Source organism: Miniopterus schreibersii, assembly GCF_964146895.1.
Source record: "Miniopterus schreibersii genome assembly, chromosome: 1".
Lineage (NCBI taxonomy): Eukaryota > Metazoa > Chordata > Mammalia > Chiroptera > Miniopteridae > Miniopterus > Miniopterus schreibersii.
The window spans coordinates 115,371,340-115,659,697 of record NC_138101.1 but is presented as its reverse complement, the minus strand read 5'-3'; the positions used below and the strand labels follow the sequence as shown (position 1 = coordinate 115,659,697).

The following is a 288,358-nucleotide window of genomic DNA, read 5'->3' as shown; positions in this document are numbered from 1 at the left end:
TAAACAAATGGGACTACATCAAACTAAAAAGCTTCTGGGCAGCAAAAGAAACCATCAACAAAGTGAAAAGACAGTGCATTGTATGGGAGAACATATTTGCCAATGATACATCTGATAAGGGGTCAATTTCCAAAATATATAAAGTACTTATACAACTCAACACCAGGAAGACAGACAATGTGATTTAAAAATGGGTAAAGGATCTGAATAGACACTTCTCCAAAGTTTATTTTTAAATGAATTGTTGAGCTTATAAATATTTGAGGATTCTCTAATAGTTATTTTTGTTTGTTTTATTTTTAGTTTAATTCCACTGTGTAAGAGAACACGATTTCAATTTTTTGAAATTTGTTGATGCTTCTTTTATGGCCTAACAAATGACCAATTTTGGTAACATTTAGCAAATATGACCTGAGGCAGGAAAAAACTTCTATTATTGTTAATTGCACTGTTAACTAGATTAATTTTGTTAAACATGTTGTTCATACTTCTGAATCCTCCCTTTAGTTGTTTATAAGTAATTTTAAAGTACATCTATGTACAGATTAATTTACATTATATTTTTCAGTTTTTGAATTTTCATTTGTTCTATTTTTTAGATTTAGTACTCTGGTTAAATCCTCCATTGTGATTTCAATGTTTTTCTAACACAATAATCTCCATTACTATATACATATAGTATATACTAATTTCAAATTTCTTTTAGAAAGCATATATATATGTACATATATATATAAATTTTATCCTCACCAGAGGATATTTTTTCCATTGGTTTTCAGAGAAAGTGGAAGGGAGATAGAAATAAATATCGATGTCAGAGACACACATCGATTGGCTGCCTCCCACAAGCACCCCAACTGGGGCCAGGGTGGAGCCTGCAACCCAGGTACATGCCCTTTACTGGAATCAAACTAGAGACCCTTCAGTCCACAGGCCGACGCTCTAACCACTGAACAAAACCAGCCAAGGCATCCATTACTGTATTTTTAAGTACACGTCTAACAATTTTAATATCTGAGTTATGTATGGGTTCTGTGTTTTGGTATGCCTTATATTTTATTTAGTGATAGACGTTGTGACTAAAAGATTCTAGGGCTTTGGATGGTATTGTTTTTCTCCAGAGACCTTCCCTTGTGCTCTGTGAGGCATCTAGATAATGGGATCAGATGAGTTCAATTCAATCAGCAACTAAATTGCTCAAAGTGAAGTTATAATCTTTACAAGGCTTGGTTTGCCTACAGGTTTGGAGTAGCCTCCAAGCATTCCCAAGTGAAAGCCTGGGTGTTTATTAGAGCCTTCTCCCCTTTTGGAAGATTATGAAATCCAACTATTGTTTCCCAGGCTCCATGAGACTGAAAAATTCCACTGTTTCAGTTGTTGCCACTTAGTTTCCTAGACTTTGCCTTGCACAGTTTAAGATTCATTGAATGTTTCACAGAAAACAAACTCATGCCAAATGTTGAGCTTTACTCAATATCGCTTTCCTCTGGGATATTGGTCCTTCGAGTTCTGGCCACTTCAGTGGGAGCATTAATCAGCTCTATGGTTTGCAAAGAAAATCCAAAACTTATAGAATGATTTTCCATTCATGAATGCTTTTCCTGTTCCATCACTACAAAGTTCTCCAAACTCAAGGTCCTTTTAATTTAATATCACAAGTTCTAGAACGTAGTTGGTTTAGTTTTCTTTTAGAAAGCTTATTTAGTAGACACTTATATTTTAACCATTATAAATCTCATTGGATTACCTATTGTCAGGGAAACTTTAACTTGGATTTAAAATCATTTTTCTAAATTGTTTTCTTTCTTATTATTTATGGCAAATTTTCTCCCTATTAATCCCCTCTCAGTTACAGGGTTTTACAGGTGCTTGGTCATAAAATTGGAAATGAAAGACTTGGAGTAGCTTTAGATTTTCCTAAAGTCAATTATTTCATGAGTGTCATGCGATTTAAACTTATCTTGGAACAAATGTCTTTTTAAATCAAGCTTTAATAACCCTGGGGGGGGGGGGATGCTGGGGGAATGTTACCATTTTGGCAATCCCTTTGTGTGGATTAAAAACTCAAATCAAACTTTAGAAGTCAATCAGAGGCTGTGACTTTCCACTGGGATAACTGATTACATTTGTTTAAAATTTTAATATATAGAAGATTCAGAATTTTTAAAAAATCTAAAAATTCTGAAATGTAGCCCAGCAGGGAAGAAACACAAGAATCTGAGCTAAGATTTTTTAAACCTTCAAGATAAATATTTTAAAGTTTATTTTAAAGCTCCTTTTTTAAAATGTAAAAATTCCATCGACACTTTCTTTTAATTACTTTCAGTGTATTATTTATCAACTGATAAGTGATGAGCTGTTTTGTTCTGTGTCTTATCATATAAAGTTGTTTTAGAGAGAAATTTAATAAAATCAAATGTGTCTGAGAAACAGATGAATCCATTATATCGAAGGTGAATTCATGTCTTTATTTTCAAATAGATAATTTAAACCAATCATGACACCATGAAAATTAATATTTGTTTTCCCTCAATATTGGCACACAAAGTAGTATTCTCAGGTACAATTTCCAGTTACAATAACATGAATATATATTGATGTAGCCTATTATCTCAGCAATAATGCATATTAAAAGGAGATTATTTATTACCAGTAAAGTGTTTCTCCAGGGCTTAATTTAGAACTCCTGAAATAACAAAATCTCAGTGTTTAAAGTGATCCTCTGTATAGTTATTATTTAGGGAAAAGATTATTGCTCTCCAGCAGTTTGAGATACTAATTGAACAGTTCTTAGATATGAAGGAATATGGTATAATACATAGACCTTGAAGGCTGATATGAATGAACACATGCAGTACTAGAAGCCAGGCTTCTTGGAATGATTGGGAGGTTTTAGCTCAGAAGTTGCAGAGGTCATTTCTCTCATGCTCAGTCATATGCCCAGGACTTTTGGGTATCCTGCTACTTTAGAAACTTACACCCATGCCACAGGCTTCCACATGCAGATAGAAATGTTGGGTAGGGATGGGTTAATCCATCTAACTGTACTCGTTCATGATCAGGGAGCAAACATCAGGTCTGGGTGGATGGAACTATGATGGGGTTATGTTGCAAAACTTGGCTGAACCAATGGGTTAAAGCAGGCTGATTTAGAAGATTTCAGCACTGTGCAGGTTAAATCTACTTTAGACTTCACAAGCAACAGAAGAGTTTGATTCCTGCAAGTTCTTGTGACAGCAAGACAAGCTTCTGGTCCTGAAAATGCAGAGGCACAGAGGAGCTCAGGTATGCAGGAGTAAGATAAGGATGCAGGTCTCAAACTTCTGAGTCACAGATTCAGCCTGATCAAAAAGCAGACAGTGATAACCCACTTACCAGATTCAGGAGTGCAATATCACAATGGGCATTAGAGCAAGGCTGACTTGATGCTAAACCCCCAAATGTATCCCTAAAGGCTTCCTACACTCTCCCTGACCAGAAATGGAATTGATCATAGAGCCTGGGGGGGGGGGCTGAATCTCTAGTAATCACTCAGGTGTCCCAGCTGTGGGACAGTAGGACTCTAAGAGAAAGAAATTGCTTGGTCACTGCATCCATCTTTACTCTAAGGACTTTTTTCTGTAGATTTCTTTCTTTCTTTCCAGGATTCTTAATTTTTGAGATTTCTCAAGGTCTGGAGGGAGTTTTTGCCTTGATTATCAGGTATCATTCTTGTGACACCTAATAGATGCTCAACAGAGTTAGAGCAGGGGTCATGTATCCCCCTTCCTGGAATGGCTGCAGTTGTGCCTAGGTCTTACAGGTGGCCCAGAACCCTGGGTTTTTCCCTCTGAGCTTCCTTTGAATCTGCTGACTGAGGACTGAATAATGACTGGAAGTGTCCATGACTGAACTACAATCTTCATGCTTCCAAACACTAAAATAAATTTCCTTAATGGAACTGCTGGCTAGGGAAAAACACATCTATAGAATTCTTACTTATACTTCTACCCAAATATTTTTTTCTCTGATTCCAAACTCTAGGCTTTCAGTAGATTGCTTAATTATTTGGAAAGGTGCTGAGCCAGCAGGTGGCCTTGCTCAGCCCAGATCTAGACACATAGCAGCTGAGTGATACCTGGGTCCTATGCAAGTCTATGTCTTAGTAAATCAGCCCCTCAGGACTACTCACACAGCTACATATTTTTATTCAGCCCTCTTAGTCCAGAGTATCAAGATGGTGACTTGGAAAGAAAAGGTACAGATACGCTAGGAGAGCCTGGGACCTGGCAAGTAGGCACACACAACACAGAGAAACACGTTCTTGTGGACATGTGAGGATGAGCTGAAAAGGTTCAGCTGCAAGTGAAGAGAAATCCAGCAAAAATCAGGTTTGATGTTCAGATTATAGACCCAAATAGTAGGCAGTTAGGAGGAGCACAGTGTAGGGAGAAAAGAATGGTCTTCAGGTTTTTGCAAACCCTAAATGAATTCTAAAGCTTCCATTGACCATCCACTAATTCATCTATTCAACATTTTCTACAACCTTCTATGTGCTCCAGTGCTGTACTAGACATGTGCCATGCCTAAATACTGTCAGCAAAGTATGGTTTTCTATGCAGGAGTCAGAATATGATGAAATAAGGAAATTATTATCTGTTATGTATTTACAATGTGCCAGGCACTTTCATATTGAGGAATTAACCTTCAAAACAATCCTGTAGATGTTATTATGCCCAATTCTGAAGAATGGCAAAGAAAGCACATTTCATGAAAGTAGGATAAAGAGGGATAAAGCCAGAGTGAAGATGATCATCCATGGGACCTATATGAGGTACAACCTGAGTCTCTGCTTACTTACCTGTAAAACAGATGATCCCTATCTTGGAGGACAGTTGTAAGGAGGAAATTGCATTAAATGGCAAATATGAAAGTCCATAACCCAGGGTTTAACACCTGGCAAGTATTCTGAAGTGTGTCTTCTACATTGCCATCAGAAATCTTACAAGAGGCATATGGCTGAGAGGCTGACAGGACAAGGATGGGGCCTGGACAGGATAATATACAATCCCTGTACTGAGAAAAACTGATGTGGATCATTCTGGCCACAGCTAACATGCCTCAGAAATCCCAGGCTCAGCCACCAATCCTGAGAGGCCTGGAAAACAAAGTCAGGAGTGAGTAGAAAGCAGGAGATTAGTCATTAGCACAAAGCAAAAGCCCAGTCACTGGAACTGAGGCACCAGGCTAGGGAAGGACTGGTCAGATGACAAGGGCATTGCTGCACTTGAGCAGGGCCTGTAGCATCAGCCCTGCCAAGAGGAAAGTCATTGTGAAAATTCATACCCCTGTATTCCCATCTCCAGGAGTTATGACTCTCAGTTCTTCCTTCGACCACTCAGCAACTGCTCAGCTGTCTGCCTGTCTCCAGCCTTGTTTCCCAGATCCCATGGACTGACCCTCTGTCTCTGGCACTCCCTTCTCCCAGCTGATGCTAGCTAGGTTCATGGTAAGCTCACTCAAAGCTGAGTCATCCAAAGTTGAGGACCCCTTGAACTGCTCAATGAGTCACCAGACCTATGGAAGGCTGAGCCTGCCAGTGGAAGAAGTGGCTCCAGATGGGGAAGGAAGTGACTGCAGACATAGATAGCAGCAGGCACTTCCTTCAGGGATACTCTACCCTTTAGAGGACATGGTTGGTATCCATCTCCATCTCCATCTCTCTGTCTCTCTCACACATACATGCACACACACTATCTTCTCAAGTCATGGATATGATATTATGGTATCTAGCCATACTGCTCCATAGGAAGATCTCTTCTTGCCCTTGGCTTCTGCATACTATGTTTTCTTCATATGAATGAATGAAGGTGACTCCAGCCTAGAGTTTAAAAATAAAAGTTTCTCACCAGGCCAGGCATAGCTCAATGCTTGAGCATCAACCTAGGATCCAGGAGATCACAGTTTGATTCCCAATCAGGGCACATGCCCTGGTTGCGGGCTCGCAGCCAATCAATGATGACTCTCTCATCATTGATGTTTCAACTCTCTCTCCCCCTCTTCCTTCCTCTCTCTGAAATCAATAAAGATATATTTAAAAAATAAATAAATAAAACTTTCTCTGACTCCTATTCACTAATTGTACCATAAGTCAAGAGTAGGGAAGAGAGTTTGCTTTGTGTCTACCTAATTCATGCAATAGGGTCTGGATTCCATTACAGAATCATCACATTTCTCTCGGTTTGAACTCCTACCCAGAATCTACTCTAGGAAATTTGCTTCCTTGAACACCCACCAAGTTCCCACTAATTTTCTACTTGAACCTATGTCCACAAAGTATCATTAGAAAATGTTTTTAGATATGGAATCAGAAAGGATATGAGAGCAGAGAAGGGTGTGTGTCAATATTTGAGTGGTAGACCCAGAACAGAAATTATGAAAAAGTTATGAAGAATTCCCATCTTTCTTTAGAACACCATTTGCCATACCTCTGAATTCAAATTCTTCCACTTGATCAGGGCTTAGATTAAAACCCTTCCCTGATCATTATTAATAATTTCTTCCTTTTCAGAAGTCCCTTAGTCTTTATATTTTTGTCTTATCAAGCTTATTACTTTGTACAGGGGTGGATCCAGGTTCAATAAGGCCTGAATTTTAAACACTTAAGGGGGACCTCTTTAGGAAAAATAAGGGGAAGTGATTAGTACAAAATTACATATGAACATGAATGTTTATTTAGAATAAGGAAATCACAACAAAATATAATTTTTAACAATTTAATGAATACAACAAGCATTACAAAATCTAGAAAAATAACATTTTCATTAAGTAACTACTTGTTGGAATTACTTAATTGTAATATTTTCTATAGAGAAAATGGAAAGATAATTCAGTCTTTACTCTGTAATATTTGGTCACAATTGTTTTATTGTTGATAACTGAAATAAATAAAACATACATCTTTACATATACAAATACTCTTTGTCATACCGCCACCAGATTGTCCCTAGATACCTACACATTCTGTGTTTTTATGCAATTACCAATGATAAGAAAAAAATGTATGGTGTATGTATAATTGTATAACTATTTATGCTGTGTTATTGAGAATATTCCTGACTTCAGACAGTTCTGTTTTGACCAGGCACTGCCAAGAATCAAACCCTCTGTTTACAGTTTTTCATGTCTGATTAGAAGAATTTTCCTCAGACTAGCTTTTGGCTCCACGCACTTCAAACTTTGTGTTCCCTCCAGTAGCCACCTGCTTCCTGTGCTGAGTGCCACAGGGCATGTTTCTGCCATGATAAAGCCTCTGTTCTATACCCTTATGCCATGAACATCCAATGAGTTAGCATAGGGGGTCATGAGACATTTCTAGAAATCACTCCTATACTTGTGCAGCTGGTAATAAGTTTATTCTAAAATGAAGTATTTGTGAGTCCCATAAATATATTTAATAAACTCATCTGTGTTCTCAATATAACTTGTTTTGCTACATCTCAAAAATATCCTTAGCCATGCCAACAGGTAGGAAGTAAGAGAGGAAAGAGACAGTTTAACTAACTGCAGGTTTTTATAAAATCTCACTTTTGCAAATTTTACAAAAATGTATGACCACATAAGTAAGTATGTTCATAGAGTCTCTCCCAACCTAGAAGTGGTCCCCGGAAGTGAGGGGCACTAACACTTGAGCTTCAATCACTTCATGCTAAATCTGCTTCTGCTTTCACTTTGTATTATAATAATTTATGCCCTTATCTAATAGTGCCTTCTATATTTGAGAGCACTTTCACATTTCCAGTTCCTGATACAGTTCTTTTCACACAGAAGAAACTCACTGAATTTTGTTGCATTAACTAAGTAATTCATATACACTAATGGGCAAGTTAGTATAACCTGATCTCTCTCACACAGTTGAGTGTGCAGAGGAATTCCAGGATGCCCAACTAGAGGTTGGGCCTTCTCCTTAGAGAGGGCACCAGTCAGTAGCTTTAGTCTTGAGTTTCTCTGGAACTTAGGTCTTCTTTTCTTCCCCTGGTCTCAACGAGGTCAGACTTTTCTGGGTGAGGATTTCTGTAAGGATCATAATTTATTAATTTAAATAATAAACACGTCACTATAATTTAAAATAATGTTTACACTAAGATATTGCTTAATTAAATATGACACATCTATAAAATGGAATAGCATGTTAATATGCATGAGATAGAGCTATGACTTTGAAATGGAAAAACATCCAGGGTATATCATTAAATGGGGAAAAAATGCTCCACTCCAAAATCATTACCAGTTTAAGCCTTTCCAATAGCATTTTGTCCTCCCACCTTGCCTGCTCAGATAACCCCACTACCACTCCCTTTCTGCAATCTCAATTGAACTTTCGGCCCACTGACTTCTCCACTTTCTCCCAATCTTTTGCAACTTCCCTCATATCCATCTTGAAATCCATGACCCATTATTTCAACTATTCTCTTGCCAATATTCTAAGCTCCCTGACGCTTGTACCTTTGTCCCCATTTTTTCAATTGTTGCAAAAAATAAATAAAACTCACCATCTTATCTATTTTTAAATGTACAATTCAATAGCATTAAGTACATTCGTGACATTGTGCAGCCATTACCACCATCCATCTCCAAAACTCTTTTCATCTTGCAAAACTGAAACTCTGAACCCATTAAACACTAACTTTCCATTTCACCCTCCTGCTTGTGCCTGGCAATCACTAGTTTACTTTCCATGTTTATGATGGTGAGTACTCTAGGTATTTTGTGTAAGTATAATCATATACTATTTGTCTTTTTGTGACTGGCTTATTACATTTAGCACAGTTTTCCCCCCCAGTTATCTTGGAGTTTAAACTATGCAAAAAAGGTTATAATGTTTTCATGCCGTACATATTTGGTTTTTTAAAATACAATTGTGACAAATAATCGAAAGAATTAAGAAATGCTGCACTTGTGATCCATACAAAGCACCAACATTTTGGGTTGTATGTAAGTTAAAGAAATGCCTCAAACACTTTAAAAAATACTGTAGTAGCTAATACAAAGAGGCATGCCTTAGGTGGGAATAGGGACGCAGTTTAGAAAATTAAAAAATCACCCTGAAACTACTCAATTTCTTCAAAAATCACTGAGCAACAAAAGTAATATTGAACTTCCATACTGACAGTAAAGTTCTTCCACGATGTAGCATGTGTCGGAATTGCCTTCTTTTTTAAGACTCAATAACAATCTATGATGTGTATATATCACGCTTTGCTTATCTGGACACTTGTGTTGCTTCCATGTGTCATCTAGAATTTCTATTTTCTTTTTTTCCAATATCTATCTATCATCTATCTATCATCTATCTATCTATCTATCTATCTATCTATCTATCTATCTATCTATCTATCTATCTATCTATCTATCATCTATCTATCTATCTATCTATCTATCTATCATCTATCTATCTATCATCATCATCTATCATCTATCTATCATCATCTATCTATCTATCTATCTATCTATCTATCTATCTATCTATCTATCTATCTATCTATCTATCATCTATCATCTATCTATCATCTATCTATCTATCTATCTATCTATCTATCTATCTATCTATCTATCTACCTATCTATCATCTATCTATCTATCATCTATCTATCATCTATCTATCATCATCTATCATCTATCATCATCATCTATCATCTCCATTTAGTTCATACATTGTTTTCTTGACCTTCTCCTTTAGTTCTTTGAACATCTTTAATACAGTTGTTTTAAATCTTTGTCTAGTAAGTCTACCATCTGGTGTTTCTCTGGGACTATTTTTTTTTTTTTAATTTTTTTCTTTGAATGATGATACTTTCCTGTTTCTTTGTATGCCTTGTGATTTGTTGTTTAAAACTTGACATTTGAATCTAATGATGTGGTAACTCTGGAAATCAGTTTCTCTCCATAGCCGAGGGGGATCTCACATCTTTTTTGAATCTGCACCTTTTTCTGGGTATGTGTGGTAACTTTCTAAGTGTCCCCATATATTCACAGTCACAGTTGATTTTGAATAATGTCAGGCTCCCAAAGGGGGAAAAAGAGAAAAATAAAATGGGAGGAGGCACTGGCTCTCTAAATGCCCTGAAAATCACTTCAGCCAAAGAGGAAGGGGCTTGCTACAATGGCTTCCTGGTCTCTTTGTTTGCACCTCTGTGATCAGAAGCAGCAAGTAGCAACCAGAACACAGATCGCCAATGTTGATCACCCTGACTCCTGAAAGCTTCTCAAGCTGCTCAAGCTGCTCTAGGATCTCGAGCATAGCGGCTTCCCAGGGAGGGCAGGATGTGGGGGGCAGGGAGGTGGAGCATGGGTAGCTGATACCATGCTATGTGCTAAAATTGATTGAATTTAACCACAATTTACTGTCCAAGCCTTCCCCTGGAAGTTGCTAGATTCCAGAGTTCCAAAATACTTATATTGAACAGATTCTGCCAGTGCAGTTGTCTAGGTAGGGGGACATATTCCTGGTGCTTCCTACTCTGCCATCTTCCCAGAATCCTCTCTGTGCCTTTCCTTTTAATTACTTGGCAAAACTTCAATTTTGGACCAATTCAGTTGCTTCTCTTCTACTTGCTTGCAATCTGGCAGTTGAATCTCACTACAGAAAATCATTTTACTGGATAGATCACTAATCAACTGAAACCTACACAATTCCAACCACTCTTTCTCAAAAAAGTTGTATACACTTCATTTTATTCTTACTCCTTTTTCCATTTAAAATTTTTTTATTTATTAATTTTTAGAGAGAGGGAGACAGGGAAAAAGAGAAATATTGATTTGTTGTTCCACTTATTTATGCATTCATAGGCTGATTCTTGTATGTGACCTGACCAGCCATCAAAACCCACAACTTTGGCTTCTCAGGATGATGCTCTAACCAACTGAATACCTGGTTAGGGACTTTTTTTCTTTCCTTTTAAAAAATATAAAATATTTTAAACACTCTCTAGAATATAAGTTCTATGAGGCTAAAGATTTTGTTGTTGTTTTTTGTTCAGTGCTCTATCACTAGTTCTTTCTTCTTTAAAGCAACTTTAAAATTTTTTTTTTTATTGTTAAAAGTATTACAGATGTCACCTTTTATTCCCCCATTGACCCCCTCCACCCCACACTTGCCTTAACCTCACTATTGTCTGTGTCCAAATGTTATGCATATATGCATATAAGTTCTTTGGTTAATCTCTTCCCGCCCCTCCCCCCTTCCCTCTTAGATTCACATTCCTAGTTCTTAACACAGCGTGGCACATGCTAGATATTAATTTTGAATAAATAGGCATAGAGAAGTACATAAATTAAAACAGAAAACACTTATATGCTGTATCAAATTTGGACACATTACCATATTTGCTCTGCATTTTTCTTTTAAGAAATTAAATATTGCAGATAAAGTGGGAGCCCCCTATGTAAGCTTCCTGGATCCTATTCACCTCACTCCATCACTAACATAATTTTGTCGGTAATTTGGTGTTTATCTTTCTCATGGAAGTTTTTGTGCTCTACTACATATTTACCCCATAATAATGTATAGGATTGTTTTGAAGTATTATAAACTTTATATAAATAACACTATATTCTACATAATCATCCTACATTTTTTTCCTCCTACATTGTTTTTCAGATTAATCCATGTTCATACCTGTGGTTCCAGTTTAAGTTGTATAATGTTCATTTTTGCTTGCTTGTATCACGATTTGCTTATCCATTTTCCTATTGATGAAAATTCAAGTGACTTTAAGATTAATAGCACTGCTATAATGAACATTCCTGTACAAATGTGCTATGTGACAGTGCCAAAAGTTCCTCTACGAAGGACCTGCATCTAGGGCTGGAATGCTGGGACGTTAAATTAACAGAGTTTGATCTCCACTAGACATTGTCAAATTATTCTCCAAATATTTTGTACAAATTAACATTTCCAACAAAAATATTTAAAAGTTCTCCTTGCTCCACATCCAAGTCACCATTTGGTATTGTCAGGCTGTAAATATTTTTCTAATCTCATGATATGAAATGGCAACTTATTTTTTATTTTGCATTTCTCTGATTACTAGTAAAAGTTGAACAGTTTTTCATTTTTTGTTGGTCATTAGGCAATCCTTTTCTCTAAATTGCCATCTCATATAACTTTGCCTATTTTTAAAAAATGAAGACTTTATTTTTTAGAGTAGTTTAATGTTCATAGCAAAATTGAAGGGAAGGTACAAAGGTTTCTCATATACCACACATTCATTATTAACACCCTACCCCCAGTAAAACTGGTACATTTGTTACAATTGATGAACCTACACCAATCCTACATTATCATCCAACATCCATAGTTTCCATTATGGTTCACATTTGGTGTTGTATATTCTATGGGTTTGGACAAATGTGTAACAACATGTATCTATCACTAGTCTAAAAATCCTCTGTGCTCCACTTACTCATCTTTCCCTCTCCCCACCAAAGAAAACCCTTTGCCAATTTTTTTTTATTGAACTATTTCTTTCTCTTTCTCTCTTTAATTTTAGACAATCATTATATACTATGAAAACCCCTTGTCAGCTATATGTATTATAAATATTTTCTTTCAGTATGTTTTACCTTAACTTTATTTATAATAACTTTTTATAAAGGGGTTTAATATTTTATTTTATTTTATTTATTATTTTTTAAAATATATCTTTATTGATTTCAGAGAGAGGAAGGGAGAGGGACAGAGAGGGATAGAAACATCAATGATGAGCAAGTCATTGATCGGTTGTGAGCCTGCAACTCGGGCATGTACCCTGACCGGGAATCGAACCTGGATCGCCTGGATCCTAGGTCGACGCTCAACCGCTGAGCCACGCCCGGCCGGGCAAAGGGGTTTAATATTTTAAAGGAGTCAAATTTATCAATTCTTTCCGATTGCTTTTGTATATGTTTAAGAACTCGTCTCCTTCAGGTCTTAAGGACATTCTTTTATGCTATCTTCTAAATTTTTTAAAAGCTGCTCTACAAATTTAGTTTTTAATCCAGTCTGGAAAATGAGGTAAGAATTACATTTTAGCTTTTTTCATACAGATAACTAATTTTTCCACCACCATTTTAATACCCCACTGATCAGTAATGCAACTCCTGACAACTATTAAGTTTCCCTGTATTCATGGAACTGAGCTCTGTATTCTATCCACTGGATACCTTGTCTATATCTGTGCCCAAATCACATTGTATTAACTATTATAATTTTATAAAAAGTACTGTTCTCTTCCCCACCTTGTTCTTCTTTAAAGGTATTTTGGCTATTCTGTCCTTTACCATATGAATGTTAAGGGCTCTTGTCAAGTTCTATATAAAACTCTGATGATATTTTAAATGGAATGAGATTTTAAATTGAATTTATAAATTAACTTGGAGACAATCACCATCTTTATTATAGTGAGTCTTACAATTCCCAAACATGAGTGTTATTCAGGACTTCTCCATTTACTTGAGACTTCTATTACTTCATTATTGAATGCTTTATTTTTTTCTAATTATCTTGCACATCTCTTTTTTTTTTTTTTAGAAAGTTTTTTTGTTTTGTTTTAAATATATCTTTATTGATTTCAGAGAGAGGAAAGGAGAGGGAGAGAGAGAGATAGAAACATCAATGGTGAGAGAGACATTGGTCAAGTCCACAGCCCGGGCATGTGCCCTGACCAGTAATTGAACCCCGATCGCCTGGATCCTAGGTCGACGCTCAACAGCTGAGCCACGCCCAGCTGGGCATATCTTGCACATCTTTGTTGGATTTATCCTTAGATAAACTATAGATTTTGTAGTCACTGCACAAACTATTTTTTATATTGCTTTTCTAATGGATTATTAGAAATGTTATAGATTATGCTGAGCTCATATCCAAAAATCTAGACTCAACTTTCAAATTAGTTTTAGATTTTTATATTGGTTCATTACTGGAAATACTGTAACTTCTTAGGTTATTAAATATGCCTTTTGTCTTTTTTTCCAATTCTTGTACTTTTATGTTTTTATCCATCTATTAAATTGCCTAGAACCTCTAGTACATTGTTGAATAGAAGTGGTGACATGAAATACATTTAATTTTGTCCCTGACTTTAATGAGAATGCCTCTAAGGCAGGGGTGGGGAACATCTGGCCCAAGGGCAGTATATGGCGTGAGAAATCATTTGGTCTGGCCCTGCCAAGGCAACAGCAGGTCAGACTCAAAATTCAATCAACCTAGGAGCTTTTTTCATAGCTAATTTTTAAGTTGACAATTTTATATGGCCGGTAAATGATGTTATAAATATTCAAATGGCCCTTGGCAGAAAAAAGGTTCCTCATCCCTGCTCCAAAGTCTCATCAATAAAAACATTACTTAGATTTTGAGTATTAGGTAAAGAACCTTCTCTTGTATTCCTAGTTGGCTAAGGTGTTTCAAAATCATGACAGATGTTGATATTTTAATCAAATGATTTTTCTGGAATTACTGAAATAATCATAAAAATTTTCTTAATCTCTTAATGTAGTATATTATATCAAAATATTTTGGAATCCCTTCTAAAACCATCCTTCCATTCCTGAGATGAACCCAACCTGAACATAAACACTGCTGAATTTGATTTGCTATTTTATTTAGAATGTTTTGCCTCTGTGCTCGTAAAATGAGTCTATAGTTTTCTTATATTTTCCCTGGTCTCAAGAGTACACTAGGTTTAAAGCTGAGCTTGTGGCTTTTTCCCTTGTCCAATTCCCTGAAATAATGTGTATAAATTGGAGATTATCTGTACCTTAAAGATACACTCAGCTGTAAAATCATCAGTACGTGGTGTCTTCTTCATGGGGAAGAAAGTCCTTTCTGACTACTGCTTTAGTTCATCAATGTATTAGGCTAATTATGCTGTCCAAGTTTTTATTCAGTTAATTTTTGTGATTTTTTAAATATAATTTTTATCTAAATATTTAAATTTTGGACATAAATTTGTTCACAGTAATCATTTATGGTTTAAAAACTGTGTGTGCAGTAAGCCCCTTATTTCAATGCTAATAATATAAATCTGTGCCTTTTTTCTTTCTTGAGTCCTCTCATAATTTTTTAAGTTTTTTTCAAGTTATTAGTTTTCGGTTCTGTTTATCTCCTCTACTGTTCCTTTATTTTTTACTTAATTAATTCCTAGTTTTGAAATTATTTCTTTTATTTTACATTTCTTGAATTCATTTTATATTCTTTTTCTAGCTTCTTAATCCAATCACTAGTTTATTAATATACTTTTTCTTAATAAAGGTGTTTCATGCTACAAATTCACCTCTATGCACCAGAACTGTAGCTGATTATGTATTATGTGTTTAGTGCTAAATGTAATCTCTGCTGTGATCTCTTCTTCAACCTTCCTATATTATTTAAGGTTCCAGCTTTATTTTCCAACAATGACGCAAACCCTTGCCTCCAGGTCTGCCAGCTACCTTTCTTTTGGTTAACATATCCATTGTTGTATCTTTCCCCACCCTTTATTATACACCTTTTATGTTTTTTAGACTCTTTTCTGGTAAGAACTGTATAGCTGGCCTAAAAAAATCCAATCTGAATATTTTTGTCTGTTAGAAGTTCAGACCAGAGTATTGACCAACTACTCTCATAGGCCAAATCTGACCTGAAATTTGTTTTTGTATGGCTTGCATGATAAGAATGGTTTTCAAGTTTTTCAAGGAAAAATGCAGAAACTGTATGTGGCTCACAACACCTAAAATGTTTATCTGATCCTTTAGAGAAAAAAGCTGGCAACTCCTGGTTTAATCCACTTGTGGTTTTTGTGATTATTGATATGTTACAAACATATCAATAATCACAAATTATTGTACTTTTATTGTTAACATTTGTACTTTTATTGTTAACATTTGTACTTTTAAATTATTGTTAACATTTGTACTTTTAATTTCTTATTATTTACAAATTTCTCCTTTTCTGTCTTCTATTGGATTAATAAGGTTTTTGATCCTCTTGTTTTGTCTTTCCACTTGTTTGGAAGCTATAGATTATATTCTTTTGATGATTACCACAGTATATTTTTTAAGCAAAGTCTAAAGTTGTTCAGAGTTTTAACCTCCTCCCACTGAATACTTCCTATAATTTAGAGCTTCAGCATTATTTTTTATAACACCAAAAACTTTTCTAATAGTCAGTAGCTGATATACCATCTTTTAATTTCTATCAACATCTGTGCTCACTGTTATTGTGTATTCCACACTTTTCCTCTGGGTTCATTTTTTAAAAGGTTACCCTAAATCTTTCTAATTATGAAAACGTCTATTTATGCATTTTAATAGTTTTTCTGAGGATAAAATTCTAGACCAAGAATTAATTTCTCTCAGGTCATGAAGACAATACTGTCTTCTCCCATCCACTGTAATAATGACAAGTCTGCTGTCAGTCTTGAGTGCTCCTTTGTATGGAATCTGCCTTCCATCTCTGATAGCCTTTAATATTTTTCTCTTTATTCTTGATATTCTTCAGTTTCTCTATGTTGTACACTTATTTTTATTCATCCTACTTGTGACTAGTGTACGTTTAATCTGAGGACTCATGCTACCCTACAATTCTAGGAAATCTCAGCTCCTCTTTCTTCAAATACTATTCTTCCATTCTCCTTGTTTGTCACTCTTACTAGGCATATATTGGGGAACTTGTGCCACTCCCTATTAAAATCCCTACTACTGGCACAACGTTGTGCTAATATTTCTCCATCATTCAAAATAAAAATTAAGATAAGTATAAATGCTGAAGTGCTTAACTATTATTCTATTAGAGCAAATCCTAGGTCAAAACTATATTGAGGCACATTAATTAAACCAGGAGCATTTAAATGATAAGATTACTGCAAAATCCCACTTATTACACCGTAGGACTAAAAATAAAATCATACATAGATTTTAATAAACTAAAAATCATAAAAATTTTTGAAATCTGAAATATATGTGAAAATAACATTACTATCCAAGACTATGATTTCAAACTAGTTATGAGAATTCCCTACTTTTTGAATCCTGAAGTCATTAAAAAGGGATCAATCCAGCAAAAGGATATATAACCCTGATAAACATATATGCACCCAATACAGAAGCACATAAATTTATAAAAACACTTCTAGAGGACTTTAAGGAAGAAATCGACAGAAAAACAGTCACACTCAGGTACTTTAACACCCCACTGTCTTCACTGGATAGGTCTTCCAGACAGAAAAATCAACAAGGAAACAGTGACCTTAAATGACACACGAGATCAGATGGACTTAATCTACATTTACAGAACATTCAACCCCAAAGCTGAAGAATATATTCTTCTCGAGTGCACATGGGATGTTCCCAAAGATAGACGACATGTTAGGACACAAAATAAGTCTCTATAAGTTCGAGAAGATTGAAATCATATCAAGCATCTTCTCGGATCACAGTGGCTTGAAATTAGAAATCAACTACAATAAAAAAACTAAAGACATTTAAACACCTGGAGACTGAAAAGTGTGTTTTTAAACAATGAATGGGTTACCAAAGAGGTTAAGAAAGAAATAAAAAACTTCCTGGAAACAAATGGAAATGAACACACAACTCCAAATCTATGGAACACGATGAAAGCAGTCCTGAGAAGTTCATAGCACTATAAGCCTACCTCAAAAAAACAGGAAAAACTTCTAATAGACTCTTTAACCCTACAACTTAAAAATTTAGAAAGAGAACAACAAGAAAAGTCCAGAGTAAGTAGAAGAAAAGAAATAATAAAGATCAGAACAGAAATAAATGACATAGAGACTAAAAAAACAATATGAAAGATCAATGAAAACAAGAGCTGGTTCTCTGAAAAGATAAACAAGATTGATGAACCTTTTTTAGCCAGACTCATCAAGAAACAAAGAGAGAGGACCCAAATAAACAAAATTAGAGACTAAAGAGGTGAAATAACAACTGAACCAACAGAAATACAAAGGATTGTAAGGGAATACTATGAATAACTATATGACAGGAAGCTGGACAACCTGGATGAAATGGATAAATTCCTAGAGAAATACAAACTTTCAAAACTCAATCAGGAAAATCCAGAAAGTCCAAATATGCCATTAACTGCTGATTAAGTTGAAGCAGTAATCAAAGGGTTCCCAGCAGACAAAAGCCCTGGCCTGGATGGCTTCACAGGGGAGTTTTACTAAACATTCAAAGAAGAATTAACACCTATCGTCCTAAAACTATTTCAAAAAATCCAAGACGAAAAAATACTTCCAATCTCTTTTTACGAAGCCAGCTTTAAGCCTAATTCCAAAACCAGATAAAGACACTACAAAGAAAGAGAATTACAGGTCAAAATCCCTGATGAACATAGATGCTAAAATCCTCAACAAAATATTAGCAAATTGGACCCAGAAATATATTAAAAAGATCATACACCATGACCAAGTGGGATTTATTCCAGGGATGCAAGGCTGGTACAATATTTGCAAATCAATAAATGTGATACATCACATAAAAAAACTGAAAGATTAAAATCACATGATCATATCAATAGAGGCAGAAAAAAGCATTTGATAAAATCCAACACCCATAAAAGCTCTCAGCAAAGTGGAAATAGAGGGATCATAACTCAATATAATAAAGGCCATATATGACAAACCTACAGCAACATCATACTCCATGGGCAAAAACTAAAACCATTTCCTCTAAGAACAGGAACAAGACAGGGGTATCCACTTTCACCACTCTTATTCAACATAATACTGGAAGTCCTAGCCTCAGTGATCAGACAAGAAAAAAGAATAAAAGGCATTCAAACTGGAAAGGAGGAAACAAAACTGTCATTATTTGCAGATGACATGATATAGGACATAGAGAATACTAAAGACTCCACCAAAAAACTACTAGATTTAATAAATGAATTCAGCAAGGTAGCAGGATACAAAATTAACACCCAGAAATCCATGGCATTTTCATACACAAATAATAAACTCTAGGAAACAGAAACTAAAAAAACAATCCCATTTACCACTGCAACTAAAAAAATTAGATACTTAGGAATAAACTTAACCAAAGATGTAAAAGACCTTCACTCGGAAAACTACAGGACACTGGAAAAAGAAATAGAGGAAGATACAAACAAATGAAAAAATATACCATGTTCATGGGTTGGAGGAATTAACCATTAAAATGTTCATACTACCCAAAGCAATCTATAAATTCAATGCAATCTCTATTAAAATATCAACAGCATATTTCACAGATCTAGAACAAACACTTCAAAAATTTATATAGAACCAAAAAACACCTCGAACAGCCATGGCAATCCTGAGAAAGAAGAACAAAGTTGAAGGGATCACAATACCAGATATCAAGTTTTATTACAAAGCTACTGTAATCAAAACAGCCTGGTACTGGCACAAGAACAGACATATTGGTCAGTGGAACAGAGAAGATAACCCAGAAATTGACCCATTCCATTATGGTCAATTAATATTTGATAAAGGAGGCCAGAATATACAATGGAGTAAAGACAGTCTTTTCTGTAAGTGGTGCTGGAAAAATTGGACAGGTACATGCAAAAAAATGAAGCTAGACCACCAACTCACACCATACACAAAAGTAAATTCAAAATGGATAAAAGACTTAAATGTAAGACATGAAACCATAAAAATCCTAGAGGAAAACATAGGCAGTAAAATCTTAGGCCTCTCTCATAGCAATATGTTTGCTAATACATCTCCTAGGGAAAGAGAAACTAAGGAGAAAATAAACAAATGGGACTGCATCAAAATAAAAAGTTTCTGCACAGCAAAAGAAACCATCAACAAAACGAATACGAAAAGGGAGCCTACTGTATGGGAAAACATATTTGCCAAGGACACATCAGATAAAGGGTTAATATCCAAAATATATAAGGAACTTATACAACTTAACAAAAGGAAGACAAACAATCCAATTAAAAAATGGGCAAAGAACCTAAATAGACAGTCCTGCAAAGAGGACATACAAATGGCTAAGAGACATATGAAAAAATGCTCAATGTTGCTAATCATCAGAGAGATGCAAATTAAAACTACAATGAGGTATCACTTCACACCTGTCAGAATGACTACCATCAACAAGTCAACAAACTACAAGTGCTGGCGAGGGTGTGGAGAAAAGTGTACCCTAGAACACTGCTGGTGAGAATGCAGACTGGTGCAGTCACTATAGAAAACATTATGGAGTTTCTTCAAAAGATTAAAAATTGATCTGCCATTTGACCCAGTGGTCCCACTTCCAGGAATATATCCTAAGGAACCCCAAACACCAATCACAAAGAACTTATGCACTCCTATGTTTATAGAAGCACAATTTACAATAGCTAAGACTTGGAAACAGCCCAAGTGCCCATCAGTAGATGGGTGGATAAAAAAGCTGTGGCACATTTACACCATGGAATACTATATAGCTATAAAGAGGAAGGACCTTTTAGCCTTTGGCACAGCATGGAGGGAACTAGAAAGTATTATGCTAAGTGAGATAAGCCAGTCAGAGAAAGACAAGTACCACATGATCTCACTTATATGTGGAATATAATAAACAAAATAAACTGATGAACAAAGTGGATCCAGAGACACACAAGCATGGAACAAACTGAGGGGTGTCAGAGAGAAGACGGGGAGAGGTGTGTGGATGAGGAGAGATTAATCAGGGAACTTGTAGGTTTATGGGCATAGCCCATGGATATGGACATTGGTGTGGGGAGGGCCTGGGGGTGGGATGGATGTAGGCTGGAGAGGATCAGTGGGGTTAAAAAGGGGACATCTGTAATGGTCTCAACAATAAAGATAAGGAAACATTAAAAAAAAAAAAAAGAATAACTGTGGTAGTTATAATCAACTCAGTTGAACAAATAAAAAAATATTGTATAAAAAAGCAACAAAAAACAAAAAACTTGACACATACTTACAGTACAGCAGCATGGGCATATATCATTCTATTGTGTATATACATGTATATTACAATCCTGCAGTAAAATGTCACCCTCCAGTAGCCCTTATTTGCTTAAGTTTTCAACGATTATCTCATAACAATTTTCTGCACAACAATTATCACTATCTGATATATTGTTTGTCTTTTTCCTCTAAAATATCAACTCCAGCCCGGCCGGGCATGGCTCAGCGGTTGAGTGTTGACCTAGGATCCAGGTGATCAGGGTTTGATTCCTGGTCAGGGCACATGCCCGGGTTGCGGGCTAGGCAGCTGATCAATGACTCTCTCATCACTGATGTTTCTCTCTCTCTCTCCCTCTCCTTTCCTCTCTTTGAAATCAATAAAGGTATATTAAAAAAAAAAAAAAAGTCAATTCCATGAAATTGGAGGTTTAGTCTTTTTTGGTCATTACTGTATCACTGTAACATTGTCTTGCATATAGTACTTAAATATTCACAGTGTGAGCTCACATATTTTCATATGTTCCAGATCTTAATTTGAGTTAAAATAAACAAGACACTTCAATAAAAATATGCCAAATAGGAGCATTGTAGGTCTGATGTGGGTCCAGATGGATAATAGAGATTGAGGAGTGGAGTGTGTTACTAAAGATGGTAACAATGCTACCAGTTAGAGGATGCAAACAGTGCATTTGTTGTGGTCACAGATTTGATTAATTGCAGAAAGATAGAATAAGAAAGCTAGCCAAAAGGTTGAGAGTTATTAACATATTCAGGATTAAGTCTGGATGCTTAGCTAGAAGCATATGAAAAATCTGGTAGATTGCTACTCTAATGGAACCACAGTACATAGGGTACATCCTTCGACAGATCCCAATTACATCCAAACTCCTTAGTATGGGAAAGTCCTTCATGTTCTGGTCTCTACAGTGAGCCTCTCTATAATCCTTGATTGTTCTACTCCCTCCTCCATCCATCGTGAGCTAGTCATACTTTTCTGAACTAGATCTTATTTCTCACAGGCTTTGGCCTGTTCCTTTTCTCCTGCATGGGCTATTGCTTCCCCTTAAGTCTCCTGCCTCTCTTACTTTTCCTTCAGGTCTATTCCTAAACCTGAGCACTCATGGGAAGTGTTTTCTCCTCCCCTAGATCAGGTAGAACACTTTTCTGATGTATCCCCATCCTATCCCTGTCTAGTATTTATCATACAGTTTTAAAATTGCCACTTTAAAAAAAATTATTATTGAAAGTATTACAGATGTTCCCCTTTTTCCCCTATTGATCCCCTCCACCCAGCATCCACCCCAGGCCCCACATCCCCAGGCCACACTATTGTCTGTGTCCATAGGTTATGTATACATGCATATAAGTTCTTTGATTAATCTCTCCCCCACTGCCCACTCCTGCCTTCCCTCTGAAACTTGTTAGGCTGCTATATGGTTCTCTGTCTCTATCTGTTTTGTCCATCTGTTTACTTTGTTCATCAGATTCCAGATATGAGTGAGATCATGTGATATTTTAATTTCTCTGAATGACTTATTTCACTTAGCAAAATGCTCTCTAGGTCCATCCATACTGTCCCAAAGGGTAAGAGATCCTTCTTTCTTAGAGCTGCATAGTATTCCATGATATAAATGTACCACAGCTTTTTTATCCACTCATCTACTGATGGGCACTTCGACTGTTTCCAGATCTTAGCTATTGTAAATTATGCTGCTATGAACATGGGGATGCATAGATTCTTTATAATTGATGTTTCTGGTTTCTTAGGATATATTCCTAGAAGTGGGATCACTGAATCAAATGGAAGATCCATTTATAATTTCTTGAGGAAACTCCATACTGTTTTCCATTAGTGGCTGCACCAGTCAGCAGTGTACCAGGGTTCTCTTTTCTCCACATCCTCACCAGCACTTGTCATTTGATGATTTGTTGATGGTAGCCATTCAGACAGGTGTGAGATGATATCTCATTGTTTTAATTTGCATCTCTCTGATGATTAAGTGACTCTGAACATTTTTTCATATATTTCTTGGCCATCTCTATTTCTACTTTGGAGGAGTGTCTATTTAGGTCCTTTGCCCATTTTTAAATTAGATTGTCTTCTTTTTGTTAAGTTGTATGAGTTCCTTACATATTTTGGATATTAACCTTTTATCAGATGTATCATTGGCAAATATGTTCTCCCACAGAGTGGGCTCCCTTTTCATTTTGTTGATGGTGTCTTTCGCTATGCAGAAGCTTTTTATTTTGATGTAGTCCCACTTGTTTATTTTCTCCTTTGTTTCTCTTGCCCAAAGAGATGTATCGGCAAACATATTGCTATGAAAGATGTCTGAGATATTGCTGCCTACGTTTTCTTCTAGGATTTTTATGGTTTCACATCTTACATTTAAGTCTTTTATCCATTTCGAGTTTATTTTTGTGTATGGTATGAGTTGGTGTTCTAGCTTCATTTTTTTGCATGTAACTGTCGAATTTTTCCAACACCATTTATTGAAGAGACTGTCTTTATTCCATTGTATGCTCTTGCCTCCTTTGTCAAATATTAATTGAGCATAAAGGCTTAGTTTGATTTCTGGGTACTCTGCTCTGTTCCATTGATCCATATGCCTGTTTTTGTGCCAGTACCAGGCTGTTTTGATTTCAGAGAATTTGTAGTATAACTTGATATTTGGTATTGTGATTCCCCCAACTTTGTACTTCTTTCTCAAGATTGCCATGGTTATTTGGGGTCTTTTTTGGTTCCATGTAAATTTTTGGAGTGTTTATTCTAGATCTGTGACATATGCCATTGGTATTTTAATAGGGATTGCATTGAATTTATAGATTGCTTTGGGTAGTATGTATATTTTAATGGTTATTTCTTCCAGTCCATGAACTCAGTATATTCTTTCACTTGTTTATATTGTCCTCTATTTCTTTTTTCAGCGTCCTGTAGTTTTCTGGGTACAGGTCTTTTAACACCTTGGTTAAGTGTATTTCTAAGTATCCTAATTTTTTTGTTGCAATGGTAAATGGGATTTTTTAGTTTCCCTTTCTTTCTGTGAGTTAACTATTGGTGTATAAAAATACCATCAACTTCTGGGTGGTAATTTTGTATTCTGCTACATTGCCAAATTCATTTATTAAATCTAGTAGTTTTTTGGTGGTCTTTAGGGTTTTCTATGTATAATAGCATGCCATCTGCAAAGAAGGATAGTTTTACTCCCTCTTTTCCAAGTTGAATGCTTTCACTGTTTCTTCTTGTCTCACTGCTGTGGATTGGACTTCCAGTACTATGTTGAATAAGAGCGGTGACAATTGGACATCTGTCTTTTTCCTTACCTGTTCTTAGGAGAAATTGTTTTAGCTTTTGTCCATTGAGTATGTTGACTGTAGGTTTGTCATATATGGCCTTTATTATGTTGAGGTATGATCCCTCTATTACCACTTTGCTGAGAGTTTTAATCAAAAGTGGGTGTTGGCCGTAGCAGGTTTGGATCAGTGGTTAGAGTATCAGCCTCCTGACTGAAGGGCCCCAAGTGTGATTCCGGCCAAGGGCATCTACCTCCATTGCAGGCTCGATCCCTGGCCCTGGTTGGGGTATGTGCCCGAGGCAACCAATTGATGTCTCTCTTTCACATCGATGTTTCTCTCTCTCTACCTTCTAGTCTCTTTAAAAAGCAATGGAAAAAATATCATTGGTGAGAATTAAAAAGAAGCGGTGTTGGATTTTGTCAAATACCTTTTCTGAATCTATCGATATTATTATGTGATTTTTGTCTTTCAGTTTGTTTATGTGATGTATAACATTTATCGACTTGTGACTATTATACTAGTCTTGCATCCCTGGAATAAATCCCACTTGGTCATGGTGTATGATCTTTTTAATATATTGCTAGATCCAATTTGCTAATATTTTGTAAAGGATTTTAGCATCTATATTCATCAGGGATATTGGCCTGTGATTCTCCTTCTTTGTAGTGTCTTTACCTGCTTTTGGAATTAGGCTTAATGCTGGCCTCGTAAAAAGAGTTTGAAGTGTTCCTTCTTCTCAGAGTTTTTGGAATAATTTGAGGAGGGAAGATGTTAGTTCTCCTTTGACTGTTTGGTAAAACTCCCCTGTGAAGACATCTGGGCCAGGGCTCCTGTGTGCTGGGAGCCTTTTGATTACTGCTTCAACTTCATCAGCAGGTATTGGCCTATTCAGGTATTCTGACTCTTCCTGATTGAGTTTTGGAAGGTTGTATTTTTGTAGGAATTTGTCCATTTCATCCAGGTTGTCCAGCTTGATGGCATATAGTTGTTCGTAGTATTTTCTTAAAGTCCTTTGTATTTATGTAGTGTCAGTCGTTACTTCATCTCTCATTTCTGACTGTTTATCTGGGCCCTCTGTTTCTTGACAAATCTGGCTAAAGGTTCATCAATCTTGTTTATCTTTTCAAAGAATCCGCTCCTGGTTTCACTGATCTTTTGTAGTGTGTGTTTTTTTAGTCTCTATGTCATTTATTTCCACTCTGATCTTTACTATTTCCTTCCTTCTACTTACTCTGGGCTTTTCATATTCTTTCTAAGTCTTCATGATGAAGAGTTAGATAGTTTATTAGAAGTTTTTGGTTTCTGAGGTAGGCATGTAGTGCTATGAACATCCCTTTCAGGACTGCTTTCATTGTATCCCATAGATTTGGGGTTGTTGTGTGTTCATTTTCTTTTTGTTTCCAAGAATTTTTTATTTCTTCCTTGATCTCTTTGGTAACACATTCATTGTTTAATAACATGATAGTTAGCCTCTATGTGTATGAATGTTTTTCAGTTTTTTATTGTAGTTGATTTCTAATTTCATGTCATTGTGATCCAAGAAGATGCTTGATAAGATTACAATATTCTTGAACTTGCAGAGACTTGTTTTGTGTTCTAACATGTGGTCTACCTTTCAGAATGTCCAATGTGTACTTGTGAAGAATGTATCTTCTGCCACTTTGGGATGTAAATGTCAATTATTTCCATCTGATTTAGTGTGTCATTTAGGATCCTTGTGTCCTTGTTGATTTTTTTGTCTATCTGGTCTATCCAGTGATGTCAGTGGGATGTTAAATTTTCCTACTATAATTGTATTGCTGTCAATCTCTCCCTTAAAGTCCTCCAGAAGTTTTTTTATATATTTGGATGTCCTATATTGGGTGCATATATATTCTCCAGGGTTATATCCCCTTGTTGGATCAACCCCTTAGTATTATGTAGTGACTTTCAATACCTCTTGTTATGGCTTTCATTTTGAAGTCTATTTTGTCAGATATGAGTATTGCTACCCCAGTTTGTTTGTTTCATTTTCATTTGCATGGAAAAATTTTTCAAGCACTTCACTTTCATCCTGTGTGAGTCCTTTGTTCTGAGGATATTCTTCTGTAGACAGCATATATCTGGGTCATGTTTTCTTATCCACTCAGCTACCCTATGTCTTTTGATTGGAGCATTTAAGCCATTTACATTAAAGGTTATTATTGATAGGTACTTATTTATTGCCATTCTTCCTTTACGTCTGTGTTACTCTCGGTCTCTATATTTCTTCTTCATCTTAAACCAGCCCCTTTAGCATGTCTTGCAGTGCTGGTTTGGTAGTAATAAACTCCTTTAGCCTTTTTTTGTCTGCAAAGCTCTTTATTTCACCTTCAGTTTTGAATGATAGCCTTGCTGGATAGAGTAGTCTTGGATTCATTCCCTTTTCATTACTTTGAATACTTCATGCCACTCCCTTCTGGCCTGAAGTGTTTCCACTGAGTAATCAGCTGTCAGTCTAATGGGAGTTCCCTTGTAGGTAACTTTCTCTCTGCTTTTAATATTCTTTCTTTATCTTTAATGTCTGCCATTTTACTTAGAATGTGTCTAGGTGTGGGTCTTTTAGGGTCCATTTTGATTGGGACTCTCTGTGTTTCCTGAATTCAGTGACTTTTTCCTTCACCAGGTTATGGAAGTTTCCTGTCGTTACTTCTTCAAACAAGTTCTCTAATAATGGCTTAGATTCCTCTCCTTTGGCACCCCTATGATGCGGATGTTGTTACATTTCAAGTTGTCCCAAAGATCCCATAAACTGTCCTGCTTTTAAATTATGTTTTTCTAATTGCTGCTCTGATTGGGTGGTGTGTTTTTTTTCTACTTCGTCTTCTACTTTGCTGATTTGGTCAGCTTCTTCTAATCTACTGTTGATTCCCTTCAGTGTATTCATTATTTCAGCTATGTCATTCTTCATTTCCAATTGATTCTTATTCAAGCTTATGAAGTTCTCATTAAGTTGCTTGTAATTCTCACTAAGTTGTTTGAGTATCCTTATAACCATTATTTTGAACTATATACCTGATAAATTGCTTACCTCCATTTCATTTAGTTATTTTTCTGGTAATTTCTCCTTTTCTTTCATTTGGGTGTTGTTTCTTTGCCTTGCCATTTTATTGTTCAGGCTGTCCAGGGGTACCAGGTCAAGGCTGCAGGGCATGAACAGGGCCTTGTTTCCAGTAGTCCTGGGGCACTGGGTCAGGCAACCAGGTCCTGATGGCAGGCCTATGTGTCTGGGAGGTGTTGGGTCATGATGGCAGGACCAGGTGCACTACGTAAAGGCTGTAGGCCAGGTAGGCAAGCAGGCAGGTTGCACTGTGTCAAGGAATCAGGGAGTTAGGAAGGCAGGCAGGCAGGCTGTGAATGCTCAGTCAGGAAGGTAGGCAAGGCCAGCAGGCAGGTCTTGCACCATGTCCAGGAGGTACAGCAGGCAGGCCAGCAGGCCATTTGGTGCCGGTCAAGGAGGCAGGCAGGCAGGCTGGCTGGCTGTGCAACCCCTTCAAGGAGGCAAGCAGGCATGGAGGCAGGCAGATGGGCCTTGTGTCCGCATCAAAGAGGTAGGCAGGCAGGCTGGCCATGTGTGCCAGATCAATGAAGGGTGCTTTTGTCTGGGGGCACTAGTTCAGGCATGCAGAGTCACCACATCAGGCCAGTTAGGGTAGGGTTGGGTCTTCACCTGCAGGGTCCGTGCCCCCATCCATGACCTCAGGGTGCTGGGTCGGGGCTTGAAATTGCCACTTTTCATGGTCATCTCCCCAACCAAGCAGTATGATCCTCAAAAACAGTCTCGGTTATGTTCACAGATGTATCCCAGCACCTAGCACAACAGCTGACACATAGGGGATATTCAGTAAATGGTTATTGAATAAATGAGTAAACAAGTGACAGACGAATGAATGTGAATAGATCCAAGAAGGCAGCTGAGTCATAGGCTGCCTAAAGAGGCATGATTATTCAGTTGGTTAAATTTCCAACCCACAGGGAAGGGTATGTGTTTGATTCAGGAGTTAGGGGAGACCAGAAGGCCTTGGTATCATGGCTTAGTTCTGTTAAGCAATGCTCAGACAAAGGCAGGTTAAGACTATGCCAGGGTAAAACCATCAAGTAGTTGGTCTATGGAAAGTCCAGCTTTCCCTTTCTGATGCTTTCACCAACCCCTGCTGTGGCAGTCCCTTGTTTAATTTGACTCGAGACAACAAATCCTCTCCTACTTTTTCTCCTTTCTACAATACCAGCTCTCTAGACATCTTATATGTGAAATCTTAGGCACTAACTGGTGATGAAGGAGCTATAGATATTTAACTGCAGGGTGTTCTCAGAAACTCTGGCATTATAGCCCACAAGAAGCTACTCACTCTGCAACCAGTTAGATGGTTGTGGGATTCATCAATCATTAAGTGGAGAACCAGAGAGCCTCCTAGGAGGACACACCAGCCTGAGAAAGTCACCGAGGTGTTAAAGAAGTAGTACCTGCTCTAATTTCAATAGGTTGGATCCACTCTTTTAATAAAGCTCAAATCATATGTATACATTTCCCACTAACTGGAATCTATTATTTCTCTTTTGAGCCAGATGGTCTCTGGGCCTTTTTTCCTACAGTGAAAGGGAAACCTTGAAATTATATCTTTTCAATCCTACATCCTCAGAAATCTATATTGATACTTTAATAAAGGGACTCATTTATCCTTGAAGAACCTCTCTGTGAAAAAAGTATGTTTGAGTATACTAATGCACTTGTAATAAATATATACAGCTGTACAACAGAGTAAGAGTCTGGTAGCCTGTTATTTACAGTAATTGTAGACTGTGAGTGGACATTTTAAGGAGAAGCTTACAAGTTAGTTATATTTTCTGGTAGTAATTACCTCCCACAAGCATGACTCATGTCAGCAGTTTAAATGAGAGTTGGGTGTCCCAAAATCAATAGTCTCATAAATAAATCTCTGACAAATGCATAAGTGTTTAAATATTTCTCCCAATCTCAAAGACAGCTTTAAATGTGAGACTTTATGCATTAAAACATCTTTGGGATAAAGTAAAAACAAAAAAGCAAAAACAAAGATCATGGAAATCTCTATACACTGGGGGAAGTCACCGTCTCCTGGGAAGACAGACTCCAGCAACTGGAGTGTTAAATGTGTTCTCTTCAATCAAGGAGGGAAGGCTGCTATTTGCTCTAATGCAGCCCATTTGTTTTGTTTTTGAAATAACACTCATAGGGCAGACTTTTATGGTAACAGAGCAGTATTAATACTCTTGGGTGGGACTGCCTAGGAGTCCTGTAACAGAACATACAACTGAAAAAATGTGACTGTGTCAGCTAGGAATGCTGAAGAAAGAAAAATCCATGCCAGAAGGAGACACTCATTTTTTTTGGAATGCTCACTCAAAGACATTGTGTATCTCAATGAGCTCTGGCCTTTCAATCAGTGGAACATTTTTTTGACATAAAAAGAACCCATTGAAAGTATTAACAAAAATTTAGATGCTGACATCATCCACTCACTAGATTCATTATTTTGTGAGTCCTAAAGTTTTATTTGTGTCTGGTTAAAAATGGAAGCATATCAGAAGTCTCTGTTCTCTTCTCATTATATCCATGTATTATATTATATAAATCACCTACCTGAGTTTAAGGGTAAAATCTATAGTTAGAATTCTAATATCTGTATTTAAAATACATACAGTTCTCTATTCCTGTTCAAAATAGCCATTAGTAGCAATTTATCACTGAATCCTATAGAATGTTCAGTGTCAAAAAAGAAATGCTTCTATTGAAAATTCTTTCTCAGTATTTTTCTGAATTTGATATCTATTTTGCTCCTAGTTATTTCCATATCTTCAGCTGCTGCCATTGCATTCCCATCTTTTGAAAGGATCCAGAGTAATACAGGGTTCCTCTGTGGCTAAGGGGAAAAATGCCTGCCAAGCATGTTGAAGTTCTGGTGAAGGTCACTAACTACTACAAAATGGATGAAGTGCAGTAAATAAGAATGTTGGTGAACACAGAAAAATAGCCAATGGCAATGGCATTTTGTGGAGAAATGTGATATATAATAACACTAGTACATCTAGACATCAAGGAACATAGTGAAATGCCTCCAAAGGGCATCCAGCAATTCTGTGGTTAGACAAGGACCAATTCAAAGCTTAGTGTCCCAAAATAATCATGACAAAAGCTGATACGGGTTGCATATATTAGAACCCCTGTGTACAGCTCAGAGTCACAGGCTAGAAACTTTCCACCTGGCTCTCATTAAAAATCTTTTGAACAAGAGGAGAACCAGGCCCACACAGTCTATTCTCTTGAATGCAAAATGATCACCTATAACCAACTTTCAGAGTCATAACTTGTCAAAAGATGGGGCAAACTCCCTCCACATATCCACTGAAGGTGCCTACAATGCCCGGGATATTATTTCTGGCCCAGGAAAAGTGTACGTTAAAGAAGGTGGAGAAGAGACAGAGGGGTAGTTTGGAGGAGGTCTGGACATGCCATTCACAAACCTTTTTTTTTTTTTTAACAAGAGTAACTTATAGCTAAGGAAGGAGCTCTGAAGAACCTTAATAAGCACCCTGAAGAAGAAAAGGTGCCTGAAGCAGATTAGAAATAACTGGGGCTAGGCTATAGGATGCTAACTGACCCTCCAATCTCCAGGCTTTTATGCCAGGAAATGAGAGAGGTCCCTTTTCCAAAGGTGGTAGCAAATCCTTTTGACTTTAAAAATAGAACCAATTTGCCTGTCTTTCCTCTTTAACTAAGGCAGGCTACTACACAGACATGTTAACCAGCTGGCAGCATTTCTTCATTAAGTTGATAGTTCCCTCCCTCTGTGCTTTATAATCTAGCTTTTTGTTACTTTGATACTAGTGGAAGCAAATTAAAAAGAAAAGAAAAACACGGCTTCAGGAATAAATGGGAGAGCTCTCTTTTACAAATATTGCTATGTTCCAGAATAGAAAACTGGGTAACTTATTCCAAAGTTATATCCTCTCGGGATCTCTTCCAGTTCATTTCACCAACTGTCCTGTGCTGTCTTTGCCTGGCTCTGTCCAGGGCTTGTTATACCCGGGCATGACCACCATGGGACCTGCTGGGTGCCACTGAGTCACATTCAAGCCTGAAGTGTGTGGAATGGACTCCCAGTGGGGTGAAACTTTAACCAATGACATAGGAGGTCCATTGGGCAAAATCTTCCCCTTTCCTCCCCTGGACTGACTGGCTTGAAATGCTGTTTATACATCTCAGAGGACAGTAGTGTGGGATCAAACAAGCAGTTGCACAGAGCAGCAGAGAGCTAGGTAACACCTTGTATTGGCTTTCTCTCCGTCCTTGCTTCACTACCCTTGTCCCTCAGAGTGCTTCCTGGGGTTGCACTCCCTAATAAGCTTAAGTCCTTTGTCTTGGTTTTTACTTTTCCTGAAAAGTTGGGGTAAAACACACTTTTCTAGGAAAAATATTCTGTAGTTCCCTTGGAAGAATAAGCCATCACAAATAGTGTTTAATTCTTTTATGAGCATAAAACATGATAAAGAACTAGCCTAATCAAACATTAACACATTATAAATGGCAATGAATAAATTAGTGTATGTTTCATGCAAAGAAAACTAGGCAGAAAATTCAGTTAAACAAAATAATTCAGAATTAGATGCATACCGTGTGTCTGGCACCATACTATGCCCTGTACACGAATTATCTCAATCCTCACAACAACAGCCCGGTTTAGTAGATAGTATCATTTACGTCATAATTTTCTAAATTAAACAACCTAAAGCCTAGAAACTTCTCCAGACTCACCCAACTAGTATGTTGCAGAAACAGAATTTGAGCTTTTTGATAATAGGAAAAATATAATAATAGAAAAATATTTAGTAATATTTATTTTAAAAATAAGTATATAAATTATATATACAATCTACAGATGATAAAATGTTAAAATGCATAGAAAAAAGATTAGAAGAAAATAAATAGGTGTTTCCAGATTGAAACTGAGGACAACTTTTTTCTATTTCTCTATAACTTTTTGTACTGTGGCAGAAACCATGCTACATGTTCACTAATCATTTCACTCTTGCTCTGGGTACACAAGAAGGCAACATTTTCAAACACCCTTTCATGTACGGTGGGTCATGAGACTCATTCTGGCCATTGGAATATGCGCAATAGTGGGTATGCCACTTCTAGACCTGGCCCTGGCTGACAACAGAGGATCTAGCAGATGACTCCAACATCCCAAAGGGCTCCAAGGCCCCAGACGGCAGTAGAGTCTCTAGATTAGGGATAGGGGACATCTGGGCTGCAGACCGTATACAGCCAGCAAAATTATTTGGTCTGGCCCTGCCAAGGCAACGACAGGGGGGACTCGACATTCAATAAATCTAGGAACTTTTTTCATAGCTAATTTTTAAGTTGATAATTTTGTATGGTCTGTGAGTGATGTTATAAATATCCAAATGGCCCTCCCATGGCAGAAAAAAGGTTCCCCACTTCTGCTCTAGATGAAAGAAAGTAGATCCCTAGTTGCTGCTAGAAGAAGAGCAACCAATAGGTAGGACCATGACATAAGTGAGAAATAAATATTTTGCGTTTATTTTTCAGTGAACCTACTGAGCTTCAGAATTGTTTGTATAACTGTCATTTTAATTATCTTAACAAATACATGTACTTTTCATGTTTTAAAAAAATTAATTCAAACACAATAAAGCTATGTTAGATTTTTGGCTCAACAATTTGAAATTTAGCCAGTGATTTTTTTTCTTAACTCCCTTGAAATTCTATGATCCCCATTCAAGGCATTAATAACAATGGCAGCAATAGCAACAACAATAAAAACTCACTCACTTCAGGTGTAGGTCTTTATGAATTTTGGTATTGTATATAGTCGTGTTACTATGATCAAGATCTAGAACATTTTTATTACCCCAAAAAGTTTCTTTGTGCCATTTTGTGATGATCACCTCCCCAGAACCCTTCCCCAGGCAACCACTAACCTGCTACACTATATTTTGCCTTTCCCAAAGTTTCATAAATATGGAATGACACAATAAGTAATCTTTTGTGATCAACTTCTTTTGCTTAACCTAATGGTTTTGAGATTCATCCATGTTGTTGCACATATCAATATTTTGATCTCTTCAATTGCTGAGTTCCCCATCTTGTCAGTACGGAGTTGTATACCCACTGACCAGTTAGAGGCTACATTCCCCAGGTGTGGCTGCAAAATTAAATTCACTCCAATGAGGTGGGCAGAAATAAAATATGCAAATTCAGAGTTACCTTCTTAACAGCAAGTTATACTGATTTTCTTCTTCGTGATGGCTGGAAAATGTGATGACTACAGCAATCATGGAAGCCACAAGTTTAGGGTGGCAGAACACCCCATTGCCCTGGATATACTCATCTATGGATTGCTACAGGGGAAATTAACACATATCTATCTTATTAGAGCCTCTGAGTTTTGGATCTCTTTGTTATAGCAGCTAAGTAATTAGCCTAACAAATGAACTCCCCAGGAAGCAGGGGTTATTTTTTATTAATTTTTGTAACCTCACCATGACTTAGCTTAGTGGTTTACACTGAATAAACTTTCAGTAGCTATTTACTGGGATGAATACTGAGTAAATGGATGGATGAATTCCATCTGTGTGCAATATTAGCCCTCAAAGAAATATTTTAAAACTTAAAATCCCATGTAATATTAATTTTTTTAATGATATCAAATGAAATATGTTCTGCCAGATTTGGCCTTGATACATCAGAATATGCCTGAAATTAAAGTTGGTAATGTAAAAAACACAGAAAATGGAATTGATACTGTTGTAATAACCTGGTTATTAATTAACATGAAAGGAGTAAAGGGAAGGCCAGATAATATAGGCAGGCCATTTGTGCTAGGAAGCTGCAGTTTAACATTCTCCAGGTCTGTTCCCCACAGATGGCTGGGGAAAGGGACTGGATAATAGATGCATGCCCAGTAAGGTCCGGGTGATGTGGAAAAGTGCTTGTCTATCGGTTACACCTGGAGCAGATCATTGGTCAGAATAGGCATGGCAAATGCAAAGGTGTGAAATCTGAGATACATAAGCTCCTGAACAAAGAGAGTTTCTTCTCTTGGCCCTCTTATCCTCCTGGCTCTCATTGCAGGGGGGATGCTTCCCTGCATTCACCCCCATGGCCCACAGCCATATGGACCCCACATACAATGGACTAATGGATTACAACTAGCCTGATGGACTCAACTCCATCATGGAACAAAAACTGTGGACACTGGCTTTGCTTTTAGCTCTGCTGAATCCCCAGCTGCAGATTTTCTAGGACTAGTTTAAGGGAAATGGGACTTTTGAAACCAAAGGATATAACTCTATGCAAATAAAAATCACTCATTCTCCTGTGTGAGTCTTAGAAAATTCCTTTTCTCAAGATATCATAAGAACCCCACTGTCGCTATCAACAGAGAAATTCCAACCATGCAATTCTCCAATAACAGAATGACTCTTAGAGAAAACACTTATACAATAATGCTTTATTTTTTTCAGTTTTTAAAGTACTGTATTATATACAGATTAATCATTTAAAGTAATTTTACATCCAAATTTATATTTTTTCCTTTCCAAGAAAAGTTACAACTTCCAAATCAGATTAAACACTGCTATAACAATTAACTGGAAATACGTGTTTCATAAAAGGCAACCACGATGAATCAAAGAGCTTGATCCCCCACTGAAACAAACCTGATTCCATGCTAACAAAATCTGGTCAAAACAATTTGTAAATATGTCCTACATTCATGGAAAAATTAGCTGTATGAAAAATATAATTACTTTAAAAATGTAATACCACTCAATAGCAATAGAACAAGTACTCAGATTAAATAATGGGCAGAGAAACGGAATAGATGTTTTTCGAAAGAAGATATACAAATGGCCAACAGATACCTGAAAAGAAGCTCAACATCCCTAATCATCAGGGAAATGCAAATCAAAACCACAGTGAGATACCACCTCACACCTGTCAGGAGGGCTATTATCAAAAGAAAAGTAATGTGTTGACAAGGATGCAGAGGAAAGGGAAGCCTGTGTACTGTTGGTGGTATTGTAAACTGGTGCAGCCACTATGGGGAACAGTACGGAAGTTCCTCAGAAAATTAAAAATAAAACTATAATATAATCCATTTATTCCACTTCTGGGTGTTTATCCAAAGAAAATGAATACATTAATAATAATAGCCAAAATATGAAAACAACCTAAGTGTCCACTGATGGATAAACAACAACAAAAAAGTGATATATGTGTAAAATGGAGTATTACTCACTCATGAAAAAGAATGAAATCTCACCATTTGAGACAGCATGGATGGACCTAGAGAGTATTTTGCTAAGTGAAATAAGTCAGATAGAAACACAAATATTGTATGATCTCACTTACATGTGTAATCCCCCCACCCCCAAACATCAAGCTCCTAGATACAGAGGACAGATTGGTGATTGCAAGAGGTGGAGGAGTGGGGGTTGGGCAAAGTGGGTGAAAGAGTACAGAGTTCCATTTGTAAAATCAATCAACCAATCAAGAAATGTAATGTACAAGCATGGTGACTATAGTTAATAATATTGTACTGCACATTTGAAAGTTCCTAGGAGGCTCAATCTTAAAAGTTTTCATCCCAAGAAAAAAATCTCTATGTAAGGTGATAGATGATAATTAGACTTATTGTGGTGATAATTTAGCAATATATACAAATATCAAATAATTACACCTAAAACTAATATATGTTTATCAATTTTACCTTAATAAAAAATAAATGTGTCAACAAACGTTTTTTAACTCATTGTCTAGTCATTGCAATTAAACACCTAGGTCAGATATTTTTATATGGTAAAAAAAAATCAACAGATATTTTACTAATATAATTTTTAAAAGGTTGTGTTGCTTATTCATAGCTAAACTAACTCTACTTTGATGTCAGTTCTGATGTTAATGCTTTAGTGAAAAGCCTTTTATATGCAAAACCAAAGAAATATAGAGTCTAGATGTCAATATGCAAAAATTGAATTCCAGGGCTTACGCTATTGTGAAGTGTCAATTTCTTGTTTATGCCAGAAGAGCTAAGCATTTGCCAGAGCATGTATCAGGAAATGCTACAAAGGGGTCCCACCACACCTCACCCCACTCAACTCTAAGGGTACAGTTATTTTTTAAGGTCAAACTAATCCTTAGCAACTATAATTGTGTATTCTTACCACCAATTTATTTATTAAAGTTAAGTATTTGTAGAGTAGATTCTAATTCTAAAAAAATATTTTTTATCTTCACAAGTCAATCTCTTTTCTCAATGAGTGTTGTTTTAAATATAAAGATTCACTAGCATCCTTTTAGTTTAATAAACTATAAATGGTATTCCTGAATTGTATTCACATTGATATGTGATGTCCACTTTTCATTCTTTCATTTAGGATAATAAAAAATCACTTAAAGTCGTTTACATAGCTGGCATGTAAATTTAAAGTAGCTATCCATCACTAAAATATTATATAAAATTATTAAAATGGCATTTTATTGTACTTAAAATAGTTGGTCTAATGTGAATTTCAAGTACAAAGTGAGTTAAATACATTCCCCAAATAATTTCTCCCCCAACGCCTTAACAAACTGTTATTTGCAGAAAAATTTCAACAAATAATGATAATTTGCCCTAGAATTAAAACAAGAATGATTATTTGAAATTTAGAATTTAAAATGGAAATTTCTTTTTATCCCTCCTGTTTACCTTTGGGATTGCATTTTTCCTAGTATTATATTTTCCTGTGAGGGACTCAGCAGCCAGTTTTCCTGAATTTGGGTCACAGAGACTTGCAAAACTATTGTGTAATTTAATAAATTATAGTAAAAAGATCTCCCTCTATTTGCCGTTAATTCTACTTACCCCTTTGATGGGAAAGAGGAAGACGAGTAATGGTTGGAAGGGATGGGAATAATGAAGATATGCCAGGAAGGGAGATATAAGGTCAAGATGAAAACATCATCTTCCGTACTCCAGCTGGCTGAGAGGGACAAATTGTCCCGGGGGTACTACACACCACCTGGAACTGACAAAAGGGATTAAGGATGATGATGGGTGGCTGCTGGCTCTCAGACTGTCATCTGTGTATCTTTGTAAAACCAGATGCTTTCTTGGATCTACCAGATTAATTCCAGACCCAAAAAGCAAAAGAATCATAGAACAGAGTCATAGAATGTGAGAAGTGAAAAAAACTACGGATATTACAGCTGTAATATGCTGAGGCCAGATATTTCACATGACTTGCCTGGATCTCACAGAGAGCAAGTGGCTGAGATGGGAATCTGAGTGTTATGACCCGAGTCTATGTCCTTACATCGTGCACAACGTTCACAATATGGTCCCACCTCAGATCCTGTCTTCCTTCTGCATTCAGGCCAAGAGCAGCAGGGCCAGTGGCTCCGGAGGTGACGATGAGACATAATCACTGCATGCTTTGCTCCCTGGCTCAGCCTTCTGAGAAAGGTTGTTTTGGACTTTTAAGCATTTACCTCCCCTTCTCCAAATCTCCTGCCTCCTTGCTTCCTTATTGTCCCTCATTTGGCAAGCAAGGGGATGGGACAGAGAAATCTTGGGGTCTATGAAAAGATGATGTGCAGAAATTACTGTCACCTAGGCATATTATAAAAACTGTGATAACAAAGTAAAAATAATAAATCTAGGGCCTCCCGCGGACTCTTCCGCAAATGGGCTCCGTGGCCTAGCGCTCCTGTTCCCTCCACCCGTGATAGTGCGCTGAGGCCCACGGGGGGTGGCTGCCGAGGTTTCCACCAGTCCGCAAGCAAGAGCATGGCAGCCAGCCCCTTCAGTGGCTTGCTCGTGGCCACCCACGACTACTACCAGAGCCGCCTGGGTTCCACTTCCAGTAACAGCTCCTGTGGAAGTGCTGAGTACCCTGGGCAAGCCATCCCCTACCACCCTGGTCTCCCCCAAGGCCCACCGGGGTCACTGGTGGGCAAGCTTCTTTTTTGGGAAGTCCACTCTCCCATTCATGGCCACAGTGTTGTAGTCCCCAGATCACTCAGAATCTCCCCAGGCCTCCAGCACCATGATCACCTGTGACCTGGCTTGGGAAGCCACAAGGAAGCAGCCTGGCGGCCAGCCCGGCAAAGCCATCGCCAGGTCCCCATCCTGAGCGGCCACCACCAGCCACCAGACTTCTAGAGGCGCTAGGCTCTTTTGAGCCTCTCCCCCTCTATCTCCTTCCCCCCTCCTTATCCCACCCTGTCGACTAGGCAGGCTGCAGCAAGCAGAAGCAATGGGTTCTTTTATATCAAAACAGCAAAACACCAAAAAGGAAGTTGAGAGAGCCCTGCTCTTTACTACCCAAGCCACACTCAAACCTGCCTGACACCATGTAACCTTGTGCCTTGCACCAAGTAGAAAATAAATGACAAGCAGTCAGCAAAAATTTAAAAAAAAAAAAAAATAATAATAATAAATCTAGTGGCATTTCACTCAGATATTTCCTCCAGTTAGGACGGTAAATTCTCAAACCACCGCCATGACAGATATTCATAAACATGGTACTGCAGGAGTCCACTCCCCACCCCCCCAATTGTTACTGCAGTAGTGATGTCTTTGACACCTGCACTGGCCTTACTACCAACAGATCTTTCCACATTTACCAGTTTCAAATCATGAAATGTGTATTTTTATTAATAAACATACATGGTTTATTTTGCTTATGTTTTCCTTGTTCAAGGGGATGTATCCAAAAAGATATTACTCAGACTGATGTCAAATAGTTTATATCTTATGTTTTCTTCTAGGAGTTTTATGATTTCAGGCTTTGTATTTAAGTTTTTAACATATTTTGAGTTTATTTTTGTAAATGGCATAAGAAAGTGGTCCAGTTTAATCTTTTTGCATGTATCTGTCCCTTTTCCCAGCACCACTTGTTGAAGAGAATGTCAATACTCCATTGTATATTTTTACCTCCTTTATCCTAGATTAGCTGACTATAAAAGTGAGGGTTTATTGCTGAGCTCTCTATTCTGTTCCATTGATCTATGTGTCTGTTTTTTTGTTCCAGTACCATGCTGTTTGGATTATTACAGCCCTATAATATAGTTTGAGATCAGGGAACCTGATACCTCCAACTTTGTTCTTCTTTCTCAAGACTGCTTTTGCTATTTGAGGTCTTCTGTGGTTCCATATAAATTTTAGGATTATTTGTTCTAGTTCTGAGAAGAAGAACATTGGTGTTTTGATAAGAATTGCACTGACTCTGAAAATTGCTTTGGGTAGTATGGTCATTTTAACAATATTAATCCATCCAATTCATGAGCACCGTACATCCTTCCATTTTTTTATGTCCCCCTTCAACTTCTTTCTTAAACATCCTATGTTGAGTACAGGTCTCTCACCTTCTTGGTTAAGTTTATTTCGAGGTATTTTATTCTTTCTGATGCAATTGTAAATGGGATGGTTTTCTTCATTTCTTCTTCTCATTGTTCATTATTAGTGTATAGGAAGGTGACACATTTACGTATACTAATTTTGTATCCTGCTGCTTTACTGAATTATTTTACTGTCAGGTGTCAAATAGCATCAAACTTCCCAATAACATGGAAAAGTAGATGGCAATGGAGAAATGTTTTAAAAGTTTGAGGCAAAATTATTTTCAACCTAAAACATTACACCCAGACAGATTACCAATTATTTCTGATATTCAAAGGCTCAAAAATTTTACCTCTTATTTATATTCTTTATCAGGAAACTACTAGAGAATCTGCTCCACGAAAAAGAGGAAGTAAATGAAGAAAAAGGAAGACTTGAGATACAGGAAATAGAGGATTTAGGTAGGAGACTAAGAAAATTCCCAAGAGTTAATGAAAGAATGCTCCAGAATGACAGCTGTGCTTGGATAGCAAGTCCATATTTGAGCAAGAAGATTGAGAGCCATGAGAGAGAAATCTTGAGAGAGAGGAATATGGAGCTGTTTGATTTGCTGTGTTTAGCTTTTGGGAAAGTTATTTTTTAGTTGTTTGATAGATATACTATAGCATTCAAATATATGTATGTATATGATGGATGCACAAATAAAATAATAAACAGGCAATTATTAATTCTAGAAAGAATAAAAAGTTGTACAACAGAGGAAACAAAGCATACCAGCTGAATGAGCGCAAATAGAAATTTCACTCTATTTGGAAGACGGGAGGAGGGTAGATGGGGTGGGGTAAAACAACTTTAGCCTCATCTACCATAATATCAAGTTGACATTGTCTAGAATTCATAAACCAATAAACTGTATTATAAATATATTACTATGTGAAGAAGCAAATAAATTTAATTTGGCTGCTGCTGAGTCATCAGTTTGGGGGTGAAGAGGAATAGGGAGGTGTGACTTTTAGAGTTTTCTATGGACATGTAATTGACATGTAACATTATATTAGTTCCAGGTGTATAGACTTTCAGGTTTTTAATTTCAAAATACTTAAATATGCTCATGTACTACCTTATAAATAAAAAAATAAATATAAATAATGGATTTTTAAAAGGCTCATCTCAGGTAGGCAGTTCATCAGATGCTACTAACTTTAAGAAGCTGCTTCTAGAATCATACTAAGTGATTCCAACCTGATGGTTAAAGATTACAATTTGCTCTTTAAAAAAATCCTCAGTTTAGGAAGTTAATTCTAATGCGTCAAAAAGATAAAAAAGCAGAAAAATTAAGGATAAGAGATATTCAATAAAAGAAGAAAAGTAAAGAGGGAAAAGTGAAAGAAGAGCATATCAGTTAGAAAAAAAAAATGGAAAAAGATTTAAAGCTCAAGAACTGTGAAAAGTTTCAAATATTCAGTAGAAACTGGCAAAGAAGACAAACTCACAGAGACCTATCTTATCATCCACACACACAAACATAAAGCAATTGAAGGACAAGACTTAATGTAGGCAAATAAAGCAGTTTTTAAATAACTAGCAATTGATTTGAAACTAGTTACTAAAATTTTAAAATATTTTTTTGTTTTGTTTTTTGTTTTGTTTAGAAAAGAGACCCATGAAAATATATACCTAAAAGAGGAATTACAACAAACATTTCCAAAGATGCTAAAAGTTCTTTCTAGGTGTCATGGGGATTCCCATGCTCGGGAATAGGCTTCTTTGGGACAGAGGGGGCATAGGGCAAATGAAGATCTGAGAAAAAAGCTACTCAGAAAGATTCTTTTCCCCCCATCATTGGAAACTGGTTTTAACTCTGAATTAATACTCCTTTCCATCTTCTATACTTCAATAACTATTTGCACTACATACATTTCCAAATGTTCTGAGTTTCTGATATTTAAAGCTTCATTTCCATTATGCAATGCATTGTTAGATTTGAAAGCTTGTGCGTCACTAAAGACACGGTAGGACACAGGTAAATCACTGTAAAGTGGAAGTTGCCATTCTGATGCCAACATCATTTATGGTACCGGACTTGAAGACCTTTAATCAGTGAGAAAAAAGAAAATTGCATTATCTTTTTTATAAGTGTAGGCACTCACTGCTTATTCCACAATTCATACAGTAATTTATTTTTTAATAATTTCTAATTATATTCATAAGAATTCTAGGAATATAGGTAGCCCTGGTCTGGAGTGTTCTTTTTTCCCATAAGTTCTGGGTAAGGGTTACAGTTTCTGTCCTCTAAGAGGAAGAACAAGGCTAGAGTCTTTTTTAGAGTTCCCACCAATTCCCACATCCAGCTTTTATGTTTGCTCTTCACCCACTGACCAGTTGGCTCAGAAAAGCTATCTCTGCCAACAGCCTACTGGGGCCTAATTATTTCAAAAGTTACTATATAAATTAATTCATTTTAATTTAATATGATTAAAAGTAAATATGAAAAGTATATAAAAATATATTTCCTTTAGATACACACCCACATACACATACTCTGGAATACATTAGAATATCCCTGATTACAAGATAAGAAGTTTGAATTAAATTTTGTGAATTTAGTTTAGGATGTTATCGATAAGGCTGAATTATGACTAAATCCCAGGCTGTGTTCTTGCTGGGAACTAGTTCTTACTAAAATAGCCAATGATCCTCATGTACATAGAGGATGTTCAGGCAATTCAGTTAATTTTATTTTCTCCCCATGGGAATACCTCCCTAATAAAATGATAGAAAAAGTACAGTTATGTCACAAATATCCATTGAGAACCTTCTTCTGGGTGCTGTGGATTTAGTAGTAGACTAAAGCATACAGAAAGTCCCACTCTCATGAAACCTACATTGGGAGGAAGACACCAAGGGAAGGAAAGACAATGTAAAACTGGATTTCTTTTTATAGACATGTGCTTGTGTGCCAATTTTGTAAGATGTTTTTCATAAAATACGAGAAATTTATACAGATATTTGCTATGTAAAATATTTCTGGATTTGGAAAACTTCAGGTTGGACACTGGTTAATTTATGTGGTTAAAATTTCATCAGTGTATAATGAAATTTAGTTATTCAGCAACTGAACTATACTATAGATTTGGTTATGGAGCAAACTCGTGCAGTGCTTAGATTTTACTTCCTATACCATGAGAGCCTACACATAAAGAAGTGTTATATCCCAATTCCTATATCATAACATAGTTCTCTACTTAGATGTAGCAAAATCTCTATTTCTGTAATTTTTAAAAATTTGATTTCAATGCTAATGTCTGCAATTAATGAACTATAGTAATTGCCCACATAATGACATTACAGTCAATGAACCACATATACGATGGTGTTATACCACATAGCCTAGGTGTGTAACAGTCCATACCATCTTAGGTTTGTGTAAGTGTATTCTGTGATGTTTGCGCATCAGAGAAACTGCCTAATGACGCATTCCTGAAAATGTATCCCCATCATTAAGTGGTGTATCACTGAACTATCAGTCTTAGGAGGAGTCATATGTATTACATAAGAATTCTCTACTTATTCCCAAAGAGCAGCAGCAGCAACAATAACAAAAGAACAATAAACTCAGAGCCTTGGCAATTATTCAGATTTTAAAAAGGGGGATAGAGTGGTGGGAAAGGATGGGCAAAGAATCACTCCATTATTCTAGTTGGCTTATACACAGAATTACTACTCTATTTCCCCTTGCTAGACGCCATAGCCAGCATGGGACAGTGCCCAGCATGGCAACTTCAGGAATTGAGGTTCCTTATAAGTTCCTAATTAACTGAGGATGAAGACAGTTAATGGAATACGGTTAGGCTGTTTTCCTTTTGTTTTTAAACAAGGCAGAGAATACAAGGAATCACGACATTTCACTATAATAAAAAACCAGTGTGAGGGACTTCAAAGATGGCTGCACTCTAACAAGAAGCTGAGTGCCCTTGCTCCCAGGCACAGACAAGATTTACAGCTAAAATACTGCACAGCCAGCTTATAAAAATAAGAGAAATGTCGCTAATTGGACATAGTTTTATTAAGGAGCACTGAAGAAATATCATAGAGAATGCACTTGTACAACAGCTCACATGACGTGGTAGAGGCTGAGCTTCACAGTTAGCCAGCCTGAGGGGACAGTCCTCCCATGAATGGGACAACAACAATATAGACCCAATCACAAAAGGAAAACCCAAAGAACCCACAAAAGGGACACGCTTAGAGCATACAAATCAGAAGTATGAGGAAAACACACCTCTGGGTCCCACAGGACATTCACTACAAAAGCCCACCCCACAAGACTGGGAGACAGCAAATATATCTAGTACATAGACAGAAACACAGAGACAACTAATATGGGGAGACAAAGAAACAATCCCCAAACTAAAGAAAAGGAAAAATTGCCAGAAAAACATCTTGAGTAGATGGAGGTAAGCAAGTTATCAGAAATAGAGTTCAGAGTAATGGTTATAAAGATGCTCAAGGAAATAAGTGAGAACCACAGGACACTTAATGGGAACTTCCAGAAACTTAGTGGGAAATACAAAGAATTTAGTGAAAGCTACATCAGCATGAAAAGATGTAGATATTCTAAGAATCAGGCAGAAATGAAGAATACTTCATCTGACATAAGGAGTACACTGGAAGAAATTAAAAGCAGGCTTAATGAAGCAAAGGACTGAATAAGTGAATGAGACGATAAGGTAGAAAAAACCCACTCAATCAGAACAGCAAATAGAAAAGGTACTTAAAAAGCATGAGGACAATTTAAGGGAACTTTGGGACAGCATGAAATGAAACAACATCCACATCATAGGGGTACATAGTGGAAGGAAAGTGAGCAAAGGATAGAGAACCTGTTGGAATAAATAATGACAGAAAAATTTTCTAACCTAGTGAAGGAGAAATCCACACAAATTCTAGAAGCACAGAGAGTATCAAACAAGAGGAACCCAAAAAGACCCACTCCAAGACACATCATAATTAAAATGGCAAATGTTAAAGACAAAGAGAGACTATTAAGGGCCATAAGAGAGAGAGAACTAGTGACCAACAAGGGGGCCCTCAAGGCTGTCAGCGGATTTATCAACAGAAAAACTTCAGGCCAGAGGTATTAACATGAAGTTTTCAAAGTAATGAAAAGCAAGGACCTGCAACCAACACTGCTCTATCCACCAAGACTATTACTTAAAACTGAAGTTGAAGTAAAGTTTCCCAGAGAAAAGAAAACTAAAGGAGTTCAGTACCAACAAACTAGCATTACAAGAAATGCCAAAAGAACTGCTTTAAGATGAAGAAATATAGGGAGAAAGGTACAAAGGCACAAAGGGAAAAAATGGCGTTAAATAAGTGCTATATTTTGGATCTTAACCCCTTATCAGATGTATCATTGGCAATTATGTTCTCCCATACGGTGGGCTCCCTTTTCGAATTATGGACAGTTTCTTTCCCTGTGCAGAAGCTTTTTATTTTGATCCAATCCCATATGTTTATTTTCTCTTTTGTTTCCCTTGCCCTATGAGATGTATCGGCAAACATATTGCTACAAGAGATGTCTGAGATGTTGCTGCCTATATTTTCTTTTAGGATTTTTATGGTTTCACGTCTTACATTTCAGTCTTTTATCTACTTTGAGTTTATTTTTGTGTATAGTGTAAGTTGGTGGTCTGGTTTCATTTTTTTGCATCTACCTGTCCAATTTTCCCGATAGTATTTATTGAAGAGACTGTTTTCACTCCATTGTATGCTCTTGCCTCCTTTGGCAAATATGGAGTGTAATGGCTTGGGTTGATTTCTGGGTTTTCAGTTCTGTTCCAATGATGTATATGCCTGTTTTTGTGCCAGTACTAGGTTCTTTAGATTACAGTGACTTTGGATCAATCAAACAAATTGATTATTGGTATTATGATTCTTCCAATTTTGTTCTTCTTTCTCAAGTTGGCTGCAGCTATTCAGGATCTGTTTTGGTTCCATATAAATTTTTGGATTATTTACTCTAGATCTGTGAAATATGCCATTTTAATAGGGATTGCATTAAATCTATAGATTGTTATGGGTAATAAAGGTATTTTAATGATGTTAATTCTTCCAACACATGAGCATGGTATATTCTTCCACCTGTTTATATATTCCTCCATCTCTTTTGTCAATGTCCTGTACTTTTCCAAGTACAGGTCTTATAACTCCTTGGTTAAGTTTATTCCTAAGTATCTTAATTTTTTTTGAAATAGTAAATGGAATTGTTTTATTAGTTTCTCTTTTTGGGAGTTCATTATTGGTGTATAAAAATGGCACTTATTTCTGGGTATTAATTTTGTATACTGCTACATTGCCAAATTCATTGCAGTTTTTTGGTGGAATCTTTAAGATTTTCTCTGTACAATATCATGTCATCTGAAAATAATACAAGCTTTAACTCCTCCTTTCCAATTTGGATGCATTTTTTGTTTTCTTGTCTGACCACTGTGTCTTGGACTTTCAGTACTATGTTGTGTAAGAGTGTTGATAGCAGACACCCCTATCTTGTTCCTGTTCTTAGTAGAAGTGCTTTTACTTTTTGCCCATTGAGAATGATGTTGGCTGTAGTTTGGTCTCACGTGGCCTTTATTATGTTGAGGTACGACCCCTCTATTCCCACTTTGCTGACAGTTTTTATCAAAAATGGGTGATGGACTTTGTTGAATGCCTTTTCTGCATCAGTTGATATGATCATGTGACTTTCGTCTTTCAGTTTGTTTATGTGATGTATCACATTTATTGATTTGTGAATGTTGTACCAGTCTTGCATCCCTGGAAAAAATCCCACTTGGTCATGATGTATGATCTTTTTAATATATTGCTGGATCTGATTTGCTAATATTTTGTTGAGGATTTTAGCATCTGTGTTCATTCATGAAAGCTACTAGACTGTAATTCTCTGTCTTTGTAGTGTCTTATCTGGTTTTGGAATTAGGGTAATGGTGGCCTCATAAAAATAGCTTGGAAGTGCTACTTCCTCTTGGATTTCCTGAAATAGTTTGAAGAGGATAGGTGTTAGTTCTTCTTTGAATGCTTGCTAGAATTTCCATGAAGCCATTCGGACCAGGGTTTTTATTTGCTGGGAGTTTTTCTATTACTGAGTCAATTGCATCAGTTGTTATTGGCCCATTAAGGTTCTCTGATTCTTTCCCATTCAAATTTTCAAAATTGTATTTTCTTAGGAATTTTTCCATTTCATCCACTTTGTCCAGCTTGTTGGCATACTGTGGTTCATAGCATTTTCTTACAATCCTTTGTATTTCTATGGTGTCAATAGATACTTTACCTCTTTCAGTTCTGATTTTGTGTCCTCTCATTTTGTTTCTTGATGAGTCTGGCCAAAGGCTCATCAATCTTATTTATCTTTTAAAAGACCAGTCCTTGGTTTCATTAATCTTTTGTTTTCTCAGGCTCTGTGTCATTTATTTCCACTCTGATCTTTACTATTTCCTTCCTTGTACTTACTCTGAACTTTTCTTGGTGTTCTCTTTCTAAGTCTTCACTTAGTTGTAGGGTTAGATAGCTTATTAGAAGTTTCTCTTGTTTTTTCAGTTAGGCCTGTAGTGCTATGAACTTCCCTCTCAGGAGTACTTTCACTGTGACCCATAGATTTTGGCATGATATGTGTTCATTTTCTTTTGTTTCCAAGAAGTTTTTGATTTCTTCCTTGATCTCATTGGTAACCTATTCATTATTTCATAACACGCTATTTAGCCTCCATGTGTTTGTTTTTTAGTGTTTTTACTGTAGTTGATTTCTAATTTCATGCCATTGTGATCTGAGAGGATGCATGAAATGATTTTATTTTTCTTGAATTTGTAGAGACATGTTTTGTATCCAAACATGCGGTCTATCTTTGAGGATGTCCAATGTGCACTTGCAAAGAATGCATATTCTGCTGCTTTGGGATTAAATGGTCTGTAAATATAAATTAAATCTATCTTAGTGTGTCATTTAGGGCCACTGTTTCCTTGCTGAGTTTTTGTCTAGAAGATCTATCCAGTAAGCTCAGTGGGGTGTTAGAATCCTCTACTATGAATGTATTGCTGTTGGTCTCTTCCTTAAAATCATTCAGAAGTTTTTATATATTTAGGTGCCCCTATATTGGGTGCATATATGTTTACTAGAGTTTTATCCTCTTTTGGATTGATTCCTTTAGTATTATGTAGTGACCTTTATTGTCTCTTGTTGTGGCTTTCAGTTTGGAGACTATTTTGTCAGATAGGAGTATTGCTATCCCAGCTTTTTTTTCATTCCCATTTGCATGGAAAATTTTTTTCAATCCCTCCACTCTCTTCCAGTGTGAGTCTTTTGTTTTGAGGTGAGTCTCTTGTAGACAGCATATATTTGTATCATGTTTTCTTATCCATTCAGCCACCCTATGTCTTTTTACTGGGGTATTTAATCCACTTATATTTAAGGTTATTTATGATAGGTAATTATATATTTCCATTTTGTTTCTTTAACCCTATGTTTCTCTCTCTATTTCTACTTCTTATTACCACAGTCCCTTTAACATTTCTTGTAATCCTGATTTGGTATAAACCCATTTAGCCTTTTTTTGTTGTGGAAGTTCTTTATTTCACCATCTATTTTGAGTAATAGCCTTGTTGGATAGAGTGTTCTTGGTTTTAGATCCTTGTTTTGCTTTACCTTGAATACTTCATGTCATTCCCTTATGGCTTGTAGAGTTTCTGTTGAGAAATCAGCTGACATCCTATGGGAGCTCCATTATAGGTAACAGATTGCTTTTCTCTTGCTAACTTTTGGATTCTTTGTCTCAAATTTTTGGCATTTTCATCATGATGTGTCTGGATGTGGGGGTTCTATGGGTTCTTCTTGCTTGGGACTCTGTGCCTCCTGAACTTCTGTGACTTTTCCTACACCAGGTTAGGGAAGTTCTCATCCATTATTTCTTCAAACAAGTTCTCTATCCTTTGGTTACTTTCTTCTCCTTCTGGTACTCCTATGATGTTAATATTGTTACATTTCATATTGTACCACAGTTCCCTTAAACTGTTCTCCTGTTTTTTAATTGTTTTTTTCTTTTTGGATCTCTGATTGAGTGATGTTTTTTCTACTTTGTCTTCTAATTTTCTGATCCAATCCTCACCTTCCACTCATCTGTTTATTCTTTCCAATATATTCTTTATTTTTGCTATGTCATTCTAAATTTCCTTCATAGTTTCCATATCATTTTTCATGCTGTTGAGCATTCTTACAATCTGTATTCTGAACTCTATATCTGATAGATTGCTTATCTCCATTTCTCTTAGCTCTTCTTCTGAGGCAGTATCTTGTTCTTTTATCTGGGGCTTGTTTTTTGTCTCCCCATTTTGGCTGCATATTTAGCCTTGTTTCTATGTATTACATAAGCCTGCTAGGACTCCCAGTCTTTTTGGAGGGGCTCTGGGGAAGGCCAATATCAGATGCTGTTTGAGACTGGCCTTGTGCACCCTGTCAGGAGCTATTATGAATCTACAGTCTGTAGTTCCTTCTGTTGGGGCCAGGTATGTTTGGACAGGACAGATGCAGACCAAAGTCTGCTTTGCCAAGGCCTGGCTCCAGCAGTAGATCAGCCAGACTCAAGGTATCCCATGAACACCCTTTGCCTGCAGGCTGATTAATCTGAGTCTCTTAATGAGCCTCAGGCCGCAGACCACAGCAAAGGCGTAAACTCCTTTGGTGCAGGGAGAGGTTTTGCAATGGGAGGGGCTACTGTTCCCCTCCAACACAGTCTAAGCAAAAGCTGCCTGGATGGCCAAGGTGTGCCTGAGAAAGAAGTCCTCTGCAGTATGGGGGAAAGAATCAGTACAGGAATCCAGATGGTTGCCATCTAAGGTCTACCCTCAGAGCCAGCATCCCTGGATTCTTCTGTCACAGGTCTAGTCTATGCTGCCTTCCCTCTGCTGGGGCCCAAGATAAGTGACTGCAGATGAAATTTTGTAAATTAGCCTGTAAGAGGATGCCTGCATTTCTAGGGGTGTCTATTTGGCAAACAGAATTCTCAGCTAATTTTCACAGCCAGATGTTATGTGGACACATTTCTAAGTGCTGTTGCTCTGGGCTGGGGAGTCCAGCTTGGGGTTTAGACCCCAGAGTTTTCAGTGGGAACCCCCCACAGCTGAGATATCTCCCCAGAAGTTCAGCTGCTGCCTCTAGGAGCCCAGCCAGCCCCCTCATGCCTAGGCACTTCCCACCAGTCTCTATGGGTTCTCCATGTTAGGTATTTGGTTAAGCGATTTCTCTCGTTATTCTTCAGTAGATTACTCAGGATGTTTTTTCTATATTTTATTTCTAATTCCAGTTTGAATAGGGGAGAGTGTCAGTGTAGCTTCAACTTAATCTACCACCATCTTGGAATCAGCAATACTTATTTCTGACAAAATAAACTTCAAAATAAAGACCATAACAAGAGACAAAAATGTCACTACATAATACTAAAGGGATTGATCCAACAGGAGGATATAACTCTTATGAACATACATACAAGCAATATAGGAGCACAAACATATACACAAAAAAGTTATTGGGTTATCTTAAGGGGGAGATCGACAGGAATACAATCATAATGAGGGGACTTTAACACCCCACTATCATCATTGGATAGATCATCCAGACAAAAAATCAAGAAGGAAAAAGAGACCTTAAATTACACACTAGATCTAATGGATTTAACTGACATTTACAAAACATTTCATCCTAAAGCAGCAGAATATACATTCTTCTCAAGTGCACATGGAACATTCTGAAAAACAGACCACATGTTATGGTGCAAAACAAATCTCTACTAGTTCAAGAAGGTGAAATCATATCAAGCATCTTCTCAGATCACAATGGCTGAAACTGGAAATCAACAACTATTTTAAAAAACCCTAAATATTCAAACACATGGAGGCTAAACAGAATGTTATTAAACACTGAATGAGTTAGCAATGAGATCAAGGAAGGAATAAAAAACTTGGAAACAAATGAAAATGAACACACAACAACCCAAAATCTATGGGACACAGCAAAAGCAGTCCTGAGAGTAAAGTTCATAGCATTAAAAGCATAACTCAAGAAACAAGGAAAAGCTCTTATAATCTATCTAACACTACAACTAAAAGAACTGGAAAGAGAACAGCAAGAAAAGCCAAGAGTAAGTAGAAGGAAGGCTATAGTAAAGATCAGAGCAGAAATAAGTGACATAGAGACTAAAAAACAATACAAAAGATCCATGAAACCAAGAGCTGGTTCTTTGAAAAGATAAATAAGATTGATGGACCTTTAGCCAGACACACCAAGAAACACAGAGAGAGTACCAAAATAAGTAAAATCCGAAATGAAAGAGGGGATATAAAAACTGACACCAAAGAAATACAAAGAGTCACGAGAAAATACTACAAGCATCGATGTGCCAAAAAACTGGACAACTGGGTGAAATGGACAAATTCCTAGAAACCTACAATCTTCCAAAACTCAATCAGGAAGAATCAGAAAACCTGATTAGGCCAATAACATCTAATAAAATTGAAGCAGTAATAAAAAAAAACTCCCAGCAAATAAAAGGCCAGGACAAGATGTATTTACAGGGAAGTTTTACCAAACATTCATAGAAGAATCAACAGCTATTCTCCTCAAACTATTCCAGAAAATTCAAGAGGAAGGAAGAATTCCAAGCTCTTTTTATGAGGCCAGCATTACCCTAATTCTGAAACCAAATAAAGACACTAAAAAGATATAAAATTACAGACCAATATCTCTGATGCTATAGTCCTCAATAAAATATTAGCAAATTTGATCCAGCAATACATTACAAAGATCATATACCATGACCAAGTGGAATTTATTCCAGGGATGCAAGGCTGGTATAATATTTGCAAATCAATGAATGTGATACATCACATAAATAAAATGAAGGACAAAAATCATATGAGTATATCAATTGATGCAGAAAAAGATTCAACAAAATCCAAGACACGTTTCTGATAAAAATTCACGGCAGAGTGGGAATAGAGGGCTTACACCTCAATATAATAAAGACCATATATGACAAATCTACAATCAACATCCTACTCTCTGGGCAAAAACTATAACCATTTCCCTTAAAAACAGGAACAAGTCAGGGTTGTCCTCTTTCACCACTATTATTCAACACAGTATTGGAAGTCCTTCTTACAGCTATCAGACAAGAAGAAAAAATAAAAGGTATCCAAATTGGAAAGGAGGAAGTAAAGCTGTCAGTAGTTGCAGATAACATGATATTGTACTTAGGAAACCCTGAAGACTCCACCAAAGTACTACTAGATTTTAAAAATGAATTTGACAAGGTAGTAGGACACAAAATTAATATCCAAAAATTGGGGGCATTTTTATACACCAATAATGAACTCTCAGAAAGAGAAACTTAAAAAACAATACTACTTACCATTGCAACTAAAAAAGTAATATATTTAGGAATAAACTTAACCAAGGATGTAAAAGACCTGTACTCAAAAAACTACGGGACACTGAAAAAAGAAACAGGGGAAGATACAAATAAGTGGAAGAATATGCCATGTTCATGGATTACAGGAATTAGCATCATTAAAATATCGATACTACCCAAAGCCATACACAGTTTCAATGCAATTCGTATTAAAATACCAACAGCATATTTCACAGAACTAGAACAAATATTCTAAAAATTTATATGGAACCAAAAAAGACCCCGAATAGCCACAGCAATCTTGAGAAGGAAGAAGAGAGTTGGGGGGATCATTATACCGTGTATCAAACTATACTACAAAGTCATTGTAATCAAAACAGCCTGTTACTGGTACAACAACAGGCATATAGGTCAATGGAACAGGACAGAGACCCCAGATATTGACCCATACCATTATGGTCAATTGACATTTGACAAAGGAGGCAAGAGCATACAATAGAGTGAAGACAATTCAATAAATGGGTTTGAAAAACTGGACTGGTACATACAAGAAAAATGAAACTAGGCCACCAATTTACTCTGTACAGAAGAATAAATTCAAAATGGATAAAAGGCTTAAATATGTAAGTGGAGAGACCATAAAAATCCTAGAAGAACACACAGGCAGTAAAACTCACAGACCTATCATGTGGTGTAATTTTTTACCAATACATCTCCTAAGGCAAGAGAAACAAAGGAACAAGAAACAAATAGGACTACATCAAACTAAAAAGCTTCTAGACAGCAAAATAAGTCATCCTCAAAATGTAAAGGGACCGCATGTAATGGGAGTACATATTCGTCAAGGATACATCTGATCAGGGGTTAATTTCCAAAATATACAAAGAACTCATACAACTCAAGAAGATACAACTCAGGAAAATAACAATCCAATTGAAAAATGGGCAAAGGACCTGAATAGTTACGTCTCCAAAGAGGGCATACAGATGGCTAACAGACTTATGAGAAAATGCTCAACATCACTAATCATCAGAGAAATGCAAATTAAAATGACAGTGATGTACCATCTCACACCTGTCAGAATGGCTACCATCAACAAATCAGCAAACAAGTGTTGGCAAGGATGTTGAGAAAAGGGAACCCTAGTACACTGCTGGTGGGAATGCAGACTGGTGTAGCAGCCACTATGGAAAACGGTATGGAGTTTCCTCAAAAAATTAAAAATGAAACTTCCATTTGACCCAGTGGTCCACTTCTAGGAATATATCATAAGAATCCAGAAATACCAATGAGAAAGGTTTATGCACCCCCATGTTCATAGCAGTGCAATTTACAATAGCTAAGATCTGGAGACAGCCCAAGTGCCCATCAGTAGAGTGGATAAAAAAGCTGTGGTACATTCTGTGGTACCACAGAATACTACACAGCTGTAAAAAAGAAAGATCTCTAACCATTTGGGACAGGGTGGAGGGACCTGGAGAATATTATGCTAAGTGAAATAAGCCTGTCAGAGGAAGACAGATATCACATGATCACACTTATATGTGGAATCTAAAGAACAAAATTAATTGATAAATTAATTGATAAATTGAAATAAATTAACAAGACAGGACCACAGACATGGAAGTAGCAAACAAACTGACAGATCTCAGAGGAAAGGCGGGAAGGAGGGCAGAAAGAGATTAACTAAAGAACTTATAAGCATATATGAATAGCCCACCGCACTGACAATAGACAGGTGGAGGCGTGGGGTGGGGTGGAAGATGGTTGGTGGAGAGTAAGGGGGGTGAAATGGGGGACATCTGTAATACTCTAACAATAAAATAAAATAAAATAAAATAAAAAAATTAAAATAAAATAAAATAAAATAAATAAAATAAAATATAAAATAAAAAAATAAAATGAAATAAATAAAATATAAAATAAAATAAAATAATAAAATGAAATAAATAAAATAAAATAATAAATAAAATATAAAATAAAATAAAATAAATGAAATAAATAAAATAAAATATTGACAAAGAAGAAGAAAAAAGATTAGTGAGAAAGTCAGTGTGAATCAGAATCTCCAGGAGGGCATGTGAAAGCAGATTGTTGGGCCCTCAGCATTTCAAATGCAGTAGGTCCAGGATGGGGCCTGAGAATTTGCATTTCTTACAAGTTCCAAGTGATACTGTTGCTGATTGTCTAGGGATCATACTTTAACAACCACTTGGGTGAGATATACAAAAAAGCTGCCAAAAATGGAGGTGGTATGGTCTAAATGATCTCCTTTATCTTCGTGTCCCTCTTCTTGAGTACAAATATAACCTGCAAATATGAAGGTATATCACTACCACAATTAACTTAATAAACTGAGTAATGATGAAAGATTATCCCAGTGGGTCTTACTTAATCAGGTGAGCCCTTATAGAAAGGTGAGGAGTCAGAGAAACATGCTCTAGCTGGCCAGGAAGAAAACCCTGTTGTGAATTGCCTATGGGGGCCATGTGTCATTGATATTTAGTTATACAAATATTTATTAACTGACTCGTATTTATAAGACCCTAGTGGGTCCTGATGTGGATTTTTAAAAAATCACAGTTCTGTTCCTCAACGGGCTTTCTAACAAAAGGGACAATACAAAAACACTATTTTTCTTCAAGGAAGATTATAATAAAAGTCCTAGGAGATACCTTTTATATGTTTTCTTCCTGTCTGATGGCTGTGGCAAGGACTTTCAGTACTGTGTTGAATAAGAGTGGTGAAAGCAGACAAACTTGTCTTGCTCCTGTTTTAAGGGAAATGATTTTAGTTTTTGACCATTGAGTATGATGTTGGCTGTAGGTTTGTTGTATATGGCCTTTATTATGTTGAGGTATTTCCCCTTCATTCCCACTTTGCTGCGTTTTCATAAAAAATGGATCTTAGATTTTGTCAAATGCTTTTACTGCATCCATTGACACGGTCATATGATCTTTGTCCTTCATTTTGCTTATGTGATGTATCACATTTATTGATTTGGAAATATTAGATGAGCCTTGCATCCCTGGAATAAATCCTACTTTGTCGTGGTATATGATCTTTTTAATGTATTGCTGGATCTGGTTTGCTAGTATTTTTTGAGGATTTTAGCATCTAGGTTCATTGGGGATATTGGCCTGTAATTTTCTTTCTTTGTAGTGTCTTTATCTGGTTTTGGGATTAGGATGATGCTGGCCTCATAAAAAGAACTCAGGAGTATTCCCTTCTTTTCAATTTTCTGGAATAGTTTGAGTAGAATAAGTGTTAATCCTTCTTTGAATGTTTGGTCAAACTCACCTGTAAATCCATCTGGTCGAGGACTTTTGTTTGCTGGGAGTTTTTTTGTTACTGCTTAAATTTTGTTAGTTGTAATCAGCCTATTCATGTTTTCTGATTCTTCCTGATTCAGCTTTGGAAGTCTGTATGCTTCTAGGAATTTGTTCTTTTCACCCAGGTTGTCCAGTTTGTTGACATATAGCTGCTCATAGTATTTTCTTATGACCCTTTCTATTTCTGTTGGATCAGTTGTTTTATTGCCTCTTTCATTTCTGATTTTGTTTATTTGGGTCCTCTCTCTGTTTCTTGGTGGGTCTGGCAAGGAAGTAAAACTGTCATTATTTGCAGATGACATGATGTTGTACATAGAAAACCGTAAAGACTCCACCAAAGTAATACTAGATTTGATAAATGATTTCGGCAAGGTAGCTGGATACAAAATTAATATCCGGAAATCGACATCATTTTTATACACCAACAATGAAGTCTCAGAAAGAGAAACTAAAAAATAATACCATTTACCATTGCAGCTAAAAAAATAAGATACCTAGGAATAAACTTAACGAAGGATGTAAAAGACCTGTACTCAGAAAGGACACTGAAAAAACAAATAGAGGAAGATATAAACAAGTGGAAAAATATGCCATGTTCATGGATTGGAAGAATTAACATCATTAAAATGTCCACACTACCCAAAGCAACCTATAGATTCAATGCAATTCTTATTAAAATATCAACAGCATATTTCACAGAACTAGAACAAATGTTCCAAAAATTTAAATGGAACCAAAAAAGACCCTCAATAGCTGCAGCCATCTTGAGAAAAAAGAACAGAGTGGGAGGGATCACTTTACCGGATATCAAACTATACTACAAACCCAATGTAATTAAAACAGCCTCGTATTGGTACAACAGCAGACATATAGATCAATGAAACAGAACAGAGACCCCAGAAATCGACCCATGCCATTATGGTCAATTAATATTTGACAAAAGAAGCAAGAGAATACAATGGAGTAAACACAGTCTCTTCACTAGATGGTGCTGGGAAAATTGGACAGGTACATGCAAAAAAATGAAACGAGATCACCAACTTACACCATACACAAGAATAAATTCAAAATGGATAAGACTTCAATGTAAGTTGCAAAGCCATAAAAATCCTGGAAGAAAACATAAGTAGTAAAGTAACAGACATCACAAGTAGTGGAATTTTCACTGATATAGCTCCTAGGGCAAGAGAAACAAAAGAAAAAATAAACATATGGGACTACATCAAACTAAAAAGCTTCTGCACAGCAAAAGAAATCATTCCCCAAATACAAAGGAACCCCATGCTATAAGAGAACATATTTGCCAAGGAAGTACTTGATAACGGGCTAATTTCCCAAGTGTACAAAGAATTCATATAACTCAGCCTGAGGAAGATAAACAATCCAATTAAAAAATGGGCAAAGGACCTGAATAGACACTTCCTCTAAGAGGACATACAGATAGCCAAGAGACATATGAAAAAATGCTCCAGATCACTAATCAGCAGAGAGATGCAAATTAAAACCACAATGAGGTATCACTATATGATCTGATGATTGGACTCAGCAGACAAGGATTTATAAATAATTATGACTAACATGTTCGATGAAATAGAAGTACAACAGTACACTGAAGTACTGAAAAAGGCATGAATTGAAATTAAGAACTCAACATATGGCTTGAACAATAGATTACATACAAAGGATTAATTAAACCCAAAGACAGGTCAGTGTAAAACATCAATACTGAAGAACAGAGTAATACTTGAGTGGGAGATACAAAAATGAATATGAAATACATGTGGGGCATAGTGAAAAGGTCCAACAAACATGTAACTGGATCCTCAGGAGGAGTGAGAAGAGAGAATGAAACTGAAGCAATATTTAAAGAGATAAAGCTGACTAATTCAAAAGAAAAAAAAGACATCAAAATATGTATGAGTGAGCTCTGTAAACCCCAAGAAGGAAAAATACAAAGAAGGATAAATAAATATTCCTGCATACCAAAATAAAAAAGCAAAAAAAAAAAAAAGCATAAAAGCAGCCAGAAAAAATTTTGGTTGGTTGGTAACTTCCGAACAGAAATTATGCAAACCAAAACCCAGTTATGATATTCTGAAAGATTGTAACTGCCTATCTAGAATTGTATCCCCAAAAATTCATTTAAAAATGACAGTGATATAAAGACTTTCCAGGTAAACAAAAATTGACATTGAGATGATTTGTTGCCAGTAGACCAGCAGTTTACATAATACATAAGGGAGGAAAAAATAGAAAACAGGTGAATCAAATAAAAAAAAAAATAGGAAGATGATAGATTCAAACTCAATAGTGTCACCAATTACAATAAATGTTAAGTGTACCAAATATTTCATGTAAAAGTCTAAGGTTGTCAGACTAGGCAAAAAGAAAGCAAAATTACAAAAGATACATTTTAAATATAAAGACACAGGTTGAAAGTAAAAGTATGGAAGAAGATAGCTGCTTTAGTTACACTAATATCAGATGAATAGACTTAAAGATAAGTAGTATTATCGGAGAAAAAGAGGGACTTTTCATGATGAAACAGTCAATTTTCCAGGAAATATAAGAGTTCTTAATCTGTATGAACTCAAAGAAAGATATTTAAAATATATAAAGCAGATATTAATAGCACTTAAAAAGGAATGGTCCAAATCATCATCATGGGGAGAAATTTTAATACACTCATCATCTAAGTAGCTGACAGAACAAGCAAGCTAAATCTAAGAAAGACTACAGATAATCCAAACAACACAATTAACAATTCACATTCTTTTCAAATGTATATGGAATATTTACCAACTCAACCATATTCTGCATCATATAAAATGTCTCAACAAATTTTAAAAATTGAAATCATTTAGTGTGTGTTTTGACCATAATTGAATTCAGCTAGAAGTGAATATTAATGCCAACTCTCTTCAAACTAACAAAAATACACTATGAAGTGATTAATGGGAAAAAGATCATTTAAAAGGAAACAGAAACTATTTTGAATTTAATTATAATAAAGAAATAGCATGTCAAACTCATGGAATGCAGCTAAATCCTTACTTAGTGAGAAACTATGTCCTCAAATGCACTGATGAGAAAAGAAAACATGCTAAAAAGGAGAATTTTAATTTCAGTCTCAAGAAGCTATAAAAAGAAAAGCATATCAAGCTTAAGAAAAGTAAAACAATGGAAATAAAACAAGAGTATAAATCAATTAAATAAAACTGATGAAAACCTATCAAGACAAATCATGGAAAAAAAGAACATACACAAATTACAACATTAGGAATAAAAAATGGACATCACCACAGAGCTTACAGGCATAAAGACTATACTATCAAACTAATCTAAACAACTTTATGCCATGGAATTTGGTAGTTTGGATGCAATAAACAAATTATTTAAAAATATAACTTACTAAAGCTGAAAAAAGAAAAATACAAAATCTGAATAGTTATATTTATGTGTCTATATGTATGTATCTATATATATATATGAATTATATATATTATTGAAGACCTTCCCATGAAGACAACTTGAAACCCAGATGGCTTCATTGGTGAAGTCTTTCAAAGATTGTAAGGAGGAAATATCACTAATAAACAAATTCTCCTAGAGAACAGAAAAATAGGGAGCAAACCACAACTCTTTTATGAGACCACAATAATCTTGATTCCAAAATCTGACAAGAACAGTACTAGGAAATCACAAACCAATCTCTCTTTTAAGCATAGTTTACCTCATTAACAGAAAAATGGTATGGTCATTTCAAAAGATACAGGAAAAACATCTGATAATATTTAGTAGTAAGATTCAGATACCAATCCCAAATGAGCATTCCCACTGGAAGATGGTCAAGATCATCACAGTGCCAACTACTAGAAGTAGGGCCCCACAGACCTCAGTCACAGCAACTTTCATGGGCTTGATTAATTTTATCTACTTTTGAATTTTTCATAAATAAAAAAACAATGGTTAGTTCATTTTTATTGTTTGAATGGACATTTTATAATGTTATTTACATATATGATGCTATAAACATTCTTGTACATGTCTTTTGGGGCATGTACACATAATGTATGCATTTCTACTAAGGAATGGGATTACTGGGTCATAAGGTAAAAATCTGCTCAGTTTTAGTAGATAATATAAAATCATCTTCTAAATTACCAGTACCAATTTACAATCCTACCAGCAATATGGGAGTTTCTATTGTCCCACATCATCCTCACATAATACTGTCAGGCTTTTCTCTTTTAGCTATTCTGGTGGATTTGAAGTGGTATCTCTTTGTGGTTTTAATTTCAGTTCCCCTGGAAAGTAATATTGTCATCTCTTCCTGTCTTTATGAGCCATTTGGATACCCTCTTTTGAGAAGTGCCTTTTCAAATCCTGGCTATTTCTCTTTTTATCTATTTTTTTTCTTATTGATCTGTACAAGTTCTTCACATATTCTGGATATGAGCTCTTTTTTGGTTATAGAGGTTGCAAATATTGTCTTTTACTCTGTGGCTTTCATTTCTACTCTCTTAATGATTTATTTGAGTGGAAGAAGTTCTTAATTTTAATATAAACTAATTTATTGTTTTCTATTTAGATAGTGCTCTTTGTCTTCTGTTTAAAAAAATCTTTGCTTATCTTAGTGCTCTGAAGATAATCCTTTTATTTTCTGTAAGATTTAATGTTTAACATTTTGTATTTATATCTACAACCTGCTTGTAATAAAATTTTATGTATGGTATGAAGGCTTCAGTTTAATCTTTTACCATATTAGTAAATGGATAGCCAACTGACTCATACCATTTATTGGAAAGATGTCACCTGTCAAAAAACAAGAGTCCACATATATATATGAATCAGATTTGAAATATCTTTTCTGGTCCATTGGTCTTTTTCTCAATCTTTTTGCCAATTCATGTTATTAATTACTTTGATTTATAATAAATCATGATATTTGATAGATAAATTTCTTCATACTTTTTCTTTAAGACTCTGCTATTCTTGGCCCTTTACATTTCTATATAAATTTTAGAATCAGCTTATAAGTTTTCATAAAACCTGCTAGAATTTTTACTGGATTTGTTTGAATATATTCACTATATAAACTCATTGAATTTTGAGAGAACTAACATCTTTAAAATACCAAGTTTTTCCAAGATAACATATTTATTAAGGTCTCCTATGATTTTGATAATGTTTATGGTTTTCTGTGTAGAAGTGTACATCTTTTATTAAGCTTATTCCTAGGTTATTTGATGCATTTAAAAACTATCCTATATAGTATCTTAATTTTTTCCTACCTATAGCTGGTATAGAGAAATACTATTGATTTTTGTATATTGATTGTGGGCTCAGTCTTATTGCTAATGCTCCTATTAATTCTAAAAATTTACCTGAAGATTCCTTTTTATTTTCTTTGTCCCAATCATATAATCTGGGAACAATGAACTTTATTTTTTACTTTCCAATCCTTATATGTTTCTTGTCTCTTTTTAAAAAATATGTTTTATTGATTTTACAGAGAGGACAGGAGAGGGAGAGGGAGAGAGGAAAACCTCAATGAGAGAGAAACATCAATCAGCTGCCTCCTGCAGGCTCCACACTGGAGATCAAGCCAGAAGCCAGGCATGTGCCCTGATGGGAATGGAACTGGTGACATCCTGGTTCATGGGATGCTCAACCAACTGAGCCACACTGGCTTGGCCCTTGTCTTTTACTTGCTTATTGCTCTGTCTAGGACCTTCATTACACTATTGATTGAACATGTTCATACTGGGCACCATTATCTCACCCAGATCTTAGTGAGAAGATTTTCATCATTTCACCATTAAATACAATGTTTGATATGTTTTTTATAGGTACTTTTTGTTGGATTAAGTAAATTTCCTTGTATTCTGACTTTCTTAAAGTATTTTTTAAATCATGAATAAACGTATCAAATGTCTTTTCTGCATCTAGTAAGATATCTTATAGTTTTTCTTCTTTAATCTGTTAATATGATAAACTCATTAACTGATATTATAATGTTCAGTAAGACTTGCATTCCCAGATGCACCTTATAGTTCATTTTGCAAAATAACCTGTGTCTTTTCCAGTTTCTCTCTCTCCTTTTCTGTCTCTGTTTCTGTCAGTTTCTCTTATTCACCACTGCACCCCCCTAACATGGGACCTGACACCCATGAGTTCATTGTAGATGCTAGCACTTATGTAAACATGTGTTGACAATATCTAGATGCTTTTGGTTTTATTAGACAGTCTGTATATATCCTATATCACAGAACTCTGTTAGATCTTTTTCATTTTAGTCTCACAATTGTATCAGATTTTAGGAAATATCCCAGCAAAATGAAGTAATATGTTTAGAATCCATCTTAATAAGGACATTAAAAATTAGTATATGACTTAGGACCAATGTTTCTATGACAGTATTCTTATTAGGTTTTCTGGAGAGTCTCTGTTAAATTATTTAGAATTAGGGACAGGCTTTGGAATTTGAGATCTTGGTTCCAACCCCTGCTCTAAGACAGGAACATGCATGGCATGTTCAAGGAACATGCAGGAGGCTGATGTGGCCAGATTAGAGTAAAGGGTGAGGGCTGTAGGAGGTAAGATTGGAGAGGTGGGTGTGGGCAGATCATGTAGAATTTGAAGATCACTGTAAAGATTTTGGATTTAATTTATTGAAAGGAGAATCCATTGGAGGGTTTGAGCAAAGACCATGATCTGACTTGTGTTTAAGTTGAGGTTTAACAAAAAGGGGCATCAAGATTAACTCCAAAGTTTTGGCCTGAGCCTTTAGAAGGGTGGAATTACTATTGTGTGAAATAAGAGATTGCGATTGTAGAAGGAGCAGGTTTGGGGAGAGGGGTTAATAAGAAGCTCAGTTTGGGGCAGTTTAAATTTGTAATGTCTATTAGCCATCCAAATGGAGAGGCCAAATAAGGGTAGAGTTTACAGATTAGGTCCAGGCTAGAGATATTTATTTGAGAGCCACTGGCATGAAAATGAGAATTTAAGCCATTGAAAATGGATAAGAGCACTTAGGGAAGGCATGTAGACAGAGGAGGAAAGACATCCATTGACTGGCCCCTGCCACTCCATATTTAGAGATTGGGGAGAGGAGGATGAACAAGTAAGAGAAAGTGAAAAGGAGTAATAGGGAAATGTAATAGGGAAACCAGGCAAGTAATGGTGTCCTAAAGGCCAAGTGCAGGAAGTATTTCAAGGAGGACAGAGGATCAACTATGGGGATTTGCTATCGCAAGGCAAATGAGGACTGTGAACTAACATTGGACCTAACAATGTACTGTATTACTGAAGAGAATATCAATGCAGAAGAAGGGAGGTAATTTTAGTTCTTGTGTTAATAGTTTTGGGGATTCAGTATACAAGCAGAGAGGCTCAGTTTGCCTTATTGCCAGGTAAGAAGAAAACCAAAATAAAATCTAAAAATGTGAAAGTAGTAAGCCACCTGAGCAATAAGGAAGAATATCCTAATAAGGCTATAAAAATCCAAAAGGAGGTTGTCTCTTTACCTGGGGAGTTACTTCAGTCTTTAGAGATACTCCGTAAGTAATGTAATACTTTTAACCTGGGAGTGGGATAGGGCACTCCTGTTAGATAATGTTAAATTTCATCTCATTATTTGCTATACAATTAAACTTGCTTGCCAATCCCTTAGTAGAATGCACATCTCTCTACATACTCACAAATCCCTCTAAGAATATTTTTGAACTTTAGATTTAAAATATTTTTATTGTCAGTTTCATAAAACAAATTGTGATAGGTCATTCTTTTGCCAGCTTAATGACAAAGTTGGAAAGAGAGATCCAAAGCAAAGCCTACGGCAGTTAATGTTCAAGACACTAATATAAAGTAAAATACTAAAATGTTTAGCAATTCTACTTCAGTAATAATATGAGTTCATTGAGACTGGAACATTTCACATATCTGAATTCTAAAAATTTGTCTTGATCTGCCTCTTACATTTAAGTCTTTTATCCATTGTGAGTTTATTTTGTATATGGTGTAAGTTGGTGGTCTAGTTTCATTTTTTTGCATGTACCTGTCCAATTTTTCCAACACCATTTATTGAAGAGACTACCTTTACTCCATTGTAGGTTCTTGCCTCCTTTGTTGAATATTAATTGAGCGTAATGGTTTGGTTCGATTTCTGGGGTCTCTGTTCTGTTCCATTGGCTTATATGTCTGTTCTTCTGTCACTACCAGGCTGTTTTGATTACAGTGGCTTTGCAGTATAACTTGATATCTGGTATTGTGATCCCTCTAACTTTTTTGGTTCCATATAAACTTTTAAAGTGTTTGTTCTAGATCTGTGAAATATGGCCTTGGTATTTTAATAGAGATTGCATTAAATTTATAGATTGCTTTGGTAGTATGGTAATTTTAATGATGTTAATTCTTCCAATCCATAAACAGTATACTCTTCCACTTGTTTATATCTTCCTCTACCTCTTTTTGGAACATCCTGTAGTCATCTGAGTACAGGTCTTTTACCTCCTTAAGTTTATTCCTAACACCATACACAAAAATAAACTAAAAATGGATAAAAGACTTAAATGTAAGATGGGAAACCATAAAAATCCTAGAAGAAAACGTAGGCAGCAAAATCTCAGACATCTCTAGTAGCAATGTGTTTGCCGATACATGTCCCACGGCAAGAGAAACAAAGGAAAAAACAAACAAACGGGACTACATCAAAATAAAAGGCTCTGCACAGCAAAATAAACCAGGGATCCTACTGTATGAGAGAACATATTTGCCAAGGATACATCTGGGTAAAGGGTTAATATCCAAAATATATAATAAGGAACTCATACACTTAACAAAAGACAAAAAACCCAATTAAAAAATGAGCAAAGGACCTAAATAGATACTTCTCCAAAGCGGACATACAGATGGCCAAGAGACATATGAAAACATGCTCAAAGTCACTAATCATCAGAGAGCGGCAAATTAAAACAACAATGAGATATCACCTGATGCCTGTCAGAAAGGCAACCATCAACAAATCAACAAAGAACAAATGCTGGCAAGGATGTGGAGAAAAGGGCACCTAGTACACTGCTGGTGGGAATGCAGACTGGTGCAGCCACTATGGAAAGTAGTATGGAGTTTCCTCAAAAAATTAAAAATGGAACTGCCATTTGACCCAGTGATCCCACTTCTAGGAATATATCCTAAGAAACCCAAAACGCTAATCAGAACTTATTATATGTTATATTATATGTTTATAGCAGTACGATTTATAATAGCTAAGATCTGGAAATAGCCCAAGTACCCATCAGTAGATGAGTGGATTAAAAAGCTGTGGTACATTTACACCATGGAATATTATGCAGCTGTAAAAAAAAAAAAGGATTTCTTACCTTTTGGGACAGCATGGATCGAACTAGGGAGTATTATACTAAGCAAAATAAGCCAGTCAGAGAAAGACAAGTTATCACATGATCTCACTCATGTGTGGAATATAATGAACAAAATAAACTGATGAACAAAATAGATCCAGAGACACAGAAGCATGGACAGGACTAAGAAATCTCAGTGGGAAGGCGGGGGTTGGGGAGTGGGTGGGAAGAGCTTAATCAAAGAATTTATATGCATAAATGCATAACCCATGGACACAGACAATAGTATGGGGAAGGCCGGGGGTGGGGTGGCTGCAAGGTTGAGGGGATCAATGGTGGAGGGAAAGGGGGAACATCTGTAATACTTTCAAGAATAAAGATACATTTTTTAAAATTTTGGCTTGATTCATAAGTTACATGCAAAGTAGGAAAAAACTGACTTTGAAATAATTTTTACAGAATCCAGTTTGAGATTTTTTTCAATGTTAAAAAAATAATGAATTATTAAGAATTTACTGTACAAGAGATATTGTTTCACTTTTTAAAAATTTGAGTTTGTATTTTAAGTGAGCATAATGTTAAAAATCAGCCAACTCAAATTCCTGTACATACTTGGTTGCTTCCTTTATCGAAAGATTACAACAGTTCTCTTCCTACCTTCCTGAGATGAAAAGTAAGGGTGAAATAAGGTGAGCTGAGCTGCTGGCCGGGGCAGAGAAGCTGGAACAATGAAGTGAGAGGAAATATGCTTAGTCATTACATTATATGCACTTACCTAGACTATAGAATATCCAGATCTGGTAAGCTATACTAAATACTTTTCCGGTTTTCACAACAAAATAAAGTCACTTTAACATAAATAACTTAGATGTTTGTTTTTTAAAGGACAGTGTAGTAGTCTTCACGTCCACCCCATACACTGTGGCCTCCATCCCCACCCCTACTAGGGTAGTAATCTTAGTAAAATAACCTCTCTGAGCCTCAGTTTCCATAGAATCTTCCTGACATCATAATGCTATTTTTGAGGATCAAGTGAGACTTTAAGTGGTATACAGCCCAAAGCTTTTTGAATTATTATCATCATTATTATGGTTTGATAATACATTAGTATCCTAATTCTAATATGTTTCAAGGGTTCTGAAAAAGAGGCAGAAGTTTATCTATCTATGTGGACTTCAGTGTCATTGATAATTTAATTGGATAAAATTAAAAGAGGTAATCAAAAGGTACATGAAGCCAAAGTTCACTAGCTTATCCCTAAATTAGTAAATCCCTTCATATTCCTCACACCCCTGTGCAAACAGATGAGCTGTACGTATTCATTTGTGGCAAAGAAATTATCCCTATTTTCTTAAACATAACAAACATACAATTATGTTATCATTAACACTGATGGAAACTGTAAATGTTTTCACTAAAACTGCACATGCATTCAATTATTTTGTTTTAAAACAGCAGTGAAATAGTATTTCACAAAATGAAAAACAAAAGGTAAGTAAAGAGAACAGGTGTTAGGGATTCAATTAATGGGAGACATCACAGATTTTGTTTATTATAGCATTCATAAAAAACCATACATATGAGAATTTCACAACTTACTTTCTGCTATGGCAACTGCTTTGAACAAAACAAGAATTACCATGTAGTTAAATTCAAACCACCATTTACTGGACACATCTTATGTGCCTAGCTCCACCAACTTCCTCCTCAATATACTAGCATGCCCTTTCGGAGAACATGTTACAGAGTCCTGGAATTTTGTTTTGTAATTTAGAGTAGGAAACTATGATATCTTTGCATCTTCAATCACTCTTACTCTGTTCTATTTTACATAGCATTTAATATTCTTCTAACATATAACTTGCTTCTCCATATTATTTATCACTTATTATGTATGTCATTCCACTAGAATGTAAGTTCTGCTAGGCAGGGATCTTTGTCCGTCTGGTTCCTTGATGTATCCCAATAATTTAGAACAGTGCTTGGCAAATAAGAGCAGATCAATAAATATTTGTCAAATAAGTGAGTAAGTGAATTCTTCTGTGTCCCTCTTTAGAAAGATTAGGCACTCTCTCTTGGTTCCACAGGAAGTTTATAAAGTTAAATAACATGTTTTTGACATCTTTGGCTTACTATTGATCTGTTTTATCTTACTTAGGTACATGTCTCTGTCCAGTTTTCTACAAAAAGTCCAGCAATGTTTTCTGTAATGACCTTACCATAATGACCTTCCCTACTACTGAAAGAACAATAATTGTCTTAAACCAATATTTGGCTACATGTTGAAATTCCTTAAATAATTCTCTATTTTACTATGATTTCTTTTGTTCTAAGATCTTTGTTAATGACTAGGATGACTTTTATTACTCTGTATCTTTTTTTTTTTTTTTTTTGAAAGAGAGAGAGGCATTGATGTAAGAGAAACATCAATCATACCCGCTGGGATTGGGGATCAAACCCACAACCTAGGTATGTGCCCTAACAGGGAATTGAGCCTGCCACCTTCTGGTGTATGGGACGATGCTCCAACCAACTGAGCCACACTAGCGAGGACAACTAGGATGACTTTTGAAAGGTATTCTTTCTCTGTGGACATTTATGATAATTCGTTATTCTGTATATCTATTTTACATTCTTTCTAGCTTTTTTCTTGGATAGTGTAACTAGGCCATTATCTTTTTTTATCACTATCATAATTTTCCTCAGATATCCAGTTAATTATTTTTCTCATATTACTCTTTAAATTTTTCAACCACTGTATCTTATGTGTATGTCTGCATCTGTGTAAAACTTTACAACTTTTTTGGTGGGCAACTGGGATTTCTTCCTACCCTGCAGTCACTTGTTTTTGAATATAGTTAGTTTGAAAAACTAGGTTACCATGACGTTGTAATACATCTTTTTAAGATCCTGACCTGCTGCTTAAATTTCCTTTTAACAATTTCATCTTGTGACATCTTAAAATTTCCTTCCCCCATTTCTATTACCACCTTATTTTTTTCCTATCGGCTAATTTAAAATGTGCATATTGAAGGCACAATACTTTGAGTTCTACATATTTTGTATCTGTTTGACAACTTATTTTGGTCCAAAAAGAACTACTATAGTTATATCCTATTAGTTTCATATATTATATTAACATAATAACTTAAATTATGTTTCAAAATAACTCTTTTCTTACATTTGTGGGTTATGCTAGAAATAATGTAACATTAGATTTTCTCCAAACTCTTAGTTTTGCCCACTTGAGGTGTTCTCTCTAGAAGACACATCTTGACCTTTTCTGTCTTCATTACTCCAAAGATATACTGTCATGTATCCTCACACTCCTTGACAATCTAATCTAGATCCTTTTATAGTCCAAAGCTAAAAAATACTAATTCAGAATTCAAGTTGTTTTGGATGGTGGATACCTATCAACTCTTTACTGATATTGTCTTTTAATCTCATGTTAAAGACATTTGTGTCAAAAAGCAATGTTTTCTCCCTTGGCTCTCAGAACTCAGGTATACAAATACCATATGTAATGGTACTAAGATGTGAGGGCTAACTCCTTGGATCATATATAAAGGGCTATCATTTTTTCAACTTTTTTGCTTCCTGTCAGGTTAAAGTTCAAGTTATTAAGTACTCATACAAATTGTGATCTCCTTCCATATCAGCTTCTAATCAGGATAGTATTTATTTACCACAGAAGATATTAAAATGTACTTACTTTCAAGATATGCTCATCACTGTAATAAGAGTTATTATTAGCCAAGTTCTCTATCATAAAAGAGTTTATAATAGAGCATGAGAGATAGGACACTGAACAAATGATTATGAAATAAAGATGATAAAATCTGGGGTTGGGTGGTTAGAGACTAGGGGAATCAATGAAGAATAAAGGGCAGATAGGGAGGAACTGGAGTGAGGAGAAAAAGGATCTTTTGAAACATGGGAGTAGGAGAGAATGTTTTGTGTTTATGGAACTGCTCAACTATAGAAAAGGGACTATAGAAAGAATTATGTCATTCAAAATTTTGTACATTATGAGAAAATTTATAGAAATATTGAACATGTAACAAAATATTCAGTAAAATATTTCTGTTCATAATTCTTTTCTTGAATATTAACATTTTCTTTATGCTTTAGAATTTTGTCCTGGCACAGCCCTGGATATGATTTTATGTTTATCGAATGTACTTAAACACAGGAGTTGTAGTTATGATCCTGGTTTGAGAGTCCCAGTCTAGACTATATATGAACTGTGTGACTGCAACTTCTCTAAATGTTTCTACACATGAGATGGAAATCATAGCTATTTGTGCTATAATGAAGCTCAAGTAAAACCATGTGATAGTAAATTATAAGGCTCAAACAATGGTGCATTCTCTATTAAAAATGGAAAGTGTGCATTAACATACATAGGATAGTTCTGTCCTTCCTTTTACTTCTTTTTTATTTTAGAATCTAAACACAGGGGACACATGATTCACCATTTTATTGTGGAAAGAAGCTTTCATTCTTTATCTGGAACATGGCAGCAATCATTCTCTAGTTAGATCTAAATGACTGAATTGCAAGGTCAATTGTATTGGTGACTGACTCATTTTCCCTCACCTCCAGGACCCTTTTCCCAAGATCAAGCAATTTTCCTGTGAAATGAACTGTATCTGCTATCAAGTGGCCTGACAATTAAGAGGTCCAAAGCACCTTCCAAGTCCTCATTTTCTATTTGGTCTCATGATGTCCTTTGCTGCTACATCACTGATCTACATTTTCCAAGGCTATAGAAGGCTATGCAAAAATAAATAGAACTGCAACACAATTTTATATATGGGGGGCCTTCAATCAATTTTGAATTATTCAGGGGATAGTTTTCTAGCTAATGGGTTGTCAAATTTTTTGCATCAAATGCTTCTGTCTGGTTGATAGCCTTTTGGTCAGTTCAGTGCTGACTAGCAATTGGAAGAGGAGCAGATGCAACCAAGAACATACTTTAAAACCAACATCAACCAACAAAAGTGGATTTATGACCATAACATATCCAAAGTCTGGAGAAAGTGAGTTCAAGAGAAGACATATAAAAGGCATCCTTACAGTTGACTGATTATTTCTTAAGAGCAAGCAAAAATTTATACTCACAAAAATTCTAAATACTATTAGGCATTTAAAATATCCAGTGGCAAGCTTAATCAGAATCTAAATGAACCAAAAACTGCTCTTTCACTGATAAGGGAATTTTAAATAAATAAACACACACATATATGTTTTTTGCAATACTAGGCATGAAAGAACTTAAACAGATCTCAAGATCCAGAGCTGGAATGATTATTGGTTTAATCCAGTATGGAATTTATTACATATTTATATATGTTCCTCATTAGTCCATTTAATTGTTTTCCATGTACACAGTCTAAAACTTTGAGCAATTCATGTTTTCAATCAGTGTGAATAAGCTAAAAATTTTCAAAAATTTTTAATCATGGTGAGACAAAAATCTCACTTATTTCTAGTGCATATACAGGGTAGGGCAAAAGTAGATTTACAGTTGTTCATACAGAAAATAACACAAAAATAAATAATACAAGAATAAAATCTGTTTCGAGTACTCACAACTGTAAACCTACTTATGTCCCACTCTGTATGTAAGGTAATCTGAAGGACAGATTAGAATCTGAATAGGGAGTATATCAGTTTTTATGCATTAGGCTGGGGTAAGCATAATAGTGGAAAAAATAGCAAGTATTAAAGAACATATTGGAGATTCTTTTTTGTATTCATTCACTCATCATAATTTTGAGGGCCTGCCATGTACGAAGGCAGTACAAGGACATTGAAAAACCACTACAAGAATGCATAAGCAGAAACAATTTTACTAATATTGTAAACATTGGAAATATTATGTTTTATACTACTTAAGTTTTAACAACAGTATGACACTACTTGTCAGTATAATCTGGGAAGGCTGTTCTACATCTGTGCTTCATTTGGATAGCCACATCTTTTATCTATATTGCTTTTCCTTGCTGAGTTATTCCTTTATAAATGATTATTCGAGAAAAAAGGTTATCTTAATGTTGTTCTCACTTTTTCTTTTTTGTCACAGAATACTAGCATTTTGCATAATGTGGATTCTCCTGACTTTTAAAAAAACCCTTTCATGGATTACAACTGCTTTCAATATAAGGTCCAAATTCTAAGCATCTTCATATGATTAGGTGCCTACTTCCCTACCTCTGCAGCCTCATCTAGATTTTAGATCAATTAGGGCAGGGGCCTTCATTCCACAAATAGTTATTGAATAATTACTATATAATAAACTCTGACAAATGTCTAAGTATTTACCAGATTTTGCACATACACACATTAGAACATGAATATATACTTGGTCAATGAATGACATTTACATCACATTTAAACTTTAGTGTTGTAATTAATGGAAGTATATAATTCTTGGTTAATAATAAATATGGTGAAAATACATTTTATTTCTATATGTGTAGTACTCAGGGACCGGACAGGAAATAGATGGCACACTCAAAGGGTAAATTGAAGAGAGTCTGATGAAGAGACTATTTACAGATTTGTATGTAAGTGTTAAGGTAACCAATAAGAGGATAAAGTACCCAAGGACTCACAACAGGAGAAAACCACTACCATTCCTAGGCCTGAATGGAAGGAGGGATGGAAGAAGCGGTTTCTAAAACTTGCCAAGGCTGTAGCCAGGGGACAGGGTTGTCTGACTGGAGTCATGGCCTTAGGTAGAGAAATGAAGTTACTGCCAAAAGCCAGATAAGCAGGAGGGAGTATAGGGGAAGGTGAAATACATATCCTGACCTCTCTCTCTTTCCTTCCTCTGATCATTTGGCAATGCCTCCAAATTGGCTGAAACCAAATAGAAACCAGAGGTTAAAGGAGCCTGGGTGATGTGGTCCAAGAAATCGACCTCCCAGAGCATGGAAAGGCAGAGAATGGACTTTGAAGGAAAGAGAATAACCAGCATACTATGAAAAAGCAAAGCATTTTAAAGAGTTAGAACAACTCAAAAAACCCAAACAAAAAGAAAAAAGGAATTGGTCCAAACGGAGCTGTGTCAGACCTGGGACAAAGAAAGATGAAGGAAGAGAATGATTAAACAGTAAAACAGTAGAGAGAGGCACAGTGTGTGATCTATTTATGTAAATAGGATAGAGAGAGCAAAGAAATTTTTAAAAAGACAGAGAGGGGGCAAGAAAAGTATATAATTCTTAGTTAATAATATGGTGAAGGGTCTGGCCAGGGATCTTAAAGTGGATATATTTGAACACAGGGTATATCCTTTTTAGTTGTTGCTGGTAAAGCATAAATTTATTAAAATCCATTTATATAGTGTTTTACAAACAAAAATGTGCGGAGTCCTCAACATTCAGGCAATGAACTCTATTCTCAGAAGTGTTTTGTGAGAAGACCAAATTCTTTGCTCTTCCTCAAAAAGATACTTTTGTTTATACTCTTGAAAATGATACATGACACAAGAGCAATCTTTTGAGATCCCCAAACCTCTGCAGAGTGTGAAAAAAACCTTCTCCAGAATGCAAAGACTCGTCAGAGAGATGTAGTGTAAGAGATACGTAAATTGTGGCCATTTCAGAGGAGTGTGAGCACACCTGGCTGATGGCCATGAGAAGAGCTTGAGGGCGCAGCTGGGCAGCCCCTGGCTGCAGAGTGTAGCCTCCAGAGCCTCTTCCTCCTCCTCCTCCTCCTCTTCTGAAGTGGCCATCGTTCCTGGAGGTTTAGGCTCTGGGAAGGTGTCAGTCACTTCCCTAGGTTCTTTGTCCAAGGCCCCTGCTGTAATTTCAAACACAATTTTGTCAATTTCCATTTCTGCTGCTTCTTTCATTTACTGGTCATCCATGTTTTTAAGGGTCCTCTAATATCTCTTTGGACAGCCTTCATCATCTCTTTGGACAGCTCCTGCATAGTGGCCTGGGTTTCTGGGATTTTCACAAGACTCTGCATGGCCTTCATCACTTCTGTGTTTTTCTGCAGGGAACCAGCCACTCACAAAACTGCCAACTGGTTCTTCATCCCCATGAGCACAAAGTTCATGTGAGCTCTGGATGAACAGAGCTTGCTTACAGCCTTCCTTGACCTAACCGTCTCCTTGGCCAGGACCACAGAGAGGTCTTTCTGACCCTTCTTGGCAGCATCTTTCACAGATCATTTCACTTTTTCTTCTTCTATTTGAATATCTCTTATTTGCCTGTCAACCACTCTCATTTCCTGTCTTATCTTCAATGACCACACATTGACCAGCTCTTTGGGCGGCTTCTCCTGGGTTTTTCCAAATAGTCCTGTGGCTTACTGAACTTGTCTTGCCCCTTCAGGTTTTTTGTTCCCTGCACTCAGGCAGGTCACAGGCAGCTTCCTGGGTGGGGCCAGTGAGAGAAATGCAGGGTATGTCTTACTACCAACTCTTTATGTGAGTTTAGCACAATGGTGGGACATCTAAAAACTGTTATTCACTGAAATATATATACATACATATATACGTGTGTGTGTGTGTGTGTGTGTATTGTTAATCCTCACCAGAGGATATTTTTTCCATTGATTTTTAGAGAGAGTGGGAGGAATGGAGGGAGGGGGAGGGGAAAAAGGGAGGGAGGGAGAGAGAGCACGAGAAACATGGATGTGAAAGAGACACATCAACTGGATTGACCCTGCAAACCCAGGCACCCCATGCACCTGTCCTTAACCAAGAGTCAAACCCGAGATACTTCGTGCAAGGGCCATAATCTAATCACTGAGCCACACTGGCCAAGGCCACTGAAAATATTTTAAATACATATACTCCGAGGACTGAATATTTGAGGAATACAGAAGGCCAGAATTGTAGGTCAAAGAAATAGACATACTCTGTGAAAGAACCAGTCAGTTGCTAAAAGAAGTTAAAATGCCACAGAAAAGAAATACATGGAGACAAAAGGGGGGGAAAACAGTAGAAATCATACATCAGACCTCTGATATTATAACTCAAAATTCACTCAAATACAAAACATGCATGTTGCTCTCTCAAGTACAAATTACCTACCTATAGCTGTTAAGAAAAATGCTATTCATGTTCATATGTGATATCAATATTAGGAACTATAAACCTATCTTCTGTGGAAGTAGCCTTTGAAAGCAATCTGTTTTATTGTGATTTTATGGAAAAAAATTAGTTTTACTTTTCGGATGTTCATTAACATCCTTCAAACAAACCTCTCTGTTTATACTTACGTTTCTCTACATTAGACATGTTCCTGAAATATTGTACCCAAAATAAGAAGCTCCATTTCATTGACATATTAAAAATAGAAGCCTTGTTCTACAAAAAGGAAAATACCATTTTGTGGTACAATAAATAAAACTGCATGAAGGTCTGGGGAAAACATTTGTCCCTATTATTCCCTCCTGGGATGCTTCATTTGTAGGTCCTAAAGAAAACTGTCAATTCTGCATCACCCTGTAGTCGTGTTTCCATCCTGACTCAGTCACTGTAGAATTTGCTGAAACTGCAGGCAGTGAAATGAGCATTGCTCTGTCTTGTCTCACTGTGAACCACATATCCAGAGTCACTACTGAGCCAAGGACTGAGAAGAAACTTTAGGAAATTCTACATTCTGTACTTTGATAGATAACAGGTTTCAAATGTATTTTTTCTCTTCAAACCTCTAAATATTAAAATCACAGTAATAGAATTAATTTAATTAATGTAATTAATATTTTATCCTTCCATGAAAATAATCAACTTTTTATTCTGATAAAGATTGTAGAAATTATGTTATACTTCTCAAATGGATTCAGGAACTTAGGTACATGGAAATCATAAGCTCCATGTGGAACACCATGAGATACCTATATTTTAAATTTAAAATGATTTTATGTCAAATTTTATCCTCACTTACACATGAATCTTACATGCAAAATAAAAAGTAGGTGCAAAGGGTTCATGAAAAAATTATAAAAAAGAACTCAATATTGAAAATATTTTACCCATTTCTATTTTTTCCTGTAAATTTAGAAATTTTCAACAGAATACCCCTCCTTCAGTATATATTCCCAGTGCTCACTAGAAGCAGTGTGTTAACATTTTGTTGACATTAAAAATAGCATATATTGAATATCTATTGTATAATGGAACTACAATTATTAAAAACCAACAATACAGAATACATGTTAAACTCTTGTTAGTATCCCCATCACGTTTAAGTAAACCTAAATTTTAGTAAATGTATTCCTTTTCTAAACTTATTCTAAAGAGTTTTCCAATTCTTTGATTATATTTAAGAGTTAAGAACCATCACATATGCATCAGGTTTAAAGCAGTAATTTATTCTAAGATTTACTTTTGCCTGTTTTCTTCCCAGTCTAGATTTGAATAATTTTGGGAACATTTACAGTAAATAAAATTCATTAATAAAATATTCTGTTTATAATATACATAATTATTACAGAATTTTACAAAATTAAAATTTTGTATTAGAAGAGTTAGGATATCAATATTTCCTGTGCATATTTTAAAAATATGAGTGAGAAGAGTTAATCATTTGGGGACAATGATTGTGGAGCATCTAAAATCAAGAGCAATTGTTTCAAAATAAATCAGGGTATAAATGACAGTAAATGGCTTTTACATCCAGGATTTCAACTGCTCCTAAGAACTAATGTGATGAAGGTAGATAATACTTTATAGCCAAGAACAGATTCAGAGAAGGTCAACAATATTTATTTAAGAAATATTTACTTACTGAGCATCTACTATGTGACTAGGTATCCTGCTAGGTGCCAAGGGCATAGATGTGAACAAGCAGGAAAAAAAAAAAAAAAAAGGTATCTTTCCACATGGAGTTAAATACATCTGGCCCAAGCTAACTAACCAGGAAGCACTAAAGGAAGAAAATGACTTAATCTGTCCTTTCACTTTGTCTCTTATTTCAAGGTGAGGATGAACAATGAAGAAAACTTAGGAGGGAGGTACAGGACAGGCACTTCTTAAAGAGCAAAAGGCATGTGCGATATTTCCTAAGTTTAAGAATAATTAAAATGTGTGCCAGAGTTAGAAATTATTTTTTTCCCCTTTTGGAAATTAGGAATTAGGGTAACTAGAAAATTTGTGTGTGTTTGGGTGGGGGGAGCTGTTGACAAAGGATAAAGTCTATAATCTTATTCAGGCGGCAAATGAAGAACATTACACACTCTTAAAAGGGTAGGAAACTTACCATTTGAACCAAGCAAAGCATGGACTTGGTTCTGGTTCTGACACACGTAAGTTCAGTTAACAAGGTGTTGAAGAAAGCGAGAACTGTCTGTACTTAAAATGATTGTTAGTAATAATAATTCTAGTTTTCTCATTGAGGGTGAGAGTAGATACAGACACATAATGCATAGCAAAGCATATTTATAGTCATATTTCACACACCAATAAATAATGCATTCATTTCTCAAAATGCCAAAGTAAATGTGGGAGAGAAAATTTTCATCTATATTCAGGATTAAACTTTCTAATTTTAAATTACAAGACTTCAGCTGTAAATTTATTTCAGTTGAAAGGTTTGAAGGGATTATTAATGAATCTTCTAAAATTCTGGAGGGCGTTTAAAAGATTATTTTAACATAATAAAGAATCCTGCCATAGGTATGACAAAAATTACAGGCATAATTTGTTGAGCACCTACTGTGTGACAGCACTGTACTGGGTGACTATGTTATTTCTAATAATCTACATGTCATGTTTCAGTTTTCTCAATTTCTCTAGCAATAATTCTTATATTGTTAATTTACAACTATGTTATTTGAAATACAGCTCAGCTCATTTATTCCATAAAGTTGGTCCCAAAGACATTTCCTCATTGGAAAGGGAAGTGGGGGAGGGGAAAATTAAATCCTTCTGACAACTTAAGAGGACTTCCTTGGTATTTGTGGTGTATTTATATGGCCTTTCAGAAACTTCCCAAACTTGTACAGAGTCAGGGACTTGAGATAAAATCAGCAATCTGTCTTAGAGACCACATTTGTCAGTTGTGCTTCTTGCCTTAAGGACCTATACAGCAATAACTACCGATTTAGGTGGTAAATCATGGCCTGCTTACACACTAACTCTGAATCGTGATGCCAATGAACTCAAACTCCTGGGACTACTCTAAGGGAAAAGCTGGGAGGAGCTCAGAGAGGAGGTCAGCTGGGCGGGGCAGGCCGAGGTGACAGCAGGTGAGCCCGCAGCGGATGAGGAAGTGAGACAGGGACAGTGTGGGTATTACTCATTCCGCTTTTCCGCCGAGTTGCCTTTCAAGCGGAACTTCTCGCCTCTCTTTCGATCCAGCTTTAGTTCTATCTAATTGAAGTCACTTCCCATCCCTGTTCGCTGGGGGGAAAACCATGCGTCAGTGTAAGGGAAGAGAATCGGGACGGCAGGGTCAGGTAGCCTCTCATGACGCCGCGTCTCCCGGTCGTCAGAGGCCGAGCTTCTCAAATCAGCCCCTGGCTGTTCCTCAAACCTGCCCTTCCCCTAATCCTGGGAACTCCCCGGGGAGCCCCAAGCACGACCTGCTTCGGGGCCCCAGGGGCACCAAGCGGAAGAACGCTGCGTGGGAGCGGAGCTCAACCTTAAGGAACAGGGAGGACAAGTTGCTCAGGTTACTTTGAGGGCACAGGGTCCCAAGGAGAATTAGCCAGACCCAGAAGTTAGGAGCCGCGGCGGGTGTGGTCAGTTCACACGCAGAAAGCCACGGAGCCTCCTACTTTACCTTTCTCACTCCCACAGCCTGTCGCCCTTCGGACCACATTCCCACATTTACTAATGTCCCCTTCCCCAATCCCAGGACACCTGAGGGAAACTTTTCCCTAGCCCCTCAATTCATTCTCAGCGGTTTCCACGGCGGCCGCAAACCATCCTCACCCTAGCAACAAAGTTCCGGCCGTAGAGCGAGCGGCTCTAGGTGTAAGGAAGGTGATGTCGTAAAGCCTCGAGTGTCGTAAACCAGGTGCGGTGGGGGGGAGGGGTGGAGGCGGAGGGGTGGGGGGGAAGGGGGAAGGGGGAGGGAGGGGGAGGAGGTGACTCGAGCATTTAGACTCAAGCGAGAGGATCATGGCGGATGGCCCCAGGTGTAAGCGCAGAAAGCAGGCGAACCCGCGGCGCAATAACGGTGAGTGGCGGAGAGGACCGGGGAGCGACGGAGTCAGGGGGAGTCGGGCAGCCGGGGCGCCCCGAGGGTAAGGGGGGCGATCTGGGCTGGGGGCGGCCGGGGCAGGGACGGGCAAAGTGGAGTGGGAAAGTAGAAAGTAGTGCTCTCTGCCCCCCTCAGCTGCCGGAGCCGCGCCGCGGCCGCTCGCTCTCCCTGAACCGTTATGTCTCTTACCTGGTCTCTCTCCGCCTAGCGGCTCCTGCCGCCTCTGCCGCCTCCCTGGACCGTTAGCCGCCGCCTCCGCATCCCCGGCTCTGGGCGGGTGGCCGGGACGCGGCGGTCACTTTTCTGGTCTCGGGTGGAGCGGCTGTTGCTTCTTTTCGCACTTTTCCCCACTCTTCTGCTTCTCGCGCCTTCCCGCTCCCCCTCCTTCTCAGCCCCCTGCGCTGTATTTTCCCTCAGCGTCGAGGCTCCCTGGAGCTGGGAACTAACTTGTGCCGGCCCAGACCGTGCAAACTGGCTTCCGCGCGCCGCGGCCCGGGCCCGCACTGTAGCTCGGGGCTCGGAGGCTCCGGCCGGGCGGCGGCGGGACGCGGCAGCCCGGCTGCGTGTCGTCCGTACGCGCGTGTGCGCGGGCGCCGGCGGGGCGCGCCGCGGGCGGACCGGGCTGGGCCGGCGGCGGTAAAGTTATGATCGGCCGGCGCGCTCGCTGAGTGGGGATTAGCGGCGGAGGCGCGGGTCCCTAAACGCCCCTCCTCTCCAGCCCCGCGGCCACAGCGAGCCCCGCGGCCACAGAGAGCCCCGAGAGTGAGGTCCACGTCCTGTGGGGCGCTGGTGGGGCATCGGGCGACTCGGGCAGCAGCAGGCGCCTACTTGCTGCTGGGGCGATATGTGGATGGCCGCAAGCCGGGCAGCGGGTGTGTTTGTAGAGTTGTTACCTGGTTAGAGACGGGGAAGCACCACAGACAGAGCTCCCTCCCCGGGGAAGACTCTTTTTTCCGCGCTGGAATGGGGCAGTGTGCGTACGCGTCTGTTTTTCTCTTTCGGTTTTTGGGGAAGTTGTTACCTGGGCCAGACGCTCGGAGCGCTGAAGCCGGATAATGGAGCTTGGATGGCGCTCACAATCTCGGGTGGAAGGGGATGGGGGATGGGGGAGGGGGCAGGCGGACCGACGGACGCGTGGGTCGGCTGCTCGCGCTGCCGCTGCAGTGTTTATTGATTTGTGCTAATGTGCTGGGGAAATACACTCGGTCTGGCGAGAGAGTTTAAAATAAATCAATCAGAGTGAGAGAGCGAGACCCGAACATGTGGTTGTTGCACAGTCGCCTTTTCTAGGTTGGAGAGACGTTGTAAGTTGATTTTATTTCTGCTTATTTCAGGGGCGATTCTGTGCTTTCTCTCCCTCCTGTTCAGCAGCGAAATGTCTGCTGATTGTTATTGTCTGGACAGTTCCTGTGGCGAGAGGGGCGATAGTTGTCCGCCCGGGGGCGGCGTGAGCGCGTGCAAAGGCCCCCGCCCGCCAGCCGGGTACCTGTTTGTATAATAATGGGCGGCAACGGCCCTGCTGCCTGCTGCGGCCCAGGCTATATAAGGAATTACACGTACATTTCGGACCGAGGGGCTCCTCTGGGTTCCTGCGTTATTTTTAAAATGAGTTTTTAAGAATAGGGAAATAAATGCGCCTATATTGGGATCCCTGTATCTTCCAAAAAATGAGGAAATATGTGTTTAAGTAAAAACTCTGTCGCGCTTCCCTCGCCCCACCCCCGCGCCTGGGCTCCCTTTCTCCCTCCCCGCTCCGATGCGAAACGCGAGGTTTTGTAACCTTTCCAGGCAATTTTAGATTTTGTGTGGGATTTCCTGTCTAAGAGCAGATACGAAGATTTTAAGCCGTTCCAAGACGTTTCCTTACAATTGTAAACATATTTTTAACATATTTGAGCCGACATTAAAGTCATCGATTTCATGAATTATTTTAGTTATTCAAATAAACATTTTTAAAGCGTCTATCAGTTATGATTAATATTTGGTATCTTCATTATGGAGAGAGGACTTGTTACAGCAAGGAGTGGAACATAGGCTATTGCAATTTTAATTTCCTGTTTTAGCGTCAAATCGTGTGTGTTCTATATTGAACTGTTGCTGCTGTTGCTGATGTGGCTTTATGAAAGGTAAGTTGGTTCCTAAAGGGCTGTTCGCTTTTTACCTTATGTAAAATGTTCATCGCCATAGAAAGGGGCTTTTCTTGTTGCTGACGACATGTGTATGACATGTGAGACTGAACCACCCAGCGTCTGTGCAGCTGCTGTAAACATGTTTACCTGAACAGGAAAGAATGGATTTTTCTCCTAAAGATTCTGTGATATGAATATGACACCCGTAAGGCATATCAACAGATGACTTAAGGGGGAAAAGCTATCCTGAAAGGCACTTGAAATCAGCAGGAAAAAAGAGGTTCTCGTCGCTGCAGCAAATGGCAACTTGTGCAGGTAGAAAAAAGATGGTGTTTAGTTTTCTCCTGCATGTATGTTAGCCCCCTCCGGTCTGCTACTTTCATTCTCAAGGGAGAGATTTATTTACCATGCTTGCTGTCAGTGTTTTTACTTTGTGTTTAATATTAGAAAAACAGATTTGGGGCTGTTTAGCACAAAATATCTTGTCTGCAGTATGCATTACTCTGAGAAAACAAAAGGTGTTTAAGATAGCACTGTACTACTATAAGTATCTTCCATTTTCTTCACTTTTGGCTCTGTCTTTGTATTTCTTTTTGTTCTTAAATATGTCTCATCCATTGCTGATAATTACCACCATGCTATTTGGTTAAGCCTTAAAATTTGCAAATTAAAAATGAAGTTATATGTCATTGTGTGGTGAAACCTCAGGGTAGGTGCTGGTTATTTCTTAGCAACGCAATCCTATTTAAGTTGCAATTGTTTATTGGAGAGAATTGCTTGGAAAAAATGTGAACTCTTAAATCTTTTTAAATGAAGAAATAAATGCTGTATCTAGTGGCAGGTAGTCATAGAGATACTTTATGCTGTTATTTATATATAATTTTTTTGTTTATTTTAAAATAAGGCATGCATATTTAACTGATGATGAGCTTCCAGTAAAATATTTTAATTTCCTTTCTAGAATATATCTTCAGAGTAGGATATTAACGGGAGAATCAAATAATGTAACCTGACGGGGTAAACCAATTAAGCAAGGTGTGGCCAAAGCATCAAATCTTATGTAGTAACTTTATGGTAATGATGTTAGTCATCTATAAACGAGTGAGATTAGAATTGCTTAAATCTATTTTTATCATTTATAATGTAGTGCTTTGTTGTATTTTAAAAATCTGTCTTCTCATTTTCTATTTCTATTCTCTGTGTGGTTTTCTTATATATTTATTTATTTTTGGAAAAATGTACTCTAGCTACTAATGACCACATGCTGATAGATTCACTTTAGATGGAATTGCAGGTACCTATCTTTCTGTCATTTGCACCACTTGCTGTCTTTGGAAACCACCAGTAGAGGATGCTAACAAAAATTATTATTGGTGTAGTAGTACCATAAGTCTTGTTTATCTCCTGTTGATTGGGACCTCTATGTTGATAGGGACCTTTTATGTAATTCTGAGTCTGTTATTTCAAACCAGCCCTGAGTAAATTAGGCATAAGCCTGTTTCTAGTCTGCTAAGACTAGAAAGGGGTAGAAATGTTTTAAGTTGAACAATTTTATAAATTTGAGCTTTTTAAAATTTGAAATTGAGATTGCTATCAATTTAGTTTTATTTTAGACCAGTCATATTACTGCTTTAAAAAAGTATCCTATGTTGTTAGGTTTGGAGAAAAACATGTAGTGATAGGCCCATATTTATTTTGCATACTTACTATATTTTTAACCTCCTTTTTTATTCATAGTAAGAGCCCTGAAAAAAAGATATTTTTAGACGTTAAAAGATATTAATGGTAAATATGGTAAGAAAAAGTGCAGTTGATTGATGGATAATACTTTATAATTACTTGCCCATAACTTACGTATACTTAAAGAATGCATGGATTGGCAGACAGAACTACTAACGAAGGCCTTAAGTAGCAGTCACTGAGATGTTAGTGATTTTTAGATTATATCTTTTCCTTTCCCTTTTATTAATCAAAATTAGGTAATGTATAAATTTTAAATTTACCAATTGTAAATTAAGAAATATAAGTTTGTTTAGAGGATTTAAATGCAATGGAAAAGTCTCTATTATTTGTTAATTATTGTATTAAAGGGATTCTTTAAAACAAACTATGTAAATTGATACAACTTTTACATATAAATAATTGCACAAGACTTAATGAATTTAGTTATGTCTTTTTGGTTTGTGTCCTTAAATATAGTTTTACATTTCCTGACAGATATTTCTTGAATTTGGTGTTCTCCTAATTCCTAGAGCTCAGTAGTGACTAGGTGTGATTCACTTACTTTTTTTTAATGAACGGAGGAACTTGACCAATAAAGCCATGACATACATAATTGTAGCACGGAGCAAAATTTAAAGTATCTTACAAATTGAAAGGATCAATCATTGTTAATATGACCCTGATATAAAAGCATATGAAATATTTGGTTAGTACTTTATTTTCTTTCTCTAGTATCTAGTATTTTGGAAATGCCATACCTATGTTTACAATTTTAGTCACTTTGAAGTATGTGGAGAGAAAGTTATATCAAATTGGGAATATTTAAAAAATATTAGCATAATTATTTCTCATAATTGTGTTTTTTTTACCCTTTTTTGCTTTCCCCTGTATAAATCACTTCTAAGCATGTGATTAGAGCCAGATGTAAACACAGATGCAATATCATGTGGAATTATATTGTTAGCTACTTTAAACTACCTGTATTGAATTGCAGTAAAGAAGAAAAATCATACAGATGTTGGAAGAAGTTATGCATTAGAGTGCAGAAGTACAATGAGAGGTTAGAGGACTTGATGGAATTGTAGAAATAGTATTTATGATTGAAAAGGTTTCTTAATCTTTGTGATTGGATCACTAATTTATGGGGAAATACATGTTCATTTCTAATAGAGATATAAACTAAAATAAAAGTTCAGTGTTGAGAGAAAAAAAATTTGAATTTTGAAATAGAAAAGTGCCCTGATGGGGAAATACAATAAAATGACCTTAAATATTTTTAAAGGTTACATGTTATACATACTACCTGCTAAAATAATCACCAAACTGCTAAAAGTAGAAAATAAATGCATATACATACAGTAGAAGAAGTTTTGTAGTAATCCAAGTTAAAAGTAAATGTGATCTATTATACAGGGGTTGCTATAAGACATTATCTTTCCTTTGGATGGGACAATATTTTGAGAATTGTATTTCTAAAAGGGAGTATTCTTAGGACATAAATGTCCTAAATTTTTTCAGTATGGTATGAGCATGTCTACATTTTAACCTTGATGGGAGGTGGGTTATGCTCTGGTTAGCTTAAGAAACTGAGTTGCTTGAAAATATGGCAATATACAATACTACTTAAATAACAAAATACTCTCTGATAAGTAATATTTGCCTTAAGGTTATTTGCAGAGGAAAATTAATATTTTGGAGTATATCATTTAGGTGTTGATAAATTGTAAGATTCTAAAAGGGAAGAGCAAAAAAAAAAAGCCAACTTCCAAGTTTATACTTGTATTATACTTGTATTATAGCTATGAAACATTAGCTCTTGATTTTTCATCCTCTAAGAAGTTATTTTTCTCTCATTTCTTCAGTCATCTTCCTGTTGTTTAATGCATGTCCTCTATATTCATAGGGATGACGTTTATCTGTCCATATGCATATTTGGCCTCTTAATCAACTTTATATATTTACTGAAGCTTGATATGTGGAGTTTCAGGTATAAACTATAGCTCTTGGTAGAAGACCTTATAGTATGACAACCTGGGAAAACCTTCATCATCTCTTTTGCAGTAACAAATACATCTGTCCTAGAATTATTAGTAACAGATGTTTTGTGACCTCTTAATTCCCACTCCCCTCCTTCCATATCTTCCTCCAGCCATGTTTAATATTAAATGTGAATGGAAGATAAATATGGGAATGATGTCAGTTTCTTATGTTTATTGTTTTATTCTAAGAATATTGGAAGTCCTCTATTTTCTTTTTAAAAAACTTTTAATTTCAAATTTTTAGATATTTAAAATATTCTAATTTCAGCTTTTTAGGTATTTTAAGTACTTTAAGTTTTGTTTTTGTAAATCATAATACCACTGTTCTTAGATATTTCATTACCACTCATGTGCACTAACCTACAATATATTCTAATTTCCCTTATTCTTAAGGTTTTTATATTTGTTTAATCCACAGTTCTAATTGAATGTTTGGTTTTTTGTTAAATGCCAAGTGTGACTAGTTTGCTAATTTAAAAAATTATCATTGTCTTGGAATACTACATCTTTTAATACAGAAGGGACCTTTAGAGATTATTTTTATCTGAAAACGATAGTGATAAGCTGAAATTTACCACCTTCAAGTAGAAACTAGGCAAGACACTTTAACATGTGTTTTGAGAAGGGGCAATAGCGACATGTAAAATCTTTTAAGGAGTAGATTGTCTGAATCTGGGCTCAAGTTAACCAACTGACTCTGATTCTTGAAAAGGTTGTGAAAATCACTGTATCTCTTTAATGTTTTCACCTTTCCACCGTAAAAACTAAGTTGCTATTCACTCCTATTGCTACTTAACTTTTCTAAATCTCTTAATATGCTGCTTTTTTTTAACTTTTGGGAGTGGGTGCAGGGAGGGAATAGTTGGAGAACAGAGAATATAATTTCATATGAATAAATATGAAACAGAAAATAAATGAAATAATCTTGGAGGTAGAGAATTTGGGAGAATCATCTAAATCCATTTTTGCAGATAAGCAGATTCAAAGAGGTAAAAGGACTTTGCCAAATTCCTATTACTAGTTAGCCTGGGCTAGGTTACAGCTTTTCAGATTCATAGCTCAGTAATCCTTTTGTTAGACCATTTGGATCATACTTATCTGATGGTGACAACCAAGAACTAGATGCCATGAATTTGCAAATTTTTCATAGTTAAAACCAAAATGTATTCTGCAGAATGGTCAATGATCTCAAAATAAGGGGTTTTAATCCATTTGCATAAATCTATAAGTGTTGATGTGACTATACCACTTAAACATTTCAGATGAAGAGAGTTAGTTTAGTATTACTTAGAAACATATTCTCAGTTTGGGATTTTAATTTTTTCTTTTCATTTCCAATTTCAACTCCTGTTCACACTATCCTTGCCCAACCCTCACTTGTACCCAATCTAATGTGTTTTTATATGTGTACTTGTCTCTATCCTTGTAAAATTATGTAGTTGTGTAGCATCTACATAACTGCTATTTTGCTTTGTGTTTTACTTTCTTCACTCAGCACGTTTGAGACCTGTTCATGTTGCTGTATGTACATGGGAGTTCATTGCTTCTAATTGTACAGTATTTCATGGTTTGCATCCAGCAAAAATTACCTGTCAGTTCCCCTAAGGATGGATGCCCAGGTTGACTCCACCTTTTGGATACAAATAATTCTGTAATAATGCCTACATATTGCTAAAAGCTGTGGAAGAATTCCTCTGGGGACATATATATACAGGCATGGTATTGCTGAGTTATAGCTTAGTCTCATATTTAATATCACTAAGTTTTGCTAGATTATTTCTAAGAATGGCTACACCAATTTTTACCCTTACCAACAATGTATAAAAATCTCTATTTTCTCACAGTTTTGCAAGTTTGGGGTATTGCACAACATCCTCCATTTTGCTAATTTGACAGTTGTTAAATAGAATCTCATGGTTGCTTTCATGTTTCTCTGTTTGCCAGGGAGGTTGATCATTTCTTCAAAGCCTTGCTAGCCATTTGGGTTTCCCTTTTCATGTCTTGCTTAGCTATATCCTTTGCCCTTCTTTTTAGCTGTGTTTCCGCTTCATGTTGATTTCCCAGAGTGCCTTGTGGATTTGAGAGAGTAATTTCCTGGTGATTTTAGAACGGCAGCCTGGCTGGGCGTGGCTCAGCGGTTGAGCGTGGACCTGGGATCCAGGCGATCAGGGTTCGATTCCCGGTTGGGGCACATGCCCAGGTTGAGGGCTTGATCAATGACTCACTCATCATTGATGTTTCTCTCTCTCTCTCTCTCTCCTTTCCTCTCTCTGAAATCAATAAAGATATATTTTTTTAAAAAAAGCAAATATTTTCCCAGTGTGTCATTCATCTGTTGACTTGACTATGGTACAGGAATCCTTAATTGTGAGTATTTAAATATATCAAACTTTTGACTTTTGGGTAGTAAGAAGACCTTCCTAATCCATAAATTGCAAAGATATTCTTCTAATAGTTTTGTAGTTTTACCCTTTATATTTGGTCTTTAATACATCTTGGGTTCACATTTTGAATATAGCATTTCTTTCTTAAGAGAAGCAAACATGGTGGTTAAGAGTTTGGGTTGATCCTGTAATTTACTAGCTGAGTCACTTTGGACAAGTTACTTAGTCTCCCAATGCTTGGATTTCCCCATATATAAAATGGGGATGATAATCTCAGAGTTAAGATTGTTAAATGAGACATATGAAGCACTGTGCCTAGTTGATGTTTTAAGCATTCAATAAATGTTTGTTTAAAATTTTACTTATAAAATTAAGTTTGTTTTAAATACATTTTACATCAATTGACACTTAATTTCTTATCATCTTTTTTAATATTAACTCTTATTTAACTGCCATCTAAAAGGATGTTGTAAAATTTGTTCATTGTTTCTGTAGCTTTGACCTTAAATTGCTTAGTTGTTTTAGCCCAAAGGAAAAGGCTGTTTTTATTTTTATTTATTTTTTATTTTTTTAAAAAAATTTTTATATCTTTATTGATTTCAGAGAGAGGAAGGGAGAGGGAGAGAGACAGACAGAAACATCAATGATGAGTCATTGATTGAGCCCACAACCCAGGCATGTGCCCTGACCGGTAATCGAACCCTGATCGCCTGGATCCTAGGTCGACGCTCAACCTCTGAGCCATGCCCAACTGGGCGAAAAGGCTGTTTTTAAAATCAGTAATAGAATAGTAATATACACTGAAGCTTCATCTTTTTTTTTTTTTTAACTTTTTATAATTTTTATTTTTGTTTAAAGTATTACAGATGTCCCTTTTTCTCCCCAATGACCCGTTCCCCCCTGTTCCTTCCCCCTCCCCAGTCACTCTCCCCACCATTGTCCGTGTCCGTGGGTTGTGCATATATGCATATAAATTCTTTGGTTACTCTCTCCCCCTCCACCCCCTTGCCCCCCTCCATCCCTCTGACATTTTGAAGCTTCATCTTAATGCTGTTTATGATATGTCTTTTAGCTTGAGGAAGGCTGCCTTGGACTCTTTCTTTTTTAATGTTTCTATTGATTTTAGAGAGATAAGATAAGAAGGGAAAGGGGGAGAGAGAGAAACATTGATCAGTTGCCTCCCATACACATCCTGACCCAGACCAGGGATCAAACTCGTAACCTGGGTATGTGTCCTGACTGGGAATCAAACCAGTAACCTTTTGGTGTACAGAGCAATGTTCAACCAGGTGAGCCACACTGGCCAGAGCGCCTTTGACTCTTTTTAGGGGCATTATATTGAGAGACCTCACCATATTACTTTTATGTATAGTATTGACAAGGACTTCAAGGATAATGTCCTAGTGTTATTCTATTGTATAAAGCAAATAACTCAAGCCCAAGGAAGCTAAACTTCATATTCTGTATTTGAATAGCCTAAGGAGTGTAGAGTCCATGGCTTCTCATACACTCATTTGGTTTGGAATATATTTAAGACCATGGTTGTCTTACTGTGTTCTTGTGGTAAAGATTAGGGCAATCCTAAGGCAAAAGTTAAAGTTGTACCCTGTTTGGTGTGTGTGTGTTTTAATAAACTTTATTGAGGTAATATTTATATACACCATTATGGATGTACATTTTGATAAGTTTTGCCATACACTTGTGTAATCACCACCACAATCAAGATATAGGACATTTCCATCATTCTCCAAACCTCCCTCAGTCAATCCTTTCCACCTCTGGCCCAAGCAGCTAATCTGCTTTTGACTACTAGAGATTGGATTTACTATTTCCAGGGTTTTATATAAACAGAATCATAAAGCAGATACTCTTTTGTCTGCTTTCTTTTTGCACAGCATAATGTTTTTGAGATTCATCCATATTATTGCATAAATTAGGACATTCCTTTTGTATCACTGAGTAGTATTCCATTGCATGAATATATCATGATTTGTTTGTCCATTCACCTGCAATGGACTTACTACTTGGGTATCTGGTTCTTTGCTATAGAATAAAGTTTTTATGAGCAGTCACATACAGATTTTTGTATTGATATATGCTTTCATTTCATTTAGATAAATACCCAGTAGTAGTACTATTGAGTCATAATAAGCGTATGCTTAATGTGTAAGAAACTGCCAAATTGGTTTCTAAAGTGCTTATAACATTTCATGTTTCTACCCGTAATGTATGAAAGTTCTAGTTGCTCTAATCCTTATAAACATTTGTCCATATTTTTAATTTTAGCTATTCCAGATGGTGTGTGGTTGTATTCTTTTGTTTTTAATTTAGATTTTATTGATTCTAATGATGTTTGAGTATCTTTGGTGTACTTATAGGCCATTTGTATATTTTCTTTTGTAAAATGTCTGTTGCAATTGTGTCCATTTTTAATTGAGTTGCTTATCTTTTTATTGAATTACAAGAGTTCTTTATATATTATGGATTCAAATTCTTTTTTGGATATAGATATTTAAAATATTTTCTTCTTTCTGTGACTTGTCTTCTAATTTTCTTAATGGTATCTTTGAAGTGCAAAAGTTTTAAATTTGATGAAGTCCAACTTACAATTTTATTCTTTTAGGCTTTGCTATTTTTGTGTTCTAAGAAATCATTGCCCACACCAAGAAAATGTATTTCTGTTTTTTTTTTAAAGAGCTGTATAGCTGTAACAGTTAGTTCTATGATCCATTTTTGGTTAATTTTTATCTATACTCTCTTTTGATCTTCATCTACAAGCCTGCCTGAGGTAGCCTTGAGGATTTGCAAAAACTTGTGCTTACTCATCAAAATTCAATATGAGAATTTCTATTTGAGTTTTTAAAAAAATATTTTTCAGGACCTAATTACAAACCAAAGCTCAAGCTTGTAGATGAACACAAACCCTACTTTCCTGGTTTTATGCTTTTAAAAAATTGAGAGCAGTTGCATTGTTCTTAGTCAGTGTTTTCAAAATTTTTCACATCCTTGACACATTTTTAATTCATGGAGACATACTTCATTAAGGCTAAAGTTTCAGAGAAAGATGCCCAAAAGGAGTGGCCATAGTTAAGCAGAATGTGAATGTTATCTTCATGGTCTCTTATTTCCTCCATGGTTTTAATTAGTTGAGCAATTTACCAATTCTTTTTCACATTCCATAGCTTTTATCTTTACATGGGGAATTTCTTTAAACCTACCACTTTTTTTAGTTCATTAAGGAACATAATTATATTCTTTTGGTTAATGAAAATTTCTTTAACTATTTCTAAGTTTCTTGCATAAGGATTCCACCCTACTGTTCAGCTGAAACTGCAGTACAAAGGTCTCCAGCTACCTCCAAGCCCTATGAACCTTTCTCAATCTTACCTTATTTGACTTCCTTGTATTTGATATTGTTGACTCTGCTGGAAGGTTTTGCTTCCTTAGCTTCCATATTATTACTCTTATTTTCTCATCTCTTCCTGTTCTTCTCTCTTTGAGCTTCCTCGGTATTTACCAAAGGGTGCTTTTCTTCTCATAGGATGCGCCCTAACCCTAACCCAACCCAACTCTCTTAGTTTTAGCTATTACCTGTATGCAGATGTTTTCAAAATCTCGATCTGTTTTCCAGAACTAGACTGAGCTCCAACTACAGTTGTCTGTGCAACTTCTCTATCTATATGTCTGTCCTGCAGGATTCTCAAACTTCACATGTCCAAAGTGGAACTAATTTCTTTGCTCTCCCACTTGGTCTTGCTTTCCTTCTGCATTCACTGTCTTATTAGTGCCACCATCAATGATTTACCCTCCCAAGTTAAAACTGAAGGTTAACTTTAATCACCAAATCTGTCATTTCTACCTTCTGAATATCTCTCAAATCAGTCTTTCCCTCTTCATTTCTATTTCTGTTGCTTTAGGATCCTCCTTTTCACACAAACTGTTATACTAGACTATTGTTTCTCCCTACTCTTCTCTATCATGTAGACTGCTGCCAAAATTATCTTTTAAAAAAAGAAAAATATAATTTAATTCTCCAAATTAAATCCATTTTCTGGTTCTTTATTAACTCACTGGACAAAACTAAGATCTTTAGCATGACACACAGGCTCTGATTATGATCTTGCCCCTGCTGCTACTCCCATTATCTCTGACCACCTCCCACCTACTACCCATAGATTCCTGTATCTACAAGCTTTTTTCCTCCATGCCTTTTGAGTATATTTGTGTTCCCTATACCTGAAATATACTTCCTTTTTCACTACTACATATTTCCCAGCATGTTTTGAAAGATGAACAGGAATTCATCTTAGGTATGTCTTCTTCCTAAATGCTTTCTCTAATCTCTTTTCCATTTGCCCTAGAAAGTTCTCTTCTGTTATACCTGTGAATCTGTCTTTGATGGTTACATTATTGTACTTATTCTAGTGTGTTATGGTTTGTTCATTTGTCATTTTCCCCAGCTGATTATGGTTTCCTTTAGAATGGAAACTCTCTTACTCATTCTGGCTTGCCATTAGGTGATAGTCACTGTAGTAATAGCATGGCACATGTCTCACCTATTACACTTAATATTACTGTATGCCAGGTACTTCTCTAAATGCTTTACATTTATTAGCTCATTTGATTCTCACAATAATCCTATTATTATTTTTAAGTACTTTTTACACTTGAGGAAACAGACGAAGAGAGATTAAGTAATATACACAGGGTCACACAGCTAATAAGCAGTAGAACAGGGTTTGAATCTATTTAGTCTGGCTTGTCTTTACTTTTAGCCAGTGCCCTTTATTGCTTCTCAGTGCCCCTGGCACTTCGTCAGCATTCAGTGCTTATTGAATAAATGATTAAAATTTTTACTTCCCTGATTCCCCGTCCCAAAGATAACTTGAAAGACTTAGTAAGACATGGCTAGGCTTCATTTGCTTGTATTTTATGAATATTGAAAAGCATATACATCTCAGTTGGTTATATATTATTTTTATTTGTAAGTTAAGAGTTTTTTTCAGTTCTTCTTAGGTGGGAGATTTTTTAATTTAAATTAAAATGTTACTATTTTTAACTTTTTTTCCCCATAAAAGGTAACTATGCACCAAATAAAGCTACTTCTACCTTGGCATTAGTTATTATTCTGCCAGTTACCTTGTCATAAATGCTTGATCTTGTTGATTTTTAGCTATGCACTTGACTCCTCATTTTGTTATGACCAAAGAAAAATGTTTTGTTGCTTTGAAGTTGAGTACAGATACATTTGCTTACTTATATTTGTCTTTTTCATGACACACACACACACACACACACACAGTTACTGGACTAATTCCCATGCAGTTCTTGTTTTTAAAATAGTATTTTTTCTCTCTGACTTTTCTATTTTTATCACCTATTCCCATTCCTTGAAAATTCATTATAACTGTGTCCTATTTTTGTTTTTAAAGCTCTTGCTTTTTTATACTCCATTTAACTCTATGCTTGGCTTGAACATTCTAGATATTAATGCATAATTCCTTCTGGTCTGGTGTCCTTAGGTGCATTTATAGAACTGGGAAATACAAGTCTTACATTCTAATATTAAATCTGCCATTAATTGGCCTATGAAATTGGGGAAAGAATTCAGTTTATTTGGGCCTACATCTGTTCATCTGTCGCATGAATAGGATGGATTACTGTGTGCTAGGCAGTGAGACTCTGAAGATGAAAGATGTAGTATCTTGCCCTAGAGAGCTTAGAGTGTAGCAGAAAAGAAAAATATGAAAACAAACCTTTAGAATATAGCTTGGGTAACCTAAGTGATATTCTATTCCACATACATAGAGAGGATGAACAAGTCTTAAAGGATGTGTGTGGCTTATCTTAGTAAAATGTGGAAAATAACTTTCCAGACAGTGGAATAGTATGTGCAAAAGCATGAGACACACACAAACATTGTGGGACATGCAAATCCCGTTTGTCTGAACTCTGTAGGAGTGATGGAGGAATGGCTAGAGGTGAGGCTGGAGAATTAGGTAGGAAGCAAGCAAAGAAAAAATGTTTTATATTGCCATCATAGGATTTTATCTTGGAAGTGGTGGAAAATTGCCAAAGATCTTAGAACAGGGAGTGACATAATTATATTTATATAATTCTTATATATTGAATATTAAATGGTTAAAAATTCAAGATTATACCACTTGCTTTACTAAAAGTAGGAAAAGCTATAAAAGTAAAAGCTGATTTGTCCTGTATTCCTGAGTTTTTGCTTATATGTACTATAACGCTAATAGATTCACATAGTATTTGCTCTAAAATGGTACTACCACCACCACCACTGTCACCACTATCGCTTGTACCATCATAATCAGTATCAACATAAAAGGCTTACTTTACCAGAGGCAGAAGTGGCCCTGATTAGAATTGGTTGCTGAAATCTATGTACCAAGTTGACTCTGCACTTCTAAGCTCTTAAGTCTTGTGAGGAATTGTGTATTTTTATTTCTTCTTTCCAAATCAGTAAGTCACAACCCATACAAAAGTGTTGTGGACTTAATAGTCTAAAAGAATAAGATGGTTTTACTGCCATTAATTATGGTTCTCCAAAGGTGTAAAATCCTGTGTTTACTATTACTAAGTAGTTTTCTAGCTTTCTTCTGGCACTTAGTGATGTGCAGAGCTCTGTTATATGTACTTTGATATCAGTTTTCTACTACAGATATTTTATAAAATACAAGTTAGATGATCCTTGCAATTCTTTTGGATGGCATGATTCAGTACCTACTTGCCTATGATAAATGAGGCTAATGAATGAACTGGCTGTTTTATTGTCTACATTGAAATAACTGGGCATTTAAAAACTTGCAGATTACAAATAAAATAAAACTTTACTTATCTGAATGTTTTCTTATTGACTTAAAAAATTCAAGCTTCTTTGGGTAGTTACACTATATGCTGCAAGATAGATGAAAGCCAGTGCCTTTTCTTTTACACCAAGTGCTGAGGAAATACACTTTGCCATGTTTCAACTACTAAGTTAATAATTCTTATGGAAAAAAATAGTCTTATTTATACATCAGATTTCTAAATATTCCACGTGTGACTTAATTTATACTTTAATTAAGGGTTTTGTGCTCTCTATATTATGTACTGTATGTTTTTATCAAAACTTTAAAACTTAACCTTATTTTACTAGTAATTCATTTATACCTTGTCCTACTTTATTTAAATGCTTAATTTGCCTTATATATCATGTGTGGTAGTAGTAAAAATTGTTATAAAATGCTATATGATGTTAACTTGCCATGTCAAGGTGATTTTTTTGGTGGAGAGCATCCTCCTGGGTTTTTTTTTTTCACAGATGTCCCCTTTTTCCCCTGTTGACCCCTTCCACCCGGCACCCACTTCTGGCCCCAGGCCTCCATACTATTGTCCTGTTTTTTCGTAATAGATGGGTATGGAGTTTTATTATACCAACTTCACAAATAGTTTAGGGCAGTAAAGGCAGACTTTGACAGTCTATTATTTGGCAATATATTAAGCGTGTGGGTAGGGAAGCAAGTTGTTAGCTATTTTAAGGTTTCATAGTCACACTAACCCCTATCTTGTTTATGTTCATCTGAGTTGTGCAGGGCCTGGAGATTGCCACCTGTCCTTAGTGTATTTGGTTAAGACAGCAGTCAGGTAGCAGTAGTGGTCATACTTCCACATTATATTCTCTGAGTTTCTGATCACCATAGTCTCACAGGTTAAGTGAGTGGTTGCAGATGGAATGTCTGAGATGTAAGAAAGATAAAGAACACAGGGAATGTAAATATGGTTTTAGACAAACACTAGATAAAACTTGGGAAGAGGGTAAAATTATTGATTAGCTTTGATAAGTTATATATTTATGTTAAAAATTTTGAAATAAGGAATAAAAATCTAGAAATAACGTGTATATCTTTCAAACTACTTGAGAAGGAAATAGAATGAGAAAAAAACCTCAATCTGAAAAAGACAAAAAAGGAAGAAAAACAGAAAAGATAAGTAAATACCACAATAAGATAGTAATAAATGCAAATGTTAGTAATTACAGTGTGTAGAAATTGACAAAATGCTCTAATTAACAGAAACTGTCAGATTGGATAAAGAACAAAATCTAGTTATAAGAAGCATACCTTTAAAAGGGATATAGAAATTTTGAAAATAAAAAGGATAAGAAATTATATGCCTGACAATACTTACTGAAGAAAAGTTGTGTTGTGTGGCTATAGTAATATCATGTAAAGCTGCCTTTGGGGGGGAAAAAACTATCCCAGAGAGTGAGGGTCACTAAATAATGATAAAAGGATAAAAGCGATGATAATTTTATATTTGTATATATCTGATAATATACTTTCAAAATATATTACATAAAAATAAATAGGACCACAGAAGAAATAAGCAAATCCATCAGCATCGTAAGTTATGTAAAATAATCTCTCTTAATAAATGTTGGAACAAGCAGAGAAAAATCAACAAAAATATAGGCTATTTTAATATGGAGTATTTACAAGCTTGCTGTAATGGACATTTATGGAACAGTGCATCTCAGAATTCTTTTTAAAAATTAAAAAAAATTTTAAGCACACAAGGAACATTTACAAAAAATTATAACATTCTGGTCAAATACAGCTGGTTTTAAAAATTTCAGTGGATTGGGATCATACTGCATTCTCTGTTTACAATGCCATCAGCTATGTAAGTAACATAATTTCTTTGTATGTCTAGAAATTAAGATGTATTACTTACAAATAACTTATGAGTCAAAGAAACCTATAAGGAATATCAGAAAATATTTATAATTTAATGGTAATAAAATACTATATGTCATAATTTGTGTGATATAGCTTAAGTGATACTTTATGGAAATTTATAGATTTTAATGCTTTCATTATAGGAATAAATGCTGAAAATAATTGCATTCTTAAGAATTAGAAGAAGAATAAAAGAGTACTCCCCAATTAAATTTAAAAGAAAATAAATACAGCTTGGCTGGTGTGGCTCAGTGGTTGAGTATTGACCTGTGATCCAGGAGATCTTGGTTCGATTTCTGGTCAGGTCTCATGCCTGGCTTATGGGCTCGATCCCCCGTAGGGTGCGTGCAGGAGGCTGCCGATCAGTGACTCTCATCATTGATGTTTCTCTCTCTCTCCCTCTCCCTTTCTCTCTCTGAAGTAAGTAAAGATATATTTTAAGGAGGAAATAAATATAAATAATGAAATAGAAAACAAAAGTAAATCAGAGGAAGGAGTGTAGCTAAAAATAAATTATATGAAAAGACTAACAATTGAAAACTGCTGGCAAGATTAATCAAGGGAAAGAGATCACAAAGTAGTATCGAATGAAAAAGGGGATGTTACTCTACATGTTCCAAAATTATCATCTTCAAGTTAATATAATTGAAAGCTTAGATAAAATAGGCAACTTCTTAGAAAAATATAGTTCACATTGGCTTAGAAAGGAATAGAAACTTGAATCATCTTAAAATATAAAGGAAAAATGTTCTCACAAAGAAAAATACCAGCTCCATTCAGGTTCTACATAACAGACAGGTGATAATAGCAAAATCCTCATTAAGGAAACTTGATCTATAATGGCACTGGGGACAGGACGATTCTTTCAGTAATTGGGGTTGTTGGTTAATTAAATGGAAAAAACTGTCTTGGACTACTACCTCTTATCATTTAGAGAAATCTGTTGGGCTGGAGTATTGATCTAAATCTATAAGTAAGGTAAGGGTATAGTTAAGGTTAAACTATAACACTTTCTAAAGATAACAGTAGAATATTTTCATGACTTTCAGTAAATGTGATATAAATGTATAAAATCGAGCAAAAGATTGGTATATACAACTACATCAAAGTTAATTTCTTTCACCAACAGATACCATAAAGAAAGCAGGGATTAGTATTTAGCACACACAAAGTTCTGTCACACAGTGAAGAGAATACATGAGTAAGGATCAACTCAGAAGCTAAGGAAGTCAGTTTTGGATATTTTGAGTCTGAGATAGTAGTGAAATGACCAATGGAGAGGTCTAACAAGGCAGTTGACTTTTCGAATCTGATGCTGTCACATGTAACTGGGGGGGCTCTGGGCTGGAAAATCAGTATGTGAAAGGTAATTGGAACCATGGGACCATATAGGGAGCCTATGTGGGCTGAGGAGAAAATAAGAGGGTGGAAGACAGGATATTGGGAAGCATCAGTTTTTCAGAGTTAAGCAGAGAAAAAGAAGCCCCACAAGGGAGAGAAGGAGCTAGCCAAGAGCAAATGAAATAATCACTGAGCTGACCTGTGCATTCAACTGAGACTAGAAACTACACATTTTTTAATGAAACAAATTGTTATATGTAGTTGTGATTTCCTTAGATGCCTTCTGTAGCCAAAATGAGTGGTGGAGATTAGAATGTAGCATTAATCTAAGATTTATTATGAGTTTAGGGAAACTAATGTGTTGAAGTTAGAGCAGTTTAAATGATTTTGCATATTATATGCTGTGCATGAATATATATATATATATATATATATATACATATATATATATTTAATTCTCACCACAGAAGATTCTATAATGAGGGCAGGGAGGTATGTTTTGTCTGATGTAGTCTCAGTGCCTAACATATAGAATAGGCTCAAATAGTTCAATAAATTAGTGAATATGAAGTACATATTTCTGTTTTACAGACGTAGAAACTGGTCAAGGAAAGGTTAAGTAACCTATGCTATTTAGTGGCAGAGCTAGTAAGAAAGGAAGTGAGCCTAGGAGAGGGAGCTGGTAGAAAATTGGGGCATTTTAGGACTGGAGATCTCCATGAGGTGAAGTAGAAATGAAAGATACAGAAGAGGAAGAAGTATGGTCAGAGAATAAAATGTTGGAGTTTACAATTTTTTGAGATGGAGTTGTTCTGGATGATGACAAAGGGTTAGGACTTAGGGATGGAGTGGAGCATAGAATGTTTATGTTGAAGCTCTGTGGGCACCTGTGTAGATAATGAGAGATTCTAAGGTTATTATAGAAGTTTGGGTAGAGAGGAAGACTTTATAATACAGACCTCAGTAAACAAGGAGCTATTATATGGAGGTACATAGATAATGAAATCAATGAATGTCATTATCTTTCTTTGAGTTCCAACTTGAATTTATTGAATTTGGGGGTTTTTAATTGAATTTATTGGGGTGACTGGTTAATAAAACCATACAGGTTTCAAGTGTACAACTCTATAACACATCATCTACCTATTTTAACACAGGTTAAGGTTAAGGTTAGATCTAGTTTGCTGAAAAGACAGGAATAGACTAGGTTTGCTGAATGGTTTATTTTTTCCTCCTGAATGTGGCAAATCTTATTGGAAACCTTAAAAAATACTTGGAATATAAATTCAAAAGTTTTAAGTTTTGCCTGATGTTCCAGCCATATTTAACATATGAATTCTAAATGTTACTTTTTTTTTTCCTGCAAAAAACTCCACTACACTTTTTTTGTATAACAATAGAGCACAATTTTTATTTGTGTTTGTAACAGCATTGCTCACCTCTCATTTGGTTGCTGTTGAGTACACACCGCAAGGATATTACAAACAAATTGCAGTTGCTCTTCTGAATCTTCAGCTACCTCCCAGCCCCAGCCCCAACAGGTTCACATTTGTTTCCAGTTCCCTAGCTGACCTTTTATCCTCCCCCTCTCCCAAGTCTCTTTGAATGCTTTTGTTTCAAGAAGCTCTTGAGAACTTTCTACATTACATTGTGGCACAGAAAAAAAGTAAAATTCATTTTAGCACTAAATTATAGTTAACATTTTACGTTGAGTGTTTTGATAACCTCAGTAGTCAATCCTCTTTCATTTTTAAAGGTATTTCTTGTGCGTTGAAAGGCTCTAATTTCTTTTCATATATTTTGATAGTGTTGTAATTTCTGTCCTGAGTATTTCCCTTCAGAAAAGATAAAATTCAGTAATTATAGTATTGTGTTAAACCTAAAATTTCATTATTCATTATCTTTATTTAAAGCATTATAGAATTTTTCATTTTGTGGTTGTATAGTTATGCCCACTTGTTCGTTGTGTGTGTGTGTGTGTGTGTGTGTGTGTGTGTTTTCCACAAAGGAGTGTTAGCCTATGAATAGCTCTTAGGAAATTCAAGGTAATCAAATATGTTATAAAATGTGTTTGTATAATGAAAAGGTTGGAGGAGGTGCCTTTTAGAGAAGATATACTCTGCCCACTTTAGATCTTAGTAAGGAGCAGCTGAAATACTGCTAAATGACCTTTGGCATAGAATCCATGAAGGCCCCTCCTTTCTTTTAATCCTAACCAGAGGATATTTTTTCCATAGCTTTTTCAGAGAGAGTGGAAGGGGGAGAGAGAGAAACACGTCGATTGGTTCCCTCCCGCACGTGCCTGACCAGGGCTGGAGATGGAGCCTGCAACTGAGGTAAGGGCCCCTGGCTGGAATTGAACTTGGAACCTTTATTTAGCAGGCCAACACTCTAACCACCCGAGTAGGGCTTTCACCTCCTTCTTTGTAAACCTAAATGCTTGTTTGTCAAATCAGTTGTGTGTTTAGATCTTTTTATTGAATGTGCCTTGAGGAGAACAAAACTTGGGGTCAACTAGGAATACTGTTCTACTACAGAGTTTTGTTGGGGAATGGGGTACAGTTCTTTCTGAGAAGAAATTGCAAGCTGAGTGCAGGTGGACTTGCTGTCTTCTCCATACTTTTCCTAGCAGCCTCACTGGGTCCTGATGATTTCCATACATTAAAAGAAAGCAGACTATACAGGTTGCTTGTAGGTATTTGTGGTTGCAATTTGATCCAAGCATCTCTGTTATATAATAAGCACATTAACTGACAAATCAAGGCACTGTATTCAAAATCATCTCACTTTTCCTTTATCAATAAACTAGATTAGATTGTTTCACAGTAGTTAATATCATAGAAGTTTTTCATGTATTCAAGTATATGTATAGTGTATATTAAATTGTTTGTGCCCAGCTGGGTGACTCAGTTGGTTGAGCATCATCCCATCCACCAAAAGAAAAAAAAAGTGGTGGGTTCAATTCCTGAACCAGGTCAGGGCCCATATCTAGGCTGAGAGTTCAGTCCCTGGTCAGAGTGGGTATGGGAGGCAACCCATCAATGTTTTTCTCTCTCTCTGTATTTTTTCTCTCTTTTTCCCTTCCTCTCTCTCTAAATCAGCAAAAATATCCTCTGGTAATGATTTTTAAAACTTAAATTATTTATGTTTTTCTGTGTTAATTTTTGTAAATATGGTAATTTTGCCAATTTGTCAGTTCTTAAGTATAAAATACTTAAATATAAACTACTTTAAGAAGTATTTAATATTTACTGTTTTAACTTTACACTGATGAAAATTGAAAATTCTTGATTTTATTTCTGTAAACTTTCTGATTTAGGTTCTGATAATCTGTTTGAAAATCAGGATTATGTTTAGGCTCATGTGACTTTTAGTAGCAGAAACTGCTATGTCCCTATTGATTAGAAGCTGCAAATAGTCATTAATTGTTAAACTATAAAAATGTTGTAGGGGACCATATGACAGAGTAACTACTTACCTTTACAGTTTGTTTACTGTACCTCATACACGGCTTTAGAAGATTACCTCTTTTTAGACGAGGATTGTGGGAAATTTCTTGTTAACTTGGACATTTCAACTTACCTATTTAGGGTTATTTTGAACATACTGAACTGGAGTCATGGAATAGTTAAGAACTTTATTTTTTCTTGTTTTGCTGAATCAGTAGTTTAGTGATTAAAACTTATGCTCTTAACAGATTTAATAAATACATTAATTTGACACATATATTAATAAAAAGCATTACATAGAGGAGATGTTCAATAATTTGATATAGGAGAACATAGAAAATAGAAATATTTAAAGATTTGTCTAGATGATAAGATATGACTAGAAGAAAGTATATGTTTTCTACCAGAAGAACCTTTTTTGATTTTAACAATTTTGGTAGAGTGAAGGGAATTTGGGAGGTGGTTAAGCCCAGATTAACCACTAACATGCTAAATATCCACGTCCATAGGTATTTCACTAAACCACTTATGTTTTTGGCATTATTGTTGACTAGTCTTTTCATTATAGGGCTTTGAAATCATTCTTTTACCCATAGCTCTTTTTAGCTGAAAATTAAAGCATATGTTGTGATAGATGAAAACAGATTTTTGTATTATGTAATATAATAATTTTTTAAAGCTGTTTAAAATATAAATATTAATTTTACATTTTAGAGTTGTTTTAGTGATAGGAAGGTAGATTGGTAACCTAAAATTACATTTTCCTCTTAGTTTGTCATATCCTTTAGCTAATATAGGGTGTCCCCCCAAAAATGTATACACATTTTGGATGATTATAAAGTCATTATTTATTAACATTCAGTTAATTTTCAAGATTTAAAAGAATCTACAGAAAGGAATACTTTTTTTTTGTCAATGCCTGTTTTCAAACTGATGACCGTTCTGGTCCAGGCACTGCTGATAACACAAAGCAGTGGAATTGCAAACATCAAGAATCATTTCGTTTGGTATTTGTGCACCCTCAATTTGTCAACTGTAGCTGGTTTTGAACTATAAACTTTATCTTTTATGAATCCCCATAAAAAAGCCTAGTGGATAAATGTTCTTTGTTCAAAGCTTATTCTGGTTTCACCCATTATTTCAAATCAGTTAAACCTGAAAATAAGTGAAAATTGAGTTATCAGTATGTATGCATCTTTGGGGGGACACCCTGTGAATAATTATAAAAGCAGTGTTTGTACTTCAACTGAATTTTCAAACTTCCAGTAGCATTTTAGGATGAATTTCCTTTGTTCAAAGCTTAGTCTGGCTGAAAAGACAGAAACATTAATTAATTGAGCTATCAGCTGTTAAAGTGTGTATACATGTTTTTAGGACACTCTGTATGGTGATCATAGACCCTATGTGCTGTAAGTGTCCAGTTGCACACAACTACTTTCCAGAACCCTTGATTTTTTTTCCATAAAGTTGTAAAGACACAAGAAAACAAAATCCTAACACCTTTTTAGTGGAGAGAAGCCCTGCTGTGGGTTATAAGGCTCATTTTGTCTAAGCAGAACACCTAGGGGACCAGTAGTCTAAAAGGAGGCTGTTAGCAAAGACAATCTTATCTATTCATAGGAATCATCATGTTACAAGGGAAATCAGTTTCTCTATATCTTAGGGAGAGTTTTGAAAATGCTAGCGGAGCCTAGAAAACTTTTCTCTGCAGACTATCATTTTCTTTTACTCTAACTGCCTTATCACTTTTGAAAATGATTTGAGTAAGACTGAGATAAATGAAATATAGATTTTTAAAATGTAAAGGGATGTTAAGAAATCCATCTGATCTGGTTATTTTATAGATAGGAACTGAGAACCTTAAAAAGTTATGTGATTCGGTATAGATCATAGAGCTAGTTTGAAGAAGAAGCCAAAAATTTCCTTACTGGGTTTGGTTGGTTAAAAGTGTGAACAGTCATTATTAAAATGTAAGGACCATATGATGAAAGAACTACTAGCTAACTTTACAATTTATTCGTTGTACCTCATCCACTTTGTTTCAGAAGAAAAAACTTTCTTCAGTGACTTGTGTGAAAGACTGACCTTCCTACAAATACAAATTATGGGACATTTCTTGCTAACTTGCATATTTCAGCTACTTCAGTTATTTCTAGGAACTGGATAGTTTTTTGGAATGCCAGTTAGAGAGACTTAATAGCATGAGCTGTTAATATATAGAAACCTCAGACCCAAAATAAAGGTAGAACAATGTCAATATAGTGCTTTAAGTTTGAATGAAACAATACCTTTGTGAGATGTTTTAACGTTGCTCTTAACAATTTACCTTAAATTAGATGGGTTTGGGAGTAATATTTCTTTTCGCAAAAAAGTGAATGCATCAATTCTCATTTGAAGTGGATAAGGTATTTTAATGTTCTTATCTATTATGTCTTGATAAGTCAAGAGCATATCACTTGTTGAAGAAAGTAGTGAAATAGTAACTCAAATAGAAAAAAAATCCTGTTAGAAAAAAAATAAACTTTTTTTTGTTTTTTTCCTCTTCACTTTTTATCAGGGTATTCTTTACTGTGTAGGAGAACTTAATAAATTTTGTCAATTTATGCATAGTTCCTGTTTCTGTCTTAGAGGTATAACCACACATGTTCTCTGATGTTAGTTATCAGATCTTTCACTATAGATTACAAAATAAATAAATGTATCAAACCTTTGAGTCAAATAATATGAATATCATTTGCACTTTTTTTTTCCTGCTCTGCTTGTTTGATGATAGGTGAACAAAATATTTTCCCATCTTCAGACTGTACTTCTGCTAATTCAGCCCTTTCCTTGGGGTTAAGATTAGATAAGATTTACAGATTATTTTAAAATGGTAATTTTGGAAGGCCTTGAACTACTGAGGATCATTTGAAGCTTTGATAAGTGAGATTCAGTGCTTTAAAAAGAGCTTTAAAAAAAAAATCTCTAAAAACACTTGGAAGATACTTACTCTAATTCTCATAAGTAAAATGCTGTTCAGCTTTAGATGAGGAGGGTCCTGAGGGTTTTTTTTGGTGGGGGGTGTCAGGAAACTCAATTCCCACTCTTAATGTGATTGGTCAGGTTTTTGTTCCCTACAAAGTGCTAGAGAAAGAAAATAGTTGTTCAGTACCAATTAAAAAAAAATTAAAGCAGATGTATTTCTTAGAGAAAGATCACTCTCTCTTTTCCCATAACCTCTTATTTAAAATAAGATTCTCCTCTTAGCTGTAAGAATCTTACTCATGGAAGAGCTAACGATTCATCTGATTGAAAACATTTATTTTGCATACATTCATGGGTTTTTTAACTTGCCCCCCCCCACGCACACCCCAGTTAACATAGGAAAGTGCCTTTTATAACAGTACTGTAAAACTTTCATAAACATTTCAGATTGCTCCATTATAGTTCATTTAGTGGATATGCCATTTCTTCTTATTGAACATGTGTTATGTTTATTTTTTTTTATTATTATAAATCTTAGATATAAATATTGTCTGACAATTTATCCCTGGATAGAGTCCAAAGAGTGAAATTATTGGGAAAACCCTTTTAAGCTTCACAATACGTATTTCTAAAGTACTTTCCAAAGTACTTTATCAGTTTTTACTCTCGAATGTGAATTCCAGGATCCTTTTGGGAGGTTGGTTAGGACATGTAGCAGAGAGCACCAGATGCTATCTGGAAACATGATTTCTAGTTTCTACAATGCCATACTAATTGTAGGTATCTGGGTTAGTAACGTAACTTGTGTGGACCTCAGTTTCCTTACCATAAACTTAGAAGATGAATTTTAGGTACTCTCCCAGCTCTGTTTCTCATTCTATTATAAAACAGGTTTAAAGAAGGAGGATCAATGCTGATATCTTACCCGATGATTTGTCTGGAAGGAAAGGAAAAGCAGGGAGAATTATATTTACCTAGAAGAGGGAGGAAACTAGGCCAAATGAACAAGACATTTGTTTTATTCTTTGGGTATTTTATCTGAGGAAGAATAGAGTCCAGTCAAATTATATCATATAACACTTCTGTTGAGACTTAGGGATTTCAAACAATTTTAAATAGAGAATGAAAGTATGCATTCATGTAGCTCTTCGAAAGAAGATGTGTTTTGTGTGAGGTTACAAAATGATCAATCAAAGCCAAAAAAAAGTTTGTTGAAGATTTGGGCATTGACACAAAAGGTAAAATATTTTAATATTTTTAAAGTAAATTATTTTGTGATGAGAAAGGAGACAAAAATTTTGTATCTCAAATACGTAGGAAAAGGTGACCTGGGCATTGATTAAAACTGGTTATTTCTCTTTCCAAAAATCAAGAATCTTATCTGTCTTTATTCCAAGAAGACTTAATCTCTAGTAATAATATATTGCAGCTAAACAGCTTTAATGGTTATGAGAGAAGTCTGACTCTAGCCTTCATCTAGCTCATCAAGAACCAGGACTACCTCCCCAGAGACTTCTGTAAAAAAAAATCTCAATGGCACTGTCACCAGTGGAGAGAGGTTTTCTTGAACCAGTTTAAGGCACTGAATTGTTAAGCAGATACAAATAACAGTAATAATAAAAGATTGATAAATTAACAGGTTTGTAATTAGCTTTCTAAATTAAGACTAACAAAAAGTAGTTTGTTAATTCTCAGTATCCTGTGATGAAAGTTATAAGCTGATATTTTTTGTCTGTTTTGAAAATTGACACTTTTGGTCTGATTATAAAATTTATCAATTTTAAATGTAAATTATTGTATGAAATATAATTTACAGTGTTAAAATATTTTCAAATGGAAAAAATAAAAAAAGTTTGCTGAACAGTGATAGTTTTAAAACTTCATTAGTCTTTGAGTTTACTATTTGGAGTTCCCTCATTGTTAGAGTTAGAAATAATAGTGAGTTCATTGCTTGACTGAATAAATAATTCACATGGCACAAAAGCAGCTTTTTCTTTCTCCCTAGTTCCTTTCTCCCCCATTATATTCACTTTCTCTCTTTTAAAAGGATTCTTTAGAGCCAAAGAGTAACTTTGTGTGAATGTGCAAGGGCCTGGGCTTAGTTGCAACCTCAGTGTTAGCTGAGTATCTGGGGTCACTGAACAAAGTGAAGAATCTGTCTTAAGTGTATATTCTCCAGTATCAACTGAAATGATACACAGTTGTTATAAATTATTAGGCGCTGCCCTTATTGTAAAGTTGCTCTGGGAATTTCTTTTTGTAAATATGTTTTTATTTTGGATCTAGTATCTTTCATAGTGTCTGCCTCAAAGCAGAGTTTTAAAAGTAAATCATTTAATTTTATTTAGTTTTTCAGAAAGCTTTTTACTGGATTAAGTGATAGAGTTAGTCTGGTAAAACATGAAAATTTTTTTATTCTTTATGTGATATTTTAGAATTATTTTGTAAGAATTATGGAGATTACGTTAAATATGTGGAATTTCATTTTTTTTACCTTTTATTATAACACCAAAGTAAGAATTCTGCCTGATTATTTTCTCTCTACTATTTAAGTCATAAGAGACTAAGTGTTTTACTGGATCAAAGCAATTGCCTCTCTAGCCCAATAGTCTTTTTGACAATGATACCACTAAAGATGATTATCTTTCATAAATTAACCACATCCTTATTTTTTGTAATAATTTAGTATTTGATATCCTTAAGAGATTATCTAAAAGTATTACTTGAAATTTGTATGCATTCAGCATATTTCATGGTATAACAATACTTATACATTTATGTAACAGACATTTAAAGTAAGACACAAGACTATAATATAGATTTCTGTTAACTGGAAATATTTATGAATTGATATTTTCTGCTTCTCCATTGTACTGATACTTCACCAAGAAGTTTCTAAATAAGATAAAATGTTATGTTTAGTATAATTCAATGTTGCATATTTTATTTTATGCTATTCTTTATATGACAATAATCCATAATACATGGACTAATAAATTTTATCTAAATGCTCTAACCACTATGCTCTATACCTGAAACTAATACAAAATAATATTGAAAGTAAAAATAAAGAAATAAATGAAACTTTAAAAAAAAGACTTAGTGATTCAGTTAGTACTAACTTTATCCATATATAATCATTGTGATTTTTATGGCACATTTTGATTTTAAGTGCTGACCCATGTTTTTTTTAACCTAAATTAATTGTAACGCTTAGTAATTATTAAAACAGGCTTTACATAGTCTTTCACAATTACATTTCATTAGTCACAGAAACCAGATATTTTTGGTTTTTATTGGTTGTTTAAGTGCTGCCCCTGGTATTATTGATTTATATTTCTAAGGAGGACAGTGAGTATTTCATTTATCACTTGCTGCATAACAAACCATCTTAAGGCTTAGTTGCTTAAAACAACAGTAGTTTATTATCGTCATTCTGAGAATTGACTGTGTGAGTCTTTTGCATGGTGTGGTCTGCTTCAGGTTCTAGGAAGGCAGGGCAATCCAAATGGCCTCAATCATGTGACTGGCAATGAACGTAGGCTGCCAGCTATGTGCACAGCTTGGCCTGGACCCTGGATCCTTGTTTCTCCTTAACTTTGCTTCTCTGTGAAGTTAATTGGGCTTCCTCACAGTATGATAGCTGGATTCCAAGAAGGAATGCAAAGGCAGAAGCTGCATCTCTTTTAAGGCCCAGATTCTGGAGTTACCCAGTGTCACTTCTGCTCATTTTACTGGTCAATACAGGAAGGAGACTTGACTTGGGATGGTGAACACACAATACAATATACAGATGATATATTATAGACTCATACACCAAAACCTATATAGTTTTATTAACCAATGTCACCCCATTAAATTCAATAAAAATAAAATGAAAAGTGATATCTAAAAAGCCAAAACCAAATAAAATTTTACATTAAATTAACAGACAATGGAGGTAGACATAAGGAAGAACTTTTGAACAGTAGTAATAATGGTTAGATATTAGAATAGGTTCCTCAGGAGAATATTTTAAAGAATTTAATGTGTAACAGTATTATAGATTATGTGGGAAGGGCTGAAAGTGAGAACAAGGAAAAGAAGTGGATTTAGTTTATTTAGTCAAGTCTGTTTGTCTGTTGAAAGTTAGGGAGAATGTTTTATTTCCTCTAGGAAAAATGAATGAATTAGTATCTGATTCCATCTTATTTTTAAGCATGGACTTCATAAGTTATTTTTGTGAATAACTTTTTTTGTTTTGTTAATACTCACCCGTGGATATTTTTTCCATTGATTTTTAGAGAGGGTGGAAGGGAGGAAGGGAGGGAAAGAGAGGAATAGAGGGAAGGAGGGAGGGAGGAAGAAACATTGATGTAAGAGAGACATTAATTGGTTGCCTCCCGCATACACCCTGACCCTGACCAAGGCAGGGATCAAGCCTGCAACCTAGGTACATGCCCTTGATCAGGTATCAAACCTGTGACCCTTTGGTGCTCTGGCCAACACTCTTAACCACTGAGAAACACCAGCCAGGGCTGGGAGCAGCTTTTAAGTTGTATGTAAAGCGCTTGCTTTTTTTTTTTTTTTTTTTTTGTATACAGCATACAGTGAGAACCTTTAAAATTACCTACTTGTATGGCTCTTAATTTCAGAACATGTTCATGCATATTACTATACTTACTTGATTCTAAGAGGTCATCACTTATAAGACACATCATTTTACTGAATAACTTTCTCTGGGGGAAAATCAAATACATTTCTTGGGGAAGGGAAGAACATTCTGAATTACTTTTAGCCATAGGCATTACAACCACATGCTCCTCTTGTCCTCTGGCACTTTTAGGATTGATAGCATAACTCTGAGGCACATCTAGGAATTATTCTGGCTTGGTTTCCATTTCCTATTAAACTTACTGGTTTTTCTTTTTACTAATTATATTACATATCACTAGAAGCTAACTACTCTTGAAAGTTATCCAGAAGTATTTAACAGACAGATATTTGGTACCTGCTCAGAATTACCACTTAGTAAACCTTTTAAACATAAATGAGCCACATATCACAGGCAATTCTGTATGCATAATAATAACTTTTTATTTCAATGCTGCATTATTAATAGTGATCTTAGTTAAGACATTTCAAGAAATAAGTAGGGATTTAACATTAAGTTAAAACTCAACTGTATATGGTTCTGGCAGTACAGATAACTGAGGTGACAGATGAAAGGCATGTTTTTTTAAGAGATTTTTAAAATTGATTTTTAGAAAGAGCAGAAGGGAGAGGAAGAGAGAAACATCGATGTAAGAGCAGAGCATCAATCAGCTACCTCCTGCACCCCCCACCCCCACACTCGGGACTGAGCCTGAAACCCGGGGCACGTGCCTTGACTGGGAATCGAACCAGCAACCTTTTAGCGCATGGAATGATGCCCAGCCAGCTAAGCCATACTGGCCAGGGTGAAAGGCATATTCTTAGTCGTGTCTAAGTTTATACATAGATAGACAGTGACAAGGTATAACCTGAGTAATGACTTGCAGGATTCTTTTGATATCTACAGTAAGACTTCTCTTGATTTAAAAAATGTTAAGGTGAAAAAATATGCATTTTAGAGTTGAGAAAATAGACTGTTTTTTTATCCCCCTCCCAAAAAATATGTAAAGAAGACAGAGTAGGCAAGGTACTGTGTTCCAGTTAAGGTAAAGAATCTGAGTGTTTGATACTTAACGTCACACAGTAAGTGGTAGGTCGGTGATTATAAACCAGGTCTTCAAGACTTCCAGAAATATGTACTGTGGTATGCTACCCTTTCAACAATAAGTTAGTAATGGATTAACTTCAATTTAATGAGATCTATTTATTCAACATATGTTTATTAAGTGCTGTTTATGTCAAGCATTATGTTAAATGGTACCGTAAGACAGTAAGCAAGATAGATAAAGTCTGTGTCCTCATGTAACCAACAACTTTTGCAAAAAACTGAAACTAAACAAATAATTACAACTAAGATGAATGTTAGGGTAGAAGTCATAGGTAATATGAGAGTATATGAGAAGCTAACCTAACCTGGCCTGGAATGGTGGTCAGTTTTGATGGTCAGTCAGGGAAGGACAAGAGAAATAACTTTTAGGCTGAGATGGAAAGAATCCACATGAGTCAGAGCATTGCAGGTAACAGAAATAGCCTCTGCAAAAGTAAGAGGAAAAACTGAAAGGATTCCAGTGTGGCTGAGGCCTGAGAAGGAGAAATAAAGGTGGAGAGGAATGCAAGAAACCAATTATGTGATCTTGTTCAAGATTTTGGCCTTAATCCTAAAGGATATTGGGAAACTGTGGAAAGGTTTTAAGCAGAGGTGTAATGTGGTTAAATTTTCATTTGAAAAACATGAATCTGGCCCGAGCCATTTGGGCTCAGTGGTTAGAGCGTCAGCCCCGTGGACTAAAGGGTCCCAGATTTGATTCCAGCCAAGGGCATATGCCTCGGTTGCAGGCTCTGCCCAGGTCGGGGCTCATGCAGAAGGCAACCAATTGATGTGTCTCTCTCACACCAATGTCCCTTCCCACCCCCTCTTTCTCCACCTTCCACTCTCTGAAAAACACTGGAAAAAATATGCTCAGGTGAGGATTAAAAAGAAAAGAAAAACATGAATCTGGCTGCCATGAATGTAAAAGCCTGTTGTTAGAAGCTATTTCTGTAGACCAGGTTGAAGATTATGAATATAGCTGTGGAGTTGGAGAGAAGGGTATGGATTTGAAATGTGGGAGGTAGACAGAGCCTAGGAATTTGACAGAAATATAAAACTACCATTGTTATTGTTCCATCTATAGAATTTGATTGCAAGATCATCTCCAAAATTCTTTCAGTAACTTTTGCGTAATGTTGGGAAGTGACTGAATATAATTTGGGAAGTATTGTTTCTTAAAAAATAATTTGTGAATTGAGCTAATTCCTGTTATATGATAGATTCCATTAAACAGTATAAGGAGAACTTAGTTTCAAAAGAGAACTTGGCATCTTAACTTGTATGATAAAGCATATAAGTAATTTTGTACATATATGATTTGTATATATATAGTGCATTTTGTTCATATCATTTATTAATACCAGATTTGAAAGCTGACCAAGTATTTAGGACTTTTCTGTTCTTAGTGCATTGATCAAAACTTAGATGAGGAACGTAACCCATTTTGTTTCAAATAGCATTCTATTAAGAAACTTTTTCCCCCATAAAAAAGAAAGGAATCGTATCTTTTGCGATGGCTTGGATGGACCTGCAGAATATTATGCTAAGTGAAATAAGCTGGTCAGAGAAAGACAGATACCATATGATCTCACTTATATGTGGCATCTGATGAACAAAATAACTTAGACAAAATAGAAGCAGAAGCATAGATACATAGAACAGACTGACAGCTGTCAGAGGGGAGGGGTTTGGGGGGGCTGTGTGGAAAAAAAGGTGAAGGGATTAAACAAATATACACACCCACACATAATACACATACATACATACACATAGACAGACAACAGTGTGGTGATAGCCAGAGGGAAAGGGGAATGGGGAGAGGTAAAAGAGGGCAAAGGGGGGATAAATGGGGACTGGAAGAGACTTGACTGGGCAATGGGTGCACGATGCAGTATGCAGATGATGCTTTGTTGAGTTGTACACTTGAAACCGGTATGGTTTTGTTAACCACTGTCATCCCAATAAAAATTAAAAAGAAACACTTTTATGATAATAATCTATTGCTGGATCATTGGTTCTGGAAATAGGTTTCTCTTTAAAATAGATTCAGGAGGAAAGAGTTTTAGAAGCATACTTTCTTGAATGCCTTATGAACTGCTTTATTTACTTAGCTGACAGATGGCATTATTAGTGTGTTTTATCAGGGGGAGCATAGTCAAATACCTGTAAGGGCTTTGACTGTGAAGAATTAGACCATTTAGGGAAGTAATATGGAGACTGGGGTTCTAGAGAGTTTATGCATGTCTTGGGGGGATGGCGATGGCTAATGTTCCGGTGAAACGGAACATTAGCCATCACCGGCCCTGCCAGGATTCAGGCTGATTGATGCCAAATTTTTCGATTTTTCAAAATAATCCTGAAATATATATTTACGTGAGTTAGTTGGTAACTAATTCAAATCTTTTCAGAACGCTCCGTCACTACAGTGCTAAATATGCCCATGGAATATATTTGACCCATAGGCCTCCACTTCATAGCCTCTGCTTTATAGAGGAATTTAATCACTATGTGAAGGTAAAAGGTCAAAATTATTGCTAGGCAAGATAAATGTCAAAAGAAGGAAGGAAAGGAGGAAAGGAAAGAGGAAATGAGATTTTTAAAATACAAAGTACAAAACTAGGTTGTATTTTTAGTTTAAACTGAGTTCAAAGAGAAATTTGCTGTTTCTAGAATAATGTTCATATGCTTCGCAGTATACTTCTGGCACCTTCAAGTATCTGAATGTGCATAACTGGGAACTTAGAGTGGGATGGGAATATGTAGGGTGTAGGAAGCAAATGAACTATGTAGATGAGAGTTTAGTGGTTCTCTCTTAAACGGGAATAAAGTATAGCAAAAACAAGAGACAATTGATATCAGAGAGAAATCAGACTATAAGAATATAGCAATCTGAATATATTGAAAGCATTACTGTATTAAAAACATAATTTGAGTTTTATATTAATGATCAGGAAGAGGTCAAATTGTTTGGTGTACTCTGACATTTTAAATAATTCCCTCCCCAATAACACATATAATACACAATCATTATAGGCAATTAAAAAAATACAGTAAAGTAATATAACACTTCTCTTTAAAAGCCAAGAATAGATAAAATAGAGTTTATAATTTTCTAAAAGTATTTAAATAGAGCTTGGCACTTATTAATTTTGTAATAACAAATTAGTTTTCAAATTAGTCTAACTTATATTTAAAAAGTATTAATGTATTAATTGGTTCACATAAGAAAGTACCAGAAAGTTAGTCGAGCCAGAGGCTCAGTGATATTTTGAAGGATTCAGGTTGTATTTCTTCTCTAGTCTTTCTACCCAGTATTGCCATTCCCTCAACACTCTAGTTACTAATTGGAATTAGGATTATGTGGTTTTTTTCCTCCTTCAGATTCAAAGAGAGAACTACATTCTCTTAGCTTTCTTATAAGCAGTATAATTTTATTTTCCCCTTAAGCAGTTCCCCTTTACCCCCACCCCCACCTTGCTTCTCAGTGGCTTAGATTTGTCTAATTCTAAAATTCCTAAACTAATCATAGGCAAGGAGGAATGGGCTTATCATAATAGATTCGAGTAATTTATGGTCTACCTTTGTACCTCAGGGTCATTCAGCTTCACCTAAGGCACATTGAATTCTGGGAGAGACTAGGATAGAAATCAGATCATGGATCATTATCAAAGAGGAAGCTTTGGATAGGCACTCAACATGGTCCACTTGCAGGTGGCTGAAGAGTTCATATTATATGAAATTTTTACTTGAATGAAATGCCACCTTCCTCTCTCAAGTCCAAAAAGTATAAGATGAGTTCTTGATGAATCTGGTCTCTGTCTTCTGTGTTCTAGCACTCCCATTATTAGCAAAACTTTTATAGCTTCTGAATTAAAGATTTTTTTGTCCAAAAATTCTCTTGTCACTTAACAAACACCTCTCTGTAGAATAAAGTATGTGGTCCATAAGTAGAATATAGTTTGTTTAGGCAAATACAGTTCCTTAAATAAGCTTTACTTTTAAATAATATGTATTATTTTTCTCCTCTCAAAAGGATTTGTGTACCCTAATCTCTATATTAGTATAATCCTTATTATCTGATTATAAAGGTGAAATATAATTTATGGGGTCATTTATGAAGCAAAAATAAATATTTTTTTAAATATGTGTAGAAAATGCTAATTACATGTTTATTTATTATTGAATTTATTGGGGTGCAGGTTTCAAGTTTACAACTCAGTAAAACATCTGCATACTGCATCGTGTGCCCATTGCCCCAAACAAAGTCTCTTTTTGTCTCCATTTCCTGCCCTTTGCCCACCTCCACTTATACCTCATCCCCCTTTCCCTCTGGCTGTTATCATTGTTATCTGTAGATATATATATCCCTTCACATTGCTTAGTCCCTTCATCTTCTTTCGTCCAATCCCCCAACACACCTTCCCTCTGACAGCTATCAGTCTGTTCCATATATCCATGCCTCTGTTACTGTTTTGTCAGTTTATTTTGTTCATTGGATTCCACATATAAGTGAGATGATTTGGTATTTGTCTTTCTCTGAGTGGCTTATTTCACTTAGCATAATAATCTCCATATGCATCCATGCTGTCCCAAAAGGTAAGATATCCTTTTTTTTTCCAGCTGAGTAGTATTCCATTGTGTAAATGTACCATAGCTTTTTTTTTTTAATCCACTCATCTACTGATGTGCACTTGGACTATTTCCAGATCTTGGCTATTGTAAATGCTGCAATGAACATAGGGGTGCATATATTTTTTTGAATTAGTGTTTCAGGATTCTTAGGATATATTTCTAGAAGTGGGATCACTGGGTCAAAAGGCAGTTTTATTTTTAAGTTTTTGGGAAACTCCATACTGTTTTTCACAGTGGCTATACTAATCTCCTTTCCCACCAGTGGTGCATGAAGGTTCCCTTTTCTCCACATTTTTGCCAGCACTTTTTAAAAATTTTAAATTATTTTTAATTTTATTTTTATTGTTTACACTATCACAAATGTCCCCATTCCCTGCCCCCCCTTTGCCCACCTCCACTCTGCCCCTCCCCCCTTCCCTCTGGCCATCACCACACTGTTGTCTGTGTCTCTGTCATGCATATATGTTCTTTGACTAATCCCTTCCCCTCCTTTCATCCAGTCCCCCATTCCCCCCCCCCCCCATAGCTGTCTGTCCCTGTTTCAGTGCCTTTTTCTACTTTGTCAGTTTATTTTGTTCATTAGATTCCACATATGAGATCACATGGTATTTGTCTTTCTCTGACTGGCTTATTTCACTTAGCATAATAATCTCCAGGTCCATCCATGCTGTTGCAAAAGGTAAAATTTCTTCTTTTTTATGGCTGCATTGTATTCCATTGTGTAAATTTACTGCAGTTTCTAATTACATATTACTACTCATCTACTGATGGACATTTGGGCTGTTTCCAGATCTTGGCTGTTGTAAAAAAAAAAAAAAAAAGGCTGCAATAAGCATAGGGGTGCATATATTCTTTTTGAATTAATATTTAGGGATTCTTAAGATACACTCTCAGAAGTGGGATTGCTAGGTCAAAAGGCAATTTTATTTTTGAGGTAACTCCATACTGTTTTCTATAGTAGCTGCACCAGTCTGCATTCCCATCAACAGTGCACAAGGGTTCCCTTTTCTCCACATCCTTGCCAGCACTTACTATTTGCTGATTGATTGATTATAGCCATTCTGACAGGTATGAGGTGATATCTCATTATGGTTTTAATTTGCATCTCTTTGGTGATTAGTGACATTGAACATTTTTTATTATGTCTGTTGGCCATCTGTAGATATTACCTCTTTGGAGAGGTGTCTATTCAGGCCCTTTGCTCATTTTTTTTTGGGTTGTTTGTCTTTCTGGTGTTGAGTTGTATAAGTTCTTTATGTATTTTGGAACTTAATCCCTTATCGGATGTATCACTGGCAAATACATTCTCCCTAATTACATATTTTAAGTACCTCTTATTTTGACTAAAATATTTAACTGGCTGGCCGTATATTTCATTTCTTTCAGTTTTCAGATTTCTAAATGTTAGCCAGATATTTTAGTATCTGGGTCACCAGTCATTACAAACAAATGTAGGCCAAAATGGTTTATCCTTCTCAGTTGCCAGCCTGGTTCTCCATTCGGCCATGCCCTGACTTTTCATTATTTGGTTATCTTTCATCTAAACTTTGTTTCCTTATTTTTGCAAAGTACCATGCTAGTTCTTTGTATGGAACTCATCTTCTTTTGTCTTTATGTCCTAAATCAAGCAAGGTAACAGAGTAAATAAATAACTATGCTGTTGGCTGCTGTGTTTCAGAATTGTTGCTATACAAAGGGTCACACATGTTAAATTATACACTGCAGTGCTAATTATTGTGTGAAACCTTGTTTAAAATGCTAGAGAAATTGTGTTTTGGTGCAAAAACTGTAACATTTTTTAAAGGTTCACCTGTATGTAATTTGTTATTGAGAGCCTTAGAATTGCTAAAGACCCTCAAAAATTTTAAAAGTAAACTTGTTCTACCTTGTCATACTAGATGCTATAGCATTTTTCTTCAAGTAAAATGAGAACTTAAGTGTTATGATATTGAGATAAGGGAAGGGAGAGGGAAAGAAGAGAGGAGTAATTTGGAACAACAGAAATTTTACCTTCACTTTTGAAAGACTAGGCTGTAAAATTCTATTTTGAAATACTTTTTTAAAGGGGTGTAGTTTACTGGCAGCTTGTGTTAATACAGCTTACTTTTCTCAAAATTAAGAACTTTTTTACTTTTGAAAGTTTTAATATTTTTTGCTAAATTTAGAATACTTGATTTCATACAACTATATCCTGTTTTGAAAGTATAAAATGATAGCATGTATACTTCTTGAAGGAAATGAATAATGTATTCATTTAGTATTATTGGACATTAAATTTTCCAGATGAACAGTGTTTACCTTGTTTGATTGCTAAAACATTTCATCTCAACCATTCATACTGTAAAATATGTTAGAAAGCTTTATATATTTTAATGACCTTGGATTATTGATGAATATTTGTTAATACATTGTCTTCAGGGGCTACTGAGGTATGTCATAGAGCCATTTGTCCTTACAGTTCTCAGTAGCTATTTTTGCTTTGAGATTTTGTAAATAGCGATTCTACTTTTCAAAGCTTAATGTTAATTCATATTGCTACTTGCATACAGATAAGGGTATCTTAGTAAAGTAAGAGAAAGAAGTTTCTGATAGGTTTGAAGAGCATCAGTGAGGGAAGTACTGGGACTTTATGATGTTTACTTTTATTTTACTTAGTGCCTACCTTCTGCCCCAGGAGCCTGCCCCCTTATGCCCTCCTAGCCTTAAAAAAAAGAGAGAGAGAGAGAGAGAGCATGGTATTTGGTAGTGTTCCAGATAGTTATTGTAAGAAAAATAAGCTTAGATTTTGGAGCTCGACAAACAATGATGGAGATTATAACTGTATCATTCAATAGCTCTGGAATCTCAGGCAAGTACACAACAATAAAATGAGTATGTAATACCTATCACCCAGGTTTGTGAGTAAGGATTAAAAATAATAGATCTTAAATTGAGGTATTTTAACATGTAGTTTCCTTATGTTTTTTTAAAATTTATCTTTATTGTTGAAAGTATTACAGATGTTCCCCTTCCCCCCCTCGATCCCCTCCACCCTGCATCTGTCTCTCCCCCAAGCCTTCTCCACACTTTTGTCTGTGTCCATGGGTTATGCATATATACATATAAGTTATTTATGTTTTAAGATAAGTGACCCACTTAATTTGGAAAGGACATTTGCCTATTTTAGCGTGATTCCATAAGGATTAATCAGTCAATTATCCCTAAAATACTGTAGTTTTAAAAATATCTCTTTATTCAGAAATAGATGGTATATGACAAGATATTGTTGATTAATTTGATAATATAAATGAAATGTAGTGGGGTATTTTTTAAAGCCTGAAAAAATACGAATTCAAATGTGAGAAAAATATTTTTAATAAAATGTGAAAAACATCTTTTTTTCAGCCAGTAAGACTAAATTGTATTTAAATATTTTATTAATATCTCCAAGGAGTTTATAAGCTACTAAGTGCTATTTTTTAATGCAAAGGGAAATGGTAACCTCTATACCCATGTATATAATTTTTTAAAAACCAGAGTTTTCTAGGCCATTTTTCATTTACTAGTGCCACAGCAGTTATGTACCCTGTTGCAGTAAGCTCCAGTAACCTGAAACAGTACTGCATAGACACACGAGTAAATCATATACTTATTGTTATGAAATTTTGTAATTGTTCTTAGCTTTTATGTTATCCGTTTGCAGATCAAATTATAGAATATCATTTATTTAATAAGTACACCAAATACACATCTAGTGCTGTTAGGTTTTAATGATACCAGAGGGAAAAAACAAAACAGCATGGCCTCTACTATTAAGGAGCTGTCTCACAATAATATGAACTACTTGATTGAGAAGATTGACACATATAGTATAATGGAATTCTACAAAAATTGCCTATTAAAAACTTTCCAAACAGGCCAGAGGGGTGGGGAGGTGGGGTGGAGGCGGGGCATGAATGAGAATCAGATATACAATTTAAAATTTTCTCATGTTTAAGAATAATAAGATGAAATTTAAAGGTAAGTCCACTCTAACAAAGCAAGGATTCTCATTTCCAAAGGAGATAAATGAGCTTTGTTTGTTATCGAGATTTATTCACAAGCACTTGATTACGTTTATTTGTACTGGATATAGCAAAGCTTTATTGTTGATCTGTTTTGTTGGACAAGCTGAAATTGTGAATATTTTACATTGTAAACTGTATTAAAATACATTTGTATTTCCTTCTAAATACAGGGAACATAATCGTTAAACTCTAGATTAGTATCAATAGGAGACATTCCATGTTTTAAACTGTTTTGCCTTTTCCTTCATCCTCAGTAACACCTTTAAGGTCTTTTGATGTATCACAAAGAAAATATTGTGAGCTCTTTGGCTCCAGCAAAAGAGAGCTAATTGACCTGAAGATGTTTGTACTTCCCCACTGCCAAGTCTTTGCTCAAATTGCTTTCTATCTTTTCTACTGCAGGTTTACTCCTCATCCTCTACTCTAAGATCTCTAAGACCACTCTCAAGCCCATTTTTCATAGCTTCTGTTGTCTACCATCTCCTTCATCCTGAATTAACAGGGAAGAATAGAAAGTTGCCAGAAAAAACAGGCTTAAAACTTAAATCATCTGATACCTGTTTTGTTCCTCACAGCCAATTGATTAAAATAATCCTTTAGATTCTTGTCCCTGTGTAGGGCTAGACTGTCATAACATACTGCATTATGCATACCATTGCCAGAACAGTCTTTCTGAGTACTAATTAGATTGGGGGGAGGAAGAGAGGAGGATCCTTTCCAGGATGCAGAATATGTACTGTGCAGAATACGTACTATCCTGAAATGCCTGTAGTGCTCCAAGTTTCTTACACTGTTTTCTTTGACCTGAAATCCAGTTTCTTTTTATCTAAAAAAAACAAATCCTAGTTATTATAAGACCTAGCTAAGATCTTATCTTGAAGTCTTGCCTATCAACCCTAACTAAAATCCCTTCTCCAAGCTCCTCGCACCTACCACTCATTGAGCTGGAACAAGACTTCTGTGATACTTGGAAGATAGTGAGAGGTTATTTTTCCAATGAGATTCCAAAAGAGTTTCATATCTTGAGCTTTGCCTTAGCAGAGAGTAGCAAATATAGTGAGTGTGCGGATATTTGATAATTGAATTTACTCACATGAATTTTTTATAAAATGGCTTGGTACTTTCTACCCAAAGAAGGAATTAGTGTGTCAGCTTCTTTATTTGTTGAACCTAGGACTGCTTACTTCTGAATTCCTAACTACTCTTGAGTACGCAGTTGGGTCACTGGAAAATAACTATTGGAATTTGGGATGGGTTGTGTGAGTTTTGGAAAAGGTAGTAAATCTATTATTGGATGTTTAAAACAGTTTCCTTTTCTGTTTTAAAGTATTATGCTTGTTACAGGTTGTATTGGTACAAGCATACTTAACTTTCCTTCTCTTTAATACAGTATTTAAAACTTTGGTGTGATACTGAATTAGAATCTGGAAGTGTGACCTGGAACTGCATTTTAACTAAGCCTCACTTAAGGTGCTTATGAAGGTGGTGGTGATGGAGTGGTAGTGATGTTAATAATGGTGGCAATGATGATAATGATTGTGGTATTCTAGTTTTGAAGGCTTTTATGTGCCTGGTGCACTCTTCTAGGCTGTTTACAACTATTAACTTAGCTAATGTTCATAGCAAGCTTATGTGGTAAATTCTGTTATTTTCATTTTTCAGGTAAAGAAACTAAGAGTAAATTAAATAAATTGTTCCCAAAATAATTTTCTTATAAACATGATAAAAATCTATGAAAAGGGTGAGGCATAGTTCTTTGGTTGATTAAAAAATATTTTCTAAAGGATTGCTGTGGATAATGTGAATGAAAATGAATAAACTGGTTTTTATATAATATATTAGCATATCAACATGCTAATTCTGGATAGACTACCTCAACAGCTAGACCTAAATATACCCTATATTGCTTTTAGGAAGCCAGTCACAATTCTAGGTGAAAAAAGTAAGCACACACATGCAAACTTAGCACATTGAGTAAAACATTAAATTATTATAATTTCTAATAAACTCATGATTTTAAGACAACTGCCCTTATCTTAATGCGTACATACACATATATTATACACATAAAACATATACATACACATATTTATACACATACAACATATGTTTACTATTTATGTATATATGCACATACATATAAACTGTATTGAGATATTTTTAAACAAATGGAATATAAGTAAAACTCCTTAAACATAGAGTTTTCGCTTTACTGGCATAGGATAAATCTTGATTTTTATATGATAAAATATTTTATTCTATTTTTAATAATGAATGTATGAATATTTTATGCCTTTTGGTTCATTGACTGGACGGTAAGATGTCAGGGGAATGTGTGATGTTTGTGATGGTGGTAGGGTAAAACTAATTTTTTTAGTGTCATTGCCTATTCAAGAGAGTGATTTTAGGTGTTGCTAATGAGTGCTCTCACTTTTGAGACCAGTAGAACTAAAAGGTATGTTACATTTTATTGGAAACATTCTATGAGTTGACTGAATAGATGATGAAATCTAAATTGAGTTAGTGGCCAAATTTTATCCTTACAACTAAATCAAAACAGTGTTTCAACTTTAAAAAAAATATAATTCCTACTTACTAATTATCTGAATTTCTCTTGCTGCCTATTTATATATAATTGGGATGAGTGACATCACCTGAAGCAGTCAAGATAAAACCTTTTCTTACTTACACTATTCATGTGGTGTGCTTAAATTGCTAGGTGATCCTATGAAAAATTGGATTAAATAGGATGATAGAAAGTGAAAGAAAAATAGATGTAATGCCATGAGAAGTTCTAGTATATTTCTTTTTTATAGAAAGTTTTGATAACATTTTATGTAATTTTCAAGCTCACGTTTTTAGTCTGTAAGAGCTGGGTATAAGACTTAATGCCTGCCTTAAAACTCTAGATTATTATCAATAATCTAGAGTTATTAAACTCATAAAGAGGGAGGTATCAGGCTTAAATTAATAACATACCTTTCTTTCCCTACTTCATGAATTGGTGTTTTGCATTTCCTGGGACTGATAATTTGAATGTTTGAGATTAGCATGGAGGTTAATAGGTTGAAATCTTTCTAATAAAATTATATCTCTTTCTGAGGCATAACTATTTATTTCCTTGATTATAGTTAAAAAGCATTTCTTCTTGCCCTGGCAGGTGCTGCTCAGTGGTTAGAGCATTGGCTCTGGCACTGAAGGGTCGAGGGTTCAGTTCCTGGTCAAGGGCAGGTACCTGGGTTGGAGATGTGGGAGGCAATCAATTGATGAGTCTCACATCAATGTCTGTCTGTCTGTCTGTCTCTCTTTCTCTCCCCCCATTTCTTCCTCCTTCCAGTCTCTCTAAAAATCAATGGAAGAAATATCCTCAAGTGAGGATTAGCAACAAAAAAAAAAAAAAAAAAAAAAAAGCATTTGTTCTTAAGGGGTCTTGATTTTGCTGCTGACTTGCTGTGTGACTTTGGACAAATAATGTCCTATTCCTGGACCTGTTTCTTCGTTTGTACAAACACTTAAACACATTGACAAATCATTTGCTACTCATCTTTGCTCGAATATGAAACTAGTTTTGTGTGTAGGTGCATTCTTATTCACACCAAGATCATCTTATTCACACCAAGAGAATTGCACTATGCTTTTTGATTCATGATTTTGTTAATCTGATAGTGACTTTTCAAGATTATTTTTTGTATTAAAAATTAAATTACTGCCATGATGATTGGAATCATTAGGATGAGTGACATGAACAAATTTAGAATTCTCTTATACTGAAAACTTGATTTATATATATTCATGCTCTTCTGTAATTTCATTTGTCTAAGGAATTTATCTTTGATCTTCTTCCAGAATGAGGACATAAATACTTCATTGCCAAATTTTATATTCAATTAATTTTTGCTTTGTGGATTTCATCAGGCTAAGAATAAAATGGTTGTATATTTTCTGCTTTAAAAATGCTTCTTGATCCATTTTGAAGACCTAAATGTGAGACCTGAAACAATAGGTTACATAGAAGAAAACAGGTGTCAAACTTATGGACCTTGGTCGTAGAGAACATTTTATGAAATTGACCTCAAAGACAAGGGAAGTAAAGGCAAAAATAAATGAATGGGACTGTATCAAACTAAAAAGCTTCTGCACAGCAAAAGAAACTAACAACAAAACAAAGAGGCAGCCAACCAGGTGGGAGATGATATTTGCAAACAGTAGCTCCAACAAAGGTTTAGTTTCCAAAATATATAAAGAGCTCATAAAACTCAACAGCAAACAACCCAATCAAAGAATGGGCAGAGGACCTGGACAGACACGTCTTCCAAGAAGACATACGAACAGCCAATAGGTATATGGAAAGATGTTCAACCTCACTAGCAGTTAGGGAAATGCAAATCAAAACTATAAAGAGATACCATCTCACACCTGTTAAGAGTGGCTGTTATCAATAAGACAAGCAATAACAAGTGTTGGAGAGGTTGTGGAGAAAAGGGAACCCTCATTCACTGCTGGTGGGAATGTAGGCTGGTTCAACCACTATGGAAAGCAGTCTGGCGATTCCTCAAAAAATTAAGAATAGAGTCACCATACGACCTAGTAATTCCTCTCCTCGGTATATACCTGAAAAACTCCAAAACGTGTATTCACAAAGATATATGCCCCCTTATGTTCAATGCAGTGTTATTCACGGTGCCAAGACATGGAAGCAACCAAAGTGTATTTCGATAGAGGACTGGATAAAGAAGATGTACATGTACACAATGGAATACTACTCAGCGATAAGGATGAAACACTGCCATTATTAACAACATGGATGGACCTTGAGAATATTATGCTAAGTGAAATAAGTCAGTCAGAAAAAGCTAAGAACCATATGATTTCACTCATATGTGGGATGTAAAACTGAAACTCATGGACACAAATAGCAGTGTGGTGGTTGCCAGAGGGAAGGGGGTGTAGGGGTGGGGAGTGAAGGGGGTCTTAATATATGGTGACCAGGAAGATATCACGTTGGGCGGTGGGCACACAGAGCAATATACAGATCTTGTGACATAGAAACCCACACCTGAAACCTATATGTTCATAGTAACCATTGTCACCCCAGTAACTTTTAATAAAGTGTTAAAAAATAAAAAATAAAAGTGCTTCTTGATATCTTTTCAGATCAGCCCCACATGTGACAAATATATTCAAACAATTTAAGCTGCCCCAATGTACTTGTTTCTTTCTTGGAAATCTAACCATTCATATATGTCTTTATGAGCTTTTTACCCCCACATTCCATGTGAAGTTTTAGATTATAAATTCTCTGAGAAAGGAGTACTCAGGAAGGAGCTCTCTTAGTCTTTGAATAGTTTACAAATGTTATAGATATTGAGGATTTGGGATTCACATTATTTGATAGAATGGAATAAGCCTATTTCTAGGATATCAAACTGTGCAGTCAGTGTGATTAACTCAAAGACATAGCAGTTTTGTTAAGCTCTCCGCTTTGTTCTGAAGCCAGCCTCTCTTGATTTAACCATAAGTTGATTGTTTACCTTATATTCTTTCTCATGTAATACTGTGGTATCAGGTTATTGATATGGGAAAGTTGGTCGGGTATAGAAGTGCATGTGGATAGAAGTCCATGTGTATGGACATAAGTACTCCTGTGTATGTATGAAGAGAGAGCGGGCACACAGAATATATGAGAATTTTGGGTGCATGTTATGTTTAGTATTTTAATTTGAATGTTACATAACTGTGCACTGAATATTGGAGCTATTATAGTTGACATTAAGAAAGTTTTTAATCAGTGGTAAACATGATAGCTTAGGAAGATAAGGACATGTTTTCCGTTCCTTTCATGGTTTCATTTTAGCTTTACTTTGTTGTTTATTTGCCAAAGACTTAAATTGTCAAGGATACATAATTATTGAAATGGACTAACTTATAGCTGGGCAGAAATGATATTGAGGCTCTAAGGTATAGCTTAACATTTGGGGAAAGATTTACTGTGCACAATATTTTAAAAGCATCAAAACAGATATTGTAAAAGTCAACTATCATATAAAGCCTAATGGCGAAAAGTCATATATAGTTGACAGATATTACAGAGATTAGCTATAAATAATAATTAAGAGAAAAAGACCCTAAATGGGTACAGAAAAGGAGCTGATCTGTTTTGTGTTATAATTAGAAGTCTCTAATCACAAAGTTTGCCTCAGTACAAAGAATGATCTTTGCAGGCAGGGCATGTCTCTTCAGTGTAACCTTGAACTCTGATGGTGTCTGTTACTATAAGTAGTTGGTAATATAATATTTTATGAATATAGATGATACTGTCAAAGTATATACAAGTATTGCTGTTAGTGTTGTCAGTATTTGACAGAATGTAAATCTGTGACTCTATAATTGATAGTAGATACGTCATTGTATAAATACCATCTTTATCATGTATTAATTTTGGCTACAGAATAATAGAGTCAACTTTTTTTGGAAGCTTCAATCAAAGTTTACTTAAAACTGTTCTCTGAAGATATTAGAATTTTAGACGGTTTTTGTTTTTGGTTTTATTTCATCCTAGCATTTCTTCTTAAACATAATATTATGACTGCTTGAAAAGCGGTAAATCAAAATCATTCACTTTGTTTTGAGTTTAGAGTCATTGCTCGTTATCAGTTGGTGGATGTGGAAACAACTTAATAAAGTTTGGGTAATTTAGTTTCAGTCTAAATTCTCAACTGGCAATTGGCCGAAAACTCCTATCTGAAGAAGTGAGCATCCAAATGTCATTTTGTGATTTGTCTACTGTCAGCTTGACATAGCAAGGCCCTATCAAGAAAAACTAATGGAGTGACTAACTATCAAAAGAAAACCAATGGTAAGAGTTTTCACTTAAATTATGTCTGTGTGTGTGTGTGTGTGTGTGTATAAAGCATACCAATTTATTATATTTGAATTAAGGTTTTAGAACTTTTAAAATTTAGGACATAATTAATGCCAAATGTTTGAATTTATGTCTGTTACTTACATTTGTAATAAAATGTATGCAAAGAATAGTTTTATAGACATATTTTATATGCTTAATGTTGATTAAAAATAGTAATAATGTGAAAAATCAGTTATACAGTTCATGTCTCATTTAAGAACTTCAGTTCTTTGTGGTTCTACTGTAGTTATTTATCTTTAAAAATAGCATATTATAAATGTTGCTTGAGTAAAGTGTAACTTTTAAAAAAAATTTATACCAATCCAAATTTATCTGTTAGTTGCATAGATGCTTCTTACTTAAAGTAAATGTCATAAATTTTGCAGTAGTCTGTTGATTTCTGTTTTGTTTTTACTTCAATTCTAACATGATAGAGGGGAGGAAAAAAGTATATCACATAATAATACCACTTAGTTTAATATTAGCTTTTAAAAAATATATTATTGCTACTATAACCCTTAGAAAATATTAAATTCTTAAGATTAAATGTTTATATATCCAAAATAAAATGGAATTAGGTATTCATAATATAGCCCAGTATCAAATTTTGGTGGTAAATCAGACAGCTCTCCCCTGCCTTATACATGTTTGCACTAAAAAGATAATTCAAATTCGGCTACATTTTTATATGCTTCAAGTGACCTTAAACTTAATGTTTTTGTTGTCATTGTATCTGGTTCCTACTTATCCCTTTATGTAGACTATCAGGTCCATTATTAGTTAACTTTGGACAGGAGTGGAAATAGTAGCTTCTAAAGACTGAAATCTAAAATCGCTGTTTTTCAGAGCTTTTCCTAGTGTCTCCAGGGACATAGTAGCTTTGTGAACATGGGTGATGAAAGTCAAATATAAGTAATAGATTGTGATTCTGTTGTCAAACTTATAATTTTTGAGAGTGACATAGTTTGAGTAATTTTTCTTGCTCAGTTATAGATGTCTAAATGATGTTAATTGAATGTGACCATGTTCTTAATTGTTTTCTAGAGCTAAATAAAAAACACATCAGGAATAGCACATGTGACAGATACCTAACATAGCATCTGTTACCCTGTTAGCATCCAGATGTTGACAGAGAACACAGTATTCTAGATGGCAACATTTGTCCTTTAATCCATCTATCTAGTAATTCAGATTTTTATAGATTGTACCATTCATTCAGTTAGGTGCTGAGGATAAAATGGTGCAATTAAAAACAGGTATTTCCTAATTGCTCTTGAACTTACAGTGTAGATGTTAATTATAGTGTAGATAAAATTACACAGACAAATGTAAAATTGTAACTAGGACCAGTACTATGGAAAGGTGTAAATTACTGAGTGTAGAAGTAATATGGTTGATGTGTAAATAAAGCATACAGCCCACACATTTATTTCTTAAAGTGAATTTATAAGTTATTTTTTTGGACTTTTTAAGTTTATACTTCTATTAAATGAATATTTCCTAAGCAAGGCATGCTTAGAAAATAGCATAAAGATATGCTGAAAGACTAAATTCTAACCATGGAGAAATAAAAATTTTTATGCTACTATTCTATTTTCTTAGATTTCTTACAACAAAGCCTTGTCAAAATAACATTCTTATGTGAGAATTTCACTTACAGGAGAGAATTTTTATAGGATACTTTTTAACATTTCAGGACTAAAGGCAATGAATGATAACCTTAATTTTTAAAACTGAATTTAAGTTAATTATAGGATGTTAACCATAAAATAACTGCTATCCTCTCCTTAGCAACTATGTTCCATTCTAGTATCAAGCCATTACAGGAATTTATCACTCATTTTATATTGTTGAGTTGTTACATGCGGACATTTAAAAATTTTTTTAATTGATTTTTTTTTTTAGAGAGAGGAAGGGAGGAGAGAGAGAAACATCGATGTGAGAAAGACACATCAATTGGTTGCCTCCCCCACATGCCCCAACTGGGGTTGGAGATTGAACCTGCAGCCCAGGTACATGCCCTTTACCAGGAATCGAACCTGAGACCCTTCGGTTCACAGGTTGATGCTCTAACCATGGAGCACACCAGCCAGGGAGAGAAAGGAAAATTTTAATGAAAGTTATTGTTGATAATTGTGGGAAGTAAAAGAATGTTTTAAGTTTAGTATAACAAAGAAGCTTATAAATGTGGAAAATAAAATGGATTGCCTTCCAAGGTTCATTTTTTTAAGAATCTGTGACAGAAGTTTATCAGGAAGGAATTATTGCTGATAAAAGTCACAGCATTATTTGAAGGAAATTTGTAGCACATCTTAAAAATTAATATATTCATAATAATAATATAAATATATAAAATATTTTACTATTATGTGAAATAGATATTACTAGAGATATTAAACTACTGCTTATAGTGGAATCTTTACTAGATAAATTTAAGAGATAAAAGAGCAAATCCCATTTAATTCTGTAAATTCTTATTGACAATCTGTTGTATGTTAGGCATTGCACATATTGGGAGCATAGTCACAAATAAGACTGATGTGATAATTATAGTCTGTCAAGGAAGATAGATACTAAATAAGTAACTATAATAAAGTATAGTGGCTTGTGACGTTATAATAACAAAGAAGTCCTTTCTTAAGGATACTTTGAGAATTGCTAATTATTTAATCAGTTTACTTTCCTTGTGAAATGAAGTTATTTTGACATAAAAATTGGACAAAATTCTTTGAGAATGGATCTTAGAAATTAGTAGAGACTGAAATAGTCTTTTTTTTTTTTAATAGCTTATTTAAAACAAGAAACTTCTATAGAAAGGTCTTCAAGTTCTGAAGTACCAAGGAATGTGAATATAAGCAGAACAAATTCAAAATGCCTATCATGTATATTATGCATTGTATAGGTCATTTAATAAAATTATATGTAGCAATGTTACATTAATAATTTCTGAGTTGTGGTTAAGAAGTTGGGCTCTAGAGTCAAGCTGGTTGGGTTTGAGTGTTAGCTCTGACACAAGCTTTGCAATCTTAGGAAAGTTATGTAACTCCTCTGTGCTTCAGTTTTCTCATCCTTAAAATTGGGATCATAAGACTACATAACTTATAGAAAAATAAATTATTTGATGCATATAAAATACTTAGACAAGTATCTAGCACACCGAAAGTGCTTATAGAAAGGGCTCTATATATTGTGCGGTTAACAATAACAATCATGATAGTAATTTCCTCGTGTCAGAAATGTTCCATCTAATTCACAAAGTTGGACTGACTGAAATATAATTTATATAGGTGTACATATATAAAATACAACAAAGAGCTGTTATCTTTATTACTGCTAAACAACACATCACCAAAATTCTCACTCAAGCTTTGGGACCTTTTTAAGAAGCAATATAGCAGTTACTCAAAGGCCTCCATAGATTGCGTATCTAGGACCAAGGTTATCTCAGCATTTAACCCAAGATTTAGTTTGTCCCAGTCATCATGGAACTGATCCTTCTTGTTTAAGAAAGGAAAGAGCAAAGATCTTCTCTTAGGTACTCCGTGGAAGGTAAGCCCAAACCAGTTTAGAGTAAGTTTGAAAAGGAAATGACTATATCAATATTAAATACTCTTTTTCATGCATGACACCTCAACAAAGGATTCCTTTCTATTATAGGTCTATTTTATATTTGTAAACTTAATCATAGATAACACTACTTGTTATTTTACTTACCTTATTAGGAAACAACTGTCTCAAGATAGTCATATATTACATTATCTACTTCTATATATAGTTTGTATAAATATTTTTAAATCTGTAAAAAATATTTTTATCTATACTTTTACTATATCCTTTAGTGTGATATCCTAGTAAAATTTTTAAGAATTAAATAATTTTTGCTAAGTAATTCTTGTTGGAAAGCAACTTCAGGATGAAATTATATTTGACTTTTTCTTTGGCCTATAATTCCATGGCATGCATATATATATATATATACACACACACACGTATATCTATATCTATATATCTATATATATATATGAGAATTTATATATTTGTAGATTAATTTAATTATCACAAGTACAACTTTAATAAATTGTTTTCAGGTGAAATATTTGAATTAAATCTAGAATTAGGTATTTTATAACCTAGTGTGTTTATTTTTGTTTGCAACACAACACTATTTATTTCATTGTAACTTATTAATAATAGTGCCTAAAAGAATTATGCTGTTACTCTACTTAGGCCTTACAAAAACTAGAACCATGGAAATAACACTTAGACCTGAAGCAGAAAATCTGAAATCTAGTTTTTATCCTGTCACTAATAAATGCAGGGATTATAGATACATGAACTTACTAAAATGATGAGGTCATCTTAGCATCTCAGTCTCCTCATTATATATGTGTGTGTGCATTCATGCATATGTGTGTACATATGTATGCACACATATATGTATATATCCCAAATTACTGTTCCAAATTGTAACAAAAAGCTAAAACTTTATTGTTTTTTAATGTCAAAATATAGTAAGTAAAGAATTCTATTCTAAAAAGTATTTTATAGGACGTTTTCAAGTGAAAATACATTATTGATTTTTATATATACTATTTCCAGACTTCTCAAATATTTCTATATAAATTATGTACCATACTTAAACTTCCAAGAGAAATAAAAATTCCTTTAGTCTGTCTAATTTCAAACTGATTTCCTTGTTATAAGATTAACATTTTTAATAAACATTTTCAACAGGTACCAAGTTATATTTTTATATCTTTGGACTAATTTTTTATAAACCAGCTTTAAATAGCTACAGAAGTCTTAGCAACTCTTGTTTGCAACACTATAGAGCATTTCTAGTTTTGCAAATAGTGTCATGAGTTCTCAGATTAATTTACTAATTCATTAAAGAGTGGACTATAGCTTTTTAAGGGAAAAAAACAAAAACAAACATAATTTATGTTTTCTCCTCCACCCTCATTTGCTATAACAAATGATCTTCCTAAATTACTTAAACACCATTTACTCCTACTAAAGAGGAGAGGCATAGTTGGGGGCCACTAGTTGAAGCACCACTATTTTATCCAATTCTGCATTCATGTTGTAGAGGTCTGTGCCCTGATAGGTTTCAAGTCAAGTGAACATTGGGTGGAAAATGCTATATATATCTAACCACAAGAAGTTGGTTGTCTGCCTGTTGAACTATTAGATGCTATTATAGTCTTAACTAGAATAATTTTTCATATAAAAATTAAAGAGTTAAAATAGAAGCCTTTTATAGGCTTAATGGAAGATTTAAGAACACCTGTATTGCGAACTACATTTTAAATGGTAAAGTGTTACAAAGGTATTGAATGCAAACATATTTTTTGGACATAGATAATAACATTTAAATTTGTGAATTTTTTGGAGGAAATACTAACATGCAACCACATAAAAAAAAGACTGAAATTTATAAGAAATAAAATTAACATAAAGAGAACATTTTTCAGAATTTATGCTGTAAAGTAATTTTTTACAAGGGGGGAATAAGTGATGACTGCTCGCTCGTTGGTGGAGGTAGGGGGCATAGGGAAGTGTTCTGGGTTTAAATTTATTTCTGCCATGTACTTATTAGAAATTCATTTAAAATATTAAGAGGAGTATATAAAAACAAATTTATCTGTTGATAAACTTTTATCTGTCACTCATTTGAATACCTGAGTACCTACTAAGTATAAAATATTGTACTGTTTTATACTTAGCACAGTAAGGCTGTAGCACACTCTACCTCCTATTAACTTAGCTGAAACCCATCAGTCTTATTCAGAGGATTATCATTTGGTTAAAGAGGAGTCATTTGAAACATGAGACAATCTTTGAAAATGCAGGCTCAAGTAATATGTACCATTAAAATCAGAAGGCAGCATGAGTTTATTGCGATATGAAGGAGATAAGAAAATATCAAAATAAAATATTTACTTTACATTAGTTCATCGTGATCTGCAAACTGTCCTGTCTTTTATTTTCTAGTTTATTTTGGGGGACAGATTATTTTATTTTTATGAAGTTTTGTTTCCTAAAGTACTGTTGGATTAAAATTTTTCTTTACAAATATACACATACACAGTAACAATATGTGCAAGTCAAATTTAATTTTCAAATTAATCATATAGAATGTGGTCACATATGTGCCAGTCACAGGGCAATCTGTCGTATCTTTTACATCCTTTGTCTAGGTCGTCAGTGTTTGGTATATAAGAGGGTAGTAGGTAACAGCTCTAGTTTTACTTATACTAGTTTATATTTGGATTAATGGATTATGTTCTAGGAGCCTGATTTTTAAAAAATTATATGAAAAATTCAAACATATACAAAAGAAGGGAGACTTGCAGTAAACTCCTTATTTCTATGGCCTAAATTTAGCAATTGGCAAAAATTTGCCATATTTGCCTCATCTACTTCCTCCGTTTTTCTCAAGTATTTTAAAACAGATCCCAGACTTCATCTTTTAACACCTACATTCTTCAGTATGCATCTCTTAAAAAAAGACATTTTCTTATATACCCTTACCTTGTCATATCAAACAAAATAAAGAATAATTCTTTATCATCTGATATTGTTTTCTCTATTCTGCTTCCCCTGTTGGATTAAAAATCTTATTGTACATTTGTTCATTCAGAATCCAAACAAGATTCACACAGCATTTGATTGTTAGGACTGTTCTCTAATTAAAATGTCTTTTCTTTCACTTCACCATTCTGCTTTCTTCTCCCTCTCCCACCCCTGCCCTCCTTCCCTTCTCTTCCTTTCTTATACTTCCTGCACATGACTTATTAAGAGAAACTGGGTAAGCTGTCCCATAGAATTTCCCATTCTAGGTTTTTCTGTTGGCTTGCCTCATTAACTTATCTAACCTCTAAATTTCCTGTAAATTAGAAGTTATTAGACTCAAGTTAAGCATTGATTTTGGTGGTGGGGGAGGGTTGACAGGAATAATTCATACATGGGACTATTCTTTTATACTGCATCACATCAGGGAGCATGTAACGTTTACTGTTTCACTCATAGCAGTGCCCAAATTGATCAGTGGTGACAGTGCAGTCTCTCCACGAAGAGTTTTCCATCAACCTTTCCTTCCATAGTTTCATTCATTGCTAATTGTCTCTGAATCAGTTCTGTCATTAGGGTTTGAAAGATAATGAATCAGCCACCCTTTCCACATTTACTAGTGGGAATTCTTCTATAAAGAAGCTTTTCTCATAAACTGTGGCCATTTGGTTTCCCTGAAATAGTTCAGTCTAGAAAGAAACCTGGTACTTTTAATATCTCTTAAACACCTAGGTTAATATCCAAGAGTAACTTTGCATACAAGGAGCACATAGCATTGCCCATGTAATTGTAGGATTTTTATAAAATATATTTTTTATTTGATTTTTTAGGATAGCTATATATAGTCAGCATGTACAGGGTTGATCATATAGGAGGTGAACACCTTTTCCTGGTCCTACTTGGTCAAGTATTCTGCTTTGTGATGAGTCATTGATAATGAGTTGAGCTTCAAGGAATAGAATTCTTAGGTCAGCAACTGAACATCACCTAGCAGAGTAAAAGCATTTAGGTGGGGATTATTTTATATTGCTAGAATCATAAACTTAAATTCAGTGATGAACAGTCAACATTTTTATTAGATTTATTAGGATAATTGGTTAATAACATATAAATTTCATGTGTACAACTTTATAACATGACATGTATACACTATTGTGTGCTCATCACCTGAAGTCTAGTCTCCTTCAGATGTCATATATTTGACCACCTTTACCTTCTTTGTCCTCTTCCCAACCCTCTTTCCCTCTGGTAACCACCATTTTGTTGTCTGTACGTAAGAGTTTTGGGTATTTTTTTTAATTCCCTTTTGTTTTATATCCCACGTATGAGTGAAATCATATGGTTCTTGTCTTTCTCTGACATTTCATTTAGCATAATACTCTCAATATCCATCCATGTTGTCACAAATGGTAATATTTCATCTTTTCTATGGCTGAGTAGTATTCCATTACATACTACATGTACCACATCGTTTTATTATTAGTTTATTCAGTAATCACTACTAACTTCGTTTTATTTAATACTGTTAATGAACAAAACCTGAAGAAGAAATAAAACCATAATACTTTTTTAAAATATGTTTTTATTGATTTTAGAGAAGGGAGAGGGAGAGAGAGATAGAAACATTGATGAGAAACATTGATTGGCTGCTTCCTATACACTGCTTACTGGAGAACGAGCCCACAACCTGGGTACATGCCCTGACTGGGAATCGAACCAGGGACCTCCTGGTGCTGGGGTCTATGCTCAACCACTGAGCCACACTGGCCGGGCAATATTTTATTTTTAGATGATATGATTAGTTAAGGAAATCTATGGCAGTCAACTTTAAAACCATTTATAAACAACAAAAATTTAATAACAAAGTGCTGTATATACCACATCTTTAGACAAGCTAAAAAGACATAATGGGAAAAGAACCCACTCAGAATTGTAACAAACAAAATAAGTGCTTAGCAGTGAATTGAGGAAGATGTTAGACCTTTGGGGAAAAACCATTAATATATTGGAAAACATTTTTTAAGATTCAAATAAATGGAGAGAAACTGTTTCTGAATCATGAGAGTATTGGCAAGTTATTTGAATATAAGTAATTTTATGGACATTTAGGTTTACTTCTAACTTTTAAAATTTCTAGTGATTTATTTTATAAGGATTCTATAATGAGGGGTAGTCTCTCCCTACTGCATATCAGAAACATTTTTTTTTTAATCCTCACTTGAGGGTATGTGTTTATTGATTTTTAGAGAGAGAGGAAGGGGAAGAAAGAGAGAAAGAGAAACATCGATTGGTAGCTTGCCTTATGCTCCTTGACCAGGGATTGAACCCACAACCTGGGTATGTACCCTGACTAGGAATTGAACCCACAACCTTTTTGGTGCACAGGACAACATTCCAACCAGCTGAGCCACTCAGCCAGGGCACATAGCAGAAACATTTTAAAGCAATGGTGTCTAAACAGTGGTAATGATACAGAAATAGATGTGCAGCCAGGATACTAGAAGGGAACTCTCTACGTTTCAGAGGTTTAAATATAAATTTTCCTTGAAACACAGACTTTTTGGTCAGAGTCAAAAGAAAGGTCCTTCATCCTGTGACTTATGCAAACTCCTGTACCTGACTTAAGACCTTATGTTTTTTTGCCTCTGCTTGCATGCCACCCTGATTTCTGTCAATGTCAAATGCAGATGTGAAATCAGCTCCTTTACTTTTACTAATTTCAAAAATTAATTTAGCATTATATGAGTTTAAAGACTGAGTAGGTGATAAAACCAGCACATTTTTTTTCTTACTCTTTGAGTAAGACATCACTGTCCACATTCATGTTCTTCTTCTACTCACACACTTTCCTAAATTAATACAGTTGCCTTCTTAAGGGGAATTCTGAAAAGAAAACTTACTTTCCATCTTGTAAAAACATGGATTACTGGAGCATTATGAGGAATACAAAATTAATCCCATCTTTATATAAACACCTTAATATGTCATAGAATATTCTTTCCTAAAGGAGAGGCCACTTTCAGGATATTCATTCAGTAGTATTAGATAGTAGCATTCAGTGGTACGACTTCAATACTGATTAGATGAATAAATATTTTCATTCTTCTTTACACAGCTTTAGGAATTTTTTTTAAAGTAGAATAGAAAATACTTTTGCATCTCATATTTGAAGCATTAGTAGAACTCACTAAAGTAAACATGTACTTGAATATTAAAAATTTTTGTTGGACCAAAATAGTATAATTAAAAGGATTACAGAAAATTGTGGAAAATATCTACATCAAATGTTACAAAGAAAATAATACTAGCTGTAACATTTTATAGTATTGCAGAATATGCAAATTTAGAATCAAGACCTAATATATAAATAAGAAAAATATAACAGTTAAGATTTGAAAATAAAGAAATATAAATAATAAAAAGTATGAGGGAAAACATTTACTCATGCACTTATTATAAGTTACAAAATAAAATGACTTTGAGAAACAGTTTTTTCATTCCTTTAAAGGAGCCAAATTTTTAGAAAGGAAATCTAACATTCTCAAGATAAGTAGTGATACCAAACTTTTGGAAAGAAATACAGGAATATATGATGAGAGACATAGTAATGTACAAATATTTCACTTGTAGGAGTTTAGGATATAAATATTTTGCTAATTATAAATCATATATGTAGAAAAATGCTCAATTTAGAGACTAATATAGAACATTAATGTAAAATATATTATCTTAAATGATTATTTTTGAAGACTCTAGAACAATTGTCCAATAGAATTTTCTGTGTTAATGGAAGTATTTTGTAATTTACACTGTCCAATAATGGTAGCTATTAGTCACATGTGGCTACTGAGCACTTGAAATGTGGCTAAGGAAACTGAGGAACTGAATTTTAAATTTTATTTAACATTATTTAGATTTAAATACTCACATGGAGCTAGTGGCCACAGTATTGAACAGTGCAGTTCTTAAAATATGGAGAAATATAAAGTGTAAATGAAAATAAATTCATAAGTTTATGTGCCATGACTACAGTCATATAAATACCTGTATGTACATATAAATGATATAATTAAAATATATGTGTTAATATTGAAGGAAATAGGTGATTTAAAAAAAATACTATTTAAAAGATCAAATGAAAACATGGAACACACTGACAAATCTCAGAGGGAAGAGGGGTGGAGGATGGGAAGAGATTAATCAAAGAACTTATATGTATATACACATAGCCCATGAACACAGATAATAGGGTGGTAAAGGCCTGGGCAGGGCGGGAACCAGGTGGTGGGGGACAATGAGGAGAAAAAAAGGGGGACATCTATAATACTCTCAACAATAAAAATAATAAAATTAAAAAAAAAAAATGAAACAACAACAAAAGATCAAAGTGAAAATAATGCAGCACTCCAGCACTGCACTGTTCAATATGGTGGCCACTAGTTGGATGTGGCAATTTAAATTTAAATTAAGTAAAATTTAAAATTTAGTGCCTCAGAGGGCTAAGAGACAACCTTATCACAAGAGTTAAAGAAATCCAGAGTGGAAAGGTTGTGTAAACAAGCCTTATTAACGCCTTTATTAATTTACTACCCAAGCCCAAACTCTTTAGATTCCTCACTAATGGATACCCAAACCTTGCTTAGATTCCTTTCTAATGAGCATTAACTTTCTTTTGTCCTTTCAGTTTCTTACGTCTTTATTGTTTGTCTAAAAAGTATAAAAAGCTGCCCTGTTCAGTCATCTGTTTGAGCCTCATTTTATGATCCAAGTATCATGTTATGATTCTTCTGTACACACATATTAAATTGTTTTATCTCCTGTTAAAAAAATTTTTATCCAGTCACACTAGCCACATTTCAGGTGTTCAACAGTCACACATGGCTAATGTTCACTCTTTGGACAGTGTCTGCTCTGAACTTTTATACAATCATAAAAATTCTGTTGTACAGTGCTGCAAAAATAACTGATAAAAGGAATATACTGAAACAAATCATTGATAATTTTAGTCGATAATTTTTAAGGACACAAATGAATTAAAACTGGAAATTAGATTCATCAAAAAAGTGTACGGAACAGTACCATAAGACCTTGCACTTGTGACCTAGATTAGAACTTCATAAAGTATGGGCAACAGACTAGCACTGGTTATATCAGTCCATGAATAATGCTTACTCAGTTTCACCATTTGTTTACAAACTCTGTATTTTTATAACAAGGTGATATTTCTGTGTCATCCAAGCACATCACCTATCTTATCTCACTGAGGGATAGACTGGTCTGATTATTAAAAAACTGCTGAGAGAATTCTATGTACTATGAGCAGCAGTCCACGAACATGGGTCCACAATGGAAATAAAAACAGTCCTTCACTACAGACAGTATGAGAAACATTGGTCACGATGAAAAAGAGAAAATAGATTGCTCAGGACAGTTTTGTAAGGAACTTAAATTAGTTGTTAATATAGCTTAATAATCTGTACTTGCAAGTGAAGTTAAAAATTGAATACTAAATCTCTGAAAGTGGTAAACTTAGCCTTCATCCCTCCTGCTAGTGGAAATGAGGCAAAAGATTCATTATCTACCAATGTGAGTCAGAATTTTAAAGGAGTTCCAGTCAGTGCCTCTATCTGGGGAATTTGTTTCCTTTTTCACCCTCCTGGGCCTGGAAGATTCAACCATCTAGTGGAATCTTTTTCTTTTAGCAAAATTTCCAATTTTGTGGCTTTCTTTACCCTTTTTAATCTCCTTTGGCATATTGTTGCACTTAGTTCTTTGGAACTGTTTTCATCCCTTACCCCCAAAGTTAGTTTCAGAGGCTTGCAAAATGTCCCAGATAGGAAAATTGTTTTAAATTAAGTGAGCTTCTGAAGTTTTGTCTTAAAATCTCTTCCTTTTTTCACATTTTAAGCCTGATTCCCTGATATAAGATATTAAATTGAATTATTTGTTCAAGTTTTTTACTACTATAATCAAGGCATGATTTATGAGCTAAAGCATTATTTTAATGATATGGGGTAAGCATACATTCTAAATTTACTACTTGTTTTCTTATTGTGATTTTGGCTCTATATTACATGGTTGTCTATACTTCGAAATGAAATGCTCCATATACCCAGTGTTCAGGTTTTTTTGAGGACTGATTCTACTTTGTAGAATTTGAGGTCAAATGGAATCAAGTACTTTGTAACAGTTCTGATTTTAGTGGCCATACATTTTTATTAAAATATATTATACATACTCAGTCCTTTATCAATACTATTGATTTATCTGTTACTGATTTCAGCATTTCTTCTTTTTTTCCCTAATTTATCAAATTTGGAAAGAGTTGGAAAACAGTTGGAGGAAATCAATCTCTGTTTTTAGTAATAGTCTGTAAGTTACAGAAAAATAAATGAATAGTATTCAGCATTTCTTGTTAAATTTTGTGTTTTTTAAGATTGAAAAAATGTACATATTTATAAAAAAATAAATATGAAAACCATACTGATAGAATGTTATCTTCTGATTCCAGTTTACTATTATGGTAATGATTTACTTTACTTAGGCAGAATTATAGATATAGATAACCATATTATCACTTGGTTTATGTAGACCTACTTTTCAAAAGATGAGAAATAATTGATACTAAAATATTAAGAAGAAATGTTACATTTTATCTATCTTAAATTCTTATCCTTATATTTGATGTTTGATAATGCATTTGTGTGTGATTTCCTGATATTAATGTATTTTATTTCTTTTCTGAAATTTGGGTTATAATATTTCTATAGCATTTTCTCATAAATATTTTATGATATAGCATTTTAAAAACATATTATTAAGTTTTTAAATATGTGATTAAAGGTTGATATTGTTAATACTATTTTTATATACTATTTTCAAATTTCTCAAAACATTTATAGGCTTCTAATTTTTTAATTTTTATTTATTGAGTTTTAAAAAGAGAGAGAAACATTGAATTGTTGTTCCACTTATTTATGCGTTCATTGGTTGATTCTTCTGTGTGCCCTGACCCGGGATCAAACCACAACTTTGGTGTATTGAGTTGATGCTCTAACCAACTGAGTTACCTGGCCCAGGGCTAATTGTTTTATTTTATGCAAGTTTTGACCTTGAGAATATTGACTAATTGGTTAATATTCTTTCTATCACTTTTTTTTTAGTGCTTACTATGAGCCAGGAACTAGTTGAGGCTCTGTAAATAAATATTTTTTTAATAAACAAAAATCCATTTCCTCTGGGAGCTTACATTATAGTAGGTTACTTCATATATGATTCTGTGACATTTAACACAACTCAAAGGGCTACTTTTCTTTTGTTAAGAAATGCATATGTCATTATAGTATTTGGAAATTTAGAGATACAGAGAGAGCTGGGATAAAATTTCTCCGAGCTCTGTTTAGCTCATTGCTTTTTAATGAGTTTAGCTTTACTAATTTTTAAATGGAATTTACAACTGTCACAATTTGGCCACCCAAAATTTGTCCATGTTTTTCTTAACTTCCCTGGGGTAGTTAATTCAGTGCTGGGGTAGCAGTTGAACTAGTCAGTCATTTTAGATTTGGGGTTTAAAAAGTAATATTTGAAGCATACAGCATTATTTAAGGAAGTTAACTTTTTTTTTGAAAGAAGAGAATGTGATTTTTTTGAATACTCATGATTTTATCTGATTTATTTTCTTCACAACCTACTTTCTGTAATATGGATAGATGAACTTGAACCAAATGGTATAATCTCAGTATAATCTTTTACTCTTCTTTCCTCCTTCAGGAAAATCTTAAAACTTCCACCACAAGAGGATTAAAAAGAGGTTCCTCCTGCACCAAGAAAGATCTGCAGATCTTTTTCAGTGTTCTTGGAGGTGTGGGTGTGAGAACTTGATCAGTTTGTGTCAACCACCTTGTTCTCTAAAGGTAAGCACTATGTAGTGAGTGCACACTCATGGGCCCAAGCTCCTAATGCAGGACTGGTTTTGGAATGCTCCATGGAGGGTTTGAGACGATCAGACTTTCTCACAGAAGGGGGCCTAGGCAGCCACTTGTGGGCAGAACATCACATACATCTATCAAGAGATGGTTTTCATTGTTTAGAAGTGAAGCATGTCTTTGAGATGTATGGATGTTTTTGTTTTGTTTTTTTAAATCCCAGTTATAGCAAACCTTGTCTTTTAGTTCATTGTGCATCTTAAATAAGTTTAGTAAATGTTGTGGTTGATCTCTCATCAAGAACTTTCTTGGATATCTTGAAATTTGCATTTAAGAATTTTGAAATAGTGACAGCATTTAAGAAATCTGGTGACTTACTAGCTTAAATTTATATAACTAGCTTTGAAGAATTGCTTTTCATTATCTTTCTGAAGCTATCAGTCCCCTAAACCATATTTAATCTGTATTAAGCTTCAGAAAGTATAGAAGCAAAGGCTTTTAAAATCTCTATTAGGTATATTATCATAAAATTTCTTATGCCAGATCCTAATTGAAAAAAATATCACTTAGAATCAGCAGCTTTTTTCCTATCTTACAACTTTTTCATGTCTTCAGGAACTGAAGAATATGTACATTGATTTCACCAGGGAAACCTAATGAAGAATAAATTAATGGCTTAGCTTTACTTTAATCTCTAACATCAGAAAACCTTATGTTCTTTTGTACAGTTTATTGACAGCTCTCAAAATGACCAATTCTAACTTAAATCATTATTTGATTAGGAGCATGTTGATTTTGAAAATGTCATCAATATTAAAAGTAGGTTAGTATTAGCTAAGACTAACTTTGGCTGTCACCAAGAGACTAAATGGCTAACAAAATGTTTCAGGTTATAATCACCAGAATACTGTGGTATTGACAGAAGGACTTAAATTAAATCTTTCCAGGTGATCTTGGGAACTTTAGTGTTCTACAAGATGTGAAATTCTTATGAAAAATTAAATTTGGGAGAAATCTGCTGATTTTTGTCTGGCAGCCCTATCTTTGTTAATGATTAATTTTATTGTGTTTTCAAAACAATTGTTCTTCCAATATTTGTATAATAAAAGATATTAAGGAGGGAAAAACCCTTTGTGCTTGCATTAGAATGAGAAAAATTACAACCTTTTTTGAAAAAACCTTGAGAATCAGTTTACTTTTTTGTATATTAATAGTTGGGGAGTTAGAACTATTCTTGCTTATTGTAACTGCAGGCAGCGTTAAAATATTTAAATCTTCAAAGTAGAAATGATATAAGTTATATTAGTGAAGAAATAAAGATTACTGGATATTTATAATTTCTCTATGTAATTTTTGAATTATTTGTGAGAGCATGTTAAATATTTTTAATCTTTACAATAGCCTGAAACAGAATGGATGAATGCCTTCACTCTTTCAGCCATTTGAGAAAAAAAATTGAATCAAAAGCTAAACCTACTGAAAATGTAAGGGAGATATAAAAATAAACAGATTATTATTTCTTACCTAAACTAAAGCTTTATTATAACTGAATTTTTAAAATGTAAAAATACTGCCCCTTTTAAAAATGAGCTTTGTCTTAGCATAGTATTGGCAACATAGTTTGTAAAAAGAAAAAATTATTTCACCATTCTAAAAGTAGTGCTGTAATTTAAATCTGTTAGTAGTATGGATATATAAAATGGGGACCACTGGGATCTAAAGTATCAAAAGTTAGATCTTTTCGCACCAGTTCTTATTGATAACTTATATCACCTCAACTCATAGTAGTCAACAAAATAAAGTATTGTTCTATGATTTTGATGATATAGAAGAGTGAAAACCCAACACAATGGTACTGAAGGATTCTTCCATTGAAACTAGTATCTGAGAGATTTTTTTAATATATATACCTAGACATACTTAATTATGCACACATATACATACCAGTGCTTGTTTATTTTTAAAGGATCATAGCCAATCCATGGAAACAGTCACTACTTGGAATTTAGTTTCATTGGTATGCTCACGTTCCCTACCTACTCTTAATAGCTAGAGGGAGGTGAGAGAGGCAGCCCTGTTTGCCAATATTAATTTTTTAGGGAAGGAACAAGGAAATTCTAGCTCAACCCTCTCCTTGTAGTCATGTAGACCAGCACTGTCTGTAAAAATATAATGCAAGCTACACATACAAGCTACATATATAATTTTAATGTTATTTTGTAGCCACATTAAAAAAGTAAAAAGAAACAGGCAAAATTAATTTTAATTACATTTTATTTAACCTAGTATATCTAAATATTATTTCAACATATAATCAGTATAAAAGTTTATGAAATGCGCTTTTTTAAATACTGGGCATTCAAAATCTAGTGTATATTTTAGACTTTGAAAGCATTTCATATTGGACTAACTAGCCACATTTTAAGTGCTCATAGCCACATGTGACTAGTACCTGTCTTATTAAACAGTGCAAATATAGACCAAGAGTGGAGCTCCCATTTTAGCATCATCCATGCTAAAGTCCACTGGGTATCCCTCTGAACCCCCTTGGTTTAGAGGGTCCAGATTTAGCAGAAGACAAACAACAACAACAAAAACCCCAGGACACCCAGTTTAATTTGAATTTCAGTGAAATAACAAATAATAGTGTAGTGTAATTATGTTTCATGCTATATTTGGAACATACTTATAAAAATGATTTATCTGAAATGCAAATTTAACTGATTGTCTAGTATTTTATCGGGCAATCCTACCCTGGAAACTTGTAGAACTAGGACATAAAGAATCTCTTCCTCTGTGAGGAGGATTTTGATAACCCTCTGAAAATCAGTATGCAAACCAGAAACTGTGGCCCATTTCTTCCTAAATCTCTAAGATGTTTAAGACAGAAGAAGAGGCTAACAAAACAGAGACTCAATTCTTACATATTTAAACATTTTAAATCTAAATTATTACATTAAGTTGTAAGGCTTATGAAATTTTATAAAATGAATGATTAGTTACTTGAGTTTATAAAAATATGCATTGTCTGGTAGCACAATGCTAGTATCACATCTTCTGAAAAACAATTCACCCTTGGTGATAATTTCAGCAGTTTTCAGGATCCTGGCTATTTCAAGTTATTTTCCTACCATTGGTTACCACTGCCATTGTCACATAACTTTCAGGTTGGCAAGCATTACACAAAATATATTGCTGAGTGCCAGGATAAGGCTTACTTTGCAAGTATCTAAGTACTTGTATTCTCTGCTCTGGTGTTGACCATGGGATCCTAACCCAGTCATCAACCAGTCAGTTCTCATACCAGTATCTCTAATTCCTCTTAAGGGCTCTTTCACAGAGAAACAGCTTTCCATTCTTATTTTTTAATGTTCAAATTTTAGTACCATTTTTGAAGCATTTAACTACTTCTTTAGTAGTGGTTCTATCACCTTTAAGCTCTAGAGAAGACACCATTTATAATTCATGTTCTCTAAGGACAGTAATTACACCAGCTCCACACTCCCTCTCCGGGAAAACACTTGCCTTCACCAGGTGAATTACTATAAGTGACAGCTCTGCTTCATTACCACATAGGTAGGTAGATCCAGCTGCCAGTGTGGTTTGGCAGTTTAGCAGTTCAGTTTAAGCCATGGCGCATTCCAAATCCATTCACACTTAGGAGAATGTACCCAAGAGTGTGGATATGTTTATAATTACTGCATTTCCTTCAGAGAACAAGAATTACAGGTAAGTTTTTATTTTTTTGGCAGTGATCCAACAATTATTTTTAAATAAGGAATTTAAGGATCTGAAAGTATTTTGCTTTCCCCAAAACAGTCACCTAAAAGTTCTCAAATAAAGCCTACATTATATTTTTCTCCCTCACTCTCAGAAGGAATTGAACTTGGTGGGGGGCTGGTGGGGTTGGGAAGAGACAATTCACTGTCATTTGTAAGCTCTGAATATCACATACTTTATGTCTATAAGTATCTTAGGTTTATGTAAGAATTTTAATTGCCTAACTTCTAATGTCTACGATATGAATTACTTTGTCAAATTATCACCTATATCTATATATAGATAAGGTGTTCAGCCTTTCCAAGCTAATATCTTTAACTACAATGAGTAAATTAAGGGATTGCTTGGGTTTTCACTTTTATTCTCAAAACTGACTTCCTATTGTTTAAAGGCTTTAAACTTATTTATGAAACCAAAATTTAAAGCTACAAAGTAGTTTAAATATCCTCTAGCTTATTCTTGTCCAGTGATACTTGGATGAGCTTCAGAGGGTCTGTGAATCCTCTGAAATTATAATCAAATTTTATATGTATGTATTTTTTGCGGCAAAGAGTGCCCATAATTTTCATCATATTCTAGAAGGGGTTTATAACAAGAGTTGGCAAACCACCACTGATCTAGTCTAATGTCATTATTTTTCTGACAAAGAATCTGAGTTTCAAAGAATATAAGTTACTTGCCTTCATTCATTTGAAATATAAAACTTGTAAACACTATAGTTTATTTCTAAAAAGCACTGTATGTACTCTTAGAAGGAATGGATTTTTAACTTGAATTAATTAAACTTGAAAATACCAGCCTAAGTGGAAGTAGTTAATTTGCTAATAGTTTCTTCTGTCCTACTCTTTGCCAGATGATATGTAAAATAATGGCCCCTCAATAAAGTATGAAACTGATAAATTCTTGTAGATGGATTTAAAAAAAGAATTGTCTATTATAATTTACACCCTATTTTTCTCTTTTTAAATCCCATCTCCAAAAAGAATAACTAAAATCCAAGAAAAAAGGTAAATAATGTTACTTTTGTTATTTTCAGGGTATTAGAAAAGCAGTTAATTGTCCGTTAATAAACATTACACTGAACATTGATGGGATGCCTTCTGGTTCTGAGCCTCTGTTAAAGAAATTCTGTAGTAGATTGTATATGTTTCAAGTTGTTTTTAACGGATAAGTATTTTAAGATCATTCTTTTTTATTATAAGATTCTTTTAATATAACAGTAGTACTTTAGAAATGGTAAGTAAGCAAATTCTATAATTAAGGAAACTAATAATTTCTTTCTCAAAATAAAAGAAATATTATTTCTTTCTTTTTCTTTTCTCTTCCCGGTACTAGCCAGTAAAGTCTGCCTAATTCAAGATTTAATGAATTTATATCATGAATGTTAGAATATAAATAATTTGGAGAATGATACACAAAAAGCAATTATTTCCAAAAAGGAATAGAAAAATGAGACACCTTAGGGCACTACCTATGTTTTTAATTTTAACTTAATTCTTAAAAATTGTAAAATGTGTAGTATAAAGCTCATTATAGAAAATGGCAGTGATTTCCAAAAGAGATTACAGTTTTGTTTCTTTTCTTTCCTTTGGGCATTATCACTCAAGGTGATTATCATTCATGCTCTTCTGCCTTTTAAATAAGCCAGATTTTGTTTTCTATCTCTGAAGAACAGTTTGTGAATGCCACTCAGTAGGCCCCTGTATTACTTTCTGGTGGTAATTTTAACAAAAACTTATAATTTTACTATTCATCAAATTATTTTATTTTTTAAATAGAAAAGCTTAAATTCTCAGAAACATTTGCAAATATTTATAAATAGATCTTTTTAAGTTGAGCTAGGCAGATATTAAATGTTCTCTTTGCAAACTGTAACAGTTGACCTACTCATTCAATATACTAAATCAGTGGTAGAGCCTTGATTTTCATGGCAGATTAAAAATAATCAAGCATCTTAATGTAGAGACATAGAAATTTATTTGTGATCAAGTTTATTTAAGAATTGTTTAAAATAGAACTTTTAAAATAAAGTTTCAAATAAGAACTATTAAAAAGTGACTTCTCGCTCGGCCAGGCGTGGCTCAGCGGTTGAGTGTCGACCTAGGATCCAGGCCATCGGGGTTCGATTCCCGGTCAGGGCACATGCCCGGGTTGTGGGCTCGATCAGTGACTCTCTCATCATTGATGTTTCTGTCTCTCTCTCTCCTTCTCCTTTCCTCTCTCTAAAATCAATAAAGATATATTAAAAAAAAAAAAAAAAAGTGACTTCTCACCCTAGCAGGTTTGGCTCAGTTTGGCCCACAGACTGAAGGGTCCCGGGTTTGATTTTGGCCAAGGGCACATACGTTGCAGGCTCAATCCCCAGCCCCAGTCGGGGCACATGCGAGAGGCACCCAATGAATGTGTCAATCTCACATCAGTGTCTCTCCCCGCCTTCCACTCTCTCTGAAAAGCAATGGAAAAAATATCCTTGGGTGAGGATTAAAAAAAAAAAAAGTGACTTTCTGTGCCTGCATGGATGGATGGCTTCTATCTTTCTGGGTATAAACAATTCAGCATTTAACTCTTTATTTCATTTAAGTTCAATTAAGTTCATTTTTTTTAGCAATTTCACTGCTTATATTGCAGAATATAGACTTTGAAACTTTGCCACAGCTACCTTCCATGTTCTAGTATGGGAAATAAATTTATTCAATCAGTCATCAAATTTATAGAGAACTGTACAAATAGAGTGGTAAATAAAACACATTCCCTGACCTCCTAGAATTTGTAGTACATTAAAGATGTGTGATGGAGCAGTACAAAGGAAAGATAGAGGGCATTGCTAACCTAGTCTTGGGGTCAGAGCCAACTTCCCTGTAAAACTGAAAATTTACCTGAACCTGAAGCATTATTAGGAGTTAGTCAAACAAAATGGGAAGGCAGAATAAGCATATATGTAAAAGCTCTGAGGAAGAAAGGCATATTTAGGACAAAAGAGTACGGAGAGATGAAAAGATGAGACTGCATGGTAAAATATTTTCAAGTCATTATGAGATATTTGTCCTTTAGCTTAAGAGCAGTGGAAGACAATGAACATCATATTTGTATTTTTTCTTAAACTTTTTATTAAAGCCTAATATATATACATCTTAAAAAGTGAGCATATCGTAAGTATATAGCTCCATGAGTTTTCACAAACTTAATACACCTGTGTGACCATTACCCAGATGAAGAAACAGAACGTTAACTTCCCAAAAGTTTCTTCTCATCTTTCCTTGCAGTCAGTCTTGACCCCTACTGTCTGAGACCTCTTACCTGACTTCTTACTGCATAAGATCATATTGCCCATGTTGTATTTTATGTAAATGGGAGCATCCAGAAGCCAGACACAACATGATTATAAGATTTATCCATATTATTGAGTGTGGTTGCTGATCATTCTCATGGCTGTGTAATGTTCTGTCACATGAATGTATTACGAGATTTGTATTTTTCTGAGATTGCCACATCTGATGTGAAGTCAAACCTCAGAGCAAGCCTGAGAGAGTGATAATGGGGTTTGAGCAAGTGTGATGACAGTGAGGATGAAGAAGTGGGCATATTAGAGATTTATGAGTTAGAATTATAGGTCATGGAGTTAATTTGCTGAGGGGATGAGGAATACAGAAATGGCAGGGATAACTCAGTGGGTTTCTGAATGGGCAGAAGTCAATAGGGTGCCCTTTATTAAGTCAAAACACTGGAGAGGAATAGCTTATTGTTTGAGTTTTAGTGATAGGGATAAATAACTCAGTATATGATATATTTGAGCTACTTGTGAAACATTGCACAGGTCTGCTTTATACAACTAAATAACTGTTCATTAACTGAATGAATGCATTACTTTACATTCATTAAAAATATATATATGTACACACATACATGCACATGTACGCAGGGTGGGGAAAAATATGTTTATAGTTCATATGGAAAATAATTCAATAATTAATAAATAATACAAGAATATACTCTGTGTTTTGCATACTCACAACTGTAAACCTACATTTGCCCCACCCTGTATAGTGTACTTCCTCTGTAGTAGTACTAGCTTTATATGTAAGCAGAGTTACCATCCTATATACATGATATACCTTCATACTTTAAAAATTATTTCTGTCATTATAGTCTTTCCTTTAGCTAGCAAAATAACCACATCTTAAATGTACTTTATTTATTTGAAATGACTAACCTAGTTACAAGGCAAGACCTAAAGTGACTAAAATAAATGTCCATTACATTTTGGTAGGGAAAAGGAAAGAAAGATAATAATGAGTTAAAACCTGCAGCCTGAGCACAGCCTAGGCAGGATGCCACAGGGAGACCGTGGGTGTCAGAGAGCAGGATGAAAGCACCTCCTGTAAAAGATGCCAGAGGGGAGGTGAAGGGAGTCTTAATGTATGGTGATAGGAGAGTTATGATTTTGGGTGGTGGGCACACAGAACAATATACAGATCTTGTAACATAGAAACCCACACCTGAAACCTATATGTTCATATTGACCATTGTCACTCCAATAAATTTAATAAAAATGAATAAATAAATAAATGATGCCAAAGGGTTGGAATTGGAACTGTGAACAAGGAACTTTGCCTGCTTTACAATGCTTCCTTGGGACTGGTGGTGCCCTTGGGAAGTTTTATGGGAAGAGAAATAATAGGTATTGCACTGAATAAAACAAATGTCTAGGACATAGTAGAATACTAAATAGACTCAGCAGTTTACCCAGTTTACACCAATCAGTTATGATTCAGCACTGCATTTAAACTACAAAATTTGAACTGAAGTCAAGGCAGTTGATCGTGTCCATGAAAAAAAAAATGAGCAGTTGTGTTCATGATTTTCAGTTAATTGAGTTTTACACATCTTTGGCTCTGTTAGTTACCAGATAGTACAGTTTTCTTAATTAAATGTTTTATTTTGTTGCATGGAGTGATTTTTCCCCCCAAATTTTTGCCTATAATGGACGTTGACATAGTGAAATCAGACGAGCACTTTCAGAGCCCATTTAAGTTAACTCATTTATTTAACATACACTTAGGAAATATATCTCATATTTATAATAGTGTTATAGCCTAAGGTGATAATGCAAAGAAGTGATTCTGCCTTTTGTTACTCTATAATTGGGAGACTCAGAACATACAAAAACATTGTTATATAATACAAATTATTACAGGAGTAACAAATTCAATTATAGGATTGAATAATGTTGAAAAAGCAGGGAATCCATGGAAAATAAATTATGGGCTATGATAGAAGAAAATGATGGAGGAGGTGGACTTTAATTTGGGTCTTGATGGAGAAGTAGGACTTGAATAAGTGTGCAAAAACACTACAGACAAGGGTAACATGAGAACAAGTGCAGAAAAAAGTATAGCTTATACTGAGCACAGTGAGAAATGGGCCAGACTGCAACAGAAAGCACAACCTGTTATGTGGAGAGAAGTTTCATTAAGGTTTGACCATGTGTAAGCTTTGAATTACTCATTATTTATCAGACATAAGAGCATGGATTGTTATCTCGATATTTAGATTATCTGTAAGTATAGTTTTACTTTATTTGTCATAATGTAATTATTTAGATTTTTTTCTTTATAAAAACCCTATGTGAAATTACCTGAAGGGGTAAAATGCTTGTGATTTTTAAGTTCATTGACTCTTCACGTAGGATCTGTGGGTTAGCCTTAGGGAGCTTGAGTCTCTCTGAAATTAAGGCTAAAGTTTGGATGTATATTTTTTTCTGGAGAAAGAGTCCACTGCCTTTATCATAGTCTTAACGCTCTGACAATCCAAAAGAACTTAATAAAAGCAGCTCTTGCTCTCCTGACCTAAAATATTTTTGATCTAACTCCTTTGTGTATATATTTTTAATACAGGGGATAAAAATATCCCTATATTTTATAATGTTATAACACTTCCCCTTTCCCTCACTAGTACAATATTTAAGAGATAATCCTGAAAAGAGTATCAACTGGATTGATTATGTAACCAGAGATAGTGTCTTTTTACAAAGTCCATTCCATGGCTTTCAGTAAAAGAACACTAAATTGCTTTTTAAGATTCAGGCATGTTGTTGGTTATGCTATTTCAAGTATAAATTTGCTCCTATTTTTGGACAAACATATTACATATCTCCTTCCTACAGAATATAAAACATTTGAAATAAATATCCAACTTCAGTCCTGAAATAGGACTCACCTGAATCATGTTTTATCTTTTACATAACTGTTTAAAGTAGGAGTTAACAAATTATAGCCCATGGGGCAAATCTAGTTCTTTGCCTATTTTTATATGTCCCATAAGCTAAGAATTGCTTTTACATTTAAAACTGGAAATCGTGAAGAAGAACATGTAATAGACTGTATGTGGCCCTCAAAGCCTAAAATATTTACTTCCTGGCCTTGGAGTTTTCTTGTTTGTTTTTTGCCAACCCTTAGTTTAAAAAAGTTCAGTTTTTAAACCCTCCCAAATACATGCTATTCTACCAGATGATATATTGCTTGTGGATCGATATTTTTTAAGTTGGGCATATATTTGTATAATTCTAGCATACTTGATTAGGTAAGGTAATCTGTTTTCCATACTGAGTATTCAGCTAATAGTTATCTTCTGGAGTTGGAAGTTTATGAGCAAAATGCAAACTTAGTGATCCATTTCAAATATCTATATGAATATAAAAGTACATTTTGGCCCGGCCAGTGTTCCCAGTGGTGAGCGTCGACCCAGGAACCAGGAGGTCACCATTCGATTCCTGGTCAGGGCACATGCCCAGGTTGCAGGCTTGATCCCCAGTAGGGGCTCAAAGTAGGCAGCTGATTGATGTTGTTTCTCTCTCACCGGTTTCTATCACTCTATCCCTCTCCCTTCTTCTCTCTCTAAAAATCAATAAAAACATATTTTAAAAATAGATTTTGTTCTTCATGAATGAATAATGTAGCAACCACAACACAGATCTATTGATGAATATTAAAATATAATCTTTATATTTAATATAAAAATATAATCTTTACTTTTGAAGGTACCACCTACCTAAAACAAGTGTATGATATAAAGGCAGAAGAAAATATACATTTAACTAATAAAGTGCTGGGCAAGGCATTTACTAAAAAGGTGTGCTATTCATTGGTTTGTTCAACATTTATACTTCACTTTTGGAGCTGTTAAATATATTTTTACTTTTTATATTATTAATGCTTAATATACTGTGATTCTAACTTTCAGGTAAATTTTGAAATACATTTATTAATGGAGAATTATTATGTCATAATTAGTGATTTTCAAAAAAATTGGGCAATTCTCACTTCATTCTCCTGTATCTTTAATTTTTCCTTCACTATTAGATTGTTTCTATCAACACAAATAATACAGTTTTTTCTCCCATCTTAAAAAAAAATTCTTGTTCCCAATTATCCCTTTAGTGACTGCCCTACATCTTTCCATTTACAACTAATCTCTGAAAGGGTTGTCTGTACTTTCTAAATTCAGTTCCTGTAAGCCCTGCCACTGCATCAGAATTACCCTTGTTACTGACCCTCAGGCTGGTCACTTCTCAGTCCTCATCTTACTTGACAGCAGCATTGAATACTTTCTTTATTTGGCTTTCAGACACTATACTCTCCTAGTTTTGCCTCCTCCCTCTCTGGCTGCTACTTTTAATCTCCTTTGTTGATTCCTTCTCACTTCTCCAGCCTTTAAATTGGGAATGCTCCAACATTTGGAATTTGGACCACTCTCTGTTCACATTTACTCCCTCATTCACTTTATCCAGTACCATAGCTTTAGATGTTCATTCATTTGCTGATGAGCATAAGTCATTTAGTGTTCTCAGAATGTAATATAGTAAACTAAACTCCTTATCTTCCCACCCCGCAACTTCCTTCTCAGCTTCCCTCTTCTCAATAAATAGCAACTGCATTCTTTTGATCAGCCTTCGTGTTACCCTTCATACCTAGAGTTCTTTCTCCCCACATCTGATAATTCCCCACATCTCTGTCACCATATTCTCTTGTCTATACACTTAAGATATATAAAAAATTCAATCACTGATCACCTTTTCCACTGCTACATCTCTGATCAAGTCACCTTCATGTCTTGTTTGCATTATTGCAAAAGCCTCCTATAATTGGTCTTTCTGTTTCTGCCATTGATTTACTTCAGTCCTTTCTTAATAAAGCAGGTAGAGTAATTATATTAAAAATAAGTCATGTTATGTCACTCCCCATTGACCTCTCATCTCAATCAGAATAAAAGGCAGAGTCCTAGAAATGGCTCTCTCTGGTGAACCTGTTATTCCCACACCTCAACTACTTTTCTCCGCTCATTCATTCTGATTGTCATACTGGCGACTTTGCCATTCTTAGAATATGTCAGGCAAGCTCTTACTTCAGAGCTTCTCCACTGGCTCTTTTGCTGCCTGCAACATTCTTTTCTTATTATCTACATAGCTCATTCCCTCATCAACTTTGGATTTTGACCTTAATGTCAACTTGGGCTTTCCTTAACAACATAATCTAAAATTGCAGATCTCCCACACATGACCCCCATTCTCCTTTTTCCTTTATGTTTCTTTTCCTGTCAGCCTTATTACCATCTACCATCCCACTTATTTTACTTTTCCTATTTATTTTCTGGAATGTAAAGGCAAGAATTTTGCTTGTTTTGTCTATTGCTCTATCCTCAGCACGTAGAAGTACAGTGCCTGGTTCATGTTATTACGTGATTTGCTGAATGAATGAATGCAGTTTTTAAAAAAATAGTCAACACAAAAAGATTTAAAAATAGTTCAGGGATTTTGTGAGTTCTTGGATTATTTAATAAGCACTCAAAATACTTTAGTAAACAACATGACTGGAACTAAAACTGTTAGAGATCCTTTTTCCAATAAACTATTGCAACTTTGATTGAAAATAAAACACAAGTTGGCAAGACTTGTGAGACAACAGGCAGACAGCATTCCACTTGCAAGAGCCTCATTCAATTATGTCAAATTTAACATTGTTAGCAGTTCACAGACAACAGGGTAAAAGAATTATATTAGAAAACAAAATACCTGAAAAATATAACAGGAACAAACACCTGACAACACTGGCAGTGTAGTGTGACCCATGACTCGATGTGTTTTTGTTTAAATCCCATGTTGTTTCACTGTGTCCCCCCCTTAGCAACACACACAGTGCCAGGCCCTCCAGACTTCACCCTTTGTGTACCCACCATACATATACCTGCAGACAGTGACTTTTGGTGTAAACTTTGAACAAGTTTTAAAGAATCTAAAGCATATGTTTTAGGACAAATTCTGTCAATCACCACAAAATATTTAAACTTATTTCTGCCAAGTGAACATAAAACTAGGTTTCCTCCACTGATAGTCATTATTGAATCAGATTGCAGAGAAGGAAAGGTGCGGGGTCTACTCAGGAGATGAGGTTCTGAGCATAGACTAATAGCTTAGGCAGCCTGTTTACGGCAAACACAACAACCAGGGTAAATCTGTTCACCACTGAGAACAATCTGATTGACTCCTCTTTCACTTACCCCTCCTTAAGTGAGCACAACAGTGCATGAACGTAACATGGACATACCATGTCCCCTCTGTACAGATAAAGATGTGAGGATTTTCAAATATACACCCTAAATAACTATAAGAAGAGTACCACACACTGATATAACATGACAACTTGCTGCTTTGAACAAATCCTTGGTTTTTTATCATTTGCTTATTTAATTTTATAAGTGTGTAATACTGAAAAATATTATTTGAAATTAAATTGATTAATGAACATACTAGAATGTGGGTTTTTAAAATAATACTTTTGTCATTGAAAGTGTTGGTCATCATTAGTGCAATAGCAAGAATATTGTTATTATTTTAGTTAAAACTTTGTGTTTTGAAATAACTTTGATTTAAAGAAGAGTTGCAAAGCTAATATGAGACTATACCTCTCAGGATCCTTATTTTATGTTTTATAAGTATACAGGCTTCAAAAAGCATAAAATGTACCATAGCCTTTTTATCCACTCATCTACTGATGGGCACTTGGGCTTTTTCTTAGCTATTGTAAATTGTGCTGCTGTGAACATAGGGTGCATATATTCTTTCTGATTAGTGTTTCATGCTTCTTAGGACATATTCCTAGAAGTGGGATCACTGGGTCAAGTGGCAGTTCATATTTAATTTTTGGAGGAAACTCCATACTGTTTTCCATAGTCACTGCATCAGTCTGCATTCCCACCAGCAGTGTAGTAGGGTGCCCTTTTCTCCACATCCTCACCAGCACTCGTCATTTGTTGATTTGTTGATGGTAGCCATTCTGACAGGTGTGAGGTGAATACTATGCAGCTGTAAACAAGAAGGATCTCTTACCCTTCGAGGCAGCATGGAGGGACCTGGGGAACATTAGGCTAAGTGAAATAAGTCATTTAGAGAAAGACAGGTATCATATGATCTCACTCATATGTGGAATCTAAAGAACAAAATAAACTGATGAATAAAATAGATCCAGAGACAAAGAAGCATGGAAAAGACTGATGAATCTCAGAGGGAAGAAGGCAGGGGTAGGTAGGTGGGTGGAAAGAGATTAGCCAAAGAACTTATATGCATATATATGCATAACCCACGGACACAGACAATTGTGTGGTGAAGGCCTGGGGTGGGGGCAGGTGCTGGGTAGAAGGGGTTAATGGGGGGGAAAAAGGGACATCTGTAATACTTTCAACAATAAAGATAATTTTTTAAAAAAACCTTAAAAGAAAAATTCATTCTACCAGTAGATCTTTTGTTGGGTTATTGCTTTTTAAAATATTTTTTGAAAAACCATCACACAACTACTATTTTCAAGTTTTTCTTTTCTGTTTTTTACTTTATTTTTATTGTTGACACTGTTACAGATGTTCCCTATTTCCCTCCCTTTGCTCCCCTCCCCCATTTTCTCTGCCATCACCACATTGTTGCCTGTGTCTAAGTGTCATGCATATATGTTCTTTGACTAATCCCTTCACCTTCTTTTATCCAGTCCCAAATGGCGCTACCCTTCTGACATCTGTCAGTCTATTCCATGTATCCATGCCTCTATTCCTATTTTGTTCATCAGTTTATTTTTGTTCATTAGATTCCACATATAAGTGAGATCATAATTATTTTCTGTCTTTGACTACATATGTAACTATATGGATTTTTGTTTCCTAATTATGACATCCATTTTTTTCATGTTTCATTATTATCTTTTTATTTTATTTTTTATTGAATTTATTAAGGTAACATTGATTTGAAAACTATACAGATTTCAAGTGTACAACTCAATAAAACATCATCAGCACACTGAATCGTGCACCCATCGCCTCAAGCAAAGTCTCTTTCAGTCCCCATTCCCCCTGTTTTTGCCAGCTTCCTCCTATCCCCACCACCACTTCTCTCTGGCTATCACCACACTTTTGTTTGTGTCTGTGTGTTATGTATATATAAATTTTTTGCTTAATCCCTTCACTTCCTTTTATCCAGTCCCCCAAACCCTCTCCCCTCTAACAGCTGTCATTCTTTTCTTCTATGTGTCCTGCCTCTGTTTCTGTTTTGTTGGTCAGTTTATTTTGTTCATTGTATTCTACATATAAGTGAGATCAAATTAAAATGTCCATACTACCCAAACCAATCTATAGATTAACACAATTCCTATTAAAATACCAATGGCATATTTCAAGGATCTAGAACAAATATTCTAAAACTTTATATGGAATCACAGGAGACCCCGAATTTGTCTTTCTTTGACTGGCTTATTTCACTTAGCATAATAATCTCCAGGTCCATTCATGCTGTCCCAAAAGCTAAGATTTCTTTCTTTTTTTTTCTTTTCTTTTTTTTTTAACAGCTGAGTATTATTTCATTGTGTGAATGTATCACAGCTTTTTTATCCATTCCTCTACCAGTGGGCACTTGGGCTATTTCCAGATCTTGGCTATTGTAAATAATGCTGCAATGAACACAGAGGTGCATATATTCTTTAGAATTAATGTTTAAGTTCTCTTCCGATGTATTTCCAGAAGTGGGATTACTGAGTAAAAAGGCAGTTTCCTTTTTAATTTTTTGAGGAAACTCTATACTGTTTTCCATAGAAGTTGCACCAGTCTGCATTCCCGCCAGCGGTGCAGGAGGGTTCCATTTTCTTTACATCCTCGCCAGCACTTGTTTGTTGATTTATTGATTGTAGCCATTCTAGCAGGTGAGAAGTTTTAATTTCTCATTGTGGTTTTGACTTGCATCTCTCTGATGATTAGTGACCTTGAGCATTTTTTCCTTATGTCCTTTGGCCATCTGTATGTCCTCTTAGGAGAGGTGTCTGTTCAGGTTGTTTGCCCATTTTTTAATTGGATTGTTGGTCTTCCTGGTGTTGAGTTGTGTATATATTTTTGGAAATTAACGCTTTATCATATGTATCATTGACAAATATATTCTCCCATACAGTGGGCTCCCTTTTCATTTTGTTGATGGTTTATTTTGCTGTGTAGAAGCTTTTTAGTTTGATGTAGTCTGTGGAGATATATTAGCAAAAATAGTGCTACGAGAAATGTCTGAGATTTTATTGCCTGTTTTTCCCCTAGGATTTTTATGGTTTTGCAGCTTAAGTCATTTATCCATTCTGAGTTTATTCTTGTGTATGGTGTAAGTTGTAGGACTAGTATCACATTTTTGCATGTACTTGTACAATTTTCCCAACACCATTTATTGAAGAGACTGTTTTTACTCCATTGTGTGCTCCTGTGCCCTTTGTCAAATATTAATTAGCCATAAAGGCATGAATTAATTTCTAGGGTTTCTGTTCTGTTCCATTGATCTATATTCTTGTTCTTATGCCAATACCATGCTGTTGTGTTTACTGTAGCCATATAGTTTGACATCAAGTGGCATGATTCCTCTTTGTTCTTTTTCAAGATTGCTGAGGCTATTGAGGGTCTTTTGTGATTCCATATAAATTTTTGGAATATTTGTTCTAGATCTTTGAAATAGGCCATTGGTATTTTAATAGGAATTGTGTTAATCTATAGATTGGTTTGGGTAGTATGGACATTTTATTGATGTTAATTCTTCCTGTTTAAAAGCAAGGTAAATGCTTCCACTCATTGTATCTTTCTTAATTTCTTTCTTCAGTATCCTATAGTTATCTGAGTATAGGTCTTTTACCTCCTTGGTAAAAGTTATTCCTAGGTACCTTACTTTTTTGTTGCAATAGAAAATGGGATTGTTTTCTTAATTGCTCTTTCTGATAGTTAATTATTGGTATATAAAAATGCCACCGATGTTTTCCCTGTACAGGTTGCCCAGTTGGTTGGATCATAGTCCCTTACACCAAATGGTGGCAGGTTCCCTTTCAGGGCACATACCTGGGTTTTGGGTTTGATCCCTGTTCATGGTGTGTACTGAAGGTAATAAGATCAGTGTTTCTCTTTCACATCAATATGTCTCTGCCTGTCTCTCCTTTCTCTCTCAAAATCAATAAAAAGCGTATTTTCCAGTGAGGATTTTTTAAAAAATCCACCAATTTTTGAATATTAATTGTGTATTATGCTATTTTGCCGAATTCACTTATTAGATGTTGTTTTTGGTGGAGTCTTTAGGGTTTCCTTTGTATAATATCATGTGATCTGTGAATAATGACAGTTTTACTTCCTCCTTTTCAATTTTGATGCCTTTTATGTTTTCTTCTTGTGTGATTGCTGTTGCTAGGGCTTCCAATACTATATTGAATAAAAGTGTTGAAAGTGGACATCTCTGTTTTATTCTTGATCTTAAGGGAAATGCTGTTAGTTTTTGTCCATTAAGTATGATGTTGCCTGTGGGTTTGTCATATATGACTTTATTACGTTGAGGTATGTTCCTTCTTTTCCCACTTTGCTGAGAGTTTTGTCATAAATGGGTACTGGATTTTACCAAATTCTTTTTCTACATCTATTGAAATGATCATGTGATTTTATCCTTTATTTTGCTTAAGTGATATATCAGTCTGTTGATCTGCAAATATTGTACCAACCTTGCAGCCCTGGAATAAATCCTGGTGTATGATCTTTTTATTGTATTATGGGCTCCAGTTTGCTAATATTTTTTTGAGGACTTTTGCATGTATGTTCCTCAGGGATATTGGCTTGTAATTTTCTTTCTTGTAGTATCTTTATCTGGTTTTGGAATTAGGGTAATGCTGGCCACATAAAATGAGCTTGGAAGTTTTCTTCCCTCCTCCTGAATTTTTTGGAATAGTTTGAGAAGAACAGGTGTTGTTTCTTCTTTGAATGTTTGGTAAAATTCACCTGTGAAGCCATCTGGTCCAGGACTTTTGTTTGCTGGGAGTTTTTTTATTTTTTATTACTGCTTCAATTTTATTGGTTTTAATTCATCTATTCAGGATTTATGATTCTTTCTGATTGAGTTTTGGAACATTGTATGTTTCTAGAAATTTATCTATTTTGTCCAGGTTGTCCAATTTGTTGGCATATAGTTGTTCACAATATTTTTTTTACAATTTTTTGTGTTTCTTTGGTGCCAGTTGTTACTTTTCCTCTTTCATTTCTGATTTTATTTATTTGGTCATCTCTTTATTCATTAATGAGTTTGATTAAAGGTTCATCAGTCTTGTTTATCTTTTCAAAGAATCTTCTCTTGGTTTCATTGGCCTTTTATATTGTTGTTTTTTGACTCTATGTCATTTACTTCCACTCTGATCTTTATTATTTCCTTCCTTCTACTTACTCTGGGCTTTGTTTGTTCTTTTTCTAGTTCCTGTAGGTTTAGGTTATTTATTTGAGATTTTTCTTGCTTCTTGGGTTAGGCCTGTAATGCTATGTATTTCCCTCTTAGGACTGCTTCCACTTTGTCCAATAGATTTTGGGTTGATCTGTGTTCATTTTCATTTGTTTTTAGGTAACTTATGATTTCTTCCTTGATCTCATTGTTAACCCACTCACTGTTTAATAACGTGTTATTTAGTCTCCATGTGTTTAAATGTTTTTTAGGTTTTTTATTATAGTTGATTTCTAGTTTCATACCATTGTAGTCAGAGGAGATGCTTGATATTATTTTAATCTTGAATTTATTAAGACATACTTTGTGTCATAATATGTGGTCTGTCTTTGAGGATGTTCCATGTGCATATGAGAAGAATGTATATTCTGCTGCTTTGGGTTGAAATGTTCTGTAAATATCAAATCCATCTGATTCAGTATGTTGTTTAAGGTTGCCTTTGCCTTGTTGAGTTTTTGTCTGGAAGATCTATCCATTGATGTCAGTGGGTGTTAAAAATCCCCTACTATGACTGTTGCTGTCAATCTCTCCTTTAATGTCACATTATTATATTTTTAATGGCATAATAATAGGCCATATTGCTGATGCTCATTATTAATAGACTGTGCTCCTCCTGTTGGAGGTTGACATCTAGTGTGGTAGAAATAAGAATGGAAAAGAATGTGTAAATGTGAGCAGTAGGTTTTGTCTTCTGATTAAATGTAGAATAAGGATTTATATAAATATTTTTCCACGATTACAGCACTTATTATCCTGAGTGGCTAAAAGATAATGATCCTAGGAAAAGAACAGAGGATGAAGAAGAAGAACTGTGTGAGTAAAAGGAAGAGGGCATTCTTAAAATGATGAGTTTATAGAACAGCACTATCAGGAGAATTTGATTAATCATGTGGGAAGCCTGGATAGCTGTTTATGTCTCTGATGTAAGTTTTCTCATCTGTCATTTAAGTATTGGACTAGTAGATCATTGCTGAAGTGTCTTTCTAACTGGAACAATTGCTATGTCTTTTGTTTTATTTGAACTTTATTACTGTTTCTTCTGATTTTTTTCTAGTGACCTTTTAGAAAACTTTCAGTTTATAAAATGAAAAGAGAATACAATGCTCAATCCTGAGTGCACTGGAAATTAAACTTTCCTTAATACTGGAACACTTGACTTAACAAACAGGAGTTACAGAAGTACTGTTTCATTTTATCTTTCTCTGACAGAAATAACTCCTCATAGATAAGAATTGGAGCAAGGAAGATGGGATTAAAGCCCAAACTTGGAAAAAACATTCTGGAATTTTCTTTAATACTTTTGTGATTCTTTTATTAACTACCAGAAATCTCAAAAAAGTTATTCAGAAAAAGTAATACAATACAAATATAATATACTTATGTATATAGGTATATAAAATAAATGTAATAAATATAATCTAGAGGAGCAATATCACATAGAAGAAAAGAACAGCCTTAAAAATTACTCAGCTTCCATTCAAATATCAGTTTTACTCCCATAGATGAAAGAAGGTGAAGAGATTAGCCAAAGAACATATATGCATAAACCATAGACACAGATAACAGTGTGGTGATGGCCAGAGCGAGGGGGATGCAAGGGCTGGGTGGAGGTGGACAAAGGGGTTGGAAATGGGAACATTTATAATAGTGTCAACAATAAAAATAAAGTTTTTTAAAAAAAAGGTTGATAGACCCTTCCCTCATTGTTTTTAATTTAATAGGTCTGGGATAAGGTCCCAGAATTTCCAGTAAATTTCTAACAAGTTACCATGTGGTGCTGATGCTGTTGTTCTGTGGATCGTACCTTGAGAAACTACACATAACTGAACAGAGTAACTCTACTTCACCCCCCCCCCAATTAAAAATTAGTAATGTTTGAATTGGATGCATTAAGGGTAATTCTGTGGCTCTTTTTATACCATAAAGACAAATATTGACCAGTTTCAGGTAATTGGAACTAATTTTTTCTGTTATTTAAATACCAAAATCACTCCTTTGTTTAGAGAGGAATTATTTGTGTAAAAGTAGGGTGACTTTCCTTTTTATTTCTTGAATTTAAAAATAGCATTATTTCACCCTAGCTAGGTGGCTCAGTTGGAGCATCGTTCTGTACACCAAAAGGTTACAGGTTCCATTCCAGTCAGGGCACATACGTAGGTTGTGGGTTTGATTCCTGGTCAGAGTGCATGTGAGAAGCAGCTGATGTTTCTCTCTCTCACTGATATTTCTCTCTCTCTCTCCCTTCCTGTCTCTCTGAAAATCAATTTAACAAGTTGCATTATTTCTAACTTTGAGATACATTTCCTCTATTCCCACTTTGCTGAGAGTTTTTATCAGAAATGGGTGCTGGGTTTTATCAAATGCTTTTTCTGCATCTGTTGATAAGATCATGTGGTTGTTATCCTTTTTTCTTTATGTGGCGTGTATCACATTTATTGATTTGTGGATATTGTAGCAATCTTGCATCCCCCGGAATAAATCCCACTTGGTCATGGTTTGTGACCTTTTTAATCTGGAATCTGATGAACAAAACAAAGTAACAAAGTAGAGATAGATTCATGGATACAGAGAACAGATTTATAGCTGTCAGAGGGGAGTGGTTTGGAGGCTGGATGAGAAAGATGAAGGGATTAAGGAAAGAAAAAAAGAAAGATTCCCGGTCCCAAACAGCAGTATGGTGATTGCCAGAGGGAAGGCGGGGTTGGGGAGAGATAGTAAAAGGGGGATAAATGGTGATCAAGGAGACTTGACTTGGGGTGGTAAACACAATACAATATACAGATGATGTAGAATTTTATTTGTCACCCCAATAAATTCAATAAAAAAAACGCATTATTTCTGAGACTAATATAAAAAATTTTTTTTTAAAGTCTTACTGCAGAATAGTAATCTGCTAGATCTGACAAAGTAATGTAAACAACATGCTATAGAATCTTGCTTACACTACTTTTTTTAAAGGATACTCGATATTGTGGGTACTAAAGATTGTTTACCAGTCATTTATATTACATATTCAACTTTGCTTTTATAAATTTTATTTAAACATTTCAAAAAATACTTTAAAACTAAATACATCTTAACATCTCATGCTTTTGCTTTAAATAAAAACAGGTTGATAATGCTAATACCATGGTAAAACTATCATGTTTTTGCATAAATCACATTTTCTATTTTGCAATAATAAGAATACCTTTCAAAAATAGATGGAGAAAATATAAAAGGCAAATTGCTGCTGAAAATTTACATAGTCTTTAAGGAATTCAGTAAGGAAGTGTTCACTGACTATTAACAGACTATTCGATATTATTTTAAATTTCCACTTAAGTTATAAAAAATTCAGCATATTACCCTTTTGGACATTTAAAAATAGTAAAACACCTTCTTTTTAAGAGCAGGAACAATGTGTTTGAAATAAATTCATTTTATGATTGTAGTTATATTTGAAGAGTGTACCTTTTTAAATTTATCTTTATTGCTTAATTTTTTTTAAATTTATCTTTTTTGTTGAAAGTTTTACAGATGTCCCCCTTCCTCCCCCCCATTGACTCCCTCCACCCTGTTCCTGACTCCTCCCCAGGCTTTCACCATACTATTATTGCCTGTGTCCATGGGTTATACATATATGCATATAACTTCTTTGGTTAATCTCTTCCTGTCTCACCCACTCTCCCTCTGCTATATGTCAGTCTTTTGCATGCTTTAATGTCTCTGGGTTTATTTTGTTTATTTTGTTCATTAGATTCCACATATAAATGAGATCATGTGGTGTTTATCTTTCTCTGCCTGGCTTACTTTACTTAGCATAATATTCTGTAGGTCTCGCCATGTTGTCTTAAAGGGTAAGAGATCCTTTATTTTGACAGCCACTCATCTACTGACGGGCACTTGGGCTGTTTCCAAATCTTAGCTATTGTAAATAACACTGCTATGAACATAGGGGTGCATATATTCTTTCTGATTGATGTTTCAGGCTTCTTAGGACATATTCCTAGAAGTGGGATCACTGGGTCAAATGGAAGTTCCATTTTTAATTTTTTGAGGAAACTCCCACACTGTTTCCCAAGTGGTTGTAGCAGTCTTCATTCCCACCAGCGATATGCTAGGGTTGTTTCCTTCACATCCTTGCCAGTACTTATTGTTTGTTGATTTGTTGATGGTAGCCATTCTAGCAGGTGGGAGGTGGTACCTCATTGTCATTTTAATTTGCATCTCTCACATGATTAGTGACATTGAATGCCCATTAGGTCCTCTGCCCATGCTTTAATCTGCCCATCCTTTAATTGGATTGTTTGTCTTCCTTTTGTTGAGTTGTATGAGTACTTTATATATTTTTAAAAATCCCATTTACCATTGCACCAAAAATATTAAGATACTTAGGAGTATACTTAACCAACGACGTAAAAGACCTATATTTGGAAAACTATAGAACATTGAAAAAAGAGATAGAAAAAGGTAAAAACAAGTGGAAAAATATACCGTGTTCATGGATTGGTTGAATTGACATCATTAAAATGTCTATACCACCTAAGGCAATCTATAGATTCAATACAATCCCTATTAAAATATCAATGGTGTATTTCACAGATCTAGGATAAATACTCCAAAAATGTATGTAGAACCCAAAAAGACTCTGAACAGCCACAGCAGTCTTGAGAAAGAAGAACAAAGTTGAAGGGATCACAATGCTGGATATCAAGCTATACTACAAAGCCACTTTAATCAAAACAGTCTGTTACTGGCACAAGAACAGGCATACAGATCAGTTGAACAGAACAGAGAACCCAGAAATTGACCCAACCCATTATGGCCAATTCATATTTGACAAAGGATGCAAGAGTGTACAATGGAGTAAAGACAGTCTATTCAATAAATGGTACCGGGAAAATTGGACAGATACATGCAAAAAAATGAAACTAGGCCACCAACTTACACCGTACACAAGAATAAATTCAAAATGGATAAAAGACTTCAATGTAAGTCATGAAACCATAAAAATCCTAGAAGAAAATGCAGGCAGCAAAATATCAGACATCTCATGTAGCAGAATTTTCACTGGGACAATGCCTAGGGCAAGAGAAACAAAGGAAAAAATAAATAAGTGGGACTACATCAAAATAAAAAGCTTCTGCACAGCCAAAGAAACCAGCATCAAAATGAAAACCCACCATATGAGAGACCATATTTACCAATGGTACATCCGATAAGGGGTTAATTTTTTAAAAGTATTGTGTTAAACATTGGACCTTGCCTTTAATTGTATTCAGATTGCCTCACTTTTTTTATTACTTCATTCTGTAAAAAGTAACAGTATAAGAGAATGAACAAGGGTCTCTGCCAATAAACCATGTGGTGGCAAAGATAGGTGAAGCCAGAGGTGATTAACATTAGAGGAAATAAGTCTTCAAAAATATACTGGGTGAGGGGTCGAAACAAAGTCAAGGTCACATAGGGAAAAGAGCAGGCTAGCTTCATGGGCATGTGACCTGTGCAGTCAGACACGGCCCAGTACTCTGAAGGGCCCTGTACTTGATGTAATTCTCTGCTGTTTCCATCTTAAAATTAATAATTTGCAAACAGGGGCCCCTGCAATTTCATTTTGCAGATGATGTAGCTGATCCTGCAATAAATAAAAAGGGGAAAGGATGCAGAGATTTCTGCTGTCTCCTTGGTTTTTCATTCCTTTTCCCAAGGTAGGTAGAATGGGAATCTATCAATTTTTTAAATGATTAATTGTAGACAATGAAAACATTGTAGGAGATTAGACTACTTTGAAAGCAATTATATGAGTGTACACTTCAGTCACTTACCAAAGAATTAGGTAAGGAGGTCAGAGTTTGTTTTAAAATGTTTTTATAAAAGTATCAAAGATGGTCAAATTTCCAATAGAGACTTTACTAAGCCAATATATATAATATGCACAGTTTGAGAAGTAAATATTATTGGAAATACAGAATTTTATTCTTGAATTAACCTAGTACATACATGTTTATGCAAACAACAGTAGTGTGTTCTTAATCACAAAGCTTGATGCTTTATATTCAGTGCAGTACTTTATTATTTTTTCATTATCTCCTCCTAATATTGTTATTATCTTTATCATAGTAATTGTTTCTTGCCATTACTGTTTTTGTAAAGTTTATTTTTAAAAGATTTTGCAAATTAAAATTTAGAAATTTAAAATCTCAAACTATTGTTTTTAAAGAGCTTTATTAGTTACTTTTATTTGATAGCTACATAGTACTCACCTATTTAAAATGGAAGGTACTGTCTATAGACTTTTTTTTCTAGATCTCATAGTTTATTAATTTCAGTTATTGCATAGCCAAGCTAAAAAATAAAACCAAACTGGTTTAAATTCTTTCACATGAGTTCTTTTAGTCTAATAAACTGTGGAATAATGAGGGGATGGAGAAATTACCTAACTTCATTAAGGATCCTTGCAAACTTAAGTATGCCAATGTAAGATTTGCTGAAATTTATAATTCCACTTCACAGGTCTCCACCAGAATTAACTGTCTTTAAATCACATGATATAGAATAAGACACTACTATTGTTTTAGGAGCAAAATTGTGAAAAAAGAGTAGGGAGAAATAACTGACAATGCTCCTTGTTTCCCTACAAATTTAGTAAAAGTATGTGCCCACTTTTATAAAAAGTGTCTAGTAATGTAACTGAGAACTAACTTTAAAACTAGAGGAGGGAATACCAAAGTTTTCATTATAAGGTGACTCAGCTATAAGGTGGGATTTCAATTTTAAAATTGATAAAATACATTTCTTTAAGACTCCTTCCTATGTAATTTTTAAGGACTCATTGGCTCAATTTTAGATCTCTTTGTCTTTAGTCCAAAATGTATTAGCCCTTTAGAAAGTGTCTCCTGGGTTCTAAAGTATTCCAAAAGAGCTATCAGGAAGCATCAGGCTGAAGGGTTAAGCAGGGAGTACTGCTATCAGCCTAGTAAAGGTGTTAAAGCTCTTTTATACCTTAGAAGTACAACTAAAAGAGAAAACCCCAACTTAAAGCTAAGTGACGTACCCTACTGTTTCTCCCATTGCAAGAGGACATTTTTAATATGTTTTTATTGATTTTAGAGAGAAAAGAAGGAAGAGGGAAAGAGAGAAAAACATTGACCAGTTGCCTCTGTACATGCCCCGACCAGGGACTGAATCTGCAACCTGGGCATGTGCCCTGACTGGGCATCAATCCAGAGACCTTTCAGTGCATAGGGGTGATGCTCAACCAACTGAACCACACTGGCCAGGGCAAGAGGACATTTTTAAAGAGTCATATGGTTAATAATTTTAAAAAGCCATCGAGTCTAAATTATAGACAAGAGTTATTTCATTAATTTTTATCCAGAATTACAAGATTATATATTAAGGTTATATAGAAAATAAACTACATTAGAAGCATTAGTTCTACACCTAGTTTTGCACAACATTGTACAAAGTAATAACTGCAGAAATGAAGCTAAATATGATGTCTACTCATCAGAAGCTTAAATCATCCAATATCAGCATACACATGCAGAAGTATCTGCCCCTAAAACAACTCTCTTGGTTGCCTGCTATTGCATCAAACCATGTGCAGTCACACATGCTTTTTCCTGCCATCACCTGACAAAGCACTGACCCCTTTCGAACTTCCCTTTTCTCTTAGTAGCATATCCATGGACCAGCACAGTGATTTTCAACCTTTTTCATTTCATGGCATACATAAACTAATTACTAAAATGCTGTGGCACACCAAAATATATATTGTATTTTTTGTAGATCTGACCAAAAAAAAAAGGTATAATTTTGATGCATTCACACCAGACGGCTATTATGTTAGCTGTTGTCATTTTTTATTTGACAATCTAAGGGAAAAGAGGTCAGTGCCCCTGACTAAATAGTCGGCTATTGCATGTTTGAAAAATTCTTGCAGCAAAGTAGTTGAAAATGGTTGAACTAGCAAATTTGGAGTCATTTTTTATTTTCTCTTTCCACTTTACCCTTTCCGGTCTTAGATAGGATTTTTGCACATTGCTTAATGTCTCTGCGCCTAAGTTTTTTTGTTATTTCATAGGGAAATAGTAAAGCTTTGTTGCCAGTTTAATTAAATGAACTAATGCGTGAAAGCACTCAGCATAATGCTTGGCACATAATAGTTGAGTTTTAGTTCAGCAGATGTTGTTTTGCCTCTTATCAACTGGTAATAAATCTACTGAAAAGGTAATAATTTAGAGAAAAAATTTAAATGAATTTGTGATTTGTGCCAAAATTTTGGTTTGTATTTATACAGTGGATTAGGTATAAAGTAGTTCTCAGAGATGTTATCAAGTGTTTCTTCTTTACCTTGTTTAGTTTTTTAAAGGTTAATTGGAGACTATCAAAAAGAAGCATCACTGTCCTACAAAGTACCTATCAAATTATAAATTTTAATTATCTTAAAATTAGTCTGAAAATTAGTGAGGGGTTGTTACATGAGACAGGTTATACTTAGTTCTAAATTTAGTTATGAAATTATTTGCTTCTCAAACTAAGGCAAGTCTCTAATTTCATATTTCCATCAATGTTGCAAATTAGTATTTTCATATCCCTACCTATAATAACTCATAGATTACCTGCTCATAATATCCCTGTCCTGTGTGGCATCGTATTGGGCACTCCATAATATTTATACCAAACCATTGCCTATTATAACAATCTCTCTTCTGTCTTTTAAAATCCCTTAGCAAAGTAAAATTCAGTCCTAACCTAGACTTTTTGATACATTGAATAAGAAGAACAGGTCTCAAAGAATGATAAAAGAGTTGTTCATACTTGATAAAGCTTAACCGTTGAGAGATTGGAACTAAAACTTAACATTAGTGGATTAGCTTCATTCAGACAAGGTTATTGAGAAACAGGAATTACAGATTTCCTTCAATCCAGTTTTATCAGATTCACATTGTTCCTCATTCAGAATCATTTTACCTACCTCTTTGCCTACCTTCATCATCCACTTTTCAAAGAACTTTGACCTGGTTGGCATTGTTGATGGTGAAATGCAGTGCCCTGAAGTCATTCCTTTGGATACAAAATCTGTTTTCAATATAATTAGTTGTTGAAGAAGAACATGATTTTTGTGAAAAGATGGTATAGTCCTATAAAAATAGATTGACCTTGCTTATTTAATTTTGGAAAAATGTCAAATTCTTAAGAACCACTGGTGTGATTCATGTGTCTAAAAAATTACATTCTTGAGAAATGGTGCGAGGAATATTTAGCCCATGTATAGTAAATTAATTAATCAAGGATGCCTTCATAATCCATGCTGCAGCTACTATTACTGGTACTATTATGACTACTACTGGTATAGAAAAAATATCTCTGGTCATGGAGGTTGGGGAGCAAAGGTATTATAGGTAGTGGGATCACATCTCTTTTAAAATCTTTTTGCTTACCTTTAATTTTTCTCAAGTGAAAATTAGAGTCCTCTGTACTTAATTTTTTTTTAATTTAAAAATAACTCATCCTGCCCTGGCCAGTGTGGCTCAGTTGGTTGGAGCATCATCCCATGTACCAAAAGGTTGTCATTTTGATTCCTAGTTGGGGCACATTCTTGGGTTGCAGGTTTGATCCTGGTAGGGGCACATTCGATCTGTGGTGAGAGCACATACGGGAGGCAGCCAATCAGTGTTTCTCTTATACATTGATATGTCTTTCTCTCTCTCTTTCTCTCTCTCTCTTTCTCTCTCCTTTCCCTTAACTCTAAAAAAATAAATAACACATCCCCATCTTATTAGACTTGTTTAAGTCATCATTTTTCATTTATGTAATTCATTTCTGACATTTATACTGCCCATTACTCAATACTTTGACATACATTGGCAAATTTAAGATTCTAAATATAGAAATGTGAAAAATTCATTTGAATATAAAACCTGTATTTGGAATTTTTTTGCCTTCTCAAGGATAACCTAAAAACACTAATACTGGTTAGTTATTGTGTTTATAAATGGTTATTAACAACAATGTTAATTTCTCTTACATTGTGAACAATAACAAAATTAATCAGATTTACCCAGTGTTTTAAGAGCTACCCAAGTTGACACTCAGAATTTAAAAGGGCTTCAGAATATGAGATATCTAATTGCTAATTAAGGCTGTAACTATTTTTAATAATCTTAGATGTAAATGCTATGTTTTATTGGCTTTCTACTCCACCTTGTCATTGCTATCCTCTATTTAATTAGTTTATATCCAGTGTAGAAGTGTGATTATCTTAGGAGTGATATTTTTTCCCCAGATGTTAAATATGGCATATTATTTTCTATTAACAAAAAGTATCTTGACTAAATATTTTTGTTCTTGATTGGTTATTATTTAATATTTTATATGTTTGGGATATTTAGTTTTAAGTATTTTTATAAGTGGGTTCTTAATCTTTTTATCTTTTTGTGACATAGACTTCTGAGCCAAAATTGGTATAATTAAATATGTTGATTTAATTTTTTTCATTTTTACATTCTACTATTGTAGTACAAAATAAAATAGCCTTTGCTACCACATGCAAGCTAGTCATCAGGTGTGGCCAGCTTTTTTTTTGACTGACAAGAATGTTTATTAACTGGCTCCTACATAAAGTTCCAGTCCTGGAAGCCATCAACAGACTCCATGACCTTCACCAGCCTTAAGGTCACTGACCCTTTTCCTTCTATATCAGAATTATTGGTTTAAGGCAAGGATGGGAGGACATGAGGACATGATGAATCTGATCTGAGCAGAAAATATGGCATGGCAGAAGGCTGAGCTGTTCTTCTTGTCCAGCCCTGGGGCGGTCCAAGAACCCTCTAGTCATCTCTGAGCCAATCTAGTTCAAGGGCAGCTGTGATCCTTGTCCTTGAATAGGAAAGATCCAGAACTGGCCAAGCCCAAGTCTGTCCCCACAGATCCATTTCTCACTGGGGCAGTGGCAGAGCTGAAGTCAGTTCCTTATTAGTCTTTGTTCAAAGGGAGATGTCGCCTGTCCTTGCCTGCGTTTCGGCACCTTTTTCGACTCAAGAAGCTGTCTAGCTTCTTACTGCGTTTCAACTCCTTGTACTTCTCTGCTAGGACCAACTGGTGCTGTTCAGGTTTCTTCAGGAAATATGGACGATGGCCCTGCTGGGCCTGAGCTCGCCGCTCCTGCTTCAGGGCCAGGCGAAGCTCCTGCTGCCGCTTTTGTTCCTGCTGTGCCATTTCTTGCTGCTCCATTCGCTGAAGCAGCTGCTGCAGGTTCTCATGCTCCTCCCATGAATGGTGCTTCTTCAACTGCTTTTTCACAAGTTCTTTCTCTTTGGCTCGGATGCCATCCAGGAATTGATACGTTTTATCGAACACTTCAGGATTATATTCCCCTGACAAATTGTCAAAGCGGGGATCCCGGGCTACCTTCTTACAGATGGGGACAACTTGACGCTACTGCTAGTCTCAGTTTTCACTGCCCTGAGTGCACCAGTGGTCAGCCCCCACAGCTGTGCCACACTTTTGGCTCCACCCCATACAAATGCCTTCAGATGGCCACGACCGCTATATACAGTGGTACCTCGATTTTCGAATGTAAGACCCTTCGAATTCTGAAACATTAGAAAACCAAGGGATCAACAGCTGACAGCTAGGCCTCAGGATGTTGCACTCAGCAGAGGCTGTGTGGCATGTTCGACTTCCAAGGCATGTTCAAAAACCGAAGCATTTACTTCTGGGTTTACGGCATTCATAAACCAAAATGTTCATCAGTGGAGAAGTTTGAAAACCGAGGTACCACTGTACTTCCATCCATGGGTGTGTCTGGGCCCTGCAACCCCCTGGCTCCCACTACTGAGTGTGTGCCTAGGGATGGCCCCTGCTGGTTACCCAGGCACACTCATTGCTGGAACTGTAGGCACTGCTAAGGACCACACCAGCCCTCACAGTCACTGCTGATGCCATCAGCTGTCACAATCCAGGACCATGCAGTTGTCAGTGTTACAGATCCCAACTGCCAGGCCATTAGGTTCCCCCAACTTGGGGCTTCCATATGCCTCTAATTTGGTATCCTGTGTACAGTTAGAGCTGGTGCAACAGTACACTCTTTTTCACCCTTCAAGTGGTGCCCAAGCTCCCAGCCTTCACATCTTCTGACAGGTAAAGATCTTTAAGGAAGCGAGTTTGTGAAATCTAGAAAATGTGACTGCTTCTTCAAATGCACAGACATCAATGCAAGGAAACAACACCAAAAATTAGGGGGACATGACACCCCCAAAGGAACTCAATAATCTATCCCAGTAACCTACCCCAAATATATGGAGATCCACAAGTTGACTGAAAAGAATTCAAAATAATTGTCCTAAAGCAACTCATCAAGCTATATGGGGACATTTATAAACAATTCAGTGAAATCAGGAAAATAATACAACAAATTCAAACAAAAGGTAGGAAAAAAAATACAAGGAACCAAACAAATTCTAGAACTGAAGAATACAGTAGCTAATCTAATAAATAATTGAGTCTTCAAAAACAGGCTCAATCAAGCAGGAGAAAGAATCAGTGCATTCGAAGTCAGGTCATTTGAAATTATTTGATTAGAGGGGAAAAAAGTGAAAAAAGCCTACATGATTTATGGATCACTGTAAATGAACCAATATACTAATTATGAGGATCACAGAAGAAGAATAGAGGAAGGGGCAGAGAGCTTCTTTAATGAAATAATAGTTGAGAATATCTCAAACCTGGGGAGAGAAATAGATATGTAGACACAGGAAGCCCACCTGACTCCAAATAGATTGAACATAAAAACGGTTACACCAAGAAACATTTCAATTAAACTGTCAAAAGTCAAACTGAACTTTGAAAGAAAGAGAAAAGTTATTAATCACATACAAAGGAACCCCCTTAAGACTATATTGGTGGCTTTCTCAACAGAAACCTTTCAGACCAGGAGAGGAGAGGATGATATATCTGAAGGTACTGAACGAAAACAGTTGCAAATCAAGAATAATGTACCCCGCAAAAGTGTCCTATAAAATGAAGGGAATAAAGCCTTTCTCAGACACAAACAGAGGGAGTTTGTCACCACTAGACTTGCCATCAAAGAAATCATTAAAGGAGTTCTTCAAATGGAATTAAAACATGTTAAACAGCAACATGAAAGTGTAAATCTCATCGGTAAAGGTAAAAATACAGACAAATACAGAATAATATAACACTGTAAAGGTAGTGTGCAAATTAACTGTAACCATCATATAAAAATTAAAAGACAAATGTATTTAGAATAACTATAACCCTGAAAGTTGGATGACAGATTCACAATATAAAAGAGTAAATTTTGATTTCAAGAACACACAGTCTATGGGTGTAAAAGGAGAGTGTTTATATACAGTTGAACGTAAGTTGTAAGCAAATTAAAGTTGATGGTTATAAATACAAGATTTATATGAATCTCAAAGTAACCACAAAGGGAAAACTTTTAGTAGATACACAAAAGGTAAACAAAGGAATCAAGCAAAATGATACCAAAACAAGATACCAAAAGAAGACAGCAAGAAAGGAACAAAAAGAACTGCAAAACAAAACAATTAAAAATGGAATAAGTTCTTACCTTTCAATAATTACTTAAAATGTAAATGAATAAACTCAATCAAAAGGCATAGAGTGGCTGCTTGAATTTTTTTAAAATGATCTAGTGATATGTTGACTACAAAAGAGACACACTTTAGATATGAAGACACATTGCCTGAAAGTAAAGGGATAGAAAAAGGTGTTCCATAGCAGTGGTGACCAAAAGAGAGCAGGAGTGGCTGTACTTATATCAGAAAAAGTAGACTTTAAATCAGAAGTTGTTACTAGAGACAAGGTCATTGTATAATGATAAAATATCAACTCAACAGAGGGAACAGTTGTAAATATATATGCACCCAACATCAGAACACCTAAATATATAAAACAAATATTGAAAGTCTAAAGAAGAAAAATTGACAATAGAATGATAGTAGGAGACTTTAACATCCCACTTTCAATAATGGGTAGAATATCCAGGCAGAAAATGAAGAAAACAGCTGACTTGAACAACACTATAGATCAAATGGACTTAACAGACATATATACAAAACTTTTCACCAAACTACAGAATGGGCATTTTTCTCAAGCACACATGGAACATTCTCCATAATAGGTCACAGTGGGTCACAAAACAACTTAAAAAATTAAAGAAGATTGAAATAATATCAAGTATCTTCTCAGACCATGGTGGAATGAAACTAAAAATCAGTAACAGAAAGAAAATAGAAAAATTCACAAACAGGTGGAAGCTAAACACCACACTCTTGAAAAACTGTTGAGTGAAAGAGGAACTCAAAATGGAATTTAAAAATACCTTTAGGGGAAAAAAATGAAAATAACAACTTACCAAAACTTATAATATGCAGCAAAAGCAATACTAAGAGGAAAATTTATAGCAATAAATGCTTACATTTAAAAAAGAAAAAAATATCTCAAACAATCTACATTTATTACTCAAGGACCTAGATAAATAAAACAGTCTGCACCCCAAATTAGCAGAAGGAATGAAATAAGATTAGAGCAGAAATAAATGAAACAGAATAGAAAACCAGTACCAAAAAATCAACAAAAGTAAGTGTTGGTTTTTGAGGATAAACAAAATTGACCCACCTTAAACTAGTTTAAGAAAAAAAATGAAAGAGGAAACATTGCAACAAATGATACAGAAATAAAAACAATTATAAGGGGCTGTTACGAACAGTTATATTTTTAGAGATACACAAACTACGGAGAACTGAATCAAGAAGAAATCAAAAGCCTGAAAAGACTAATAACAAAGAGATTGAATCAGTAATAAAAAACATTCCAACAAAGAAAAGCTAGGAACCAGATGGCTTTATGTGGGGAATTCTACCAAACATTCAAAGAAGAACTAATACCAACCCTTCTTAAGGAATATTCCTAAACAATGAGATCACCTTGATTCAAAGCCAGACCCAAAGACAATACAAGAAAACCAAAGGCCTCATGATGAACATAGGTGCAGAAATCCTCAATAAAATACTAGCAAATGGATTCAACAGCATACTGTCTGGCTTCAAATAATATTTCAAAATTATAATAAAACAGTTTGGAACTAGCATAAATAAGTATAGACCAGTGGAACAGAGAACTCAGAATAAACCTATGCTTTACAGTCAACTGATTTTTGACAGTAGTTTCCAGAACACACCATGGGGAAAGGATAGTCTCTTCAACAAATGGTGCTGGGAAAACTGGATATCTAAATGCAAAGAATTAAAGAGGACCTCTTTCTCACACCATCCACAAAAATCAACTCAAAATAAAAACTTGAATATAAGACCTGAAAATCTAAAACTCCTGGAAGAAAACTTAGGGGAAATACTTCTTTACATTGGGCTTGGCAGTAGTTTTTTTAATATGACACCAAAAGGACAGGCAGCAAAATAAAAAAATACACAAGTGGAATTACATCAAACAAAAAGGCTTTGGCACAGCAAAGGAAAAGAATCAAATGAAATGGCAAGCTGCAGAATAAGAAAAAAATATTAGTAAATCACATATCCAATAAAGGTTTAATATCCAAATATATAAAGAATTTATACAACTAAATAACCAAAATACAAGTAACCCATTTAAAAGGACAAAGGACCTATTGGCACTTTGCAGAAGAAGAAAATTCAGACAGCAAAAAGGCATATGTAGAGGTGCTCATCATCTCTAATCACAAGGAAATGCAAATCAAAATCAAGAGATATTACTTTGTCTTGTCAGGATAGTTATATCAAAAAGAGAAATGAAGTGTTGGATAGGATATGGAGAATGTGTACTGTTGGTGGGAATGTAAATTGGTGCGACCATGATGGAAAATAGTATGAATATTGCTCAAAAAATTAAAAACAACTGTCAGATGATCTAGCCATCTCACTTCTGGTTATATACCCAAAGGAAATGAAACTAGGATCTCAAAGATATCCCATGCACTCCTATGATTGGTGCAGCATTATTCACAATAGCTAAGATATGGAAACAACCTAAATGTCCTTCAACAAATGAATGGATAAGTGAAATGTTGAATGTATAGTGTGTGTGTGTGTGTGTGTGTGTGTGTGTGTGTAAGGTGTCCCAAAAAAATGTATACACACTTTAACAGCTGATAACTCACTTCATTTTCACTCCTTTTCAGGTTTACCTGATTTGAAATAATGGGTGAAGCCAGACTAAGCTTTGAATAAAGAAAATTTATCCTAAAGTGCCACTAGACTTTTTTTTTGTGGTGATACATCAACGATAAAGTTTATGGTACAAAACTGGCAACAGTTGATGAATTAAGGGCACACAAATACTGAAAGACATGATCTTGATGTTTGTGATTCCATTGCTTAGTGTTCTCAGCAGTGCCTGGACCTGAACAGTCATCAGTTTGAAAACAGACATTGACCAAAAAAAAAATTATTCATTTCTGTAGGTTCTTTTAAATTTTGAAAATGAACTGAATGTTAATAAACACTGACTTTATAATCATTCAAAGTGTGTATACATTTTTGGGGGGAACCCTGTATATAAATGTATGCATGTATGTATACAGACAAAAAATTGGATATTATTCAGGCTTCAAAAATAAGCAAATTCTGCCAATATGAGCAGACCGGATAGAGCTGAAGGATATTATGCTAAGTGAAATAAGCAAGATCAAAAAGAAATACTCCATGATCTCACTTCTATGTGGAATCTAAAATAATCAAAGACAGAATCAGAGTAGAACCGTGTTTAGGATCTGGGGTGTGAGGATGGGGTCATAGTCAAAGGATACGAAGATTCAGTTGTAAAGACAAATAAGTTCTAGAGATTTAATATACACCATGGTGATGATAGTTAACAGTACTGTATTGTATACTTGAAATTTGCAAAGAGGATAGGTCTTAAATCTTCTCAGCACACACACAAGCACAAAAAGGCAACTATGTAGAGGTCATGGATATGCTAACTAGCTTGATTGTGGTTATCTTCTCACAGTATGTACTTATATCAAAACACCAAGTTGTACACCTTAAATATATATAAATTTGTGTCAGATATCCCAATAAAGCTGTTAAAAATAAAGGGGGGATAAATGGTGATGAAAGGAAACTTGACTTTGAGTGATGAACACACAATACAATATACAAATGATATAGAATTGTATACTTGAAACCTATATAATTTTATCAGCCACTGTCACACCGATGAGTTCAATAAAAAATTAAAAATAAATATGTATAAGTAAAAACAGTTTCAAGAAAAATATTGTTTATTCAAGAAATAAAATATTAAGTTCTTACTCTCAGATGATGGTGCCATAATATGTATTTTCTACTCTTGTTATAAGCTTACATTATCTACTTGATGTTAATGCTCTTAACTAATTAAAAAGGTGAAGGATTAAGAAGTACAAATTTATAATTACAAAATAGTCACAGGGATGTAAACTACAGCATAGGGAATATAGTCAATAATCTTTAGATAACTATGTATGGTGTCGTTGGGTACTGGAGATATCAGGGGGACCACGTTGTACAGTATTTGATTGTCTAACCACTATGCAATACACCTGAAACTAATACAGAATAATATTGAATGTAAAGTGTAATTGAAAAAACTGGAAAACAAGAAATTAAAAATGTTGAATTTAAATCCTCAATCAATTCTTCAGACATTTTTCCTATAAGAAATTTAAAAGTTTATTATTTGGCCATGGCTAGTTTGAATCAGTTGTTAGAGCGCCAGCCCGTGCACCAAAGGGTTCCAGATTCAATTCCCATGAAGGGCACATATCTAGGGTTGCAGGTTGGATCCCCACAGCGTGGGGGGGGCATCCAACCCATGTGTCTCTGCCACATCTCTCTCTCTCTCCCCCCTCCCTCCTTTCCACTTTCTCTCAAAATCAGTGGAAAAATATCCTTCAGTGAGGATTAACAAGTACGTTATTTGACTAAACATTTAAAGCACCTTATGACATAGATGTTATAGGTGTACCAAGTCTTATTTTTATTTTTTTAAATTTATCTTTATTGTTGAAAGTGTTATAGGTATCTCCCCTTTTTCCCCCCATTGACCCCTCCACCCTGCATCTGCACCCCCTAGGCCTTCACCTGTGTTCTTGGGTTATGTATATATGCATATAAGTTCTTTGATTAATCTTTCCCCACCCATTCCCGCACCCCTACCTTCCCATTGAGATTTGTTAGTCTGTTCCATGCTTCTATGTCTCTGGATCTGTTTTGTTCCTCAGTCTGTTTTGTTTATTAGAGTCCACATATGAGTGAGATGATGTAAAACTGAATCAGGAAGAATTAGAAAACCTGAATAGGCTAATAACAACTGATGAAATCGAAGCAGTAATAAATAAACTCCCAGCAAACAAAAGCTCTTCACAGGGGAGCTTTCTAATTCTTTAAGTTGTAGTGTTAGATACTTTACTAAAAATTTTTCTTGCTTTTTGAGGTACTCCTGTAGTGCTATGAACATCCCTCTTAGGACGGTTTTCACTGTGTCCCATAGATTTTGGGTGGTTATGTGTTCATTTTCATTTGTTTCCAGTAAGTTTTTTATTTTTATTTTTATTTTTAATTTATTTATTTTTTTTACTGTATCTTTCTTATTGAGACCATTACAGATGTCCCCCTTTTAACCCTACTGATCCCCTCCACCCCACATCCATCCCACCCCAAGGCCCTCCCCACACCAATGTCCACATCCATGGGTCATTCCCATAAACATACAAGTTCCCTGATTAATATCTCCCCACCCACACCCCCTTCCCCGCCTTCCCTCTGAGATCCCTCAGTTTGTTCCTAGCTTCTATGTTACTGGATCCACTTTGTTTATCAGTTTATTTTGTTTTTTATATTCCACATACAAGCGAGATCATTTGGTACTTGTCCTTCTCTGACTGGCTCATTTCGCTGAGCATAATACTCGCTAGTTCCCTCCATGCTATGCCAAAGGCCAAAAGGTCCTTCCTCTTCACAGCTGCATAGTACTCCATGGTGTAAATGTTCCACAGCTTTTTTATCCACTCATCTACATCGATAATCATCAGAGAGATGCAAATTAAAACCACAGTGAGGTATCACTTCACACATGTCAGAATGGCTATCATTAACAAGTCAAGGAACTACAAGTGCTGGTGAGGGTGTGGAGAAAAGGGCACCCTAGTACACTGCTGGTGGGAATGCAGACTGATGCAGCCACTATGGAAAGCAGTATGGAGTTTCCTCAAAAGAGTAAAAATTGACCTGCCATTTGACCCAGTGATCCCACTTCTAGGAATATATCCTAAGGAACCCCAAACACCAATTGTGAAGAACTTATGCACCCCTATGTTCATAGCAGCGCAATTCACTATAGCTAAGATTTGGAAACAACCCAAGTGCCCATCAGTAGATGATTTCTTTCTTGCTCTTATTGGCAACCCATTCATTGTTTAATAACATGTTATTCAGCCTCCATGTGTTTTAATGTTTTTGAGTGTTTTTACTGTAGTTGATTTCTGATTTCAGGCCATTGTGATCTGAGATGCTTGATATAATTTCAGTCTTCTAGAACTTCTAGACACTGGTTTTGTGTCCTAATGTGTGGTCTATCTTTGAGAATGACCCATGTGCCCTTGAGAGGAATGTATATTCTGCAGCTGTGGGGTGAAATGTTCTATAAATGTCAATAGAATCCATCTGATCTAGTGTGCCATTTAGTCACTGTTTTTGTGTTGACTTTTTGTCTGGAAGATCTATCTGGTGAAGTCAGTGAAGTGTTAAAGCCCACAACTATGACTGTGTTGCTGTTGATCTCTCCCTTAAAGTACTTAAGGTTATTATTGATAGGTCCTTATTTATTGCCATTTTTATTTTTTATTTTTTTAATGTAAAACTTTCTTTTTAATACAGATGTCCCCTTTTTATCCCCATTGATCCCCTCCACCCCACACACCCCACATTCATCCCACCCTCAGGCTTTCTTCTTACCAATGTCTGTGTCCATGGGTTATGCTTACAAACTTATAAGCTCTTTGATTAATCTCCCCCCACCCACTCCTGCCTCCCTGCCTTCCCTCTGAGATCCCTCAGTCTGTTCTATGCTTCTATGTCTCTGGATCCATTTTGTTCATCAGTTTATTTTGTTTCTTATATTCCACATATAAGTGAGATCATGTGGTACTTGTCTTTCTCTGACTGGCTTATTTCACTTAGCATAATACTTTCTAGTTCCCTTCATGCTGTGCCAAAGGATAGAAGATCCTTCTTTTTTAGAGCAGCATAGTATTCTATGGTGTAAATGTGCCACCGCATTTTTATTCACTCCCTTACTGATGGGCACTTGGACTGTTTCCAGATCTTAGCTATTGTAAATTGCACTGCTGTGAACATAGGGGTGCATAAGTTCTTTGTGATGAGTGCTTCAGGTTTCTTAGGATATATTCCTAGAAGTGGGATCACTGGGTCAAATGGCAGGTCAATTTTTAATCTTTTGAGGAAACTCCATAAGGCTTTCCATAGTCTGCATCCCACCAGCAATATACTAGTGTGACCTTTTCTCCACAACCTCGTCAGCTCTTGTTGTTTGTTGATTTGTTGATGGTAGCCATTCTGACATGTGTGAAGTGATGCCTCATTGTGGCTTTAATTTGCATCTCTCTGAATATTAGCGATGTTGAACATTTTGTCATGTCTTTTAGCCATTTGTATGTCCTCTTTGAAGAAGTGTCTATTCAGGTCCTTTGCCCATTTCTTAATTGGATTGTTTGTCTTCCTTTTGTTAAGTTGTGTGAGTTCCTTATATATTTTGGAAATTAACACTTTATCAGATGTGTGAGTGGCAAATATGTTCTCCCATACAATGGGCTCCCTTTTCGTTTTGTTGATGGTTTCTTTTGCTGTGCAGAAGCTTTTTATTTTGATGCAGTCCCATTTATTTTCTCCTTAGTTTCTCTTGCCCTAGGAGATGTATCAGCAAACATATTGCTACGAGAGATGTCTGAGATTCTGCTGCTTATGTTTTCCTCTAGGATTTTTATGGTTTCACCTCTTACATTTAAGTCCTTTATCCATTTTGAATTTACTTTTGTGTATTGTGTAAGTTGGTGGTCTAGTTTCATTTTTTTGCATGTACCTGTCCAATTGTCCCAACACCATTTATTGAAGAGACTGTCTTTACTCCATTGTATGTTCTTGCTTCTGTTGTCAAATATTAATTGACCATAATGGAATGGGTCAGTTTCTGGGTTCTCTGTTCTGTTCCATTGATCTATAAATCTCTTGTGCCAGTACCAGGGCTGTTTTGATTACAGTGGCTTTGTAGTATAACTTGATATCTGGTATTGTGATCCCTCCAACTTTGTTCTTCTTTCTCAGGACTGCCATGGCTATTTTGGGTGTTTTTTGATGCCATATATATTTTTGAAGTGTTTGTTCTAGATCTTTGAAATATGCTGTTGGTATTTTAATAGGGATTGTATTGAATTTATAGATTGCTTTGGGTAGTATGGACATTTTAATGATGTTAATTGTTCCAATCCATGAACATGGTATATTTTTCCATTTGTTTATATCTTCCTCTATTTCCTTTTTCAGTGTCCTGTAGTTTTCTGAGTAAAAATCTTTTACATCTTTGGTTAAGTTTATTCCAGGTATCTTATTTTTTTAGTTGCAATGGTAAATGTGGTTGTTTTTTTAGTTTCTCTTTCTGAGAGTTCATTATTGGTGTATAAAAATGCCATGGATTTCTGGGTGTTAATATTGTATCCTGCTACCTTAAATCAAGTAGTTTTCTGGTGGAGTCTTTAGGATTCTCTATGTTCAATACCATATCATCTGCAAATAATGACAGTTTTGTTTCCGCCTTTCCAGTTTGGATGCCTTTTATGTTTTCTCCTTGTCTGATTGCTGTGGCTGGGACTTCCAGTATTATGTTGAATAAGAGTGGTGAAAGTGGACATCCCTGTCTTGTTCCTGTTTTAGGGGAAATGGTTTTAGTTTTTGCCCATTGAGTGTGACAGTCCCTCTAACATTTCTTGCAATGCTTCTGTTCCTACTTCTAATAACAGCTGTCCCTTTAACATTTCCTACAGTGCTGGGTTGCTGATGATAAACCCCTTTAGCCTTTTTTTGTCTGCAAAGCTCTTTATTTCACCATCTATTTTGAATGAGAGTCTTGCTGGGTAGAGTAGTCTTGGTTTCAGATCCTTGTTGTGCATTACCTTGAATGCTTCATACCACTCCCTTCTAGCCTATAGAGTTTCTTATGAGAAGTCAGCTGACAGCTTTATGGGACTTTGTAGGTAACAGATTGCTTTTCTCTTGCTGCTTTTAATATTCTCTTTGTCTTGAATTTTTGGTATTTTAATTATGATATGTCTGGTCATAGGCTTCTTTGAATTCTTTTTGCTTGGGACTCTCTGTGCCTCCTGAACTTGCGTGACTTTTTCCTTGACCATGTTAGGGAAGTTTTCTGCCATTATTTCTTCAAACTGGTCTTCTGTAACCCTTTCTTACTTTCAGCCTCTTCTGGCATTCCTATGATGTGAATATTGTCACATTTCTTGTTGTCCCACAGCTCCCTAAAACTGCCCTGTTTTTTGTTTTTTCCTTTTGAATCTGTGATTGAGTGATTTTTTTCTACTCTGTCTTCTAGTTCACTGATCTGATCCTCAACTTCCTTTAATCTGCTGTTTATTCCTTCCAATGTATTCTTTATTTCTACTGTGTCATTCTTAATTTTCTTCATAGTTTCCATATCTTTTTTTATGCTGTTGAGCATCCTTGCAATCAGTATTCTGAACTCTGTATCTGATTGATTGCTTATCTCCATTTCATTTAGTTTTTCTTCTGGAGACTTCTCTTGTTCTTTCATTTCAGGCTTGTTTTTGTCTCCCCATTTTGGCTGCCTTTTTGGGTTTGTTTCTATGTATTAGGAAGGCCTGCTTGGACTCCCAGTTTTTTGGGATGGCCTCTGGTGCAGGGCAATGTCAGACGCTGTTTGTGAGTGGCCATGAGTACCCTGTTTGGAGCTATCAGCAACCCACAGCTTGAGGTCCCCTCTTTTGGGACTGAGTGCGTTTGGACAGGACCAAGATGCAGACCAAAGTCTGCTTTGCCAAGGCCTGGGTCCATAAGCAGATCAGGCAAAGACTCAAAGCACTCTAAGGTCTGCCTCTGCCTGCAAACTGATTAATCTGATTCTCTTAATGAGCCTCATGCTGTAGAAACTTATGGGTTCTACGTAAGTTTTGCTGCAGGGTGGGGCAATTACTTCCCCCTCGGGCAAAGGCTGCTTGGAAGGTAAATGTCTGCCTGTCTAAAATATGCGGGAATGACTTGCCACAGGAATCCAGAGGGGTGCCCTCTGAGCTCTATCTACAGAGCCCACAACCCGAGATTCTCCTCACAAGGCTCCAGTCCCACTCCTCTCTCTCTCTCTGCTGGAGCCTAAGGTGAGTGACTGCACATGAAACTTTGTGCCTTCGCTCTTTATGAGGGTGCCTGCGTTTCCAGCCATTTTTCTCCCTGGCAGACAGAAACCCAGCTGCTTTTCACAGCCAGATGTTATGTGCACACCTTTCTCAGTTCTGGTGCTCTTGACAGGGAAGCCCAGCCTGGGCTTTAGGCCCCAGAGTCCTCTGTGGGAACCCCCCACAGCTGAGATATCCCTCAGGACCTTCAGCTGCTGCCTGAGGGAGCCCAGCCAGCCCTCTCACACCTCTGCACTTCCTGCCAGTCTCTATGGGGTCTCCACTTTTCCTCCTTGGTTATGAGGGTTCTTCAGTTGCAGTTGATTATTCAGGATAGTTTTTCTATATTTTAGTTTTAATTCCAGTTTGGCCCTGGGACAGTATCAGTGTAGCTTCCAGTCATTCTGCTACCATCTTTAATCTCTCCAAAGTCTTATTTTTAGAGCACCAAAGAGAAGGAACAGAAGTACATAGTGAGAATGACTTCAGTTACACATTTTATAGATAATCCAAGAATTCAACAATGGGGACACATATTTGCCAAATAAAATTATTCTATGAAGCAAACATTTTCTTTTTTTGATTTTGTTTTGTTTTTTTGTTAATCTTCACCTGAACATATTTTTCCATTGATTTTTAGAGAGAGTCGAAGGGAAGAGGGAAGGATTAAGCGGGGGAGAGAGAGAGAAACATTAGTGAAAGAGAGAGACACATTGATTGGTTGCCTCCTACACTTGCCCTGGCTGGGGCCAGAGATCAAACCTGCAATCCAGGTATATGCTGTTGATGGGGAATCAAACCCTCAACACTTCACTGGGGGGGGGGGTGCTTCTAACCATTGACCCACACTGGCCTGGGCAGCAAACATTTTCTTGATTATACCATAGCAGCTTGAAAATTTCTCTTTGTGGCATTTCTCTGATTAATGGAATCAGCTCCAGTGCAAACATTTGGGCTCTTTGAATATTGAAAACCATTATTGTCCACTTCTGCAACTGCTACCATAGTCCTGGCTCTCATCCTTTTACACCTGGTTTATTATATATCTTCCATTCTGGAATCCATGCCTCAGTCCCGCCCTGCTTAAATACATTCAGTAATGAATTTATTTGTTGCATAGGCATTTCAGGACCTACCAGGTGCCAAGCATTTATTTAAGCAATGTTTCTATATTTTTATATTCCCAGTTAGGAGTTTTAATAGTTTCAAATTGGTTACCAAATCGAAAGGAAAGCCTAGAATTTAACGTTTTTCAAGTCTCATTCTTGCTGTTCAACACACTCTCTTTACGGTAACATTTATACTTAGCATAGTATGTGTCTGTTCCCACTTCTTGTCTTGGTACCTCATCTTTTATTTTACATGGATATACTTCTCTTCCTTATACTTTTTTGAAAATACAGCCAATAGTACCTTGTGAGGTTTGAGGTTTAGGTTGATTTTAGTCATCTAATCTGTATCATTCTTTTATTCTGGATGCTGAAAACATCATCAGGAAATTGAGTATTTAGTTAATTAGTTGCCTATCATGTTAACAATGGTAAGCACTCTTTATTCAGTCAAATTCACATCATAAGAAAATACACTGCAATATATGTAATGCTTCTTTGAAGATGTAGAAGGCATTTCACGTAGAAATGTAGATGGGTAGGAATGCTGGTTAATAGAAGTTTCTAGTTTTTACTATTTCATATTTGTTGATGTTTATCTATTTGAAGCTATTGAGAATATTTTATATGTTTTGTATTTTTAAGTAGGTAGTAACTATATCTCCCACTTTTAACACCTAATATGGTACCTTCTACTTCATAGGTTTTCATGAAATACTTGATTCTTCTTTTCAAAAAAAATATTTTGGTCATCTACTGTGTGCCAGGACGTAGGACTCTAGGAAAACAGCCATGAAAAGATACTTTGCTCTTAGCCTGTATATAGGCTAGTGGAAGTAATAGGTGGGGCAAGCCTAACATAATGTAAGTTCTGTAATAGAAGTAAGTACACAATAGTATATAGTACCTAGTTTGTTCTGAGGGTAGCAAGCAAACTTGTCCAATGAAAGCAGTGACAGCAAGCACCAAGAAAAGAACTAGTATATTTTAGTCTCAGATCATCTTCCTCAGTCCCCCAAACTACACTGAATGAACATTTTAATCAAAGTAGCAATGTGTCTTTGTCATGCAGTTCAGCTCTAAGACAAATCCCCAGCATTTTCTCCCTCCAGAATGCCTTCACTAAGCCTTTCCATATAGAAATTCTGGAGCTACCTCTGAAAGGAAGGTATAGCTAAACCAAGGCAAGTAGAAGTCATTCTGAAGGAGACAAGAAGCAAGAGTAGTCCTGTAATGAGGACATGAACAAAGGCCCAGTGGTAAAAAGAGAGCAAGGCACGTTAAGGAAGTAGTTCTCTAAGGCCAGAGCATAAATTTGGTTGGAGGCTATTTATTTGGAGGGGATGGTCATAACAGGAGCTAGGTTGTGAATGGCTTTACAGGCCATGTTAGGAAGTGGAATTCTTATCATGAGGGCAATAGGAAGTCACTGAAAGGATTTAAGCTAAAAATGACATCATCATATTTTATTGTCTGAGCCCAATTTAGATTATTTTTCAAACTTTTTACTAATGAGATTTTTAAAAATGTTATTCTATACTTTCTTACCCTTAAATCGGTGATTAAAATTTTTTTGTTTTCCTAGAAGTAAAATTATTATTTTTTTATTCTGGAATGTAAAGCTCTTTTTAATTAAGGTATAATTGACGTACAATAATATATTAGCTTCAGATGAACAACATAGTAATATGACATCAATATACTTTATGAAATGGTCACCACAAGAAGTCTAGTAACCATCTAATACCATACAAAGTTATTGCAATATTATGAACTGTATTCCCTATGCTGTACTTTACATCCTTTACTTGTTTATATTATAAGTTTGTACCTTTTAATCCCCATCAACTTTTTGCCCATTTCTCCATTTGCCCAACCCTCTGGCAATTATCAGTTTGTATTCTGTATTTAGGACTCTGTTAGTTTAGTTTGTTCGTTTGTTTCGTTTTTTAGATTTCACGTATAAGTGGAATGATACAATATTTGTCTTTCTCTGACTTATTTAACTTAGCATAATACCCTCTATGTCCATCATATTGTTGCAAATAGCAAGAGTTCATTCTTTTCTATAGCTGATTTATATACATATATTTACATATGTATATGTGTGTATATACATATATATACACACACACATATATATATACATGTTGTATATATGTGTATAAATACATGCATATATACTATGTGTGTGAATGTAGAGGTACATATATCTTCTCGAATTAGTGAAGGGTTTTCCCTTCAGGTAAATGCCCAAAACTGAAATTGCTGAATTGTATGGTAGTTCTATTTTTAATTTTTTGTGTAACCTCCATATTGTTTTCCATAGTAGCTGCACTAATTTATAATCCCACCAATAGAACACAAGGATTTTATTTCATCCACATCTTTGCCAACACTTGTTGTCTCTTGTCTTTTGTATGACAGCCATCTTGACAGGTGTGAGATGATATATTATTGTGGTTTTTACTTGCATTTCTTTGATGTTGAGCATGTTTTCATGTACCTGTTCACCATCTGTATGTCTTTGGAGAAATGTCTATTCAGGACTTCTGCCCATTTTTTTTCCTTTTAAAAAATTTTTTTAATTTATCTTTATTGTTGAAAGTATTACAGATATCTCCCTTTTTCCCCCCATTGATCCCCTCCATCCTGCATCCAATGCCCCAGGCCCTCACCGCACTGTTGTCTGTGTCCATGGGTTATGCGTATAAGTTTTTTGATTAATCTCTCCCCACCCACTCCTCCACCCCCGCCTTCCTACTGAGATTCATCAGTCTGTTCCATGCTTATGTGTCTCTGAATTTATTTTGTTCCTCAGAATGTTTTGTTCATTAGATTCCACATGTGATTTTGTTTTTTTGATGCTGAGTTTTATAAGTTCTTTATATGTTTTGAATATCAACCTCCTATCAGATATATCATTTGCAAATACCTTCTATTAAGTAGGTTGCCTTTTTATTTTGTTGATGGTTTCTTTTGCTGTGCAAAATCTTTTTTTAAAGATTTTAGTGTAGTTTCATTTGTTTATTTTTCATTTTGTTGTACTTGCCCAAGGAGGGACATACAAAAATATATATTTAAGATCATGTCAGAGTTTACTGTCTGTGCTTTCTTCTGGTAGTTCTATGGTTTGGGGCTTATATTTAAGTCTTTAATTCATTTTTAGTTTATTTTTATATATTACATAAGAAAGTGAACCAGTGCAATATTTTTGCATTGTAGTTATCCAGTTTTCCCACCATTTATTTATTTATTTATTTATTTACTTACTTATTTTTAGAAATTGGAAAATATTTTTCTCTTTATTGTATGAAGCACAGAAATGAAGGTCTGAGAAGATAAATATAATAATGTATTTTGAGGACCAGGAGTCTATTTAGAACACTCCTGACCTGGTTATGAATTTCTTACTTGTTATTCTATATGAACAAAGGTCACTGTGTAAAAGCAGAATAAACTGATGAACAAAATGGATCCAGAGGCAGAGAAACATGGGACAGTTTGAGGGATCTGAAAGGGAAGGTGGGAATGGGGGTGTGAGTGGGGAGAGATTAATCAAAGAACTTATAAGTTTATAAGCATAACCCATGGACACAGACATTGGTCTGGAGAAGGTCTGGGGATGGCGTGGATGTGGAATAGAGGGAACCAGTGGGGGTAAAAAGGGGACATCTGTAATATTTTCAGCAATAAAGATAAATAAACTTATAAATAAATAAATAAATAAATAAATAAATAAATAAATAAATAAATAAATAAATAAATTTTAAAAAATAATATAGCAATACTGTTATGAGAAGTGGTGCTAGCTTTTATGCTATCATAAATCACAGTGATTTCCTAGGTCTTCTAATGGTTATATTAAGTTATATACAGGGAAACTGGCAATGAGATTTTCAGAAGAATATAGGATAACATTACTTCCATTCAGTGAAAGAGGGATTTTAATGTTTCAAATTATGCCTATTTCCTGAAGACACTTTTCTCTGCCAAGTACTTTCAGGAGATAAGAATATTTTATAATTAATTCCTAGATGTTTCTTGTGTTTCTAGTAACAGATTTCTGTACTCTAATGAGTTGGGGATAATACTGCAAAATAAATGTCATCCACGTTTAAAAGAAAAAAAAGAAAAAAAATTGATTTATTCATTTTCTTAACCATTGTTCCTGACATATGACAAATTCTCAAAAAATGTTTTAAATAAGTAGGTGAATTAGCATGAACCCAAATCACAATATTTCCATCCACTTGACTTCAGGTAACCACACATTATTCCCTCAGATACAAACACTGACACTGATAAATCTATTTTACTTTGCTCCATGGATACATATTTGAACCACTGGCCATTCTTTTTATAGCTAGTTTAGTTATTCTGGCCTAGAAATCTGACTGACCAGCATGTTTTAAAGTCGTAAGATCAGTCTTCCAAAAAGATGTTATGGCTGGGACAAAGCCTTTATCTCTTAAAGCACTGTAAATCACTCCAGAAACTGTAGGAAATGCAAAGTGGTTGGCATAGGTTGCAGCAGTAACTGAGGAAATTCATTATAATTCTTTATATTTGAGTGAGGATATGAAATAGAATATGAACCATCATTCCACAATCTTTAGGTGTCGGGTATTAACCAGAGATCTTCAGAAATTTCCATATTTTGAAATGTACATTTAAGGTTAATGTTATATTCATACTTAGCAGAGAACTAGTATTTTCAGATTATCATCTCCACTGAAGATCCTTATATATTTTTACTGTTGAAAAGCAGCATTAAAGATGGTGCAGTAACATCCTTAGAATTGTGGCCTTGGAAGAAATAGCTTCCATATCAGAAATGTACTTTTTAATATGAGAATTAAATCTATAAAATATTTATAACTAGCATAGGAGTATAGAATTAAGGAGTATACAATGCTTTATGTGGCTTTCCTTCTGGAATATGAGCAGAAATTAGTTTCATGGTTTTCTCTGTGGTCAACCATTTTCTGATGGTACTTACCTTGTTAGAAGATATTTAACTGACTACAATTAACTAAAAGTTTCTGTGTAAAAAACTATTTTATGCATGGAAAACAGGATCTAGGATGTGACATAACTTTTTATTGTGCAAGAAATAATGTTTTTATGCTAACTGTTATAAAACCAGATGAAGGAAATGAATGATTTAGTAGAAGTTGTGATTTTTAATAGACTCTAAAACATGTTAATATCATACATACTTTTCTTTTTTCTGCTTTCAAATTATTCTGATAACAAAGGTTTATACAGTAGGTATACTTCCAAAAAGTTGTGTTTCATATATAATGTAAAGGCATAAGGATCAGTGTTTAAGTATCTAAGTTGTCAGAAACCTCTAACTTATCTCTCCCCCAGATGTTTTTATCTTTTAAGTTATCTATAAGCAGGCACACTTGTAAGATGAAATGGAAAAATGGGGAAGAGTAGGTTATGTAGCAAATATGTACATCCAGAAAACTTCATGATCAAAAATTTCATGAAGTCTGATAACCTCATGGGAAGTCTTAAAATAATTAATTAAAGCAAATCTGATTATAGTTACTTAGTATCAAATGTTCTTCAGGTGTAGTCTTTTGATTCTGTTAGTCTTAAAGTTCTTAAATGAGGAATTCTGATAGTGCGCTGCTCCCATTTCAACAGGTAATGAAGGTTCTACCAGTCTCACAGTATTGTTCTGAGAATAATTGGTAGAGTTTAGATTTTTCTTAGAGATTCCATAAAGATCAGTTGTTATAAAGGACACTTACTTTGTACAAAGCCAAATTGCTACTTTTGTTTGATTATTATTGTTTGTGTTGTGTTTGTTTTATTTTGGTTGGTTGGTTTCAGCTTATTATTTTAGATCTTTGCCTTCTATGTAGTACTTTATCCCCCTTATTCTCAATTTTAATTTAATTTTTTCTGAAAATTATTCTGCCACTCCATTAAAACATTTTACTACTTATAATACATTTTCATAAATCCATATTGAAGAAATAATTTAGGCTATCAGCTATATGGAATAATTCATAGTCAATAGCATCATTAGTGAGAATATACACTTTCCTTATAGATAGTTGTTTCACCATGACTGTGCATAGTATTGTTCTAGGTAGATCAACAAATTGATCATTATATTTTATTTTTCTTATACCATGAATTATGCTTAAGGTCTCAATAATGTGAGTGGAATTTACTCGGGAAGTTTTTATTTTAAGCTGCTGTGTTTAAATGGCACTGCAATTTAGAGTGTGTGCTCGACATAGTTGATAAAAGGTTTTGTTAGCTTTCTTTATATTGAACATTTGAGCAATACACAGTTCTGTTTGTGTTAGGATTTGAATTTCTTATATACAAGAATATTTACTACCTTCTTTGTTTTATTTCAGAATGACCTTATTGAAAAAATGTATGAGTATCTATAATTGACTCTTTGCCAGTGATTAAAGAGGTGTGAGTAATAGGTTATTGGAACTTGACAACTCCTGGTTTGCTCAGCTAGTGTTAGAACATTATTGCTGCTCAGATGTACTATATTTTTCTAAGGTGGAAATTGTCGTTTGACATGTGGGTTATTGGTATAATATATCCCATAGGTTTTTCTCTTTAAAGTAGTTTACCAAATCATGGGATTTTGTTGATTTATTTTGTGTTTTAAACGTTCTTTAGCCTAAAGAATCAACATTTTATGCTTACTAACAATAATCTTAGTATAGGTTATCAATTAATCAATATAGACAGAGGATTTGTCCTTAAACACAGCATTTGCTTTCTGTCTGAAGCTTTCATATAAGATGAATGCAGTCAAGTTCATATATATTTAGTCCTCACCCAAGAACATGCTTTTTATTGATTTTCTTTTTCTTTTTTTTTTTTTTTTTTTTTTTTAGAGAGAGAGAGGAAGGAAGGGGGAGAGAGTGAAATATCAATGTGAGAGTGAAATATTGATCTGTTGCTTCTACACACAGCCCAATCCGGGATCGAACCCACAACCTGGGTATGTGCTCTGCATGGGAATCGAACCTGCGACCTTTCAGTGTATGGGACAACACTCCAGCCAACTGATCCACACGGGCCAGGGCTCAAGTTTATATTTTTTATTTGAAAAAATACCTTCCTTACAGAAAAATGTTAAACCTTTGGTAGGCTGATATTCAGTATTCCTGAAGAAATTTGGGATAGCATGATATATCAAAAAATGAAGAGCTGTATACTTGGTATGTCAGTAAACCTTTATTAATTTTAGAAACAAAGATCAGAAAAACATGAATTTAAATTAACAAAATTTAAATTAGACAATATTTTTAAGAATAAAAGAAAATGTGCCTGGCTGGCATGGCTCAACGGTTGAGCATTGGCCTATGACCCACGAGATTGCGGTTCAAATTCTGGTCAGGGCACATGTGCAGGTTGTGGGCTTGATCCCCCGTAGGTGTGCAGGAGGCAGCCGATCAATGATTTTTTTCTCATCATTGATGTTTCTATCTGTCTCTCTTTCTCTCCCCTCCCTCTCTCTGAAATCAAGTAAACCAGTAATTAACTTAATGAGTTTTTCACTGATAGCTATCATAGATTCAGAGCACTCTGTCTTTGGTACCACCCTAAATTCAAGATTTAGTGCTAAGATACATTTTAATATTCCAGCTCAATGTCTAAAAAGAATGAGAGCAGAGAAAGTCAGAACTGCAGCAGAGAAAGTCAAGCCTCAGAGAAAACAAAGTTTTTGGAAATAACAATAAATACAATATGTTTATAATCGGCAATAAAGCTGAGAAATTTTTTAATCTAAAAAAATTATCCAGAATAAACACATTTCTTAGTATGACAGTCTTTCTCAACATGACAAACTTCCTCCACTCAATAACTCATTGCTTGACTTACTTTCCTCAGTTTTGATCTGTAGCATCAGTCTCCAACAAATTTTGAATTATGACAGTTGTACCTGTTTTTAGAGTTTTTAACCTGTCTGGCTTGAAACTTATTTTTCACTTGATTTTTTTCCTTTGTTTAATTTTTGCAAATCTAAAAAATTCTTGTGTAACAGCTTGTATTTTGATGGTATTTAAGAGCGTATTTTTCTAGAACTGAATGTCTACCCACATATTGAGAATTTGGAATACAAATGTTTACCAAAGGATGGAATAATCATTTGAAGGTATCAGACAAAATTATATATACATATATGTAAACACTCCAAAGATATTGTGAAATTAAATGTGATGATATATTCAAAACACCCTGCAAGAGACTTGTATTTATTTCTGGGATATCATGATACTTTGGAGAAAATGGCAGAGACATGTTTTTAATTCTTACTCTCCTAATTACTCTCTGTGTGAATTTAAGTAATTTGCTTAACTTCACTAAACTATATATGCCTTTTCCTCAAAAAGTGATGGTGATACCAACTCTACCAGTCTCACAATGTCATTCTGCAGATGTTCTGGTTAAAGTGCTTTCAAATTTGTACATTTCAATAGAATTGTAAAGTTTGGAGATGTTGTTTTACTCCTTGTCAACATGAGGTTTTGAGTTGAATATAAAACGTGACCTAGAGAAAACATGATTCCACTCCCCCAAGGTGACTCAAGGTTGACAGCCATTCTTAGTTAAGAGATGCTTGGGAAAAACAGGAGTTTGGAAAGCTCCCTTTGGATATTCTTTGACTTCTAGTTCAGTTTCGACTTCTGAAACACTTTTCTTTTTTTTCTTTTTTCTAAATATATCTTCATTGACTTCAGAGAGAGGAAAGGACAGGAAGAGAGAGAGATAGAAACATCAATGATGAGAGAGTCATTGATCGAGCCCACAACCCGGGCATGTGCCCTGACCAGGAATCAAACCCTGATCGCCTGGATCCTAGGTCAACTCTCAGCCGCTGAGCCACACCCAGACGGGCTGAAACACTTTTCTTGATAGTTTTATGTCTTCATTTCAAAGCCTTTCTTAAGATATTCTGATTATAGAGTCAGTCTAACTCTATAACTGTAGCGTTGGGTAGGTAACTCTCATGTTGTTTCAGTTTTACAACTGGGGATGTCCTGTGATGTTTATAGTACACAAGCTAATCCCACCCATATTCTGTTTATGACTAATTGGATAGATTCCTGGAAATTCTGGTGCCAGAACGGATATCTCAGTGTTTATTTACCTTCTCCTTAAACAAACACCTCTTGTAGGTGAGTCTCTTTGCTGAAAAGGGCAAGATTATTTAGTAAGATAGATCCTTAGTTATATCTCCATAAACATGCTTTGGATAGCACTTCCCATTGATCTGGATAGAAGACATATTTAAAGTACAAATACAGGGCTAACATCTTTCTGTATCACTAAAGAAATAGGTTTTGAATTGTACACTTCTTCCTATGACTATAGAAGAGGTACTTTGGGGAAAAGAATTTCTTAATTATCTTCTTATCTAAATATTTAAGAATAGGAAAATACAGTTTGCAATGTTGCAGTCTCTGTTGCTCTTCAATTCTCTTTACAGAATCTCGAAACATATGGTTAAAAACAGATACATTAACATGTGTGCAACCTTGTCTTGATTCAGAAAAGAATTCTGTTACATCTCAAGGATATATGTACAGTCATATGTCACTTAATGATGGAGATACATTTTGAGAAATGCATTGTTTGGTGATTTTGTTGTGTGGGAATATCATAGAGTGTGTATGCATTTAAACCTAGAAGGTATAGACTACTACACACCTAGGCTACAGCCTATTGCTCCTAAGCTAAAACCAGTACAGCATGTTACTGTAATGAATACTGTAGGCAGTTGTAACACAAAGTTAAGTATCTGTGTATCCAAACATATTTAAACATAGGAAAGATATAGAAAAAATATGGTATTAAATTTTTAAAAAAAAATGATACAGCCATATAAGGGCACTTACCATGAAGGGAGCTTGCAGAACTGGAAGTTGATCTGAGTGAATCAGTGAGTGAGTGGTGAGTGAATGTAAAGGTCTAGGACATTACTGTACCCTACTCTAGACCTTTTATAAACACTGTCCATCCTACGAGCCCTCCCCCTGCTTTTCCACAGGGTCAGAACCAGAACAGCAAAGCTATCAGTGCTGCTCCATGAACAGGGATGTGGGCTGGGTTGATTCGAAATATCAAGGAGAAAGTGGCTGGCTAAGGTGTATATCACCATAGTAGTAACTGTCAAGAGGAAGTGAAAGGTGGCCTGAGGATCAGTAGGAATAAAAAATCAATACAGAGCGATAAAGGAACATCAGGGTTTGTCATGGCAATGTGGTTTTGACTATTGCATGTTGGACCAGTGGTCAGATTAAGGAACTTTGTGGTATTCATTTAAAAGAAGGTATTTAACATGGAGAAAGTATAGAACTAAGCCTTTTATTTTGACTTTGGAAATTTATTTTTCCATTTCATTTTATCTGGCACAAAGAGCTCTCTCTGTAATGGAATTGATGGAAGAAATAAAACTTATCTATACTTTACATCATTACAACCAGAAAGAATTTCCAAAGTACAGGGACATACTTGTTCCATACTACCACAGAGAGCTTTTACTCAACTGGTGGTGGCACTTAATACTTGCTAAGGTAGTTCCTGTGGACCCTTGTCCTTGTTCAGGATGTTAGATCTTCAACAAAGAGCTTACAACAATGTGCTCTGAAGACCATTAAGCTAGATCTGGGAGGGCTGTAGCACCATCTGAATATGTAGTTCCGCTGAAACAGTGGCTGGCTGACTAGGATATAACCTGCACTAAAAATTGAGGTACTGTGAGTGAGAGGGAATCTGTTGCCAAGCCGCACAGATTTTGCTCCTGTCAGAGAAAAAAAATTCCTCTTGATCTACATATTCTTCCATTTCTTACAGGAAATTCAGCTTCACTATAATCTTATGGGACCACTGTCATGTATATGATCTATTGACTGAAATGTCATTATGTGGCATGGCTGTTATAGTGCTGCCATTTACCAAATCATGTGATTAAGGACACAAGTTCTGGAATCAATATTCTGAGTATAAGTGCTAAATTCATCACTTATTAAAGAATTCTAATGCATGTGGTGGGGAATAAAAAAACAAAACTCCCTTCTATCTAATTGCTCTATCCTCACCCATAATTAGTATATTAATAAAGACCATTTTAGTTCTAAGTTTCAGAAGCCCAACTCAGGGGAGGAGGGGAGGGAATGGATTTTATTGGCTTCACGTAACTGAGAAGTACAAGAGGTGATGGCTTCAAATATTGATCTATCCAGGGACTCAGACTATATCATCAAGACTTAATCTTTTTTTTCCTCAAACTCTCTCTCTCTCCCCCCCTTCCTCTCTCTCTGAAATCAATAAAAAAATACATTTTTTAAAAAGTCAGTGAATTTGTCAAGAATATTACAGATAGAATTCTTACTTAAGGGGAGGAGTTTCATTGGATTTTGGGGTTCTATTTTTGATGCTCTTAGTATGCAATTGCATACAATTTTGGAATCTAAATCTTTTAATTTTCTTATTTAAACTTGTAAATGATATTTGAAATAATAGGCTATTTGAAATCTTTTACTATACATAACTATAATGAGTCAGGTGAAATGCTTATAAACATGTCTGTCTTGGAGAAATTGTGTGTGTGCGTGTGTGTTCGCGCGCGCACACACACGCACGTGCAGTGTAGGGTCATTTATTAATCATTATATATCATTTGCTGTGCTAAGCAGTTTACCTAAATTGCCTAATTCAGTCCTTAAAACAGTCTTTTAAGTGGTTATTATTATCATGTTATGTGCAAGAAAACTTAATCAAGAACAACCAACCATCTAGTGTGTGACCCATAATTTGAATTCAAATCAGACTGACTCCAAAGTCTCTTACATTGTTAGGTTATACCTTTATGGCATCTATTAATAAAGCACCTTCTTATTCAAGCCAAATATAACCTTTTAATATAGTATCTTAGATTGCTACTATTTACAGATATGACTTGACTTGAACTTAGTAAAAAGTATCTGTTTTCAGTTTACTAGTTATTTAAATAGCCATATGACTTTTATCTAAATTTCTGAATTTTGCCATGTTAAAGTTTAACAAAACAATTTGAACCATAAAACCTGATTTTTCAAAAATATCTACCCACTGCAGCCTGGCTAGTGTGGCTCAGTTGGCTGAGCAACGTCCCATGCACCAGAAGGTCACCAATTTGATTTCTAGCCAGGGCACATGCCCAGGTTTCAGACTCAATTCCTAGTATGGGGTGTGCAGGAGGCAGCCAATGGATATTTCTCTTTCATCTATGTTTCTATCTCTCTTTCCCTCTCCCTTCTTCTCTCTGAAATCAATAAAAACATTTTAAAATTTCTACAACTACAAATATAGTATAAAACTTACCCTTACCTGTTGGTTAATGTTATTTGAAACATAAATTTCTGCACAGGTACACATGCAATTTACATATAAAATAAAAGTTTATGAAAAGTTAAGAAAATGTTATTTCTTACTTAGATCATAAGCATTTCTAGTTATAAAAACATTGTTTAGAATGAACTTAAGTAACAAGACAAAATTGAAAACAGGCTTTAGAAGCTAGCATAATATAAAGTTTACAGTTCACAAAAATTACTTTATTTAAATAGCAATTCTTTTTATTTGCTTTTATTGAAGAAATAAATTTCTGTGATTCAACTTGTGGTACACATTCTTTGCATGGAGTAAGGGTGATTATGTAAGACCCAAATCAGCACCTACATGATACTGTATAAATAGTATATTAGTTTTATGGATCATGTTTTTACTTCTCTCACCCAAAAAAGCAGATTTAAGAAGAAATATTTTCTTCTTTAGGGGATGATGCATAATCCTAAATTGGCAGAGGGCTAATACAAGTAGCTAATCTCTCACCTAGTTCCAGGTTACATATCTTTTTCGTTGTTGACCAGAAAACTACCTGTCCAAAAGCCCATATATATCTCCTGTTATTTTCCTATATATGTGGTCTTGCATGCTAGGAAACAAAACTGGAAATAGGAAGCAGCATTCATTATGCTCTAGCTCTCTAACTACTGTATGAAGAATAACAGAGCAAATAGAGCACTACAGGCCAGCCTTAGCTTTTTGGTATCTCAAAGTATTTCTACCTACCGATTATTTTGGTAGGTAAAAATCTTAGAAGTGTCATTAAACAAAATTTATTTTATAGTTTAATTTTAAGCTTCTATAAATTTTATTCATTACTTTTGATAGGATATAAGGATTATCCAATCAAAATAATAGGTGCTAAGCCTTGGTCGGGTGGCTCAGTTTGGTCCCATACACCAAAAGGTTGCATGTTCGATTCATGGTCAGGACACATACCTGGGTTGGAAGTTTGATCCCTAGTCAGGGAGCATAGCGGAGGCAACTGATCAATGTTTCTTTCTCATACTGATGTTTCTCTCCCTCCCTCCCTCTCTCTCTAAAATCAATTAAAAAAAAAATGTATCACCAGGTGAGGACTAATAAATAAATAAATAAATAATAAATAACTGATGCTAAAATTTTAAAAGGTTAGGAATCCTACAAAGCTATATGGAAATAAAATCATTCTGTAAACCCCAGGTAATATCCATTCAAAACAAACTTAATCATTTTATTTTTTTGATTTAATATAACTTGTAAAACATCAATTTCAACTACATGTACAGAAGTCTTTGGAAAACTTGAAAGTCATAATTAGTAGTCCATGACTGTGAACTATGAAACCTGTTTAGTATGGTTCTAGTTACTTTCGCTATAGCATCATTGCCATAGACATTTTTGCACAGACATTTTTGCTGCATAACTAACTGGCTGTAAGGTAATTTTGCTGTAAAAGATAAAATAACTGGTTGACAGTTTGAGAGTTTGTTATTTTTTTAGTTTGGTTTCATTTCTCTATTGATGAAACAACTGCATTGCAGACTTAATGTATTTAAGCTAGGTTTCATTTCTCCATTGATGAAGTTTTCACAGTTACTTCCATTTTTGCATGATATTTAAATCTTAGTCTTCATACTGGTCTACACAGTGGCAAGTAGGTGTGGTGGTGGTGCTGGTCTTAAAACAGTAAGTATTTCTTTCAGATAATGATGATTTGCCCTAAGGGTTGTTTTCTTATTTTGGAACACAGTATACTGGGAAAAGAAAGAGAGGCTGAAATCCCTCTTTGAGGGTACAGAGTTGAACCCACATCTCAGTGCTTATGTACAGTCCACAAAATAAAAATTCATTGTTTGGGCAGTATTGCCATGAATCTACACACATTGTAAATAGTCTTTTTAATTTTGTTACTCATTTTTCATGTTTCATTATGTCCTTTTTAATGTTCCTCTTTTATTTGTCATGATTTTATCTATTTTACAGCAAAATTGCCTTATGGCCAATTAGCTATGTGGCAAAAATGTTTGCAGTATGAATGCTGTGGTAAAGATGTCTACAGCAAAGATGCTTGTGGTGAAAATAGCAGACACAATTTAGTTTAACCAACAGATAATGAGAGGAAAGATTGTCTTTAAATCCTTATTTATGAAAATGTGAAGTAAAGCAACATAAATTGACTGTTGACAAAGTAGTTTATTATAAATGTATATGAACAGAAAAAGTTGAGATTCAGTGGTTATAAATTTGGATAGGAATATATATATATGGACCATAATAAACATAATCACATGGTATCTGTCATATGTAAAACCCTGAATAAATATTTATTGTTCAATTCAGTAGATTTTTTATTTTCAATGTATTTATTCCTAATAATGTATATATCGGGTATCCCCCAAAATGTATACACACACTTTTGAATTATTATAAAGGCAGTGTTTATTAAAATACATTTCATTTTCAAAATTGAGCTGTTAGCTGTTAAAGAGTGTATACATTTTGGGGGGACACCCTGTATATGTTATTTTATGGGATACAGTAGCATGTCACATATACATAAATAGTTAAAACAGGTATAATAAAGTACTGAAAGAATTATAACAGTGACATTAAGTAAAATGTTAATTCACTTTGCCCCAAGTATTGTATAGATGAATACTTTCCAGAAGAATTTTCTGTGAGGACACAAATGTTCTACATATATATTGTAAGAGCCATAACCACATTTAGTTATTGCGCTCTTGAAATAGGTTTGTATGAATGAGGGCATGAACTTTACACATTATTTATAATTTTAATTATCACAAATGTGAACAGATACATGTAATTAATGGCTACCCTATTAAATAGCACAATTCACAATTTCTTTTATCTCAGCTTCTTTTTACACTTACAAGGCTTGAAGACCCCAAAGTGCTTTTGATCATGTGTGTTATACTTATTAACATTTATTAATATATAAATAAGGTTTACTATTTATTAATAAACACAAGAAAAGTTTAAAATATTTATAAGTTGATTTAAATATATATGTGTGTACAATACACACACACACACACATATATGTCTTCATTGATTTCAGAGAGAGGAAGGGAGAGGGAGAGAGAGAGATAGAAACATCAATGATGAAAAGTCATTGATCAGCTGCCTCTGCACAGCCCATACTGGGGATTGAGCTCCACAACCCTGGCATGTGCCCCGACCGGGAATTGAACTGAGATCTCCTGGATCATTGGTCGATGCTCAACCCCTGAGCCACGGTAGCTGGGCTTTTAGTTGGTTCTTAATAAAAATAAAGGCATCTGGATTCTCATATCTTCTCTCCATTCAGTCTGTTGAAATATTTTAAAACCTAGCCTCATACAAATATGTAGTTTGAATTAATTAGCCTTTTCAAATAATTGTGGGTATTTGTTTACTACACCAAACTGATCAAGTATCAGATTTTACAGTTTAGTTGGAATGTGGAATATGAAATCACATAATGAATTTCATAGTTTGTTACATTAAAATCCGTTGCTGTCTTGAACTTTAAGTGGATCTTTTACCCATTCATGAATTTGTAATATCATACATTAGTCATTTGGAATATATTGGTTCACTGAGTTGTATAGATCTTCCAAATGTTGATGCATTTCATTTTACCATATCAAAAATATCACCAACATTCGCACCAGTCTCTTCAGAAAAGTATTTAAAATTGGAAGGTTGTAAAACTCATAGTGGCAGTTACATGTTTTCCAAAATTCTAATTTACACTTGAAAGCTCAAATATTGCTATTGGCAACAAATTGGTCTTTTGTTTTCCTTGAAGTGACAGGTTTACTTGATTTATTTTTTAGAAAATGTCTACTAAATACTCAAGTCTGAAAAACCATAGTCAGTCAGTTGTTCTTTTAAGTAAAATTGGTGTACCATGAAAAAGGCAGCTAGTTCAGCTAGTAACTCAAGACAATTCCAAGCTTGGATAGCCAGCAGAAGTGTTTTATGTATGCATTCCATTATGTCACACAGAATATTAAAAAGACATGTGTTAATGGGTCAAGATTTAATAAAGTAATTTTTACTACCTTATCAGGGCATTCTTAAGTGAAATTGATAATTTTTAATGGAAATAAGTAGCAATAAAGGATGCCATTGCCTTGAACTGTGCTAAGGCACCAACAGCTTCACCCTTTACTGCCTTTACATCAATACAAATGTCAAAAAGGGAGGAGACAAATTATTGTTAGCTAGAATAAGTAGGTGAAGTCCTCATGATGGAGATCAGCATCACATGCATGCTCTGCTTTCTTTTACCTACTTTTTTCCATAAAAGTAAAAATAGGAAAGTATTTAGCATGCCAAAAATTGTGTAACCATGTTTGTTTGTATTTTACTTTTTTTTATACTACTGGGCATTTATTTCAGAGAAAGTAAGTCATGTTTATACAAAAACCTAAATGCAAATATTTATAACAGCTCTATTTATAACAGTGAAAACCTGGGTATATCCCAGATGTCCTTCAGTGATTAAACAAACTGTGGCATATCAATATCATGGAATAGTACTCGCCATGGCTGTAAAAGGATAAAAGGAGGGATCCTTATGGTGATAAAAATGGAAGAGGTGGGAACACTGTTCCCTTTTGACTGTATTAATGTTTAGGATCTTTGACTATAATTTGGTAAAATGTCATTGGGGGAAAACTGAATGAAGGGATTTTGAGCTCTCTATTTCTTTTCTTTTTTAAAAAATTAGTTTTTCATTTATTTTATTGTTGAAACTATTACAGATGTCCCTCATTTTCTCAGCTTTATTCCCCTCCCCCCCTTTTCCAACCCCTCCCCAGTTCTTGTCTATTGTCTGTGTCCATGAGCTGTGCATATATGCGTATAAGTTCTTTGGTCAATCTCTTCCCGCCCTCCTTCCCTCCTTCCCTCTGAGATCTGTCAGTCTGTTTCATGCTTCCATGTGTGTGGTCCTATTTTATTCGTCAATTTATTTTGTTCTTTATATTCACATATGAGTGAGATCATGTGATACTTGTCTTTTTCAGACTGGCTTATTTCACTTAGCATAATATTCTCCAGGTCCATCCATGCTGTCCCAAAGGGTAAAAGATCCTTCTTTTTTACAGCTGCATAGTATTCCATTGTGTAAATATCCCACAATTTTTTTATCCACTCATCTACTAATGAGCACTTGGGCTGTTTCCAGATCTTCGCTATTATAAATAGTTCTGCTATGAACATAGGGGTGCATATATTCTTTCTGATTGGTGTTTTGGGTTTCTTAGGATATATTGCTAGAATTGGAATCACTGCGTCAAATGACAGTTCCATTTTTAAATTTTTTAAGGAACCTCCATACTGTTTTCCATAGTGACTGCACCAGACTGCATTCCCACCAGCAGTGTACTAGGGTTTCCTTTCCTCCATATCCTCACCAGCATGTGTTATTTAATGATTTGTTGATGGACAGGTAAAGTGATACCTCATTGTGGTTTTAATTGCATCTCTCTGATTAGTGATGTTGAGCATTTTTTCATGTCTCTTGGCCATCTGTATGTCCTCTTTGGGGAAGTGTTTATTCTTGTCCTTTGCCCATTTTTCAATTGGATGTTTGTCTTCCTATTGTTAAGTTGTATGAGTTCTTTATATTTTGGAAATTAAGCCCTTATCAGATATTACATTGGCAATATGTTCTTCTAGACTGTGGGTTCCCTTTGCTTTTTGAAGATGGTTTCTTTTGCTGTGCAGAAACTTTTCAGTTTGATGCAGTCCCATTTGTTTCTTTTTTTCCTTTGTTTCTCTTGCCCTAGGACATGTATTGGTGGAACTCCCCCTATGTGAGATGTCTGTGATTTTACTGCCTATGTTTTCCTCTAGGATTTTTATGGTTTTGCAACTGACATTTAAGTCTTTTATCCATTTTGAATTTATTCTTGTGTATGGTGTAAGTTGGTGGTCTAGTTTCTTTTTTTTGCACATATCTGACCAGTTTTCCTAACACCATTTATTGAAGAGACTGTTTTTACTCCATTGTATGCTCTTGCCTTCTTTTTCAAATATTAATTGACCATAAAGGCATGGTTCGATTTCTGGGGTTTCTCTTTTGTTCCATTGATCTATATGGCTGTTCTTGTGCCAGTAACAGCCTGTTTTGATTACAGTGGCTTTGTAGTATAATTTGATATCTGGTATAGTGATCCCTCCAACTTTGTTCTTCTTTCCCAAGATTACTGTGGCTATTCAGGGTTACAGTATAAATTCCATATAAATTTTTAGAATATTTGTTCTAGTTCTCTGAAATATGCCATTGGTATTTTAATAGGAATTACATTGAATCCGTAGATTGCTTTGGGTAGTATGGACATTTTAATTATATTAATTCTTCTAATGCATGACCATGGTATATTCTTCCACTTGTTTATATCTTCCTCTGTTTCTTTTTTCAGAGACCTGTAGTTTCCCGAGTATGGGTCTTTTACATCTTTGGTTTTTTCCTAAGAATCTTATTTTTTAGTTGCCATTGTAAATGGTATTATTTTTTTAGTTTCTCTTTCTTGAGAGTTCATTATTGGTGTATAAAAATGATGCCAATTTTCAGATGTTAATTTTGTATCCTGTTACCTTGTTGAATTCATTTATTGAATCTAGTAGTACTTTGGTGGAGTCTTTAGGGTTTTCTATATACAGTATCATATCATATTCAAATAATGATAGCTTTACTTCCTCCTTTCCAATTTGGATGCCTTTTATGTTTCCTTCTTGTCTGACTGCTGTGGCAAGGAATTCCAGTACTATGTTGAATAATAGTTGTGAAAGCAGACAACCCTGTCTTTTCCTATTTTTAAGGGAAAAGTTTTTAGTTTTTGACCATTGAGTATGATGTTAGCTGTAGGTTTGTCATATATGGCCTTTATAATGTTGAGGTATGTTCCCTCTATTCCTACTTTGCTGAAAGTTTTTAATAAAAAATGGGTGTTGGATTTTATTGAATGCTTTTTCTACATCTGTTGAATATATGGTCATATGATTTTTGTCCTTCATTTTGTTTGTGTGATGTATCACATTTATTGATTTGAGAATCTTATACCAGCCTTGCATACCTGGAATAAATCCCACTTGATCATGGTGTATGATTTTTTTTTTTTTAATATATTTTTGTTGATTTCAGAGAGAGAGAGAAAGGGAGAGGGAGAGAGATAGAAACATCAATGATGAGAGTCATTGATCAGCTTCCTCCTGCACACCCATGCTGGGCATTGAGCCTGCAACCCAGGCATGTTCCTTGACTGGCAATTGAACTGCAGTCTCCTGGATCATAGGGTCACTGCTCAACCGCTGAGCCATGCCGGCCAGGTGGTGTATGGTCTTTTTAATGTGTTGCTGGATCCTGTTTGCTAGTATTTTGTTGAGGATTTTTGCATCTATGTTCATCAGGGATACTGAACTGTAATTTCCTTCTTTGTAGTGCCTTTATCTTGTTTTAGGATTAGCATAATACTGGCCTCATAAAAAGAGCTTGGGAGTCTTCCCTCCTCTTGAATTTTCTGGAATAGTTTGAGGAGAATAGGTGTTCATTCTTCTTTGAATGTTTGGTAAAACTGGACTATAAATCCATCTGGCCCCAGAATTTTGTTTGCTGGGAGTTTTTTTATTACTGCTTCAATTTCACTAGTTTTTATTGGCCTATTCAGGTTTTCTGACTCTTCCTGATTCGGTTTTGGAAGATTGTATGTTTCTAGGAGTTTGTTCATTTCACCCAGGTTGTCCAGTTTGTTGGCATATAGTTGCTCATAGTATTTTCTTATGATTCTTTATATTTCTTTGGGGTCAGTTGTTATATTGCCTCTTTCATTTCTAATTTTACTTATTTGGGGCCTATCTCTTTGTTTCTTTGTGAGTCTGGCTAAAGGTTCATCAATCTTATTTACCTTTTCAAAGAACCATCTCTTGGTTTCAATGATCTTTTGTATTGTTCTTTTAGTGTTATTTATTTCTGCTTGGATCTTTATTATTTCCTTCCTTGTACTTCCTCTGGGCTTTTCTTGTTGTCCTCTAATTCTTTTAGTTGTTGTATTAGATGGTTTATTAGACCTTTTTCTTGTTTCTTGAGGTGTGCCTGTAATGCTATGAACTTTTCTCTCAGGATTGCTTTTGTTGTGTCCCATAGATATTGGATTGTTGTCTGTTCATTTCCAGGAAGTTTTTGATTTCTTCCTTGATCTCATTAGTAACCCATTAATTGTTTAATAACATGCTATTTAACCTCCATGTGTTTGAATATTTTTGAGATTTATTATAGTGGTTGATTTCTAGTTTCATGTCATTGTGATCTGAGATGATGCTTGGTATGATTTCAGTCTTCTTGAACTTGTAGAGACTTGTTTTGTGTCCTAACTTGTGGTCTATCTTTGAATGTTCCATGTGCACTTGAAAAGAATGTATATTCTGCTGCTTTGGGATAAAATGTTCTCTAAATGTCAATTGAATCCATTAGATCTAGTGTGTCATTGAAGGTCTCTGTTTCCTTATTTATTCTTTGTCTGGATGATCTATCTAATGATGACAGTGGGGTGTTGAAGTCCCCTACTATGATTGTGTTGCTGTCAATTTCACCCTTTAAGTCTACCAGTAATTTTTTTATATATTTAAGTGCTCCTATATTGGGTTTATGTGAACATAATGAAAACATCATGGAATATGGACACTATTGCGGAGGTACAGAAGCACAAAGGTTAGAACAAGAGTCAGGGAAAGTTAAGAGCACCACCAAAGCAGTAGTGTTTTAATCTGTTCATTAATTCAACAAATATCTTAGGTATGTTTGATAGCCCCTATAATGCTCGGAACTTAAATTACTGGAGTGATAAAGACAATGTTCTTATCCTCACAGAGCTTACTTTTTTTTGACTTTTTAAAATTTTATTGAATTTATTGGAGTGACACTAGTTCGCAAAACCACGCAGGTTTCAAGTGTACAACTCAACAAAACACCATCTGCACACTGCATTGTCTGCCCGGCCCCCAAGCAAAGTATCTGTCTGTCCCCATTTCCCCCCCCATTTTCCCTCCTCCACCTAGCCCCCACTCCACTTTCCCTCTGGCTATCACCACACTGTTTTCTGTGTCTATGTGTTATGTATATATTTTTTTATCTAGTCCCTGCTCTGACATCTGTCAGTCTGTCCATGTATGCATGCCTCTGTTTCTATTTTGTCAGTTTATTTTGTTCAGTAGATTCCACATATATGAAATCATATGATATTTGTCTGTGTCTGACTAGTTTATTTCACTTAGTATAATAATATCCAGTCTTTCCATGCTGTCTCAAAAGGTTTTAGTGGGAAGTATGGCAGGTAGAATAATGGCTTCCCAAAGATGTCCATGTCCTGATCCCCAGACTTGTGAATATTTTACCTTATGTGACAATGGAAAATTAAAATAGTAGAAGAAATTCAGGTTGCTATTCAGCTGACCTTAAAATAGATTATTTTGGGTTATCCAGTTTGGCCTAGTGTAGGGTCCTTAAAAGTAGAAGTGGGAGGTAAAAGGAGGTCAGTGTCAGTGTAATGTGATGTGAGAAAGTCTAAAGTGGCCATTGCTGACTTTGAAGATGGAACGGGTCATGTGCTAACAAATGCAGTCAGCCGCTAGAAGGTAGAAAATGTAAGAAAATATGTTCTACTAGAGTCTCCAGAAAGAACATAGCTCTGTCCACACCTTGATTTTAGCTCATTGAGACCTGTTTTAAACTTCTGACCTCAAGAACTGTAAAATAACAACTGTTGAATGACCTTGGAGTGGAGAAAAGGAAAAGAAAGATCCAGTCATGGAAGGATCTGGGAACGGAGGATCCTAGGCAGAGGGAAGAGCTTAGAGTGGAGTAAAGCTTTTCACATACAAAGAACAAAAGACCATTTAGTGAGAATGTATAAGAATAGTGGAGAAGAAGTTGAGGGCCTGAACATGCAGAACCTTGTAGGCCATGAGAGAACATTGGAAAGCTACTGAAAGTTTACAAGAAGGAGAGTGACATATTCTACTTTATGTTTTGAAAAGATCACTGGCTGCTAAGTAGCAAATGGAGACAAGGGACCACTGAGGCAAATATTGTAGTACAGAGGAGCAGAGGTGACAATTTGAAATAGAATAGTGGCATGGAGATAGAGAGGTATAACCCCAGGATTTATTGATGGGTTGGATATGAGTTCTGAAAGATGCATAGAAATTTGGCAGTAGAGGAGAAAGAGCAAAGGGAAAGCATGAAAGTACAGTGATGTCTAAGGAATAGAATATATTGAGCAGAATATATCAATAAAAAGGTAATTGACACCATAATATTCACAGTCTAGAGACCCTCATTTGCCATGCATTGGAGTTTGAAATTCATGGTATATGCAATACAGAGCAACTGGAATTTTAAATCAAGGAAATAAAACAATCTCTGAACTGAGGTTTTGTAGTTATATATGTCCTCTATTGTCATTCTGATGTAAAGATGAATAATAAGGATATTTTAAATTTAAATTGTATTTTCTTAGATTCTGAGTTTAGAAAGATTAAAGTACTTGTCAGTGAAGTGTTTAATAATTTATTCTGAATCTTTTTTGTTTTGTTTGTTTTTTTGAGGGGTTTTTACTCATTTGTTGGCTCTAATATTCCACTTGCTTTGGAGAAACAGTATATTTAGAGCATGGTCTCCAGAGCCACATGACTTGGGTTGGAATCCTGGCTCCAATACTGACTGGTTCAACCTTTGGCAAGTTATATAACCTCTCTATATCACAGTTTCCTTTTCTATAAAATGATAATAGTTCTTCATGTGACTCTTCTAAGGATTAAATAATTCATAACTGTACTTCATGTAAAACACTCAATACTTAGTAAGTACCTCATGAGCAAGAGTGCAAAACTATATAAGCAGTATTGATTGATTTAACTCTTTACCAACAGTAGAAATTCAATAGATCATTTCTTTAAAATACTTTGAAAATATCCTCTCCTTGTTTCTGTATATGGTATTAAAGTTTACATTTATGTGTGATTTTCCAATAATGTTGACTTCTTTCACCACTAAGGTAAAATTTATATGAAAGTGTAACTGTTGAATTCACATGATCTTCTAGTTTATTGGATACTATTTATTTTCTGAATAAGTTCTGTCCAAAGATGGTTACCATTCCAATTCCTTCTCAGACCTGATTCTTAAATCAAGTAAAACAAAGCACTAGGAATTCTTTGGTACTACAATTCAAATCCATTTAATTTACCAACAAATCACAAATTTAAAAAACCAAAGTATTAAAAATTTTCTTTCTTTGGTGCATTATCAAGACATAAAATAGAAATTAAATACAATGAAGTATGGGATACTATAGCGTTTATTTTCTTCATAACTCTCAATTTAGCATTTAATTACTACCATATTTCTCTATATAATATTTAACATATATATATCACTCATAGTTTATAGATATTGCATGTATCTCAGAAGTTGGTCTAGCTATTAATGTCTTTTATTCTCCTACCTTCTGGAACACTTAGGTCAAAGGAACTAAATTTTTCATTCTAATTTGATAACTCAAGTTTGTAACACATTGTACTGTTTAGAAGGCCTCTGTAAAGCTAAACTCTAGTTTGAATTTATTAATAAATAAATTCAAATTCAAATTTTATTAGTATGATTCTTGTTCTTCCATGTCTGTACTGAAGGAATTAGTATCCTTGTACTAAAATTTGGCCCTTAGGAAAGCATTGAAAGAGGAGGTCGCCTAGTTAGGTACCATGAGCCATACTTGAATTATTGTATACTGTTCCCCTGGAAACAAAAGAGAACAGTCCTCAGACTACATCCTTGGGGTTCTTGACCTGTTTCTTTTAACTTCTCCTGTGGTTTTTATTTCCCATTGTGAAAACTGATGTCCAGCACATGGCCAACAGTTCCAAATAATCAACACTGTATTTCTAGCTTAAGGAATCTGAAAAACCTAAGTGATTAGAATTAAAATAAAACTTGTGTCCTCTCCAGTTATCTTATTTTTCATAACCAGTTCAGTTATGAATCAGTTTCAAAACCATTCGGGAAAAGTACCCTCTGGGACTGGTAAATGAAAAAATATTTCTTAGAACTTCTTTGTAAGTTGAAAAAAACTTGGAATCATGCCAGCTCCTATAGTAGAGGCTATGAAACATGTGATTGTGAGTATAGGTGTATTGTGCTCTGATCTGTATTTTGGGAGTATTAGTTGCCTTTCACAAGGGAAAGTATATGATAGAGTCTGTGCAGTAAGTGTGCAGTTGCCCTCAGAACTAGTAGGAAGGAGCAGACGTCACTTTTCATTCTAGATAACTTCATACTTTATGTAGCTATGAATAGAAAAGGTGAATGTTACTCATGCTTTAAGAAAAACTGCTGTCTTTCATACATAAGAAAAATACATCTTATTTTTTCCTAATAATTTATTTTATTTCAAAATCTACAAGATGTATACTTACAACATAGTAAATATTTTCTTCTTAAATGTAATTTTAACCTTTAATTATTATAGAATTTCATTTTGATATATTGATTATTGTTTCTAATTATACCTATCTACTGTTATAGAAATTCAAATAACAAAAATATTAAAATGTTTCTCCTGATTTCAGTTCAGTTTTCTTCAGTTCACCACTAGAAACAGTGTACAGAATATTATTTCAGTCATTTTTCTTGGGCATTTAAAATTTACCTTTTAAAAAATTTGTAAAGTAATATAAACATTTAAACAATATAGAAGGAATAAAATTGTTTAAAGTCTCTTTCATTACCTCATTTCTTCAGCGGCTATCTGGACATTATGTTTTATTATTCAGGTATATATATGTATATGATATGTCTTCATTTTCTGCAAGAATGGGATCAATTATTTTGAAGGACTCGTCCTCTGTATATCAGTACAAAGGACTATATCTTGGATGGTTACTTAGGTGTTTTTAATTAAAAACAAGTTTGCAGATAAATATATGTATATTTGCACACATATGTAAGTTAATTTGTAGGTAAATGCTAAGATATTGCTGGTTCAACAGGTAAACATTTAAAATTTTGACAAATATTGCCATATTAGCACAACAACCTGTAAGAGTGTACTTGTTTCCTTACCCCTTGGATATACCATGTGTTATTGGTATTTTTATGCTTTATATCACTGTGCTTTAATATCATTTTAAATGATACTAAACAAACATAATTTATTAACCAGTTAGTACTTATGGGCAGTGTTCTACATGCACAGCAGTGAATACAACAGGAAAAATTCCTACCCACATGGAGTTTACATTCTAGTGAGAGAAAACAATAAAATATAAAATAAAATATTATGGCAGTTGTTGATATGTATTTTAAAAAGAAATTGATCACAGGAGAGATTGGGGTGTGCTCTTGTGCTAGGGAAGGTCTATAAATTTAAATAGGGTGGTCATAGAAGATATCACTAAGGAGGTGAAATAGAGCCATGCATGAAGAGTATTCTAGGTGGAGTGACATGAAGTACAGAAGCCTTGAGACAAGAGGCCAGTATATCTGGAATGGAGTGAGCAACTATATAGTAGTAAAAGGTGAAGTCAGAGAGAGAATGGATGAACATGAGCCAGCTCATGAAGGGACTTTCGATTACAGTGAATAATAAGATGGGAAACCATTAGATGGTTTCCTCAGAAGAGTGAAAGGATTCCTCTAATGCTTTAGAGGGATTACTTCAGCGGTTGTATTGAGAACTGGCTGTAGAAAGGTAAAGGTAGAAGCAAGGAGACCTGATAGGAGAATTACAATATTCTGGGTGAGAGATGATGGTGGTTTTAGAGCAGGGAGGTGGTAGTACGAGTTAATCATAAGTGGTTAAATTCTGAATAAATTTTAAGGTATTTTTCTCTAGATTGGATGTTGAGTATGAGAGAGAAAAAAGGGGGAGTCAAAACTGGCACCAAGATTTTTGGCCTGAGCAACTGAAAGAGTAGAATTGCCATTTACTGAAATGGAAAAGACTATGAGAGGATCCAGAGTTGACTTTTTGGATGTGGAAGATTTGCCCTTTAGAAATCCAAGTGGAGATGTCACATAGGCAAATTGGGTGTCTGGACTTCAGCAGGGGAGTCACCGAATGGTATTTAGAGCCATGAAAAAGAATGAGGTCCCGGAGATGGGGGGGGGGGGGGAGCAGCAGCCAGTGAGTTAGAAGGAAAACCTAAAGGAGAGAGTGATTCAGGATTATGTCAAATGCTGCTAGTAGGTCAAATAAAATGAGGGCTGATAATTGTCATTGTATTCAACAATATAAAGGCCCTTCCCAAGTCAACAATTTTGTGACTGGAGTGGGTTTAAGAGAGAATAGGAAGAATCAGACTGTAGGCAAGTGTACTTGGAGACAGGTCTGTAGGCAACTTTTTAAAGAAGCTTTGCAGGAAAGTAGTATAGAATTTGGAAAAGCGAGATTTAACCAGGGTTTAATAAGGATTTAATCAGAATAGGGTTTTTGGTATGTGTTTTTTTAAGTTAGAGAAAGGCAAAGGAGAGTTAAGAGTGTATGTAAGATGTAACAAAGTTTTTGTTTTTTTAATTAATGAGGTTAAGCATCTTGTTACATGTTTATTGACCATATTTTTTTGTGTGTGAATGTGTGAATTGCCTTTTTGCATATTCTTACTGGGTAGTTCATCATTTTCTCATGGATATTTAAGAATTCTTTGTACAATAAAGAAATCAGTCTTTAGTATCATGTACTACAAATATTTTTCATAGTTTGTCATTTGACTTTGACTTTAATTTTTTTCTGTGTACATCACGGATTTCGTGTCATGCTTAACACCCTTATTACAAGACTATAAAATGATTTTCCTATACTTATATTACTTCCATGGTTTTAGTATTTTTAATTAAAATCTTCCATTCATATAACTTTTATTCTGGTTAAAGCTATGGGGTGGGAATCTGATAAGCAAGATATACTCCTGGATTCTAATCAAGTCCATTGATTGTCTGCCTATCCCTGTTACCACTGTAAATCTGTTCCCATGTGTATAGTTTTGAGATGCATTTTCCATCTGGTATGGCTAGGCCATGTTCTTCTACCACCACATTACCATTATTTTTCTGAATTTTCTTGAATAATTTTGGGTTTGTTTTCCCACAAAATAATAGTAACAATATGTATTGAGCACTGTGTACAGCACTATTTAAGCTTTTGTCATATAGAATTATTTTTTATTATTATGAAATAGGGACATACTATTATCCCCATTTTAGAGATGAGGAAACTGAGACATGAGAAGATTAAGTAACATGCCCAAGGTGACATAGGTAATAAGTGGTAAAGCTGTGACTTGAAGTAGGCATTCTGGCTTCAGAGATGGTGCTGCTCTTACCTCTCATTATAAACTTTAGAATCATTTTGTCTAAATCATTTAGATTTAGAATCTAAAATATCATATTAGTATTTGGATTAGAATTGCATTAAACTTAAAGATTATTTTAGGTAGATTTGGCATCTTTACAATATGAAATCATTCTAACCAAAAAGAATGTATTTGTTCAAATTCTTTTATGACCCTCAATAGAGTACTAAAGTTTTCTTTATATAGGTCCTCCATGTTTGGGGCGTGTATGTGTGTGTGATTTTTTTGTTTGTTTGCTTGTTTTGTGTGGGGTTTTTGCCTTTATTGAATTATTACTAGCATATTTTTTTCTTCTGTTATTTTTTTAGAAGATTATTGTTGATTTATTGGAAAGCTATTGATTTTTATGTTAAATTCATAATTAGTCATTTGCCAGATTTTCTAATTGCTTATAGTTTTTTAGTGATTTTTCTTGAATTTTCCAGAAACATCATCATATCACTTGCAAATAATAATTTTGCTTTCTCTTTTCCAGTATTTGTGCTTTCTATTTTGTTCTTTTTAAAAATTAGCCTGTTCTTTTAGAATTCTATTAACAAATAATGATGACAGTAGCATTTTATCTTATAAATGCCTAGAAGTCATATTGTTTCTTCTTTTACTGTATTAATATATAGTGCAGTGATTTTTCAACCGTTGTGCGACAAGAATCTGTAAAACATGCAATACCTGACTATTTAGTCAGGGGCATTGACCTCTTTTCCTTCAGATTGTCAAATAAAAAAATGACAGCAGCCAACACAAAAATAGCCATCCAGTGAGAATGAATCAAAATCATAACCTTTTTTTATCAGAATGGCAAAAAATACACTTTTTGGTGTGCCGCAGAATTTTAGTAATAGTTTATGCATGCCATGAGATTAAAAAGGTTGAAAATTGCTGGTACAGAGAACTCCCTTATGTATTCCCTAATGTTGAATAATGCTTGCTTTATTCTTTTAACGTACTACAGGATTTAATATTTTATTTAGGATTTTTACATTAGTGATTACCAGTGAGACTGAATTCATGAGTGTGTGTGTGCATGTGTGTGTTCTTTCTCAAATTTACTTTACTGTTATTATGCTGACTTCATAGAAAGAATGTAGGCTCTTTTAATTTTCTTCTCTCTTTAAAAAGCAACAGAATTATCAGTCCTTTGAAGATCTAAAGAAATTCAGCTGGCAAAACATTGCCACTTTTTGAGTGGTTAACTATTTGATAGCTTTCTAAATTTATGCTATGGTTTGTCTACCTTGCTCTGTTTTCTATAATTTTATAAATTCCATAAAATAATAAATGTAGTTATAATCATTTACATTTTCCTAGAAAGTTTTTTCATCCAGGTTTTCAAACTTATTTACTTAGATGGGTGCAAAATATTTATAAAGTAAATCTCTGCATTCTTTGTAGTTACTTCTCTATTTGCACTTTAATATTGAATATTTGTGCCACTCAGTTTTTTTCTGGGATTAAGTGTGATGGTAATGTATCTATTTCATTGATTCTTTAAAGATCTGGTTGTTGGATTGATTATTAATTATATGGTTTCTCTACTTTCTGACTCAGTTTCTGCATTTGTATTTATTTTTAATCTCATCTTCACACTTTTCTTGGGTTTTGTTATACTGCCTGTATTCCATAACTAACAAGTCATATAAATTAAAAAGCATCCTTTTTATAAATGCAGATTGTATCTATGAAGGAAATATTAGTTCTTGGTAATTTAGTGTGAATTATCTCAGCCCAGAAACTTTCCTCCCATACATAAAAGAACCACCTATTCCTAGGACTGTGTTTAGTTTAATCTGCTAAGAATTTTGCTCTTTAATTGCTTCATCTACCTCTCTGTGAGTTATACTAGCACTGGCTGAAGTTAGCTCACTGAGTGAGCTAATTACCAGGGAAAGGGGAAGGTAATTTGGGATGGCTGTTGTTGGGGGGTGTATAGATAGAGGACCTATGGAGAATGGGGAATACGCCAGAACAAGAACTGAGAGAGTCCCAAAGACAAATCCCATAAATACTTAGGAATTTTTGTGTAATGAGACGGGAGAAAATTAGAACTGTGATTCTGTGCGTGATGGCAGCCCTCTCTCCTGCCTTTGCATATCAGTTTTCATTCTTTTAATAGCTTGTATCTGAAGGCATTTAAAAAGAAACCTACCCGTTTGCTGGGGTAAATTTCAGAATCATTGACTTCATTGGAGTTATAATAAGTTAAAATTATTTTGAAAATGTAAAATGAGGCTATGGTTATTGTTCAATATAATAGGCACCCTAGATTAAGAAAGATCTTACCTAGAGGATTAAAAGAACTGCCCCCCAAAATTTGCTAAAGCATTAGTACTTATTAAAACCTAACATGTTCATAGTGCTTGGAGCACTCTAAAAATCATTATGATGCCTATTTTTAAAGGACTTAAATTAAAATTAGATAATATATACATTGAATATTATGTGCCATATTAAATATATATATTATTACATTATAACCTTTATTAGGTAGTGAAATATAGGTAGTAAGTTAATATATATAAATTAGGTCAAAAGGCAGATTAACAAATATTTACAGTAAGTATCCGAGTGTATTACTTATGGACAACATAATCTCCCCTTTCCTGGAGTAATGTTATTTGCAGAAGTTTTCTCTAACCCTATGAATTGTCGAAAGATTTCTTTCCATTTTATGTGTTAATTTACAAGTTGTCTGGTTATCATTGCAGTTTTGTCTTCATTTTTCTGAATTATCAGTAACACTTAAGTATACTGACTTATTTCTTCACTAAGAAAAAAAGAAATTTGGCCCCACATTCAGTTCAACAAATAATTCTATACCTACTGTGTGGAAGCAGTGTGCCAGGGACTCTGTTCAAGATAAGAAAAATATATTAAGTGATGTTATTTTTGTCCCAACTGATGTTAAAGAATAATGGAAATACTTTTTTTGTGTTTCCACCTTTATCTTCATATTTCAGAGCATTTGTGCCTAAGTTGTGTTGTTTTCAGCATAGTATAAACATGTGTAAAATATCTATTCCTTAATCAAACTATAATCCCATTACTCTGGAGAACGTGACTCAAAGTGTATTTGTTTTTCTAAGTGTTTCTTAAATTATGACAGTAGGTTAGTCTGGTGTATATGGAACAATTAGTTAGAAACAGTCTACTAGTTTTTAAGTATTAGTCTTATATCTTTCCCTAAAAGAGATCTTATCTTTCTTTACTGCCATGCAGATAAATGTGTGTTTGGGAATTTGGTAGGAATTAGTAGGACATAGTTAAGCATATATTAATGGCATGATGTAAGCAGAACTTCCTCTTGGAAAGAAAAGCCTTTATACACCCAAAAATTGTTGAAACATGGCCTTATCCTGCAGCTTTAATCAACACTTGCCATAGTTATCACCTGACAGGAATCAAAGGCCTGAGAGTTAAATCTGCCCCCTCTTCCCTCTCTCCCTCAGTCTTCCCTTATGCAGCTTAATTTACTATTGAGAGCTACAGTAAACAGTGTATGGTGGGGCCCCCTATTTATAAAGCATTTAGATGATCTTCCTCTTATCTTAATGACTGAAGGTTGTATTACTCCTTTTTTGAACCATACTCACCTAATTCTTTTATTATAATTGTACATTACTTAGAATCAGATGTTTACAAGTTTAATTTGTGCAGTTGATATGGTGCTCCATGCAATCAAGTGCAAAAAGAATATACTGTGTGAAAGTCTTCTAAAGGTTTATTAACTATAATGATGATGCTACCCCATGGTATACTATTTGTTGTATTATTATGAGATTCTAATGGTTAACTTTCTTTTAAACATTTTCATTTGAAAATGTTTTCAGCAGCAAATTGTTAAGTATAGAATTCTAGGGACCCAGGATAGGCTAGACACAAAAATGCAAATTTAAGAGTATTTAGCAATGATTTTCTGTCAGGGGGCTTTATACATGGTAGTTAAAGAATATGGACTATGGAATCAGGCAGACCAGGATTTGAGTTCCAGCTCTACAACTTAATAGCTGTGAAACCTCAACCAGGTTACTCAGTCTTTCTCTCTCCCTCTCTCCCTCTCTCCCACAACCCTCTCTCTCTCTCTCTCTCCCCCCTCTCCCTCCCCCTCCCCCTCCCCCCCCCACGACCCCCCCATAAAGATGCATTGAGATGATGATGATGATGATAACAAATACCTGCATAGTCTTTACTGTGTGCAAGACACTGATCTAAGCACGATACACTTTTAAATCATTAGCTCCTTACAACCACTTTATGCAGTTACGCAGTGTAGATACTGTTATATCTGGCATTAACTGTTAGCAAATAATACCAACAAGAACTACCGCCAAGATTGTCCTTAACCGCAACCTGGTGCCAATGAGACTGCATTGAAAATGTTACCATTTTCTATTGAAATTGAAATTCAAATTATGAATGGTAAATTATGCTTAAATATTTTAAAACTATTTACCTTTTCTATTTTCCTTTATCTTTACTCTTGAAATTTTATTATTTTAATTAAAACTCAGGACAGCCCCAGCTGGGTGTCTCAGTTGGTTGGAGCATCGTCCCATGCACCAAAAAGGTCGTGGGTTCGACTTCTGGTCAGGGCACATATCTAGGTTGCAGGTTCAACCCCCAGTTGGGGCGTGGGCAGGAGGCAACCAATTGATGTTTCTCTCTCACATCGATGTTTCCCTCTCTCATCGATGTTTCTCTCTCTCTGTCTCTCTCTCCCTTGCTCCCTCCCTCCCTTCCCCCCTTCCTTTCTTTCTAAAATCCGTAAATATATCCCTGGGTAAGGATTTTTTTTTAATTAAAAAAATACCCTCAGGGCCCAAAGTTGATTATCACCTGTGATTAAGAATATACTGCTCTTTAGACAAATTATATTTTGTTATATTTTTTAGCCAAAGGTTAAACAGTATAAAGGGTATTGCATTAGATGACAGGCAATGAAAGTAACTGACACTCTCATTGGCTATTAGAATTTATCAAGGTCCCTGCATTATTCTGTATATTTTTGGTTCTGGGACCCTATTTTTAAAATTAGCTTTGTAGATCCACAGAAGGATAGATTCAGAAACACTAGGAAGCTTTCCTATTACCTAACTTTTGATAATCAATATAAGTGATTTTCACTGCTTTTTCTCTCAGCTAAGTAACTGTGAAGCAAAAGACAGAAGCCTTATAAAATAATTATTGGTCTTTTTTCCATTTTAGCCCATAAAATGTGCTTTTTAAATTTTTTCAAATATTATCCTGTATACTCAGAACATGCTTTGGGAAAATTCACACAATAACTATAAAATATATACAACCTCTGTGGTTTGGGTATTTAACTTATAATCTTACATGCCACAATGGCAGCTTATACTGGGGACAGGAGGGAGTTTTGCTAGAGTTCTAGAAAGTAACAGGTATTCTCAAAGAGTACTTTGAGCTACTGCTGATTCAGGCAGAATAAAACACCTGCAGCTCAAGGTAAAAAGAACTTAGTGAAAACTATGAAGCATCCAAGTTAATATTTGAATCATAATGTATATATTCTGTCTTAAAGCCTAATTATTGGAAAATTTGAAGCCCCAAAATATTCTAAATGTACATGTGTTAAATATACAATCTAGGATAAACCAAACAACATACAACTAATAAAACTGATAATGATAAAGCTAAGTGACAGCATTTTATCATTAAATGCAATAACACCAATGTAAAACCATGGTCAACTCAAAATATTAAAGAAGCACTAAAACCTCCCTTCACAAAATAGTAGGAATTTCAACTATCCATGCATAGTGAAAGCTCTGCAGTGAGCCAATGTGGTGGCTAGATCTCATGGAATACAGAATTGATTGATCCTCAGTAAACACTAAGCATTGTTTAATGCATGTAGCATATAAATGACTACATACCATAGCATCTTTAAATGACTTTAGTAAAGCATTTAGTAGCTTACTAATAAGGAGCTTTGAAAGTAAAAATGAAATTTAATAGCATGGTGCATTATTTGCCAGTACGATTCCTAAAAAATTATATATTTATATACACATACACACACACACAAACACACACACACATACTTATATGTTTGCATCTTACTCTCAGTTAAAGGCTCATTAAGAAACCCTTGTCCCAACTGTGGGCCATCCTTTGAGAATCATTCCCTTTACCCCCCCACACACAATTTCACAATTTGCCCTGCTCATAGTGTGCCTGGAACAAGGATTCCTCATGTTTTCATATCTATCTATCTACTTAATAAGTTTTCTCTTTGACTCAGCAATTCCACCCCTACTGACAAGTGTCCTTAAGGAATGGCCAAAGATATATTTGTAAGAAAATTTATTATGACATTCTTGCTAATGCTTAAACACTGGGAAGAAACTAAATTTTATGTATAGGTGATTAGTTAAGTAATAACTGTACAATGAAATGCTGTGTAGCCATCCAAAAAAAAAAAAAAATGAGAAAGCTCCACATGTACTCACATAGAAAACTAAGTGGCAAAGCGTATAATGTGATGCCATATATGTGTATTATATATGCATTATGTATATTATTTATATTAAATATAAGATATATATATGTGTATAAGGTGAGATCTGTATTACAGTTAAACAGAATAAGATATATAAAGTGGTTAGTGTCATGCCTACTTAGTGTATAAATTAATTGATAAAATTTGCTATCATTGTTACCTTTAAAGAGAGAGTTGTAGGAAAAATTGGGGGGTGGGGCTTTTACTAATTTTACATATTATGTATTGTCTGACTTTTTCTCAGTGAACATGTATTACTTTAATAATAATATTAGAGAGAAAATGATATGCTCTTGGGAAAATATCTGGAAAATGTATATCTGAAGTATTAATGACACAAGTCTTTATATTTTTCTGATAACACAAGATTCTGAAGAATTCCTCTTATGGGCAAAAGGGTAACTCCACTAGTCTTTTGGACAGAGGGGTCTTCCCACGGTCTATAAGAGCAAGTTTGGAGATTTTTGGTTATTTTTACTCACCTTGACATATACATTCATACTTTTTATTGTATTTCTTTTTTTACATTCTTGGGTGTGTGTGCGTATGTGTGCATGTGTTTATATGGGAAGGGGGATATATACGCATACCACTTAAGCATTTAGGTGATTATCTTCTATCAAGAATGGTTAGAAAATTGAAGGGAGAAATGGAAAGAACTAGAAGTAATCATTACTTAGTTATCTAAACAAAGGAAAGCTTCCTTTTTTCTCCCTTCCTCTCAGTCTATCTTAGCGAGTAAGAATCTCCCTGCAAATAGTAGAAAAGAGTTATTCCAGTGACCATGCCCAATGAGGTACTGAATAATTTATCCCATTACAGTGATCATTACAAATAGTCTGAAGAAAAAATACTGACTATACTACATTATTTGTTTTATTTTATTCTCAACTATTACTCATGATTCTGAATGAGCTAGTAGTCATTCAGAATAATTATACATCCTTATAACACTGACATTAAATTTTATTGAAATTCATTAAAAATATGGGAAGGGTACCCATTTGAAAACCTCTGAATGTCAATTATTTTTTAGAACGACAGACTCACATATAAATGTTACTTAAATAATGCCTTCATTATGTAGAAATTTTGCTAAATTTGTTGATTCTTTCTAAAGCCAATGATGATGATTAATATGGAATGCATGGGCTTAATCGATAACTTGAAAATATTTTCTCTTATGGTAAATTTGATGACATATTGCTATTCATTAGAGGAGGTGAACTCTTTTCTTAAATTGTAATGCTTTAAAGATTTGAAGTCCTAATTTTACACAAGCAGTATCATATAGAATGAGTTCATATGATTGAAGAGGATGGGATGTTTAATGTAATGTTTAAGAGCACAAATTATGAAACCAGATGCTAGGGTTCAAATCCTGGTCTCACCACTTTCTAGTTGGATAATCTTGAATAAGTTACTTACCTTCCCTCTGTCTTGGTTTCCACTTCTGTAAAACACAGATATAAGTAGCAGATGGTAGATAGTTACTCTATTTCATAGGATTGCTGTAAGGTTGTTTTAAGAATTAAATAAGTTACTATTTATAAATCACTTGTACATCCAGTAAGCATTCAGTAAGTGTAGCTACTAAAAGATATATTATTGAATCACAATCTGTTGTAAATACTTTTAAAAATTTATTTTTACTGGTGTAAAAACTGATTTTTACACTAGTTGGTTTTGATTATTTGTTTCTTATTTGTATTACAGTTACAAATTATAATACTGTGGTAGAAACAAATTCAGATTCAGATGATGAAGACAAACTCCATATTGTGGAAGAAGAAAGTATTACAGATGCAGCAGATTGTGAAGGTGGTATGCCCGAAGATGACCTGCCAACAGACCAGACAGTATTACCAGGGAGCAGCGAAAGGGAAGGGAATGCGAAGAGCTGCTGGGAGGATGATGGCAAGTTTAATTTTGTTTTGTAATATTCTATTCTCTTGATTCTTTTAAAAAATATGTTAACTGAAAAGGTAAATTGGATGAAAATTTTGAAATGAACAGTAAGTTTATTTGTCTGTTAATCAATAGAAAGTACCCTTCTATTTACCAAAAAATAGATTATGAAGCAGAATAATAAAGTTATTATGACCAAATATACAATGCATATAATACTGACTGAATTCTAGTAGGCTTTTAAAAAGAATCATGCTTTCCATACACTGTTGATATAATCAGACCTATATTTAATTTCATATTGTGACCTCAAATGAAGAATCTACTTAGAAAGCAACAAATTATATTTTGGTGCAATAAAATTATAACAATTTAATGTGCAAAAATCCCAAACACAAATAAATCCCTGGAATATTTTTAGTATTTGTAAGCCAGCCTGTCTCCCTCCTTACCTCCCTCCCTCTCTCTCCTCCCTTCTCTCCCTCTCCGTATGTGTGTGTGTGTGTGTGTGTGTGTGTATAAAACATCCAAATTTGGGAGAGGAAAAGAAGTCCTAGAAGAGTTTCTGACTGAAACAGTGGTCTTGAGTTACAAAACATCAATAGAGATTAATCAGGTAAAGACAAAGAATAGAGGTGCTTCAAGCAGAAGATACAATATATGTGAAACCATAGAGGTTTGAACAAATGGTGTTTGCAGAAAATGAGATCAAGGAAGTAAATAAGGAAAAGAAGGAAAGAATAGGAAGGGCACTGTGTTCTACATCAAGGAATTTGAACTTAATCCTGGAAGCTTTGGAAATAACATCATTGATATGTACTTTAGAAATAAGTCTAGTAGCAACATGGAAAAGAATTTTAGAGGGAGGGAGTCTAGAGGCAGGAGGTAGTATCTTCAGTAAGGGAGCTATAATGAGCCAGGAATGATAAGGGTTTTTTAACTAAAAAAGTAGTAGCCCTTGGGATTGGAATAAAGGGGAGAGATTTGACAGAAATGTAGGAGATAGAGCATATAAGATTTGGTTAATTTTATGTGGAACGTAACTAAGAGGGAAGGACTGACATAACTCGCAGGTTTCTGGAAAATGAAACCCAGAGAAGTTAACTTGTTTATTTATTATCACAACTGATTAATGGCAGGGATATTAACCTGTTAAACTTTAATATTGAGCTCAAAACTTTTGGGAGCAAGAGTTTCTTATGTATTTCTTGTCTGTGGCCAGAATGATCCATCAGTGTAGTTGATCCAAAGTCTTAATATGGAAGTAATAAGGTTATGATTTCTCTGAAAAGGGGTGAGATAAGGAGAATGCGATAGATGGAGATAAAAAGATGAAAAATCATTGAAGGAGTTCTTTTTCTGAAAATATATTAGGATAGATTATTTGGACTGTCTCGCTGAAAATAATATCAGTCTAATTGCCTGATGTTATATTTAAAAATAAATAAATCTTCTTGAAAGCTTTAAAGAGCTAAATAGACAGTAAAACAACAGATCAAAATCTAAGTGAAGTCAAGAACCCATAGAGGTAAGCAAAGCACAGCATAGGCGGCTATTTGGTCTTAAGGACATTTGCCTAACCAGGCCTCTGAGAAGAAACAAAGCCTTGGACCACCAAAATGTTTAATTACAGATTCTCCCCTGGTATGGATTACAGTTTGACCATATAATGAACTAAAAGAAAACCGTCTGTCATCCCTACCATTCTCAGGAGTTAGCAGACAAAATTGCCTTAGTTAGGGATTGGGGGAGTGGAGGATTGTCTCTGAGAAGTGGTAACCATGAGGTGTCTTCCATTGATTTACACCTCAAATTCACATTACTGGATAGCCTGATAAATCTCAAGCCATGATTGAGTTTAAATTGAAACTGAAATTAATACTCAAGGGCATGAAGAAGAAGTAAATACAAATCTTTTTGGAGGATGCTTTCATCCTAACACTATAAGAAGTCTCCCAAATAACTCAGCAAGAAGGCACCAACATGGAAGAGAATTATCAGAAACAAGAGGGAGCAGAAACTGACCCATAAAGAGGTTAATTACTAGAATTATCTGAGACAGATTACAAAATGACTTCATGTTTAAAGAAAAAATAGACAAATTTGAAATTATCTGCTCTGATAGAATAAAATATAACCAACAGATTTTAAAAGAATCAAATGAAACTTCTAAAAATAAAATAATAGAAATTCAAGTTCAAGGGATGGATTTAACAGCAAGTAAACAGAGTTGAAGAAAGAATTAATGAATTGGAATGTGGGGGAAATTATATTAAAAGCAACTCAGAGAGGCAGAAATATAAAAATAAGACAAACAGAATAGGAGACATGAAGGATAGAGTAAAAAGGTCCAATATATGTCTTAATTCTAGGAAAAGAGAAAATAGGGATGCAGCAATATTTGAAGAGATAATGGCTGAGATTTTTTCAGAATCAGTGAAGGACACCAGACCACAAATTGAGAAGCCCAGCAAATCTCAAGAAGAATAAATAAATCCACCCCCAGTCACGTTATAGTAAAATAGCAGAACATTCAAGACAAAAAGAAAAACTTAAAAGTAAACCCAAAAAGTCAGATTGTGAATGGCAATTAGACTGACAGCCAAATTCTCAATAACAACAATGGAAACCAGACATAGTAAAATGATGTCTGTCAATACAGATTTTTATATTTAGCAAAAATATTTTTTAAGAAAGGAGGTGAAATAAGGTAATTATTTCAGACAAGTTTCAGGCAATGAAAAGAGAAAATTTGTTATCAATAGACCTTTACTAAAGCAAATTCTAAAGGATATATTTTAGGCATGAGGAAAGAAATCTTTGATAGAAGGTCTGAGCTGTAAGAAGAGCAGAGAAAGTGACAAATATATAGTAAAGATAAATAGTCACATGGTATTTCTCATGAAAATACTAACCAAAAAGCATGTGTAGCTAAAATTAATTTCAGATGATGTCAACTTTAAGGGAATAAGCATTATTATACATAATAGGATCACTTTATAATGATGAAAGATTAAATTCACTAATAAGATATTATTTTAAATATTTTTGTATTTAATAAAAAGGCCTAAAAATATACAAAGAGAAAAAGACAGATCTATACTGTGGAAGATTTAACATACCATGGTTAGACATTGATAGACAAACCCAATGAGGATATAGAAGATTTGAAAATATCAGTAACATATATAGACATTGTACTTAGAATTGCAAAGAAAATATTTTTTTTCAACTGTGGAGCATTTATAAAAATTGAGCATATACAGGGTAATAAAGCAGATCTCAACAAGTATTTTTCTTTTTTTAATGTTCAAAATATTATTACAGATGTCCCCTTTTTTCCCCATTGACCCCTTCCACCTAGTACCCACACGCCACCCCAGGCCTCCACCACACTATTGCCTGTGTCCCTGGGTTATGCATATGTGCATATAAATTCTTTGGTTAATCTCTCCCCACCCACCCACCCACCCCCACCTTTCCTCTGAGATTTGTCAGTTTGTTCCATGCTTCTATGTCACTGAATCTATTTTGTTCATTAGTTTATTATGTTCTTTAGATTCCACATATAAGTGAGATCATATAATATTTGTCTTTCTCTGCCTGGCTTATTTCACATAGCACAGAGCATGTTCCTTGAGCACAATACAGTTAAGCTAGAAAATAATAAAATAGAAAATTAAGTTTGGAAATTTTAAGAAACACTTCTGAATTTATGTTCATGGGTGAGTGCAGAAATGAAAATGAAGAAATATTTTGTGCTGAATGATAAAAATATTGCATTTCAAAATTTGTATGATATGGTTGAAGCAGTTTTATGGGTTTATTTAAATTTATGGGGGTGATATTGGTTAATAAGATTATATAGGTTTCAAGTGTACATTTCTATGATACATGATCTGTGTGTTGCATTGTGTGCCTACTACTCAAAGTTAAATCATCTTCCATCACCATATATTTCACCCCCTTTACCACTCCCCACCTTCCTTCTCTCCGGTAACCAAGATACTGTTGTCTGTGTCTATGATTTTTTTCAGTTTTATATCCCACATATGAGTGAAATTATATGGTTCTTAGCTTTTTCTGATGGACTTATTTCACTTAGCATAATTTTTTCAAGGTTCATCCATATTGTTGTAAATGGCAGTATTTCATCTTTTCTTATGGCTGAGTAATATTCCATTGAACATATGTACCACATCTTCTTTATCCAGTCCTCTGTCAAAGGACACTTCAGTTATTTGTGTCTTGGCCACTGTGAATAATGCTGCAATGAACATAGGGTACATATATCTGTAAAAAGCAGTTTTTAGAGGAAATTTAAGTACACATTTTAGAAAAGGTTCTGGCTAAAAGTTAATGAGCTAAGCACCTGTCTCAAGAATTTAGAAAATGAACAGAAAACTGAGCTGTTTGTAAGTAAAAAATTTAAGTAATATAAAATTGAAAATAAACCTACAATACAAAAGATCAACATTGGTAAAACTTTATTATTTTAAAGTTTAACAAGAACAGCCCTCACCAGGTAGCTCAGTTGGTTAGAGCATCATCCTGACAAGCCAAGGGTGTGGGTTCAGTCCCTGGTCAAGGCACATACAAGAATCAACCAATGAATGCATGAGTGGAACAACAGATCATGTTTCGCTCTCTCTCTCTAATCAATCAATAAATAAAAACTTAGCCTCACACAGAAAATTGTACACCTATGTTTAAAGACCTGTTCATAGTTGCCCCAAACTGGAAACAACCTTTTGCCCTTCAGGTGAAAGGAAAAGGAAAACATAGTACATTCATGCAGTGGAATACTACTCATCAATAAAAAGGAACAAAAGCAGCAACGTGGATGAATCTCAAAGGCATTATGCTGAGTGATAGAAGCCAGTCTTAAAAGGTTATATACTGTATGATTACATGTATATGATATTATAAAAAGACAAACTATGCGCTAGATAACAAATAGTTGTTGCCAGGGTCTTAGAGTGGGAGAGTGTGACTATAAAGGGATAAACTGGGGAGTTTGGGGGGATGACGTAACTGTTCTGAGTCCTGATTTTGGTAGTGGTTACATGAATCTATAATTGTATTAAAATTTATAGAATGTACACCAAAAGAAAAACACAGTAACACTTTCTGTGTGAAAACTTATATATGTATCTATGTGTGTATATATGTATTTTTTCTCTCCTACAAAGAAAACTCTAGCCCAGATGACACCACTGCTAAGTTCTACACATTCAAGAAGCTAATAATTCCAACTTTACACAGCTCTTCCAAAGATAAATATAAGAGGGAATATTCCTCAACTTTTTAAATGAGGCTGCCGTAATCTTAATACCAAACCAGATAAACATAAGAAAGGAAAATTACAGACTCGTTCAGAACACAAACACAAAAATCCCAAACAAGATATTAGCTATACATTATACAGAGGTGGGCAAAAGTAACTTTACAATTATAATACAAACAATATATTAATAAATAATAATACAAAAGTAAACTGTTTCATGTACTCTCCGCTGTAAACCTACTTTTGCCCACCCCATATATATATATATATATATATATGTATATGTGTGGAATGCAAGATCAGGATAACATTTAAAAAATTTTTAAATACACTTTAACAAACTTAAGGAAAACAATCAAATATTCATCTCAGCAGACAGAAAAAACTTTTAGTAAAATTTAATACCTAGGAATGGATAATATAAAAGCTAGCAATTAGAAACAGAAGGTACTTCCTTGATCTAATGAAGTGTGTCTATGTAAAATCTATCACAGACATCATACTTAATGATAAAAATGCTGAAAACTTTTTTTGTGTGATCAGGAACAAAGTATTTGTAAAGAAAAGGAAATGATAAAAGAAGGAATCTTGGAACATCAGGAAAGAAGAAAAGAACTCTCCATTTAAAGATACATTTCTTTCATAAATAAACTACATTTCTAAAGCTATATAAAAGACTAATTTTAGACTTTCCCTCACCTACTTTAAAAATAAAATTAAAGGTTCATATGTGTCACATCATGTTCAAAACAATCTTGCCTGACCAAGTAGAACAAACCAATAAACACAAAACTCTTTGATAAACAGTTTTGACCCAAGTAAAAACTCAGTCTCAGCCACTGAAAACCACAAATCAAGATAATTCTGGCATTCCACTAGGTAAAAATTATCCTTTTTCATTGCTGGAGTTTAAAATATCTTTGTGAAAGTGTGCACAGAAGTTCAGCACCATTGCCCAGTAACGCAAGGCAATCAAGTAGAATATTGGACTAGAGTCCTCAGTAAATTAATTTAAATTTATAAATATCAAGGTTAGTAATTCTTTTATTTACTGATTGATTTTTAGAGAGAGAGAGAGAGAGAGAAAGAAGACATCGATTTGTTGTTCCACTTATTTATACACTCATTGGTTGATTCTTGTGTGTGCCCTGACTAGGGATCAAATCTGCAACCTTAGTGTGTCAGGACAACACTCTAACCAGCTGAGCTACCCAACCAGGGCTAAAATTAGTAATTCTTAATAGTTCATTTAGTTGGTTACCATTAAGTGGTCCATAGTTATGCATTTAAATGAAAGTTGATGGCTTCAGATCCCAACAGAGAACTTCTGTGCTTTATGGCTCCTCAAGGTGATCCTTGTGGCTGAATTTGAAAAATTATCTGTGAAATCAGACATGATTGACCAAACCAAGCTGATTCTGAAGCAGAAGCAGAAAACTTGAATTACCACAAGAGGTGCTTTCTCTAAGGAGCAGTCAACCTACTGGGTAGAGCTTCACTCTGTTCACAGTTACTTTCAAGTTCTGTTCTTGCATGAGAATTATCTCCACTGCTGTTCTTGTGTTCTTTGCTTTTTTGCGTGTCCTATTAAACTACTACCCAATGTAAAAAAAAAAAAAAAAAAAAGGAAAAAAACCCTGTAGAGTATCTTGATCATGTCACTATTATAACTGATAACTACAAGAAGATATAAATATGTAAAATTCCCTGCTATTGAATACAAGAGATTAGCAATGTTTGGTTAGAAAGTAGAGTAGCTGCAGCTTAGTTTTTCAGAAGGAAGTTTAGATGGCCAGTTGTTCAATAAAGAGTTTCTTGTTACTTGAGGATGAGCAGGGAGTAGTGAAGCAAAGACCATTTACCATTGCTGAGCTAAAGGAAGTAACACTATCTTTGACAATTATTTTATTTTAAAGACTTTTAAGGGCAAACAATAAAGATGGAAGGGGTCAGTGGCATTTAGCTGTGCTAGAGACCAGCACATGAAACTGACATTTATATATCTGTAGCATAGTGTGAATCAAGAGTCTAAAGTATATTGAAAAATGTAATATGCCATTGGAATGTTATGCTTTAAAAAGTTAGAATGTGTAAATGACATCTCAAGTTAGAATGAAGTTCTTAGAAAAAGGATTATATAGAACAATATTTTTATTGTAGATATTAAATAAACTAGGACATGTTCACATCCAAAAATAAACAAAATTTTTAGGTAAATTCAGTTCTATTGTCTTAAAATACTTTCAACTTTAAATTTTCTTTGTAGGGAAGATAGTATAAATTGGCAGGGTTCAACCAAAAAACTCTCATGCCTGTTCAGTTAAACATTTTTATTTATATGCACCCTTGCTTTTGGGAAAACTTGTTTTATAGGCCCCTCATATTTTAGTTTTTAAAAATAGAACTAGTCCAATAAGATAAATATTGTTTTAACATGTTAGGTATTTCTTAATGTTTTTAAGTTGATGAATTTAAGAAATGATCCCAAGTGATAGTGACTTAAATATTTTTTTGACTTCAAGTTTAAGTCTATAGAAATTTACATGTTTACAAAAATGCAATGAAAATGTCTTTATGATAAAAATATTTAAAATTTGAATTTTTAAAAATTTACCAAACATGTTATTCTTACTCAAAAATATACAACTTTTTAATTGAAATATTTTCTTAGAAATACAATGAATTTCTCCATTCTGATAAAATGTATCTACACTGCAATTTCCAGCTGTGACCTTAATTTAACACTAGTGGGATTTGCCAGTTATGCAGCACTAACAAGTTCTTATCTTGTAGTTTATGGAAATAAGGCTTTTGGGGGCACAAGTTATAATAAAACACTAAATAACCTATTCAAAAAATACATCATTTACTGTATAATTCAGCAATGAGCCAAATTATAACATCTCTCAAGATTCAGTTTAACATATTCTTTGGAACCTTTTCAACCAAAGGTGTTGTGTAATGTAGAAAAAGCTCAGGATAGGTTTCTAGTCTTCCCTATACCACTATGTCTCGTTTTTTTAATTTTTCAATTACAGGTTGCATTCACTATTATTTTGTAATAGTTTTAGGTGTATAGCATAGTGGTTAGAAATCAGGTACTTTACAAAGCATTTCCCCCAATATTTCCAGTACCCACCTGACACCATACATAGTTATTACATTGTTATTGACTATATTCCCTATGCTGTATTTTACATCCTCGTGACTGTTTTTTGGAACTACCAATCTGTACTTCTTAATTCCTTCACCTTTGAGTTCCACTTTTGCCTTTATGAAGTGAAAAGACTAGGCCAGATGACTGCAGAGCTATTTTTTAGCTCTACTTATAAGGGGGCCCAATTCCATCCGTACTAAATATACAACACTAATATTTAAGTACCTCTCAATATCTCAGTATTAAGAGGTAGCACTAATGAAGGAGTTTGGGCTTTCTCCACACATCTGAACCTCAGTTGTATACTCTTCCCTTTTTAAAATCTTAATAAAATCTGCTACTTAGAGTACAGTGTATACAGTTCTTTTTGTCATTATCCTTACAGTACATATTCAAAATACTGTTTTCAAAGTTACTTAGTTTATTTTTTGTCTTCCCCACTTCTTCAATATGTTATATAATTCATTTATAATGCAGTTACATGTATTTGTTATAGTTTTTATTTCATTTTTCATTCTCCCTGTCTGCTGAGTGATTTAAATTACTTGTGTGTGTATATGGAAAATATTGCATAGGTAAGCTATACAAAAAAGGTCTGGTCAGGGAAGTATCACATACCCCCATGATTACTACCCTATCCCATTTTATCTCTAATTAATACATTTTTCTCACAGAGATATGGGTTATTTTGAAACTACTTTATGTACATACAGGAATTGAACAAATGAGTAAATATTTTGAGGATAATGAGACCCAGATTTATCATTAACAGAGAAAGAAGAAACAAATAAAAGAAAGGGAGAAGGCTGGAATAAACTTTGGTGTTCAGATGGATTCAGAGGTATCAATATGAACTCATGGTTCTTAGTCTATACATAGGCACATAGATAACAAAAAATATAGATGGGATATATATAGTGTAAATACATATATTTCCTAGCTCTGCCAGCTGACAAGGCATGGAAGCAGTGACACCCAGTAGGAATAAGCATACCGAGTGCCCAGATCTGGGATTCAAATACGATTTTCCAAAAGAATACCAAAGTTTCTTGCATAAATAGCAGATTCTAGAACAGAGGTAGGGAAAATATTAGCTAAGGCTGGAACACAGGAAGCACAGAGTCCCAAATAAGATGAACCCAAAAAGGCCGACACCATATAATTAAAATGCCAGAAGTAAAAACAGAGAATCTTAAAAGCAAGAGAAAAGCAGCTAGTTACCTACGAGAGAGCTCCCATAGATCTGTCAGATGATTTCTCAACAGAAACTTTGCAGGCCAGAAGGGATTGGCAAGAAATATTCAAAGTGATGAAAAGCAAGGACCTATAATCAAGATTATTCTACCCAGCAAAGTTGTCATTTAGAATTGAAAGACACATGAAGAGCTTCCCAGACAAGAAAAAGCTAAAGGAGTTCATTGCCTTCAAGCCAGTATTACAAGATATGTTAAAGGGATTTCTTGAAGAAGGAAAGAAAGATCAAAAATATGAACAATAAAATGGCAATAATTTACATACTTATCAATAATTACTTTAAATGTAAATAGATTAAATATTCCAATCAAAATACATAGGGTGACCAAGTGGTTAAGAAAATAAGACCCATATATATGCTGCCTACAAGAGGTCCACTTCAAATTGAAAGACAAAATAAAAGGATGAAAAAAATATTTCATGCAGATGGAAATAAAAAAGTAAAGTTGGGGTAACAATACTTACATTAGACAAAATAGAAGTTAAAACAAAGGCTAAAATAAGAAACAGAGAAAGACCCAGCAACACCACTTCTGGGTATTTATCCAAAGAAACCCAAAACACTAATTTGAAAAGGCATACACATTCCTATGTTCATTGCAACATTATTTACAGTAGTCAAGATATTGAAGCAACCTAAGTGTACATTGATACATGAATTGAAGAAGTGACATATATATACTATGGAGTATGACTCAGCCATAAAAAAGAAAGAAATTTTGCCATCTGCAACATATGGATGGACGTAGAGGGTATTATGCTAAGGGAAGTTAAGTCAGACAAAGACAAATACCATGATTTCACAGATGACGACTTTGGGTCATGGGCACACAATGCAATATACAGATCATGTATCATAGAAATGTACACTTAAAACCTATAGGGTCCCATTAGCCAATGTCACCCCAATAAATTTAATAAATGAAAATTAAAGTTTATTGAAAAAATAAAAGACAAAATAAATGAACAAATAAACTCATAGATAAAAACATTTTGATGATTGCCAGATGCAAAGGGAGTTTGAATGATGGGCGTAAGAGGGGAAGGGATTAATATGTACAAATAGCCTGGCTGGCATGGCTCAGTGGTTGAGCATCAACCTATGATCCAGGAGATCGTGGTTTGATTTCTGGTCAAGGCACATGCCCAGGCTGTGGGCTCAATCTCCAGTGGGGGGTGTGCAGGAGGCAGCCAGACAATGACTCTCTCATCATTGATGTTTCTATCTCTCTCTCTCCCTCTCCCTTCCTCTCTCTCAAATCAATAAAGACATGTTTAAATAGAAAAAAAAAAGATGTACAAATAGCCAGTTACAAAAACAGTCACAGGAATGTGAAGTACTGCATAGGAAATATAGTCAATAGTATTATAATAACTATGTATGGTGTCAGATGGGTACTAAATTCATCAGGATGATCACGTTGTAAGTTATATGTCTTAATCACTATGTTGTACACCTGAAACTAATGTAATATTGTATGTCAAATATAACCGAAAAATAATATTTAAAAAAAATAAGAAAAGCCTAGAACAATAAGTAAGAAAGTGCTAAAAAAAATTATAATAGCATATCAAAAGAGGCAACTTGAAGGAGCTCCCAATGGCTAACGCTGGAGCAAGTTTAGCAGCAAAATAATAATAGTATTGGAGTATAATCTATGGAATAAAATAAATCTCTATACATTCATATTAATATAAACAAATAAATATAAGGGGAGACAGGATAGTTCTTATAGTAAAATTCCAATTATAACTTAAGAAGTAATAGGGATATGGAAAATCACCACTCAGCAAACACCATAGTAATAATTGTAGGCAAGAACCATCAATGGGTGCTAAAATTAGTAGGTGAAAGTATAATGAGAAAAAAGGATATTTACATAATCTCAAAGTATTTCCCCACCAGATAATTATTAATTATAAAGACATAATTAGTATAATGAAACTTGACAGACACTACTTTACCAGGTGATCAAGGTTAAATGTCATCAGTAGTAAGACAGTAACATCATATATCACTGGTGCGATGATTTTTTTTGTTGTTGAATTTACTGGAATGACATTGGTTAATAAAATTATATAGGTCTCAGATATACAGTTCTACAATACATCATCTGTATATTGCATTGTGTGTTTATCACCCCAAATCAAGTCTCCGTCTATCACCATTTATCCCCTTACCTGGCCTCTTCAACATCCCCCAACCCCCTTTCCTCTGTCAATCAACATTGTTGTCTGTGTCCATGAGTCTTTCTTTTCTTTGTTTGCATAATTCCTACACCCTTATCACCCAATGCCCAACCCCATCTTTTCTGACAGATCTCAGTCTGTTGTATGTATCTGTGTGTCTCCACTTTGTTAATTTTATTCACTGGATTCCACATATAAGTGAAATTATATGGTACTTGTGTTTCTCTCACTGGCTTATTTCACTTAGCATAATACTCTTCAAGTCCACCCATGCTGTTGCAAAAGGCAAGATTTTATTTTATTTTATGGCTGAGTAGTGTACCATTGTGTAAATATACCATAGCTTTTTTATCCACTCATCTACTGATGGGCACTTGGGCTGCTTCCAAATCATGGCTATTGTAAATAATGCCGCAATTAATGTAGGGGTGCATATATTCTTTCAAATTAATGTTTCAGGTTTCTTTGGATATATTCCAAGAAGTAGAATTACTGGGTCATAAGGCAGTTCCATTTATAATAGTTTGAAATTCCATACTGCTTTCCACATTGGCTGCACCAGTCTGCATTCCCACCAATAGTGCACAAGGGTTCTCTTTTCTCTAAATCCTAGTCAACACTTGTTTGCTGATTTATTCATGGTAGCTATTCTGACAGGTGCAAGATGATATCTCATTGTGGTTTTAATTTTCATTTCTCTAATTATTACCTTTCATATATCTATTGGCCATCTGTATGTACTCTTTGGAGAAGTGTCTATATAGGTCCTTTACCCATTTTTTAATTAGATTGTTTGTTTTTTTGCTGTTGTTTTATAAGTTCCTTATAAGTTTTGGATACTAAGCCCTTATCAAATGAAGGGGAAACCTGTAATACTTTCAATAGTAAAGATAATTTAAAAAAAAAAAAGGGAAAAAAGACAAATACAACAACCCTGAAACAAAACAAAACAAAAAATGTATTGGGGAATATGTTCCCCCATTCAGTGGGTTGTCTTTTCATTTTATTGATGGTTTCCTTTGCTATGCAAAAACTTTTTAGTTTGATGTAGTTCTATTTGTTTGTTTTTTTGTTTGTTTCTTTTGCCAAAGGTGATATATCAGAAAAAAACATTGCTTCAATTAGAAAAAAAATATGACTACAAGAAATGTCCAAAATTTTACTGCCTGTATTTTATTCCAGGGTTTTTATGGTTTCAAGTCTAACATTGAAGTTTTTAATCCATTTTGAGTTTATTCTTGTGTATGGTATAAGAAGGTGGTCTACTTTCAATTTTTTGCATGTATCTGTTCAATTTTCCCAACACCATTTATTGAATAGACTTATCTTTACACCATTATATGTTTTTGCCTCCTTTGTCAAATATTAATTGACTATAAATGTGTGAGTTTATTTCTGGGTTCTCTATTCTGTTCCATTGATGTCTATGTCTGTTTTTATGCCAGTACCAGCTGTTTGGATTACTATGGCATAGTAGTATAGTTTGATATCAGGTAGTGTGATTTTCCAACTTTGTTCTTTCTCAAGATTGCTGTGGCTAGTCAGGGTCTTTTCTGGTTCCAGATAAATTTCTGAAATATTTGTTTTGGTTCTGTGAGACACCCCATTGGTATCTTAATAAGAATTGTGTTGAACCTATAGATTGCTTTGGGCAGTATGGACACTTTAATGATGTTAATTCTTCCAATCCATGAACATGGTATATGCTTCCACTTATTTGTATCTTCAGTTTTTTTCTTCATTGTCATAATTTTCAAGGACAGATCTTTTATATCCTTGGTTAAATTTATATCTACATATTTCATCTTTTTGAAGCAACTGTAAATGGGATTGTTTTCTCAGTTTTCTTTTTTCATAGTTCATTATTGGCGTATAAAAATGCAACTAATTTCTGGATATTTAATTTGCGTCTTGCTACTCTACCGACTTCATTTATCAGTTCTAGTAGTTTTTTGATGGAATCTTTAAGGTTCTCTATATACTGTATCATGTCATATGCATATAATGACAGTTTAACTTCTTTCTTACCAATTTGAATGCATTTCATATCTTCCGATCTGATTGCTGTTGCTATGGCTTCCAGTACTATGTTGAACAAAAGTGGTGAAAGTGGCCATCCCTTTCTTGTTCCTGATCTTAGGGGAAATGCTTTCAGTTTTTGCCCATTAAGTATGATGTGGCCTGTGGGTATGTCACACATGGATGGCCTTTATTACATTGAGGTATGTTCCCTCTCTTCCTGCTTTGCTGAGAGTTTTTATCATAAATGGGTGCTGTATTTTATCAAATACCTTTTCTGCATCTATTGATACGCTCATGTGGTTTATATCCTTCATTTTATTTATGTGTTTTTATCATGTTTATTGATTTACAGACATTGTACCAACCTTGCTTCCCCAGAAAAAATCCCATTTGATGAGGGTGTATGACCTTTTTAATGTATTGTTGAATCCAGTTTGCTAAGACTTTGTTGAGGATTTTAATGTCTATGCTTCATCATAGATATTGGCCTAAAACTTACTTTGTTTTCATGCCTTTCTCTGGTTTTAGAATAGGATAATGCTGGCCTCATAAAATGAGCTAGGGAGTCTTCCCTCCTCTTGAATTTTTTAGAATAGTTTGAGAAGGATAGGTGTTAGTTCTTCTGTGAATGTTTGGTAAAATTCACCTCTGAAGCCCCTGGTTCAAGACTTTTGTTTGTTGGGAGTTTTTTGGGGTTTTTTTGGTTTTTTATTACTGCTTCAGTTTCACTAGTTGTACTCTGTCTATTCTGATTCTGATTCTTCCTGATTCAGTTTTGTGAGATTGTATGTTTCTAGGAATTTATCTGTTTTGTTTTGATTGTACAATTGCTGGCATGTAGTTGTTCATAATATTTTCTTATAATCCTTTGTATTTTTTTGGTGTCAGTTGTTACTTCTCCTCTTTTATTTCTGATTTTATTTATTTGGGTCCTCTCTCTATTTTCTTGATGAGTCTGATTGAAGTTTTGTCTATCTTATCTCTTCAGAGAACTAGCTGTTGGTTTAATTGATCTTTTGTTTTATTTTTTAGATTTTATTTCATTTATTTCTGCCCTGATCTTCAGTATTTCCTTCCCTCTACCCACTTTGGGCTTTGTTTGTTATTTTTTGTCCAGTACCTTTAAGTGTAGTGTTAGATTGTTTATTTGAAACTGTTCTTGTTTCTTGAGGTAGGCATGTAATGCTATGAATTTCCCTCATCAGACTGCTTTCACTGTGTACCATAGATTCTGGGTTGTTGTGTTCTCATTTTCATTTATGCAAGGTATCTTTTGATTTCTTCCTTGATCTCATTGTTAACCCACTCATTATCTAGTAATATGTTACTTAGCCTCCATGTCTTTGTGTGTTTGTCAGTTTTCTTCTTGTGATTGCATTATGGTCAGAAAAGATGCTTGATATTATTTCTCTTAAATTTATTGAGACTTGTTTTGTGTTCTAACATGTGGTCTGTCCTAGAAAATGTGCTATGTGCACTTGAAAAGAATGTGTATTCTGCTGCTTTTGGGTGAAATATTCTGAATATGTCAATTAAATTCATCTGATCTAATGCGTCATTTAAGACCACCATTTCCTAATTGATTTTCTGTCTGGAAGATCTATGCATTGATGTCAATGAGATTTAAAGTCCCCTACTATGCCTGTATTACTGTCAGTCTCTCACTTTATGTCCATAAATATTTGCTTTACATGTTTCGGTTCTCCTATGTTGGGTCCATAAATGTTTACAAGGGTTATAGTCTCTTGTTGGATTGCTCCCTTTGTCATTATGTAGTGTCCATTTTTTGTCTCTTACTATAACGTTTGTTTTAAAGTCTATTTTTTCTACCCCAGCTTTTTTTCCCTTTCTATTTGTATGAAATATCTTTTTCTTTCCTTTTATTTTTAGTATGTGTGTATCCTTCATTCTGAATTGGGTCTTTTGTAGACAGCATATATATGGATCTTGTTTTCTTATACATTCACCTTTCCTATGTCTTTTGATTGGAGTATTTAAGCCTGTTACATTTAAAGTGATTATTGAGAGGTACAAACTTATTGCCATTCTATTTTTTAAAAATATATCTTTATTTCAGAGAGAGGAAGGAAGAGGGAGAGAAAGAGAAACATCAATGATGAGAAAGTCCTCATTGATCGGCTGCCTCCTGCATGCCCCCAACTGGAGATCAAGCCCACATCCTGGGCATGTGCCCTGACTGGGAATCGAACCACTATCTCCTGGATCCTAGGTCAATGCTCAAACCCTGAGCCTACCCAGCCAGGCGCCAGTCTATTTTTTAACTATGTTGCTGCTGCTGCTGTTCTTCTTCTTCTTTTCTTCTTCTTCTTCCTCTTCCTCTTCTTTTTTCCTTCTTCCTCTTCCTCCTCCTCCTTCTTTTCTTGTCCTCCTCCTCCTTCTCCTCTTCTCCTCCTCCTTCCCCTCCTCCTCCCACTCTTCCTCCCCCTCTTCCTTCTCCTCCTCCTCCTCCTCCTCCCTTTAACATTTCTTATAGTACTGGTTTGGTGATAACAAATCCCTTTAGCTTTTTCTGTCTGGGAAGATCTTTATTTCTTCTTCAATTTTAAATGATAGTCTTTCTGTTAAAGGAGTCTTGGTTGTAGGTCCGTGCTTTTCATCACTTTGAATATTTCATGCCAGTCCCTTCCAGCCTGAAATGGTTCTGTTGAGAAATCACCTGACAGACTTATGGGAGCTCCCTTGTAGGTAACTAACTGTGTTCCTTTGTGGCTTTTAAGAGTCTCTCTTTGTCTTTAACCTTTCCCATTTTAATTATGTGTCTTGGTGTGGGCCTCTTTGAGTTCATCTTCTTTGGGGCTCTCTGTGCTTCCTATACTTGTTTGTGTCTTTTCCTTCACCAGGTTAGGGAACTTTTGGTCATTATTTTTTCAAAAAGGTTCTTGATCCCCCCTGCTCTCCCTCTTCTCCTTCTGGTGCTCCTATGGTGTGCATGTTGTTATGTTTCATGTTGTCCCAAAGGTCCCTTAAACTATCCTCAATTTTAAAAATTCTTTTCTCTTTTTGGGCTCTGACTGGGTATGTTTTTTTAACCTTGTCTTCCAAATTGCTGTTTTTATCCTCTGTTTCATCCAACCTACTTTTAATTCCTTCCAGTGTATTCTTGATGTCAGATATTGTATAGTCTTCGTTTATGACTGGTCCTTTTTAATGTTTTCTGTGTCCTTTTTCATGCTGTTGTAGTTCTCACTAAGTTTCTTGAGCATCCTTATACCCATTACTTTGAACTCTGTATCTGATACATTTCTTGTCTCCATTTCATTTAACTTTTTTCTGGAGAGGTCTCCTGTTCTTTTATTTGGTGCCTGTTTCTTTGACTCCCCATTTTGGCTGTCTTTTTGTGTTTGTTTTTATGTATTATATAAATCTGCTATGACTCTCAGTATTTGTAAGGTGGCCTTATGTAGTAGGAGTCCTGTGAGAACTAGTCACACAGTCTTCTTGATCACCTGAGCTGTGTGCTCTAGGAATGTCCCTGTGTGGGTTATGTGGGTTATGTCCTGTTGTAATTGAGTCTTGATTGCTATTAGCCTGTTCATGCATTGGATCACCCCTCAGCTTTGCTGTGAGGTTCAACCCTGACCACAGTGTACAAGCTGCTGTGCAGGTGCTTACCACATGAAGTGGAATTTGCCTCAGCAGGGTTTGGTGCCTGCCAAGATCTTCCTTTGAATATGCTGCTTGTGGAGCTTATTAGATTCTGCTCTGATGTTATCTGAAGCTTGCCACTGTATTTGTTGGTTCTAAGCCTCTTGGGATGGACTCTGGTGCAGGCCAGTGTCAGATGCTGTCAGTGCCTGACCCTGTTTGGAGCTACAAGCAATCCAGAGTCTGTCACTGCTTCTGCTGATATGTAGTACACATGGCAATGTTCAAGCTGCTACCAAGGCCAGCTTTTTCCAGCACCAGACCTGGGAACAGGTTAGCAAGGCGCACCCCGAAATCCATCTCCTTCTGCTGGCTTCCTGTTAGGCTCAGTCACTGAAAGAGCCTCTGGCAGAGTTGGGAGGATGGGGCTAGTAGATCTGCTGTGAGGGTGAGGTGGCAGTCAGGCTCCATAGAAGGTGGTGGGCATGATCCACACCCCAGTGCCACAAGAGACAGTCTGTCCTAGATTTTGCTCCAACTTCAGCAGAGTGGAACCACTATTAGTCAGACAGGTGGGGCCTGTAGAGCCCAGAGGTTGGGTCTGCCGGAAGCTGGGAGGGTGGTTCTATAAGGTCTTCTGTGAGGGGAAGGCACCAGTCACGTTCACTAGGAAGTGGGGTAATGGCCCCCCACCTGAAAGCCCAACAACTCAGTCACCAACACCCCCTGAGTCTACCCAGACCTCTTCACCTTGGCCAGGTCAGCTGCCTCTTTGGGGCCTAAGCTCCAAAGGGTCGGGTGAGAAGGGAGTCCAGAGCGTGGGGCAGTTGCTTTTCCCCAGGCTATTGCCACATGTAGGGGATTGCTCCACCCAAGAAAGATGGTGCTTGCTGTATCAGAGAATGACTCAGTGCAGGGATCCTGGCAACTCCGCCCCCCAGCTCCCTCCCTAGAGCCACAAACCCCAGACTCTTCTCAGGCCATTCCAGTTTGCCTTGCCCCTCCTTTCCAGAGCCCAGTGTGAGTGGCCACAAATTAAATTTTGTGTGTTGGCCCTTTAAGGGGGTGCCATGTCTCCAGCACACTCTGTCTCTCCCTTGTGGGCAGAAACCTCACTGTTTTTCACAGCCAGATGTTATGTGGGCACCTCTTCCCAGCTCTCATACTCTGGGCTGGGGAGCTGGCTTGGGGCTTAAGCCCCATTCTTCCCAGGGGGAATACATTGCCCCACCCCCCACAGCTGAGATATCCTCCAGAACCTCAACCACCACCCCACCACCTGTGGGAACAAAGCCAGCCCTTTTCATGTCACCGCCCTCCCTACCAGTCTCAATGTGACTTCTACAAATCTTTGGTTATGAGACTTTTCTTCAGCTAGTCTTCAGTTGGTTATTCAGGGTGATTGTTCCTTAATTTAGTTGTGATTCCAGTTTGGTCCTGGGAGGAGGTGAGTGTAGTAGCTTCAAACTACTTTGCTACCATCTTGAAATCCCTGGTGTGATAGATTTACAAAGGCACATCACTTCAGTGATGTTCTTGCTCAAAATGCATTTTCTCAATCCAGTCGTTAGACAGTATTAGAAAAATCAAATTGAGGGAATCCTACGAAATAAGTACTCTTCAAAAGTGTCATTCTCAAATTTTGGGAAAGACTGTGGAGACATGACAACTAAATAAGCCATGGGATCCAGAAGAAAATAAACAGTGGGAAAACTGGCAAAGTCAACTATAATTGTTATAGTATTGTATTAATGTTACTATAATGGTTTCCATAATAGTACTGTGATTAAGTCAGATGTTCTCATTATGGAAACCTAGTTGAAGGGTATACAGGAATTCTGTACTATGTTTACAACCTTTCTGTAAGTCTAAAAATTTTTTTTAATTAAAAAGTTTTAAAAACCTAATTGAAATGAAGCAAAACCCCCTTTTGTTGGGTTTCATTAGTATATCTGAAAAAAACATTGGGGTTTTTAAAAATATTGTCTTTGACCAATAGTAATGGAACAAAAGGATGAATGTTGAAACAATTATTTAGTTTACAAAGTGCATATGCTATCAGGTCTCTGACTAGGTCTCTGGCCTTCTTCCCATTCTTTAGCCTGTCTAACAGAATGTCTGACATCTGTTCCACAGGGGACTCTCACAGGGTCTCAGGGTCCTCTTGATCTCCCTCCACACTGCTTACTTCTCCACCATTGCTGAGCTGATCTCAATAATTGAACTTTGGGTGTAAGGATTAATCAGGCTAATTCTGCCTTTCATTAGGACTTTTCTAGTCAGGTCTAATTTAGTTTTGAGAGACATGCCTCTTTTCTGAAAAACTGGAGAACTGGGAAAGCTGGCACAATAAATGAACATTCATTTGCAGTTTAACTTTTACATACTAGCTAAGATAAATAATACTGAGTAAATGTACCTGTAGAGGCCTAGAGCTAATTGCTTTCCCCATAAAACTTTTTTTCATTTTTTATAACAACTTTGTGTGATAGATGTTCGCTCCATTTTATAAATAAGGATACTGAGGCTCATAAAGGTTAAATATCTTTCCAAGATGACACATTAAATATGGAAGTCCAAGATTCAAACCCAAATCTCTTTGACTTCAAAACATACTATTATTTTCTTTTACTTACAGGTTCAACAGAAATATATATAATTTATACATACACACAAACACAATGAATATAACATTGTTACATGAAGTACATATATAAAGCAATAAAGAAGTACTTTATCACAGCATGAGCACCCATCCACATAGATCTCTTTTTTGGTGCTTCTATTAGTGCTGAACTCTTCTCTATTTCATGTTCCCCTCCACATTTTAATTTTATTTTAAATTTCCATTTTTATATTTTATATTTCCTTTTGATATTTCTGTTTATATTTCTTTTTTATCCTCACCCAAGGATATGTTTATTGATTTGAGAGAGAGAGAGAAGCATCATTGTGAGAGAGAAACATTGACAGCTTGCCTCCCTTCTGTGCCCTTACTAGGGATCGAACCCAAATCTTAAGTATGTGCCCTGACCTGGAATCAAACCTACAACCTTTTAGTGTATGGGACAACACTCCAACCAGCTGAGCCACCTGGCCAGGGCTGTTTATATTTCATTTTTATATTTCAAATTTAAAAGCCTCAAATTCCTTATTTCACGGGCAAGTTATATATCCCTCTAGATTGTAAACATCTTAAGAGCAGTTACCATGTCCCATACTCCTTTTGAATTTGTATGGCCCCCAGCAAGGCTGTAATTAATAGAAGATTAGTGGTTTTTTATTTATAGTATCTGATAAGACTGAAACAACAAAAAGGAAACAATATTGAACACTTCTTAGTTAGCCAGAAAATGGCAGTTATTCTCATTTTTCTCCTTGCTCTAAACTTATTTAACCACTTTACTGGTTTTCTGTTGCTGCCATAACAAATTAGTACAACACTTAATAACTTAAACAACAGATTTATTTTTACACAGTCATTGTAGGTCATAAGTCCTTCACAGATCTCACTGGATGAAAAATCTTAAGTGTTGACAGAGTATCATTTCTTTCTGGAGATTGTAGGAGAGGATCTACTTCCTTGTTCATTTTGTCATTGGCAAAATTCAGTTTCTTTTGGTTATAGTACCAATGACCCTACAGACAATTCCAACACCAAGGAGCTCCTCCATACTACCCCTTTTTAGTCATACCTTCCTCCCACTACAAACCCTGGCAACCATGATCTATTCTGTCACTATAGCTTGTCTTTTTGAGAATGTCATATGAACAAAATCATACAGTATGAAACATTTGTGTCTGGCTTCTTTCACAGAGCATGTCTTTGAAATTTATTCAAGTTGTTGCATCAGTAGTTTGACTCTTTATGGCTGAGTATTATTCCATTTTATGAATACACCACAGTTTATTTAGCCATTCATCCACTGAAGAACATTTGGGTTATTTCCAGTTTATGGAGATTATGAATAGAACTGCTATTAACATTTGCGTATATGTGGGGTTTTTTTTTAATGTGGTTTTCATTTCTCTAGGGTAAATACCTAGAAATGGTATTGTTGAGTAATATGTTAAGTGTATATTTAATGTTTTAAGAAAATACCAAACTGTTTTCCAGGGTGGCTGTACCATCCCACTAGTAGTGTATGAAAGATCCACTTTCTCCACATCCTCACCAGTATTTGATTTTAACAGTTGTTTTTTACTTCAGCCATTCTAATAGGTGTTTTTTTATACTGGGTGTTGTTTTCACTTGCATTTCCCTAATGACTGGTGAATTTGAACATCTTTTCATGTGCTTATTTGCCATCTGTATATCTTCTTCAGTGAAGTGTCTACTCATGTCTTTTGTGCATTTTTTAATCAGGTTATTTGTTTTACTATTGATTTTATTATTGTTTTTAGCATTCCCTATAGTTGTAGTAAATATTTTCTCCCAGTCTGTAGATTGTCTTTTCATTCTCTTATCCTAGTCTTTCACAGAGAAAAACTTTTAGATTTTTATTAGGTCTATTTTATCAAATTTTCCTTTTAGTTATTATGCTTTTGGTGTGATGTTCAAGAACTCTTTGCTTAACCCCAGATCACCAGAATTTTCTCCTTTGTGTCCTTCACTTTTTTATTAGATCTATGATCCATTTTGAGTTAATTTTTTATAAATAGAAGATTGAGGTGAGGTTCACTTTTTTTAATATGGATGTCCAGTTGTTTCCACACTGTTGAAAAGACTATCCTTTCTTTATTGAATTGCCATTGTACCTTTGTCAGAAATTGTCCATATTTGGGGGGGATCTATTTCTGCACTCTGTTCTGTTGATCTGTGTGTCTTTCCTTTTGCCCATACCACATCTTATTACTTTAACTTAATAGTAAGCCTTAAAATTAGGTAATGTTATACCTTCAATATTTTCTTAAAAAATTGTTTTGACTATTGTAGTTCCTTTCTTTCCATGTGAATTTTAGAATAATCTTATCTATATAAAAATCCTGCTGGTATTGATTTAAATTTTGTTAAATCTATAGATCATTTTGGGAAGAACTAACATCTTTATTATGTTGAGGACTTGTCTAATTAATGGATGTGGTATGTCTCTCTTTATTTAGAGCTTTGATTTTTTGTGTGTGCATATGAGAAAATTTCCAGTTTTATTGAGATATATTTGACATATAATATTGTGTAAGTTTAATAATACAATGTGATTTAATGTATGATTATACAATGAAATGATTACCACAGTAAGGTCAATTAACACATTCACTGCCTCACATAGTTACCAATTTTTGTGTGTGTAGTGAGAACATTAAAATCTACTCTCTCAGAACTTCCAAGTATACAAATATAGTATTGTTATCTGCATTCACTATGCTGTACATTAGCTTCCCGGGACTTATCATTTTATAACTGGAAGTTTGTACCCTTTGATTGCCATTTTTCCCACCTCAGGACCTGACAATCAATGATCTACTTTCTGTTTCTATGAGTTAAGTTTTTAGGATTCTGCCTATAAGGAGATGATACATTATTTGTCTTTCTCTGTCTAACTTATTTTACCTACCATAAGGCCCTCAAGGTTCATCCATGTTGTTGCAAATTGCAAGATTTGCTTCTTTTTGGTAACTGAAAAATATTTCATTTTACATATATATATTTATATATATGCCACATTTTTTATCTGTTTATCATTGATGGACACTTTGGTAGTTTTTATGTCTTGGCTATTGTGAATAATGCCTCAATGAACATGGAAGTGCAGATATTTCAGATAATCATTTCTTTTCCTTCAGAAATATACCCAGAAGTATGATTGCTGGATCGTATGGTAGTTCTATTTTTTAATTTATTTTTTAATTACAGTTGACATACAATGTATTAATTTTAGGTGTACAGTATAGTGATTAGACATTATATCCATGCATCCATATTGATATAAATACTTAAATAAATATATGTGAAGAACTAACTAAAGTGATAGTTCTAGTTTTAATTTTTTGAGGAACTTCCATACTGTTTTTCATAGTGGCTGCACCACTTCGCAATCCCACCAACAGTGCATGATGGTTCCCTTTTCTCCACATCTTCACCAGCATTTGTAAGCTCTTGTCTTTTAACAATAGCCATTTTGACAGGTGGGAGGTAATATTTCAATGTGGTTTTGATTTGCATTTTCCTAATGATAAGTAATATTGAACACCTTTTCATGTACGTGTTTGCCATTTGTATATCTTCTTTGGAAAAATGTCTATTCATGTCCTTTGCCCGTTTTCAAATTGATTATTTGGGTTTTTTTGCTATCAAGTTGTATGACTTCTTTATATATTTTGAATATTAACCCCATTTTCAGATTTTTGTTTTCCAGGCATTTTCTTCTATTTCATAGATTGCCTTTTCACTTTGTTGATTATTTCTTTTGCTATGTAGAAGCTTTTTAGTTTGTAGTCCCACTTGTTTATTTTTATTTTGTTGCCTGTGCTTTTGACGTCATATCCAAAAAAAACAATGCTGAAGCCAGTGTCAGGGAACTTTTTCCCCCATGTTTCCTTCTAGGATTTTTATTGTTTCATATTATATTGAAATCTACAGTCCATTTCAAGTTAATTTTTGTGAGTTGTATGAGATAGGAGTTCAATTTTATTTTTTTGCATGTGAATATTCAGTTTCCAACACAATTTATTGAAGAGACTATCTTTTCCCCCATTCTTGGCTCCTCTGTCCAATATTAGTTGACCAATATTTGCAGGAGTTTATTTCTGGGCTCTCTATTCTTTTCCATTAGTCTGTGTGTCTGTTTTTATGCCAGCACCATACTGTTGTGATTACTATAGCCATGTGGTACAGTTTGAAATCAGGAAGTATGATACCTCCTACGTTGTTCTTATTTCTTAAGATTGCTTTGGCTTTTGGGGGTCTTTTGTGATGCTCTATAAATTTAAGATTTTTTCTATTTCTGTAAAAAAATACCACTGGAATTTTGATAAGATTGCATTGAATCTATAGATGGCTATGGGTAGTATGGATATTTTAACAATGTGAATCCTTCCAAAATTCATGAACAAAAGATATCTTTATATGTATTTGTGTCTTCTTCAGTTTCTTTCATCAGTGTCTTACAGTTCTTAATGTACAAATCTTTTGCCTCGTTAAATTTAAGTATTTTATAGTTTTTGATGCTATTGTAAATGAGACTGTTTTATTTCTCTTTCAGGTAGTTCATTAGTGTGTAAAAATGCAGTGGATGCCCTGGCCAGTGTTGCTCAGTGGTAGAGCATTGGACTGAGCACTGAAGGGTCTCTGGTTTGATTCCTGGTCAAGGGGCACATACCTGGGCAGTTGGGGCACGTGCAGGAGGCAACCAATCAATGTGTCTCTTTCACATGAATGTCTGTCTATGTCTGTCTGTCTCTCAGTCTTTCTCACTCCTGCCCCCTCCCTTCTACTCTCTCTAAAAATCAATGGAAAAAATATCCTCTGGTGAGGATTAACAACAACAAAAAAATGCAGCTGGTTTTCGTATGTTGATTTTTTTTTAATCTTGCTGTAGGTCTTTGTTCAGTGTTTTGTATTTTCAAAATACGGATCATGAACACATTTTGTGAGATTTACACCTATGTATTTGTTTTTTGGAAGGAGAAACTGTTGCAGATGTTTTGTTTTTAATTTAGTTTCCATTTGTTCGTTGCTATTATATAGTAAGCAATGTGATTGATTTTTGTGTGTTGACCTTAGGTCCTGTGGACTTGGTAATTATAAGAATTTTTTGTAGATTTCCTTGGGAATTCTGTGAATACAGTCTTCTCAAATACAGACAGTTTGATTTCTTCCTTTCTAATCTTTATATTTTTATTAACTTATTAAAATTATATTTTTATTAACTTATGTCAATAAGGAGTGATGAGAGTGGAGATTTTTCTTTTTCCCAATTTCAGAGGGTAAGTATTCAGTCTTTGACCTTTAAGAATAATGTTAACTATAGGTTTGTTGTAGATTCCCCTTATCAAAGTTTCTATTCCTAGTTTGCTGAGAGTTTTCATCCTGAACAGATGTTGAAGTGTTTTCAAATTTAAATGTTTTTTCTCCTCACTTGATATGATCATGTGGTTTTGCTTCTTTAGCCTATTAATACAGTGAAATTCATTAATGGATTTTCAAATATTGAACCACCCTTGGATTCCCTGGAAAGCCCCACTTAGTCTTTTTGTTTCCTATATTGCTGAATTTGACTTGGCAATATTTTGTTGAAGATTTTTGTATCAATGTTCATGAGAGATACTGGCCTATAATTTTCTCTCTTTTTTGTATTGTTGTTACATGGTTTTGGTATCAGGGTAATCCTCACCTCATAAAATGAATTGGAAAGTGTTCCTTTTTCTCTATTTTCTTGAAAAGATTGTTTAAATTTAGTACTATTTCTTCTTTAAGTGTCTAGGCTTGGAGTTTTGTTTGGTTCAGTTTGGGTTTAAGGGAAGGTTTTAAACTTCAAATTCAGTTTTTAAAATAGTTATAGGAATATTTAGGTTAGCTGATTTATCTTGGATAACTTTTATTCATTTCTAGTTTTTGAGGAATTGGTCCATTTTGAAGTTTTCAAATTTATGTTTGTAAAGATGTGAACCTTACAAGTCTGCTTTAGGAATATAGCTAACAATTATATAGCCCTTGCTATGTGCCTGGTACAAGACTACAGACATACTATATTAATTAATTTAATCCTCACAACCTACCCTAAGAGGTACTGTTATTAATTCTCCTGATTTATATTTTGTAAACTGATTATGTACTGACTCACAGGTTGCTTGGTGGACATAAAAAATTTTTCATTTTAAGTGTAAGTAGTTACAAACAATGTAATTTCTGATGTATCGAAAACATTGTGACTTTTATTTTTATTTCTATTTATTTTTCTTTTTTATTAAATTTATTGGGGTAACATCGGTTAATGAGATTAGGTTTCGAGTGTTCATTTCTATCACACATGATCTATATATAGGGTAGTAATAAAGGATAAAAGGTATCAAATATATGGTGATGGACAATGAGTTGACTTTGGGTGATGGGCATACATTGACATTTTAAGCATCATTCTCATATTTGAAATCCATAGTTTAATACCTGCTGACAGTCGTTTTAAAAAATATGAATAAACTCTTCTTTACAAGTCAGATATGTGTATTATAATGTTTACTGTTTGAACTCATAGTAATCCCTTATTATTTTTTTAATATCTGCTGGCTCTGTAGTGATATTCCCTTTTCATTTCTAATATTAGTAATTTGTGTCATCCCTCTTTTTTTTCAGTCTTGCTACATGTTTGTCAATTTTACTGATCTTTTCAAAGAATCGGCTTTTTTTTTCATTATTTTGTCCTCTATTTTATGTTTTTAATTTTATTGTTTTCTGCTCTTTATTACTTCCTTTTGTTTGTGCTGGGTTTATTTTGCTCTTCTTTAATGTTTTAACATAGAAGCTTAGAATTTTGTTTTGAGACTTTCTTTTATACCATAAGCGTTTAATACTATAAATTGCCCTTTAAGCACTGCTTTTGGTACATCCCACAAATTTTGATATGTTGTTTTTTTCATTTTCCTCTTTGACCCAGGGATTCTTTAGAAGTGTATTAATTTCCATAGTAGAGATTTTCTTACCTTTATGCTATTGATATCTACTTTAAATTCATTATGGTGAGAGAGCATACTTTGTATGATTTCATTTATTTTAAATTTTTAAGTTTTGTTGTATGATTCTAGGTATGATCTGTCTTCATGAATGTGCTATGTGCATTTCAAAAGAATGTGTATTCTGCGCTTGTAGGATAGAATGTGTTCTCTACACGTCAATTGGATATAATACTTGTTAGTGTTATCTAATTCTTTTTCTATACTTTTGCTAACTTTCTGTTTGCTTGTTTTGCCAATTAATGTGAAAGGAGTATTGAAGTCTCCAGTTATAAACATGGATTTGCCTCTACACTGTTATGTCAGTCATGTATTTTGAAGCTCTGTTACTGGACGCATACACCCTTAAGATTATGTGTTCTTGGTGAATTGCCCTCTATCACTATGTCATGTTTCTCTATATCTCTGGTAATTTTCTTAGCCCCAAAGTCTACTTTGATATTAAAATAATCACCCTAGCTTTCTTTTAATTAATGTTTCATTGGTATATACTTTACATCCTTTTACTTTTAATCTACCCATATTATTAGATATGAAATAACTTTTGTGTAGAGAGCTATAGATGGAGCTTGGTTTTTTAAATTTATTCTAAAAACCTGTCCCTAATTGGCTTTATTAGACTATTTACATTTAATGTAACTTTTGATGTTTGGATTTAGGTTTACCATTGTATTTGTTTTCTCTTCGTTCCCTCTGCTTTTTTGTTCTTCTCTTTCTCTTTTCCTGCCCTATTTTGGATCATTTGAATATGTTTTAGTATTCCGTTTTTATTTCTTTGATTTTTTTACTCTATCTCTTTATATAGATTTTTTAGTAGTTGCTCTATAGATTAGAATGCACATACTTAACTTGAATTTTCAGTCTACTTAGAACTAATATTTTACTACTACAGGTGAAATATAGAAACCTTACCCCCATATGAGTCCCATTACCCTCCTTCCTTTCTGTTGTACTTGTCACATGGACTATATAATTTCTCTTGTTCTCTTTCATTCCTGACATTTCAAGCTTCCATTGAATATAGTTTTCCCCTCTTTCCCTCCCATAAGTGCCCAACCAGGGAATCAAACCAGTAACCTAGGTATGTGCCCTGATCAGGAATCAAACCCACAACTTTTTGGAGTAGGAGACCACATTCCAACCGAGCCACCCAGCCAGAACTATTTTGTTTGTTTGTGTGTTTACACTATTACAGATGTCCCCATTTTCCGCCTCTTTGCTCACCTCCATCCAGCCCTCTCCCTCTCTTCCATCTGGCCAACACCACACTGTTGTCTATGTCTGCTGTCTTTTAAATCATTGTCCCTTTATAGTTATGTATGATTTTCTCTGGCTCTTTCCAGGATTTTTTTACTTTAGTTTTCAGAGTTTGAATGATGGTTTCGACCTGGATTTGGGATGCTTTATCCTGTTTGAGATTCAGTTAACTTCTTGAATCTGTTGGTTTGTATCTTTTATTAAATTTGGGAAATTTGGTTTTTGTATAGTATTTCTATAGCAGGGACAGTAGGGTGGGAGGAGCAGGGGGCAGGGTCAAAGAAGACACAAAATGAGAGATGTGAACTGATCTTTAAAGAACTAGAGGCATAGACGTTATTCAAATGGAAAGGGTAATGGATCCTAAACAGAGGGAACAACTTGAGGAAAGGCAGGTACAAATATGTATGTCATATGTGGATGTGTGTTATAGAGGAAGAAATGAAAGCAAGAAAGGAAAATCTGATTCAGTTAGCCACTTACTTTGCCTTATTAGAGATGGCTGTAAAATATTCCCATAAACACATGGTTAGAAATGGTTAGAAACACATTGGTATGAATTTCAAAATTGCAAGTTTTAGAATTTACTACATGTGCTGTAATAAGTAATCAGTCTTGTATTTTGGGGTGTTCTATCCTGCCATTGAATGTAAGTCTTCTAGATTTTTAATTAAAATGAATTGCATTTGCCACCTTTGTTTTTACTTCCTAGGAATTTCATCTTAATGCAAAGTGAACAAGTGCTACCTCTTTTGATCTAAATTTGTGACATTTTTCCTTGACTTTTTAAATGAAACTTTTAATTTTGAGATAATTATAGAATCACAAATAATTCACAAGTAGTTTTAGAGTCACATATAATACAGATATATGTACTTTAACCTAGTTTCCCCGAATGGTAACATCTTGCAAAACTATAGTACAGTATTACAACCAGAATATTGACATTGATAGAGGTAATATACAGAACAATTCCATCACCATAGGGCCCCCTAGTTCCCTTTTATACACCCACCCTCCCAGATTCTGCTCCATCCCTAACCCCTGACAACCACTAATCTGTTCTCTATTTTTATAATTTTGTTGTTTCAAGAATATACTATATAAATGCAATAATCCAGTATGTAACATTTTTTGGGTTGGCCTATTTTTACTTTCCACAATTTATTGGAGAGTCATCTAAGTTGTATGTATGAGTAGTTTGTTCCTTTTTACTGCTGACTAGTATTTCATGACTTATTTTCAGCTGTATTTTGCCATCATTTGAAAAAGCAGTCAGGGGTTTTTCTCATCTATATATTTGCTTTGGAATTTAGACTAAAAGCAAAACCTTAGGAGCATCCTAATTTTCCTTTCTAAATTGCATGTAAGTTAGTCATTCATAATGTGTTGACATTATTAAGTCTTACAGGAGAGAAAATCATATGTACAAGTATACTCCACTACTTTTCTCCTCTTCTATATATATTTTTTTTGGGGGGGGGGGGTCCTATTGTCATTTTTTTATTTGACAATCTAAGGGAAAAAAGGTCAGTGCCTCAGACTAGTCAGGTATTGCATGTTGTTGTTTTTGTTTTGTTTATTTAATTTTTTATTTATCTTTACTGTTGAAAGTATTACAGATGTCCCCCTTTTCTCCCCATTGATCCCTTCTACCCCTCATGAGAGAGAATGCTGCTTGAAAAATATTTAGAACAGCCTCTGTTCCAGAATGTCTTCATGCTAGTCTGTGGATGGAGCAGGAAAGAGCCTATTCCTGGGCAGCACTCAGCAGTGAGAGATGTATATTCGCATTACAGGCGAGCATTAGGATCTTTCTGTTTTCATTAGTCAACATGGTTTTAGTTGTTGAACCAAAATTCTAGCCTCAGTAATGAGAGAAAGAATGGAGACTTCCAGTTTTTAAATTTTGGTAAATAAGTCTGGGACCAGATTCTGAACTATGTTAAATGTTCATCTAAGGAAGGAGCTTAGATTTATTCCAAGCAGAAATGAAGAAATGACGAAGTGAATAAATAATTGTATTCCAGACGATGTTTAAAAGCTGTAATATAACTGTAAGTAAAAAAGTAGTAATTTCCAAAATATCATTTTAACCCTTAATGTCAGTGTTACCTTCCACTTTAACAAGTAACTCTCATGGTTTTGATTTTTACTTAAGGAAAAATAGAGGGCATAGATATATAATAATATATTACTATCATATAATTACCCAATTATCATACTATTTATTATTTTAGCTTCAGTAGATGCATTGGAGAGAGGGAAAAGGATGTTAGAGATTTTCAAACACTTAGCAAACACTGGTACTTATCTAACAGTATTGGAAACACTTTACCACCAGGGATTTGTAAATTGTAGTTTTGCTTATGGCAAATATAAAAGGAGAATTCTTCAGCATAATTTGATATTATTATTATATACTTTATATAATGTGTTTTTTTTTATGCTGGTTTAAAGAAATTTGCACATTTCCATTATTTTTCACACAGTGATCATCTTTAAGTACTAATATAAAAGTTAATGAGTGCCCTACCTGGGTAGTTCAATTGGTTAGAGCATTGTCCAATATGCCAAGGTTGTGGGTTTGATCCCCAGTCAGGGCACACAGAAGAATCAACCAATGAGTGCATAAATAAGTAGAACAACAAATTGATCTCCCTCTCTCCCTCTCCCCTTCTCTCTCCCTCTCTCCATCTCTCTTCCTCTTTCCCTCCCTCCCCTTCTCTCTAAAAAAAAATCAATAAAATATATGTTTTAAAGTTAACGATTAAAGAAAATATGCTGAATAAGTCCACCGGATAATCCAAGGCTCTTAAAGAAATACATGCTTTGATGTGAGCAAAGATTATACTTGATTAGTGTTCTATTTCTCTCAATTCAATTATCACACTTAGGGGAAATCTAAATCAAGGTTTTTGACTGGCATATTCAGTGGGATCTGATTGGGGTGCAGATGACTACACAGTGTTTTAGTATGACTTCATAAGTATTCTGATAATAATTATGATATATACTCTGCTACTTGTTTTCAGAAAAGCAGGGGGTTTTTGTTTGTTTTTAAATATATCTTTTTTATTGATTTCAGAGAGATGAAGAAAGAGGGAGAGAGAGAAATAGAAACATCAGTGATAAGAGAGTCATTGGTTGACTGCCTCCTGCACGCCCCCGACTGGGGATCGAGCTGCAGTCCCGGCCCTCACTCCTGGATCCTAGGTCAAAGCTTAACCACTGAGCCATGCCTGGCCGGGCCAGAAAAGCAGTTTTTAACTCCTTCATGTCTTTCTTATCTACACATGTTCTTAATAAATCATTTTAATTAATAAAATGTACCTGAATATATAAAATATACTTTTTGCTTGCCAAAACAATGTGCTTATTAACTCTTTCTGATCTTAATCTGTATAAAAGACTAGAATCAGCCTACTTGGTTTGCTTTGATAGCTCTAACCAAGTAAACATCAGTGGCAGAGGATAATAGACAACTAGAAATGTTTATCAGTACTGTTATTTACTACTATTTGTAAGTAGTTAGAATAATGAGTAGAGTGAAAGAAAAAATATAGTACCTTATATGTTTACTCTGGGAACAATGAAATTTGGTCCAGTCTTCTTTCTAGTTGTCTGGTAATCTAGATAGACAAGCAAGGGTGTAGTGAAAGGAGGTTTTAAAGTCATTCAGGCCTTTATTCAGATTGCACTTCTACCACCTAAAGCTGCATGTCCTTGGGCAAGTTATTTAACCTCCTCAAGCCTCAAGTTTTGTTTTGTTTTTTAACATATAAAATAGGTAGTTATGAAAGTTAAAGGAAATAAGTTTAGAGCACCTAGCACAGTGCCTAGAACATAGAAATCTGTGCTTTGGGGAAGAAATGTAAAAAGGAATCTTACTGCCTATAGGTAGAGCCCCTCTTCTAAAAAATACTAACATCCCACTATGCTTACAATTCTAATATATTTATAATTTCAGGATTATATATAAATCTTTACTAGTTTTATTTCTCTAAAAATTTTTGTGAGTTTGGTAAAACTCTCTGGTTAATTTCTTCTAAAGCTTATTTTTTTCTAAAAGCTTTACTTTTCAAGGACAAATTACTATATTTATAGAAGGAAAAATCCAAATTTAAATATAATCTAAAAGTTTCCTTTTCAGATTTCTAAAAGTTAAAGTGTTTGTGACATATTGATCTATTTTAATCCTTTTCTCTTTGATTTTAGCAGGAAAGGAAGGACAAGAAATCCTGGGGCCTGAAGCTCGGGCAGATGAAGCAGGATGTACAGGTACTCTCTTGCCAGCTCCTTTCACACAATAGTTTTTGAACAAGGTCTTTTGTGCCACTGGTTTTTGAATTTGTGAGTCCTGAATTTAGTCTTTTTCCTCCTCTTTTATCTTTACCCTCCTTAAATATTTAAGTACCTGGGCATATGGGGTACTACATAAAAAGTTAGAAGTTTGTATTCTTTAAATACAATTGTAAACTTATAGATTCATATAATAGAGCAGATTTTCATATATAAGGATGACAAGTAATCTACAGATAATCAAAAAATAAGTGTTTGAATGATGATTTAAACTTCAATCACATTTTTTAACAAGGTTATAAAAATGCATATCTAACTATTTTGAGTTTCATTATTAGTTATCAGGATCTGTTTACTCCTTGAAATCACATTTGCATTCTACACAGCCTATAGAATTTGACACCAACATAGTATATATTTACTTTTTGAAGTTTTTGATTAACTGCCATTTCTTTACAAGAAAACATGTATATAAATTGAAATTTAAGTTTCTCTTTAATTTAGGAACCGGAAGGCTCGTAAACTATTTTTTAAATTAAAGATTGATTTATTATATAATTATCAGTACCACACAGCTGATCATAACATAAATACAGTACAAATTTTAATAAGCAATTATTAAAGAAAAATGTTACTCAAAATGAAATGAAAGGAACTGAAGTATTCTTCAGTTCATATATCAATAGTTTAATGATACTTATTTCTAGAAGGAGACATGTTTAGCATTAACTCTATTTCTGCTTTTTGTTTAGCACTGAGATAACTTTATTCTCCTAAATAAAAATACGAAATATGTTTTTGTCGGAACTGATTTACTCAATTCCTCACACATCTTGAGAATTATATGCAATGTTATGGTTATCTATCAATAAAAATATTTCTAATGTCTAAAATTCAAAGTCACCTAACTTGCTAAAGGATTTGTTTCCCAGTCATTATAATCATTCATGCCTTCATTTTCTGGGAGATATACCAAAAAGGCTTTACTGGTACTTTTATCAAAGGAGTAATGATATCTGGTTTTAGATTTTGTTACTCTTTTTTCTCCTCACTTAGAGGGGCCTTGTTTGATATATTCAGAAATGATTGGGAAAATTAAAATATTGTTAACTCTAGTACTTTTTCCAATACTTTTTTTTTTTTTTTCAAAAATATATCTTTATTGATTTCAGAGAGAGGAAAGGAGAGGGAGAGAGAGAGATAGAAACATCAATGATGAGAGAGTCATTGATCGGCTGCCTCCTGCACGCCCCTGACTGGGGATCGAGCCCGCAACCCGGGCATGTGCCCTGACCGGGAATGGAACCCCATCGCCTGGATCCTAGATCGACGCTCAACCGCTGAGCCATACCTGGCCGGACTCCAATACATTTTTATAATTTTTTTTATCTTACCACATGGACTAACTCTATTTTGATCAATGCTTTATAACTAGAAACTTCATTCAATATCTGGAATTCTGTCAGGAGAGAAAAAAAAAGCCTCTTTATTTTTCTAATTCAAATAAATGTGTCAATATACATTTTATGGATGAACCTGAAGGGTATTATGCTAAGTGAAATAAGTCAGTCAGAGAAAGACAAATACCATATGGTTTCACTTACATAGAAAATCTAATGAACAAAATAAACAGGCTTATAGATACAGAGAACAGACGGACAACTATCAGAGGGGAGGGATGTTGGGGGGCTGCGTGAAATAAGTGGAGGGATTAAGCAAAAAAAATAAAAAAGAGCAATTCAGAAACAGACAACAGCATGGTGATTACCAGAGGGAAAAGGGGGTCGGGGCAGGTAAAAGATAGTAAAGTGGGATAAATGGGACAGAAGGAGGCTTGACTCTGGGTGGTGAACACACAGTACAGTATACAGATGATGTAGAATTGTACACTTGAAACCTATATAATTTTATCAACTACTGTCACCCCAATAAATTCAGTAATTTTAAAATTTTCTCTATGAGGAATATATAAATTATAAATAATGAGGACTATATAATATATAAATAAATGTATCTTTTAAATATAGATTATTCAAATAGTGAGGTTAAGATTATTTAGATCTAATCTAAATTTATAAATTATAAAAATATTTGTCTCTAAATGAGAACATTTAGAACCAGTCTGTGCATTTAACTTATTAAAGATGCAAGGTTCATGATTAAAATATAGATTGTATAATTCTGAAAAGTGTATACTATTTTAAAACTCATTATTCCAACATATGTATGTGTGTGTTTGTGTGCATGTATGTATGCATATATAGTTACTAGGATATAGAAAATAAAAACATTTTATAAGTAAAGACTTTAATTGAAAGAAATATTTTATAATTTGATGAAAATTTTAAGTATCTTGTTAAGTCTACATGAATTTGTAAGAAATTACATAAAATACAAATTTCATTATGAGTTTTTCTTGTTTAACTTGAAAATTTAAAGGTACATTGAAGAGACACGATGACACTGACTTTACTGCTTTAGCTATTCAAGAATGCTTATTGTTGTCCTGGCCAGTGTGGCTAAGTGGTTACAGTGTCGGCCCACACACTAAAGGGTCACCGGTTAGATTCCTAGTCAGGGGCACATACCCAGGTTGCAAATTCAATCTCCAACCCTAGTCAGGGCATGTGCGGGAGACAGCCCATTGATGTGTCTCTCTCACATCGATGTTTCTCTCTCTCTTCCCCTCCCTCCCTTCCACTCTTTCTAAAAATCAATGGAAAATATATCCTTGGGTGAGGATTAACAGAATAAAATAAAATAAAAGAATTCCTGTTTCAGCTAATGACAGATGTTAAGAATGGTTTCTGAGAATACTCTTTGCTTTGCTTTTCCATATTATTAAAAAATTTTTTAATAATATGGAATGGAACAGGTGAGGTCATTAAAGGAAAATTACTCTCACTCTCTCTGGCTGTATTATTACACAGTTGATTTCAGATGTTCCTAACTAGGACTACAATATCCCCATTTCAGTTGCCGTGCTTTACTCTGATAGATATCCATGTAAACAGGAAAAACTGGAAGGCTTATCTTGGTTTTATGTTGTGTTTATTAAGCAGTAAAGAAGGTTTTCCCCAATTACTATTTTGAATTTTTTTTCTTTGGCAACCTGGAGGTTTTTATGCTCTGAAGCAGTGCATCATATTATGTATTGGATCAATGGAGGGATATGCCTTTTTTTTCTGTGAAAAGGGGAAGATAGAAAAATGAACCTTTAGGATTCTAAGAAAGAGCAATGTGAAAGTTGAGTATCTGAAAATAGATTCCCTTAAAACCAGCAGTACCAGCTTACCTCTTAATGAGTTTTCACTTACCCCTGGATTCAGTAAGCCCAGTTGGTGACAACTGGCAGTATATAGCAGATGCTAAATAATTGATAGCTATTGGCTGTATTAAAATGTGGGGGCGGGGGCAGGGAATGATGTGTCACCATTATTACTATGTTATTGCTCTAAGGTTTTAAACAGCAGCCACCCTAAGGAGTTCAGTTACTATACTGTCCAGAAAATTTAGCAAGATTGTTTTAATGACTGCTGAATAAAAAAGATGTCCGCAGATCACTATTTTAATTTGGCCCAATTTTAGCCTGCTGGGAAGTGCTGTTTTACAAATTTAGAATTGACAGTTCAGTCAGAAGTGCATAAAGAAGTCAGCCAGGAGACATTTGGGAGCCATCCTAACCCATTACAGTCACCACCAGTGCGGAGCAGACAGACTCGCTCTCTCCTCTGGAGCCAGTGGGGAGAATGGAGGAAAACCCTAGTGCAGCAGTACTGTTTTAGAAACTAAGCAGCACTCTGGGCCACCTTCTCAGGTTGAAAACATTCTATTTCTTCTTTTTTTAATCCTCACCTGAGGACATGCTTATTGATTTTATAGAGGGTGGGAGGGAGAGGAGAAAGAGAGAAACATCAATTGGTTGCTTTCTTGTACATGACCTGACTGGAGATTGAACCTGTAACCTAGGTATATGCCTTGACCAGGAATCGAGCCTGCAACCTTTTGGTGTACAGATGATGCTCCAACCAACTGAGCCACCTTACCAGGGCCATTGTATTATCTCTTGAACCTTTTTAACTCAGAAAAAATGCTTCTGCCTTATTGCCACAGTTAAACATCTATTTAGGCAGAAACAGTGCAAGAATAGCCCTGTTTGTATCTGTTTATATATGAATACTAGAGAAGATAAGCAATTTTATCAATATGGTGCTTTGACTCTTATTAGAACTCTCTCTAACTATAGATAACTATTAAAGCTATTTTCTAAGAAATCACATAACTGAACTATACTTCAGAGTGGCTTGTATTGAGAATGATTCAGATTTAAAGTACAACTCTGAGTAAATGATACAGTAGGTTGCTAGGAAAAAATAAGGTTTGAGAACTGAGGTTTTCTTTTTTCCTTTTTTCCTTGCTTTAACATTGACTGAGAAACCAGGAATTCAGCCAACTGTATTAACCTTCTCCATATGTTGCTCATCAGTAAAATGGAATAGAAGTATAACTCTGAAACTTAAAGGGAATATTGTGAAAATTTCAAGACTTTTGTAACACTTAAAGTTTATTTTTTAAATGACTTCTCAATTATAACAGAATGAGTGAATTTTGTTTTTAATATTCAGTAAATATCTCCTACAAATTTAAGGACAATCTCATATTCTCTCAAGATAAAGAATTCCTCAATTAGAAACACTTTTTAACAATGTGGTGGTGAAGTTGCTATTTATAAAGTATGCATTTCTTTTAGTAAAAGATGATGAATGTGACTCAGATGCAGAAAATGAACAAAACCATGATCCTAATGTTGAAGAGTTCCTGCAACAGCAAGACACTGCTGTCATTTACCCCGAGGCACCCGAAGAGGACCAGAGGCAGGGCACACCAGAAGCCAGTGGTCATGATGAAAATGGTAAATGGAGCTTCACAGTTGTTTTTGTTTTCATCTTTAAAGGATTATTTCTATTACTTTACTGTAGGAACCTACTATCCTAATATAGGAAACATTTTTGAAAACCAAAATTGATTGCAGGTTGCTGTAGAGATTAATCCCTTTAATTAATGGAACATTGTCTATGATAACAGTATAGTATTATAGTAGTGGCATCTAATATATATAGTGGTAATGCCACTGCATTTGAAATGCTTAGAACAGTGCCTGGACATTGATTTCCATTCACTAACATGGCAGCAAGTAGTGGAAATAGAAACTAGCATGACCCCTACTACCCACTGATTCTTTTCCACTATTCTTCTAGCAAACAAAACATGGTTGTCTGGTTCAAAACATACTAATTTGGAGACAAATGGTTTTTTCTCTATCTGATCTAGTCTACTCTGGTATAAACAGCCACTGTATAAAGAGTAACTAAATGCAATAATAAAGTGTTTGTAATCTCCTAAAAAAATTAGGCTGTCATTCTGTCCTTCCATGCACTAGAAACAGATGAAGATAGCTTGCTAAGAAATTTTATGCAAGATCTGTACCAAATACTAGGAAATTACTTAGCATGTTTAAGGATACGTCAGGTTTTAAGATACTAATCTGATTTGATTTTTCCAGGGTCCCAGTTTAATGCATATATTTAGCTTAAATGCAAATAATCAACATTTTTAAAGCTCTTTTTTTTTTTAGAGCAGTTGTGTGTTTACAACAAAACTGAGACATAGATACAGAAATGTCCCATATACCCTTTTCCCCCACACATGCATAGGCCTTTTCCATTATCAACATAACTCACTAGAATGGTACTTTTTTTTTTTAACCAAGGACAAACCTATATTGGCATATCATAATCATTCCAAGTACGTAGTTTACCGTAGGGTTTACTCTTGGTGGTGTACATTCTGTGGGTTTGGACAAATATATAATGACATATATCTATCATTATAACATCATTACAGAGTAGTTTCACTGCCATAAAAATTTTCTGCTCTGCCTATTCATCTTTCCCCGTTTCCCTACCCCTGACAACCACTGATCTTTATGTCTCCATAGTCTCATCCTTTCCATAATGTCATAGTTAGAATCATATAGTATGTAGCCTTTTCAGATTGACTTTTTTCACTTAGAAATCTGCATTTAAGGTTCTTCCATGTCTTTTCATGGCTTGATAGCTCATTTTTTTTGTGTTAAATAAAATTCCATTGCCTGGATGCACCACGATTTATTAATTCATTCACCTACTGAAGGACACCTTCCAAATTTTGGCAACTATGAATAAAACTGCTGTAAACATCTGTGTACAGATTTTTATGTGGACAGAAGTTTTCAGTTCCTTTTGGTAAATAACAAGGAGCACAATTGATAGATTTGTATGGTAAGAGTATGTTTGGTTTTATAAGAAACTGCCAAATTGTCTTCCAAACTGGCTGTACCAGTTTTCATTCCTACCAACAACGAATGAGAGTTCCTGCTGCTTCACATCCTTGCCAGTATTTGGTATTGTCAGTGTTCTGAATTTTTGAGGTCCTAATAGGTGTGCAGTGGTTTCTTATGGTTTTAATTTGTATTCCCCTGATGACATATGATATGGAGCATCTTTTCATACTTACCTGCCATCTGTATGTCTTCTTTGGTAAGCTGTCTGTTAAGGTCTTTGGCCCATTTTTAATTGAGTTATTTGATTTTTTTATTGATTTTTTAAGTTATTTGCATATTTTAGAAAACAATCCTTTATTGGATGTACTTTTTGCAAATATTTTTCCCAATCTGTGGCTCGTCTTCTAATTCTCTTGATATTTTCTTTCTCAGAGCAGTACTTAATTTTAATGAAATGTAGCTTATCAGTTACTTCTCATGAATTGTGCCTTTGATGTTGTATCTAAAAAGGCATCAAACATACCCAAGATCATATAGGTTTTCTCCTGTTATCTTCTAAGACTCATAGTTTTACATTTTACAGTTAGGCCTGTTAATCCATTTAGAGTTCAATCTTGTGAATGGTGTAAAGGTCTGTGTCTAGATTTTTTTTTTTTTTTTGCATGAGCATGTTCAGTTGTTCTATTACTATTTGTTGGAAAAACTGTTTCTGCTCTATTGTATTGCCTTTACTCCTTTGTGAAATATCAGTTGACTATATTTATGGGTATCTATTCCTGGGCTCTGTTCTATTTCATTGATCCATTTGTTTATACCACACTGTCTTGATTATTATAGCTTTATAGTAAGTCTTGAAGTTGAGTAGTGTCAGTCCTATGACTGTTCTTCTTCAATATTGTGTTCCAATATTCTGGATCTTTTGGCTCTCCACATAAACTTTAGAATGTTTGTAAATATCCATAGAACAACTCTCTAGGATATATATTGGGATTGCATTGAATCTTTAGATCAAGTTGGGAAGAACCGACGTCTTGACAATATTGAATCCCCTTATCCATGAAGTTGGAATATCTCTCCATTCATTTAGTCCTTTGATTTTGTTCATTAGAGTTATACCAAGTATTTCAACTTTTTTGGTGCTAGTGTAAATGGTATTGTATCAATCAACTTTTAAATTTTTGAAGGAAATTGAGAAAGATGGTACAGAAAACAAAATAGATTATATTGCAAAGAGTCAACTGTACCTTCCTTAAATCAGGAATAAGCTATGAAAAAGAGAAGAAACAGAAGTTTCACTCCAGAATAGATTTTCTGTAACTAAATTGGTGATAGAGGAATTAGAGGTAGGGTACTCCAGAACTGTTTTCTCCAGTGTGCCAAAAGTTCACATTTGTGAACACTGTAGATTATTGCCCCTGGGGACACTGCATTTCAGCTTAATGATTAGTGTTCTGATGATCAGTATTTGTATATTTGGAGAATCTGTAGTTATTTGCGTTACAATTCTATAAGGCCCTACTGTTTCTACTTTCATTTCTTGGTGTTTTTTTCTCTTAAAGAAAATGTATACCATTTCACTGGTAGAAGCAGTAGGTTAAAATAAATATGAAAGGGAAATAGAAAAATTTTAAATTCATATGTATATATGTAAAATTTTTATGTAACAAAATAGTTTTCAAAAAGCTTCAATGAAAGAAAGCAATTAAAACTCAAGAAATATTCCATTGCATAAATCAAATAAGGTTAAACCTTATAAATTTCAGTGTTACAAATCAACACAGTAAAATCCCATAAAAATTGGGGTCCTAACCATTCTGGTTTAGTACAATGTTTGAATTATAGAATGTTTTTAATTCTATAAAGTATTCCTTACTTTCAGGTATATAATATAATTTATATACTGCTAATGAAGTATTTCACAGTAGATAGTCTATCACACCAGTAGCATCTGTTTAAATATAAAAAGTTATTATCTTCAGAAACTCCTAAGTTTTTGAAATTTTAGCAGATTAAACATGCCCTCCCTGTACTTCCTAAGTTGCAAACAGGCAAACTTCATTCCAGTAGGTTATCACAAATTTTGAATTAGTGGGGAGCAAATCAAGATTTTTCAAAGATTTTTACATCAAGTAATGCTATCAATTTGAAATGTTATGCTACCTACCAAAGAAAGAGGAAGATACAAAAAAAATTTTAATTTTTTAAATAAGTATATTTATGGTCACAGATGCATAAAGAAATCATTGAACCCGGCCGAGTATGGCTCAGCGGTTGAGCGTCGACCTAAGATCCAGGCAATAGGGGTTTGATTCCCAGTCAGGGCACATGCCCAGTTGCGGGCTCAATCAATGACCATCTCATCATTGATGTTTCTATCTCTCTCTCTCCCTCTCCTTTCCTCTCTCTGAAATCAATAAAGATATATTTAAAAAAAAAAAAAGAAATCATTGAAAGTTAAAAAATGATCAGATTGGTTATCTTTTTAGGAGTATTCAATTGCTACTGTAAGTTTATTATAGGAATTCTAAAAAATATATTTTCCTTACATGACAAGTCTTTCTTGCTAAAAGAACGATTTTTTAAAAAACAATACAGTATTTTCAAAAATAGAAACAAAAGTTTCACTTAACTTTTAAACTTGCATTCGATAACTTGCTTATTATGTCAGATATTCAGATTTACTTTTCATTGTTTCATGCCAGTGACCTAAAAGAATAAATTCAAATTTTATATGTGTGAAAAAAATTCAACAAATATAGATTTATAAAAGTAATTACTTACTGTTAAAATACAGGGTTTCCCAAGTATTCACACTTTAATAGCTGATAGCTCAATTTTGAAAATGAAATGTATTTTAATAAACACTGCCTTTATAATTATTCAAAATTTGTGTATACATTTTTTGGAACACCTGTCATTTAACAAAATATTAGTATTTTGTTTATTAATTGGTGGAAATAATCATGAAGGCAAGGCAAAAATAAAATTAAAAATAATGAGAGCAGACAGCTCTCTTACACTGTGGCGTATAAGCAGATTGAGTTTGAGAGATGGAAATCATTGTGATTGTGGTGCCAATAATGAACACATACAATGGTGGACTCTGACTTTTGCAGTTGTAAATAGGATGGACTAGGCAGTCTGGCAAGGAGAATGTGTCAAATGTTGGCTTCCCACTTGCCTGTACAAATAAGAAATTCATACTAGACAAAGCACAATATGATTTCTGAAGAATTTCCTCATGTGGCTAATCTAGTCCCCAAAGAAGTGGGTCCCGTTAGAGTCATAACCAACAGAAAACTCTCTAGTTCCAGTTGCCTTGCTAACAAAAGATGTCCTCCTAAAGTTTGGGGGTTTGTTTGATTTTTAATATTTTAAATAAAATGTTCATATTCATATTTTGATACATATTTTAGCATATTTACCTAGCTTTGTCCAGTTAGGTGCTCAGTCTTTTATTTGCAGGTTGGTCCTTGAGCAAGATATTTAATTTATATAAACTTGAATTTCAATAAAGATAATATGTTTATGAAGCATTTGGATTTTATGAAATTTTCTTTGGTGGTCTGTTTTTCTATAAGAAAATCAAAATGAAGACATAGATGACATTTACAATAAGATGTCACTTAGGAACTTATTTCTTTGAAGAAATAAATCAAATATGGAAAACTGCTCTTAGTTAAATAATATTAATTGGCAAAGTAGTATTACATTTTAGGGTTGTCAGGTTAGATGGTTCCAAAATTACATAGAGTTCACTTAGTGAACCCGAATTTATGCATAATGCCTTTATTTTCTGAAAGCTATCCTATATTTATTCATCCATATAAAATTATACAGAAAATTTGTCAATGTATTTCAGTAGGGGAAAGAACATGAATAATCGTGCGTGAGAGGTCTTTATGAGCCAAGCCTAGATCTGGCTCCCACTGATGCTCCCCCCAGCCAATATACATGCATTCTTTTGGTCTAAACTTGGTCATATGGCCACCTAATTGCAATGAACCTTAGAAAGATAGTCTAGCTATGTACTACTTACTCTCTGATGACAGCAAGTGTCATTTTCAAATTTGAAAGAATGAACATTAAATAAATAATGATGACATTGTTACCTGTAGAAAGATTCTGTTATGGTATATAAGTCCATTAATATGTATACATTTACAAATGTAGCCTACATTCTAATTGTACTTTTGTCTCCTGTTTTTGTCTAATTGACTATACAAAAAAAGAAAAGAATTGGGGTTTAGTGAAAAAATATGGAATCTTAAAGTCAGCACACACTTGAATCCTGACTTCGTCATTTACAGCTGTGTGACTTTTAAGTTATTTAATCTTTCTGAGCCTCATTCATGTTTTCATTTTTTTTAAAACAGAGATGAGTATCATTGCATTGTTTTGAGGATCAAATATAAAATGGGTAGCATAATATCTGGCACATAGCACAGGAAGACTCAGTGGTAGTTTGGTAATACTTTATTTTTCAATTACAGTTGGTATTCACTATTACTTTATATGAGTTTCAGGTGTACAGCATAGTGGTTAGACAGTTATGTAATTTACCAATATTTTTTTTAATTTTTTTAATTTAAAATATCTTTCTTTTACAGGAACACCAGATGCATTTTCCCAATTACTCACCTGCCCATATTGTGACAGAGGCTATAAACGCTTTACCTCTCTGAAAGAGCACATTAAATATCGCCATGAAAAGAATGAAGATAACTTTAGTTGCTCCCTGTGCAGTTACACCTTTGCATACAGAACCCAACTTGAACGTCACATGACATCACATAAATCAGGAAGAGATCAAGTAAGTGAAATGACTGAGCTCACTAGCTCTTCAAATTTTGAGAATCCATCTCTCCATAAAAGCCAAGGATTTTAATATACTTAAAAGTTAAAAAGATGTATTAGACAGTGTCTTGTCTGCAGCCTTATAAAAATGAAAGTGATTATTTATTGGAATTATCTGGTGATTTCTGAGTTAAAAATCACATATAAACATGATTTTAGAGGTAACTAAGTTTTTTCTTTTTCAGATAAGATCCCTTTCATCTCAATTTGATTTATTTTGCTTATGCTATAACAAGTATTTCTCTTAAATTTAGAACTGGATTTCATAACGCATTGTACCAAAATTTTCAGTGTAGGAAAATAAATATTGGTTACATAAACCACATGACTTACTACTGACAAAATTTAAAAGAAAATCAAATAATAATAAAGTTTTATTTTTTGTGGACCAATAACTTTTCAGTATAAGCTGCAATGAATAAGGGAAGTTGCTTCCTCTAAGAATCTAAAGTTTACATTCTAATGCGTTTTTGTTCTGAAGACTCAATTTTCATATGGTTTATTCTACTTCTATGTCACTTTACCTCAATTTCTAGAGGTATAAACCAAGACTACTCTGTAAGTATAAGTTACTTGTAAACTGTTGGCTATATACTTAAGGATTAAAGTCAAAGAATCTTGCCAGTTGGCCTTCTTTTATAAGGTCTTGATAACTGACAACTGGAAACAATCAACTGAATATCTCATTAAATCTAACTTCAAAAATCAAATAAATATTCAACTGCACAGGGTATATCAAGGCTATATGTTGTGGTTGGGGCACATGTCCATTTTCTTATATCAAAAAAGATATCTATATACGAGTCTCTATGAACTTTGCCCTAGGAATGTACCTAATATATGTCCCATAAAGAACAAATTAGACACTTTGCTAAGATGATGGCCAAACCAGAACACCAAACAAAAAACTATGGAAAAAGGATGATTGAGCACAGTCAGCCTATCTTCTCAGGACTTTAGCAACAGTACTCATGAAATAAGATTGGGGGTTGGGGACTGGTAAGTCAGGAACTATAGGACCAAGATTGTCTTGGATAGGTTAATGGTTAAGTCTGTGAAGAAGCACTTGAAATGGGAGAGAAAGCCAAAAGAAGGAGCAAACAGATGCAAAGAAGTAACTACTATAGACAAACACCATCTGTTTACCATCTGCCCCTATTATAGTCTTATTAGGGACAATACAGACGAGTGCTCTTTTTATGTTAAGAGCCCTGACCTAACCACAGTATAGATGGGCCTTGGGAAAGGAGTCTATTTGCATGACATTTGGGGAGCAGGTCCATCCTGCAACTGCTGCCCCCATATACTCTTTATATCAGGGGCCTTTGTCAAAGGAAAGGATTTCCAAAGGACAGATAGAGCTGGTGGTGAAAGCAGGAGATGCCATTATAAAAGCAACTTGTAAGATCTCTGATGAGCATGGAACCCTCTTTTTGATGATTTTTCTAACAGGTGCAAAGGTAGTAGGCGTTATATATAAAGTGTGAGGTTCGACTGAAGTCAGAAAGGAGTTGTAATAAATGTGGGGACAAATAAAGTGAGGTAATATAATTGGGAGGTCTTGGAAACAATTTAGATTATGAGGCAGCAAACTAAAAGGGTAGAATGTCTAGCATTTTGGCCTTTGAAAATCATGCCACAACTTAAAGGTAAGCATTTCCATGTCTTATTCACTTATTCATTCAACAAATATTTGAGTTTCTATTATGTGTTAGGCCCTGTTCTAGGTGTTTCACAAAAGTGAAAAAGATGAGCAATGTCTCAGACAGTAGGGGATGTATACAGGGTGGGACAAAAGTAGGTTTACAGTTGTGAGTATGCAAAACACAGTTTATGCTTGTATTATTATTTATTAATTATTGTATTTTCCAGATGAACAACTGAAAACCTACTTTTGCACCACCCTGTATTATTAATAGGTGATATAAAACAGATATAAAATATAAAAGCAGGTAGTATTAAGAAAAATAGAGTTAAGAGGATGGAAAGTGATGAAAGCTGCTGTTTAGAGAGTAGTGAGACCTTTCTGAGAACGTGCCATCTGAACTAAGACCTGAGTGAAATGAAGAAGCCAATCATGGAATTATTGGGGAAGGACATGCCACTCATAGGGAACAGACTGAAGCATGAATAGGCCTTGAGGCAGAAACCTGCCAGACATCACCAAAGAACAGTCAGGAGACCAGTGTTAACAAAGGGTGAGAAAGAAGGTGAGGCCAGGGAGGTATGGGGAGACATGGGGAGGCAGATGATGTAGCTCCTTGGATAGGCCATGATAAAGACTTTTGATTTTATTCCAAAATGTGATAGGGAAGCCTTTGAAGGATATTGAATTTTAACTTTTTTTTTTTTTTTTTTTTTTTAAGGGAACACTGGCTGTTGGGTAGAGAATAGGTCAAGAGAGACAAAAATGGAAGCAGGGAGATGCTATTGCTATAATCTAGGCCAGGGGTGGTTGGTGGCTTTAAACTCAGTGGTAGTGACAAACATCACCTAATGAGGAATATTGAATTCAGGATGTATTCATTTGGCTTGCTGATGAAAAGGGAAAGGATATAAGAAAAAGAGAGGGTTCAAGGATTATTCCGAAGTTCAGGGCCTAAGCAACAATCAAATAAATGAGGGTGTTATTCACAAAGATATGAAACACTAGAGGAGGAGCTGATTTTCAGGAGAGAAATTAAAAGTTTAGTATTATTCATATTAATAGATGCCTATCACTTTCCAATGTCAAGGAATATCAAGGAAGGAATTAGTGATAAGAGTCTGGAGTTGAAGAGAGAGATCTAAAGATATAAATTTGGAAACTGTCACCATATATTCTGTATTTAAAGCCATGGGTTTGAGTGAAGTAGGGCCTGATAGATAGTAAGTACATATTTTCTTTCCTTCCTACGTGGAAGACAAAAGAAAGGAGATTCCAGTTAGGGTGAGCAAGTAGTACGAGTTAAACCTTTGAAAGATAGGTGGAATCTTAAAAGTCATAATTAAAGAGAAACATAGCCTAGAAATAAGGAATAGTATAAATCAAAGCAAGGAGAGAGAGAAGAGCAATATACGTGCAGAAAACAGACTCAGTAAATGACTGAGGCAGGAACTTTTAGAGAACTGGTAAAGAATAAGCCTGTAAACTCAGGGCCCATGAACTTGGAATCTGTAGACTCAGAATCTTAATTCAAGGCTTGATGGGAATCCTTTGGAGGTTTATGAGAGAATTCGATTCAATTCAAGCAGTGTTTGTTTGGGGTTTTTTGAGGGTGGGAGTGTTGTTGTTTTTTACTTAGAAGAGTTTTATAACACAAAGTAAGATATGGGAGATAGTTTAAGAAGAGGTTGCCGTTTTGAAACAAGAAGTCTGTACAGTTCCTCCAGACAGCGACTGTGAAGGAAATAGCTGTGTCTCAGAAACTTGTTTCCATAAGTTCTTAACACTTTTGTATCCCGGGCCCCCATATTCACAGAGTTAGGTATTTTCAAGCTCAGAGTGTTTTTCTAAGATTAAGGGTATTGAATATATTTGAAATATATAAAATGGAGATTTGATAAATGAAACAGAAAGCTATTATAATAATCCTTATTTGTCTGGAAAAGATGGACTTATTTAAATCATCAAATTAAAGTACAATTTAGAAATATCAAACATATAAGAGCCAGGATAAAATACTGAAAAACACCTGACCTTATCTCCTGTTCAGGAGACCTTGTTCTTCTATCGAGTAACTGCTTTAGACAGATTACTGAATGTTCTTGACCTCGATTTCTTTATCTATAAATTAGAGTGCAAACTAGATTATCTCTCCAGTTCCTAGTAAAGTATATATTATTTTTGCTAAATACTATATTGCTTAATAACGTATGATTCTGATACTTTAAATTAGAAGTGGAGATTTTTCTCTATGTCAAAATTCTGTTCCCACTATCACTCTCCTTTTGGTAGTATTTCAAGTGTTAGGTTTTTGTGACTGCTATAATTTGAGGCATTTAAGAAACAAAATAATCACCAGAACATTACTTTTAGCAGATTGGATGTTCTTTATGTCTAAAGCTTTTTTTTTTTTTGCTTTAAAATTCCAATTTTTTCTTTCAGAGACATGTGACGCAGTCTGGAGGTAATCGTAAATTCAAGTGCACTGAATGTGGAAAAGCTTTCAAATACAAACACCATCTAAAAGAGCACTTAAGAATCCACAGTGGTAAATATTTATTATCTTTCTACACCTTGAATATTATAGCAAACATGGAAATAAATATTATAACATGTAATGTACACATATGATTAGAAACTCCTTGCTTTTCTTGTACGATACAGATGAATCCGGAAAAATTTTCTGTTTATAAATGGTACTTTATTAGAGTTTTAATCTTTGACTAAAGTATATCAAGTTGCCCTGGACAGTGTGGCTCAGTGTTTAGAACTTCGGCCCATGCACCGAAGGATCACAAGTTTAATTCCCGATCAAGGGCATGTACCTGGGTTGCAGGTTCACTCCCTGCCCTGGTCCAAGCATGTGCAGGAGGCAAGCAGTCGATGTGTCTCTCTCACATTGATGTTTCTCTCCCTTCCTCCCTTCCTCCCTTCCTCCCTTCCTCCCTCCCTCCCTCCCTCCCTCCCTCCCTTCCTCCCTTCCTCCCTCCCTCCCTCCCTCCCCCCTCCTCCCTCCCTCCCTCCCTCCCTCTCTCCCTCTCTCTTTCTCTCTCTCTCTCTCCTTTCTCTCCTCTCCTCTTCCCCCTCCCTCCCTTCCATGCTCTCTGAAAAGCAATGGGAGAAAAATATTCTCAGATGAGAATTAACAAAAAAATCAATAATATTAAAGTATATCAAGTTAATATTGTATGACCCACACAAAATTTCCTTTTCAAAATACATGTCTTAACAAGAAGCACAACCTAAACACACGTCAGCTTTCTGATGAATGCTAATTTTATGGCCTCTTTTGCACAGTTAACAAGATAATGATAAAGGGTATAGAGGTACAGTTTGCGAAAGGAAATGAGGAGATGAAGTTGTTTACAAGAGAGAAGTAGAAATGGAACTCCAGATAGGAAATGCTGAAAGGTGACGTGCAGTCAGCAAGGGAGGGCAGCATGAGGGGAGAGGGAACTGAAGTATTCATGAGAACTGAAAAGAAAAATGGATCTCCCCATCATTTCACCTTCCTATTTCACATCATTTTCTAAATATTTACAAAATGAATATTATTATATGGTAAAAGTGTTATGTCTCTTTTAGAATCATAAAAACAAAGATAGCTATATTTGCATTTCTTCAGAGGCTCTACTTGAACAAAAGCTATACAAAAAACTTAGCACCCCACATTGCACTGTGAAATATTAGTCTCCTGATTAATTTTGATACACAATTTTAGATTTAAGTAATTTTAATGAAAAAATTATTAGCTAACAAATCACATTGCTTATTTTGTGAAAATTATTGTATTAACATTTACATTTTACAAACATCATCCTACAAAAAGAATACAGTTGGGTAGCTTTCTGAGGGGTGGTTTGTGATACCAGTATTTTATTTTGGAACTTCAAAAGTTCTGGAAGTTTTACTACATTGCTCATTGGAGGCTAAATAAGTTATCACTTAAAAATCCTCAAACCAAGATTCTTACAAAAATATTTATTTTCACACAGTTTCTGGAAAGTAGAGGTTGTCTTTATGCAGCCTGCCACAGGATCCTATTTCTTAACACTTGTTTTCATATCAATAATATATTTTTAATAAACCTCCCTTACTACCAGAGGCGATTTGAAGTTGTTGATAGACATACAACTAATTTGGGAGAGCTTTTTTAAATATTGAAATTGAGTAAAGGAAGGAAAATAAAGCTTAGAGTAAGATTCATGTACAAAGTGAATGTCATATGGTCCTATTGCAGTTGTGTATTAGATCTAATTTATCAGATCTATAGATTATCCAAAACTGGGAAGCATGGCTCATACCAAAGATAATAATACAGATCTGGAAGCAAGTTAATATTTAATCACAGGATCCTTCACTGATATTCAGCAGTCAGTCTCAGTCAAGTAATAAATAGGGAGCTATGGTCTATAGTACCTACAGAAAAATTTTAGGAGTTTGGATGGTCAAGAGCTTTATCTTGCTTATACGTGGAATCTAAAGAACTTAATAAACTGATGAACAGAATAGATTCAATGACATGGAAGCATAGATGAGACTGATGAATGTCAGAGGGATGGAGGAGGGCAGGTGGGTGGAGGGGGAAAGAGTAACCAAAGAATTCATATGCATATATGCACAACCCAAGGACATGGACAATGGTGGGGAGAGGTACTGGGGAGGGAGAAGGGACAGGGTGGAACGGGTCATTGGGGAGAAAAAGGGACATCTATAATATTTTAAACAAAAATAAAATTTTTAAAAACAGCTTTATCTAAGCTAACAGTATGCTACTGCTACTTAAAAAGCTATGCAGCTCTGGACGATGTAGCTCAGTTGGTTGGGCCTCATTGCCATGCACCAAAAGGTTCCTGGATTTCAGGTCAGGGCACATGCTGGAGCGATTTGAAGCTCAATTCCACAGCCTGAGAGGAAGCATGATGAATGTCTCGCTCTCACATCAGTATTTCTCTCTCCCCCCTCTCCCTTCCTCTCTCTAAAAATTAATTTCAAAATCTTAAAAAAAAAAAGCTAATGCAGATTTGGGCCATGTCATGGAACACAGAACTCTGCAGTGTTCATTCTTTACATATTAATATCTGTCTTGTTCTTAAAATTACTTAATATGAGGCTTGTATACCTTTAATACAGCAAAAAATTTTAATTTAAAATATATAAGAAAAATAAAGTTAAGAAAGTAAAATGGTAACCAAGACCATAGTGTCCGTAAGTGAAAGGAATATGTTGCTAGCAAAAGCACACCTTTTCCTGATAATAAGTCTGTAGAGAAACTTGTTCCTTGAAGCATCATAAAGAAGAAAGAGCAAAATACAATTTATATCATCCTCAGAAATATACTTAATAGGGTGGAGAATTTGAGAGGGTTTTCTTTTTAAAATAAGGTTCTTCAACACAGTCCAGTGATATTTCACCAAAGTGCAATTAGGAAAAAGCATTTCTCCAGGGTGGCTACTTGAACAATCCATGTCTACAGCCCTCTGATGGCTTGTTTTATTCCAAATGTCGAGCAGGTGTATTGTTACCCCAGGACTGGTAGCAATCTGCAAGCTAGTTGTTACCAGTTCTTTAAATAAAGAAATGAGAGGAAGCATTTAGAAATGTTATAGATCAAGACAGTGCTGTGACAATTTCATTCTATTTTACACAGTATTGGTGTACAGTAGTTTGGAAATTGAAAACAAAAAATGAAAACAACAACTGGCCCTTCACCATAGGTGGTGTTAAAAGCACTATTTAAAGTATCTAATAATGGATGACTTCTGTATCCTTCAGTAAACTTTTAAAAGGTATTAAGGATCATGGTCCTCAATTATACTCACTAAAATTATTCTGATTGTTCCTGTCTTCTGACACCCATAAAATGAGACTTCTGCAGAGTCATGTGTCAACCATCATTTGAACTCTGCGTGTGAGAGTTAAGCTGTAACAAGGAGGAGGCCACCACACCTCCACTCGGAGGTGAGACAAAATAGCACGTGCACATGGGCTATGATCCTCCCCAGAAAATAACTTGGGTTTGTTCCATGGCCTTATAGAAATTTTAGCCTGGAAAATTTTTACATTAGATGCAACCAAGCACCCATCTCAGCCATTAAAAAAAAAAAAAAACAAACCTCAGTATTGATATTCCATCTAACTTTGAGCAGCACAACTTCCTGATGTCACACCCAGGGTTTAGTAGTTACAAATGCTAGCCTAAATTGATAAATTAAGTGATGTACTTTAGCTATACATCATAAAACTATGAAGTTAGAAAGTAGGAGTTTTCTAACAAACATAGTGACTTTGGCTTTAGAATAATTGTTCTACAGACTTTTCTTTCTAACAATAAAATATTAGAGTAATTCCCAACAATAATGATAACTAGCATGTATTAAACACTTAACTATGTACAGCCACATTCTAATTATTTGTATGTATTAACTTATATAGTTCTCACAATAATCCTATGAGGTAGATGCTACTATCTCCTCCTTTTTTACTGGTGAGAAAAATAGTCTCAGAGAGCTTAATTAACTTGTCCATAGTCAACTAATGCATGACAAAGCTGGGGCTCTGATGTAGACATCCTGACTCCGAAGCCATTGCCCTACCCATTGTGCTTATCTACCTTCCTGTTTGTAAAGATAACAATAAACTATATTATAGATGCTTATTTTCCTAGTAAGAGAATCAAGAGAGTTAGAGAACAAACATGTAGCTCATCTAAAAGTGCTATCAAATAATTTAAAAATGTTAAATAGAGATATGCTAGACCATATCCCTTGTTTTACCATTCCTGGAAATTTTCATCTGATGCATTTTGAATATTGAATCACATTTCAGGCACCCTATTGGAAAGACATTGATAAACTGTAGAATTTCCAGAGGTGAGTTAACAAGCAGATGGGGATTCTAAAAGCCATGTCCCATGAGTGTTTTAAGGACCTCCATATGTTTAAGCTATGTTTAAGTATGTACATATGACAGCTCTTCATTAGTTTGAAAGTCTGGCTTGTAGAAGAAAAGTCAGGGTTGTTCTATGTGGCATCAGAAGGGCAAACTAGTCCAGGGAAGTAAGTAGGCATTATCTTAAACTGACTGAACCTATATCTCATTAGAAATGCTTTTTAAAAGAATTGCTACATTTAGTGAGAGCACATTTAGTGAGTTTCACTGTGTTATCTCATATAACTGCTATAACAAGCCAGTGAGGGTATATCTAAATTTATTTACACACCAAAACACCAAGGCTTGGAAAAGTTAAGAAAATAGTATGTGGCAGACCTAGGCTCTGAACTCAAATCCATGGGCCTCAGCAGGACAAAACTAGACTGTCTTCATAGAGTAACCTCCTCTTAATAAAGGAGTTTCAACAGAGAAGAGCCAGTGTCAAGGATGATATAAAGTGAACTCTTCATTAAGGAGGAGGCTGTACGAGGGGACTTCTTAGATGCCTTCCAGTCCTGATATCTGATTCTTCAAGGAGTCAAATTTCTAAGAAAACACCTCATTTTTTTTAAAACTTGACAACAATGCAGTCACATAACTAGGAGAGCTTACATTGACTTTCTCATTGCTTTTCATTCATTTTAATTCTTAAAAAGAAAGGAGGAGAGGAAGAGCTTTAGTTTGATATTGAGTGGATAAATCAGTATCACTACACTTCATAATTCTGTAGTTAGCCATTCATTGATCTTTAAAAAGTTTTAATATGCGTCTTTGTGACCTGCACTGTAATAGGTGCGAGGGATAAATAGTACACAAAACCCAGAGGTTTCTGTCTTATTTCTGAAACTGATAGTCTATAACTTTTAACTTATAAATTAATGAACTATAACAACAAATTAATACGTAAAAAATTAGGGTTGTATGACATAGCCCATTTAGCTCAGCGTTTCTCAAAATTTTCTACCCAACTATCCCTAATGGCCAAGAAGCATAAATGCCTTGTACCCCTGGAAAGTCTAGGGAAGCAACTTGAAAGGCAGCCTCTATAAACAAGAAGCTTCTTTAACATTGTGGGTTTTTCCTAACAATTCATAAAAATACTGCATTTGTCCAACATAGTATAATCTGTGTGTTAATATAAAAATATATTAAGTTACTATAACCACTGTCACTAAATTGAAACTCCAAGATGCTTTGCATACCCACAAGAACAATGCCTTGTATGTCTGGGGCTAAGTCAAGTTTAATAATTCAAGGCTTATATAAGTATCTTATATTTATAGTTTTATTCCCATTGAGAAAGATCTTTTCAAGGAAACCTTATAGATATGGGAAAGAGATATTTATATGATTAATACAATCAGAGATATTCATACTTAAGTTTTATGTGATATTTCACTTACTTTTCTTTCCTCTAGTATTAGTTTTTCCTACAGGTGCTTAAGTAGATTGAAATATAGAAAATTACATACACTGGTGAAACAGAATAAGAAAAAAATACTTGGAAGAGTAGGTTGTAATGTATTTTGGGTATTTGAGAATGATTTGAAGTTTTAAAGGTTAGCAGAAATATTACACACATATGCAGAGAAGATTCCCATATCGGTTAGCACATGCAGTTCAGACTAACGTTTTACTAGTGTTTATAATATTTATGTGGGTTTTGAACTTAAAATGATTCTAAAAAAAACTGTATCACAAGTATTCATGGTAACTCCTTTTTAAATTGATATTGCTTGTTTTAGGAATAATGTTGATACATAAAAATTTATAAATATATATGTATTTTTTTGTTGTTGTTTAGGAGAAAAGCCATATGAATGCCCAAACTGCAAGAAACGTTTTTCCCATTCTGGTTCCTATAGCTCACACATAAGTAGTAAGAAATGTATCAGCTTGATGCCTGTGAATGGGCGACCAAGAACAGGACTCAAGACATCTCAGTGTTCCTCACCATCTCTTTCAGCATCACCAGGCAGTCCCACACGACCACAAATACGGCAAAAGATAGAGAATAAACCCCTTCAAGAACAACTTTCTGTAAACCAAATTAAAACTGAACCTGTGGATTATGAATTCAAACCCATAGTGGTAGCTTCAGGAATCAACTGTTCAACCCCTTTACAAAATGGGGTTTTTAGTGGTGGTGGCCCATTACAGGCAACCAGTTCTCCTCAGGGTGTGGTGCAAGCTGTTGTTCTGCCAACAGTTGGTTTGGTGTCTCCCATAAGTATCAATTTAAGTGATATTCAGAATGTACTTAAAGTGGCAGTAGATGGTAATGTAATAAGGCAGGTTTTGGAGAATAATCAAGCCAATCTTGCATCCAAAGAACAAGAAACAATCAGTGCTTCATCCATACAGCAAGGTGGCCATTCTGTTATTTCAGCCATCAGTCTTCCTTTGGTTGATCAAGATGGAACAACCAAAATTATTATTAACTACAGTCTTGAGCAGCCTAGCCAACTTCAAGTTGTTCCACAAAATTTAAAAAAAGAAAATTCAGTTCCAAACAACAGTTGCAAAAGTGAAAAGTTACCAGAAGATCTTACTGTTAAATCTGAGAAGGACAAAAGCTTCGAAGGAGTGAACGATAGCACTTGCCTTCTGTGTGATGATTGTCCAGGAGATATTAATGCACTTCCAGAATTAAAGCACTATAACCTAAAGCAGCCTGCTCAGCCTCCTCTACTCCCAGCATCGGAAGCTGAGAAGCCTGAATCCTCTGCTTCATCAGGCTCTGGAGATGGCAATTTATCTCCCAGTCAGCCACCGTTAAAGAACCTTTTGTCTCTTCTAAAAGCATATTACGCTTTGAATGCACAACCAAGTGCAGAAGAGCTCTCAAAAATTGCTGATTCAGTAAACCTACCACTGGATGTAGTAAAAAAGTGGTTTGAAAAGATGCAAGCTGGACAGATTTCAGTGCAGTCTTCTGAACCATCTTCTCCCGAACAAGGCAAAATAAATATCTCTTCAAAGAACAATGATCAGCCTCAATCTACAAATACAAATGAATCCCAGGAGAGCACAATAAATCTGCCAAGTCCTCTGAAGATAACTAACTCTCCAGTTTTACCAGCGGGATCAGCCATCAATGGTTCCAGAAGTATTACATCCTCCCCATCACCTCTAAACCTTTCTTCATCCAGAAATACACAGGGTTACTTGTACACAGCAGAAGGTGCGCAAGAAGAGCCGCAAGTAGAACCTCTTGATCTTTCTCTACCAAAGCAACAGGGAGAATTATTGGAAAGGTCAACTATCACTAGTGTTTACCACAACAGTGTTTATTCTGTCCAGGAAGAACCCTTGAACTTGTCTTGTGCAAAAAAGGAGCCACAAAAGGACAGTTGTATTACAGACTCAGAACCAGTTGTAAATGTAATCCCGCCAAGTGCCAACCCCATAAATATTGCTATACCTACAGTTACTGCCCAGTTACCCACAATCGTGGCCATTGCTGACCAGAACAGTGTTCCATGCTTGCGAGCACTAGCTGCCAATAAGCAGACTATTCTGATTCCCCAGGTGGCTTACACATACTCTACTACAGTCAGCCCTGCAGTCCAGGAACCACCCTTGAAAGTGATCCAGCCAAATGGAAATCAGGTAAAAAAAGGCTCTCATCCCAAACCTGTTTAGTAAAATGCTAGTTTGACTCATTTCTTTCTGTAATTTATTTATCAATATTACAAATTTATTTTAACAAACACCAGTCAGAATTTTTGGAAAATGTGATATTTTTTCTAACATTTAAGTGGAAAATTTTGAGTTTAGAAATATTGTACACTTTGGAAATGAACAAAAAGAAAGTGGAAAGTGAATTTTTCTCTAGAACCAAGCAGGTTGTTACAAACTGTCATTTTAAAAAGTGAAACCCAGAATAAAAAGGTGAAGGTAAAGGATGCAGTTAGATATTAGTGATTATTTAACAAACTCATAAGTTAAAATTTTCTGAAACTTACTCATGAAGTAATGAATCACAGGGAGCTAAGTAAATTTTGTTACCACAAATTTTAATTTTTTTCCTTTTGGTGTCCTTTCCTTTCAGTTCCAGTTGACCATATGTTTTTGTTGCAGTTATAACTATATTGTCCTCAACCTCACTTCATCTACATCAGCCCCCACCTCTCCTCTAACCCCACAGTTGAAGCCCATTTGCAGTGATAAGCAGTGTGCTTGCTTTGATCAAGTTGTTGAAAGTATAAATCAAAGTAGTTTTTTAACCTATACTTTTATTTATGTCTCTCATATCTTTTAAATTTAAATTAAATTTTCTTACGCCCTTTTTTTCCCGTTAGGATGAAAGGCAAGACACTAGCTCAGAAGGAGTATCAAATGTAGAGGATCAGAATGACTCTGATTCTACACCACCCAAAAAGAAAATGCGGAAGACAGAAAATGGAATGTATGCTTGTGATTTGTGTGATAAGATATTCCAAAAGAGTAGCTCATTATTGAGACATAAATATGAACACACAGGTATGTTGATGAACCTGACAGTTTTTGAAAAAGGAGCCTATAATTCTTTCCACAATCTGAAGTGCCTTCAAAAGCTTTATTAGGATTTTATTTGCTTAAAACCACCATTTTATTTCATAGCTATCTTCTTCTTTGCAGGTAAAAGACCCCATGAGTGTGGAATCTGTAAAAAGGCATTTAAACACAAACATCATTTGATTGAACACATGCGATTACATTCTGGAGAAAAGCCCTATCAATGTGACAAGTGTGGAAAGCGTTTCTCACACTCTGGGTCTTACTCTCAACACATGAATCACCGCTACTCCTATTGCAAGAGAGAAGCAGAGGAACGTGATAGCACAGAGCAGGAAGAAGCAGGACCCGAGGTCCTCACGAGTGAGCATGTTGGTGTGAGGGCATCTCCCTCACAGGTCGACTCAGATGAGAGAGAGAGTTTGACAAGGGAAGAAGATGAAGACAGTGAAAAAGAGGAAGAGGAGGAGGAGGATAAAGAGATAGAAGAACTGCAGGAAGAAAAAGAATGTGAAAAACCACAAGTGGAGGAGGAGGAGGAGGAAGAGGAGGAGGAAGTAGAGATGGAGGAAGAGGAAGGAGAAAAGGCAGAGAATGAAGGAGAAGGAGCAAAAACTGAAGGTGCCATGAAGGATGATGGAGCTGTGAATCCCGTGAGCAGCTTAGAACAAAAAGTAAGTGAGGGTAGTGAGCAAGTGTCTGAAGAAAAAACAAATGAAGCCTAATAGTTTTTCTAGAAGGAAAATAAATTCTAATTGGTAATGAAGTTTGTTCTATATTATACATGCTTTTCATGGAAACACAGTAACCCGTATACTGTGATTTCTGTTCACTACTGTGTAAAGTAAAAATTTAAAAAAATACAAAATACAAAAAAGAAAAAAAAATCCAGGTGTGCCTGAACCTCAGACCCAATAATTTTTCGTGCATTTTTCAAAGTTAGGGACAAGTTTGTAACATGAAGCAGATTAGAAAACTTTAATGACTCAGAAAGCAAAGATTTAACAGGTTAAAGAAAACTGATTAAACATCTGGCATTGTTTCATTTTATCAGTATTAATTTTCACTCTTATGTTGGTTTATTCTTAAGCTGTACAATTGGGAGAAATTTTATAATTTTTTATTGGTAAACATATGCTGAATCCGCTTCAGTATTTTATTATGTTTTTTTAAAGTATGAGAACTTCTGCACTACAAAATTCCCTTCACAGAGAAGTATAATGCAGTTCCAAATCGTGCTAACTACCTTTTATAAATTCAATCTAGAAGGTAGTAATTTCTAATATTTAGATGTCAGAGTAGAGTGTATTCTCGTTTAAAGTGTATTGTTAGCCTTAAGAAAGCAGCCAGTAGAAGAAATGAAGTTTCTTACTCGTGTGGTTTAAAATGGAGTTCAAGAGATTGTCATTGCATTCTGATTGCAGGGACTAACAGTGTTAATACTGGTAAGGACAGCAGAGTCTTCAGAATCAGTGTTTGTAATTGTGTTTGAGTATATGGTAACAAATATGAAGGATATGATATGAAGCTTTGTATCTCCTTTGGCCTTAAGCAAGACCTGTGTGCTGTAAGTGCCATTTATCAGTATTTTTAAGGCTCTAACCAGCCTTCATTCAATGTGTGGCCTACAATAACTAGCATTTGTTGATTTGTTTTATCAAAATTCCAAAATAAAACTTAAAACCACTGACTCTGTCAGAGAAACTGAAACACTGGGACATTTCATATTTTAATTCCTCAGTATTCATTTTGCATTAATTGACTTTCAGAATTTCTCTGCAGAAATGAAAGGGAAATTTCTAATCTACTTTATCCATGTACTTGCATTTCTGTCATGGACATGCCATTGTTATTTGGCTCCTAACTGTTTCCAAATGTTAGTTATTATGGACCCAGTTTATTAACAACATTAGCTGATTTTTACCTATCAGTATTATTTTATTTCTTTTAGTTTATAGATCTGTGCAACATTTTTGTACTGTATGTCTTCAAATCTGGCAGTATTAATACCCTTCTTACTGACATATGTACTTTTAGTTTTAGAAAACTTTTATATTTATGTGTCTTATTTTTATATTTCTTTATTTATTACACTGTAGTGTATAATACTGTAGTTTGTATTAATACAATAATATATTTTAGTATGAAAATTGGGAAAGTTGATAAGATTTAAAGTAGAGATGCAATTGGTTCTCTTGCATTGAGATTTGATTTAACAGTGTTATGTTAACATTTATACTTGCCTTGAGACTGTAGAACAGAATTTAAATGGGAATGTATTAGTTTTACAACTACAATCAAGTCATTTTACCTTTACCCAGTTTTTAATATAAAACTCTTAAATTTTGAAATTCACTGTGTGACTAATAGCATGATGCTCTGCAGTTTTAAGAGATAGCCTAACCATAAAACTATCATTTCCTTAGTAAGCCAAATTAGGATAACCTTATATAAACAGTGTTGGGAACAATGTTTAACATTTTGTGCCAATTTGTTCCTGTATTCATGTATGTAAGTTACAAATCTGACTCTTCATTTTTAAGTTCCTTGTTACACCATGATCATTTTCTAGTTTTTTACCAGACTCCCCCATCTCACAATAAAATGCATCAACAAGCCTGACCTGCTGTCATCTTTTAATACTAACAAGATTTTCTTTGGAAAACTCTCTGTGAAATAAGGTATTACACTGTCATCCTGCACTTGATTTGTCTTGAGCTGAGTTTGGGTAACTAAATGTTTTAGACATTCATCACTGAATTATGGATTTTCTTGGGGCTGTTTCTGAGAAGGTCAGAGGTGACACCTAAAAGCCTCCTCAGAGGTTGCTCCCTCTTCCTGAAATCCTGCACTCTATCCCACAACTTCTCATCCTTCAGATCACTCCAGGGAAGCCTGGGTTTTGGATGCCTTTCCTCTGTGCTCCCACAGCTTCTTGTACCTTTCTTATCATAGCTCTTAGGCAGTTATTCATATTTCTTCCCTACTAGGAACAGAGACCATATCTGCCATAGTTATTCTCACATCCCCTATGCCTCACAGAGTACCTGGTACCAGTAGGTGTAACATTGAATGAAAATATAATTTGCATGTAACATAACTCAGCTATGTTTTCACTACTCTTCTGCTTCTAATCTGAGAATATTTAGGCTAAATGATTCCAGCAATTTAATAATTTTCTTACTCAGATCCTATTAAACACTAGCCAAAATACACAAATACTAAATTACGCCTTCTTTTCCTATTGTCATACTGTTCTGATTTGAGAGTTTATTTCTAGGTGTATTTCTGGTGTTTAACTTCATGGTACATGACACAAGCATTCAAGGCCTGTAGATATGACTACCTCCCATAGGAGTGATAGACCAATACTAGTAGACTTTATTTTAGGACTCAGTTCCCTTTTTATAGCCTCACACTACTAGGTGCTCCTTAAAGTTAGGTTGCTTCATTTCTTCTGTCCCTGAGAACACCTATCCAATAAGCAAATTCATTGTACAGGGCTAGGAAATAAGAATAAGTAACCCTTCTTGGGAGGCATTCATACTGTAATCACTATAATAAGAAGCTCATAGAAGGCAGTGCTTGATACATATGGGAAAATGGCTAATATAGGAATCTAGGCATTATCAGAAAAGTTTTGAAAAGTAAAACGTGAACACTTCTCAGTATTCCCTCAAATTGCATAAAAACAGTGCCATATGTTGTTTACTTGCGCCATGCAGAGGTGCTTCACTGGTATTGTCAAAATTAATTTTCACAAAAGCCTTACAGAACTTAAAGACCATGAACATATACAACTCAAGGATTTGAACACAGGCCTATCTGACTCTAAGATCCATGCTCGTAACTAGCATACCACATCTCATGTAAGAATATCTTACACTATCTACATATAAACTCTAAACTGGACTTAAAGAATATGAGTAGAAAATGTCAACAAGACCAATATAAATTTCATAACATGGTGAAAAAAGAAAAGGGACAGCATGAGATTTTTCAAATCTGTGGGCAAACTTAAGATTTGCATTGAAAACATGAAAATTAGGACAATCACAATATGGACTTTGCCGCTAAACTTAAAAAAAGTGGAAGCTGCTCTGCTCTAGTGAACATACATTCCATTCAACATTTTTTCCCCAACAGCACATGGGATGTTCATAAAGAGAAACCATATTATAGGCCATTAACCAACTCTCAAATTCAAAAGAATTGCAAATGAAGTGTTTTGTCTGAATACAAAAGAATTAAACTAGCAGAAACATATCTGGAACCCCCCACAAATTATTTGAAATTGACAACATATTTCTAAGTAAACCATGGGCAAAAATTAAAGTAAGAATCATAAAATATGAACAAAATAAATATGCAACATATCAAAACTTGTATGCACCAAAAGTTGTACATATAAGAAAATTTGTAGCATGAAATGCTTATATTAGAAACAGAGGACTCAATCATCTGAGCTTCCACCTTAAGAAACTAGAAAAAATAAAATTAAACCCAAACCAAGCAGAAAGTAGGCAATAATGAAAGACAAATCAATGACATGGAAAAAAAAAACAATGGAGTAAAACAATAAAATCAGAACCTAATTCTTTGAAAAGGCTAATAAAATTGATAAGCCTCTAGCCAAATAGATCAAAGAAAAAAGAAAACACATTACCAATATCAGAAATGAGAGAGGAAAGATCCTTATAGATCATATAGAATAAAAGGATTAAAAGAGAATACTATGAATTGTATGCCAATGAATGTGACAACTTTGATGAAAAACACATTTCATGAAAGACCCAAAATACCAAAACTTACTAAAGAAATTGGTAGCCTAAGATATTCCAAGATGGTGGCTGATTGAGTGTAAGCTACACTGACACTCTGCCAGAACCAAACTGGAATTACAACTAAAATATAGAAAATCACCCTGAATAATCAACTGAAGACTAGCTAGAGAGCACCCTCATAACCAAGTATGTAAACTGGAGACTGCATAGAGACTGGTAGGAAGGGCGAGGAGGGCTGGCCAGGCTCCCCCAGGCAGCAGCTGAAGGTCCAGAGGACTGTCTCAGCTGTGGGGCATTCCCACTGAGAACTCTGGGCCTAAACCCCAAGCTGGGCTTCCCAGAACTGAGAAAGGTGCCCACATAGCATCTGGCTGTGAAAAGCAGTAGGGTTTCTGTCTGCCAGGGAGAGATGGCCGATAATGCAGGCACCCTCTTAAAGGGCCAATGTACAAAGTTTCATGTGCAGCCACTCACCTTGGGCTCCAGCAGAGGGAGGGCAGAGTGGACTAGAGCTGTGTGAGGAGACTCCAGGGGTTCTAGCTTGAGTGATAGAGTTCAGAGGGCAGCTATCTGGATTCCTGTGCTGAGTTGTTCCCCGATACTGCAGAGGACATCATCTTCAGGCAGATATTTACCATCCAAGCAGCTTTTGCCTGGAGGGAGGCAATTGCCCCAGTCATTGGAAAACCTTTTGTCCCACCCTGGGGAGTTTCTGCAGCCTGAGGCTCATTAAGACACTGAATAACAATCAGCCTTTGGGTACTTTGAGTCTTTGCCTGATTTGCTTCTGGACCCAGAGCTTGGAAAAGCAGACCTTGGTGTGCATCTTGGTTCTTTTCAAACTCACCTAGCCCCAGCAGAGGGAAACACAAGCTGTGGAGTCTGGAAAACTTGAAAGAGGGTATTCAAGGCAGGTCACAAATAGCATCTGACATTGGCCTGCACCAGAGACCATCCAGAAAAACAGGGAGTCCTAGCAGATCTACCCAATACAGAGAAACAAGTCCAAATAGGCAGCCAAAATGGGAAGACAAAAAAACAAGCCCCAAGTGAAAGAACACAAGAATTTTCCAGAAGAAGAGTTAAATGCAGATAAGCAATCTATCAGATATAGAGTTCAGAATACTGATTGTAAGGATGCTCAAAAGCATGAGAAAAGATATGGAAACTATAAAGGAAATTAAGGATGACATGGTAGAAATTCAAAAATACATTGAAAGGAATAAACAGCAGATTAGGGGAAGTTTAGGACCAGATCAGCGAATTAGAAGACAAGGTATAAAAAATAACTCAATCAGAGATCCAAAAAAAAAAAATTAAAAACAGGAGGACATTTTGGCTGGCATGGCTCAGCTGTTGAGCATTGACCTATGATCCAGGAGAATGCATTTTGATTCCCGGTCAGGGCACATGCCTGGGTTGAAGGTGCAATCCCCAGTAGGGGGTGTGCAGGAGACACCCAATCAATGACTCTCTCATCATTGATGTTTCTGTCTCCCTCTCCCTTCCTCTCTGAAATCAGTGAAGATATATTTTTAAAAAATGGGGGAAATAAACCAGGACAGTTTAAGGGAGCCATGAAACAACATGAAACAAAAATATTTGCATCATAGGAGTGGCAGAAGAGGTCGAAAGTAAGCAAGGGTTAGAGAACCTGTTTGAAATAATGGCAGAAAACTTCCCTAACCTGGTCAAGGAAAAAGTCACACAAGTTCAGGAGTCACAGTCCCAAGCAAGAAGAACCCAAAGGGGCCCATACCCAGACACATCATAATTAAAATGCCAAAAATTCAAGACAGAATCTTAAAGGCAGCTAGAGAAAAGCAATCTGTTACCTACAAAGGAGCTCCCAGAAGACTGTCAGTTGATTTCTCATCAGAAACTCTACAGGCCAGAAGGGAATGGCATGAAGTATTTAAGGTCATGAAGAGCAAGGATCTGAAACCAAGAATACAATACCCAGCAAGGCCATCATTCAAAACAAATGGTGAAATAAAGAGCTTCCCAGACCCAAAAAAAAAAAAATACTAAAGGAGTTTAGTACCACCAAACTACCATTGTGAGAAATGTTAAAAGGACTGCTGTAATAAGAAAGTTAAACAGAAAGAGAAACATAAACATAAAGAAATAAAATGTTAGTAGATAAGTACCTATCAACAATAACCTTAAATATAAATGGATTAAATGCTTCAATCAAAAAACATAGGGTAGCTGAATGTATAAGAAAACATGACTCAAATATATGCTTTCTACAAGAGACCCACCTACACAGGCTGAAAAAAAAAAACTTCTGGAGGACTTTCAAGAAGCGATTGACAGCAATACAGTCATTGTAGGGGACTCTAGCACCCCCATGGGCTTTACTGGATAGTTCTTCCAGATAAAAAATCAACAAGGAAACAGTGACTCTGAACACTAGATCAAATGGATTTAATTGACATTACGGAACATTTCACCCCAAAGCTGTAGAATATGCATTCTCCTCATGTGCACATGGGACATCCTCAAAGATAGACCACACGTTAGGACACAAAACAAGTCTCTGCAATTTCAAGAAGATTGAAATCATATCAAGCATCTTCTTGGACATTTACACCATGGAATACTATGCAGCTGTAAAAAAGGAGGATCTCTTACTCTTTGAGACAGTATGGTGGGAACTGGAGAGTATTGTGCTAAGTGAAATAAGCCAGTCCGAGAAAGACGAGTATCATATGATCTTACTTATATGTGGAATCCACTGAACAAAATAAACCGATGAACAAAATAGATCCAGAGACATAGAAGCAAGGAACAGACTGACGAATCTCAGAGGGAAGGCAGGGGTGGGGGGGTGGAAAGAGATTAACCTAAGAACTTATATGCATATATGCATAACTCATGGGCACAGACAATAGTGTGAAGGCCTATGGGGGGATGTGTGGTGGAAGGGATCAAGGGGGTGGAAAGGGGGGACATTTGTAATACTTTCAACAATAAAGATAAATTAAAACATAAAAAAAAAAAATGGGAAACCTGAATAGTTAAATATCAAAGAAAGTAAATTTCTAATTGAAAACTCTCCTCCAAAGAAAACCAGGCTCAGATGGCTTCACTGGTGGACTCTACCAAACATTTAAGGAAGACATGTACCAATTCTACACAAACTCATCCTGAAATTGGAAGAGATACTTCCCACCTTAGTCTGTAAAGCCAGCATTAACCTTATACTAAAACCAGATAATGACATTACAAGAAACAAAAACACACCAATATTTCTCATGAATACAGATGAAAAATCCTTAACAAAATATTTGGAAATCAATTTGAGAAATGTCTCAAAAGAAAAATACATCATGACTAAGTGAGATTTATCCCAGGATTTCAAGGTTGGTTTCACTTTCAGAAATCAATTAATGCATCATATTTACAGAGCAAAATGATAAACCATAAGATTGTCTCAATAGGTATTGAAGCATCTGACAAAATTCAACACCAAGTCATTAAGTTTTCAGCAATCAATGAATAGGGCATTTCCTCATCCTGATAAAGGACATCTACAAAAAACCTACAATTAATGCATAATTGTGAAAATTAGATGCTTTTTTCCTAAAATGAAAAAGGCAATATGTTTGCTCTCACACCTATATTAAACATTGTACTAGAGGTCCCACCAGGTGCAACATGACAAGAAAAAGAAACGAAAGGCATACAGATTGAGGGAAAAAGAAGTAAAACTCTATTTGCAGACAGCTTGGTTATATATGTAGAAAACAAGTAATTTATCCCCCCCCCAAAAAAGCAACTAGAAAAGGTGAGAGTAAGGTTACAGGATACAAGGTCATTATACAAAAATCAATCATATTCTATGTAGTAGTGATAAAATATGAAAATTTAAGTATAAAAAAACAGTACCATTAAAAAATACAAAATATTTAGGAAAATATAGACAAAACCTGTACACTGAAAAGTACAAAACACTGCTATTAAAGACGCAAAAAATATGAAGAGAGAGTCCATGTTTGTGGATCTGAAGATTTAATATCACTGTGTCAATCTGCCTCAAATTTATTTAATAATTCAATAAAATTCCAATGAAAATTCCAGCCAATGAAATAATTTCCCAATGAAAATTCCAATTTTTTTTGAAATGCAAAAGACTTCAAGTAGGCAAAATAATTTTTAAAAAAAATAAAATTGGAGGACTTGCACTACCTGATTTCTAGAGTCATTGTAAAACTAAGTAGACAATACAGAATTGTATTGGCATGAGAGTAGACATATAGATCAGGGAAAACAATTAAGAGTTGAGAAAAGACCTACACTTTCATAGTCAACTGATTTTTGCCAAAGGTGCTAAGATAATCCAATGGTGAAATGATCATCTTTTCAATACATACTGCTAGTATTAGATACTCATATACAAGGACGTGAACCTCACACCATACACAGAAATTGTTTCAAAATGGATTATAGACCTAAATATAAGCTAAAATTATAAACCATCTAGAAGATTCTTTGTATCTTAGGTTAGGTAAACATTTTCTAGATAAGACACAAAAAGGATGAATGAATTACAGAAGAATTTATGGATTGAACATAAAGATTTAAAACTTGCTTTCCAAAAGATACTGTTAAATACCATATTATTTTACTCATGTGGAATTTAATGAACAAACTGAATTACCAAGAAAAACAGAGACAGGCTCATAGATACAGAGCAGGCAGACAGCTCTGGAGGACAGGGATACTGGGGGGCGGGGAAGAGATTGGGCAGAAAAGAGACCTCATGGGCATGGACAACAGTATGGGGACGGTGGGGGCAAGGAAGGCGGTGGAGGCGGAAGAGGGCGTAGAGGGGATAAATAGTGATGGGGAACTAAAATAATTATAAGGGAAGACACAGAGAAAATATTTTCAAACGTGTCTATATGCCCAAGAGAAATGAAAACAAAAACGTACACAATTTTCTAGCAGCATTTATTTATAATAGCTAAAAAGTAGAAACAACCCCAGTGTCAATCAATTGATGAATACATAAATGTGGTATATCCATACAATGGAACATTACTTGACAAAAATGAGTGAAGCATTATATGCTACAAGATGAATGAACCTTGAAAACCTTACACCAAGTGAAAGAAGCTAGTCATAAAAGACCACATATTCTATCATTCCATTATATGCAATGTCTAAAATAAGTAAAGCCGGAGAGTCAGGGAGTAGATTAGTGGTTACCTAGGACTGGGGATGGGTAGACTAGATAGTGACCGCTGATGGGTATGTGTTTCTTTTGGGGGTAAAGTGTTCCAGATTAGATTGTGGTGATGTTTGTACAATTTTGTGACTATAAAAACCATGGAATTTTACACTTTAAATGGGTAAATTCAAGGTATGTGAATTATACTTAAACAAAACTGTTTAAAATGTATGTATATACATTTTGAATTATAAAGAATTCATACAACTCAATAAAAAGACTGCAAATTTTTAATGGGGCAAAATATTTGAACAAATACTTTATAATAAAGGTATACAGATGGGAAGTAAGCATATGAAAATGTGATCAACATCATTAGTCATTAGGGAAAGGCAAATTAAAACCACAATGTGCTATCACTGAACACCCAATAGAACGGCTAAAGTTTAAAAGATTATCAGTAATCCCAAATGTTGACCAGGATATAGATCAACTGAAACTTTCATACATTACTGTTGGGAATTTAAAATAGTATAACCACTTTAAAAAATAGTGTGTCGGTGTCTTATAAATACATACTTAACAAGTATCCCCGAAATCCCAGTCCTTGGTATTTATCCGAAGTTGATGAAAATGAAAACATATGTCCATTCAAAGACTTGTATTAAGATGGTCATAGTGCTTTTAGTTATCATAGCCAAACTGAAAATAATCCAAATGTCTATCAATCAGTGAATGAAATTGCAGTGTTTCTATACAATAAAATACCAGGAAGCAATAATTAACAAACACATAACAACATGGATGATGTCAAAAGCAGATATGCCAAGTGTAACATGATTGTGCGATGGCTCCATAGGTATATACATTTGTAAAAGTTACCCTTTTTGATATTCAACTCATATAACCTCCATTTCCTTTATTAATAAAAAACAGGTAGTGAGCACTGGCTTTGGATTCTAAATATATTTGAGTTCTGTTGCCACTGTTTTTATGCAGTGACTCAATACTTCTGTTATTGGAAGTGTATAGGTGTCTTTCTTAGTCTCAGAATATTTGAAGTTAGGACGGGGATATATCTCTGAAATGAAGACATATTTGAGGCAAATTACATCAGATTTTTTAAAAATCATCTGGATCTCCAGAAAATTCTGTATTCTATTATTATTTGTGGGCTTGTGTATTTTTTTATTCTGGTAAAAATACCCAACATAAAATTTACCATTTTAACCATTTTTAAATGTATGTTTTTGTGTCATTAAGTACCTTCACAATGTTGTGTAACCATCACCACTATCCATTTTCATTATCCCAAGCATAAACTTTGTACCCATTATACAATCACTCCCTATCTCCCCAGGCCCTGTTGACCTCTATTATATTTTCTGTCTCTATGAATTTGTCTATTCTAGATACCTCATATAAATGAAATCATGCAGTATTTGTCCTTTTGTGTCTGGCTTTTTTCACTTATCATAAAGTCCTCAAGGTTTATCCATGGTGTAGTATATATCAAAATTTCTTTCCTTTTTAAAATTAATGTTTTATTGTATGTATATGCCACATCATGTTTATCCATGCATCGGTTAATGGATATTTGGTTATTCCCACCTTTTGGCTATTGTGAATAATGCTGCTATGAACACTGATGAAGAAGTATCTGAATCCTGCTTTCAATTCTTTTGGGTGTATACATAGAAATGGAGTTACTGGATCATATGGTAATTCAGTGTTCAACTTTTTGAGGAGTTGCCAGACTGTCTTCCACGGTGGTGCACCATTTTATATTCTAACATCAATGCACAAGTGTTCCAATTTCTCCACATCCTCGCCAACGCTTGTTATTTTGGGTTGTGGTTTTTTGTTTTTTTATAATAACCATTCTTATGGGTGTGAGATGGTATCTCATAATGGTTTTGATTTTCATTGACTCTTGATGTCCTTGCCCTTACCTCAAACACACTTCTTCCCCAGCCATCCCCATCACAATAAAAACTGAAAACAGCAGTTTTAATTTTTCTGATTGCCATAGCACCATTAATTAGTTACAGACACAAACATTTAGCAATGTAAAAGCAAGATAATCAAGACCTACCAGAAACTATAGCTGTCATTTAATTCACTCAGTATTTATTGATTAAATTGAAAGGCAGTATGTTTAAGGGCAGACCAAAGTGTCATGTTCACATTCCAATTTAAGACAGTGATGCACCTGACAGCTACATAATCCTGGGCAAGTTACCTAACATGTCAGGGCTTCAGTTTCCTCCCTGGTGAAATGGAGATGATATTAATAAAACCCATTTTAAAAAGGTTATGATGATTGGCTTCATACATTGAAAGCACTTAGAACAGTGCTGGACACGTTATTGGTACTGAATGTTAGTTGTTATCTTTATGAGGTATGTATTGTGAAAGATAAAACATATGGAAATACCCTAGTGTACCACAGAATACTGTCATACACACAAAGAAGTACAATGCAGGGCACTTCCTTTCTTTCCAATGCTTCTCCATCATTTGGGTCTTTCTCTTCATTTATACAATCAAATTTCTTTATTATGTCTTATCCTATTACAAAGAAACATCTTGTTTCTTCCAGTCACATAGACCTAGGTTTCCATCTCAGAATGTTAGGAATCACTTTTCAGATTCTTCATTTGTAAAATGTATTTAATATTCTCCCTCATGAGGATTAAAGGTGTACAAATGTTTCAAGCATGTATCACATATAGCAGGTGTTTAACAAATAGATCTCCTCTCCTGATTATTCATCTTCACATGCTGCCTGATTAATGTTCCGTAAGGACAGCTCTGATTGCAGCTCTTTATTTATGTTTGACCACTGCCTATGCAGTAAAAGTCAAATTCCTTAGCATATACACCTTATTTCCACTAATAATATTAGTAGCTAATATTTATTGACCACTTACTTTGTGTCAGACACTGGGCTAAGTGTAATATACTTATTACTTCTTTAACCCACATAGCAACACTTTGAGATAGGTCCTGTGGTATAATATAAATATAAACATATTTATATAGGGTTTGTGAGAAGATGGCAGAGTGGAAAGTACCAGGACTATGTCTCCCTACCTAGACAACAGTTGCTTTGACAGCATACGTCTGATGTAACCATTTTGGACCTCTGGAGTCTATTGAAGCCTTCCAACTTTCAGAAGATGAGTTGGACAGTAAATTTCAGTTAATTTCAGTCAATTTACCTCTTAGCACAGTAACAGCTACCAATCTGCCAGCCCTATCCCTGTGAAAGGTGGCTGTATGTATATTCCTGGAATATATTGGACACAACTTGCAGAATCCAGAGTGTTAAAAAAAGACCCTGTCTTCCAAATATCAGAGATCTGTGTTCTGATCACTGATTGCTGCTTCTGATAACACAGGTGCATACGAAAAGATAGGCAGTCATTTTTGCACCTTTCCCCCATTGTTACAAGCAACTCTTCTTCTGGATGAA

The 288,358-nt window shown here is 35.0% G+C and overlaps 1 protein-coding gene and 3 pseudogenes across 15 annotated transcripts; 2 read left to right on the top strand and 2 right to left on the bottom strand.

The window, feature by feature from the left end:
- The first annotated feature begins 38,067 nt into the window (after positions 1-38,067).
- On the top strand, positions 38,068-38,337 carry LOC308563238 (pancreatic progenitor cell differentiation and proliferation factor pseudogene; annotated as a pseudogene). Its single transcript has one exon. The product of its transcript is annotated as a pancreatic progenitor cell differentiation and proliferation factor pseudogene (transcript).
- Positions 38,338-72,166: 33,829 nt separating this feature from the next.
- Positions 72,167-74,038, bottom strand: LOC308563229 (charged multivesicular body protein 3 pseudogene; annotated as a pseudogene). Its single transcript has 3 exons — positions 74,020-74,038; positions 72,880-73,094; positions 72,167-72,759 (listed from the first exon to the last, which is right to left on the bottom strand). The product of its transcript is annotated as a charged multivesicular body protein 3 pseudogene (transcript).
- Positions 74,039-77,798: 3,760 nt separating this feature from the next.
- Positions 77,799-277,539, top strand: ZEB1 (zinc finger E-box binding homeobox 1). 12 transcript variants are annotated; one of them, XM_081132020.1, is made up of 11 exons: positions 77,823-77,924; positions 123,815-123,973; positions 138,365-138,507; positions 217,725-217,925; positions 250,580-250,639; positions 255,411-255,572; positions 261,593-261,795; positions 265,927-266,032; positions 272,222-274,029; positions 274,722-274,902; positions 275,041-277,539. In XM_081132020.1, exons 4-11 carry the CDS (start codon positions 217,835-217,837, stop codon positions 275,640-275,642), a joined length of 3,213 nt encoding a protein of 1,070 aa, XP_080988146.1. In that variant the 5' UTR covers positions 77,823-77,924; positions 123,815-123,973; positions 138,365-138,507; positions 217,725-217,834; the 3' UTR covers positions 275,643-277,539. The 12 variants fall into 12 exon arrangements, with proteins under 12 accessions (XP_080988149.1, XP_080988147.1, XP_080988151.1 ...); XM_081132029.1 differs by having other exon boundaries at positions 77,848-77,924; positions 250,577-250,639; XM_081132021.1 differs by lacking the exon at positions 123,815-123,973 and having other exon boundaries at positions 77,819-77,924.
- Positions 168,062-169,033, bottom strand: LOC308563226 (ribosomal RNA processing protein 36 homolog pseudogene; annotated as a pseudogene). Its single transcript has 2 exons — positions 168,959-169,033; positions 168,062-168,523 (listed from the first exon to the last, which is right to left on the bottom strand). The product of its transcript is annotated as a ribosomal RNA processing protein 36 homolog pseudogene (transcript).
- Positions 277,540-288,358: the final 10,819 nt, after the last annotated feature.

Excerpts from the sequence above, each read along its gene's own strand:
- ZEB1 (XM_081132019.1), top strand. The coding sequence starts at position 77,867 with ATGGCGGATGGCCCCAGGTGTAAGCGCAGAAAGCAGGCGAACCCGCGG. Across the intron at positions 255,573-261,592 it reads CAGTGGTCATGATGAAAATG|GAACACCAGATGCATTTTCC; the intron begins GTAAATGGAGCT and ends TTTCTTTTACAG. Across the intron at positions 261,796-265,926 it reads ATAAATCAGGAAGAGATCAA|AGACATGTGACGCAGTCTGG; the intron begins GTAAGTGAAATG and ends TTTTTCTTTCAG.